General features: G+C 42.8%; 6 protein-coding genes, 1 long non-coding RNA gene and 1 pseudogene across 7 annotated transcripts; 6 read left to right on the top strand and 2 right to left on the bottom strand.

The window, feature by feature from the left end:
- The first annotated feature begins 35,300 nt into the window (after positions 1-35,300).
- LOC135557586 (V-set and transmembrane domain-containing protein 2B-like) lies at positions 35,301-59,613 on the top strand. The gene is made up of 5 exons (XM_064991042.1): positions 35,301-35,999; positions 36,726-36,913; positions 37,758-37,787; positions 38,422-38,821; positions 58,538-59,613. Exons 1-5 carry the CDS (start codon positions 35,927-35,929, stop codon positions 58,624-58,626), a joined length of 780 nt encoding a protein of 259 aa, XP_064847114.1. The 5' UTR covers positions 35,301-35,926; the 3' UTR covers positions 58,627-59,613.
- A 66,053-nt stretch (positions 59,614-125,666) lies between these two features.
- Positions 125,667-129,676, top strand: pop4 (POP4 homolog, ribonuclease P/MRP subunit). Its single transcript, XM_064976461.1, has 7 exons — positions 125,667-125,933; positions 126,120-126,172; positions 126,726-126,949; positions 127,080-127,157; positions 127,249-127,310; positions 127,461-127,562; positions 127,685-129,676. Exons 1-7 carry the CDS (start codon positions 125,927-125,929, stop codon positions 127,819-127,821), a joined length of 663 nt encoding a protein of 220 aa, XP_064832533.1. The 5' UTR covers positions 125,667-125,926; the 3' UTR covers positions 127,822-129,676.
- A 1,472-nt stretch (positions 129,677-131,148) lies between these two features.
- plekhf1 (pleckstrin homology domain containing, family F (with FYVE domain) member 1) lies at positions 131,149-133,643 on the top strand. The gene is made up of 2 exons (XM_064976413.1): positions 131,149-131,288; positions 131,423-133,643. The coding sequence occupies exon 2, from the start codon at positions 131,442-131,444 to the stop codon at positions 132,324-132,326; it is 885 nt and encodes a 294-aa protein (XP_064832485.1). The 5' UTR covers positions 131,149-131,288; positions 131,423-131,441; the 3' UTR covers positions 132,327-133,643.
- Positions 133,644-133,772: 129 nt separating this feature from the next.
- On the bottom strand, positions 133,773-140,780 carry LOC135547414 (protein C19orf12 homolog). The gene is made up of 3 exons (XM_064976425.1): positions 140,672-140,780; positions 139,844-140,017; positions 133,773-135,674 (listed from the first exon to the last, which is right to left on the bottom strand). The coding sequence occupies exons 1-3, from the start codon at positions 140,760-140,762 to the stop codon at positions 135,409-135,411; spliced, it is 531 nt and encodes a 176-aa protein (XP_064832497.1). The 5' UTR covers positions 140,763-140,780; the 3' UTR covers positions 133,773-135,408.
- Positions 140,781-141,241: 461 nt separating this feature from the next.
- On the top strand, positions 141,242-144,403 carry si:ch211-260e23.9 (uncharacterized protein LOC555795 homolog). The gene is made up of 4 exons (XM_064976438.1): positions 141,242-141,452; positions 142,730-142,896; positions 143,100-143,235; positions 143,352-144,403. Exons 2-4 carry the CDS (start codon positions 142,770-142,772, stop codon positions 143,578-143,580), a joined length of 492 nt encoding a protein of 163 aa, XP_064832510.1. The 5' UTR covers positions 141,242-141,452; positions 142,730-142,769; the 3' UTR covers positions 143,581-144,403.
- Positions 144,404-144,414: 11 nt separating this feature from the next.
- Positions 144,415-147,063, bottom strand: LOC135547429 (uncharacterized protein F13E9.13, mitochondrial-like; annotated as a pseudogene).
- A 709-nt stretch (positions 147,064-147,772) lies between these two features.
- Positions 147,773-152,419, top strand: LOC135547397 (G1/S-specific cyclin-E1-like). The gene is made up of 12 exons (XM_064976405.1): positions 147,773-147,947; positions 148,457-148,504; positions 148,705-148,792; positions 148,886-148,945; positions 149,155-149,324; positions 149,731-149,866; positions 150,222-150,368; positions 150,461-150,556; positions 150,839-150,973; positions 151,200-151,311; positions 151,447-151,604; positions 151,772-152,419. Exons 2-12 carry the CDS (start codon positions 148,491-148,493, stop codon positions 151,886-151,888), a joined length of 1,233 nt encoding a protein of 410 aa, XP_064832477.1. The 5' UTR covers positions 147,773-147,947; positions 148,457-148,490; the 3' UTR covers positions 151,889-152,419.
- Positions 152,420-161,869: 9,450 nt separating this feature from the next.
- LOC135557548 (uncharacterized) lies at positions 161,870-251,210 on the top strand. The gene is made up of 5 exons (XR_010458229.1): positions 161,870-162,137; positions 163,410-163,466; positions 231,071-231,154; positions 239,457-239,686; positions 250,370-251,210. It is a non-coding gene; the product is annotated as an uncharacterized LOC135557548 (long non-coding RNA).
- The last annotated feature ends 37,148 nt before the right edge of the window (positions 251,211-288,358 follow it).

Here is a 288,358-nt window from a genome sequence, read left to right as displayed (position 1 = left end):
CATTTAAACGTGTTAACCCTCGCAAGGCTGCAGGCCCAGACGGCATCCCCAGCCGCGCCCTCAGAGCATGCGCAGACCAGCTGGCTGGTGTGTTTACGGACATATTCAATCAATCCCTATACCAGTCTGCTGTTCCCACATGCTTCAAGAGGGCCACCATTGTTCCTGTTCCCAAGAAAGCTAAGGTAACTGAGCTAAACGACTACCGCCCCGTAGCACTCACTTCCGTCATCATGAAGTGCTTTGAGAGACTAGTCAAGGACCATATCACCTCCACCCTACCTGACACCCTAGACCCACTCCAATTTGCTTACCGCTCAAATAGGTTCACAGCCGATGCAATCTCAACCACACTGCACACTGCCCTAACCCATCTGGACAAGAGGAATACCTATGTGAGAATGCTGTTCATCGACTACAGCTCGGCATTCAACACCATAGTACCCTCCAAGCTCGTCATCAAGACCCTGGGTCTCGACCCCGCCCTGTGCAACTGGGTACTGGACTTCCTGACGGGCCGCCCCCAGGTGGTGAGGGTAGGTAACAACATCTCCTCCCCGCTGATCCTCAACACTGGGGCCCCACAAGGGTGCTTTCTGAGCCCTCTCCTGTACTCCCTGTTCACCCACGACTGCGTGGCCACGCACGCCCAACTCAATCATCAAGTTTGTGGACTTCAGGAAACGACACAACAGTGGTAGGCTTGATTACCAACAACGACGAGACGGCCTACAGGGAGGAGGTGAGGGCCCTCGGAGTGTGGTGTCAGGAAAATAACCTCACACTCAACGTCAACAAAACTAAGGAGATGATTGTGGACTTCAGGAAACAGCAGAGGGAACACCCCCTATCCACATCGATGGAACAGTAGTGGAGAGAGTAGCAAGTTTTAAGTTCCTCGGCATACACATCACAGACAAACTGAATTGGTCCACTCACACAGACAGCATCGTGAAGAAAGCGCAGCAGCGCCTCTTCAACCTCAGGAGGCTGAAAAAAAAAAACCTTTGGCTTGTCACCAAAAGCACTCACAAACTTCTACAGATGCACAATTGAGAGCATCCTAGCGGGCTGTATCACCGCCTGGTACGGCAACTGCTCCGCCCTCAACCGTAAGGCTCTCCAGAGGGTAGTGAGGTCTGCACAACGCATCACCGGGGGCAAACTACCTGCCCTCCAGGACACCTACACCACCCGATGTTACAGGAAGGCCATAAAGATCATCAAGGACATCTACCACCCGAGCCACTGCCTGTTCACCCCGCTATCATCCAGAAGGCGACCAGGTCAGTACAGGTGCATCAAAGCTGGGACCGAGAGACTGAAAAAAAACTGTTCGCAGCTTCTATCTCAAGGCCATCAGACTGTTAAAATACAGCCACCACTAACATTGAGTGGCTGCCACTGCCAACACACTGACACTGACTCAACTCCAGCCACTTTAATAATGGGAATTGATGGGAAATGATGTAAATATATCACTAGCCACTTTAAACAATGCTACCTTATATAATGTTACTCACCCTACATTATTCATTTCATATGCAAACGTATATACTGTACTCTATATCATCGACTGCATCCTTATGTAATACATGTATCACTAGCCACTTTAACTATGCCACTTTGTTTACATACTCATCTCATATGTATATACTGTACTCGATCTTGCCTATGCTGCTCTGTACCATCACTCATTCATATATCCTTATGTACATATTCTTTATCCCCTTACACTGTGTATAAGACAGTAGTTTAGTAATTGTTAGTTAGATTACTTGTTGGTTATTACTGCATTGTCGGAACTAGAAGCACAAGCATTTCGCTACACTCGCATTAACATCTGCTAACCATGTGTATGTGACAAATAAAATTTGATTTGATATTAAAAAGACACTATTATATTTAGGAGTAACATTAGAGCAGAATAATATACCGCACCAACATTAGACAACTATACAGAAATCCCTCAAATTACTGAAATAAGTCAATGAAATCGATGATGAGAAAATAGTCAGATTAACCTTTAGAACTGATCACCCGTGCCTCAATCTAAGTAACAGAATTTTTAAAATCCCATAAAAATCCATCAGTTTAAGAGATATCAGGTTCCTTGCATGGGCTGCGTCTCAATCTACCACATCTGCCTATGTCGGCCCAGCTACATCGTTGTTTGTCAGACCATGAGACATACCAAAAATTGGTCTTCTCACAAAAATTGGCCACAGACATCGGAGGATGCGGTGGATTGAGACAACAGTCCATGCAACAACAACAAAAAAGTCTCTAGCTTAAACAGACAGATTTTGATGCCGATGCTGTTATTATGCTAATTTGAATGCTTGAATTGGTTCCAAGCTTTTGAGTGAGACTACTCTGAAAAGATTAGCTATCAAAATGAATTTTGTCAATGAAGAAACAGTAAAGCTCTAACTTTCCTCAGATTGCTAGGTGGTGCCAGCAGTTAGAGAGCCCTCTTCTCGGGAGCTTTCCCAAAGAGCTGTGTTTTATAGGAAATGGGAATGGAGAAAAGAGACCGTACTAAGCAATGTGGTTAATTCTCTTCAGGGTTTATTGCTCGGCCTCATTAGAAACACTAGACCTTTAAAAGGCTTTTAAATGCCCAGTTAACCGGTGATACAAATGATCAGTGTCAAATATCTCAATGAAAGGAGGGAAAAAATCTGCTGATTAGGACTAGTGATAGATACTGAGTAGAGGAAAGGGGAGAGAGAGAGAGGATGAATACAGAGTGAACAAAAGGAGGGTAAGGTAAAGATGAATTGGAAGAATGGTGTAGAGATGAGACAGGGACAAGTAAGACCTTCTTTTGAAACAAAGATGTGCATTCTGTATGAACAAGATCGAATACACCGTGGGTATATTCAAACAGTAATTCACTGTATGTCACCCAAGGATAACTCCAAGGCACACAGACCAACATGTTCATGTTGTACTTTTCACCACATGGTGGTGCCTTGCCTTGCTGAGATGTTCGTCCCTGAGTGATAATGCACATGTGGAGGAAGAGTTCATTTTGGCGGGAGGACATCCTGTCAGGTATCTGTATATTTAGCTTGACTGTCACAATAGAAAAGCTTCTTTATTTGAACCTCTTATTTAACTAGGCAAGTCAGTTAAGAACAAAGTATTCTTTACAATGACAGCTGAGGAACAGTGGGTTAAACAGCCTTGTTTAGGAGCAGAACAACAGATGTCTACCTTGTCAGCTCAGGGATTTGATCTAGCAACCTTTCAGATACTGGCCCAACACGCTAACCACTAGGCTACCTACCACCACAGTGAGACCAGAAACTAAATTGCATAAGAATAATTGCCCGATCCTGCAGTTTAGCCCAAGTAATCTTAAAATTGGATTAATCAGCAACAATGTCTAAAGGATTGCTAGTTAACTACCTACCTACCATGGCAATGCTGAGTAATGTAATTGCTCAGCATTACCATGACATTAGTGTATGATATAATCATTTTAAATTGCCTCTTGTTCCTGAGGTGAGCTTCTGCTGACTGCGGCCAACGTGGCAGGGCTGGAATTGACTCACAATCACCTCCCAGCATATAACTACCATGGAGAAATATTGAATATAGTGATGTACAGCTGGAGACCAGCCTGCCCACAATGGATGGAATGATCGAATTGGAAAAATGAAAGATGGAGAGATGTTAAAGATCAAATAAAATAAACTGGGGTTTTTTGTCACGTTTCGTGAGCAACAAATGTAGACTAGCAGTAAAATTCTTACTTACAGGCAGGGGTGTGCTAAGACCTCGGACAAAACTAGTATTGTAACAGATATGGAGAATTTTCAGAATTAGATTATGACACTTATCTTTTGCAATTATCTTTATTGGGGGGGGGATCAGCTACCTACACTTATCTCTTTCACTCAAACAGTGTGAAGCACTGTGTGCTCCAAAAAACTATGAGGTAGCTCTTGTAAAGAAACTTGTGGAGTATCGGTTGAGCCTGCTACAACGATTGGATTAGAACAAGCCACTCTCCATCCGGATGTTCTAGCTGTGTCTGAATCCTGGCTTAGGAAGACCACCAAAAATTCTGAAATTTTCATCCCTAACTACAACATTGTCAGACAAGATAGAACTGCCAAAGGGGGCGGTGTTGCAATCTACTGCAAATATAGCCTGCAGAGTTCTGTCCTACTATCCAGGTCTGTAGCCAAACAATTTGAACTTCTACTTTTAAAAATCCACCTCTCTAAAAACAAGTCTCTCACTATTGCCGACTGCTATAGACCACCCTCTGCCCCCAGCTGACACCATATGTGAACTGATTGCCCCCCATCTATCTTCAGAGCTCGTGCTGCTAGGTGACCTAAACTGGAACATGCTTAACACCCCAGCCATCCTACAATCTAAGCTTGATGCCCTCAATCTCACCCAAATTATCAATGAACCTACCAGGTACCTCCCCAAAGCCGCAAACATGGGAACCCTCATAAATATCATCCTAATCAAGTTGCCCTCTAAATACACCTCTGTTGTCTTCAACCAAGATCTCAGCGATCACTGCCTCATTGCCTGCATCCGTAATGGGTCAGCGGTCAAACGACCTCCACTCATCACTGTCAAACGCGCTGAAACACTTCAGCGAGCAGGCCTTTCTAATCGATCTGGCCGGGGTATCCTGGAAGGATATTGATCTCATCCCGTCAGAAGAGGATGCCTGTTTTTTTTTAAATGCCTTCCTAACCATCTTAAATAAGCATGCCCCATTCAAGAAATGTAGAACCAGGAACAGATATAGCCCTTGGTTCTCCCCAGACCTGACTGCTCTTAACCAACACAAAAACATCCTATGGCGTTCTACATTAGCATCGAACAGCCCCCGTGATATGCAGCTGTTCAGGGAAGCTAGAAACCATTATACACAGGCAGTTAGAAAAGCCAATGGGAGCTTTTTCAAGCAGAAATTTGCTTCCAGCAACACTAACTTAAAAAAGTTCATGGACACTGTAAAGTCCATGGAGAAGAAGAACACTTCCTCCCAGCTGCCCACTGCACTGAAGATAGGAAACACTGTCACCACCGATAAATCCACTGTAATTGAGAATTTCAATAAATATTTTTCTACGGCTGGCCATGCTTTCCACCTGGCTACCCCTACCCCGGTCAACAGCACTGCAGCCCCCACAGCAACTCGCCCAAGCCTTCCCCATTTCTCCATCTCCCAAATCCAGTCAGCTGATGTTCTGAAAGAACCCTACAAATCAGCCGGGCCAGACAATCTGGACCCTTTCTTTCTAAATTATCTGCCAAAATTGTTGCCACACCTATTCCTAGCCTGTTCAACATCTATTTCGTGTCGTCTGAGATTACCAAAGATTGGAAAGCAGCTGTGGTCATCCCCCTCTTCAAAGGGGGAGAAACTCGACCCAAACTGCTACAGACCTATATCTATCCTACCCTGCTTTCTAAGGTCTTCGAAAGCCAAGTCAACAAACAGATTACCAACCATTTCGAATTTCACCATACCCTCTCTGCTATGCAATCTGGTTTCAGAGCTGGTCATGGGTGCACCTCAGCCTCAAGGTCCTAAACGATATCTTAACCGCCATTGATAAGAAACATTACTGTGCAGCCGTATTCATTGATCTGGCCAAGGCTTTCGACTCTGTCAATCACCACATCCTCATCGGCAGCCTCGACAGCCTTGGTTTCTCAAATGATTGCCTCGCCTGGTTCACCAACTACTTCTCTGATAGAGTTCAGTGTGTCAAATCGGAGGGTCTGCTGTCCGGACCTCTGGCAGTCTCTCTGCTCTGTATACATCAATGATGTCGCTCTTGCTGCTGATGAGTCTCTGATCCACCTCTACACAGACGACACCATTCTGTATACTTCTGGCCCTTCTTTGGACACTGTGTTAACAACGCTCCAGGCAAGCTTCAATGCCATACAACTCTCCTTCCGTGGCCTCCAATTGCTCTTAAAAACAAGTAAAACTAAATGCATGCTCTTTAACCGATCTCTACCTGCACCTGCCCGCCTGTCCAACATCACTACTCACGACGGCTCTGACTTAGATTACGTGGACAACTACAAATACCTAGGTGTCTGGTTAGACTGTAAACTCTCCTTCCAGACCCACATCAAACATCTCCAATCCAAAGTTAAATCTAGAATTGGCTTCCTATTTCGCAAAAAAGCATCCTTCACTCATGCTGCCAAAGATACCCTTGTAAAACTGACCATCCTACCAATCCTTGACTTCTGCGATGTCATTTACAAAATAGCCTCCAATACCCTACTCAACAAATTGGATGCAGTCTATCACAGTGCCATCTGTTTTGTCACCAAAGCCCCATATACTACCCACCATTGCAACCTGTACGCTCTTGTTGGCTGGCCCTCGTTTCATACTCGTCACCAAACCCACTGGCTCCATGTCATCTACAAGACCCTGCTAGGTAAAGTCCCCCCTTATCTCAGCTCGCTAATCACTATAGCATCACCCACCTGTAGCACGCGCTCCAGAAGGTATATCTCTCTGGTCACCCCCAAAACCAATTCTTTCTTTGGCTGCATCTCCTTCCAGTTCTCTGCTGCCAATGACTGGAACGAACTACAAAAATCTCTGAAACTGGAAACACTTATCTCCCTCACTAGCTTTAAGCACCAGCTGTCAGAGCAGCTCACAGATTACTGCACCTGTACATAGCCCACCTATAATTTAGCCCAAACAACTACCTCTTTCCCTACTGTATTTATTTTATTTTATTTATTTATTTAGCTCCTTTGCACCCCATTATTTTTATTTCTACTTTGCACATTCTTCCACTGCAAATCTACCATTCCAGTGTTTTACTTGCTAAATTGTATTTACTTTGCCACCATGTCTTTTTTTAGCCTTTACCTCCCTTATCTCACCTCATTTGTTCACATCATATATAGACTTGTTTCCACTGTATTATTGACTGTATGTTTGTTTTACTCCATGTGTAACTCTGTGTCATTGTATGTGTCAAACTTCTTTGCTTTATCTTGGCCAGGTCGCAATTGTAAATGAGAACTTGTTCTCAACTTGCCTACCTGGTTAAATATAGGTGAAATAAAATAAAAAATCAAATCTGCTCTCCTTTCCTCAGACAGACACACGTGCGCAGCTGTTTCAGACACCCACAGTCACGTCTCAAGGCACAAGTCTCCCCTTCTCCAAACATCATGTATGAATCAGAATCCATAGCTTGTCATTGTTGTTGTGCTCCTCTCAAAAAGGGAAACAAAATACTGGGCAAGCAAATTAGCCAATCTTCATATAAATCTGTGTCTGGAGTAAATGCAGGCAGTAGGAGCCAGCCATGCATTATTAGCTTATTAGCCCATTATTAGCCTATTAGCCTAGTATTAGCCTATTAGCCTAGTATTAGCCTATTTCATTGATCATTGAATAGGACTAAGAAGTTAGCCCTAATGTGCATTTTCATCTGTCGAGGTCGTTTACCTTTGAACAATGTGGGTGAATGAGTGAAGAAACATAACGATGCAATTTGATTGATAGGTCAGCAATGCTCACTTGAGGTATAGGCTTTATTCTGGTTTTCCGATCAGGAGTTAATCTGATTACAAGTCTCAAGTGTGATAAATCTGATACGAATACGAGTATGACGACATCGGCTCACCCTTACTTACTGGTCCTTTTTCAACAAAACAGGGTTAAAGATTTTTTTTTAAATATGAATAGTGACTCGAGGAATAAATGCACAGTGAAAAATGAATAACAATTTGTATTTGCATTTATTAAGGATCCCCATCAGCAGCTACCCTACCTGGGGGTCCAGCAACATTAAGGCAGTTATATACAATTAAAAATATTACATTACATTTCACAACACATTAAATGTGTTCCCCCAGGCCACAACTCTATAATCACATATGTACAAAACAAAATCCATGTGTGTGTGTTTAGAGTGCGTGTCTTGTCATGTGTATGTGTGTCTGTGCCAGTGCCGGTGTCTCTTCACAGTCCCCGCTGTTCCATAAGGTGTATTATTATCTGTTTAAAAAAATCTAATTCTACTGCTTGCATCAGTTACCTAATGTGTATTAGAGTTCCACGTAGCCATGGCTCTATGTAGTACTGTGCGCCTGTTCTTGACTTGGGGATGGTGAAGAGACCTTTGGTGGTATGTCTTGTGTGTATGCATGGGTGTCCAAGCTGTGTGCTAGTAGTGTCAACAATTCTTACAGAAAAATGTAGTGATGAAGTTATTCTCTCCATGAAAGATTTACATATATATTATTAATGTTAGCTCTCCGTGTACATTTAAGGGCCAGCCATGCTGCCCTGTTCTGAGCCAATTGTAATTTTCCAAGCTCCCTCTTTGTGGCACCTGACCACACAGCTGAACAGTAGTCCAGGTGGGACAAAACTAGAGCTTTGTTGATAGTGTTTTTAAAAAGGCAGAGCAGTGCTTTATTATGGATAGACTTCTCCCTATCTGTTGTATTAACATGTTTTGACCATGACAGTTTACCTCAACTTGCTCAATTTATTCCAAGATTTGGTTGAGTTTTAGGGTTTAGTGTATGATTTGTCCCAAGTACAATGCTTTTAGTTTTTGAACTAAAAGTGTATAGTGTTGAGTCATTTGCATACATAGACACACTGGCTTTACTCAAGGTCAAAGGCATGTCGTTAGTAAATATTCAAAAAAGTAAGGGGCCTAAACAGCTGCCCTGGGGAATTGCTGATTCTACCTGGATTGTGTAAAGGTTAAATCAAAATATATTTATAAGCGTGCTGAAAGTCTGTTCTCAATTTGTATTTGTTTACAGTAAAATAGCATTGTATCTGATCAAATACAATTTCTCCAAAGGTTTATGAAGGGTTGGTAACAGGATGTTCGGTCTGCTATTTGAGCCAGTAAAGCGGGCTTTACAATTCTTGGGTGCCGGAATTAATTTTGCTTCCCTACAGGCCTAAGGGCACATACTTTCCAGTAGGCTTAGATTGAAGAGATGGCAAATAATAAGTGGCAATATCGTCCGTTATCATCCTCAGTAATTTTACATCCAAGTTGTCAGACCCAGGTGGCTTGCCATTGTTGATAGACAACAATAATTAATTCAACTCTACCCCAATCACTTTACGGAATTCAAAATGACAAAGATTGTCTTTCATAAATGCCTAAATTTGATCATCTTGCCAATGAAACAAATCCTTAAAGTAATTGCCAATATCAGTGGGTTTTGTGATGAATGAGCCATCTTATTCAATGAATGACGGAGCTAAGTTATCCTTTTTGCCCAAATTTGTACTTAAGGTGCTCCAAAGATTTTTACGATCATTCTTTATATAATTTATATTTTTTTCATGGTATAGTTTCTTCTTCCTTTTATTCAGTTTAGTCACGATTTCACTTTTTGCTGTACATTTGCCAAATCAATTGTGCAGCCACACTTATTTGCTATTCCTCTAGCATACAATTTTTCAATTCCATGGGGATTTAAAAAAGAAATCTGTCATTTTCTTAATGCTTATTAGTAACTGGAATAAGCAATTTCATAAATGTGCAGCGTTTGGTTGCTCCTCATTACACACCACAGTCCAACAAAAATTCTTTACATCAACAACATGAGAAGCACGTCAAAACGCATTGTATGACCTCTTACACACTATATAAGGCCCAGCCTTTTGAACTTTGGTTTTCCTAGATATGCCTGCTATATTGTGATCTCTATATCCAATGGATTTGGATAATGCTTTCAAGCTCATTTCTGCAGCATTAGCAAAGATGTGATCAATAAATCAAATCAAATCAAATGTATTTATAAAGCCCTTCTTACATCAGCTGATATATCAAAGTGCTGTACAGAAACCCAGCCTAAAACCCCAAACTGCAAGCAATGCAGGTGTAGACGCACGGCGGCTAGGAAATGCATTTTGATGATTTCATTCCTGTGGTGTTTGTAACTAGGTTGATTTATAACCTGAACCAGATTAGAGGCACTAGTTACAGTATGAAGCTTTTTCTTTAATGGGCAGCTTGGCGAAAGCTAGTCAATATTTAAATCACCCAGAAAATATACCTCTCTGCTGATATCGCATACATTGTCAATCATTTCACACGTTATCCAGATACTGATTGTTAGCACTTGGTGGTCTACAGCCTCTTCCCACAATAATGGGCTTTATGTGAGGAAGATGAACATGTAGCCATTTTACTTCAACAGTATTTAACATGAGATCCTCTCCAAGCTTTACAGGAAACTGGTTCTGAATATAAACGGAAACACCTCCACCATTGACATTTCTGTATTTTCTGTAGATGTATTGATACCACTGTATCATCAAAATATTATTCATATCTTCTGTAGTCTTAACATTTTGTATACTCCCTTTGCCCTAAGGGTAAAAAATGTCATGCATTCAGGAAACACCTAAATAAAGCAGCTTAATTGAATTTTAAACCCCAAATCTATTTTGCATAAAGGAAACCCTGTCATTCATCACAAACTTTGTGAAAATCTGGGGTTTCCCTCTTCACAATGCAGAAAGACTGCATTTAATCAGTGGACACCCTCGTTTTTATTACAACACACCTGTCATAATTGTTTTCTTTACTAAAGTAGAGGTTTATTATTATTATTATTATTATTATTATTGCTAAAGTTACTGCATAGGTGTAACCATACATTTTTAAGCAAGAGATAGCACTTGTATAGAGTAAGAAAGTAGCAGAAATGTGCATAAAGTAGTTTGAATGCATTTTATTGAATGGAAACAATTAGTCTTGAACTTTTTTGGCAACATGGTGATATATTCTTATACACTGTACTGTACAATGAGGAATTCAACTACAAAATACTAATCTTCTCCCATTTTTTGAACCATTGCTCACACCCACAAGGTGTATAAACAACAACAATAAATAAGAATAAAATAATATAATAGATACAAAACAAAAATGTGAAGAACATCAATCATTCAACTCTAATTAGCACATGTAGGACCTTATACAAGTGTGTGTGTGCATGGACATTGCAGATGTATTTCTCACATGTTTAGCACATATTTAGCACATATTATTAGTTTTACAGTCCTTCTTTGGGGGCATAATTGGCATCTTCCCCTCTTGCCTGCCCCATCTATTTTTGTGAAGTACACCAGTCCCTCCTGCAGCAAAGCACCCCCGCAACATGATGCTGCCACCCCCTTGCTTCACGGTTGGGATGGTGTTCTTCGGTTTGCAAGCCTCCCCTTTTACCTCCAACATAACAATGATCATTATGGCCAAACAGTTCTATTTTTGTTTCATCAGACCAGAGGACATTTCTCAAAAAACTACGATCTTTGTCGTCATTGAAAATAAGAATTTGTTCTTAACTGACTTGCCTGGTTAAATAAAGGTAAAATAAAATGTAAAAAAATGTGCAGTTGCAGACCATAGTCCGACTTTTTTATGGCGGTTTGGGAGCAGTGGCTTTTTCCTGCTGAGCGGCCTTTCAGGTTATGTCGATATAGGACTTGTTTTACTGTGGATATAGATACTTTTGTACCTGTTTCCTCCAGCAGATTCACAAGGTCCTTTGCTGTTGTTCTGGGATTGATTTCCACTTTTCACACCAAAGTACATTAATCTCTAGGAGACAGAACGTGTCTCCTTCCTGAGGGGTATGACAGCTGCGTGGTCCCATGGTGTTTCTACTTGTAAACTTCCAAATTCAACTGTTCATATGAGATGGGTGATGCAATATTTATACACAATTAAAGTGACTAAGATACAGTAGAAGAGTATAGAGTACAGATTATACATAAGAGGTGAGTAATGCAAGATACGGAGACATTATTGAAGTGGCTAGTGTTTCATTTCATTAAAGTGGCCAGTGATTTCTAATCTATGTCTAAAGGCAGCAGCCTCTGATTAGCTGGAGATGGCTAAGATAAGATAAAAGTAACAAGTAATTAAAGAGCATCAGTAAAAAAACAATAGCGAGACTATGTACAGGGGGGTACCGGTACAGAGTCAATGTGAAGGGGGCACCGGTTAGTTGAGGTAGTATGTACATGTAGGTAGAGTTATTGAAGTGACTATGCATAGATGACAATGTCAGAGAGTGGCAGAGGTGTAAAGTGGGGAAGCAATGCAAATAGTCTGGGTAGCCGTTTGATTCGATGTAGAACCTTTTGAGAATCTGAGGACCCATGCCAAATCTTTTCCGTCTCCCAAGGGGGAATAGGTTTCATTGTCTCCTCTTCACAACTGTCTTGGTGTGCTTGGACCATGTTAGTTTGTTGGTGATGTGGACACCAAGGAACTTGAAGCTCTCAACCTGCTCCACTGCAGCCCCGTTGATGAGAATGGTGGCATGCTCGGTCCTCTTTTTCCTGTAGTCCACAATCATCTCCTTTGTCTTGATCACGTTGAGGGAGAGGTTGTCGTCCTGGCACCACACGGCCAGGTATCTGACCTCCTCCCTATAGGCTGTCTTGTCATTGTAGGTGATCAGACCTACCACTGTTGTGTTATCTGCAAATGTAATGATGGTGTTGGAGTCGTGCCTCGCCGTGCAGTCATGAGTGAACAGGGAGAACAGGAGGGGAGTGAGCACGCACACCTTAGGGGCCCCTGTATTGAGGATCAGTGTGGCGGATGTGTTCTTACCTACCCTTACCACCTGGGCGCGGCCCGTCAGGAAGTCCAGGATTCAGTTCCAGAGGGAGGTGTTTAGTCTCAGGGTCAGGGTAGCTTTGAGGGAACTACAGTGTTGATAGCTGAGCTGTAGTCAATGAATGGCATTCTCACATAGGTGTTCCGTTTGTCCAGGTGGGAGAAGGCAGTGTGGAGTGCAATAGAGATTGCATCATCTGTGGATCTGTTGGGGCGGTATGCAAATTGGAGTGGGTCTACGGTTTCTGGGATAATGGTGTTGATGTGAGCCATGGACAGTCTTTCTAAGCACCTCATGGCTACAGACATGAGTGCTACGGGTTGGTAGTCATGTAGGCAGGTTACCTTAGTGATTTTGGGTACAGGCACTATGGTGGTCTGCTTGAAACAAATTGGTATTACAGACTCAGACAGGGAAATGTTGAAAATGTCAGTGAAGACACTTGCCAGTTGGTCAGCGCATGCTCGCAGTACACGTCCTGGTAATCCAGCTGGCCCTGCGGCCTTGTGAATGTTGATCTGTTTAAAGGTCTTACTCACATCAGCTGCGGCTAGTGTGATCACACAGTCTTCCAGAACAGCTGGTGGCCTCATGCATTTTTGCCACGGAGTGAGCATAGAAGTAGTTTAGCTCCTCTGGTAGGCTCGTGTCACTGGGCAGCTCTCGGCTGTCCTTCCCTTTGTGGTCTGTAATGGTTTGTAATCCATGCCACATCCTACGAGCGTCAGAGCCGGTTTAGTACAATTCGATCTTAGTCCTGTATTGACGCTTTGCCTGTTTGATGGTTTGTCTGAGGTCAGAGCGGGATTTCTTATAAGCTTCTGGGTTAGAGTCCTGCTCCTTGAAAGCGGAAGCTCTAGCCTTTAGCTCAGTGTGGATGTTGCCTGTAATCCATGGCTTCTGGTTGGGGTATGTATGTACGGTCACTGTGGGGATGAAGTCATCAATTCAGTTATTGATGACGCCAACGACTGATGTGGTGTACTCCTCAACATATTCCAGTCTGTGCTAGCAAAACAGTCCTGTAGCTTAGCATCTGCATCATCTGACCACTTTTTTTTATCAAGTCACTGGTGCTTCCTGCTTTAATTGTTTCTTGTAAGCAGGAATCGGGAGGATACAATTACGGTTAGATTTGCCATATGGAGGGCTCGGGAGAGTTTTGTTCGCATCTCTGTGTGTGGAGTATAGGTGGTCCAGAGTGTTTTTCACTCTGGTTGCACATTTAAAATGCTGATAGAAATTTGGTACAATGGATTTAAGTTTGCCTGCATTAAAGTCCCCAGCTACTAGGAACGCCACCTCTGGGTGAACGTTTCCTTGTTTGCTTATGGCGGAATACAGCTCATTCAATGCTCTCTTAGTGACAGCCACTGTGGTGGTATGTAAACAGCTATGACAAATACAGATAAACTCTCTCGGTAGATATTGTGGTCTACATCTTATCATGAGATATTCTACCTCAGGCAAGCAATAGGTCAAGACTTCCTTAGAATCGTACACCAGCTGTTATTTAGAGAAACACATAAAAAGGATTCTGCTAGTCCGTGGTGAGTAATCGCAGTCCTGATAACTAGAAGTTATTTTCAGACATAAGAGATGATAGCGACAACATTATGTACAAAAAAAGAGAAAAGGTCTGTTAAGAACAACGCAAATAAATGAACAAAAAAGTAAAAGGTTGGGGACACGTAAAACGTATGTCTTCCTCTCCGGTGCCAGAGAGGGTGATAGGGGTGATGCAATATGTAAGCACAATGTAAAAGATACCATAGAATAGTGTAGAGTGCAGTTTATACATACGAGTTGAGTAATGCTAGATACAGAAACATTATTAACTCTTTCACACGTACCATCATACGGGTGTGATCATTCTACAGTGGACTCTGTAGCATACGATCACACCGATGTGATTAGAACGCTTATTTTGAACTCTTGATTAGAACGGCCAGTTTTGAACCACGTAACAATCAGCATTTGAGTTGGTCACACTTTTTTCAGAAACTTTTTCAACAAACACAGTCGTAACAAAGTTATGTCCAGAATGTGAGCAGTTTATTTTTGGATGCAATGTTCAGACATTCACACAAGTACCTACAGCACAACACAATCATCCAAACCGGAAAAATGTAGGCAACATTTGTCCTAGCACTAACTGAGGAAATATGACGTAACACAAGCATCATATTTGTATAACTCTCGGCTGACAAACTACAATATGAATTAGCTAATAGCTATTGCAGTTTATAATTTATCACATCGCGGGTGAGCTCACCATTGAAATAATTGGGTAAAACACTCTCTAGAAGTCTAAAGTAATCTGACGATGGGTAGTTTCTGTGCGCTGCCATGCTTTTTTTTTCTTTGCAGAAACAAAGATAATAAGAGAAGACAAGATGAGTTTGTTCTCATGTTCAAGGGGTTGGTGTGTCGTCCACCATCTTTTACATCCCACCATTCATTTCCAGAAATCCTCAAAACATGAGTGAACCCTTACCTCATTTTGTTATAACATCTTGGGTCCAACAGACGATTACGTGAAACCCAGAATGCATTGTATGTCAACAAACATGGCTCCACACACATAGCTGGAATAAGCTTAGCTCATCATAATCAGTACAACTTTCAAAAAAGTATTTTACACACATAATTTGTGTGTTAATGGAATTTATATGTTTAAATTAATGATTAGAATATTCCACCATGAAACCATATAATTGTATGAAATTGATTAGAATAATACAATTATTATTAATGATGTGTGTAGTTTTAGTCAGTAAAATTATAATTAATGATGTATGTAGTTTTAATCAGTAAAACAATACATCTGTATAAGATGTCGTTATAGTATCTTAAACACAGACTGTCTGAGCAAAATTCGGTGCCGACCTTGGCGAGGGGCCACAGAGATTTGGTAGAGGGCAGGGAGTTCTTCTCACGGCCTCCCTAATCTTGGGGGAGGACAGGGAGTGCTTCTCCCGGTCTCTGTAATCTTTGTCGGCTGGGTAGTGATACAGAATGTGTGTAGGATACCTACTGTTCGTGTGTATGTATGTGCCTATGATGTGTACTGTTATTGTGGAAGTATGTGCGCCACTATAAAATGGATGTCTTTGTATTGTGGACTTCAGAATGTTCTCGTGAATAAACTTTACTCACCTTTCGCATAAGCTGAGTCTTTGACTAATTATTATTAAACCCATGGTCTTACAAACCTTGAGGATTGGTCAAAGCTATTGATTGATTGTTATTATCATTGGGATTGAAAATTCTCGTGACAATGTGCCCATTACAATCTATGCAAGAATCGAAATGCATGATTTGTCACCGGTAATTGAAAATGTGACTAAAACAGTAAATATATAAATAATTACCACACAAATCATTTTCTGAGTGATTTATTGATACAAGTGGTGCGTGCCGGCAGCCAATCACGTAACCTCTCACTCCCACTCTGAGCCATTCAGTGTTGTTGTATATGTATGTAGCTATTGAGATAAGCTGTAGCATTAGCAATGTCTTTCAAAAGGAGACAACTCACAAATGTGGAAATTCTGGAGATTTTTTAAAATTCTGACAATGAGTCTGAGTATGAAAGTCAGGAATCAGATTTTGAACGTCACTGTGAGGGGCTGCCCCCCCAACCTTGTAGCCATTGAGAACCCCGAAACTGAGGATCCCTTGTACACTGACAAAGTCCCAGTTCCCTTTGAAGATGCTGGTGGTGATGAGGCAGACAGACAGTGGATGAAGTACAGGAGTTCTGTGGTAGCTGGAAGGACGTCGGCCATTTCCCCCCTTACTTTGATAGAAACGCACAAATTTCCAAAGTTATTATTAGTAACGAAAACAACAATGACTGTGATGCGGGCAAGAGATGTAAAATGTGAACATGTGTGTGCTTATCCTGTTGTGACGGGAGATGCACAAATGTCTGCAGACTTGAACAGCACAAACAATTGGGAAGGGCTTGGGGAATTTTGTCCGAGTCAGGAATGTCCTAAAAATGAATTGTTCGCAGGAGTAAAAAATACTATTTTTATGTGAATGAATGAGGAGCCGAAACACACCTCAATTCAAAACTTGTTAGAAAATCATTTGAAATTGATGTTGAAACAGCCTATGAATAAAAACAGGCTAAGTGCCTTGGTTTGAGGGCAATATACTGCTGTGTAACAATCACATTCTGGAGTGGAGAGAACGTTCAAACATCACGAGCATAAAAAACTCACGCTGGGGCAACTGTTAGAGATTGTTGGAACTCACGCATGAAAAGGTTAAAGTGGCTGGTGATCCATTTCTAAAAGTGGCCATTGATTTCTAATCTATGTCTATAGGCAGCCGCCTCTGTTTAGCAGTCTGATGAGATAGAAGCTGTTTTTCAGTCTCTCGGTCCAGGCTTTGATGCACCTGCACTGACCTTGCCTTCTGGGTGATAGAGGAGTGGGTGGTTGATGTCCTTCATCATCTTTTTGGCATTCCTATGGCATCGGGTACTGTATGTGTCTAGGAGGGCAGGAAGTTTGCCCCCGGTAATGTGTTGGGCAGACCGCACCACCATCTGGAGAGCTTTGCGGTTGTGGGAGGTGCTGTTGCCGTACCAGGTGGTGATACAACCCGACAGGATGCTGTCAATTGTGCATCTGTAAAGGTTTGTGAGGGTTTTAGGTGTTAAGACAAATTTCTTTATCCTCTTGAGGTTGAAGAGGTGCTGGTGCGTCTTCTTCACCACACTGTCTGTGTGGGTGGACCATTTCAGTTTATCATGTATACGCCGAGGAACTTGAAGCTTTCCACCTTTTCCACTGTGGTCCCATCCATGTGGATAGGGAGGTGCTTCCTCTGCTGTTTCCTGAAGTCCACAATCAATCATCTCCTTAGTTTTGTTGATGTTGCATGAGAGGTTATTTTCCTGGCACCACACTCCCAGAGCCCTCACCTCCTCCCTGTAGGCTGTCTCATCGTTGTTGGTAATCAAGCCTATTAATGTTGTGTCATCTGCAAACTTGATGATTGAGTTGGAGGCATGGGTGAACAGGGAGTACAGGAGGGGGCTGAGCACTCACTCTTGCAGGGCCCCAGTGTTGAGGATCAGCGAAGAGGAGGTGTTGTTTCCTACCTTCACCACCTGTGTGCGACCCGTCAGGAAGTCCAGGACCCAGTTGCACATGGCGGGGTTCAGACCCAGGTCCTCAAGCTAGATGATGAGCTTGGAGGGTACTACGGTGTTGAACGCTGAGCTATAGTTAAAGAACAGCATTCTAACATAGGAATGCCTCTTGTCCAGATGGGACAGGGCAGTGTGCAGTGTGGTGGATCTATTGGGGCAGTAAGCAAATTGAAATGGGTCTAGGGTGGTAGGTAAGGTGGAGGTGATATGATCCTTGACAAGTTTCTCACACCACTTCATGATGACAGAGGTGAGTGCTAGGGGGCGATAGTAATTTAGTTAAATTACCTTTGCTTTCTTAGGTACAGGGGCAATGGTGGCCATCTTGAAGCATGCGGGGACAACAGACTGGTATACGGAAAGATTGAATATATCTGAAAACACAGATATATTCTCCATTGTAATCCCAGTCCCCATTAAAAATAAAAACAGTTGCTGGAGCCAGCCAGCCAGGTAGAGTATCTGTATTGACCAGTCAGTACTACCCAGAGTGTAATGTATGTTCAGTTGATATTTCATGGCAAACTTTCCAGCAAAGAGTTGACAGACTGTCCCACCACATCTGATTCTTCACAGAGAACAAGTTAACTCTTAAGTGCATTGTCACAAGCTCTGTAGAATGATGTTGCTGTGGTTACTCGTAAATCACAAATACACGCTGTCCCATTTTACCATTTGTTATAACATCATATGCACAGTTGGTGGTGAAAGTATTCACCCCCCTTGGCATTTTTCCTATTTTGTTGCCTTACAACCTGGAATTAAAATTGAATTTTGGGGGGTTTGTAGGAACACCTTCCTAATATTGACTTGCATCCCCCTCCCCCTTTTGCCCTCAAAACAACTTCAATTCAGCAGGGCATGGACTCTACATGGTATCAAAATCGTTCCACAGGGATGCTGGCCCATGATGACTCCAATGTTTCCCACAGTTATGTCAAGTTACCTTGATGTCCTTTGGGTGGTGGACTGTTGTTGATACACACATGAAACCTGTTGAGCATGAAAACCCAGCAGCGTTGCAGTTCTTGACACACAGAAACCGGCGCACCTGACACCTACTAACATACCCCTTACAAAGGCACTTAAATATGTTGTCTTGCTCATTCACCTTCTGAATGGTACACATACACAATCTGTCTCAATTGTCTCAAGGCTTAAAAATAATTTTTGAACCTGTCTCCTCCTCCCCTTCATCTACAGTGATTGAAGTTGATTTAACAAGTGATCAATAATGGATCATAGCTTTCACCTGGATTCACCTGGACACTCTGTCACGGAAAGAGTGTTCCTAATATTTTGTACACTCCGTGTACATATGTGTAGGACAGTATGCTTCACTTGAAGCATTACATGAACAGGTGAATACATGGTCACATTCCAGAGCTTTCCATTGCATAAACACAACTGGCTCATCCAGTCAGATCTGGAGTTACCCCAAGGCGAGGCATTGTTTGGAAGGACATACAACCACCAGAAAAGAGAGATGTCGATAGAGGTAGAAAAGGTACAAGCCCTACATGTCTCCCTAATGATGAGGGGGCCTCCTTGGTGCAGTGAGCTGTCACTAAGAGTTGCTGACGTGCGAGAGCTTTAACACACCAGGGCCACATCCATAGAGTCATGTAGACAGTTGGATATGAGAAATATCACAGAGAAACCTGCATGTTTCTGTTATCATCTTTGGCATGATTCTTTTATAGATTTTTTATATCCCCATTGACAAATTCAGTATTTCACAGAATCCATCAGTAATGTTGGTGGCAAGACTGACTCCAGAATCATAATTGTGATTGCGTTTAACCTGCTAATGATGATAACGTAACGATGACATGGCAAAGGCATCTTCTCTCAATGATGCAAAGTAAGGAGGAGAGGACAGGTGAAGACTGAAGAGTCATATTCTGCTTTTAAAGCAGGCAAAATGCTAGAAACACTCAGATAAATATGACTTGTGCAAACAGAACCATGCAGAGGTTTGCTTCATCACTTCTTCATCATCTCTCTGAACACTTGCTGGTGTCACGCTACACTGCACATTTGCTAGTCCCCATTTTTGGGAAAGGGGGATTATGCAGTCTGAAAAGGTCTTGTGCTTGATTATTTTATGATCTGTCTCAAAGGTAGAACTGCATGGCGGACGGTAGGGCCATTTCTGTTGATGAATGTAGGAAAGCTGCGAATAATTTCAGTGAGAAAGGACATATGAGTCACATTTTATCAGCAAGGTTTCAGCTGAAGAAAGAGCACAATGTAAACGTATGATGATTTCCCCATCCCCTTTGTCTCTCATGTACATTGAAAATATGCCAATCAATCTGTGCCCATGGTAGCCCCCTCCACCCCACTGTCACAGCTATACAAATCGCTAAGGTGCACTGCTGGTTTGGCTCCGTAGCCTCTATCAAGTAATGAGGCCTGAAATGAAATGCAGAGCATTTGGCAATAAAGGCTGCCATTCTATACTCCTTTCTGTGCTTTGGTGTGATTAATGAATGTAGAAATGTTCAGATAAGGTTTAGCTCTTTTGGCAGAGAGTCTGCATGTGTCTTTTCCTTTGACTACTCTCTATATAGAATGTAATCTAGTCTACAGTATGTCACACACTAACCTACACTACATGACCAAAAGTATGTGGACATGTGCTTGAACATCTCATTCCAAAATCATGGACATTACTATGGAATCGGTCGCCCCTTTGCTGCTATAACAGCCTCCACTCTTCTGGGAAGACTTTCCACTTGATGTTGGAACAATGCTGTGGGGACTTGCTTCCATTCAGCCACAAGAGCATTAGTGAGGTCAAGCACTGATGTTGGGTGATTAGGCCTGGCTTGCAGGCGTCATTCCAATTCATCCCAAAGGTATTCAATGGGGTTGTGGTCAGGGCTCTGTGCCAGTCAAGTTCTTCCACACCGATCTCGACAAATCATTTCTGTATGGACTTCGCTTTGTGCAAGGGTGCATTGTCATGCTGAAACAGGAAAGGGCCTTCCCAAAACGTTTGCAACAAAGTTGGAGGCACAGAATCGTCTAGAATGTAATTATATGCTGTAGTGTTAAGATTTCCATTCACTGGAACTAAGGAGCCTGAACCATGAAAAGCAGCCCCAGAACATTATTCATCCTCCACCAACCTTTACAGTTGGATAATTTGCATTTGGTCAGGTAGCGTTCTCCTGGCATCTGCCAAAGCAAGATTTGTCCGTCGGACTGCCAGATGGTGAAGCGTGATTCATCAATCCAGAGAACGCTTTTCCACTACTCCAGAGTCCAATGGCGGTGAGCTTTACACCACTTCAGCCGACGCTTGGCATTGCGCATGGTGATCTTAGGCTTGTGTCCGGCTGCTCTGCCATAGAAACCCATTTTATGAAGCTCCCGACTAACAGTTATTCTGCTGACATTGCTTCCAGAGGCAGTTTGGAACTCAGTAGTGAATGTTGTAACCGAGGACAAATTATTTTTACAAACTGTTTATTTCAGCACTCGGCGGTCCCTTTCTGTGAGCTTGTGTGGCCTACAACTTTGCGGCTGAGCCGTTGTTGATCCTAGACGTTTCCACCTCACAATATCAGCACTTACAGTTGACCAGGACAGCTCTAGCTAGGCAGAAAATTGTTGAACTGACTTGCTGGGAAGGTGGGATCCTACGACGGTGCCACATTGAAAGTCACTGAGCTCTTCAGTAAGGCCATTCTACTGTCAATGTTTGTCTGTGGAGATTGCATGGCTGTGTGGCTGATTTTATACACCTGTCAGCAACGGGTGGGGCTGAAATAGACAAATTTAAAGCCAAATTTAAAGGTCCACATACTTTTGTATATATTGTGTATATGATTGTGAATATATACTATTGTTCAGCAATGTATAGTGTTAGAGCTATTTCTGAGTGACTGAGAACCAGGGAAACTCTCACAACTGTAGGGGATCCCTGTAATCGTATTGAAAATATGGCTAATCAAGATCAAACTTGGCATTCTCTCACCAGTATCTCTTTTTGTCCAGTTGTATTGAACTCAAACAATCAACACAATATCCTCGAGTGTTACTTGCTGCATGTTTGCCATTGTAATTCGTCTATGATTTAATTTTTTTGGCAAAGGAAATCATTTAGTGAAGTGTCTCTTCTTGTTTGTCTTTCTCTCAGAGGCACAATTTGCACAGGTGAACTGCTGCAATGCTTCCACCTGTCTGTTTGTTCCTTGTTTTTTCAGAGGGAACAACATAAAAGGGAAAACAAATGTACAATTAAGATGAAGAGAATGAGTGAAACAGTTTTATGTTTTTTTTTCTGAAACTAATAGGTGGATAACGTTGCTCCGGTGCCTAAAGTGGCTTGCGAAAGTATTCACCCCCCTTGGAATTTGTCCTATTTTATTGCCTTCCAACCTGGAATTAAAATTTATTTGGGGGGGGGGTTGTATCATTTGATTTACACAGCATGCCTACCACTTTGAAGATGCAAAAATATATTTTATTGTGAAACAAGCAAGAAATAAGTTTAAAAAAATAATATAATAATTTGAGCGTGCATAACTTTTCACCCCCCCCAAAAACAAAGTCAATACTTTGTAGAGTCACCTTTTGCAGCAATTACAGCTGCAAGTCTCTTGGGGTATGTCTCTATAAGCTTGGCACATCTAGCCACTGGCATTTCTGCCCATTCTTCAAGGCAAAACTGCTCCAGCTCCTTCAAGTTGGATGGGTCCCGCTGGTGTACAACAATCTTTAAGTCATACCACAGATTCTCAATTGGATTAAGGTCTGGGCTTTGACGAGGCCATTCCAAGACATTTAAATGTTTCCCCTAAACCACTCGAGTGTTGCTTTAGCAGTATGCTAAGGGTCATTGTCTTGATGGAAGGTGAACCTCAGTCCCAGTCTCAAATCTCTGGTAAACTGAAACAGCTTTCCCTCAAGAATTTCCCTGTATTTAGTGCCCTCCATCATTCCTTCAATTCTGACCAGCTTTCCAGTTCCTGCCGATGAACAATATCCCCACAGCACGATGCTGCCACCACCATGCTTCACTGTGGGGATGGTATTCTTGGGGTGATGGGAGGTGTTGGGTTTGCGCCAGACAAAGTTTTTCTTGATGGCCAAAAAGCTCAATTTTAGTCCTGTCTGATCAGAGTACATTCTTCCATATGTTTGGGGAGTCTCCCACATGCCTTTTGGCGAACACCAAACATGTCTGCTTATTTTTTGTTCTGGCCACTCTTCCATAAAGCCCAGCTCTGTGTAGTGTACGGCTTAAAGTGGTCCTATGGACAGATACAACAATCTCCTTCAAGGTTACAGTGCCTTGCAAAAGTATTCGGCCCCCTTGAACTTTGCGACCTTTTGCCACATTTCAGGCTTCAAACAAAGATATAAAACTGTATTTTTTGTGAAGAATCAACAACAAGTGGGACACAATCATGAAGTGGAACGACATTTATTGGATATTTCAAACTTTTTTTAACAAATCAACAAATCAAAATTATTCAGCCCCTTTACATTCAGTGCAAACTCTCTCCAGAAGTTCAGTGAGGATCTCTGAATGATCCAATGTTGACCTAAATGACTAATGATGATAAATACAATCCACCTGTGTGTAATCAAGTCTCCATATAAATGCACCTGCACTGTGATAGTCTCAGAGGTCCGTTAAAAGCGCAGAGAGCATCATGAAGAACAAGGAACACACCAGGCAGGTCCGAGATACTGTTGTGAAGAAGTTTAAAGCCGGATTTGGATACAAAAAGATTTCCCAAGCTGTAAACATCCCAAGGAGCACTGTGCAAGCGATAATATTGAAATGGAAGGAGTATCAGACCACTGCAAATCTACCAAGACCTGGCCATCCCTCTAAACTTTCAGCTCATACAAGGAGAAGACTGATCAGAGATGCAGCCAAGAGGCCCATGATTACTCTGGATGAACTGCAGAGATCTACAGCTGAGGTGGGAGACTCTGTCCATAGGACAACAATTCAGTCGTATATTGCACAAATCTGGCCTTTATGGAAGAGTGGCAAGAAGAAAGCCATTTCTTAAAGATATCCATAAAAAGTGTTGTTTAAAGTTTGCCACAAGCCACCTGGGAGACACACCAAACATGTGGAAGAAGGTGCTCTGGTCAGATGAAACCAAAATTGAACTTTTTGGAAACTATGCAAAACGTTATGTTTGGTGTAAAAGCAACACAGCTCATCACAATGAACACACCATCCCCACTGTCAAACATGGTGGTGGCAGCATCATGGTTTGGGCTTGCTTTTCTTCAGCAGGGACAGGGAAGATGGTTAAAATTGATGGGAAGATGGATGGAGCCAAATACAGGACCATTCTGGAAGAAAACCTGATGGAGTCTGCAAAAGACCTGAGACTGGGATGGAGATTTGTCTTCCAACAAGACAATGATCCAAAACATAAAGCAAAATCTACAATGGAATGGTTCAAAAATAAACATATCCAGGTTTTAGAATGGCCAAGTCATAGTCCAGACCTGAATCCAATCGAGAACCTGTGGAAAGAACTGAAAACTGCTGTTCACAAATGCTCTCCATCCAACCTCACTGAGCTCGAGCTGTTTTGCAAGGAGGAATGGGAAAAAAATTCAGTCTCTCGATGTGCAAAACTGATAGAGACATACCCCAAGTGACTTACAGCTGTAATCACAGCAAAAGGTGGCGCTACAAAATATTAACTTAAGGGGGCTGAATAATTTTGCACACCCAATTTTTCAGTTTTTGATTTGTTAAAAAAGTTTGAAATATCCAATAAATGTCGTTCCACTTCATGATTGTGTCCCACTTGTTGTTGATTCTTCACAAAAAAATACAGTTTTATATCTTTATGTTTGAAGCCTGAAATGTGGCAAAAAGTCGCAAAGTTCAAGGGGGCCGAATACTTTCGCAAGGCACTGTATCTTCAGTCTCTTTGTTGCCTCTCTGATTAATGCCCTCCTTACCAGCTCCGTGAGTTTTGGTGGGTGGCCCTCTCTTGGCAGGTTTGTTGTGGTGCCACATTCTTTATATTATTTAAATAATGGATTTAATGATGCTCTGTGGGATGTTCAAAGTTTTGGATATTTTTTTATAACCCAACCCTGATCTGTACTTCTCCACAACTTTTTCCCTGACCTGTTTGGGGAGCTCCTTGGTCTTCATAGTATTGCGTGCTTGGTGGTGCCCTTTGCTTAGTGGTGTTGCAGACTCTGGGGCCTTTCAGAACAGGTGTATATATACGGAGATCATGTGACAGATCATGTGACACTTAGATTGCACACAGGTGGACTTTATTTAACTAATTATGTGACTTCTGAAGGTAATTGGTTGCACCAGATCTTATTTAGGGGCTTCATAGCAAAGGAGGTGAATACACATGCACGCTCCACTATTTTTTGAAATAAGTAATTTTTTTCATTTCACTTCACCAATTTGGACTATTTTGTGTGTGTCCGTTACATGAAATCCAAATATATATAAATTACAGGTTGTAATGCAACAAAATAGGAAAAACACCAAGGGGGTGAATACTTTTGCAAGGCACTGTAGTAATTCTTGACGTTATGTATTTATTTGCATTGAAAGCCATTCCCAGTATTTGAGAGCTAATAACTAATCTTCGTATACATACATTTTGTCTTATCCTTACTCTGCTGCCCCGATCAGTTTTTAGAATCGTACTTTGTGCCAAGTTAAGCTATACAGGGGCCTGCCGCCATCAATATAAATGCAAATAAACCGTGGGACACCGAGAGGCCGTGGTGTGGTTTTGTCATGATAATATTATAGGTTTTCCTTAGAGGAAGGTTCAAGTCTATGTATTGAGCTGCAGATGAGGGCCAGGCTTTGAAGATCTAACACATTATCCCAAGTGGAAACACATGAAAAGGCAATGATTCTTTAGCGGGAAGATCATAAGGCCTGAAAGACTAATTTTTGATTCACCAAGACTTTGAGGGTGCCAAAAACAATGAGATATCAAGTAAACAGTGCAGAGGAGGGTCCGCTTTGTATAGTATTGTAAATAGTAGTGTCTTTAGTTCCTGTGTTTATTTTGCACATCAACTGGGGGCTATGGAGTCATAACAGTCAGAGGCATGTGCCATGATGTGTAGATTGAGATGTAATGCATGGAAAGCTATATGCATTCATTGCTTATTACAAGTCAAACCTGTTACTGCTCTCTCATGCGCCTCCCTCTCCCACGACTTGTCATGGACAATCTCAGGATATCTTTTTTTTCTATATATATATATTGACACAGTTGTCGAAGATACAAAATTGGACACATCCTAGATTGAGGTCTAGCCGTGATGTATTGTTAGCCAGAGGCGGTGGGTTATTTTTGACGATTCAGGCAGTTTTGGAAAACAACCTTGTGGAAGGGTACAAAGAATTAGTTTGGTCACTTGGGATTTTATAGCGTTGAGCGGTTCCGATCCTCAACACTTAGCAGAACCCAAAATCACTGATCAATTACACCAGCATAGAAGGGCAAACCTAAAATGCCTGTCAATCTATGCATACAGGTATTCTACCTTCAACTCTACTAATTTAGCCATTATGATAACATCTTCAAAGTGCAGTTTCATCTTTCCGTTCAAACTAGTGATGACCTTATCTGTGAGAATGTAATTCAAGACCTTACATTTCCTCAGCAGTTTCCTCTCAGATCTCGTTCCGCCTGAAAAGTAGACAGGACATGGACAATAATGTCACTCGAGAGATATGTACATTTGGGTGTCTCATTTCACATAACTATCACAACAGTGTTAGACTATCTCCGTAAGGGGTGATTTATCAATTGAAGGCAGAGGGCACAGTGGGTCGGGTCATGTTTCAATTCCTGGTTGCATAACTATCACATAAAGCACCAAATCAAATCTATTTCACATATTGAATCTCAACGAGGCTTGTCTGACTCGGATCAAAGAAGTACTGGGGACTCAGGAGTCTTCAAAATCCAACTTGGTGGCACAACACAGTACTCTCTACACAAATCATATGCTGAGAACACGCTTAGAACAACAACAACAATTTAAGTGTGGGCATAACACTTTGAATACAGTTAGTTATGTGGATACTTTGAACTTGCAGAGAACTATAGTTTGAGGGAGAAAGTGGTGGGAGAGAGTGCTAGTTTCCACAGAAAAATGCGTGGGTATGTGAGGAGATTGACTAGAACCGGAAGATAAAGCGAGGCAAAGATGGATGGGGTAAAAGAGTGCAAAGACAGAGATAAATAGTTCAAAGTGGGATAGTGTGAAAGAGAAAGGGATAAAGGAAGAGGGAAGAAAAGACAGTCTGCTAAACAGAGTGACAACTCCTTGTATAATGCAGCGGCGAGGCGCCTGCTGTTTTTGTTTCCCCATGCCGAGAACAAATGGTAGTAATCAGGGACTCTCCAACTGACAATAAATATCAGGATGTGTTCCCTCGCTCAGAAAACAGAGGCGGAGGAGAACATAAAGACATTAGACAAAAAGCTTGCCTTACTTCTCTGAAAAGAGATGCACTAAAAGCCACTTAAGATGCAATTTCAGAAACTGGCGTGCGACATAATGTTTTAAAATACCATATCAAGCTATAAAGAGAAAAAGCAGTGGTGATGATTTGTACTTCTGTTGTCAATATTTCTTAAAAATGGTGCTGTAACGCGACAAGACCCTTTTTTGATTGCGACTACCAAACCAACATTTACAGATTTTAGCTTAATCGCTAGCAAATTGAATGCCAAACACGTTAAAGAGAATGAATACAACTCATTCAAGGTTTTTCATGCCTGTATTTAGTATATTGACCCAAACGTAGAGGTCAAAAACAACGTTGTATTATGAAGGCTTTGGAAAACATTGAATCTTAGTGTTGTATTCCATCAATTGCAGAAAGCGGCTTCCAAATAACACATTATCAACCACACTTCTGAAAGTGCTACAGAGAGCCACTATCTGCAAGTGTTTGAATACCATATTTAGTCTCATGATTATGTCAGAGCACATAAACACTGAATATTCTATACCAGCATCCCTCCTACCCAGTCATGATGAAAATAACTTCCATTATCTACTTGATCAATGTCTTCATGACTCATTTCTAAAACTTATGAGAGTCTGGACAATTTTTTCCCTCCGCTCGTCTCAGTTTGTCGTTATGTCAGCAGGCTTTTGTTGCTTTTCCTCCAGTAGTTTGCTGTGATTAGGGGATGCACAGCGGGGTGCTGGCAGAGCCTCTCCCCATGCTTAACCACGGTCATTTACTGCCTGTGAAGAGGCCTGCTGAGTGCACCGGGAGAAAGGGCGCCTTACCCGCACTGCCCGCTACCTAAACCTTTCATTATCCCGAGTCCACGGCATCCTGTGCATTAAAACTGTCACCTGTTCATTTCCACCTAATCGAAGGGGCTTCGGTGGGTTTTCTTTTTCCTGGAGCCTGTGGCATATTCCAGGGAACAGAATAAACAAGGAAGAGAAAGGGAGAGTTAATTTCATAAAAATTTAAATTACATGTTTTTTCATCACTATTTCAAAATGGCCTATGTTTAGTAACAAGGCTTCATTCGAATAATGAGTCTCCATTCTTTCCCATTTCAAGAGCATTCACTGTCGACTTGACTGTGCTGGTATTTGGAGTATATTGAGTTTGTCGCATCTCAAAGTCATCCCCCTATCAAAATATTTGCATTACAAGGAATGGACTTCATCGTTTCGTCTTATCTCGGCAAAATCCAGACTGTGGAGCCATGTACAGTAAATACATGGAAACCAGCCACTGTGATAGTGCTGTAAAAATGCTTCAGTTGTAAACATGCAAATGAATCGTGACAGTCGCTGTATCTTGCAGGTATACATCAATCTCTCCTCTCGACTGGCATCCACCGGTCTCTTTGTCTCAATGAAGCTGGGGGTTTGAGAAAGGGAAATGCCTTTGCTGTTCTGTGTGTGAATGTGTTTTTTTTATTTCAATAAAGAAGAGGAGTACTGTCATGGTTGTTATGAGAGACGGACCAAGGCGCAACGTGATCGGAGTTCCACATTGTTATTAAAAGTGAAACTTCCCAACAAAAACAATAAACAAGCAACGAAACGTGAAGTAACGTAGTGCAACAAGCACTTACACAAACAATATCCCACAAAAGCAGGTGGGAACTGGAACACCTTAAGCATGATCCCCAATTAGAGACAACGATAATCAGCTGACAACGATTGTCACTTTTGTCATAGTGAGGAGACCAAAGCGCAGCGTGATTAGAATATATCCTTCTTTTAATGAAAGAAGAACACGAAGAACACTTAAACTAACCAAAACAACAAAACGAACGTGACGCTATGAAAAACGAGTGCAGACACAGGAAACTATACATAGACAATAACCCACGAAATCCCCAAGGAATATGGCTACCTAAATATGGTCCTCAATCAGAGACAACAATAAACAGCTGCTAGGCAACCATAGACATATAAACACCTAGATATACAACAACCCCTAGACATACAAAAAACCCTAGACAATACAAAAAACTACACAAACCACCCTCGTCACACCCTGACCTAACCAAAGTAATAGAGAAAACAAAGATAACTAAGGTCAGGGCGTGACAACCATACTCAATCCCAAACATAGAAATACATTGACTAGAACACCCCCTAGTCACGCCCTGGCCTACAACTGTCAGGGCGTGACAGTACACCCCCCCCCCCCCCCCCCCAAGGTGCGGACTCCAGCTGCAAAACCTGAAACCAAATGGGGAGGGTGAGGGGGGGTCTCTAGTGTCGGTGGCAGCTCCGGTGCAGGTCCCAGACCCCAGATCTGGCCATGGCGCCGGGCTGAACGCCGTGCCTGGACTGGGCTTCGGCACAGAGGAAGGCTCCGGCCTTGGAGCGGTACTGGATGCCGTGCCTGGACTGGGCTTCGGCACAGAGGAAGGCTCCGGCCTTGGATCGGTACTGGATGCCGTGCCTGGACTGGGCACCGGTGCAGAGGAAGGCTCCGGCCATGGATCGGGACTGGACACCATGCCTGGACTGGGCACCGGCGCAGAGGAAGGCTCCTGCCATGGATCGGGACTGGACACCGTGCCTGGACTGGGCACCGGCGCAGAGGAAGGCTCCTGCCATGGATCGGGACTGGACACCGTGCCTGGACTGGGCACCGGCGCAGAGGACTGGAGGCTCCTGCCATGGATCGGGACTGGACACCGTGCCTGGACTGGGCACCGGGGCAGGGAAGGCCCTGCCATGGATCGGGACTGGACACCGTGCCTGGACTGGGCACCGGCGCAGAGGAAGGCTCCTGCCATGGATCGGGACTGGACACCGTGCCTGGACTGGGCACCGGCGCAGAGGAAGGCTCCTGCCATGGATCGGGACTGGACACCGTGCCTGGACTGGGCACCGGCGCAGGAAGGCTCCGGCCATGGATGTGGACTGGACACCGGCCTGGACTGGGCACCCGCAGAGGAAGGCTCCTGCCATGGATCGGGACTGGACACCGTGCCTGGACTGGGCACCGGCGCAGAGGAAGGCTCCTGCCATGGATCGGGACTGGACACCGTGCCTGGACTGGGCACCGGCGCAGAGGAAGGCTCCTGCCATGGATCGGGCCTGGACACAGTGCCTGGACTGGGCACCGGTGCAGAGGCAGGCTCCTGCCATGGAGCGGGACTGGACACCATGCCTGAACTGGTCACCGGCGCAGAGGAAGGCTCCTGCCATGGATCGGGACTGGACACCGTGCCTGAACTGGGCACCGGCGCAGAGGAAGGCTCTGGCCTTGGAGCGGGACTGGACGCCGTGACTGGACTGGGCACCGGCGCAGGTTGCACTGGACTGATGACGCGCTCCTCGGGTCGAGTGCGTGGAGCCGGTACAGGACGCTCCGGGCTGGGGATGTGCACTGGAGGCCTAGTGCGTGGAGCCGGTACAGGACGCTCCGGGCTGGGGATGTGCACTGGAGGCCTAGTGCGTGGAGCCGGTACAGGACGCTCCGGGCTGGGGATGTGCACTGGAGGCCTAGTGCGTGGAGCCGGTACAGGACGCTCCGGGCTGGGGATGTGCACTGGAGGCCTAGTGCGTGGAGCCGGTACAGGACGCTCCGGGCTGGGGATGTGCACTGGAGGCCTAGTGCGTGGAGCTGGTACAGGACGCTCCGGGCTGGGGATGTGCACTGGAGGCCTAGTGCGTGGAGCCGGTACAGGACGCTCCGGGATGGGGATGTGCACTGGAGGCCTAGTGCGTGGAGCTGGTACAGGACGCTCCGGGCTGGGGATGTGCACTGGAGGCCTAGTGCGTGGAGCCGTACAGGTGGCACCGGACTGATGACACGCACTTCAGGGTTAATGCAAGGAATCGGCACAGGACGTACCGGGCTGAGAAGGTGCACTGGAGGCCTGGTGCGTGGAGCCGGCATAGATGGCACCGGACTGGTGTCACGCTCTTCAGCACGCCTGCGCTGCAGCATACTCCTCGCTACCACCTCTCTCCGGTATCTTTCATTGAATTCCTTCACCGACTCCCAAATAGGCTCTGGCACTCCCCGCTGCTCAGCCGACCACCCCTCGTGTCTCCCCCCCAAAAAAAACATCTTGGGGTTTCTGTGGCCGCAGTCCCCGGTGTCGTCGCTGTCCTTCCACCTTCCTTGGTGTCTCCTTCCAAGGAATGGTCTCACATCCTCCCATGATTTCCTCCCATGTCTAAAACTCATTAACCTCCATAACAAGCTGCTTGGTCCTGCGTTGGTGGGATATTCTGTCACGGTTGTTATGAGAGACGGACCAAGGCGCAGCGTGATCGGAGTTCCACATCTTTATTAAAAGTGAACCTTCTCAACAATAAACAAGCAAAGAAATGTGAAGTAACGTAGTGCAACAAGCACTTACACAAATCCCACAAAAGCAAGTGGGAACAGGGACACCTTAAGCATGATCCCCAATTAGAGACAACGATAATCAGCTGCCTCTAATTGGGAACCATACTCAATCCCAAACATAGAAATACATTGACTAGAACACCCCCTAGTCACGCCCTGACCTACCACACCATAGAGAACCAAGGGCTCTCTATGGTCAGGGTGTGACAAGTACTCTGAATTTAAAACAAGCAATGAGGTTGTTCAATTCTGCATAACAAAGAGAACAGGACACCTTCCACTGATAGTGTGTCAACAGTCGCGGTGTGATGTGTTATCCTCCAAGATTATTATCTTTCTAATCCTTAAAGCTGTATACAAAAATCTTGTGTTATGAAGACATATACACAAGCAGATAAATTCAATTTCTTTACTTCATATTGGACAACACAATTCCCAGACAGAATCTGTCTCTCTCCCTCCCCCCTCCTCTCTCTCTCTCTCTCACTCGTCCTCAAATCTAGCATACTCCAAAGAAATCTAAGAGAGACAGATTCTGTCTGGGAATTGTGTTGTCCAATATGAAGTAAAGAAATTGAATTTGGTGAGGTCAGGGATAGAATATATAATGCCAAACAACCAGTAAGATACACAAGCCTATTCAAGAGAGAGATACAAGGCCACGACTTGTTCATTTTTATGACACCCACTACATACAGCGGACAATACTTTTTAAAATCGTATTTGATATATAATGTATTTTCTTAACCATACAGCTGTCCTTTTTTCTTCCATGGCTGTTTTAATAGGAGTGATTAAGATGTGCAGATTTGCACAGGAGAACAGAGAATGTAATTTATTTTTCTACTAATCTGGCTAATGGTCAGTACTGAGTTGTCCCAAGGTCAGTCAGTATCATAATCGTATCACTGTTTGCAAGTACGTATATAGCGTCTTGACCTTGGAGGACATTGCCAGCGCAAAAGTATTGTAATGATCGTCCTACCCGAACCTTTGGTTGAGTCTTCGAATAGAAGTCCAAGATCATATTCATATTTGTAAGTAAATGAAAAAACCTTAAAATGCATGTTACAAGAGGATGATGACGACGATGATGATGATGATGAAGATGAAGATAATAATGATGATACATAGATAAAACAATCAGATCTGGAAATGCATGGAGTTGGAACAAATGACAAAAACAATACCTCAATCGAGGGTATTCAAATGTAGGGTTAACTCAGGTAAAAAACAAAAACATGAAAGGGTCTATCTTCTGTAAAATGCACAAATGACAAGATTGAGAATGCACCCATGTTGCCTGAAACTGCATGACTGGATTTTCTGCGTAACATTAATATCATATGTTTTTTTTAAATCATGAATAAGACAGAAAGCAGCCTCCATGTCACACCGAGACACCGTTCCCCGTCATACTGTAGTACCAACAGCCAGCCATGCAGTAAGGTCATGAATTACTAAACATGATCTTTCGGCTAAATGTAAGAGACTGCACATCTGAGGAGAATTGCCTGACACAAGCAGGCTCCTCATATAGCGCCTTCACTGCCTTTTACGGCTGCATGCGGGCAGAGCTAAGACCTACGTCACCAGCTATGTCTCTTTAAACACATTTGAGGGAACATGACATCTCATTCAGCCAAATTCCTCTCAACGTGCTCTAATAGGCCAAGAATGAAAAGCAGTGTTACAAAGAGGTATGTTTTGATGAGCACACAGATGCAACCAGTGGAGCCTGTATACATGAGAACCGTTACTCATTTACAGAAATAGAGAATTAATATAGAATTGACTGTTTTGTTTCATTTGTGAAAATGAACCAATTGGGTGTTGGGAAAATACCACTTGGGAAAATGCAGAGAGGTCAATGCCCATAACACATGAGCAATGCCTTCCTTCCTCCTCTGGCCCATGATGGGTGTCGATGAAACAATCAATAGGTCTTACTCGAGGTCAGTGGTACATAATGGCTGGTTTTGATGGTGTGGATCTCTCGGAGTCTGGGGGCTCGGAATGCTGAAGATCATGATCCATCTTGTGGAAATCAGTTGCTCGACTCAAGCTGCCCGTTGTTATTCAGCTCAGGCTGTTCTTCTATTGATATTTCTCCACTGTCAAATAAGACCAGGGACTTGCTGTTCCATGTAAAGAGGTTTTACAAGGAGGTAATCAATAGCACAGTTTGAAAATGCACCTTGATTGGATAGCATTCATGCGCTTTAAATAGAGATATTTTTTCTGATTCATCTAGTACATGTTTTTACTTTATAGTTTGAACGTGGTGCAGTTTACAGTATGAGCATGCTCACAAACTGCAGTATGGTCTACAGCCTTCAAACTCAACTCTGGACCTCGAAGCCAGGTCCACTGTTTGTTTTTATTGTTCTAATCAGGGACTGATTTAGACCTGGCACACCAGGTAGGTGCAATTAATTATCAGGTAGAACAGAAAACCATCTGTAACTGTCCGTAGGGTAAGAGTTTAATACCCCTGACCTACAGTATCTGTGTGCATTTACAAGTGTGTGTACAAGGCTTGCTGCAAACTATATTATGAGCCCCTAAGTGCATGTAGAGGGGTTCTGGTTTCAGGAAAGAGAATGTCAGTCTCCTGACATGAACTCATTGTCAAGGGACAGCACCAATGCTGCTCCTGGAAACAACGAGTCCATCAGAACTGAAATGGACCTTCCAGCATAACTCTTTATTCAAAATGAAATGAGCGCTACTGTTAAAACTAGTGGAAGTCATAATTTCCCACAGTCAACCCTTTCTCTAGCTCTCACGTCCTCCTCTCCCAATTCTCTCTGACTCTAGCACTCTATACTAGCTTTGGATGAAGTGCTAATGGGAAGAATTCAGTGAACAAGCAATGCATTATTGGCAGCTTGGCAGCTGTGAGAGCCGTTTTAGGATTCAGCCAGGGGATCAGTCTGCTGCACCATCCAAGCATCACAGAAAGACCCTAGATTAAAGCAATAATGGTGCTAAAATCCACCATGGTCCATACTCCATATAGGTGTGTGTGTGTGTGTGTGTGTGTGTGTGTGTGTGTGTGTGTGTGTGTGTGTGTGTGTGTGTGTGTGTGTGTGTGTGTGTGTGTGTGTGTGTGTGTGTGTGTGTGTGTGTGTGTGTGTGTGTGTGTGTGTGTGTGTGGGTGTCACAGCAGGCTGGTCACACCAATAATCAAAACATAAACCGTTCTGACATGTATTAGGTGACATTGACATAATTAAGTATTAATTTTCCAAGCAAGTAGCACAAAAGGATTAAATAGGAGCAAGACTGTGTTGAATGGTTCAATATCATAGTGAGATTGATTTTAATCCGAATTACCACATTGTCTGTTTTAGGGAATACGGATTATCCCGGTGGTTATGATACCGGAGGCTGTCTAAAGCACTGCTGTTTTTACTGTATGGCTAATTTTAGGGTGGCTTGTTGATTTTGGAGAGAAAACAGCATGAATCATCTTGATTCTATATGTTTTAAGGGTTGACATTTCATTTGGACGTCAGGTTGTGAGAATTGTCCTCATAGGTTGAGCCGCGCGTTGATTTGAGCGAAGGGTTGATTAGGCTTCAACGCGAGTCAGGCTATCGGTGGCGTCGCGCGCATGCCACACTAAGTTAGTGGGTTTGGAAATGCTAAAGCGCCTCCTCGCTGATATGCACTCGCACACAAAGCAAAGGGATCCGCTCGCGAAGCTGGGAACTATCTACTGATCCTCCAGGTCTTAGTAAAAAACACGGGAATCTCGTCCTCGGCAGGTCCTCTTTATGGGAGCGGACACAAGGATGGTTATGTAATGGGTCTTGGAGAAGTGCCCGGGAAACCTTCCCTTCATGTGGAAAGCAGAATGAGCAGGTTTCTTTCAGCCGAGAAGAAGTTTGGGTTCGACCTGAAGCACATCAGGAAATAAGGAATCGCAGTTATAAAGGGATAATAACAGAATATAGAGTAGCTGCAGAACATTCTCACTAATCAAGAGAGGGTATTCTGGTTCGCACCTTTGGATTGTACGTTTTTCGCCTGGCTGGCAGGAAAACATATTGGAGTACGTTATTTGGATCTTGTGAAATATCCTAAATCTTTGGAAAAGCAGACGAATAACCCAACAGATCAGAGACCAACGCTTGCCCATCATGGAAATGGAGATGCTGATGTTATAAAGATACATTTGTGGTCAAATGACCGTCTTTACGCGCTCTCTAATCTAACTGCCCTTGCCTATCTATGAGATGGAAAAACGAGGACTCAACGGCGTCCTTTATTATTTAATTCTTAACGCACCCTTGTTCTTCTGTGTAAATGGTAAGTCAACTTTGTCAGTCGTGGCATGCCGTGCTATTGATGGTCAACACAAATGCTGTCAAACGAACAGCCCCTGTCGTTAGATTTTTGATTTCAAGCTGTTGTGATATGGAACGGACCCGGTCATTATTTTAAGTCAAGCGCATTATTCTGCTGCAGTAACTTGATCGTTATAAGAAAAAAAATCAAATGACGTTGTCGATTAAATGATACATGGGTGAGAGAATAGATTGATAGGAATAAAGTATTAGACGAACACATGCCAAGACTGTGCTTCGGGAGTTATACATAATGTCCACATCTCCTCAGTTATGCTAAGCCTAATGCTAAATGAACATGATCTCTCAAAACACGTAATGCAACACTAATTAGTCATTTCATGGTGACCAAATACTTGTATTTGTTGTGTTACAGGTTATATCAAAAGCCATGGTCATTTTAATTCACAGTGCACGGGTCACATAACGCTAATATGCCTAGTTGTGTACGCTACCTTTGCGTCATTGCTTCATTGTCTATTTTAAGTCTTAAACTATTATAAACTGATATTTTAGATTGAATAGCAACCTGAATATGATTGTATTGCGGAATAAAGGTACATTTGGTTACGGATATCAATAAAGCGCATTTCTGTTGTCTGTCATGAGGCTACGTAATCTCAGACCTTTGTTAATTTGTTATTCCACCATTTAATCTATTATATCTGTTGTCTTTTCCCAATGGTAGCTACATTTACTGAAGTGCCCAAAGATGCGAGTGTCAGTGAGGGAGAAGACGTTGAGATGCCGTGCGCCTTTCGGGCCATCGGATCATCGCCCTTCTCGCTTGAGATCCAGTGGTGGTACCTAAAGGAGACAACACCTAAAGAACATGTACACGAACTGCAAATAAGCGCTCCTGCGAACAGAGCCAAGGTAATGCTGTCCCCATGACAGAGAGGGCAGGTTGGGCTGCTCCCGGGCAGCTACTGAGAGGGGGTCTGTTTAAATGTTCGAAGTTGCACCAAAAGTGATTGACACTGGCAGCTACGGCTGTGTGCAATCTGTCTTTTCATGATGGCATCGCCATAGTACGACATATGTCGCTATTTATTTTATGGACTTTATTACAACATGTTGCCAACTAAATGCATGTGAGTGGAAATACTGGAGATTATTAACACTGTGTGGCCATTTATATTAAGAAGGGTTGGGGGTGGGGGGTGTACTGGGGTGGGCGGGAGGGGGGACGACACAACTAATGATACAAATGGCATTTGTTGGCTTTTAAAATTAGTCCAGGGAGAGTTCTCAGGCATGCGGCGGAAATGCCCGTATTGGAATATTCCATAATGCTGTTGGATAACTGTGATGTGATTACGCCCTCTGCGCCTCTGTTGCAATCGACTCGTGGACATTGAACAACCCCATCTGTAGTTTCTGCTCTGTTATTTAACCACATTAAACATGCACTAGAAAACACAACCGACTATTTATGACAGCTGAGAGCTAATCCAGCAGTCCCTGTCCAAGGTGCTGATGTCAATGCACGCTGTTTGGGACAAGTTTGGTAACAGCGCAACTGTTGCTGTCCATGCTGCTGATTCTAATGCGCGCAGTTGTAGAAACTATGTTACACTGTCGAAAGCGATTCAAAACTGCACAGAGGGAATTCCATTGTGGTGAGGCTCATATCCAAACGTGTAATTACTATACAAGAGTATTATGCAGTCTTGTGTCTCTGGCTGACCATAACACTTCGACACATTTCTGGTTTCAGGTCACTCAAAAGGATGCCACAAAAATAAGCGTAAGTATTTCCTTTTGTCACTGACCATGTCCAGCTGAAGCATTCACGTTAAAACTGTATCATAGTGGAGATATCTATCTGATTTCTTCAAATGTTCGCTTTTTTTAATATTTGGATATGGCTGCGCAGTTAGGTGCCATAAATGCATTTGAGCAATAAAATGTGTATTTTGTTATTCAAGGCAAGCCACATGATATGGCCAAGTGGCACTATGAAGGCCGAAGGCCAATAATTTAGCACAAGTTATGGAGGTAACTGGCCAGGCCTCTGGTGGGAATCTTTCCAAGCATTTCTTTTCTAGACTTAGGACTCCATTTTGTACAGTTGTCTCCAACCTGGCTGGCTCACCATTATCATGTCGCCTTTAGAATATAAATATAGCCTCATCTTGTTTTGAAATGTATTCAGACACTTGCCAAACAACAGGCAGCATTAAATCTCCAAACCTTTTTGAATTTTTGGATAATAGGGCTTTAGGCTATCAAACGCATATGCCCTCATCGCGTGATACATATGTGGCAATAGTCTAATGAGTGGCCGGCCTAGCCTACTTTGATATAGACATATTTATTGTTGAAACCAACAGGTTATATTGTATATGTAGCAATTTCTCCTTTTCTGTTTCTCTTTGTAGACTGTGAGGGTGCAGGGCAGCGCCATATCTCACAGGCTTAGTCTGTCCAAGGTGCGGAAGGAGGACGAGGGGGTGTACGAGTGCCGAGTTTCCGACTTGTACTCCGACGAGACTCAGGAATACAAGGTTCAAGCCACCCTCCGGGTGACTCCGCGTGATGGCATGGTGGCCGAGGAGGCCGTGTCCCACATCCAGAATAGGTGGCCACTGAGGAACAGCAAGGACGCGGTGGCAGGGGGGCGGGCTACCTCTGAGCCGGGTCAGGGAAAGCCTCGCGTGCCTCCTCCAGCAGGACATGGCCCCCTCCCCGCCAGCACGACGACCACTGCCTCCGCAGCAAAGTCCTCAGCTTCTCCGAGGCCCGGCAATGCGGCCATCCTCCGACAGCAGCATGGAGCAGGTAAGTTAAAGTGCAACAGTGACACCTAGTGATATAGGGCGAGAATACGGGAGTTTGTGTGTGTTTCTCATCAATCTCCAGTCAGACCCTCAGTAGCATGTAATTCTGACCAGTGATTTGTCCTTTTTAAAGTGAATGATAAATTACACTGACAGTTTCATTGTCATTGAATAATATAATGCTTTCTTTTAACAAATAATACATTTGATGATGCTTGTAGAGTACAACACCAGTTATATGGAATTATATTGCTTACAGGGCAGTGTTTCTTAAGGGGAGGTATTGATTAGTTCATCTTACCTTAATAAATAAACACAAATGATACATGCTGGGACATATATGTCTATAGTCAGACTATGGAGAGTGAGGGAAGGTGTATATATACAGTGGGTATCATAGATACTCCATCATGTCAAAGTGAAAAGAATATTCTACAAAGGTTAACAAATGAATAGGCCTACAAATGAAATAACTAAAATACAGTTGTTTCAAAAGTATTCACCTCTTTTGTTTTGGCAAAATCACATAATAAATTACATCGACTCACTGTGTGAAATAATATGGTTTGACATGATTTTTGAATGACTATCCCTTCCTCTGACCCCCATACATAAATTATCTGCAAGGTCCCTCAGTATTGAATTTCAATTACAAAGACCAGGGAGCTTTTGAAAGACTGGGCAGTGATTGGTAGATTGTTGACCATGACAGATCAGACATTGAATATCACTTTAAGCATGGTCAAGTTAATAATGATGCTGTGGATGACGTATTAAACCACCCAAACACAACAAAGACACAGTTGTCCTTCTGGAGTAAGCTGCAGGACAAGATGGAAACTGTTCAGTGATGTCACCGTGAGGCCATTGGTGTTTTTCAAACAGCTACAGAGTTCAATGGCTGTGACGGGAGACTTGTCAGGATCGAGGGAAAGATGGACGGAGAAAAGTACAGAAAGATCTTTGATCTGCTCCAGAGTGCTCAGGACCTCAGACTGGGACAAAGGTTCACCTCCCAACATGACAATGACCCTAAGCACACAGCCAAGACAACACAGGAGTGGCTTCGGGACAAGTCTTTGAATTTCCTTGAGCAGCCCAGCCAGAGGCCGGACTTGAACTCAGGCGAACATCTGTGAAGAGACCTGAAAATAGCCATGGAGCGACGCTCCCCATCCAACCTGACAGAGCTTGAGAGGATCTGCAAAGAAGAATGGGAGAAACTCCCCAAATACAAATGTGCCAAGCTTGTAGCGTCATACCCAAGAAGACTCGAGGCTGTAATCGCTGCCAAATGTGCTTCAACAAAGTACTGAGCAAAGGGTCTGAATAATTAAGTAAATGTGATATTACATTTTACATATTATAAATTAGCAACATTTCTAAGAAACAGTTTGTTCTTTGTCATTATGGGGTATTGTGTGTAGACTGGTGAGGGTGAAAAAAAACAATCTAATCAATTAGAGAATAAGGCTGGAACGTAATAAAATGTGGGAAAAGTGAAGGGGTCTGAATAATTTCAGAATGCACTACATATACTGTATATATACAAAAGTATGTGGAAACCCCTTCAAATGAGTGGATTCGGTTATTTCAGCCACAACTGTTGATGACAGGTGCATAAAATTAAGCACACGGCCATGCAATCACCATAGACAAACATTGGCAGTGGAATGGCATGGCAGAAGATCTCAGTGATTTTCAACGTGGCACCATTCCAACAAGTCAGTTCGTCAAATTTCGGCCCTGCTCGAGCTGGTCCGATGAGCTATAAGTGCTGTTATTGTGAAGTGGAAATGTCTTGGAGTAACAATGGCTCAGATGTGAAGTGGTAGGCCACACAAGCTAACATAACTGGACTGCAGAGTGCTGAAGCCACTAGTGAGTAAAAATGGTCTGTCCTCGTATGCAACAATTACTACCAAGTTCCAAACTGCCTCTGGAAGCAATTTTAGCACAATAACTGTTCGTAATCGCCCAACATCAGTGCCCGACCACACTAATGCTCTTGTGGCTGAATGGAAGTAAGTACCCAGAGCAATTTTCCAACATCTAGTGGAAAGGCTTCCCAGAAGAGTGGAGGCTGTTACAGCAGCAAAGGGTGAACCAACTCCAAATTCATGCCTATGATTCTGGAATGAGATGTTCGAAGAGCAGGTATCCACATACTTTTGATCATGTAGTATATAATTATATATATCTTGTTTCTTGTTAACAAACTATAGTTTTGGCAATTCGGATAGGACATCTACTTTGTGTATGACACAAGTCATTTTCCAACAGTTGTTTACAGACAGATTATTTCAGGAGGTATTCACAGTATCACAATTCCAGTGGGTCAGAAGTTTACTTAAACTAAGTTGACTGTGCCTTTAAACAGCTTGAAAAATTCCAGGAAATGATGTCATGATTGAGAAGCTTCTGATAGGCTTACTAACATAATTTGAGTCAATTGGAGGTGTACCTGTGGATGTATTTCAAGGCCTATCTTCAAACTCAGTGCCTCTTTGCTTGACATCATGGGAAAATCAAAAGAAATCAGCAAAGCTCCTAAAAAAGTGCAGACCTCCACATGTCTGGTTCATCCATGGGAGCAATTTCCAAACACCTGAAGGTACCACGTTCATCTGTACAAACAATAGTACGCAAGTATAAACACCATGGGACCACGCAGCCGTCAAACCGCTCAGGAAGGAGACACGTTCTGTCTCCTAGAGATGAACGTACTTTGGTGCAAAAAGTGCAAATCAATCCCAGAACACCAGCAATGGACCTTGTGAAGATGCTGCAGGAAACAGGTACAAAATGATCTATATCCACAGTAAAATGAGTCCTATATCGATATAACCTGAAAGGCTTCTCAGCAAAGAAGAAGCCACTGCTCCAAAACCGCCATAAAAAAAAGCCAGACTACAGTTTGCAACTGCACATGGGGACAAAGATCGTACTTTTTGGAGAAAAGTCTTCTGGTCTGATGAAACAAAAATAGAACTGTTTGGCCATAATGACCATTGTTATGTTTGGAGGAAAAATGGGGAAGCTTGCAAGCCGAAGAACACCATCCCAACTATGAAGCACGGGGGTGGCAGCATCATGTTGTGGGGGTGCTTTGCTGCAGGAGGGACTGGTGCAATTCACAAAACAGATGGCATCATGAGGGATGAAAATTATGTGGATATATTGAAGCAACATCTCAAGACATCAGTCAGGACGTTAAAGCTTGGTGGCAAATGGGTCTTCCAAATGGACTATGACCGCAAGCATACTTCCAAAGTTGTGGCAAAATGGCTCAAGGACAACAAAGTCAAGGTATTGGAGTGGCCATCACAAAGCCCTGACCTCAAACCTATAGAAAATTTGTGGGCAGAACTGAAAAAGCATGTGCGAGCAAGGAGGCCTAAAAACCTGACTCGGTTACACCAAATCTGTCAGGAGGAATGTGCCAAAATGCACCCAACATATTGTGGGAAGCTTGTGGAAGGTTACCCAAAAAGTTTGACGCAAGTTAAACAGTTTAAAGGTAATGATACCAAACACTAATTGAGTATATGTAAACGTCTGACCCACTGGGAATATGATGGAAAAAAAATAAAAGCTGAAATAAATAATTCTATTATTCTGACATTTCACATTCTTAAAATAAAGTGGTGATCCTAACTGACCTAACTGAAAACTGACGTTGTAGAATAATAGTGAAGACATCAAAACTATTAAATAACACATGGAATCATGTAGTAAGTGTTGAACAAATCAAAATATATGCTACATTTGAGATTCTTCAAAGTAGCCATATATGCTACATTTGAGATTCTTCAAAGTAGCCACCCTTTGCCTTGATGACAGCTTTGAACACTCTTGACATTCTCTCAACCAGCTTCACCTGGAATACTTTTCAAACCATCTTGAGTTAGTTCCCACATATGCGGAGTGCTTGTTGGCTGCTTTTTCTTCACTCTGCTGTCCAACTCATCCCAAACCATCTCAATTGGTGTGAGGTTGAGTGATTTTGGAGGCCAGGTCATCTGATGCAGCCCTCCATCAGTCTCCTTCTTGGTCAAATAGCCCTTACACAGCCTGGAGGTGTGTTGGGTCATTGTCATGTTGAAAAACAAATGATAGTCCCGATTAGCGCAAACAAGATGGGATGGTTATTTGCTGCAGAATGCTGTGGTGGCCATGCTGGTTAAGATTGCCTTGAATTCAAAATAAATCACTGACAGTGTCACCAGCAAAGCACTCCCACACCATCACACCTAATCCTCTATGCTTCACGGTGGGAACCACACATTTAGAGATAATCCGTTCACCTACTCTGTGTCTCACAAAGACATGGCGGTTCGAACCAAAAATCAAACATCTGGACTCATCAGACCAAAGGACAGTCTAATGTCAATTGTTCATGTTTCTTGGCCCAAGTAAGACTCTTCTTCTTGTTGGTGTTTAGTAGTGGTTTCTTTGCAGCAATTCGCCCATGAAGACCTGATTCACGCAGTCCCCCCTGAACAGTTGATGTTGAGATGTGCTTGTTATTGTAGAATTTATTTGGGTTGCAATCTGAGGTGCAATTAACTCTAATGAACATATCCTCTGCAGCAGTGGTAACTCTGGGTCTTCCTTTCCTGTAGCGGTCCTCATGAGAGGCAGTTTCATCATAGCGCTTCATGGTTTTTGTGATAGCACTTGGAGAAGCTTTAAAAGTTCTTGACATTTTCCAAATTGACTGACCTTCATGTCTTAAAGTAATGATGGACTGTCTCTTTGCTTATTTGAGCTGTTCTTTCCATAATATGGACTTGGTCTTTTAACAAATAGGGCTATTTTATGTATACCACCCCTACCTTGTTACAACACAACTGATTGGCTCAAATGCATTAAGAAGGAAAGAAATTCCACAAACTAACTTTTAACAATGCACACCTGTTAATTGAAATGCATTCCGGGTGACTACCTCATGAAGCTGGTTGAGGGAAAGAGTGTGCAAAACTGTCATCAAATAAAAACGAACTAGGTAAGCCAGTTTAGAACAAGTTCTTATTTACAATGACAGCCTACCGGGGAACAGTAGGTTAACTGCCTTGTTTGGGGGCAGAGCGAAAGATTTTTACCTAGTCAGCTCAGGGATTCAATCCAGCAACCTTTTGGTTACTGGCCCAATGCTCTAAACACTCGGCTACCTGCCGCCCCAGGTAAAGGGTGGCTACTTTGAATAAACTAAAAGATCAAATATAATTTGATTTGTTGAACACTTTTTGGTTAATACATGATTCCATATGTGTTATTTCAAAGTGTTGATGTCTTCACTATTATTTTACAATGTAAATATTGTAAAAATAAAGAACAACCCTTGAATGAGTAGGTGTGTCCACACTCCTGACTGGCACTGTATATATATATGTATATGTATATATATGTATATATATATATATACTGTACACTAAAGTAATACTGGGAGAAACAAAACACAGCAAAGGAAAATACTTTTTGGCCTAAATGCAAAGACTTATGTTTGGGGCAAATCCTTCACAACACATCACTGAGTAACTGCCTCATTATTTTTAAGCATGGTGGTGGCTGCATCATGGTATGGGCATACTTGAAATCGGCAAAGATTGGGGAGTTTTTCAGGATAAAAAGAAATGGGATGGAGCTAGGCACAGACACAATACTAGAGGGAAACATGCTTCAGTCTGCTTTACACCATACACTGGGAGAAAAACTCATGTTTCAGCAGGACAATAACAAACTCAGCAAAAAAGAAATGTCCTCTCACTGTCAACTGTGTTTATTTTCAGCAAACGTAACGTGTAAATATTTGTATGAACATAACAAGATTCATCAACTGAGACAGAAACTGAGCAAGTTCCACAGACATGTGACTAACAGAAATGAAATAATGTGTCCCTGAACAAAGGGGGGTCAAAATCAAAAGTAACAGTATCTGGTGTGGCCACCAGCTGCATTAAGTACTGCAGTGCATCTCCTCCTCATGGACTGCACAATATTTTCTGTGAGATGTTACCCCACTCTTCCACCAAGGCACCTGCAAGTTCCCGTACATTTCTGGGGGGAATGGCCCTAACCCTCATCCTCTGATCCAACAGGTCCCAGATGTGCTCAATGGGATTGAGATCCAGGCTTTTCGCTGGCCATGGCAGTACACTGACATTCCTGTCTTGCAGGAAATCATGCACAGAACGATCAGCATGGCTGGTGGTAATGTCATGCTGGAGGGTCATGTCAGGATGAGCCTGCAGGAAGGGTACCACATGAGGGAGGATGATGTCTTCCCTGTAATGCACAGCATTGAGATTGCCTGCAATGACAACGAGCTCAGTCCGATGATGCTGTGACACACCCCCCCAGACCATGATGGACCCTCCACCTCCAATTCGATCCCGCTCCAGAGTACAGGCCTCGGTATAACGCTCATTCCTTCGACGATAAATGCGAATACGACCATCACCTCTGGTGAGACAAAACCGCGACTCGTCAGTGAAGAGCACTTTTTGCAAGTTATTTCTGGTCCAGCGACGGTGAGTTTGTGCCCATAGGCAATATTGTTGCCGGTGATGTCTGGTGACGACCTGCCTTACAACAGACCTACAAGCCCTCAGTCCATCCAACCTCTCTCAGCCTATTGCGTCTGAGCACCGATGGAAGGATTGTGCATTCCTGGTGTAACTCGGGCAGTTGTTGTTGCCATCCTGTACTGTCCCGCAGGTGTGATGTTCGGATGTACTGATCTTGTGCAGGTGTTGTTACACGTGGTCTGCCACTGCGAGGACGATCAGCTGTCCGTCCTGTCTCCCTGTAGCGCTGTCTTAGGCGTCTCGCAGTACGGGCATTGCACTTTATTGTCCTGGCCACATCTGCAATCCTCATGCCTGCTCAAGACAGGGTCCTGAAAAGGAAGGTTTCTTTTTTTGCTGAGTTTACAGCACAAGGCCAAATCTACACTGGAGTTGCTTACCAAGAAGACAGTGAATGTTCCTGAGTCGTCAAGTTACAGTGTTTCACAAACCATCTGGAAAGCTCTTAGAGACTTACCCAGAAAGATTCACATCTGTAACCACTGCAGAAGCTGTTTCTAACATGTATGTATTGCTTTTATCAGACTCAGGGGTGAATACTTATCTAATCAAGGTAAATTTGTGTTTTATTTTTTTTTAAGTTGGGGGAATTTTTCTTTCACATTGATATTGGAATATTTTTGTCTTGCTCGATGCCCGCCCCCCCAAAAAAATATCACAATTTAATCATTTTCATACACACTATGTAATGCAACAAAATGTGGAAAATCCAACGGGGGGTGAATACTTACAATTACCCACTGAGGAGAGTGACATGTTCTTGCCTTTATAGTGTCCACCATACCGAGAAAGAAATGATGAAGATATGATTCACAATGGATATGTCTCCTCATGATCTCCACATTATAACGTGAGAGCGCCTTAATGTAGCCTTTGGAGAGAGCGAGCATGGGGTTATCTCACACGCCAGACTCGCTACTGATCGATGAAGCGCACTGCTGAATAATTAAATTTCACAGACTCCGCAGGAGAGTTTCATTCGCCGTTCTGCCATATCAGACTTACAGCTGCTGGCGCAGTGGTGGTCTGGCTGGGGATAGGGAAGGTGGATACTTTTATTTCTCAGTATGTGGGATCACACTTGTCTGTTTATGTGCATTAGCATGTGTGCTGATGTATGTTTTGATTGTGCCTGTGTGTGTGTACAGACATGATGTGAAAGCAGCCAGGGAGACCATGTTCATTTCTCTGGCTGGAAGCATGTGTCCAGACTTTTCCTCCTCTTTCCTGGCTATTGCTGTCAGTGCGTTGGTGGTTTGCAGGGTAATGTAGAAAAGTCCCCTCCTCTAATGATAGGCTGTTGCCAGGGTTGTGACCTCTTTACTTGGGGGTCCTCGAGGGTTTTTAGAAAGACCTTAGAGGCCCTTGGAGGAGACTTGGTGGGGAGTTCCATTCTCTGTTCCTTCCCTATTGTGTCTATCTTACTCAGTGTTGTGCCTGCTCAACGTATGTTGTGGCTAGTCGGGATGGCTGTTCTCTCATCGCTGGGGCTTTGTCCTCAGGGCAGAGGAGGAAAGCTGGTGGGGCATGACTGGAGGAGAGGACTCCAGGGGAAACATTTTTACAGTTTTACAACTCTACCTGTGTCCTTGAGTGCAGTGCTTCACCTCTGCTTTCACAACTAGTCCAGACTTCTGATTCAGTAATGTCACCCAACAACACATATATCTAAATGTATGCTTGAAGCCAATGCCATCTACAGAGCCTTGAGTTCTATTAAAAATGTAACCAACAGAGTTGTGCAATTTAGTAATCGGAGCATACATTTACTTCTACATGTTAGGCATTTAGCAGACTCTCTCATCCAGAGGCCAGGGATCCATTTGGTTTTCTCTATTTGAGTCGAATCCCTTACTTTCTGAATGAAGCTAACTGCCAACCGAGGGGTAATCATGCATAAAACACCAAGCTAATAGAATGGCACCATGCTGTTAGTCCTCCTCGTGTTGGACTGTTCATAACACTGATGCTGCCATCCTGGACATGTACTGTGGACGTGAGCATAGCCTGGAGCACGTTAAATGCCCTCTCCTAGGAACTGGCACTGTGGAATCAGCATGCTCGGCCAGCCCTGTCCTTAGCGAAGCGAGACAGAGGCGGCCATTTGGCAAGAAAATCAAACAATACCACTGCCAGTTCACGGACTCTCTCCTCTCTCTCTCTCTCTCTCTCTCTCTCTCTCTCTCTCTCTCTCTCTCTCTCTCATTAACCTAAATGTCCAAATAGTCTAATGTCATTGATTTTTCAATATTACCGCTAGGCTCTCATTTTAAATTCTAAAATCAGAATCCTTTTCACTGTTTGATTGGTAGACTTGAATACAATTGCGCACGGCTTTGCTTACACAACGAGCTAAGGTCAGGCATTGTCAGGTCAATTTAATTTACTGACCAACTTTCATATATGCCTCATACTGAGTAGTAATACTTGTGTGCTTCAGTTCTAAATTCTGATTTAGTATCAAAAAACAACATCCTCTAAGGTTTAGAGGTATTACAGACTGACCTCTGGGCTTGTTGTTTAAACATGATTGTACATGACAGAGCAGGGCAAGCTCACCTGTTTATTTAGGAGAATCTGAGGGATATTTGTTTTCATATTTTACTGATTGCTCACGGCTGCTATATTACTTCAAATTGGCTGGTCAATATTTGCTTCTCTGTCTCTCATCATGTATCTCTGTCAGACTAAATCAAATACAGTAAATTAATCCATGTGAAAGTGCCCCCCTGACACTTTTACATTGACGGAGGGACACAGAATTTGTCTTGGCTTTTTTTTTTTTAAGTGAACCCCTCAACATATTTGTCAACAGATTGATTGTGAAGGTTAAAAAGCACCCTGGCATATTTGAAAGATTGGCCCTCTCCTGTCTTACCCCAATAACGACAGCTGAGGGGGAAAAAAATGCGATCTGCCCACCTCTCGTGAAATGTGTGCATCTGTCACTTTTCTGCAATGTCATCTGGCTGAGTGGCAGAAACAATTAATATTAAAGGGGAAATGCCACGGGCATGTGGCAGATAAGCTGGGCCCTCAGCACACTGTCAGGTGTCTCAAATTGCCTCTCACATTTTCATTTTTCATCCGGGGGTTTGGCGGCCTTGCTGTGATAACATAAACTTGCAGTGCACCATTCTCCAGTGCTTCACAGGGAACCAGATAGATAGTCCCATGGAAGATCAGTGGCTAACTAACACTTTTGGGATGGAGGTTGTCTATCATGAATTCAGAGTGGAATGTGTGGCGACTGCACAGCTGTGAATGTTCCTCTAGGTTCTCAGTTCACGAACAGAAAATCTACTACATAGCAGTGAAATGGAACCTTGTTGAAACTTTGAACTGTGAAAACAACCATCCATGGAATCACAATTACTAATCGCAGCATTTTTCAACATTAGAAACATAAAATTATTGTAAAGATTTTAATCTCATCACATCTCTTTGTTTGTGGAACCTCCCAGGCATAATATACAATACTGTTTTCCCTTACTTTAAATTCATCTGAAATATTATTATTTTTTACGTATCTCAGTAATTCGGCTCACTTGTTTCACAACATCAACCTGTATATAGGCCAATCTGAAAGCCAATTACAATGTGAACCGCTAATACTTTGATCATTAATTGGATAATCATCAAACTAATTCACTGGAATATTCTAATTAGAATTTTATTGACTATCTATATTGATTACGGACTGCGTGATTAAAAGGAACATTTGGTTTGTGGAAATATTCCACATTGTGGATGTACAGTTGAAGTTGGAAGTTTACACCTTAGCAAAATACATTTAAACTCAGTTTGTCACAATTCCTGAGATTTATTCCTAGAATCGTTACATACACTGTAACGATTCTCCTCCGCTTCTGAGGAGGAGTAGGAAATATCGGACCAATGCACAGCGTGGTAAGTGTTCTTGCTGTTTATTAAAACCGGAACACTGAAGCAAGACAAAAAAAGAACCAAAGGCACCAGTTCTGTCAGGTACTCACACACAACACTAAACAGAAAATAATCACCCACAACTCAAAATGGGAAAACAGGCTACCTAAGTATGGTTCTCAATCAGAGACAACGATTGCCAGCTGCCTCTGATTGGGAACCATACCAGGCCAAACACATAGAGATAGAAAACATAGAACACAAAACATAGAATGCCCACCCCAACCAAACTAAAATAGAGACATAAAAAAGGAACTAAGGTCAGGATGTGACATACACTCAATTAGTATTTGGTAGCATTGCCTTTAAATTGTTTAACTTGGGTCAAACGTTTAGGGTGGCCTTCCACAAGATTCCCACAATAAGTTGGGTGAATTTTGGCCCATTCCTCCTGACAGAGCTGGTGTAACTGAGTCAGGTTTGTAGGCCTCCTTGCTCGCACACGCTTTTTCAGTTCTGCGTGATGGCCACTCCAATACCTTGACTTTGTTGTCCTTAAGCCATTTTCCCACAACTTTGGAAGTATGCTTGGGGTTATTGTCCATTTGGAAGACCCATTTGCGACCAAGCTTCAACTTCCTGACTGATGTCTTGAGACGTTGCTTCAATATATCCACATAATTTTCATACCTCATGATGCCATCTATTTAATGAGGTACACCAGTCCATCCTGCAGCAAAGCACCCCCACAACATGATGCTGCCACCCCCGTGCTTCACAGATGGGATGGTGTTCTTCAGCTTGCAAGCCTCCGCCTTTGTTCTCCAAACATAACAATGGTCATTATGGCCAAACATTTCTATTTTTGTTTCATCAGACCAGAGGACATTACTCCAAAAAGTACGATCTTTGTCCACATGTGCAGTTGCAAACCGTAGTCTGGCTTTTATTATGGCAGTTTTGGAGCAGTGGCTTCTTCCTTCCTGAGCAGCCTTTCAGGTTATGTCGATATAGGACTCGTTTTACTGTGGACCTAGATACTTTTGTACCTGTTTCCTCCAGCATTGTCACAGGGTCCTTTGCTGTTATTCTGGGATTGATTTGCACTTTTCTCACCAAAGTACGTTCATCTCTAGGAGACAGAACGCGTCTCCTTCTTGAGCGGTTTGACAGCTATGTGGTCCCATGGTGTTTATACTTGTGTACTATTGTTTGTACAGATGAACGTGGTACCTTCAGATGTTTGGAAATTGCTCCCATGGATGAACCAGACATGTGGAGGTCTACAAATTTTTTTCTGAGGTCTTGGCTGATTTCTTTTGATTTTCCCATGATGTCAAGCAAAGAGGCACTGAGTTTGAAGGTAAGCCTGAAATACATCCACAGGTAAACCTCCAATTGACTCAAATGATGTCAATAGTCAGAAGTTTCTAAAGCCATGACATCATTTTCTGGAATTTTCCAATCTGTTTAAAGGCACAGTCAACTTAGTGTATGTAAACTTCTGACCCACTGGAATTGTGATACAGTGAGTTATAAGTGAAATAATCTTTCTGTACACAATTGTTGGAAAAATGACTTGTATCATGTACAAATTAGATGTCCTAAACGACTTGCCAAAACTACAGTTTGTTAACAAGAAATTTGTGGAGTGGTTGAAAAACAAGTTTTAATATCTCCAACCTAAGTGTATGTAAACTTCCGACTTCAACTGTAACTGTGGGAGTTAGTTCAATAATGTTGCTGTTTGTATTATTTACAATGAAAGTGAGGTGTGAGAGAGAGCAGTAGGAGCAGTTGACTATGCAATAGGATATGAAAAAATATTAAAAACTGACCGTGTTCATTCATCAGTTCGGGAGCAATGACTTGGCAGGTGAGCTTGTTTGGTAGGAGGTGAGGAGGATGGCATAGAGCAATAGGACAGCCAGACAGTAGTGATGCAAGAGCTCACTCAAATACACCTACTCAAGAGTACTTGTCTCTGGCTGGACAGCTGTCTCAATCCCTCATTAAACACCCAGTCTATCTCATCCTATGTGTGTTTGTGTGTGTGTTTATGCCAGGTATGCCTGTTAGTTGCATTACTATCAAATGTGGTTCAAATTAATTGAAATATTATAAACTGTATAATGGACATGGTTGTTTTTCCTGTCCGTTTGTGAAGACTTGGCGAGGGAGGTAGCAATGTGAGAGAGTACATTCGTCTGAGGTAATGGCCACTGTGTGTGTCTGCATGTTAACAGGCTGATGTGTTTTTTCAGTCTCCTCTCCAAGGATAATTATGACAAGTGTTAGGTAACTGTCAGACTGTGCGGGAAGGTGCTTTACTTCTCCCAATGTGGTGTTGATTGACTTCCGTTCATTTTTTTTTGCCTGGCAAAAAGACACTGTGGTGGTTTTGTCATATCTGTGATAGATGATGGCTGGATGGTTATGGGAACTTTACATTACTCTATTATTATTGGGCCTTTGTGTTGCTGCCTATAGCTCATCCAATACCGCGAGACAGTGGGATAAGTGGTGGAGAGGTGGAGAGTTCTCACTTAAATGAGTGGTCACTTTCACCTATAAGGAAAGACACTACATGACACATAGAGAACAATGGTAGCTGGCTATCCATAACGGTAGATCTCTGTAGCAGTTCTCTCTGTTGCAGCTACCCCACGCAGTCAGAGTTTAAAAAAACCCACTGCAAGCTGAGGGTGAAGTGGAGGAGGAGGCCTTGTTTGCCTCGTCCTCAGCTTGTATTATTGAACTTCCAAGGCGTTTGGTTTCCTTGTGGCGAGGAAGCCTGTTGGAGTTCAATCTCCCCCTAACGAAAGAGAACGTTGAATTTTCACCTGTATGTATCCATGATGACAAAACGTAGGCACACACCAGAGAAAATATCATACAAAATCCTTCTATGTATGTTCAGTCCAATTAAACGAATAGAACAAAGTCAACCACCTGTCAATAGTTCCCTCTTTTTTTCTCTGTCTCACTTTGTTTGTTCTCCCCCATATGCGATTCCTAATCATCCCCTTCTAGCAGATGCCAACCGTAACCTTTGAGAATAGTGATGTCATCCTAATGGCCATTAGTTACAGGTCTACACAGTGCATAGCTGTTACTCTACAGAAACACTTGTATCTAACCAAGGGGTTCTGTTTTAGGTAAATTCTCAATGTCTGCTAATGTTTGAGGGAGAAAATGAGAGAGGGAGAGAGGGAGAGAGAGAGAGAGAGAGAGAGAAGAGAAATCAAGTGTGGAACCTTCCAACCTCACAGCGCTGGTGTACTAATGACAGTAATTATTGTGCGAACAGGGCATGTAGCTGAGTCATAGCTAGTGTTGTACACTGTATGAAAGGTATATTGTTTCTGCTTCCCTTTGGCCCCAATGAGCTGGAATGCGATCTCCAAATAATGTGTTGGGCCCATTCATTTGCCAAATTTCAACACCCCCACTACATACACCACAGATGACTTTTTAACCCAATGTCCAGGTTTTAGTTTACGAGTATATGAATGTGGTGGGTTATATGAAGTATAGCAGATTGTCAGCAGTTAAATAGACTATTGAATTAATTGTATTTTTAAAGGTCGAGGTTACTCTCACAAACCTGCATTTCCATTGGATGTAAAATATTGGCTAAATGATTTATCTGCAGTAGACAGATGCTCTTACAGACACTGAGGTGTTCTGAGGTTAAGTGTATGCTTTGATTGATTCAAAACTCAGGGGAGAATCATCTGAACCTCAAGGCAAAGCAATGTCATTCCTACAGAGAGATATCCACTGGTATTAAAACATGGTTCAAAGATAAACAAGACAGATCCCGACAGTGTCATGTGAATTTGGAGTTGGAGCAGTGTTTGCTCTTATGTGAGTAAACAAATAAATCAAATCAAATCAAATTGTATTGGTCACATACACATGGTTAGCAGATATTATTGCGAGTGTAGCGAAATGCTTGTGCTTCCAGTTCTGACAGTGCAGTAATATCTAACAAGTAATATCTAACAATTGCACAACAAATACCTAATACACACAAATATAAGTAAAGGAATGGAATATGAATATATAAATATAAATATATGAATGAGCAATGTCAGAGCGGCATAGGCTAAGATGTAATAGATGTATACAATACAGTATATATATATATATATATATATATATGAAATGAGTAATGCAATATATGTAAACATTATTAAAGTGGCATTATTAAAGTGACTAGTGTTCCATTTATTAAAGTGGCCAATGATTTCAAGTCTGAATGTAAGCAGCAGCCTCTCTGTGCTAGTGATGGCTGTTTAACAGTCTGATGGCCTTGAGATAGAATCTGTTTTTCAGTCCCAGCTTTGATGCACCTGTACTGACCTCGCCTTCTGGATGGTAGCGGGGTGAACAGGCAGTGGCTCGGGTGGTTGTTGTCCTTGATTATCTTTTTGGCCTACCTGTGACTTCGGGTGCTATAGGTATCCTGGAGGGCAGGTAGTTTCCCCCCGTGATGCATTGTGCAGACCGCACCTCCCTCTGGAGAGACCTGCAGTTGTGGGCGGTGCAGTTGCCGTACCAGGCTGTGATACAGCCCGACAGGATGCTCTCAATTGTGAATCTGTAAAAGCTTGTGAGGGTTTTGGTTGACAAGCCACATTTTCTCAGCCTCCTGAGGTTGAAGAGGCGCTGTTGCGCCTTCTTCACCACACTGTCTGTGTGGGTGGACCATTTCAGTTCGTCAGTGATATGTATGCAGAGGAACTTAACACTTTCCACCTTCTCCACTGCTGTACCGTCGATGTGGATATGGCGGTGTTCCCTCTGCTGTTTCCTGATGTCCACGATCATCTCCTTTGTGCTGTTGAAGTTGAGTGAGAGGTTATTTTCCTGACACCACACTCCAAGAGCCCTCACCTCCTCCCTGTAGGCTCTCTCGTCGTTGTTGGTCATTAAGCCTACTACTGTTATATCATCTGCAAACTTGCCGATTGAGTTGGAGGCGTGCATGGCCATGCAGTCATGGGTGAACAGGGAGAACAGGAGGGGGCTGAGCATGCACCCTTGTGGGTCCCCAGTGTTGAGGATCAGCGAAGTGGAGTTGTTGTTTCCTACCTTCACCACCTGGGTGCGGCCCGTCAGGAAGTCCAGGACCAAATTGCACAGGGTGGGGTTGAGACCCAGGGCCTCAAGCTAAATGATGAGCTTGGAGGGTACTATGGTGTTGAATGCTGAGCTATAGTCAATGAACAGCGTTCTAACATATGTAGGTATTCCTGTTGTCCAGATGGGATAGGGCAGTGTGCAGTGTGGTGGCGATTGCATCGTCTGTGGACCCATTGGGGCGGTAAGCAAATTGAAGTGGGTCTAGGGTGACAGGCAAGGTGGAGGTGATATGATCCTTGACTAGTCTCTCAAAGCACTACATGATGACAGAAGTGAGTGCTACGGGGCGATAGTCATTTAGTTCAGTAATCTTTGCATTCTTGGGTACAGGAACAATGGTAGCCATCTTGAAGCATGTGTAGACCCCATACAGGGTTTTGGAGAGATTCAATATGTCCGTAAACACACCAGCCAGCTGGCCTGTGCATGCTCTGAGGACGCGTCTAGGGATGCCGTCTGGGCCGGCAGCCTTGCGAGGGTTAACATGTTTAAATGTCTTACTCACGTCGGCCACGGAGAAGGAGAGCTCACAGTCCTTGGTAGCGGGCCACAACGGTGGCAGTGTATTATCCTCAAAGCGGGCAAAGAAGGTGTTTAGTTTGCCTGGAAGCAAGACTTCGGTGTCCGCGATGTGGCTAGTTTTCCTTCTGTAGTCGGTGATTATCTGTAGACCCTGCCACATACGTCTCGTGTCTGAACCGTTGAATTGCGACTCCACTTTGTCTCTATACTGAAATGTTGCTTGTTTCATTGTCTTGCGGAGGGATTGCCTACTCTGTATTCTTCCATATTCCCAGCCACCTTGCCATGGTTAAATGCAGTGGTACGCGCTCTCAGTTATGCTCGAATGCTGCCATCTATCCACGGTTTCTGGTTAGGTTAGGTTTTAATAGCCACAGTCGGTACAACATCTCCTATACACTTCCCTAGAAACTCACTCACTGAATCAGTGTATACATCAATATTGTTCTCTGCGGCTACACGGAACATATCCCAATGATCAAAACAATCTTGATGTGTGGATTCCGATTGGTCAGAAAAGCATTGAATAGTCTTAGCACGGGTACATCCTGTTTGAGTTTCTGCCTATAGGAAGGGATGAGCAAAATGGAGTCATGGTCAGATTTGCCGAAAGGAGGGTGGAGGAGGGCCTTGTATGCATCGCGGAAGTTAGAGTAACAATGGTGCAGTGTTTTTCCAGCGCGAGTGCTACAGTCGAAATGCTGATAGACTTTAGGTAGCTTTTTTCTCAAAGTTGCTTTGTTAAAATCCCCAGCTACAATAAATGCAGCCTCGGGATATATGGTTTCCAGTTTGCACAAAGTTCAGTGAAGTTCTTGAGGGCCGTCGTGGTATCAGCTTGAGGTGGGATATATACGGCTGTGACAATAATTGAGAGAATTCTGTTGGGAGATAATACGGCTGGCATTTGATTGTGAGGAATTCTAGGTCAGGTGAACAAAAGGACTTGAGTTCCTGTATGTTGTTACAATTACACCTTGAGTCGTTAATCATGAAACCTATATCCCTGCCATTCTTCTTCCCAGAGAGATGTTTCCGTGAAAGAGAGTATGTTACAATCCCGGATGTTTTCTATTCTCTTATGTAGTGCTTCCAGTAGGGGGATGAGTGTGGATGGAGTAATGCCTTGGTGTTACACGTTTGGTGACTGCTGTGTTAACGTGCGGAGTGATTCTGGCTACAATGGTCCTAGGAGAAGTTCTCAGGTTTTAGCTGATTCGTGTGGGTTTATTCATTTTGTTATTTTCATGGCTTTTGTTTGACCTTTGTATTTAACAGACCTTTACCTGAATTCCATCTACAATGAACACATATTTTAATTGTCTGAGTAGGAGAGTGTCTGATAAAAATTGCCACAGATGACGCAAGGTGAACCAATTGATTTAATGTAAATAATAACGTTTCCTTGAGTCTGATGAAGTTGTGGAATATTCTATAGAATCGAGTAGAATAGAACATAGAATAGAGTTTTGTGCCAAAGATGTTATATACATGTTACAGGCATCAGTGTGTGAGAAGAAGTTCTGGTTTCTCAAACGGTGTACCTGAAAAGTGTGGGTTTTCCCAGTGCTAAATTAATATCTATCAACACCAGATATGACCATTTTAACAGATGTGGATCATTCACGCATTGTGTGATTAACCCATTTCAAAAGGTGATCTGACGCAGTCCTCTGGTCCTTACCAATATCACAACTGATAATCCTGCTCTGTTTCCACATTTCAATCCCAAAGTGCTTTTCTAATACTAAGGTGGTTGTATGTTATCACAATTTCTCTCAGGAAATCGTTTGTTCAACAAATTTAGATTGGATTGGACATTTTAAAGATGTCTGTGTAAGCACCTGCCATAAGGGGTGATTGTAAGGGTCTAATTGGGGCTGAGGTGGGGTGCATCACGAGGGGCAGGGTGACTGACAGGGATCGTCAGAGCCGGCTGTCTACAGATAGCCTCAAATAAACACCTGTCATTTGAATCCTTAGTGAGGAGGGTCAGATAAGCTGCCCTGTCCAGATGCTGTCCATCACTCTACAGCCAATCTACTCAATGACCATGGAAGACAGAGAGAGTGCAGATCGGATAGAGAGAGATTTATTTATTTTTTCATTATTTATTTTTTACCCCCTTTTCATGGTATCCAATTGTTAGCTAGAGAGAGATGTTAAAGGGCAAAGAAAGAGAAATGTGGCATAAAATAAAATGGGGGTGGGACAAAAAAAGAACAGATACAGTTTACAAAGAGGTACAGAGCCAGAGACAAAAACAGAGAGCGGCTGGAGGGACATGAGAGATTGCAACAATAGAAGTGGAATGAGGGAGAAACAAGGGGAATTGATGCGAAGATTAGAGCCAATCACCAAATCAACAAATCAGCAAAGTACGGAGAATGACATTTGGTCTAACGCTTTCTCACTCACGCCATTTTGTCCTGAATTCACTGCAGTTCTGTTTGGGATTAAGACAGCTGGCCTGGCTCCGGGTGAGTCTTGTAAGTCACGGTTAAGCACGTGTATTGCCCTGCTTGCGTGTGGTGGAGTTCATGTCTTTGAGTTGATGCTGTGTCTTTGGGCTGGGGGATGATGGAAACGTTGGTGTATGGACGTGTAGTGGGGCATGGCCTGGGGAAGGCACGAGAATGAAAAAACAGACTGCTGTTTCACACTGTAGCTGTCACAGAAACTCCAGCCTACTTGAACATTGACTCATTACGCTTGTTTCTCTGTGTGTGTGTGTGTGTGTGTGTGTGTGTGTGTGTGTGTGTGTGTGTGTGTGTGTGTGTGTGTGTGTGTGTGTGTGTGTGTGTGTGTGTGTGTGTGTGTGTGTGTGTGTGTGTGTGTGTGTGTGTGTGTGTGTGTGCGCGTGCGCGTGTGTGTATCTGAAAAATCCATCTGGCCTGATTTTTGTTTGTTGGGGTCTGTTTTTCGTGTAACCGTGCGTGTCCGTTTCTACACTTGTGTGTGTATACGAGCATGTGTGCTCGTGTGAGAGAGTGTGCGTGTGTCGTAATGAAACAGCTTTTAGCCAGCAGTTGCTCTACTGCTCAAACAGGAAATGAAACGTGTCAAACAGGGATTAGAAGCTATATCCAAGGGCCACTATTCCTCATAGCCAGGTTCTACCCTGGGATGTCTCCCACCTTTCCTGTACAAAACCATCAGCATAAGTAGATGCTGCCATTTCATCTACTCAAAGGTAGCCAGGTAATGTGGATGAAACTCTCACCTCTATCTCACCTTTATCTGCAAGTGGCAGCAGAAGCGTGAACGAAAGTAGATTTGAGATTTTCTGTGACTGCCATTTTGTCAGCCATAATTGTGTGAAATATGGCCCAGGTAATACAGAATTCTACTCCTCGCAGGGAGTTAATAGCCATCATGATAGTTAATAGCTACTGTGAGCTTCCTTTATTCTGGAGGATCCCCCATTGTTCCCATTCACCACAGCCAGGCATCCATGGTACTGTCTTAACACTGTATCTCTCCTCAGTTTCTGTGTGCAGGTTTGATTTGAAGCACAGAGACATTTCCACTGACCTTTCTACCCCCTCTGGTTTTCTTTGTCTGGCCAGGTTCTGGAGCCATTACCACCACTGACCCGTTCCTCTTCATCACTCTCCTGATCCTGCATAAGCTCCTCCCCTTCCTGTTTGCCCAGTAAGAGACTTCAACCAAACGACGACCCGAAAGTGTTTACTTCATGTACCAAACAACGAAAGGGAAATATATATAGATGTAAACCGTTATGGCACATCACTGAGGATGAGGAAACTAATGGCAAAGAGAGGAGAAGAAAGGACTGATGATATAAGGACTGAATGAAAGAAAAGGGGAAGGAGGAGACGGTGGTCTTCTGACTGGGACTAATAGAGGACACGTCTAAGAACTGGATTCATATGGATTGTATGAGAAGCATGAAACAAGGAATCTATGTGAATAGGAACTTCACCTCTGTGTCATACACACAACCAACATCCACTAAACGCTGCATCCAGTTTCCAAATAGTATCTGCCATGCTTCATGCATGGCTGTTCTTATTTATTTTTGGGTGGATATGTTTTTATGTTTTATTTTCTATTTGTATTATATTTTCAGTTCTATGGATTTTATTTGGAAGTCATTTTTCAGGAGTTTGGAATTATTTTGATCATATCTGCTTTTGGTAGATTTTTTAAATATTTTTTTTCTAAAAGAGATCCACTCATGTTTGTTTAAGTTGATTTGCATGAGCTGTTGAACAGAAACACGTCATGTTTTTTCACAGACATCAAAGATGGGGCTTTTTATGTTTGGTTCATTCATGGAGACTGTGAGTTTATGTAGTTCTGTTGCCTCTCTCGCTCTCGCTCTCTCTCTCTCTCTCTCTCTCTCTCTCTCTCTCTCTCTCTCTCTCTCTCTCATGATTTCTCAAGCTTTGTTTCATGATGTATACAAATATGACCTTATATATTTTGATTAAATAAGGCACACATTACCATAGTTGTTGTTAGTCACCTTCAATAATGTTTATTTTTATTAAAGATTTGGTGGTCAAAAGGTAAGACATTCATTTATAAAAACAAAAACAAAAAAACGTATTGGTATGTTGCCAACACCAGTTGAAATAAAAGTTGTTGTTTTTTTTAAATAAAAATTGACATCAAAGGCGTTATATGTGAACATTAAATCTATGACGCTTTCTTTGACCATACAGGAAGCCATGCCTTAGTGCTCTCTAAAGTATATGGTTGACCCATATCATGAGATAAATCATTCCACTGGAGGTGAATTAGGCATGTAGGTCACTGTCCAGACAGATCTTTCATGCCAGTGCCACAAGCACTAATGTCTAATGAAGCGCCTGCGTGCATCCCTGTCCAAGTCTATCTCCAAAGTCAGTTGCAGAACCAGTGTCTGAGCTCTAATGAATCCATGGGAGATATGTGACAGCTGAGCAGCTGTTGATACTGGCAAAGCAGACGCAAGGTACCACTTGAGCGCCCACGTTGTAGACTGAGGGTCGCAACGCAGTCCCCTGGGAGTAGTGAGCTGTGATGTAGTCTTTCCGGCAGGATAGGCACACATTCAGCGGAAGAATTCTTGCTCGTGTAAGCATGTCTAACTAACTAACCAAAAAAAGGAGCACGATATGCCACTACAGTTCATTTCATTAGTCAAATGTGCATCCCAGGGAAGAGCAACGGCAACTCCCTACCTAGTCTCCTCTTGTTGTCTGTTTCATAATCTTTCATCGTTTATCAGTTTATCACATTAATATTGGTGGAGAATGGGAACTTTAGTTTGGCTCCAGACAGTCCTTTGGTCTCAATAGATGCCTAGCAGAGTTGATACAAACACAAACAGAATTCTCATTGCAAGTGTTGAATGTCAACATCTTTGGACATTGGGTAGTTTATTATCTTTCCTTAAAACTATCGTTGTGATTCACTCTTGTGTACGGACTGTGTTTGTCCCGAAAACCGAATATCACCACAAAATAATAAACAGGTCAGATAGTTAAAAGCTAACAGCAGCAAAGCGGCAGAAACATTAAAACATGTTCGGTTATGTTTCAGTGCCTTTTTTTAGGGTCTGTTTGCCCACCAAATGAATGAGTGTTTGACAAGGGCATTTAAATGTGTTGCACAACATCCGACAAGAATACATTTTGTCTCCTTCTCGCCCTATAACGCCATTCTTCTAACCAATAACCGAGGTGGACAATGACATCCAGGGTATTGGATGCGTATTAGGATGGTTCACCACATCTTGTTTGCGTAATACATGACGGCGTTCTGTATGGCGAGGCAGGCAGTCAACAAGGAGCCCAATGATTACTCCTCGTTGGCGTCTGATTCATTCTGGCGCACACCTCTCCCCTGCCGTTATAGATGGACTGCATTGAAGTGGCAAAGCCAAGTGAGAGTAAAGCAGACACTCTCCTGCTCTGTGGATTGTGCATATGGAAATAAAAACGTTGGCTTAGTGCTGCACAGAGAAAAGCACATGACCAATACGCACGAGAATATCTTAAATAAAGACTAGTTAGCCTCTTTGTTTTAACTCTGAAGATACTAATTGAGGAACCTCATGTGCCTACTAACAAGCTGCTTCTGCCTTAGTTAGGCCGGACTAAGAATACACTTGAATCAATAATGGGGCCATTAGACGTTCTCTCTTTTGTACTGTTGGAGCACAACATCAGTTTGGTTTATGTAAGACCTGTAAATATATCATTTGCTGCGTTTACTGGCTCACTAAGAAGTAGACGTATTACCTTCACCATAATCCAGACTTTACGACAACAACAAAAAGAGCTGCCAAAAAATAGAAAAAGAAATGCATTATGAACGTGTCTTTCCATTTACAGCATCGGGACATGGAAAAAACATTTAAGGTCAGGGTGAGAACACATCATTCATATCCTGTGGTGTGAGAGTAAGGTCAAATTCAAATTCAAAAGTCGTTACAAGGAGTGGCTAGAACAACAATTCACCACCAACAACTGTTTGTCTGTCTGGAAGATATCCAGCAGATCACCAACTACAAATAAAAGACCCCCCCCACCCCACCCCACCAAGCACCAGGCGGCCCTCTACTACCAAACCTGTTGAACTAGTTCTACTGTCGTTTTGAAACACAATAGGGCCATCTGCCATCTAGCCTCCCTCCCACCCTGCCCCCATCCCATCTTGTATTATCCAAATGCTAAAATATGTATTATATTCTGCTCAGCCATTTACTTTATGTTCCTATTCTTATCTTTTATTATTTCTTATTGTTGTTGCATTGTCGAGAAGGAACCTGCAAGTCAGCATTTCATTGGATGGTGTATACCATATGTATCCCGCACATACGACTAATACAACATGAAACTTAAAACCATCTACTTCCTACCCCTATCCCCTCCTGACTACACTCTCCCCTGCCACCCCCCTTCCTTGCCTCACTCCCCCCTGCCCCACCCCCCCTCCTTCACTCCCTCTCCCCTTTTAACCCCCTCCTCCCTTACACCACCCTCCTCCCTCACCCCTAGGTCTGTGGACCACCCTCCTCCCACCAACACCTCACCCCAAGGACATAGGTCTGTGGACGGACCTGACGTCACATAAAGCTGGATCACCGGAAACATAAAGCTTTCAGATTCCGCAGGGTTGCACGCTGGGGAAACATGCTCTCCTCCCTCCTCCCTCCTCTACTCACTCTACACCAATGACTGCACCTTCAATGACGAAATGTCAAACTACTCAAGTTTTCTGACGATACCCCCCCCCCCCCCCCCGGTCGGTCTCATCTGTGACTGTGTATCGTCTCACCAAGTACTGTTGAGAGGTCACAGTCAAAACCATGGAGAAGGTGGTTGACTACAGGAAATGATCCCCACCATCTCTCCCCCTTAAGATTAATGGCTCAGCCATCAGCACGGCCAAGTCATTCAAATTCCTGGAGACCATCATCTCCCACGACCTGTAAGGACAATATCACAGTGGTCACCAAGAATGCTCGACAGAGGATGTACTATCTGCGCCTGCTGAAGAAACTCAAACTCTCCATCAATTCTGGTTCGGTTCTACAGAGCCAGTTGATCCTCACCTCTTCTACCACCGTGTGGTTTGGGTCTGCGTCTGCCCGCTGTAAGGGCAAACTGCAGTGCATCGTCTGGTCTGCAGAGAAGGTCATCGGCTGTCACCTGCCTCCATCAAGGACCTGCACATCAACAGGACAAGGAAACTTGCAGGAAAGATCATCGCCGACCCTGCCCACCCCAGACACCCCATCTTTCAAAGACTCCCCTCTGGCATACGGTTTAGGTCAATCTGACCAAAACCACCTGAACAGTTTCTTCCCCCATGTGGTGGCCCTCATCAACCCACCATCAGGCTCATAGGAATTAAGTGACTGCCTCAAAAATGAATCTGCACTATACTGCATTGGCACTAGGTACACCTCCGCACAGCACTGTATATATTTGTCACAGCAGAATCCCTCCCCCTGTATATTTAAGCAATACGGTACGAGGGAGTGTTGTATATGGCCAATATACCACGGCTAAGTGCTGTTCTTAGGCAGGACAAAAATCGGAGTGCCTGGATTCACCCCAAGCCGGGGTATTGGTCATATACCACAAATGCCCAAGGTGACTTATTGCTATAATAAACTGGTTACCAACGTAATTAGAGCAGTAAAAATAAATGTTTTTTTCATACCCATGGTATACAGTCTGATGTACCATGGCTGTCAGCCAATCAGCATTCAGGGCTCGAACCACCCAGTTTAAAAATAGATATACCCCTCTGTAATATACCCCTCTGTATTCACACTGTAGTCAGTCTATACTCCAGAGTTCTATGTTTTATGGTTACTGTTCTGATACTCTATATTCTGCATGATGTCTATGTGGACTTGTGTATGTATTCTGTTTGTATATTGTCTATTGCCAGCGGCACCTATTCACCAAGGAAAATTCTAGGTATGTGTAAAGGTACTTGGTGAATAAAGGTGATTCTGATTCTGATGTGCAATGTGGTCACAAGCTGTTCTAGAAATGTACACATCTGGAGAATTCCCTGACTACGCCGTGCAGGATGAGCACAGTGATGCAGAGGACTGAGACATGTCAGAAGTCTATTATTTAAATCCAACAGGGATGAATGAGCTAGATAAAGACCTCAGAATGCTGCCTCGGGCATTACAGAAAGTTTATTTCTCCCCTTAGCCAGTTCTTAGATTTATCATCAACCAGAGCATACTGCAGCAGACTGGCAAAGAGAGAACAGTAGAATCATGATCATATTTTCAGTCATCCTGAAATCAAGGGCTACTGTTAACTGTCAAACTTGTACAAGGCAGTGTGTGTGTGTGTGTGTGTGTGTGTGTGTGTGTGTGTGTGTGTGTGTGTGTGTGTGTGTGTGTGTGTGTGTGTGTGTGTGTGTGTGTGTGTGTGTGTGTGTGTGTGTGTGTGTGTGTGTGTGTGTGTGTACATAATAATCCTTCACCTGAAACATTCAATGTTGAGATGAAGTATCCTTGCGCCAATCTGTCCCTCTCTGATAAAGCAGGGAGCCAATTAAACAGCATGGTCAACAGTGGAAGAAGCACAGTGGCAGTAGGGCATAAACAAAACATTTCAGCCTTAATGTTTGGCAGACAACCTCCCCAGTGACAGTCTAAACCATGGTCAAACTTACACAGCCATATCAGGCCCAGCCATGCTACAGCAGAACCCATGCCTGAACAGACACTGATGCTACCTGACACTCTCTGAGGATTGTCTGCACCTCAGCCCACAACACCGTGTCTCCTGCTAGCGGGCCAGGAAAATAGACAGCAGAGAAGACTGGTGGACAGCAGGTGCTGCCCTTCACTTAGATAGACTATTCTCATTTACAATGCTTTAGGCTATCCTGTAAACCTGGCAAATATTAGTTTATCCACTATCAGTAGGGCTGGCTATATTGTTGTGTAGAATTACTGACCACAAATTTAATGGAAGGTTATTGTTGTGAAAACGCTACTGACAGGGTGACCTCACGAGGCAACCTGGTCTCAGAACATTTCCTATTATTCTGTATGTAAATCTGAGACACTTCATTTAGTATGATATGTTACATTTTGTATGGTATGTACCAAGTTGTGGATATCCATCACCCATTTTGTATGATATGTTGCGAATTACAATTCATATTCAATGTTATGAATTTGCAAAACGTACAGTATGTTACGAATTTGCGAAATGAACAATATGTTAGGAATTTTATCTGGCTAATGTTAGCTAGCTGGTTAACATTAGCTAGGCTAGGGGTTAAGTTTAGGAGTTAGATTAAAGGGTTACGTTTAGGGTTAGGGGAATCTAACATGCTAAATACTGTAGTTGCAAAGTAGCTAAAATGCTAAAGTTGTTCGTGATGAGATTCAAACTCGCAACCTGAAGGTTGCTAGACGTTCACTTTACATGCTCAACCATTCAACTTGACCAACCACCCTACTTTCGTTTTTGCCTCAAGTAAACAACTGTCTTATGTAACCATACCAAACGTAACATATCATACTAATTTGAATGTATCAGATTTACATTTAATATGTTACGTCTAGACCAGGCTGCATGAGGACATAGAGGACGACAGATAAACAGACACGTTTTGCAGTGATTGAGAGGAGGTGGTGGAGGGAAGTTTTTTTTTTAAGCACAGAGACTCTGATATCACTGAACATCTGGCAGCTCAGCCCAACAGGGAGCTGGTGACATTGAAAGACATATCCTTGACTAAATCTCCACAAGCTGATTGGATTGCAGCAGGTTAAACAGGGACAGATGGACAGAAAGCAAAATGGTTCAAAAACAGTTCTCTCTGAAAAAAAAGAACAGTATAGGCCAGATCATTCGGCTTATAGTTTACATTAGAAAAAAAATATCTGTTCAGCTTGTGCATGCTGTATTTGAAACATCTCGCACATCGTGTATTTAAACATAACTTTCATATCCTTAACATCAATTATATTGCACTGAAAAATAACTAAACAAGTGACTAATCGTCCAATGGTGCCACCTCCCCCTCTCCAAACTCACATGCATACATTGAGTAGGATGTGTGGATTGTGTGGATTATGTGTAGGTAGGTATTTATTGAGACAAATCTAACGCAATTGTCTTATTGAATGCAAGCCATGGAAATTGCTTTCTCTTTACTAAAAAACTCCCTCTCTTAGTTCCTCCTCCTCCGCCCCCAACCCTTTATAAATCATACCAGCAGTACACTGGGACCATGGTAGCTACATTGTATAATTAATTCCAAACCTGCAGGGTTTCTGAAGAACTCATTTGCACTTGTTATTACACATGGCATTGGGCTAGTGGAGATTATAAACGCCCTTCTTAGGAAGAGACAGGGGGCTTACGCCTGATGCATGGTGTGTAGGCTTTTATTTATCATGAGTTGCTCAGTGGAATTATTTTCATTATTTGATTATATACCTTCTGCAGCTCACTGCCCAAATTACATACATTTGTGCTGGATTTTACTGTGGAAATATCTAAACCAGAACCAACTAAAATAAATCTCTGAACAATAGCTATAATTTAGAAAACAATCATTTTGAAAGTAATTGTAATTCCATTAGAAGGCAAGCCTGGGGCATTACATACATACATACTATAAATATACTCGGTACACCATGTGTGTACTCTAATTCATATTTTGAAAAACAGTACTCAAAAAACCTTGGAAAGTCTTATATCCCTGCCAAAATGATGACTCCACTGATGCCTCTTGATTGCTGAGTGGATTGAGGAGGGTGATTAGAAACTGTCCATGGTCCTGCACTTGTTCTGGAAACTGCTGCAGGAGTGCGTGTCAATGATCACTGTCCGTGGTGCTGAATATGTTGAGAGCGCTGCTGCAGCGCTGGATTCTCACCGCAGCTGTCCGTGGTCCTGAACCTGTGGGGGAAAACCACAAGAAATGTTCCTGCTGAACTCGAATGTGCATGCAGCCCTATTTCTCCTACCACTACCTCAGATTCACAATGGTGGCTGAGCCAGAAGGGTTAGTCTATTTTTAGATTGCTGTAACCCAACAGTTGTCACAGATTTATTTTAGTTGATTTGCATGTGTTCAACTATTTTCTGAGAAATGTGTAGATTTGCCAGCAATATCCGTAATACAATTGTTTTGCGCTACGCATTCCTAGCTGTTAGAGATTGCCAGTGTTGATAGGTACATTCTGTATGAAATGTCAATTTCAACCCCCACACTAGCCCTGGATGCCAGAACACATTTAATAGCACACAAATATGTACACACCGTCAGGTACACATACACACCGCCCAAATGCCTGCCACATTAAATGACCGAACCAAGACAAATCTCACCACTGAAGAAGGCGAGGTCACGAATCTCAATCTCCAGCACCAATATCTTTCCCTGCATTTATGTTTATGCAATGCTTTGTCTTTATGTACTCGAGCATATCAGTTCTGGCAGGTCTGTAGAGTGTTAAATTATTTCAAATACCACACTTGTCTCCCAGATCCCAAGTTCAAGGCGAAAGTGAAGCGGCTGTGAATGAAACAAAGTAGCACTTTTATAAAGAAAAAGAGACTGCCTGGCTTGCTCTCCATTTTACCCTCAAGCCATATTTTGCTAAGTGATAATAAAATATAGATACATATTAATGACGATCGACATGAAACCTTTAATTGGTTGTTGAGGATCTACTGTTATTACCCAATCGTTAGAGGGCTTTTAGAGCTTCCCATCTCTCGCTGAGTGATGTTTTACCTAAAGTACATTGGTGATTTATGAGGCAAATCCCTGCGGAGCTACGGAACAGTGGCGAGAGAGGGAACACTATGAAGGAGCTCAGTGGAGTGATTGATAGTGACAGACGCAGCATAGCTACAGATATACTTTACACTTCTCAGCTCCTAAACATAAAAGCTGTTTTTATTGTGTGGTGGGATAAAAGTACAGGATGGGATGGTAAGGTCGCACATTTCCATAAACTGTCTACTGAGGAAACAATAGGTTTTCTGAGAGTGGGCTATTAGAAGACCTTGGTGACCTGCATTACATGAGCAAATGAAAGCTTTTGAGTCAGTCCAAGAGACTAAAGAAGGCTGTCTGTTTATATGAAAATGATTGCATGTCCAAGTTATCTGGAGAGACCTATGGTCTGACTGGGTTTTCAGTGTTGTTTTGCAAACATCCTAAGATGACAAGAGGCTTTTCAGCCAGTTCTATTCTGTTTGCCATTCACATTATCGAAGACATTGAAAATGGAGACATGATCAAGAGGGTCATTTTTATCTCCAATGCTATAAAATAACCTTCTCCTAAACACAACCATTGTGATTGCCACATCAAGCAGGTTCAAATTAAATCAAACTGTATTTGTCACATGCGCCGAATACAGCAGCTGTAGACCTTACCGTGAAAGGCTTACTTATAAGCTCTTAACCAACAACGTAGTTCAAGAAAGAGTTAAGAAAATATTTATCAAATAAACGAAAGTAAAAAAATAACGTGTCAATGTGCGGGGGTACAGGTTAGTCGAGGTGATTTGTACATGTAGGTAGGGGTAAAGTGACTATGCAGAGATAACAGTGAGTAGCAGCAAATGGGGGGGAGGGTCAATGTAAATAGTCAGGGTTAGGTGAAAGCTTAGAGAATGATGAGGAGAAGGAGGAGGAGGAAGATGATGAGAGGTGGAAGAGGAGGATAAGAGGTGGTGGTGGAGGAGCAGTAGGAGGAGAAGGAGGAGGAAGACATGCCATGGAAGGACATTGGAGTCGTTATTATCAGACAAATGGGACAGGTTCCACCATGAATCATTAACAGTCCCACTCTCCCTGTCCGTGGGGACAAGGATGTCTGGTAGCAAAGTTATCTTTGTCCAATCCTTTCAAGATGCTCTTCTCCTTCTTTTCCCTGTTGAATGTATACTCGTGTAGTTAATCTTTTCTCTTACAGTAGTTCACAGATTAAAATGTTTTTTTATTTTCCTTCTGAAAATATCTCTGAGTTCTAGTTTTGGTTTATTTCTCCTCCTTGGTTTTATGTAACCATCATAACATTTGAATAAAATATTTGCATTTCATTTAACTAGTTGATCAACATTTTCCACGTTTCATTGGTTTCAGCTCACTATTCTGTGAAATCGTTTGGAAATGCTCGGGATGGAGAAGAGAGGAACCATTCTAACACACACCAGGCTGCTTATACGCCTTGTCAGGTGATTGGGGAGGATAATATTAATTACAGAAAACAATTGAAGCAGTCAATTTCAGAGAGCCTGTGTGAGGGCTGTGGACCATGCAGCACACGTTTATGACTTCAACAGGTTGCTCTGCATACTAACTGGCCCGGTTGTGCATGTGCATGGCAGACTGGCTCCCCGGCGGCACTCAGCCACACAGCCCAACAGAACCAGATCCTACTGGGATTGTGGAGCGCAATCCAATCTCAGACCTGTTAAAGGTTCATTAGAGCTCACTTACGTCTTGTTTCTTTCCCTCTGCTCCTCCCCTATCAACTGGCTAAACCCGCTGTCTCACTCTCTAACTATGCCTGTTAGCCTCACCGTCTCCCATTTACCCTTACACCCTGCCTCCACCTCATCTCAGAAAGTCGTCACACTGTCTCCTCCTCTTCATCCAGTCTAATAGTGCTGCTTATCTAAGGAACCTGATGCCAAACCACCTAAGCTTTTAATGAGGTATTTAATTAAGAGGCCATTCACTTATTTCAATTTTTATGCATTCATTAAAATCGTAAGCTGGCTGAAGGCTTACAACAAATCCTGTTTTAATTCTGTTTAGACCCTAAACTGAGTTTGTTTCATCTCTCAGAAAGACGTAGTGCTGAGTAAACCCACTGTTCTTACTACTCTCATCTCATGAACGAGCAGATCAGACAATGTCAGGGGATACATGAACCAAATACCTGAACGTCAGAAACAATGGGACCTCCCCGGACTTACTCTGATATCAATGGACAGTGAACTCAAAAGGACAACAGACCCGATCTGTTCTTACTTGATGCACCATGTCATGCAAAAGGGACATTTGCCCGGGCATCAACTCATGCTCCATTTGTTTCCCCCACATGGCAGCCATAAAGTTTAGAATAATGCCAATGCTGGGCAGCACTGGCATGTGTCACTCACAACAGTCAGTGTAATTGGGCCAGCCCCTTTACACAGAGAGAGACAGAGAGAGAGAGAGACAGAGAGACAGAGAGAGAGAGAGAGAGAGAGAGAGACAGAGAGAGAGAGAGAGAGAGAGAGAGAGAGAGAGAGAGAGAGAGAGAGAGAGAGAGAGAGAGAACTGGCTAACCTCGGTTTCCCTGATGCTACCAGCGAGAAATTTAAAAGCCCATTTGGCGAGATTGCCTCGTCCATTACATCCACAGTTCTAATGATGGAGGCGTTTTAGCTCCACTAACAGAGCTGTGTCATTGGGATGCCTCTAAGAGTCACGCTAAGTGATAATTCCTTCTGTTTTTTCTTCTTGTTAGAGCCTTGCCAGTGGAACAACAAAGGCATTCAGTGCTGCCTGGTGTCGCCCACAGCCTTTTCGATTAGCTATCAGCTTGCCCATTACTGTGATTATGACAGTGAGAGGGCCAGCGGCTGAGCCATACAATCACACGTGCAAATTAAGTCCTTGCAGTGGTCACCGATCACAAGACTTGTCAGAACTGCTGGAAGAAACTCTCTGAGTACTCCATAACACTCATTGATTTTATGATGACTGAAATGTCCAATCGTTAAAGATGCCCTTCCCTCACAGAGCCATATCATTGTCTGGATCCATACACTCAAGTGGGCCATCCTTAAGACATTCACAATATGATAGTGTTACTGCCAAAAGGATAGGACTAAGAAGACACACAATCACAGCTACACACAGATGTATCCACAACACCAACATACAAGAGTAGAGAAATGTATTGCATAAATGCACCATAAAAATGTCATTAACTCCAATGAATAGACCTACACATGTATACAAACTCACACACATGTACTCACACACTCTCACACTCTCACACAAATCTAAACCACACTGTACACTGACACAGTGCAGATTGATGGGAGAAAGGATGCAGTAAATTAGCTGGCGATTTGCAAAACCAGAACACCAAACTGTTCCCTGCGCCAAACTGTCCCCTACGGCTATTTTCTGCTGAAGCCATTCAGAGGTCCCGTTTCACTCATTTCTAGTTGAATTTCTGTCCACTTTACATAAAGTACAGCCTGGAAACTGCTTCTGAGAAAAGGACCCTACTGAGACAACGCACCAAGAGGAGACCAGCTTGAAAAGGTGGACACTATTTGAAATTGGCCTGCCTACATCACTTAAAAGGTCAAGAAAATATAGGTGGCGCTTTGCTTTTGGGATGTTCATGACCACAGTGTAGGTCCTCACTGCATTAGATAATACAAGACACATTTACCTGAAGAAACTAGTGTATGTTCAGGTATTGTCTTTCGCTTCATGCTCTTGTCATATTGTTTTGGGAAGGTACTGCATTCTGCCTAAAGAGGCTGGTGGTGGTGACTGAATCCTAGTCATGACCACAGGACAGTTGTGAATCGGGAGAGAGATGAGAGGGAGTAGCTATTCAGATAGTAATCCCATTCCCTGTCATTACCCTGTTGTGCCTGCCTGGAGTCTCTGGCCTCTGCAGGAATATAATCCCTTTAGCTCTCATTATCCTCTTTATCTGAGCCTTTCACTAGCAGGCCCTGTAAGCAGCGCTCTCTATTGTAGCATCGGTGCAACATGAAGACGAGCTGGGTATTTCCACCTGTAGCTCTCGAGGGAGAACAAATCCCATTGTCAGTGTACCCAGAAGTGGCCCGTGACCAAAGAAGCTCACCAGATTTAATCTGAGAGCTCATCATTTTTATTTTAGGTTTGGCTGAGTGAGAGGTGGGTGGTTTGGTGGATGTGTGAGAAAATAATAACAATGACAGAGGAAGCATTATTAGTGTAACTACACTATTCTATTTGAGCTGAAACGCAAGGTTTTGGGAATGTTATGGTCTACGCTGCTACAATGTCACAATAAGAATCCCTGTCTTTCACTAAAGATCTTTCTCCAGTTTTAAATGTATGCCCATACGATGTATACACAGACACACCCACCCACTAGCTACCAATCACAACGTCCCCTCTCTCCTGTCCATTTCAAATGCCTGTGCACTCAAAATGACATTACCGTGTTTGGCATATTGCATTGCTTTTTTGATCGTATTTATTGCCTCGGGTTTAGCATCCCAACGACGCCTCTCGTATTATTTAACACATCCATTATGGTTTGTAGGAATCATCACCCACACATACACACACGCACACGCACACGCACACACACACACACACACACACACACACACACACACACACACACCTCTTTCTGTCTCTCTGTGGTCTGTTTGTATGTGTGTAATCATATCTAGATAATTAGGTTGGGAGCGACGCGAGTGGAGATGCACGACAAAAGCATTATGGTTGGCCATACACCTCCCGCTCAGACACGGGAATTAGAGAGACCACGAGTCCACGACTCAAGGGAGACTGAAGAGGCGGGAGAGAAAAGTGCTGTAAAAAGTATTCATTTCATTTTGACACAGCGAGGCTTCCATAACAAATGAGCAGACAAGAGCCTTTCAATTTTGTTTTGGCCTCGCCTTTGTGCTCTACCATTTTCATTTCCTCCCCAAAGTGGATTTAGAAAAGTGAATTTGGAACAAAGTAATGGGTTGATTCAATAAACCTCAATTATTTTTGATACCTGTAAGAAGAGCAATGGTTGAGATCCAAGCCTTTTGCCTGGGGGTAATTGAGAGCAGGTCATTCCTAATGGCAGGCCTTTTCTTCTCCTCTGTTCTTGCTTCCACCACCAAGATTTAGACAGGGTCTAGAAGCAAAAATGCAGAGATCCCAGCAACCCTGAAAATTATAAATACCTCTGGTTTGTATTCTTACACTTTTAGATAGGCCCTCTTTGTGATGGCTTTGTAGTGCTCTACGGAGGAGCTTAAGCTCTAAGCTCACTCTACAAAGCCATTAGTTTGTCTGAAATATGGTAATCCGTAGACTTATCCGTGACTACATCAGGCGCTCAGAAGCCCAGCTGGAGTGTTCAGAAGCCAGTGTTGAGTTAAGAGTGTGTGACGGGTGCCCACTGCGCTGTGTGATTTAATCAATGTTATACGGACAAACTACACAGAGTGAAGCTGAATGAGGCACGGGTAGTCTGCATTGTGAGTGAGTGTGTGCCCATGTGTAAAGACTGCGGGACCTGTTTTGCTCTGTCATTTGTGTCTTTCCATGTGCTAGAGATATGTAGTATGAGCTGATATGGTTCAGTCTGTATGGATACTGTAGGCTGTCGAACTAACCTCCTTTCTCCATGTCATTTCCGTTCTAACTCAATGGAACGGTATAGGCCTATTGTTTAACATAAGAGTCGAGGCTGAACGGAGACCTCAAAATACAGAGTCACTTCACCCTCTCCGGAAGTTGCAGGGTTTTTTTGCCATTGAAGATTGTTCAGCAGCCTGTCGAGAATAATGTATTGTTTGTCAGCAACCCAGAAACCGTCATTATTTCGTTTTTGTTGTTTGTGTTGCTGCAGCAGTCAAGGCTTCTATCACTGTAGAATACTGCCCTTGTGTTGAACAACATTTCTGCTTCACTCTCTTCAGAGAAATGCTTGCAAATGCCTTGACACACGTTTTCGACAGCCTATGCTAATACTTTGTTGATGCGATTATAGTAACAAGCAATGTCAACTTTTGGTTCAGTTCTGTTGCCATTGTTAACATACACTGAGTATACAAAACATTAAGAACTTTTGTTTGGAGATATCATTCTTCCTTACCGTCGGTGGGCTAACCTTTCCCTTCTCTAATGGAAAATGCTGAATTAATTAAGGTTATAAAAATGGATCTCAATCAAATGAGCAATGCATGATGGCCATTTGTTTTTCCATTTCTCCCGGCCCAATGGAATTCCAACGGAAATCTCTAATTGGTCAATTAGATTATCAGATCAAGCCCTAAATAGCTGGCATATTCCGTAGATACATCCCTCAACAAAGGAGAGTGAAATAAAACATTGTCTCAAGGTAAAATTATACTTCGTTCCAATGTACCATCTACACGGAGTGCATAAAACATAAAACAAGGAACATCTTCTCTTTCCATGACATAATGACCAGGTGAATCCAGGTGAAAGCTATGATCCTTATTGATGTCAATTGTTAAATCCACTTCAAACAGTGTAGATGAAGGGGAGGAGACAGGTTAAATAACAATTTTTAAGCCTTGAGAAAATTGAGACATGGATTGTGTGCCATTCAGAGGGTGAACGGGCAAGACAAAAAATGTAAGTGCCTTTGAACGGTGTATGGTGGTAGGTGCCAGGCTCACCAGTTTGTGTCAGAAACTGCAACTGATTCATGTGTGTATCAAGAATGCTGCACCACCCAAAGGACATCCAACCAACTTGACACAACTGTGGGACACATTGGAGTCAACATGGGCCAGCATCCCTGTGGAATGCTTTTGACACCCTGTAGAGTCCGTGCCCTATCGAATTGAGGCCGTTCTGAGGGCAAAAGCGGGAGGGGGTGTTTTGTACACTCAGTGTATATTCATGTCCTCGTTCAGCAACGACTCTGAGAAACTCAGGATATTACAGTTTCCCAGGTCCCGTTGACAGGACCGTCTCGAACGGGGCTCATCTGATTTGTTCTCCGGTGACTACACGCTCGCCAACAGAACAGTGGGCAATGGCGGTCAATTTGTTCGCTGACGTAGTCTCGTCAGGATGCCGCCTCTTTTTTGACAACACTTTCTCTTTCGAGTCCGAGGGATTACGGCCTGGTCCGGAGTAAGCAGAACATCCAGAGCTGCTCCCGACTTGTTGAAGTAGACATTTTCATCCAAAATGAGGCTAGCGATCACCGTTCTGATGTCCAGAAGCTGTTTTTCGGTCATAGGAAGTGATGGTGGAGACATTATGTACTCAATATTAGGAAGGTGCCACCCATATGTAAAAGTAGTGGCCCCAGCCGACTTGTAAGTCGCTTTGGACAAAAGCGTCTGCTAAATGGGATATATTTATTTTATTTTATATTTAAGGTGCTCCTTGTGTTTTGTACACTCAGTGTATTGGAAAATATTGTCATCGTCATTATTTGAACAATACAGAGCACTGTATCAGCCAATAGGCCCAGCAGAACAAAAGTAATTGATCTGAATTTCACAGATCTGAACATCATGTTCCCTGAAGCTGCAACATTATGGTGGTATTGAGTGGTCACCGAGCCATGCCTAGCGTGACAGAAATATTATTATCTACATTCACCCTAGGGTAAGGTAATATCATATTTCAGTGGTCCACTGACACGGAGACCAAATCAATGACAGCTACGTAACAAATCCATTTATGTTGTTAGGAAAACCTTAAACCATGCTCTCAAATCCTACCAACAGTGGAAGACATTTTGTGTAAAAAAAAACGAACAATCTCATAAGGATCCAACCATTTTTCTTTTAATTTTCGCCTATAATGACATACCCAAATCTAACTGCCTGTAGCTCAGGACTTGAAGTAAGGATATGCATATTCTTGATATTATTTGAAAGGAAACACTTTGAAGTTTGTGGAAATGTGAAATTAATGTAGGAGAATATAACATATTCGATTTGGTAAAAGATAATACAAAGAAACCAGTGTTTTTTTAATGTATAATGTATTATTCCAGCCCAGGCGCAATTTAGATTTTGGCCACTAGCAGTGTAAGTGCAATGTTTTAGACTGATCCAATGAACCAGTGCATATCTCTTCAAAATGTTGTATTAAGACTTCTCAAATGTGCCTAATTGGTTTATTAATACATTTTCAAGTTCATAATTGTGCACTCTCCTCAAACAAGAGCATGGTATTATTTTACTGTAATAGCTACTGTAAATTGGACAGTGCAGTTAGATTAAGAATAATTTAAACTTTCTGGCCATATTACATATGTCTATGTCCTGGGAAAAGTTTTATTGTTCCTTAAACCTCATGCTAATCACATTAGCCTACGTTAGCTCAACTGGGGGTGGTGGGGGACACCGATCCTGTAGAGGTTTTTAATCTCATAATCAATCTTTGTTTCTACCCTCAACTTTTTGTATAAAAGTGTCCACTCACTTTAACATTCACAATTGACAATTTCCACATTTGTTAGAACAAAACAAACCTAACCTTACTGTGCTCCAGATTTTCACAGCAAACAAGAATACGTCATTTCTCACAACAGAAGGGATCTGTAGATGCTACTGCATTCATCCTTTCTCTCCAGGTAAGATCAAACTGCATTCACATCACTGCGTTAGGTAGGCATGTGGAACTGTAATGATCCATGGGGAATAATGGAATATAATGCATTATTGTCAATTATTGTGTCTGTCACAATCGTCGTCAAGGACATGACCGGACCAAGGTGCAGTGTGGTAAGCGTACATTCTTTGATTTTAAATGTCGCCAACAAAACAATAAACAACTAAACGAACGTGAAGCTCTGTAAGGCTATACATGCCACCAACAAAGACAACAACCCACAAATGAGAAAAGGAAAAAAGGCTGCCTAAGTATGATTCCCAATCAGAGACAACGATAGACTGTCCCTGATTGAGAATCATACCCGGCCAAAAACAAAGAACCAGAAACCATAGACTTTCCCACCCGAACCACATCCTGACCAAACAAACATAGAGAATAAAAGGATCTCTACAGTCAAGGCGTGACAGTGTCTGTGTACTGTATGTAGTAGACATGCATATGCCTGTGTACATGTGTCAGAGTCTAGACATGCATGTGTCTGTGTTAATGTGTCTGTGAGTGTATACATGCATGCAGAGTTGGGGAGTAATGGATGACATGTAATGGATTACAAAAAAACTGTAACCCGTTACAAGCAAAAATATTGTAATCAGATTAGTGCTGACTTTAGCATGCAAATCTTGGTGGGGCAAAGCCACTAAACAACACAACACTAAACAATACATTAATTGCTCAATAACGGTGACATACGGTGCCCACAAACTGTTAGGGCCTACATAAAGCTGTCCCAACAGCAGAGCTTTCTTTTCAGCACCATGGAGTGAATCCTTACAACGCTACACCTGTCTGGCAGCGACACAGTTCATTCAGCCTCATTTACTGCATTTAAAAAAAACATTGCTGATATGGCTGACTTGCTTAAACAAATATGGTTTCTGCTGACAATTGAGATATACAAACTATGGCATAAGGGAACGATGTGCGGATAAGAAGCAATCCACCATTTCAATTAAGACATTAATGAATGAGCTAAGATGGACAAGTCAATTTAACTATTTGTTCAACACTTTTGAAATGTACAGTGACAGAATTCAGAACATGGGTTGTTCTTACAGTATTCTCACTGTACACCAAGTCAGAACCGTAGGATAAATAAAGGGGGTATATAAGCAGAGAGTGAAAGCTCTTACAATATTCAATGACGACATTTCTCTAAATCAGGCTATAGGCTACATGTGCACCAACAAGTCAGAACAGTAGGCTAAGTTATGAGGGGAAAGGTACCAAATTAATAGGGTGGGGCACATGGGCTACGAACAGCTTATTACAGAACATATACCTAGTATTAATTTCTTAGCTACAGTATACATATCTCCCTGGCATATTACATACAGTAATTTACTCAGCAGCATACAAGACACTTTTGGACTCACCATTGTGCTGTGCTAACTTGAACAGGAAGGTGGCGGGGTGGTCCTTCTTGTGAGCAAATATTGTTATCAAACTTTGTCATCCAAGTCTGGCATTCTCTGGATTTGAGAGCTCTGAAAAAAACAAGGCTGAATCACGACGTCAGTGACGTTCAGGTCGGAGCTCTAGAAAGAGGCCCGAGTTCCCGACTTGGAACTCTGAGTTGGATGACCTTTCAAAACGTATTTTCCAAGTCAGAGCTAGTTTTTTTTCCAGACTTCCCAGTTGTCTTGAACTCAATGAAGTCTGAGATTTCCCAGTTCTGAGTTTCCAGTTGTTTTGAATGCTGCAGAAGTCAGCATGGCCAAAGTATTCAACGTTTTCTGGCCCATGGTGTTGCATGTGAAAGTTGATCCTTTTAAGCTTCGAAAAGAGACCCTTAAACCCAGACTTAGACCACATACTCTGTCCACCGAATAGCAGGGGAAGTGAAATAGTCATTGTTTTGCAACGCTTGCAGTTAGCCACTGAATTTGCGATTTCCAACATGTTGTGTAAAGTGTATGTCCAATGGCATTTTATCTACAATTTATCATATGATAAGGACTGAAAAGGATTTGCCCGTAGATTGTCGACGTGATTCATGATGACGACTGCTTGTCTAGCAATTTTTAACTACGATTCTGAAAGTATGATGTTGACATTGTCAGTCCAATCATCGCTACGGTAGATGTAACATGATTTGACGTCAGTTTATCTGTGGCCAATAACTTTGAGCCTTCTTGGAAGAGCACTTCTAATTCAAATCTATGGTAGCACCCAAAGGGGCTTGAACTTTCTAGCTCTCCCTGTAGATTTTGCAGTGACGTAGTGTACCCATGAGTGACAGAACACTGAGCCAATCACGGCGAAACTAGAAAAGACTACCAACCCTTACACTCTTTATTTTCCGCTGGCTGCAACTGCACCACAGAAAGCACTGAGCTAGGCTGAAACACCTACATTTTTGAGCTGCCTTAGTCAAGAAAGCAAAAAAGAGACCATATTTGTATACAGCCTTAAACTTTTTTTTACAGTGTTTGCAAACTGATATGTGACATGATATGTAGTAATGCCTAAAAAACATGATACAAAATATATTTACATTATAAACAGTAGAAGTCTGAAGTTAACATAAACTTAGGTTGGAGTCACTAAAACTTGTCTTTCAACCACCCCAAAAATTCCTTGTTAACAAACTATAGTTTTGGTAAGTCGGTTAGGACATCTACTTTGTGCATGACACAAGTCATTTTTTTTTGTTTACAGACAGATTATTTCAATTATAATTCACTGTATCACAATTCCAGTGAGTCAGAAGTTTGCATACACTAAGTTGACTGTGCCTTTAAACAGCTCGGAAAATTCCAGAAAATTATGTAACGGCGTTAGATGCTTCTGATCAACTAATTGACATCATTTGAGTCAATTGGGAGGTGTACCTGTGGATGTATTTCAAGGCCTACCTTCAAACTCAGTGCCTCTTTGCTTGACATCATGGGACAATGAAAAGAAATCAGCCAAGTCCCCAGAAGAAAAATTGTAGACCTCCACAAGTCTGGTTCATCCTTGGGAGCAATTTCCAAACACCTGAAGGTACCACATTCATCTGTACAAACATTAGTACGCAAGTACAATCACCGTGGGACCATGCAGCCGTCATACCGCTCAGGAAGGAGACGCGTTCTGTCTCCTAGAGATTAATGTGCTTTGGTGCAAAAAGCGCAAATCAATCCCAGAAGATGTTGGAGGAAACAGGTACAAAAGTATCTATATCCACAGTAAAACGAGTCCTATATTGACATAACCTGAAAGACTGCTCAAGAAGGAAGAAGCCACTGCTTCAAAAAAGCCATAAAAAAGCCAGACTAAGGTCTGCAACTGTGCATGGGGACAAAGATTATACTTTTTTGAGAAATGTCCTCTGGTCTGATGAAACAAAAATAGAGCTGTATGGCCATAATGACACTCGTTATGTTTGGTGGAAAAATGGGGAGGTTGCAAGCCGAAGAACACCATCCCAACCATAAAGCCCGGGGGTGGCAGCATCATGTTGTGGGGGTGCTTTGCTGCAGGAGGGGCTGGTGCACTTCATTAAATAGATGGCATCATGAGGGATGATAATTATGTGGATATATTCAAGCAACATCTCAAGACATCAGTCAGGATGTTAAAGCTTGGTCGCAAATGGGTCTTCCAAATGGACAATGACCCCAAGCATACTTCCGAAGTTGTGGCAAAATGGCTTAACCTGTTGATGCTCTGGGGGCGCTATTTCATTTTTGGATGAAAAACGTTCCCGTTTTAAACAAGATATTTTGTCACAAAAAGATGCTCGACTATGCATATAATTGATAGCTTTCGGAAAACACTCTGATGTCCAGAACTACCAAGATATTTTCCGTGCCCTAGAACGTGAGCTTCAGGCAAAACCAAGATGAGACGGCATCCAGGAAATGAGCAGGAAGGCTCTGTTTTCCATTGTCTCCTTATATGGCTGTGAATGCAGAGGAATGAGCCTGCCCTTTCTGTCGTTTCCCCAAGGTGTCTGCAGCATTGTGTGCGTATTTGTAGGCAGATCATTGGAAGATTGACCATAAGAGACCACATTTACCAAAATTGGTGCCTCAGCTGCCAGTATTTTTCCATGGGATACAGAGAGGAAAGCAAGCTTCCACGAACTGCATATCAATGAAGAGATATGTGAAAAAACACCTTGAGGATTGATTCCAAACAACGTTTGCCATGTTTTGGTCGATATTATGTAGTTAATCCGGAAAAAGTTTTACGTTGTAGGTGACTGAATTTTCGGGTCGTTTCGGTAGCCAGACGCAATGTAGAAAACAGAACGATTTCTCCTACACACAGACGCTTTCAGGAAAAACTGCGCATTTGGTATGTAACTGAGAGTCTCCTCATTGAAAACATCAGAAGCTCTTCAAAGGTAATTGATTTTATTTATTCGGTTATCTGGTTTTTGTGAAAATGTTGCGTGCTAAATGCTACTCAAAATGCTATGCTAGCTTTGCATACTCTTACACAAATTAGTCAATTTCTATGGTTCAAAAGCATATTTTGAAAATCTGAGATGACAGTGTTGTTAAGAAAAGGCTAAGCTTGAGAGCAGACGCATATTTTCATTTTATTTGCGATTTTCAGAAATTGAGTTATGCTAATGAGCCTGAGGCTTTAGTCACGATCCCGGATCCGGGATGGGGAGTTCCAAGAGTTAAGGACAACAAAGTCAAGGTATTGGAGTGGCCATCACAAAGCCCTGACCTCAATCCTCTAGAAAATGTGTGGGCAGAACTGGAAAAGCATGTGTGAGCAAAGAGGCCTACAAACCTGACTCCAGCTCTGTCAGGAGGAATGGGACAAAATTCACCCAACTTATTGTGGGAAGCTTGTGGAAGGCTACCCGAAACATTTGACCCAAGTTAAACCATTTAAAGGAAATGCTACCAAATACGAATTGAGTGTACTGTATGTACATTTCTGACCCACTGGGAATGTGATGAAAAAAATAAAATTCACTCTAACATTATTTTGACATTTCACATTCTTAAAACCTCTAGTGACACCCCATCCCGGATCCGGGAGCGTAATCATCGACCGACACTAATTAGCATAACGCAACGGACAGAAATATTACTAGACAATTTTCCTATTAATGAAAATCACAAGTGAAATATATTGAGACACAGCTTAGCCTTTTGTTAATCACCCTGTCATCTCAGATTTTCAAAATATGCTTTACAACCAAAGCAAGACAAGCATTTGTGTAAGTTTATCGATAGCCTAGCATAGCATTATGTCCAGCTAGCAGCAGGTAATGTGGTCACGAAAATCAGAAAAGCAATCAAATTAAATCGCTTCGGATATTTTCACTCACGAGACTCCCAGTTAGGTAGCCAATGTTCCTTTTTTCCAAAAATATTATTTTTGTAGGCGAAATAGCTCCGTTTGTTCTTCACGTTTGGCTGAGAAATCGACCGTAAATTTCGGTCATGACAACGCCGAAAAAAATATTCCAAATTAGCTCCATAATATCGACAGAAACATGGCAAAGGTGGTTTATAATAAATCCTCAAGGTGTTTTTCAAATATCTATTCGATAATATATCCACCGGGACAATTGTTTTTTCAGTAGGACCGATTGGAAAAATGGCTACCTCTGTATTTTACACGAGAATCACTCTGAGAGCCATTAGGTGACCACTTACACAATGTAGCCGCTTACAGGTATTCTTCAACATTAAGGCGTAAAACTACGTCACAATGCTGTAGACACCTTGGGGAATACATAGAAAAAGTAATCTGGTTGATAGCCCATTGACTGCTCAATAGGGACGCATTGGAACGCAGAGCTTTCAAAACATGAGGCACTTCCGGATTTGATTTTTCTCATGCCCCTTTCATCTTTAAAAGAGAACTCCTACTTGCTCAAATCAAATTGTATTGGTCAAATACATATATTTAGCAGATGTTATTGCGCGTGTAGCAAAATGCTTGTAAAAAGAGATGCAACCCAGTTGTTTGTTTGATTAGTTCGATATTTATGGACGGGACCCAGGTGTTCGTCCTATATGTTCCATTGCCATGCTCGCTGGCAACGTTCTTGTCGCTTGCTTGCTAGCTAGCCACGGCTAACCCAGTCACGACCTCTGCAGCCAGAATAACAGCAAAGAAGCTGCATTTGCGTTTGTTTAAGCTGTTTTCTATTGACATTCATTTGGATATTTCCGTAACAATGATCTGATTATGCCCAATTTTGCCTGGCATAGCTAGAAGAGGAACACTCAACACTGTTCATTATGAGGGGATAGCATTCCATTTCAAATGCAATAGGCTAGAAGCTAGCTAAATAGTTTGCTGCTAGCAGACCAGCCAATATGATAACCGATAACAGGATTTGACAAGATAGCGCCACTTGCTTCATGACTGCAACATAGTGACCGGAGAAATTTGTGTTCATCACTCACCACATAAGGTCATCAGATGCTACAAAAAAATATGTATCTGAAAAAACAAAATCAGCTAGTTAGCTAGTTAGCGTGGAACCCCATATTATCGGCATATTCAAAAGCGTTTAAGACATATATTACCCTCAACAGTGTTATCTTGTGATCAAGCCATCAATGTTTTGTGGTTATTTATGTCTTAAAAATGTTAGCTAATGGTTTAGCAATTGGCATGTTTGACATTTCAGTCAAAATACTACTACTATCAGCTGAGCAACAAACATACGCCCATATTATCGGCATACGGTCCCCAGTTATCGGCCATCTTACTATTTTCTTCAATTGTAAGATACAGTATATCTGTTTCATTTTGTTCAGAAATGAGAAACCTACATTGTATCCAAAGTGTTTACTAGATAGTTGACGAGTTGGCTAGCCTTCCGGTAAAAAATAAATTACTTGCACATATTGGGCCTCCCAGTGTGTAGTGGCCACCAGGGAAAACTTGGGGTAGATAATAAATGGGGGGACATTCTCCCCAGCAATGTTGAAGCAGGCCAGCACTGTGATGTGCTCCTCAGTCCCCAGAGCCTGCTGGTACACATGTTTTGCGCCCCGGGGAGCCAGCACTTTGTGCCTGCTCAAGTCGCTATGTTATAGATTTGTCTGGGATTCTCCCTCAATCCACTCTCCTCCAAGTGCTTCTCATAAGAAGTAAACAAGGTATCCATCATCGGACGTGTGGCACACTCAGCTCTCCCCATCTAGGGTGTTCAGCCTCCTCATGCTCAGGTTCTTGTGCCTCCTCCTGAACATTTCTCTCCACCTCTTCCCCAGTGGTTGGATTTTCCCCTGGGTGCCGAAACCTACAATAGAATATAAAACCAAATTGTCCATCGAGGAAGAATTTTTTTTTTTTTTGGAATCACCATCCACATCCACATTTACATCACACACATTGAGAACAGTCAATCCAGCATTCTACATGTATAAACACATAGAACACTGTCATGACTGCCCTCTTGGGTGAGTGTCATAAAACCCCTTTCCCTCTCTTCCCCCACTGGTTTATGACCCCCCCCCCCCCCCCATAAATAGATTTCCCCTGTCTCCACTCGACAAAAATGTACTTATGAAAATCCGTTGTTACCACAGAGAGAGACTTTGCAATACAGTAACATCAAAAGGTTGGGAATGGAACAATATTTCTGTAATCCAACCAGTTGAAAGTATCCGTCAGTACTTAAAGAATATAACGTCAGATCAGTTGGTGTCTGGGACATTATATCTGATGATAGGATGACATAAACTGTATCTTGGAAAGTCTACACATTCTAGTTATTAGATTCAGATGGAATTGTTGTGCAATTTAAATGTTTAAATATTAAACTATTTGTGAAAAGATGAAATGCAATTTTAGCTTCTAAATGAGAGAATTGTTTTAATAATTAAACTATGCTCACTCAGTGGCCACGTCTAAGTGAACAGACATTGGTTGAGAACTATGAAACACCCTGTTCTTTCCCCCAATACAAAAGCCTGTTGACGGAAGTCAACCTTAGTTCCCAATGACGCGAGGACTGGTGTTCATATGTTTAAAAGGGCTTATTTCAAATATAACCTAGCAAAATTAACATTTAGTTTCCGACGACGTGAGGACTGGTGTCCATACATTTAAAAGGGCTAATTTCAACTCTTCTGTGGTGCCCCAGGTTATTAACGAGTTAATTGTGGCATGGTTTAATTCAATCACGTAATCAATAAAACGTTAGGTAATCGATTTAATAAAATAGCCTGTCATATAATTTCATCAGTCAGAGACACAACAACACCAACTACCTGCGTATTTTGCCGGCGTATTTCATCAGCCTCTGTCTGGTGAAGGGCAACCCATGGCTGGCGCAGTAGATACACAACTGCACCAGAGAATTGTCATGCTCTGGTGCTAGCAATGTGGGTGGTCCACTGCGACAACTATGGGTCACCTGGCCGCTCAGCCTGTTCGCCAAGGTCTGCCAAGGTACACCATCCACCTTGGTAGATAAGAAAACTGTATTAAAAAAATATGTATATACATTTACATTTCAGAGCTAAGGCAATGAAAGGTGATGATGAAAGGTTTTCACAATAACTGAAAGTGTACCCATCTTTTTTGTTTGATGTTATCTGTAATGAAAATTAGTGTCACAATTAGTTTAATATTGATGCAGATATTGTAACATTTGACTAAATACTGCCTCTATGTAGCTGTTGTAAGATCAAACATAGCCTACGGTGATAGGTGTCAAAAAGTTCATGGTTCAAAGTCAAATAATATTTTTTTGCAGATCGTGCAAAACACCCCGTCAGAGGACAATTTTGATTGAAGGTAAAGCTTGACAACATTCAGTTGTTTTCATGATATGTATTATCTAGCACTTACAATTTATTTCCTTTTTGCTTACTTCGTAGTTATATCAACATTTAATAATGAAGCTAGCAACATTAGCAAATCCGTTATTTCAGAGGTAAAAAGTTGTATATTGAATGATGCGTGTGGTCTGTCGCGCTGTTGAAATTTATGATATACAGTGTGTCCTACAAAATGTGTATACATGTTACTTAAAAAAAAAACTCAAAACCTAACTTACATAAATTGCAATAAAAAAAATAATAATAATTAAAAAATAAATTAAAAAAAAATCGGTGCTCAGCTAGCTAGAACGGTGTCTTTCGTTGCAAAACTTATCGTTATTTTCCAGTCCATTTAAATGTTGAGCTCGATGTCCACCCCAACTCGATTTAGTCCTCCAACAGCTAGAGAGTGTCCGAAGTTAAGGGGTGGCCAATGTTGGGGGAAAATTAGCTATGTTTTTCCTTGTTGGACCTGTGTTTACAATGTATACAATTTCAGTTTGTGTGGTTGTTGGTTTAGCTTTCTGTAACAAGTACGGTCTGCATGTCTACGCGCATATTGCTTCATGATTTCAAGGTGTACCGATATCTTTTCCAACTGTCTCAAAATGTTTTCCATTGTCCTGTTATTTGGTTTTAATTTCCAATGTCCACGACATCCTGTTGGTCAAAACAAGCATTGTGATTGGTTGAGATGCGTTCTAAGCCATACAAAAAGACATTTAGCACAGGTAAGCCTGTGATGCAAAAATGGGTATCTTGTTTTGTGTTCCATCTGAGCAATCCCTGCATATCCACTGTCCTATCAGCCCAGCCAGCCAGATCCTCAACTTGATCTCCACTGTAAAAAGCATATAGACATTATTTCCCCTTGCTTCTAGCCTAACATTTTCTTTACAACAATAGAAGTTTGTACAAACATTGCTGTCTGTTTGCTGTGTAGTTGGCTAGCTCCTCTGAACAGTGTCCTGACGACAGAGCAACATTTTAATGCCAGGCAAAATTGTGCATCATTGTTATGGATGACCTGACTTTGTTAGCCATAGTTGGCTAGCTAGCAAGCAAGAGATAAGAGCGTAGATGACGAATGATTGGGTCGCGTATAGAACAAAAAGATTTCACGACTGGGTCACGTCTCTGGCAACCTAACCGATAGATGGAACGGCCAAATTTTTGTTGAGGCATGAAATAGTAGCTTATAAATACATTCATCAAAATAACGTTTTTCATTGGTACCATCTACTGTATCTTGCCTATGCTGCTCTGTACCATCACTCATTCATATATCTTTATGTACATATTCTTTATCCCCTTACACTTGTGTATAAGACAGTAGTTTTGGAATTGTTAGTTAGATTACTTGTTGGTTATTACTGCATTGTCGGAACTAGAAGCACAAGCATTTCGCTACACTCGCATTAACATCTGCTAACCATGTGTATGTGACAAATAAAATTTGATTTTATTTGATAACCGGATGTAGAAAAGCTATTGTTCATTCAAAATTGTGCAAAAAACATTTTTAGCATGGTTATGCTGATCTAAGGTACTCGACTCCGCCGAATACGTATGACTAGTGCACAGTGGTTTAGCACTCCCTCTCAGGTACAATTGCATTATTCTAAAAACCAATCAGACACAAGTTTTTTGTGACCAGGGGTGTATTTATTAGAGAAACCATTTACCGTTTATGAACCAAACGGAAGCAAACAGCAAAACAAGAGTTTCTATTGGACAAATACAGTTAGGTCCCTCCCCGTTTAGTTCCATTTAAGAAACATTTTGGAACAGAATCGGCATAATGTATATGCCCCAGTGGACAGACAATGAAAATGCGCTCTTGCAAAAGCTGTACAGTACAGATCCCAGCCTTTGGGGTAACATTTTGAGTTCCTTCTAAACTCCCCCGCGGTATTGTGCTCCATATTGTCAAAACTAGTTTAATTTAAGAAGACCACGAGTTTGGCTTTTATTTTCTTCATGGAAAATGACCAATCTAGTTTTTCACATACAAATAGTACTTTTCGGTAGTGCTCGAATCATGCCATTTTGAGAGCAACATTTATTTTTCAACTCAAAGCAATGAGCCCAACCAGTCCTCCAGAACAACAAAATCAACAGAGTAGGCTAATTAGTCCATAGTTTTGGGGTTATGCTCAGGTAAACCAATTTGGTTAATCTATATTTCCAATATTTCCAAGTCCTATTCTTGGAGATCAAGGGTTATTAAATGAACCTTATGATAATCTGTAGACCACACTATCTACCAAGAGAGTTTATCTGTATTGTTCATAGCCGTTTATTTACCACCACAAAGTGAAGCTGGCACTAAGACTGCTCTCAACCAACTCTATAAGGCCATAAGCAAAGAAGAAAATGCTCACCCAGAAGTGGCACTCCTACTGGCCGGGGACTTTAATGCAGGCAAACTTAAAACAGTTTTACCACATTTTTACCAGCATGTCACATGTGCAACCACGGGGAAGAAAATCCTAGACCACATTTACTCCACACACAGAGATGGATACAAAGCTCTCCCCCACCCTCCATTTGGCAAATCTGACGACAATTATATCCTGATTCCTGCTTACAAGCAAAAACTAAAGCAGGAAGTACCAGTGACTTGCTCAATACGGAAGTGGTCAGATGACGTGGTAACTACACTACAGGACTGTTTTGCTAGCACAGACTGGAATATGTTCCGGGATTCATCCAGTGGCAGTGAGGAATACACCACCTCAGTCATCGGCTTCATCAATAAGTGCATCGATGACGTCATCCCACCATCGATGCCTCGCTTTATGTCTCACTCTCTAATGTCAATATGCCTTGTATACCTTTGTTTAGGATAGTTATCATTGTGTTAGTTTGCTGCGGAGCCCCTAGTCCCACTCAACATACCTCAGGTACCTCTTTTGTCCCACCTCCCACACATGCTGTAACGGAATTGCTCTTCTTCAGAGGAGGAGTAGTAGTAGCAAGGATCAGACCAATGTGCAACGTGGTAAGTGTCCATAATGATATATTTAATAAATCAATAGAACACTGAACAAAAGTACAACCGAAACAGTCCCGTATGGTGAAAACACTAACACAGGATACAACCACCCACAAAACACAATAGAAAACAGGCTACCTGAATATGGCTCCCAATCAGAGACAACGACTGACACCTGCCTCTGATTGAGAACCATACTAGGCCAAACACATAGAAATATAACAACAGAACAAAACAGAAAAAAAACATAGAATGCCCACCCCAACTCACGCCCTGACCAACTAAAATAAAGACATAAAAAAGGAACTAAGGTCAGAACGTGACACATGTGGTGACCTCACCCAGCATAACTAGTGCGTCCAGAGACGCAACCTCTCTTATTGTCACTCAATGCCTAGGTTTACCTCCACTGTACCCGCACCCTACCATACCCCAGTCTGTACATTAGGCCTTGAATCAATCCTACCACACCAAGAAATCTGCTCCTTTTATTCTTTGTCCCCAACGTACTAGAAGACCAGTTTTGAAAGCCTTTAGCTGTACCCTCATCCTACTCCTCCTTTGTTCATCAGGTGATGTAGAGGTTAACCCAGGCCCTGTGTGTCCCCAGGCACTCTCATTTGTTGACTTCTGTAAATGTAAAAGCCTTGGTTTCATGCATGTTAACATCAGAAGCCTCCTCCTTAAGTTTGTTTTACTCACTGCTTTAGCACACTCCGCAAACCCTGATGTCCTTGCCGTGTCTGAAACTTGGCTTAGGAAGGCCACCAAAAATTCAGGGATTTCCATTCCCAACTACAACATTTTCCGTCAAGATAGAACTGACAAAGGGGGATGAGTTGCAATCTACTGCAGAGATAGCCTGCAAAGTTACAGTATGCCATACTTTCCAGGTCTATGTCAAAACAGTTCGAGCTTCTAATTTTAAAAATGAATCTCTCCAGAAATAAGTCTCTCACTGTCTCTCGCCGCCTGTTATAGACCCCCCTCAGCTCCGAGCTGTGGCCTGGAAACCATATGTGAATTAATTGCCCCCATTTATCTTCAGAGTTTGTTCTGTTAGGTGACCTAAACTGGGATATTCTTAACACCTACAATCTAAGCTAGAAGCCCTCAATCTCACACAAATTATCAAGGAACCCACCAGGTACAACCCTAAAGCCATAAACATGGGCACCCTCTTAGATATTATCCTGACCAACTTGCCATCCAAATACACCTATGCTGTTTTCAATCAGGATCTCAGCGATCACTGCCTCATTGCCTGCATCCGCTATTGGTCTGCGTTCAAACGACCACCCCTCATCACTGTCAAATGCTCCCTAAAACATTTCTGCAAGAAGGCCATTCTAATCAACCTGGCCTGGGTATCCTGGAAGGATATTGACTTCATCCCGTCAGTAGAGGATGCCTGGTCGTTCTTTAAAAGTTATTTCCTCACCATCTTAAATAATTATGCCCCTTTCAAAAAATGTAGAACTAAGAACAGATATAGTCCTTGATTCACTCCAGACCGGACTGCCCTCGACCAGCACAAAAACATCTTGTGGCGGGCTGCACTAGCATCGAATAGTCCCCATGATATGCAACTTTTCAGAGAAGTCCGAAACTAATACACGCAGTCAGTTAGGAAAGCAAAGGCTAGCTTTTTCAAACAGAAATTTGCATCCTGTAGATCTAACACCAAAAGGTTTTGGGACACTGTAAAGTCCATGGAGAATTAGAGCACCTCCTCCGACCTGCCCACTGCACTGAGGCTAGGAAACACTGTCACCATCGATAAATCCATGATAATCAAGAATTTCAAGAAGCATTTCCCTACAGCTGGCTTTCCTCCTGGCTACCCCAACACCAGCCAACAGCTCTGCACCCCCCACAGCTACTTGCCCAAGCCTCCCCAGCTTCTCCTTCACGCAAATGAAGATAGCAGAGGTTCTGAAAGAGCTGCAAAACCTGGACCTGTACAAATAAGCTGGGCTAGACAATCTGGACCCTCTCTTTCTAAAATTATTGTTCCAAACCCTATTACCAGTCTGTTCAACCTCTCTTCCTTATCGTCCGAGATTCCCAAAGATTGGAAAACTGCTGCTGTCAACCCCCTCTTCAAAGACCCAAACTGTTACAGACCTATATCCATCCTGCCATGCCTTTCTAAAGTCTTCGAAAGCCAAGGTAACAAACAGATCACTGACCATTTCGAATCCCACCATACCTTCTCCGCTGTGAAATCCAGTTTCTGAGCTGGTCACGGGTGCACCTCAGCCACGCTCAAAGTACTAAACGATATCATAACCGCAATCAATATTAGACAGTACTGTGCAGCCGTCTTCATCGACCCGGCCAAGGCTTTCGACTCTGTCAATCAACGTTTTCTTATCGGCAGACTCAACAGCCTTGGATTCTCAAATGACTGCCTCGCCTGGTTCACCAACTACTTTTCAGATAGAGTTCAGTGTGTCAAAACTGGGGGGCTGTTGTCTGGACCTCTGGCAGTCTCTATGGGGGTACCATAGGGTTCAATTCTCGGGCTGACTCTTTTCTCTGTATATATCAACGATGTCGCTCTTGCTGCGGGTGATTCCTTGATCCACCTCTATGCAGACGACACCATTCTGTATACATCTGGCCCTTCTTTGGACACTGTGTTAACAAACCTCCAAACGAGCTTCAATGTCATACAACACTCCTTCCGTGACCTCCAACTGCTCTTAAACGCTTGTAAAACTAAATGCATGCTATTTAACCGATCACTGCCTGCACCCGCCCGCTGGACTAGCATCACTTCCCTGGAGGGTTCTGACTTAGAATATGTGGACAACTACAAATACCTATGTGTCTGGCTAGACTGTAAACTTTCCATCCAGACTCATATTAAACATCTCCAATCCAAAATGAAATCTAGAATTGGCTTCCTATTTCGCAACAAAGCCTCCTTCACCCATTCTGCCAAACATACCCTCATAAAACTGACTATCCTACTGATCCTCGACTTCGGCGATGTCATTTACAAAATAGACTCCAACACTATACTCATCAAACTGGATGCAGTCTATCACAGTGCCATCTGATTTGTCACCAAAGCCCCATATACCACCAACCACTGCGACCTGTACGCTCTCGTCGGCTGGCCCTCGCTACATATTTGTCGCCAGACCCACTGGCTCCAGGTCATCTATAATTCTTTGCTAGGTAAAGCCCCGCCTTATCTCAGCTCACTGGTCACCTGAACAACACCCACCCGTAGCACGAGCTCCAGCTGGTATATCTCACTGGTCATCCCCAAAGCCAACACCCCATTTGGCCGCCCTTCCTTCCAGTTCTCTGCTGCCAATGACTGGAACGAATTGCAAAAATCGCTGAAGTTGGAGACTTGTATCTCCCTCACAAAATTTAAGCATCAGCTATCTGAGCAGTTTACCGATCGCTGCAGCTGTACACAGCCCATCTGTAAATAGCCCATCCATCAACCTACCTAAACCCCATATTGTTTTTATTACTGTTTTGCTCTTTTGCACACCAGTATTTCTACTTGCACATCATAATCTATACATCTATCACTCCAGTGTTAATTTGCTAAATTGTAATTACTTTGCTACTATGGCCTATATATTGCCTTACCTCCTTACGCCATTTGCACACTCTCTATATAGACTTTTTCTATTGTGTTATTGACTGTACGTTTGTTTATTCCATGTGTAACTCTGTGTTGTTGTTTGTGTCGCACTGCTTTGCTTTATCTTGGCTAGGTCGCAATTGTAAATGAGAACTTGTTCTCAACCATGCTGTCTGTGTGGGTGGACCATTTCAGTTTGTCCGTGATGTGTACGCTGAGGAAGCTTAAATATTTATACCCTCTCCACTACTGTCCCATCGATGTGGATATGGGGGTGCTCCCTCTGCTGTTTCCTGAAGTCCACGATCATCTCCTTTGTTTTGTTGACGTTGAGTGTGAGGTTATTTTCCTGACACCACACTCTGAAGGCCCTCACCTCCTCCCTGTAGGCCGTCTCGTCGTTGTTGGTAATCAAGCCTACCACTGTAGTGTCGTTTGCAAACTTGATGATTGAGTTGGAGGCGTGCATGGCCACGCAGTCATGGGTGAACAGGGAGTACAGGAGAGGGCTGAGAACGCAGCCTTGTGGGGCCCCAGTGTTGAGGATCAGAGGGGTGGAGATGTTGTTACCTACCCTCACCACCTGGGGCGGCCCGTCAGGAAGTCCAGGACCCAGTTGCACAGGGCTGGGTAGAGACCCAGGGTCTCGAGCTTGATGATGAGTTTGAAGGGTACTATGTTGTTAAATGCTGAGCTGTAGTCGATAAACATCATTCTCACATAGGTATTCCTCTTGCCCAGATGGGTTAGGGCAATGTGCCGTGTGATTGAGATTGCGTCGCCTGTGGACCTGTTGGGGCGGTAAGCAAATTGCAGTGGGTCTAGAGTGTCAGGTAGGGTGGAGGTGATATGGTCCTTGACTAGTCTCTCTAAGCACTTCATGATGATGGAAGTGAGTGCTACGGGGCGGTAGTCATTTAGCTCAGTTACCTTAGCTTTCTTGGGAACAGGAACAATGGTGGGAACAATGCGAAGCTTCCTGCCATCCATGACCTATATAATAGGCGGTGTCAGAGGAAAGCACAGACGCCAGTCACCCAAGTTACAGACTGTTTTCTCTGCTACCACACGGCAAGCGGGACCGGAGCGCCAAGTCTAGAACCAAAAGGCTCCTCAACAGCTTCTATGTCCAAGCCATAAGACTACTGAAGATTTCATAAAATCGCCACTGGACAATTGACATTGACTTGCAAGCCTCCCCCTATTTCCTCCAAACATAACAATGGTCATTATGGCCAAACAGCTCTATTTTTGTTTTATTAGACCAGAGGACATTACTCCAAATAATACAATCTTTTTTCCCATGTGCAGTTGCAAACCATAGTCTGGCTTTATTATGGCGGTTTTGGAGCAGTGGCTTCTTCCTTGCTGAGCGGCCTTTCAGGTTATGTCAATATAGGACTCGTTTTACTGTGGATATAGATACTTTTGTACCTGTTTCCTCCATCATCTTCACAAGGTCCCTTGCTGTTGTTCTGGGACTGATTTGCACTTTTCGCGCCAAAGTACATTCATCTCTAGGAGACAGAACGTGTCTCCTTCCTGAGCATTATGACGTCTGCGTGGTTCCATGGTGTTTATACTGGCTTACTATTGTTTGTACAGGTGAACGTGGTACCTTCAGGCATTTGGAAATTGCTCCCAAGGATGAACCAGACTTGTGGTGATCTACAATTTTTTTTCTGAAGTCTTGGCTGATTTCTTTTCATTGTCCCATGATGTCAAGCAAAGAGGCACTGAGTTTTGAAGGTAGGCCTTGAAATACATCCACAGGTATACTTCCAATTGACTCAAATTATATCAATTAGCTTATCAGAAGCTTCTAAAGCCATGACATAATTTTCTGGAATTTTCCAAACTGTTTAAAGGCACAGTCAACTTAGTGTTTGTAAACTTCTGACTCACTGGAATTGTGATACAGTGAATTATAAGTGAAATAATCTGTCTGTTGTCACGCCTTGGTCTTAGTATTTTGTGTTTTAGTTCATTAGTTGTTCAGGCCAGGGTGTGACGTGGGTTTATGTTACTGTATTGTCGTATTGGGGGTTTTGTAGGCATTGGGATTGTGGTTGATTAGGGGTGTGTTTAGTTTAGGTTTGGCTGCCTGAGGCGGTTCTCAATCAGAGTCAGGTGATTCTTGTTGTCTCTGATGGGGAACCGTATTTAGGTAGCCTGGGTTTCACTGTGTATTTCGTGGGTGATTGTTCCTATATCTGTGTAGTTTCACCAGATAGGCTGTAATTAGGTTTCACGTTCCGTTTTGTTGTTTTGTATTTATTAGTTATTTCATGTATAGTTCCGTTTTTTCTTCATTACAAAACATGAGTAACCAACACGCTGCATTTCGGTCCGACTCTTATTCAAAAAACGAAGAACACCATTACATCTGTAAACAATTGTTGGAAAAATGACTTGTGTCATGCACAAAGTAGATGTCCTAACCTACTTCCCAGAACTATAGATTGTTAACAAGAAATTTGTGGAGTGGTTGAAAAATGTGTTTTAATGACTCCAACCTAAGTGCATGTAAACTTCCGACTTAACCAACATGCACCAACATTCTGTACTTAACCAACATGCAAGATACATTTATGGTCGACTCTAACATTGATTTAGCCTGCAATTGTTCAGTTGGTAATATTCATTTTTTTGTCCTCTTGTAATGCCTCTAAAGCAGGTCGACGTTTATTGGGATGAGTCTTGTCCTTGAGGCAGACCTTCTTGTAAAAATGTATGAAAACAAACATTTGCTTTTTGGTCTTAATTTAAAGTTAGGGTTAGGCAGTAGGGTTAGCAGTGTGATTAAGGTAAAGGTTTAAAATATGATTGTATGACTGTGTGGCTGTGCCAGCTTCTAACCTGTGTCTGTTATTAAGGGGAAAGTAATTTAAAAGTAACAAAGTAATCAGATTACATTTTGCGTAATCCAAAAGTTACGTTACTGATAAAAAAATGTGGACAGGTAACCAGCAACTAACATTTAGATAGTAACCTACCTAACCCTGCATGCGCCTGTGTTTATGTGTCTTGTGAGTGTAGACATGCATGTGTCTGTAGGTTGTGACAAATGCAGAGTGAAAGCTTCCTTTCCTGTCAATCTGTCCATATGCAAGGGCAGCTTGAGAAGACAGAACCAACTGTCATCTTCGTGTGAGTGGATTCTGCCATATGTCTTCAATCCTTTGAGTGAAAATGGCATAAATAATTTCCAAATACCCTGAGAAGTTCAATGGCAGATTATATTTCAATATGCCCATTTTTCAAACCTCAGAATGGGGCCTGATACTGAAAGAAAGTGAAGTAGAAGTTCATGTGTCAACTGAACTGGCACCAGGTAAGCTACATTTTAATAATTAAACTAGTGCCTACTGTACATTTAGTAATGACCATGTATTTAAGAATTTATAAATCAGTGAATACATTTGATATAAACAGTAACTATAGCCTATAACGATATAAACAGTAACTATAGCTTATAACCTAATGTCTAGTATAGACTGTACACATGCAGTATCAAGCAACACTAGGCCTCAAGTAGCTTGAGGGTTGATTATCTTCTTTAAAAATGTAACGCAATATCAATATGACATTGTGCTCACTAAGCCACATGACCTGACCATGACCCGTGACATTACATTAAAAGGAACAGAATAATATTCATGTAATTTTTGAGCACTGGGCCACTCGATCCCAAACAGCACAATGGCTATTATTATAAAGAGATACTCTAGAGCAGGGATCATCAACTAGATTCAGCGACAGGACATTTTTTTCTTGAGAGGATGGTCGGGGGAACATAATTATAAATAATTTGTACACTGGAAATTGACAGCAGGAAGCCAAAACAGATACAATATTTGACTAAAACATAACAATTTCAAACATTGCTTACATTTGTATACTATTATGTGTCTCTCTATTATGTGTGGGAATACATGGAAACAGATTTCCAAAATTAAAATAACTTGGAGCTGATTTCCTGGTGTTTTTTGTCTTTTATGTCCAACCAGTTTTGTTTTATTTGCTCAGAAAACTTGAGGGGCCGCCAGTTGGGGAACCCTGTTCTAGAGTCTAATGCTCGCAGAGTATTCTGTGAAGGAGTATTCTGTGAAGTAACACATACAGTATATAGCAATAAAAGAAATGACAGTAATACCAATCCTAGGAAAGCCTTCTGCTCAACATGTATTACTTTGCTGCTGCCTGTCGCAATAAAGCTGGGTGTTTTCATATTTACTCTGTTATTTAGTTTACTCTGAAAGAGCAGTTGTTTTTAGCTAAGTTAGATGCTGGTATATGGATTAACCTCAGAGGTAGTTATCTTCAGTGTGCCCTACCCTGTGGATAACCCGGCACTTTAACCCAGGCATGTGGAGGGGAACATGACGTCCCAAACATGAGGAGCTGTCAGTGCCAAGCACATAGAAATAAATACCCACCGTGGCACACCACATCTCTGTGACCTTAGGAGCATCCATAACACACACTCTCTCGCCCTCTCTTGTTAAAACACGCCCCAAAAAACATGTGAGACAGATAGCTAGATACATTCTACTCAAGTGTTTGGGAATATACACTTCTCAAGTGGCTCCTCATGTTTTCATCTCTGTTACATGAGCTGGTATCTGGTCACATTGCATATTACTCACAAGGTCCTACTGACCTTCATCACACAAGTGATCCACAAGTGTACTGACATACGAGCAGCATGTTTTCCTACAGTCAAATTTCCAAAACATTCATTTTCATGGCTGCAGTGCCTGGGGCTCCCAGACTGCACTGTTGACATTAGTGAGTCAGTCTGGCCATAGGTCATAGACTGTGGTCAATGTCATTCTTTACCAAGTTCATAGTTACAGATAGCCTTTGTCAGGTTCTACAATACATAGTTGCATGGTTTTCTGAAATCAAGTGGAAAGCTGTTTTCAATTGCTTTCAAAGTTAATGTGTGCTGGTGTAAGGTATTGTTATCTTGAGTGTGGTGCTGTGTATAAGTGCGTGGCTCGTCAGGCTAATGTGTGTTGATATATTGGCTGTTTGTGTATGCATGTGGGTTGGATATGCATGTGTTCTTTTAAAAGTAGGCGGAGGGCATATTCCAGTATGTGTTTACTGCCCTACTGAGTCTGAATTTGTTTCCACTAAGCAGAGGCTGTCGGGCTGTCGACTGGCTCCAAGCACAAGAGTCATTATCAGCCAGCCCCCACTGTGTGTGTGTGTGTGTGTGTGTGTGTGTGTGTGTGTGTGTGTGTGTGTGTGTGTGTGTGTGTGTGTGTGTGTGTGTGTGTGTGTGTGTGTGTGTGTGTGTGTGTGTGTGTGTGTGTGTGTGTGTGTGTGTGTGTGTGTGTGTGTGTGTGTGTGTGTGTGTCATCTGGCTAAGGCTCAGAAGCAGTGTCAGAGACATAATGTAGAATAGGAGGTAAGTACATGAGGTTACATTTAAAAATGAAAACAAAATAAAAACCAATGATTAATTGATTCTTGACATCTGCAAGATTTGTTGCCAAAAAATCGCATAAAGTGTTTACAGTTACAAATTCATATCATCAAAAATAATATTGCAAACAAGGTGGGTTCTATCTATAAATCAATCACTATGATTTTGTGTGTAATCCTTTAACAATGAAGCGATAAAGATGTTGTTTATTTTCTGGCCTCTGCCTATCAAAATAAATCAGGCAGTACTATGCGTATTTCAGACATTACGGCATTCCTACAAAGCTAGACAGTCTATCAAATGTGATGTCAGACTGCCCCCTGGAGGAAAATCAAGAATAAATACAAACTAGGTGGTTACTTTTACACAGAGAGAGAGAGAGAGAGAAAGAGAGAGCAACAAGCAAGAGGGAAGAAAAGGCAAGCATCTAAACATATTAGATTGTTATCTGGGGCATGTCAGAGCAGAGACTATAACCATAAAGTCCAAGGAACTGTCCGTAGATCTCCGAGATAGAATTGTGATGAGGTATACATCTGGGGACGGGTTTAAAACAATTTCTAGAATGTTGAAAGTTTCCAAGAGCGCAGTGGTCTCCATCATTGGGAAATTGAAAAAATATGGAACTACTCAGCCTAGAGCTGTCCATCTGACAAAACCGAGCAACTGGGTCAGAAGGACATTGGTCAGGGAGGGGACCAAGAACCCAATGACCACTCTGACAGAACTACACCGTTCCTTGGCTGAGATGGCAGAACCTGCCAGAAGGACAACAGTAATACGCTCCTGTCATTCAACGCTGTTTTTTCCTAAATGGAAATTGAGACCTGATGTATCATTCCTTGCGAAGATGAGTGAGTTTTGCAATGGAAGTCCCGCCCCTGTGTCTACATCACATCTTTTCTGGTATCCCTTCTGGTAAAATCACAGAAGAGATGGACATTCTGCTACTTCGCTTCTACTGCTTGCGCAATTATGTCTCTATCAAGTTTGGAAGAGTGTCTGATTATGTCTCTATCAAGTTTGGAAGAGTGTCTGTGCGAGCTGGTGAGACAATACAATAACCTTTGCAACCCTTTGATGTAGTTGTATTCGGGGCAAGCAAGCAAAAGATAACAGCTGTAGGGAGAAATCATGGAATTTGAAAACCAATACTGATATTAAAGGAACATGGAGAATGATTTGGGACCAGTTTGTTCACATTCTGAAAAGGGTGAAGGAGACGAGGAGTGGGGCTGCCACTAGTGTGTGTCCCACCGATTGTCAGACAAATGGATTGACTTTGTGTTCACGTGAAACATCGTCAGACAGACACCAATATGTGACTTGCTTCAGAAAACTAGGCATATGACACACGTCACTACTTCACGGGAGCGGCATTGGAAAGTAAACAAAATGCGTTATTTGGCAGAAATGCCTTCCGCAACATGTGAACTTTCATGTGCCTTAATAAAAAACTTGTATTCCAGCCTAGCTGGTTTAGCTACAGAAAAAGACAGGAACCTTCCCGCGAGCAATGATTGGCTGAGATAATGGATGGGCCGGGTTGATGAGTTTGGATTGGTCTGCCATGTAGCATGCTTATGTCGATAACGTGAGCTGTATGTATTGATAGTCCTTTCTACCGTGCCGTTTTTGAAAGATATAACCTTAGCCATGGAGAACTACAAAAGTTTTGCTACTTTTCTCAACAACATTGATGCCCCGCTATCAACAGATCAGTTGGAAAAAGTGATGGGCTACTTTCTGCACATGCCAAGGTCAGTGTGAACTGGAGTGATGTTACACAACGCTGGCCAAACAAGATGTAGCTACAAACAAAATTGAGTTTAATGGTTCCAGTCTTTGTGAAGCGTTGATCCATGTATACAGGTATGAGTCTAGCTACATTTTCAGATATAACTTTGTAATTTTTTTTTAAATTCACCTTTATTTAACCAGGTAGGCTAGTTGAGAACAAGTTCCCATTTGCAACTGCGACCTGGCCAAGATAGCAATTCGACACATACAACAACACAGAGTTACACATGGAATAAACAAAACATACAGTCAATAATACAGTAGAACAAAAGAAAACAAAAAGTCTATATTCAGTGAGTGCAAATGAGGTAAGTTCAGGAAATAAATAGGCCATGGTGGCGAAGTAATTACAATATAGCAATTAAACACTGGAATGGTAGATTGGCAGAATATGCATGTACAGGTAGAGATACTGGGGTGCAAAGGAGCAAAATAAATAAATAAATACCAGTATGGGGATGAGTTAGGTAGATAGATGGGCTGTTTACAGATAAGTACAGGTGCAGTGATCTGTAAAATGCTCTGACAGCTGGTGCTTAAAGCTAGTGAGGGAGATGTGAGATTTTTGAAATTCGTTCCAGTCATGGGCAGCAGAGAACTGGAAGGAAAGACGACCAAAGGAGGAATGGGCTTTGGGGGTGACCAGTGAGATATACCTGCTGGGGCGCGTGCTACGAGTGGGTGCTGCTATGGTGACCAGTGAGCTGAGATAAGGCGGGGCTTTACCTAGCAGAGACTTGTAGTTAACCTGTAGCCAGTGGGTTTGGCGACGAGTATGAAGCGAGGGCCAACCAACGAGAGCGTACAGGTCGTAATGGTGGGTAGTGTATGGGGCTTTGGTGACAAAACGGATGGCACTGTGATAGACTGCATCCAGTTTGTTGAGTAGAGTGTTGGAGGCTATTTTATAGATGACATCACCGAAGTCGAGGATCGGTAGGATGGTCAGTTTTACGAGGGTATGTTTGGCAGCATGAGTGAAGGATGCTTTGTTGCGATATAGGAAGCCGATTCTAGATTTAATTTTGGATTGGAGATGCTTAATGTGAGTCTGGAAGGAGAGTTTACAGTCTAACCAGACACCCAGGTATTTGTAGTTGTCCACGTATTCTAAGTCAGAGCCTTCCAGAGTAGTGATGCAGGACAGGCGAGCAGGTGCGGGCAGCGATCGATTGAAAAGCATGCATTTAGTTTTACTTGCGTTTAAGAGCAGTTGGAGGCCATGGAAGGAGAGTTGTATGGCATTGAAGCTTGTCTGGAGGTTAGTTAACACAGTGTCCAAGGAGGGGCCAGAAGTATACAGAATGGTGTTGTCTGCGTAGAGGTGGATCAGAGAATCCAGCATCATTGATGTATACAGAAAAGAGAGTCGGCCCGAGATTGAACCCTGTGGCACACCCATAGAGACTGTCAGAGGTCCAGACAACAGGACCTCTGACCTCTGATTTGACACACTGAACTCTATCAGAGACGTAGTTGGTAAACCAGGCGAGGCAATCAGTTGAGAAACCAAGGCTGTCGAGTCTGCCAATAAGAATGTTGTGATTGACAGAGTCGAAAATCTTGGCCAGGTCGATGAATACGGCTGCACAGTAATGTCTCTTATCGATGGCAGTTATGATGTCGTTTAGAACCGTTGGCGTGGCAGAGGTGCACCCATGACCAGCTCTGAAACCAGATTGCATAGCTGAGAAGGTATGGTGGGATTCGAAATGGTCAGTAATCTGTTTGTTAACTTGGCTTTCAAAGACCTTAGAAAGACAAGGTAGGATAGATATAGGTCTGTAGCAGTTTGGGTCTAGAGTGTCACCCCTTTTGAAGAGGGGGATGACCGCGGCAGCTTTCCATTCTTTGGGAATCTCTGACGATACGAAAGAGAGGTTGAACAGGCTAGTAATAGGGGTTGCAACAATTTCGGCAGATAATTTTAGAAAGAGAGGGTCCAGATTGTCTAGCCCGGCTGATTTGTAGGGGTCCAGATTTTGCAGCTCTTTCAGAACATCGGCTATCTGGATTTGGGTGAAAGAGAAATGGTGGGGGCTTTGGCGGGTTGCTGTGGAGGGTGCCGGGCAGTTGACCGGGGTAGCGATGTGGAAAGCATGGCCAGCCGTAGAGAAATGCTTATTGAAATTCTCAATTATAGCGGATTTATCGGTGGTGACAATGTTTCCTAGCCTCAGAGCAGTGGGCAGCTGGGAAGAGGTGCTCTTATTCTCCATGGACTTTACAGTGTCCCAGAACTTTTTTGAGTTAGTACTACAGGATGCAAATTTCTGTTTGAAAAAGCTTGCCTTAGCTTTTCTAACTGCCTGTGTATATTTGTTCCTAACTTCCCTGAAAAGTTGCATATCACGGGGTCTATTCGATGCTAATGCAGAACGCCACAGGATGTTTTTGTGCTGGTCAAGGGTAGACAGGTCTGGCGTGAACCAAGGACTATATCTATTCCTAGTTCTACATTTTTGGAGAGGGGCATGCTTATTTAAGATGGTGAGGAAGGCACTTTTTAAGAATAGCCAGGCATCATCTACTGACGGGATGAGGTCAATGTCATTCCAGGGTACTCCGGCCAGGGTACTCCGGCCAGGTCGATTAGAAAGGCCTGCTCGCAGAAGTGTTTCAGGGAGCGTTTGACAGTGAGGAGGGGTGGTCGTTTGGTCGCAGACCCATTACGGATGCAGGCAATGAGGCAGTGATCGCTGAGATCTTGATTGAAAACAGCAGAGGTGTGTTTGGAGGGCTAATTAGTTAGGATGCCATATATGAGGGTGCCCATGTTTACTGATTTGGGGTTGTACCTGGTAGGTTCATTGATAATTTGCGTGAGATTGAGGGCATCAAGCACGAGCTCAGAAGATAGATGGGGGGAAATCAGTTCACATATAGTATCAAGGGCACAGCTGGGAAGGGAGGTCTATAGCAAGCGGCAACAGTGAGAGACTTGTTTCTGGAAAGGTGAATTTTTAGAAGTAGAAGCTCAAATTGTTTGGGTACAGACTTAGCCTCCAGAGTTCTGTATTACGTTCTATCTTTGCAGTAGATTGCAACAGCGCCCCCTTTGGCAGTTCTATCTTGGCGGAAAATGTTATAGTTAGCAATGGAGATTTCAGGGTTTTTGGTGGTTTTCCTAAGCCAGGATTCAGACACGGCAAAGACATCTGGGTTGGCAGAGTGTGCTAAAGCATTGAGTAAAACAAACTTTGGGAGTAGGCTTCTAATGTTAACATGCATGAAACCAAGGCTTTTATGTTTACAGAAGTCAACAAATGAGAGCACCTGGGGGGTGGGAGTGGAGCTAGGCACTGCAGGACCTGGATTAACCTCCACATCACTAGAGGAACAGAGGAGAAGTAGGATAAGGGTACGGCTAAAGACTATACGAACTGGCCGTCTAGCACGTTCAGAACAAAGAGTAAAAGGAGCAGGTTTCTGGGCACGATAGCATAGATTCAAGGCAAAGTGTACAGACAAAGGTAAGGTAGGATGTGAGTACATTGGAGGTAAACCTAGGCATTGCGTAATGAAGAGAGAGATATAGTCTCTAGAGATGTTTAAACCAGGTGATTTCATTGCATATGTAGGAGGTGAAACAACATGGTTGGTTAAGGCATATTGAGCAGGGCTAGAGGCTCTACAGTGAAATAAGACAGTAATCACTAACCAGGACAGTAATGGACAAGGCATATTGATATTAGAGAGAGGCATGCGTAGCCAATTGAACATATGGGTCCAGTGAGTGGTTGGGCTGGCTGTGTACACGGCAATTCAGACAGTTAGCAGGCTAACAAGCTAACAGTTAGTAGGCCGGAGCTAAACAAGTTAGCAGCTAGTAGACCAGCGCAAGCTAGCAGTTAGCATGGGCTAGCAGTTAGTAGACCAGGGCAAGCTAGCAGTTAGCAGACCGGGTTAGCAAGCAAGCAGTTAGCAAGAGCTAGCAGTTAGCAGACCGGGCAGGCAAGCTAGCGGTTAGCAGACCGGGTTAGCAAGCAAGCAGATAGCAGGGACTAGAAAGTTAGCCTTTGGGGGGGGTGGGCGTTGCCATGGGGGTAAGTCTGTTTTTGCCTCTTCATGCGGTGACGTCGATAGACCAGTCGTGGAATTAGTAGGGTTCCAAGTAGCTCTAGGTAGCTAACAGGCCGATATTGTAGCCCAGGAGTATGCTTCGGTGGTAGCACAGGAACCCTGGCCAGGCTAGCTTCAAGCTAAATTGGTGCTTGCTCTGGGATGGAAACGCTAGCCAGGAGTAGTCATCCGGGATTGTGGTTAGCTAGTTGGGAAGATCCAGATGAAAATGTTCAGTTTGCGGTAGGAATACGGGGATAAAAATAACAGGTCCGTTATGCTCTGGTTAGAGTCACGTTGTTCGAACTGGCGAGAGCTTTCCGAGCTGAAGGTTAGCTGATGACCGCTGGCAATGGTTTGCTGACTAATATCTGGTAGTTAAAAGTTAAAACATACTGTTAGCTAGCTAGCAAGTGTTATCTTGCTGGCCCGTTAGCTAACGTTCAGTGGTGTAAAGTAATTAAGTAAAAATACTTTAGGGGTATCTGTACTTTAATTTACTATTTACATTTTTGACAGGGAAATGGTCTAATTCATCCACTTGAAGAGAAAATCCTCTGTCATCCGTGCTGTATCTGGCGGACACACAAAACACAAATACTTTGTTTGTAAATTATGTCTGAGTGTGGGAGTGTACCCCTGGCTATCTGTAAATTTAAAAAACAAGAAAATTATGCCTCCTGGTTTGCTTAATATAAAGAGTTTGAAATAATTTATAATTTTGCTTTTACTTTTAATGCTTAGGTATATTTTAGCAATTACATTTACTTTTGATACTGAACTATATTTAATACCAAATATCTTTTTACTTTTACTCAAGTAGATTTTTACTGGGGGACTTTCACTTTTACTGGAGTCATTTTCTATTAAGGTATCTTTACTTTTACTCAAGTATGACAGTTGGGAACTTTTTCCACCACTGCTAATGTTACATGTACGATCTGTGGTGTAATATTATTTGTTTCAGAAATCCATTGCCTTCAATGTTAGCTAGCTAACATTGAACCTAGTTTTAGCTTTAGCTACCTGCAGATTCATACTACAGCTATGACATTGTTTGTACTGGTAGTAGTATGAGTTCGGATTATGCAGGTTCATTGTTTAGCTAGCTAGCTACCTAGCTAACTAGGGGGAGAAAGGTGACACTGCACCAGGACAGGTTAGCCCCATACAGAGGAGCCTCTTCTCCCCAAACCCCAGGAACCCCCACAATTCCCCTCTCTGGCAATGACATTCTCCAGGCACCCACCCCCAGGTGCCGCAGACAAGGCTCCAGACAGCCCACTCCCCCTGTCTCCCCCCCCCTGTGTCACCGCGTGGTTCCCCAGAGCCAGGGACTGTATTACCCGTTCCCACTTCCTTGTCCCTCATATCCCTGCCTTCATCCCCTGGTTCCCAGAGGGGCACCATCATGACCATCACGGCCACGCAGGCAAAGGAGACCTCCGGGTCGCTTCAAAGACATTGTTTGTTCCCGTGGAGACGAGGGACTTTGTGGTGGGGGGGCTGTGTAGCGACCCGCACAGACAGCTGTGTGTTATGTGTTAGGCTAGTAGGTGGTTGTGTTGTACTTACCAGTCCCCAGTGTTCGCGGGGTCCGACATGCCAATCAACCTGCTATCTGCCAATCACGGGAATGCCTGGAATGTTCTGATGCCGGGCATCCTGGCGGTTGGCGGAGTGGCGTGGAGGGGGGTTGGGTAGGGGGATGGAGCATTGGAAGTTAAGACCAGGTTTAGCCTTTGTTCTCTCTTTTAGGTCTGGGCTTCACAAGAGAAGGTCACGATTGGCTTGTGGGTTATCTTTTGTTTATTTGGCGTAGGCTACGGCCAAACAGTAGCCTGTGTAAAATTGGTTTATTAAACCGTCAATTCGTAAACTCAATCCTCTGTCTGGACCATTGTTCCTTTATGATCTAGTCAGGTCATTACAGTATGCATTTTGAAGGGGTGTGTCATCTACCATTGTTCACATCCCACCATTCATTTCCTGAATTTGTGAACCCTTACTCACCTCATTTTGTTATAGCATCTTTGGTCCGTCAGACGATTACGTGAAACCCACAATTCATTGTATGTCCACAAACATGGCTCCACACACATAGCTGGAATAAGCTTAGCTCATCATAATCAGTACAACCCTCAAAAAAGTATTTTACACACATAACATGTGCCCATTACAATCTATGCAAGAATCGGAATGCATGATTTATCACCGTTACTTGAAAACATGTGAATAAACAGTAAATATATCAATAATTACCACACAAAACATTTTCTGAAAGTGATTTATTGATACAAATGGCGCGTGCCGGCAGTCAATCACGTTTCCTCTCACTTCCACTCTGAACCATTCAGTGTTATTGTTTATGTATGTAGCTATTGAGATAAGCTGTAGCATTAGCAATGTCTTTCAAAAGGAGACAACTCACAAACACAAAAATTCTGGATATTGAGTATGAAAGTACGAAAGTCAGAAAGTCAGGAATCAGATTATGACAGTGACAGTGAGGAGCTGCCCCCCAGCCATTGAGAACCCTGAATCTAAGGACCCCTTGTACACTGACAAAGTCCCAGTTCCCTTTGAAGATGGTGGTGGTGATGGAGGCAGACCGACAGTGGATGAAGTACAGGAGTTCTGTGGTAGTTGGAAGGCCGTCAGCCATTTCACCCCTCCTGGCCTTGCTGTTTGCTTTGATGAGTCCCAATCTGGAGTACTACGCCCCTTGCTGTTTACAACTGAGACAGAGTGCTTCAAGATGTTTCTGACAGAGAAGCTGGTGGAAGACATAGTAGAGACGAATCGCTATGCCTTGGAGCTACAGGAGAAGAGAGAGCCAGGAGTGGGGGGGACAACCACAATTAGTGAAATGTATACCTTCCTGGTGACAGTCCTCATGGGGATAATAAAGAAGAACTCCATAAGAAAATACTGGGGCACAGATCCAATGTTTCCAACTCCCTTCTTTGCCACCCTCTTTTCCCAAGACCGCTTCCTAGTTCTGCTGCAATAACTGCACTTCATCAACAATGCTACTTCCATCCTAAATGACCCATTATACAAAATAAGAAATGTCAACAGCTGGCAGTAAAGTGGCATGACAAAGGAGACATCCATGTCCTCTCCACTGTCCATACAGCAACCATGTCGGCCACAGGGAAGGTGGACCACCTGATGGGAGAGAAAAATCAGACCAGACTGCATTTGACTATAACCTCAAAATGGGGGCAGTGGATAAGGCGGACATGATAAACAGCTTTGTGGAATGCTCTCAGAAAACAACCAAGTGGTACAAGAAGATATTTTTCCATTTTTACAGGCTAGCTTCAAAATACAACAAGTCAATACTTCTGATGCAATTAGTATTGATTTACAGAGCTAATAGATGAATGTAGCTAGCTACATAAGCAGGATTGAATATAACACCATAAAGGTTATGAAATGAGTAACGTTACCTCGTGTGTCCGCGGTTAGAAGGAATATACACAAAAATATTATGTTACAGTAGAAACAACATAACACGACATGCAGAAACTATTATAACGTAATAAGGCACAACTTTGATAGAAACGCACACATTTCCAAAGTTATTATTGGTAACGAAAACAACTATGACTGCGATGCAGGCAACAAACGGAAAATGTGAACACGTGTGTGTAGGACGGGAGATGAGCAAATGACTGCAGACTTGAACTACACAAACAATTGTGTCCCCCCCTGCCCCCCTGGACACTGATCACTTGGCTACATAGCTGATGCACGCTGGACTGTCCATTAATCACGGTACTCCATTCTGCTTGTTTATGTTTTATTTGTCGGCCCCAGCCGCACTCAGGCTCTGTGTGTAGTTAATCCGACCCTCCCTGCCTAGTCAACACCATTTTACCTGCTTTTGTTGTGCTAGCTGATTAGCTGTTGTTGTCTCACCTACTGTTTTAGCTACTGTTTTAGCTAGCTCTCCCAATTCAACACCTGTGATTAATGTATGCCTCGCTGTATGTCTCTCTCAAATGTCAATATGCCGTGTATACTTTTGTTCAGGTTAGTTATCATTGTTTTAGTTTACAATGGAGCCCCTAGTTCCACTCTTCATACCCCTGATACCTCCTTTGTCCCACCTCCCACACATGCGGTGACCTCACCCATTACAACCAGCATGTCCAGAGATACAACCTCTCTCATCATCACCCAGTGCCTGGGCTTACCTCCGCTGTACCCGCACCCCACCATACCCCTGTCTGCGCATTATGCCCTGAATATATTCTACCAAGCCCAGAAATCTGCTCCTTTTATTCTCTGTCTCCAACGCTCTAGGCGACCAGTTTTGATAGCCTTTAGCCGCATCCTCATACTAATACTTCTCTGTTCCGCGTGTGATGTGGAGGTAAACCCAGGCCCTCCATGTCCCCAGGCACCCTCATTTGTTGACTTCTGTGATCGAAAAAGCCTTGGTTTCATGCATGTCAACATCAGAAGCCTCCTCCCCAAGTTTGTTTTACTCACTGCTTTAGCACACTCTGCTAACCCTGATGTCCTTGCCGTGTCTGAATCCTGGCTCAGGAAGGCCACCAAAAATTTGGAGATTTCCATACCCAACTATAACATTTTCCGTCAAGATAGAACTGCCAAAGGGGGAGGAGTTGCAGTCTACTGCAGAGATAGCCTGCAAAGTAATGTCATACTTTCCAGGTCCATACCCAAACAGTTCGAACGACTAATTTTGAAAATTACTCTCTCCAGAAATAAGTTTCTCACTGTTGCCGCCTGCTACCGACCACCCTCAGCTCCCAGCTGTGCCCTGGACACCATTTGTGAATTGATCGCCCCCCATCTAGATTCAGAGTTTGTTCTGTTAGGTGACCTAAACTGGGATATGCTTAACACCCCTGCAGTCCTACAATCTAAGCTAGATGCCCTCAATCTTACACAAATCATCAAGGAACCCACCAGGTACAACCCTAAATCTGTAAACAAGGGCACCCTCATAGACGTCATCCTGACCAACTGGCCCTCCAAATACACCTCCGCTGTCTTCAACCAGGATCTCAGCGATCACTGCCTCATTGCCTGTATCCGCTACAGAGCCGCAGTCAAACCACCCCTCATCACTGTCAAACGCTCCCTAAAACACTTCTGTGAGCAGGCCTTTCTAATCGACCTGGCCCGGGTATCCTGGAAGGACATTGACCTCATCCCGTCAGCTGAGGATGCCTGGTCATTCTTTAAAAGTAACTTCCTCACCATTTTAGATAAGCATGCTCCGTTCAAAAAATGCAGAACTAAGAACAGATATAGCCCTTGGTTCACTCCAGACCTGACTGCCCTCGACCAGCACAAAAACATCCTGTGGCAGACTGCAATAGCATCGAATAGTCCCCGCGATATGCAACTGTTCAGGGAAGTCAGGAACCAATACGCGCAGTCAGTCAGGAAAGCTAAGGCCAGCTTCTTCAGGCAGAAATTTGCATCCTGTAGCTCCAACTCCAAAAAGTTCTGGGACACTGTGAAGTCCATGGAGAACAAGAACACCTCCTCCCAGCTGCCCACTGCACTGAGGCTAGGTAACACGGTCACCACCGATAAATCCATGATTATCGAAAACTTCAACAAGCATTTCTCAACGGCTGGCCATGCCTTCCGCCTGGCTACTCCAACCTCGGCCAACAGCTCCCCCCCCCCGCAGCTACTCGCCCAAGCCTCTCCAGGTTCTCCTTTACCCAAATCCAGATAGCAGATGTTCTGAAAGAGCTGCAAAACCTGGACCCGTACAAATCAGCTGGGCTTGACAATCTGGGCCCTCTATTTCTGAAACTATCCGCCGCCATTGTCGCAACCCCTATTACCAGCCTGTTCAACCTCTCTTTCATATCGTCTGAGATCCCCAAGGATTGGAAAGCTGCCGCAGTCATCCCCCTCTTCAAAGGGGGAGACACCCTGGACCCAAACTGCTACAGACCTATATCCATCCTGCCCTGCCTATCTAAGGTCTTTGAAAGCCAAGTCAACAAACAGGTCACTGACCATCTCGAATCCCACCGTACCTTCTCCGCTGTGCAATCTGGTTTCCGAGCCGGTCACGGGTGCACCTCAGCCACGCTCAAGGTATTAAACGATATCATAACCGCCATCGATAAAAAACAGTACTGTGCAGCCGTCTTCATCGACCTTGCCAAGGCTTTCGACTCTGTCAATCACCATATTCTTATCGGCAGACTCAGTAGCCTCGGTTTTTCTGATGACTGCCTTGCCTGGTTCACCAACTACTTTGCAGACAGAGTTCAGTGTGTCAAATCGGAGTGCATGCTGTCCGGTCCTCTGGCAGTCTCTATGGGGGTGCCACAGGGTTCAATTCTCGGGCCGACTCTTTTCTCTGTATATATCAATGATGTTGCTCTTGCTGCGGGTGATTCCCTGATCCACCTCTATGCAGACGACACCATTCTATATACTTCCGGCCCGTCCTTGGACACTGTGCTATCTAACCTCCAAACAAGCTTCAATGCCATACAGCACTCCTTCCGTGGCCTCCAACTGCTCTTAAACGCTAGTAAAACCAAATGCATGCTTTTCAACCGTTCGCTGCCTGCACCCGCACGCCTGACTAGCATCACCACCTTGGATGGTTCCGACCTTGAATATGTGGACATCTATAAGTACCTAGGTGTCTGGCTCGACTGTAAACTCTCCTTCCAGACTCATATCAAACATCTCCAATCGAAAATCAAATCTAGAGTCGGCTTTCTATTCCGCAACAAAGCCTCCTTCACTCACGCCGCCAAACTTACCCTAGTAAAACTGACTATCCTACCGATCCTCCACTGTGGCGATGTCATGTACAAAATTGCTTCCAACACTCTACTCAGCAAACTGGATGCAGTTTATCACAGTGCCATCCGTTTTGTCACTAAAGCACCTTATACCACCCACCACTGCGACCTGTATGCTCTAGTCGGCTGGCCCTCGCTATATATTCGTCGCCAGACCCACTGGCTCCAGGGCATCTACAAGTCCATGCTAGGTAAAGCTCCGCCTTATCTCAGTTCATTGGTCACGATGGCAACACCCACCCGTAGCACGCACTCCAGCAGGTGTATCTCACTGATCATCCCTAAAGCCAACACCTCATTTGGGTGCCTTTCGTTCCAGTTCTCTGCTGCCTGTGACTGGAACGAATTGCAAAAATTGCTGAAGTTGGAGACTTTTATCTCCCTCACCAACTTCAAACATCTGCTATCTGAGCAGCTAACCGATCGCTGCAGCTGTACATAGCCTATCGGTAAATAGCCCACCCATTTTTCTTACCTCATCCCCATACTGTTTTTATTTATTTACTTTTCTGCTCTTTTGCACACCAATAGCTCTACCTGTACATGACCATCTGATCATTTATCACTCCAGTGTTAATCTGCAAAATTGTAATTATACGCCTACCTCCTCATGCCTTTTGCACACAATGTATATAGACTCCCTGTGTTATTGACTCGTTAATTGTTTGCTCCATGTATAACTCTGTGTTGTCTGTTTACACTGCTATGCTTTATCTTGGCCAGGTCGCAGTTGCAAATGAGAACTTGTTCTCAACTAGCCTACCTGGTTAAATAAAGGTGAAATTAAAAAAAAATAAAAAAAAATGGAAAGTGTTTGGGTAAATTTGTCCGGGTTAGAAATGTAAAAAAGAAATATTGGTCCGCATAAGTAAAAATTACTACTTTTATGTGAATGAATGAGGCGGAACACACCTCAATACAAACTGTTCTTAGAAATTATTTTGAAAGTGACAAGTTGAAAACAGCCTATAATTAAAAACAGGCTGCGTGCCTTGGTTTGAGGGCAGCGCAGATTAAATGTACTGTTGCATAACAATCACATTCTGGAATGGAGAGAACATTCTAACATGCATTAAAAAAACACATTTGGGTGACCGTTAGAGATATTTGGAACTCAGGCATGAAAAGGTTAAAGAGATAGGTGGGGCTAAGGCTTAAGAGGGCGTGAATAATAATGAATGGGGGTAGACAAAGAAGAGCTTTCCAGTAGGTTTACAAACAAATTCAAGGACCATTTTCTCAAATGTGGGCTTACAATTTTATCAACTTTCAAAGCAGAATTACCTTCCCATTGTTCCTCAACTGCAGGGTATGATATACTATTTTCTAGCTACTTTTATCCAATGTAAAAAAACACAATTTCATATTTTGCTACATAAGACCAAATCAAGGCGGTCGGTCACATACAGTACATTCAGAAAGTATTCAGACCCCTTGGCTGTTTCCACATTTTGTTACGTTACAATTTTATTCTAAAATTGATTCAATATTTTATTTACCATCAATCTACACACAATACCCCATAATGATAAAGCAAAAACTGTTTCCTATTAAAAAAGTTTTATGCAGAATAAAAACAGAAATACCTTAATTACGAAAGTATTCAGACCATTTTTTATGAGATTCGAAATTGAGCTCAGGCGCATCCTGTTTCCATTGATCATCCTTGAGATGTTTCTACAACTATAATGGAGTGCACCTGTGGTAAAATAAAATTATTGGACATTATTTGGAAAGGCACACACCTGTCTATATAAGGTCCCACAGTTAACGGTGCATGTCAGAGCAAAAACCAATTCATGAGGTCGAAGGAATTAGCCGTAGAGCTCCGAGACAGGATTGTGTTGAGGCACAGATCTAGAGAAGGGTACCAACACATTTCTGCAGCATTGAAGATCCCCAAGAGCAGTGGCCACCATCATTCTTAAATTGAAGAAGTTTGGAACCACCAAACTGAGCAATTGGGCGAGAAGGGTCTTGGTCAGGGAGGCGACCAAGAACCCAATTGCCACTCTGAAAGAGCTCCACAGCTTCTCTGTGGAGGTAGGAAAACCTTCCAGAAGAACAATCATCTCTGCACCAATCAGGCCTTTATGGTAGAGTGGCTAGACTGAATCCACTCCTCAGTAAAAGGTACATGACAGCACACTAGGAGTTTGCCAAAAGGCTCTCAGACCATGAGAAACAAGATTCTCTGGTCTGATGAAACCAAGATTGGACTCTTTTGCCTGAATGGCAAGTGTCACGTCTGAACGAAACCTGGCACCATCCCTATGGCGAAGGATGGTGGTGGCAGCATCATGCTGTGGATATGTTTTTCAGCAGCAGGGACTGAGAGACTAGTCAGGGATTGAGGGAAAGATGAACAGAGCAAAGTACAGAGAGATCCTTGATGAAAACCTGCTCCAGAGCGCTGAGGACCTCAGACTTGGATGAAGGTTCATCTTCCAACAGGACAACGACCCCAAGTACACAGTCAAGACAATGCAAGAGTGGCTTCTGGACAAGTCTCTGAATGTCCTTGAGTTGCCCAGCCAGAGCCCGGACTTGAACCCAGTCAAACATCTCTGGAAAGACCTGAAAATACCTGTGCAGCGACGCTCCCCATCCAACCTGACAGAGCTTGAGAAGATCTGCAGAGAAGAATGGGAGAAACTCCACCATTACAGGTGTGCCAAGCTTGTAGCATCATACCCAAGAAAACTCAAGGCTGAAATCGCTGCCAAATGTGGTTCAACAAAGTACTGAGTAAAGGATCTGATTACTTACATAAATGTGATATTTAATTTATTTTATTTTATAAATTTGTTAACATTTCTAAAAAACAGTTTTTGCTTTGTCATTGTGGGGTATTGTGTGTAGATTAATGAGGGGAAAAAAACTACTTGATCCATTTTAGAATAAGGCTGTAACGTAATCAAATGTGGAAAAAGTCAAGGGGTCTGAATAGATTGAATGCACTGTATGCCTGATATGGTATGTACTGGTCATGCTGCCGAGCCCTTTTGTACAGTCAGTTTGTTATCTTATGTTTAGCAGACCTAGGTAGACCATGTGAACTCAGCTCTTTCGTGGATGGTAGAAATTGAGTGGGAAATAGTCAGTGCCTGTGTTATCATAACGATTAGCAGGGCTAGTTTAAACATCAAAAAACAGACCGTGTGTTGTGTGTCAATAAGATTGAGATATTTATGAAATCTTTTCCTTGGGTAAACATTTTAACAGAAAGGAGCCCATGGATATGTTTTAAGATTGCATTCCATTCTAATGTATCTTTTAAATATTTAACCTTTGTTTAACTAGACAAGTCAGTTAATAATGACAGCCTACACCAGCCAAACCTAGACAACGCTGGGCCAATTTTGATACAGCCTGAATTGAACTAGGGTGTCTGTAATGATGGCCCTAGCGCTGAGCTGCAGTGCCTTAGACCGCTGCGCCACTCAAGAGCCATCTGCTTGTAAGTGTTGGAGGGGGTGGTGTTTTGGACAGTCCAAAGAGGGCCCATCTACAGGTGGTTCTTTGCCCCTGGATTCATCATCTCCCCAGCCTGGTTCATCACCACTCCGGCCCCTCTCCCCAACACCCAGGCCCTTCTCACCAACACCCAACCCACCGTCTCACCAACACCCAAGATTGCTGTTCACCGCCGCTGCCCATTTGATTTGGAATACATTTATTAGGATCCCCATTAGCCGACGCCAATGGCAACAGCTAGTCCCACTGGGGTCTGACACATAACGAAAAAGACATTACAGACAACATACTTTACATACATTTAAAAACATTAACATGTAGCATGCATCTGTCACGGCTGTTGAAAGATGAGGAGCAAGGCGCAGCGAGCGTACATTTTCTTTATTTAAATCAAAAATGATGCAGAACAAAACAATAAACACTACAACAACAACAAAAACGTGAGGCTCGAAGGCTATGTGCCCTAAACAAAGTCAACTTCCAACAAACACAGGTGGAAAAAAGAGCTACCTAAGTATGGTTCTCAATCAGAGACAACGATAGACAGCTGCCTCTGATTGAGAACCACACCCGGCCATAAAACATAGAAATAAAGAAACTAGAATGCCCACACAAGTCACACCCTGGCCTAACCAAAATAGAGAATAAAAACCACTCTATAGCCAGGGCGTGACAGCATCTGTCAGTTACACATACATGTCAGTACATACACACAACAAGTAGGTCACATGGGGGAGAAGCGTTGTCCCATGAAGTTGTTGCGCTATATAAGATGGAAGGGAGTTCCATGAACTCATGGCTCAGTATAATACTGTACGTTTCCTTGAAATTGTTCTGGACCTGGGGACTGTGAAAATACCCCTGGTGGCAAGTCTGGCGGGGTAGTGTGTGTGTCAGTGTTGTGTATGAGTTGACTATGCAAACAATTTGGAATTTCCAACACATGAATGAATGTTTCTTACAAAAACAACAACTCTTAGCCAAGGGAGACTGGCAAGACTGTTTCAATGACAGCTTTTTTCCATCGACATAACATTGCAAAAATCAGAAACTTTCTGTCCAAAAATGATGCAGAAACATTTATTTATTTATTTATCCATGCTTTTATTACCGTTAGACAACTGCAATGCTCTACTTTCCGGCTACCCGGATAAAGCACTAAAATAAACTTCAGTTAGTGCTAAACACAGCTGCTAGAATCTTGACTAGAATCAAAAAAAAGATTCTCTGCCTCAAACCCTATTAAAGGTGCTGAGTCACTGGTGCTCTTCCATGCCGTCCCTAGGAGGGGTGCATCACTTGAGTCGCCCCATGGACCTCCCGGTCGCGGCCAGCTGCGACAGAGCCTGGGCTCGAACCAAGAGTCTCTGGAGGCACAGCTAGCACTGTGATGCAGTGCCCTAGACCACTGCGCCACCCGGGAGGCCAAGAAGGGCTTTATAAATAAAGTTGACTGATATTATCCCTGATTAAAAAGAAGAGGAAGATGTGCTGCTCTGTTCTGGGCCAGTTGCAGCTTAACAAGGTCTTTATTTGCAGCACTTTACCATATGTGCGTCGTTTCAGGAATTTAGGCATGTGTCGCGGGTTACTATTTCACTGGAGAGCCTTATGAATGTAAACTTTTTTTTTTAATCAAAATGTGTTTTTTGGCAGAAATGCCATCTCGATCATGTGAACTTTCATGTGCCTTAAAAACTAATTTGTATGCCATCTGTAAATAGGAATTAATTGTTAAATTATGAGCCTAGTTGGTTTAGCCACAGAAAAAGCCAGCAACCTTCCCGCTAGCCATAATTGACTGAGATAAAGAGTGTGCTGGACATGTCGAAGAGATGAGTTTGGATTAGTCTGCCATATACCAAGCCTCTGTCTATTTAAGCTGGTCAGTATGTTTAGATAATCTTGTGTAACACGGCTTTTAAAAATATATATTGCCTAGTAAAACTGCATAAGTGTCACGCTCCACTTTCTGGAGGACCAAGTTTTGAAATCAGTGGAATTTGAGTATGATAGCTAAGGAGATAGAGAAAACACATGTCTCCGGATTACATCTTCAAACTAAGTGCAACCATGGCACCCGTGACAGGGAGACACATCCATGATGTATATGGGTAAGAAAGTCTAGCTAGCTACATTTTGGTTAGCTACCTGCAGATTCATGCAGTGTAGTAACATCAGGAGTTGAGATTATGGTTCATTGTTTACCTAGCTAGCTAGCTAGCTAGCTTCATGTCTTAACCTCTTGAGTGTAGGGGCAGTATTTTGATGTTTGGATGAAAAACGTACCCTAAATGAAACTGCCTATTTCTCTGGCCCAGAATCTAGAATGTGCATATAATTGTCAGATTAGGATAGAAAACACTCTAAAGTTTCCAAATGGTCAAAATATTGTCTGTGAGTATGACAGAACTGATATTGCAGGTGAAAACCTGAAGAAGGGCCTTCTATTTTGAAAGCTCCCTGTTCCATTGCATGCCTTCCCTCCATTTAAAGGGATATCAACCAGATTCCTTTCCCTATGGCTTCCACGTGGTCTGAACAGTCTTTAGCCATAGATTCAGGCTTTTATTCGAGCAGCTTGGAGCAGACATTTTCTCTCTCTCTCCTATTGAAAATGCTACGGTCCGGTTGAAATATTATCGATTATTTATTGTAAAAACAACCTGAGGATTGGTTATAAAAAACGTTTGACACGTTTCTACGAACTTTACGGATACTATTTGGAATTTTCGTCTGCCCCGTCGTGACCGCTCAATCCTGTGGATTTCTGAACATAACGCGCCAACCAAATGGAGGTATTTTGGATATAAAAATAATCTTTATTGGACAAAAGGAACATTTTATTGTGTAACTGGGAGTGCAAACATCCAAAGATCATCAAGGGTAAGTGATTCATTTTATTGCTTTTCTGACTATCGTGACCAATCTACTTTGCTGCTAGCTGTTTGTAATGTTTTGTCTGCTGAGAGAGATGTCCTTACATAAACGCTTGGATAGCTTTCGCCTGAAAAGCTTTTTTGAAATCTGACACGCCAGGTGGATTAACAAGCTAACCTGTGTTTTGCTGTATTGCACTTGTGATTTCATGAAAATTAAATATTTTTAGTAAAGGGATTGGTGCGCCAAGAAGGTAACAAAAGACTCCACTTTGCAAGTAACCATTTCGGGTGCGTTCATAAATTCAGTCTGGCCATCTACTCCGATTTCAGAGTACTCTCGTCTGAGTGTGCCAGAGCGCAGAATAACTGATGAATATAAAACCGCTCAACACCCGTTGAATATGGTCGGTGTCTGTAAACGTTGGCAAAAAACGCAATTAAATTGTTGCCAGCAGCACAGTTACAGTCACCAACACTCTGGATAACGTGAAAACAGCCTAACCAGCTCTGCAAGGCCGAGTAAAATGGTCTGAGTTTGGGTAGGGGCTAAAGCGGTCGGTCACATATGACTGGACAGTAATCAAGATAAGATAAAACTGAAGGCTGCAGGACTTGCTTTGTTAAGTGTTGTGTCAAAAAAGCAGAGCATCTATTGCATTTATTACAGACCTCTCCCAATCTTTTGGGAAACTATTGACTCTACATGGTTTGACCATGACAGTTTACAATCTAAGGTAACACCAAGTAATTGAATCTCCTCAACTGCTCAACAGCCACACCATTCATAACCAGATTCAGCTGAGGTCTAGAATTTAGGAAATGATTTGTACCAAGTTCAACGCTCTTAGTTTTAGAGATGTTCAGGACCAGTTTATGATTGGCCACCCATTCCAAAACTGACTGCAAGGATTTCAGTGACTTCCTTCCCTGTGGTTGCTGATGCGTATATGGTTGAATCATCAGCATACATGAACAGACATGCTTTGTTTAATGCCAGTGGCACATCATTGGTAAAAGTAGAAGGCCTTGATGCCTGCCCTGTTGTATACCACACTTTACATGTTTGACATTAGAAAAGCTTCCACTAAAGAAAACCAGCTGAGGTCTAGAGTTTGGAATGATTTGTACCAAATAGAATGCTCTTAGATTAGAGATGTTCAGGACCAGTTTATTACTGGCCACCCATTCCAAAACAGACTGCAACTTTTTGTTAAGGGTTTCAGTGACTTCATTAGCTGTGGTTGCTGATGCGTATATGGTTGAATCATCAGCATACATGGACACACATGCTTTGTTTAATGCCAGTGGCATGGACATAGGTCAAAATAGTATAGGGCCTAGAGAACTGCCCTGCAGTACACCACACCTTACATGTTTGACATTAGAGAAGCTTCTATTAAAGGAAATCCTCAGAGTTTTATTAGATAGATAGCTCTGAATCCACAATACGCAGAGGTTGGAAAGCCATAATATCTACTTTTTCTCAACAACAGTTAAGTTATATTAGACAGTTAGCACTGAATCAGCGATATGACAGAGGTTGAAAAGCCATAATACATACTTTTTCTCAACAACAGGTAATGGTCAATAATATCAAAGGCTGCACTGAAATCTAACAGTACAGCTCACACAATCTTCTTATTATCAATTTCTGTCAACCAATCGTCAGTCATTTGTGTCAGTGCAGTACATGTTCAGTGCCCTTGTCACGATCGTCGTAGGTGGAAGAAGAGGAGGACCGATGCGCAGTGTGATAAGTGTCCATATTTTATAATAAAATAACTGAACACTGAACAAAACAACAAACAAACAGTCCTGTACGGTGATGAAAAAATACTGAACAGAAAATAATCACCCACGGAACACAGGTGGGAAAAGGCTACCTAAGTATGATTCTCAATCAGAGACAACGAAAGACACCTGCCTCTGATTGAGAACCATACCAGGCCAAACACATAAACACAACATAGAAAAAAGAACATAGACTACCCACCCCAAATCACGACATAACAAAGGAACTAAGGTCAGAACGTGACAGTACCCCCCTCCCAAAGTTGCGGACTCAGGCCGCAAAACCTGAACCTATAGGGGAGGTTCTGGGTGGGCTTCTGTCCACGGTGGCGGCTCTGGCGCGGGACGTGGACCCCACTCCACCATAGTCTCGGCCCACTTAAGTGGCGCCTTGGGAGCGGCGACCCTCGCCGCCGACCTCGGACTGGGGACCATTGCCACGGGTCCCGAATGGACGGGAGATACCGGCAGCACCGGACAGGTGGGAGACTTGGGCAGTGCCGGAGTGAAGAGCGATTCCGGCAGCGCCGGAGTGAAGGGTGGCTCTGGCAGCTCCTGACTGATGGGCGGCTCTGGCAGCTCCTGACTGATGGGCGACTCTTGCAGCACCTGACTGACGGGCGACTCTGGCAGCTCCTGACTGACGGGCGACTCTGGCGGCTCCTGACTGATGGGCGGCTCTGGCAGCTCCTGACTGACGGGCGGCTCTGGCAGCTCCTGACTGATGGGCGACTCTGGCAGCTCCTGACTGACGGGCGACTCTGGCGGCTCCTGACTGATGGGCGGCTCTGGCAGCTCCTGACTGACGGGCAGCTCTGGCAGCTCCTGATTGATGGGCGACTCTGGCAGCTCCTGACTGATGGGCGACTCTGGCAGCTCCTGACTGACGGGCGGCTCTGGCAGCTCCTGACTGATGGTCGGCTCTGGCAGCTCCTGACAAACGGGCGGCTCTGGCAGCTCAGGACAGACGGGAGGACCTGAAGGGAGGAGACGGAGAGACAGCCTGGTGTGTGGGGCTGCCACAGGACCCACCAGGCTGGGGAGACCTACAGGAGGCCTGGTGCTTGGAGGAGGCACCGGATGGACCGGGCTGTGGAGGAGCACTGGAGCTCTGGTGCGCAGCCTTGGCACTACTCCTCCAGGCTGGATGACCATTTTCACCCGGACCATCCAGAGTGCAGGCACAGGTTGAACCGGGCTGTTGGTGAGCACTGGAGATCTGGTGCATACCACTCGCACTCCCTTAGGCTCAATACCTACATTCACCCGGCACGGGCGGAGCGCAGGCATAGGACGCACTGCCCCCTCCCAGCGCCCTGGAGACACAGCATGCAGCGCCGGCGAACGAACGACACCTGCCTCTGATTGAGAATCATACCAGGCCAAACACATAAACACAACATAGAAAAAAGAACATAGACTACCCACCCCAACTCACGCCCTGACCAAACTAAAACAAAGACATAACAAAGGAACTAAGGTCAGAACGTGACAGCCATTCTCTATAAGCATGCTGAAAGTCTGTTGTTAATTTGTTTACAGAGAAATAGCATTGTATTTGGTCAACAAATACAACAAAAAACAAAAAATTAACAGTTTGCTAAAAGTTGGCAGCAAGCTGATAGGTCTGCTGTTAGAACCAGCAAAGGCCGCTAAACCACTCTTGGGTAGTGGAATGACTTTGGCTTCCCTCCAGGCCTGAGGACAAAGAATTTCCTCTAGTCTCAGATTAAAGATTTGACAGATAGGAGTGGCTATAGAGTCAATCCCAGGAGGATTGTCATTAGTGATCGATAACAATCATTTTTCCACTTCTCCCACACTAACTTTACAAAAGTCAAACTTACAATGCCTCTATTATTAGTTTTTTAATGCATGAGTACAATGGCTCACTGTTCGTTGTTGGCAATTCCTTTCTAAGTTTGCCCACTTTGCCAATGAAGTAATCATTCAAATATTTGGCAACATCAAATGGTTTTGTGATGAATAAGCCATCTGATTCAATGAAAGATAGAGTTGAATTTGGCTTTTTGCCCATCATTTCATTTAAAATTCAATAATTATTTATATCATTGATCTTTGCTTCATAACATAACAGAGCTTGAGAAAATCTGCAAGGAATAATGGGAAAAAACAAAACAAATCCCGATCTGCAAAGCTGATACAGACATACCCTAGACGACTCAAATCTGTCATCGCCGCCAAAGGTTCTTCCACAAAGCATTGGCTCAAGACTTGTGTAATGAGACGTTTCTGTAATTCATTTTCTATAAAAGTTGAATATATTTCTACGACCACATTTTCACTTTGTCATTATGGGGTATTGTGTGTAAATGGGTCGGATAAATCATGTTTTTTATCCATTTTGAATTCTGTAACACAACAAAATGTGGAATAAGTCAAGGGGTATGAATACCTTTTGAAGACCCTGCATCTTGCATCACTTCTTCATCGGCATTGCTGTCACAGAAATGCATGGCTCTAAAATGAACCAATGGGAATTCTTACGTGAGCAGGTAGTTAACAAAACACCCTCTAGTTGGTGCTACATTTGAAGAATTCCTCAAAGACAAAACCACTGACTTTTATAGCCAGACACATGGTTATACATTTTTATTTTGCTTGTCAGGGAGATTTGTTCGGCTCATTCATTGTGACAGACATTTGAGTCCTACTAAATCATTGAGGACCTTGGATATCAAGCTTTAAATGATTTAGACATTTTTACATGTGATTAATAGTGTCAATTACGGCCCTATTCAATATGCCGAGATTTGAGTTTTTTTTAGCTTCCAATTACATTCTGCTCTTAGTTCTACCATAGTTCTTGGGATACTGTCTGGAAGCCTATGGCTATGTGCTTTTCTTTTGTAGGGGAACATACAGTATACTCTTAGGAAAAAAAGGGGTTCCAAAATGGTTCTTCAGCTGTCCCAATTGGAGAACCCTTTTTGGTTCCAGGTAGAAAGAACCCTTTTAGGTTCTAAATAGAAAAAAAAATGTAAAGAGTGTATGTGCGTACACTTTCCTTTTTTATTTAGTAGACACAATTACTCCGATAGATTTGCAGTCCCTACAGCTATGTATTGCCCATTCAATGACCAAACCCCAGCAGTGGTATTATTAGCCGTCTGTTCTACCCAACTGAGCTACCTCGCTTCTAAGCAAGTGTAAAAACCTGGAGGAGAGAACAACTAAGTGGAAAGAAGAGTAAAGGTCAGTGAAGCCCAGCAAAGCTGCAGAGGCTGAGGTGAATTAAAACTGACAGCTCCAATCTCCCAGGTATACCTGGCAAGTAGCCTACCCACTGTGGCAGTAGTCAAAAAGGCCCACGTGAGAATCCCCTCCTACCAAGTGCCAATATGAATTTTAAGAACAGTGAAATCAATAGTCAAATCATGACTTAATTCTCACGTCCTAGGGCATAAGCCAGAGGCCAATCATTTAGTCTCTAAGGTGAAAAGAAACAGACACAAGAATACAAAGTCAGTCAGCTAGATAAGCGCAACAGGGGTTGAGTAAAGATGCTGAACATCTTTTGACGGCCTCCTTAATAATATTTGCTGGAGTACATTGAGACTACCTAAACTAGAAGAAACACACAAGTGCAGGAGAACAGGTATCAGGGGAGCCGAAAGCTGGTGGGCATAACATAGGCTTAGTGCACTTCATTGCCCAACAACAGCCTATTGATGCTTCACTGAAATTGAGTCTTTAAAATACAAAAGTAATCTAGCTTTTCTAAATTGTTCTGTCACTCTGAAACTAAAACAGCATGCTTGTTGAGGAGGGGGGATTATCCCTGTTGGGGCATAAGACTACAAAGAGACTCTCTCGCCAGCAAAAAAAGATGACTATAATTGTAGAATATTTGTCTGGTATAATTTGTGTGGATGCCATTTTGATTTATTTGAAAATGCTATACATATATGCTATTTTAGGAGCAGGATGCATGTTCATGTCTTATGGAGAATAACTAGCTAGCTAAACATTGAAAATATGACTCACTTAAGTATCAGCTTCCTAAATAATGTGATAACCCTTCATATTATGCCTCTTCACGCATTAGTCTAGTTGTAGGGTAGCCAACTACACAACTCCTCGATTTACGATTAAGGTGAGCTGCTGCTAGTATGAGTGGACTGGAGCTCAGATGTCACATAAAATTAAGTTTTTATTTAAAAAAAACTGATTTCAGCACCCAAATTACGCATCACAATGGCGTGTGTAATTGCAGGCTATTCTTTGAGTGCTGAAATCAGTAGTTTTATTTAAAAAATCTAGAAGATTGAAATACTGCTAGTTTTTAATAACTGCTACTTTTTCGTCAGCATGCTCAGCTAGCTAATGGTCAAGTAGTCCATTGGATCAGAGATTTGGTAATAATGACAAGATACCTATGTCTCCACCCTAACAATGGGATTTGTTGTACACAGAGTGGAGCAGCAGGCTGTCAAGCTTGCCTATTCCTCTCTTTGGATTGGTGGATAAAACTTTTTTAATATTCAATGTGGGCTGTTGAAGTCAACAGCCTGTATTCAATGGAGAGAGATGCTATGCTACTAGCCTCATGTCATGAATATACATAGCCATCGAGAAAACTCCGATTTGAAGTTTTATGTCACGCGTCCTAATCAGTACACTCGTAACAACCTAAGCATTACAAAACTTCTATTAGATCAAATAAACTTTACGTAGCAAATAAGCAATTACATTTTTGGTTGACCAAATTCAACACTCTCATTGACCTCCATACAAAAACTCCTCACTTGGTGAGCGAAAGACACTAAACAACGCCACCTGCTGGAGAAGACAGATTTTTGGCCCAGTTATCAGGCTGACGGAACAACTAGCAGTCATAAAACACCAGCAGTATTTCAATCTTCTCGATTTGTCAGTTGGGATAATGGGACAATTAGCAGTACACTGCCATCTCCCATTCCTGGATTGAGGTACGTTTTCCGAGCAATATCTGGCGCCAGCTCTGCACTGTCTTGATCATGGCACAGCCACGTTCTATGGAGCAAGATAACTGCCAAAAGGTTGACCATACATATCGTTAGGATCGCAAGAAAATCCATGCGTAAATTGTTAGGATCGTAAGAAAAGCCATGCGTGAAACATGAACGTACAAGTGAAATGTAATCTGTGAACATACAAACACCATGTTATGATTACGGACTAACATTTTAGGCTTGAACAAATCTTGTGTTACAATTCTGACGTACAATAATACCTTTCAGAGTTTTGGCAGTTTCATCTCACCAGCAAAAAAACATACACCAAATAGCCTGTGAGGAGTGCTACCCGAACTAATATTCCGGAAAAGAGATACAGTATCCTGCACGTTTTCAGGTTAAAAGTCTCCATTCTCAGGGCGCAGTGGTTAAGGGCGCTGTATTACAGCGCCAGCTGTGCCACCAGAGACTCTGTGTTCGCGCCCAGGCTCTGTCGTAACCGGCCGCGACCGGGAGGTCCGTGGGGCAACGCACAATTGGCCTAGCGTCGTCCGGGTTAGGGAGGGGTTGGCCGGTAGGGATATCCTTGTCTCATCGCGCACCAGCGACTCCTGTGGCGGGCCGGGTGCAGTGAGCGCTAACCAAGGTTGCCAGGTGCACGGTGTTTCCTCCGCACATTGGTACGGCTGGCTTCCGGGTTAAGAAGCAGTGCGACTTGGTTGGGTTGTGTATCGGAGGACGCATGACTTTCAACCTTTGTCTCTCCAGAGCCCGTATGGGAGTTGTAGCGATGAGACAAGATAGTAGCTACTAAACAATTGGATACCACGGAATTGGGGAGAAAACGGGTTAAAATTACAACAACAAAAAAAAATCTCCATTCTCTATTGCCTCTCAGTTGGTTTACTTTACATTTCGGTAGCAAATATAATGGATTTGTTTGCCAGCGCAAGACTAGATAGCACTAGCCGTATTATGCCTACAACAGTGAAGTTTGAGTCCACTAGGTGTATCTCTACAGCATGAGCATAGCTCTAGGAGACGTGGACATCCCCATGCAAGCATCTTGTCTTATCATTTTGGGTACTTTTGAAAATGCGATATATCAGCTTGCAAACAATGTAAAAATAAATATATATCATTGCATTAATAAAGCCACAAACAAACATGGTCTCTTTTTTGGTTTCTTGAGTAAGGAATCTCCAAAATACAGGTGTTCCACCCTAACTCAGTGTATTCTGTGGTGGTGGGGCAAGCCAGCAGAAAATATGGAGCGTTGCGCCGTGACTGGCTCAGTGTTCTGTCACTCATTGGGACACTACGTCACCGCCAAGTCTATGGGTAGAGCTAGAAAATTCTAGCCCCTTGGGTGCTGCCATAGAGTTACATTAGAAGTGCCATTGGCCACAGATAAAATGAAGTCAAATCAAGTTGTATGTACAGTAGCTTTGATTGGCGGCCTATGCATATTTGTAAACAACAGCCGGTGCACAAAATCTAAGGAAGTCTCAAGGTTTTGCTCACCTGAGGTAGAGTATCTCATGATAAGCTGAAGACCACACTATGTGAAACCAGAGGGAAAACAACTCTGGACCACCTTTACACCACACACAGAGACCCATACAAGCTCTCCCTCGCCCTCCATTTGTCAAATCTGACCATAATTCTATCCTCTTGATTTCCTGCCTAGAAGCTAAAACTAAAACAGGAAGCACCATTGACTCGGTCAATAAGAAAGTGGTCAGACGAAGCAGATGCTAAACTACAGGACTGTTTTGCTAGCACAGACTGGAATATGTTCTGGGATTCTTCTGATGGCATTGAGGAGTATACCACATCAGTCCCTGGCTTCATCAACAAGTGCATTGATGATGTTGTCATCACTGTGATCGATCGTACATACCTTAACCAGAAGCCATGGATTACAGGCAACATCCGCACTCAGCTAAAGGGTAGAGCCGCCGCTTCAAGGAGCGGGACTGTAACCCGGAAGCCTATAAGAAATCCCGCTATGCTATGTCTGTAGCCATGAAGTGCTTTGAAAGGTTGGTCATGACTCACATCAGCACCACTATCTCAGAAACCCTAGAACCACTCCAATTTGCATACCGCCCCAACAGATCCACAGCTGATGCAAACTCTATTACACTCAACACTGCCATTTCCCACCTGAACAAAAGGAACACCTACGTGAGAATGCTATTGACTACAGCTCAGCGTTCAACACCATAGTGTCCTCAAAGCCCATCACAAAGCTAAGGACCCTGGGACTAAACACCTCGCTCTGAAACTGGATCCTGGACTTCCTGATGGGCCGCCCCCAGGTGGCAAGGGTAGGGAACAACACATCCGCCACGCTGATCCTCAACACAGGGGCACCTCAGGGGTGCGTGCTCAGTCCCCTCCTGTACTCCCTGTTCACTCATGACTGCATGGCCAGGCATGACTCCAACACCATTCTCAAGTTTGCTGATGACACAATATTGGTAGGCCTGATCACCAACAACGATGAGACAGCCTATAGGGAAGAGGTCAGAGACCTGGTGTTTTGAGGGTACTATTTAATGAAGCTGCCAGTTTGCTCTGTTCTGTGAAGGGAGTAGTACACAGCATTGTACGAGATCTTCAGTTTCTTGGCAATTCCTCGCATGGAATAGCCTTCATTTCTCAGAACAAGAATAGAATGACGAATTTCAGAAGAAAGTTCTTTGTTTCTGGCCATTTTGAGCCTGTAATCGAACCCACAAATGCTGATGCTCCAGATACTCAACAAGTCTAAAGGCCAGTTTTCAGCTGTGCTAACATAATTGCAAAGGGGTTTTCTAATGATCAATTAGCCATTTAAAATGATAAACCTGGATTAGCTAACACAATGTGCCATTGGAACACAGGAGTGAGGGTTGCTGATAATGGGCCTCTGTACGCCTATGTAGATATTCCATAACAAAATTGTTGTTTCTAGCTACAATAGTCCTTTACGACATTAACAATGTCTACATTGTATTTCTGATCAATTTGATGTTATCTTAATTGCCAAAAAAAAAAAGTTTTTCTTTCAAAAACAAGGACATTTGTAAGTGACCCCAAACGTTTGAACCGTAGTGTATAGAAATTTTGCTGCAGCACCCTCAGCACCCCTACTCCACGCGGCTATGACCGTAAGCGATGCGTGTTAATGTTCAGACCAAGCATGAGGGTTCTTAATAAAACACCCACATACAGAAGACGCCTTCCTCCAATGACTCTTATGTGTAATGTAATGGAACAAATAGTCATGATCAAGGGCTAGGTTTACGGTAGGAACGTCTCAAGGATACTAAATAGCAATAGCCATAGCCTCTCCCCGGCCTAAGTCAGTGTTGCAGCTGTGCGCCTGCGTACGGTAGTCCCATGTGTTGTGAATACATGCATTGTCAAAGTTGAGTGCTAGCTAGCTATTTTACAACTGGACCTGTGGCTTCCACATACATACTTGCGTACCATTTGAAATATGGAGAGTGAGTATCCTAACCTGTCTTTTTTAAACGAACTATTACTCACATGAATCCATTCGTTGTTCATTATTTAAATATTAGGTAGCTACACGTTTACGAACGTTAGTAGATGTGTTGTTCCTAGCTACATCTCACAACATTAGCTAAAATGCTAACTGATAACGTAACATTTGTTCTCTTATCTTCTAGGACTCGTGCAGGCTAGCCTGCCTCCTGATCAGGGACACATTCTGGGTATAGTGGTGGGTATCCTACGGTGCTGTTGTGTTCGCTATCATTATGTAGCCAGGAATTAGGTTGGACACAAACTGAGACAGGCATTTATAGAAAGCCTTCCACTGCAACTAGGTAGTCTGCTGTTAGGATCTAATCACAGACACTCTTTAACATATTCACCATTATAAACTGGGTGGTTCGCAAACGAACCAATAGAATGAACGACCAGCCGGCTTGGGTAGCAGCCCTAGATTTGTGTTGGAACTATATCTCGTGGAAGGATGGAATAGTATGAGTAAATTCATACTATGTCAGTCATTATTTGAATATGTTGGTAACCCGTTGTATAAAAGTGATAATGCTTTCAAAGCCAGTGTTTGGAGGATATAATGGCACGGTTTGCCGGGCCCTCTACTAATATATCCTTCAAACACCAGCTTCTCAGGCATTATCCCTTAAATATGCTGTCACATAGCCTAACTGTTTTCAGTTGTGCAGACCAGCTGGCCACATAGCCTACATAGCCTGTTAGTTATAGTTGTCTCGTGATGGGATATGTCTGTTCTGGTGCCCATACAGTCTCAGAGTGATAAGCAGGCGGAGATGTTCACAAATGGCTTTCTGAAGAACAGTTTACCGGGTATGAGCAAGAAGGAAATCGGCGACTTCATGCTTCACAAGGCTGTGGTTCTAAAGTATGCGAAAAAGGAGAAGAAAAAGAAAAACAAAAAGAGAGCCAAGGGTCTCAATGCTAAACAAAGGAGAGAGATGAAGGTCTTTCAGCTGAAACCAGAGCATCAAAAGTTTGTACATGCTTTTTCCTTGAAGTAGGACTAAATATGTTTTTTACACTGCTCTGACATGTTAGAGGTTTACATCCTAATAAGGCGTATTTTTTTTTTTACACGCTTGTTATTATTTTTATCTCTGCAGATATGAGCTTTTCTTGCCCTTGCATGAGCTATGGGAACAGTACATCAGAGATCTGTGCAACGGATTGAAAACAGAGAGGTAAGAAAAGCATTTTATTTGGTTCATGTAGGACAAAGCTTTTTGTATGGCTAGAATGTTAAATCCTAATAACATGACATCTATGTTGAAGCAACCCACAGACAATTCAGCAGAGGCTGTTGAAGGCTGATTTTCATGGTGCCATTCTTACAGGTGAGAGTTTGTTTATTTGGTCCAAAAACGTTTGCTGTTACTGTCACTAATTGATGCCAGTCTTCAGGATCTTAAATAGCACATCTATGGAACATTGTATATAATCATGTGTATGCAATGATCATCAATGTTTTTGCGTGTGTGAAACAGTGGCCAGGTCCAAATGCCCCTCGTATGTAGGCACCACAGGAATCCTAGTGCAGGAGATGAAACATGTCTTCAAAATCATCACAAAGGAGGACAAACTGAAAGGTTTGTACGCCACATTTCAGTCCCTTTTTGTTTAGGTACTCGTTAAGTCTGCTGTCATTGAACTGTTTTTCAACTGCCAAACTGACATTCTATTTTCTTCCTTATCTCTCCTTCTTCTGCAGTCATACCGAAGCGAAACAGTGTGTTTGCTGTGGAGATCGATGGCTTTGTCTCCCATATCTACGGTAGCAAGTTTGAACTCCGCTCAAGCGAGCGATCCGCAAAGAAATTTAAAGTCAAAGGAACCATAGACCTGTGATCCTGTTGGAGTGTAGTAATGAGACTGAGCTCAGAGGCTCAAAGGACAGAGAAGTAAACAACTCCTGTCAGGATCTATAATAAGGACTATCACCATCTTCAATTCTTATTTTCAAGTCATACGGGAACCTCGGCTTCTGTTTTGGATGCAAGTCCTGTTCTATAGCATTTTATACTGTGGCAAAGACAGAAGACCTGACAAACTCAAAGCAATCAAGAACATAGTTGTGATTAGAGCGCATTTGTGTTGGTATTTTCTTTTTTTGTAAATGTGTCCATTGATTGGTCAGTGATTCAATTATTTTACATAATTGTAAATACATTGATCTGTTTTGAGCAACACTACCTATGTCCACAAGGTGGCACTAAATCAATCTGCTTCAATGTATGTACAATAAACATATCTATCTATAAATTGTTGTCAAATGACAGATTACATTTCCTTGATCACCTAGTTTGAAGTAACACAATGAGTTACAATACAATGATACTACTATGTGGAAACTGAAAATGTGCCTGTCTTTGGTATGCAAGATGCTTAATTTCCTGATAATTTGGGAATTTCCTAGTTGCTCAACTTTTTATGAGGTACCTGTTGTATATTGTTGGTTTGTCAATTGAAGTGGTGTAGATACTAAACATTGCTGACCTGAAATTTTCATTTGGTAGTTGAGTTGCATTGACAAGTAGGTATCTCTGTTGGCGTTTGGATTGGTCATATTTGTTTCTTAACCATGAGTGTGATTTTGTCAACTTTTTATGCTATTACAATAATGACAACTGAGTAATTGAATTTATATATATATATATTTTTAATCAATTTAAGACAAAGCATTTGCTGTCTGTTTTGTAATATATTGTAACATTTTATTTCCCTCATTTCCCAGTAAAAATCCTATCCCTATTCTAAGTGGTGTGCTGATGCACAAGATATTTCGTTTTTTGGGCAGGTGGTGTGTATGAGACCGACTGGAAGGGAACCACTCAATGTCATCACTTCCTTCTTCACTGGGACTTCAAATATGCTTTCTACTTTCTTTTCACAGGGTGTAAGGTCTTGGTCAAGAGGGCTGGTGAATCAGTCCGTGCAATGCAACACATGCGTCCATGAACTCATTTGATGCTGCAAAAAGCATACATTTTTATTCACCCTTGTATGTGTAATATTCAAGTCCACTGTTTCTAGCATGCATGTGCTATGTTTATTTGTTCAGCCCTCGTGACTTGGCATTCCATGCTAAAGAATAGCCATACTGGAGCATATTGTGTTCCCTCATAAAAGGATGCACATTAACCAGATTTCACAATTCTTTTGTTTTACTTCTGTATTCTTATAAAGCGTAGAGCTTGTTGGAAATCTGTCATATTTGTCATGGTGTAATGGCCGGTAAGAGTATTCCTTGAAACAATGTCTTAATCTTTTTCTCCACCTACCTGTACAGTCTTTGCTGTATTCTGCTCAACCAGACAGACAAAATTGGGGTTGTTCTTTAAATGTTGGTTGTTGACAGTCAGTTGATGATGGTCTGTTTTAAAAACAGAATGATGCCTTTTTGGTAAACATCAGACACAGTTAAACTGTACTTTCATGTAGTGTTTTTTTCTACTGAAAAAAGGCCAACCTTGTTAGCTGTAACATCTCTTGCATCTAGTTCAATGATACACACATTTGAGCTAACACAACACAATTACATTGTTTACTCATTCTTAGTTGTGATAGTTATGTTTAAAGAAGATATGGCCTCTGAAAATGGCACTTTGTGCGTTTGATTTTTTAATCTGCGTGTTCCATCATAAGGTGGCCTGAGAAGATCACTTGTGATTGTGATGTCATTAAAATGTTCAATGCTTCCCTATCAGAAGTTGGTCTTTGTGTAGGCCTATGTCCTAGTTTATACAACATTCCATAAGAGTGATCCATCAAGAGAACACTTTCTCATACTACCGAATATTTGTGGTTTTCCCCAGAGCGAGTGTCTGATCAACATGCAGCAAAATCATTTGTGATTTTTCATTCAATGCTGCTTTTCAATTATAGCAAGTTCATTGTTTTGTTTTTCAGCTGCAACCATTAGCTAGTATCACTAACCGTCATTATATTCCTATAATTTATAGCCATGTGATTTTTTTCCTATAATTATATTGTTATTAATATTTCTGCTTAAAGCTGGAATCCTTGGTTGCTACGTACATTTTTGGACCTATAAATGGATGATAAACTGAACGGGTTATGGTAGTAGGTGCCAGGTACACCGGTTTAAGTGTATCAAGTACTGCACACTGCTGTGTTTTTCACTCCACAGTTTCCTGTGTTTTATCAAGAATGGTCCATCAAAAGAGGGTGTAACTCAGTATTAGGAATGTGTTCCAAATGTTTTGTACACCTCAATTCAGCAGGGCATGGACTCGACAAGGTGTCAAGTGTTCCACATGGTGCTGGCCCATGTTGACTCCAATGCTTCCCACAGTTGTGTCAAGTTGACTGGATGTCCTTTGGGTGGTGGACCATTCTTGATACACACGGAAAACGGTTGATTCTGAAAAACCCAGCAGCATTGCAGTTCTATGCAAATAGTCTGGGTAGCCATTTGATTAGCCATTCAGGAGTCTTATGACTTGGGGGTAGAAGCTGTTAATACTTTTGGACCTAGACTGATTGAAGTGGATTGAACAAGTGACATCAATAAAGGATCCGAGCTTTCACCTAGATCTACCTGGTCAGTCTGTCATGGAAAGAACCATTCTCAATGTTTTGTACACTCATATCCATTGATTCTTGAAGAATTATAAATGCCACATGAGCTTAGGTTAACTGTTGTTTTTTACTCCAGTGTTTGTAAACATTGTACATGTAAACAAACACCGTATAGCCTCAAAACATGGTTAAAAAACATGTTGATATCATGGATGATCAGTCCTTGCATCCATAGCTCTCTCTCTATGAATGTGAGAGTGTTTACATTTCTCCAAGGCCCATCCCTCAGCTTTTTACCAAAACACTGGCGGGATGTCAGCTTTATTATTTTTTCAATTAAGGATGCTAGCTCTAATGCTGTCCAACAGGGGTTTTCCTGTATTCATAGTCCTAGTCATAGAATTTGCATTTACAATACTTGTATTTACTGTAATTTAACAGGATCTATGCCCCGAGTCACATCCCGTCATGTTTTGGAATCTGGTCTTGCCTGTTTTTCTTCTTTCTAATTGCTCTCTCTCTCTCTCTCTCTCTCTCTCTCTCCCTCCCCGTCAAGTTGTTTTGGAACTCCCCATGCTGTGCGACTCAACAGGAAATGTGAGTTTCACATATAAAAGGACCTCTTGTGGCAACTCACTCTTCATTTACAGAAACTACTACTTGACACTGACAAAACCTACTGTATGGTGGTCAAACGGGAACTAAGCGATTTACTACCGAGACACAGACTGCTGCAGCGTAAACAATATATTAATCACAAAACAGAGTAAAAGGTACAATTTACTATTTTTCACTCTACATTTATTCGATCATTAGTGACATAGGCCTACCATTTAGTCTCATGTGTAAACTTAATGTCATTGTTTTGTTATTTACATTTTGTGAATGTTTTGTGAATTTCCTGTAGTGTTGTAATCCAGCTCATCATGGTGGACCAGCTGGCTTTCACGCAAGAGAACAGAGAGCGGATCCAGGCAGTGGAGAACTCCTTTGGCCCCTCTGGGAAGTCCCTGTTCAGACCTGGCCGGGTCTTGATAGGCGAGGGGCGACTGATGAAGCTGTGTCGACGCCGCCCACAGCCCAAAGTATTTTACTTGTTTAATGACATTTTGGTCTACGGTAGCATCATCCTTCATGGACACTGGCACAAGAACCAGCAGATAATCTCCCTGGAGGATATCCAGCTAGAGAACCTGGAGGACGGGGTCAGCATGGAGAACCAGTGGCTGATCCGCACCCCACGGAAGTCATTTTACGTGTCAGCTGCCTCTGCTGAGGAGAAGCATGCCTGGATGAAGCACATCGAAGACTGCAAGTTCAAGCAGCTGCAGCATGCCGGCTGTCAGCCCGGATGCACCTTCGCCACCACCTGGATCCCTGACCGGGCGTCCGACATTTGCATGCGCTGCTCTAAAACATTTCGGGTCAACAAACGTCGCCACCACTGTCGTCGCTGCGGCTTCGTCGTCTGCAACGCCTGCTCCAAGAACCGGGCCGTAATCTGCCACATCTCTACTAAGCCTGTGAGGGTATGTCGACTGTGTCACCTCGGTCTCCAGGACCATGGGGCGCTGACCCAGGACGAGGTGCGTTCACGGGGGGACAGTGATGGGAGGAACTGCTCTGATGAATACGAACTGGTCATGCCTGAGTACGAGGCGACTATCGACAATGAGGCAGATGAGCGGGTAGATGACCACGCACCACACAAGTGGGTTGAGTCTCAGATCAACTCTTGGTCCCCGTATAACTATTTAAAACCGCACCATCAAAGTCCCAATCTCACTGGCTTGTCAAGCCACTTGACTTGAATTGGATTGACTTTTGGACAATGTGAGAGGACACTGAAAAGTATTTACTGAATGAGTATGTGGTGAAGAAGTGTCAAATCAAGACGTTACATGGTCACATGTAATCAGAAATATTGTGCAAATATGAACACTAATGGATCAATATATTCCTGTTAATATACCTTTGAGTGTATTGGGGGGGGGGGGGGCTTATTTGTGTCATCCGTTTGATAAATGTTAACCTGTATTATGCATTGTTGACTGTCCATTATACACACATGCAGCATCTTTGTTTACATGAAATATTTTGCACTGAATACTTTTATATTCATCCTATACTTATCTTCTTTAAAAAAAGGCATGTTGACTAAGATAACGTGCCCATATTATGTGTACCTGCAATTATAACTCTAAATGACAATACCTATACTCGTTTATCACATTCACATTCACATCAACCATTTACCTATAAAATAAAAAATATTTTGATAGCAACCTTTTGTCATCCTTGTCCTGAACACCTGGTAAGATTGCTTTGTTGACCTCCAAACAGCTGTAATCAAACTATTAAGTGCTTAGTGTTACAAAAGTCCAGCAGACACATGAAACAGTCCTGGGGCAACAGGTGCAGTAAATAAGCCTTCAGAGAGTTCAAGTTCAAGTTCTTCCGTCACTTGATTTTCCTAACTCCAGTGTTGTCATTGGCAATACTCAGGCCAACTGCCAATGACATTTGTCTATCATGAACACTTTATCTAGAAGTCTTTGCTAGGTAAAGCTCTGCCATAGTTCACTGGTCACCATAACAACACCCACCCGTAGGAAAAAGGGAAAAAAAAGTTGAAATTGGAGACATATCTCCCTCACTCACTTTAAGCATCACCTATCTGAGCAGTTTACCGATCGCTGCAGCTGTACACAGCCCATCTGTAAATAGCCCATCCAACTACCTACCTCATCACCATATTGTTTTTATTTACTTTTTTTGCACACCAGTGTTTCTACTTACACATCATCATCATCATCTGAACATCTATCACTCCAGTGTTAATTTGCTAAATTGTAATTACTTTGCTACTATGGCCTATTTATTGCCTTACCTCCTCACGCCATTTGCACACACTCTATATATATATTTTTATATTGTGTTACTGACTGTACGTTTGTTTATCCCATGTGTAACTCTGTGTTGTTTTTTTGTCGCACTGCTTTGCTTTATCTCGGCCAGATCACAGTTGGAAATGAGAACTTGTTCTCAACTGGCCTACTTGGTAAAATAAAGGTGAAATAAAATAAAAATACAAAATAACACTTCAAAGGCATTTCAAACAAAATCAGTTTAAATTGTCTACTGTCTAAAAGGTTTTTCAACGAAGATGTAAGACTGCTCTCACATCCCAGACTACCAATAAAGTTGTGATGTAATATGATATCGTGAGACTTCAAACCATTGGAATTTGAAAAATCTGCGATTAAACTGTTTATTAGTAAGCCATTCCTACAAGACTAACAACCATCTCTCAGAAACGAATGACACAACATCTTATGAAATTTCTCCTCGAGATTAATAATCTATCTTTCTCTGTATGATGTTATGACAACCTCCATGACTACATTTTCTTGCAAAGAAGGAACAAGGAAATGTCTAGGGAAAAAAAAGAAAAAAAAAAAAAATGCAGAGGCATCATAACAAACAACCTTTGCACATACTTCAAAAAGGGATTTGATACCTTAAGATTCTAGCATTATTCAAAAGTCTACATTTGAAACATTGAAAAAGAGGAACTGTCACATTGCGTACCATTTCAGAAAGCCAAAACAAAAATACTGTGTAATTGCGTCAGATGAGATACCATTCTGTTACGTGCATGCATCTGTCCAGGATAGATTACATTGCGTAACATTGTCTTACTTTTCTTACAAATAACGTGTTAAGTGGTTGAATTTCCCTTTACGAAACTGTCAGTTGATTCACTGAAACAACATGTTTTCTGGCTTAATGATGTCATACTAATAGCTTGTGGTGATCATACAAGTCATCATGATTTTCATATAAACACTTCAGTACAGAGCATTACAAAAAGTGTCCAAGATTTTCCCAATGAGTTAATTCCAGGACTTATCCCCATTATGCGCCAGAAGTATCAAGGCCGGTTTCTCAGAAGTACTCATAACTTACCATGTTCACAACGCATGAGTCGCTTGAGATCCCAGGCACACTTACAACAGGAGTGATCAGGGTTATTTCGTCATTGTCTTTGTTGCAAATAAATGTAAATTATAAATGCACAACAATATTCAACGTGTACATTTCAGTGCAGAATATTGGCAACAAATGATGCCCTACAGTACAAATAAAGTGCACCATATTGATTAACTGCTGGACTGTTCTTACAAGAGAAGATTCAATCATACCGCTACATTCAGAGGTAAAACGCTCTCATCTCAAACCAAACAAATGTGTACATTAAAGGGCAATTCCACCACTTTTCCACCTCACATTCATTATATCCAGCGCCATACCTGTGTCTACATGCAGTATGTAAAAACAGCGTGTTTTTATGATCTGTGGTTAAAAAGATAAGAAAGGTCATAAAAAAAATGCTTCTCTGTGACATAACAGGCTAGGAGTAAAAGTAACAAAACCATGATTTTCAAAAAAAGTTTCTAGCCAGAGGGTATTTTCTTGCTCCTCACGTCACTGCGAGTCTCAAAGTGTTTGAAAATCACTGTTTTTAAATATGTTCTAACTTTGGATGATGTCATTGGGTAGAACTTTTAACTTCATATTTGATTCTGCAAAACGTAGAAATGTGCCATTTTCACATATGTAGACACTGGTATTGTTCTGGAGATAATGAAAATCCCGCGAAAAAGTGGTGGAATTGTCCATTAAGTGCTTTATAAAAGGGTATGATCAGATATTGGGTGACATGACAGGTCTGACATGAGCCTCAATGTATTAACTCCATAAGGCCTCTTCCAGTGAAGGTTATTTCAGTCTCCAAAAATAAGCTGGAGTTGAATGAGCACAAAAAGTTGTTTCTTTCAAAAGGCAGCAAATGTGTGTTCTAAGTTCCTCCAGATATTCAGTTTGTGTAGATCAGTCCCCATATCTCACCTCTGCTCTCAGTTCCTTTGTGATATAACTGAGTAGGGCAGCAGTGACCTGCTGCTGGAGAGTAGCATTCCCTATGACCAGAGCGGTCAGCTGGGCCAGGTCTGTCCAGTCCAGTGAGCCCAAAACGGCCATGATATCAGCATAGAGCCTCTGCTGCTGATGGGGAGGCAGCTCCATGATGATCTGAGGGAGAGGTCTGAACTGTCCACTGGTCATCCACCATCCCAACAGGCCACCTACTGCACCACCTAAAGAGCCACACAAACGAGATCTGTGTCAGAAGATCAAGAGGGGAGCCCACAGATGGTTAAGCCCACAGATGGTTAAACACTCATGGTTTTAAGATCTACAGAGAAGACAGAAATACCAATGGTGGAGGTGTGGCTGTTTATATTCAGAACCACATTCCTGTAAAGCTTAGAGAGGATCTCATGTGAAATACTGTTGAAGTAATATGGCTACAGGTTCATCTGCCTCACATAAAGCCCATTCTGGTGGGAAGCTGCTAAAGACCATCAAGTGTTAACAGTCAGTATCTGGATAATGTGTGAAATGCTTGATTATGTATGTGATCTCTATAGAGAGGTATACTTTCTGGGTGATTAAAATATTGACTGGATTTCATTAGGCTGCCCACTCAAGAGAAAGCTTCAAATTGTAACAAGTGCCTGCAAACCTGGTTCAGGTTGTAAGTCAACCTAGCTACAAACAGTACAGAAATGAAATCATCAACATGTATTTATTAAATCTTTACTAATGCTGCAGAAATTAGCTTGAAAGCAGTATCCAAATGTCGTGATCACAATATAGCAGGTCATTAATATGGTAGAATCCGGAAACTATCATCTCGAAAACGAGACGTTTATTCTTTCAGTGAAATACAGAACCGTTCCATATTTTATCTAATAGGTGGCATCCATAAGTCTGAAGGTTCAATTATTTTGTGAAGCATCACAGCACAGTTGAAAAAATATATGGCAAATAGAAATCCGAAATGGATGATGTTGAGAGATAGATGGGAGGATTTGAATGGAGCAGAAGGGTAGGACTAATAACAAGATAAACAATGTAAAGCATACGGGATCTGTAAAATGTATATCGGTTCGGAACTTTTGTGAAATAGCAGAGTTACAAATAGAAATCAAACTGGATGGACATCGGAAATAGAGGAAGGACTAAGAACAAACAAGAGAGAACTATTGTAAAGTAGACTGCTTCTGTAACATGTGTATAAGATGTATAAATTGAAGGTAAAGGCAGAAGTGTTTATTAGTTTACTCCAATTGGGGGATCGGCGGTAGGGTTTGCGGGGAATAATAATAAAGGTATATTCTTTAAAAAAGTATGTGTGTCTATATAGGTATGTATATGTATATATGTGTATATGTATGCATGCGTGTATGGATATATATATATTTACCAAAAAAATATGGGGGATTGGAAATGATGCAGACAATTACATTGGAAGCAACATTCTTTCTGCAATATTAAGCTGATCCACCCTCTAAAATTAAAAAAAAAAAGAGTTACCTGTCTAACAGAACATAGAGGGTGTTCTTCAATGGAAGCCTCTCCAAAAAATCCCGGTAGAATCAGGAATTCCCCAGGGCATTGAGTAAAGCCAGTGTGTCTATGAATGCGGATGCCTCAACACTATACACGTCAGCTACCACAGCGACTGAAATGACAGCAACACTTTAACAAAGAGCTGCCGTTGGTTTCAGAAAGGGTGGCAAGGAATAGGTTAGTCCTAAATATTTCAAAAAACGAAAAGGATTGTATTTGGGACAAGTCATTCACTCAACCCTAAAGCTACACTAAATCTTGTAATGAATAACGTGGAAATTGAGCAAGTTGCGGAGACTAAACTGCTTGGAATAACCCTGGATTGTAAACGGTCATGGTCAAAACATATTGATACTACAGTAGCTAGGATGGGGAGAAGTCTGTCTATAATAAAGCGCTGCTCTGCATTCTTAACAGCACTATCAACACGGCAGGTCCTACAGGCCCAAGTTGTCGCACCTGGACTACTGTTCAGTCATGCGGTCAGCTGCCACAAAGAGGGACTTTTTAAAAAGATGGAACATTTTAATTGGCTCAGAACAGGGCAGCACAGCTGTCCCTTGGATGCACAGAACATTTCTACCCGAATGCTATACTTTATAAGCAGACTGCATATACCCTGAAAATCTCATAGCTGCACACACACAGAGAGCTAACATAGTCAATATCTCCTGGCTCAAAGTGGAGGAGAGATTGGCTTCATCACTACTTGTATTTGTGAGAGGTATTGACATGATTGTGGACTACAGGAAAAAGAGGACCGAGCACGCTCCAATTCTCATCGACGGGGCTGCAGTGAAGCAGGTTGAGAGCTTCAAGTTCCTTGGTGTCCACATCACCAACAAACTAACATGGTCCAAGCACACCAAGACAGTGGTGAAGAGGGCACGCCAAAACCTATTCCCCCTCAGGAGACTGAAAAGACTTGGCATGGGTCCTCAGATCCTCAAAACGTTCTACAGCTGCACCATGGAGAGCATCCTGACTGGTTGCATCACTGCCTGGTATGGCAACTGCTCGCTAAATAACTCTACCTACATGTACATACTACCTCAACTGTGCGCACATTGATCTTGTACTGGTACCCCCCTGTATATAGTCTCGATATTGTTATTTTACTGCTGCTCTTTAATTACTTGTTACTTTTATTTCTTATCCATATTTTTTTACACTGCATTGTTGGCTAGGGACTCGTAAGTAAGCATTTCACTGTCAGGTGAATGTGACTAATACAATTTGATGATTTACCGAGCTGTCTGTTTAAACTACTGACACACAGCTCGGACAACCATGCAGTACAGAACAGACTATTGGAGGCGCACAGTACTACATAGTGCCATGATTACATGGAACTCTATTCCACATCAAGTAACTCATGGCAGCAGTAAAATTCGATTTAAAAAAACAGATAAAATACACCTTATGGAACAGCAAGGAAACATAGACACATACATACAAACACACAATAATATACGCACTATACACACATGTACACATGCATTTTGTGTTATAGATATGTGGTAGTAGAGTAGAAGCCTCAGGGCACACACTTAATATGTTGTGAAATCGGTTATGAATGTATTGTAATGTTTTTTAAATGTATAACTGCCTTTTATTTATTTAACCTTTATTTAACCAGGTAGGCTAGTTGAGAACAAGTTCTCATTTGCAACTGCGACCTGGCCAAGATAAAGCATAGCAGTTCGACACATACAACAACACAGAGTTACACATGGAATAAACAAAACATACAGTCAATAATACAGTAGAACAAAAGAAAACAAAAAGTCTATATACAGTGAGTGCAAATGAGGTAAGTTCAGGAAATAAATAGGCCATGGTGGCGAAGTAATTACATTATAGCAATTAAACACTGGAATGGTAGATTGGCAGAAGATGACTGTGCAGGTAGATACTGGGGTGCAAAGGAGCAAAATAAATAAATGAATAAATACCAGTATGGGGATGAGGTAGGTAGATAGATGGGATGTTTACAGATGGGCTATGTACAGGTGCAGTGATCTGTAAGCTGCTCTGACAGCTGTTGCTTAAAGCTAGTGAGGGAGATGTGAGTCTCCAGCTTCATTCGTTCCAGTCATGGGCAGCAGAGAACTGGAAGGAAAGACGACCAAAGGAGGAATTGGCTTTGGGGGTGACCAGTGAGATATATCTGCTGGAGCGCGTGCTACGAGTGGGTGCTGCTATGGTGACCAGTGAGCTGAGATAGGGCGGGGCTTTACCTAGCAGACTTGTAGATGACCTGTAGCCAGTGGATTTGGCGACGAGTATGAAGCGAGTGCCAACCAACGAGAGCATACAGGTCGCAATGGTGGGTAGTGTATGGGGCTTTGGTGACAAAACGGATGGCACTGTGATAGACTGCATCCAGTTGATTGAGTAGAGTGTTGGAGGCTATTTTATAGATGACATCACCGAAGTTGAGGATCGGTAGGATGGTCAGTTTTACGAGGGTATGTTTGGCAGCATAAGTGAAGGATGCTTTGTTGCGATATAGGAAGCCGATTCTAGATTTAATTTTGGATTGGAGATGCTTAATGTGAGTCTGGAAGGAGTGTTAAATTTTGCTGGACCCTAGGAAGAGTGGCTGCTGCCTTAAATAAAAATAAACACCCATATTTATCCAAATCTACCTCACCAATCATAAGATAACATTGGCTGAGAATTATTCTACCCTAATGCCATACTTTATAGGCCTACTGCATACACACTGAAAATCTCATAACTGCACTCAATACAATTGGTTTGAGAAAGGATATGGCTCCACCTCGTGGTTGAAGTATGGAAATGCAAACAATTATAATTATGGTTACTTAATTGATAGGATCCTTACCAACAGCAATCCCTGGGGGACCACCTAGAAGACCTCCTAAAAATGCAGTCCCTCCTGCCACTGCTGATCCTTTCCCAGAATTCTTCACTGCTGCTTTTATCTGCTGATTTGCAGACAGGTCACAGCATAGTTGCATGACATCATCCATACGTGGAGCCATTGTAGCTTCTCTCCCTGGTGTTATGGCAAGAGGGACACTGAAGATCAACATGCAACCAAGCCAACTCATCTATCTCTAGTATACGAGTAAAAATAGCCACTTCACTGGAAGAGATGTATGACTTGACTTCTGTGAAATGCCCTTAAGACTAGGAGTATGCCATCTTCTGGTAATTAACTGCATTACACTGCTGAGAGTAGCTTATACCGAAAGTAAAATAAACTATTGTTCATGAATGGTATAGGCCTTTTTCACTCCAAATGTTGACGAAACCAGGCAACTATATTATTGTAATCAATTCAGTTATCATATTTAGCATACAGAGACTGGGAAAATAACGGATGACTTAATGCAGACCATTGCCACGAGTCAAAAACTTCTCACAAAAGATATTCGACATGCTTCCCTCGGATTTATGTTATAACCACAATAATAACGACCGCAGATAACAATAATTCTACTTCACTTCTGATATGTAGGCCTTTTATAATGGCGTTAAAACGACATTTTGTTAGTGTGTCATCATGTGGCCATTAGCTTTCTCTCTCCGTTAAAAGTTCGGCAATAACCTTTACATAACGACATAGTTGTCCCCATCACACAGGACGGACTCTCACGTTGGCCTACATGAAAATAGCCTAAAGTAAACATTGGTGGTGAATCCCTACCGTCAGATCTCGCACTTCGATGATGGGTAACTGTTTGTGTATAATGAGCGTTAGTAAAAAACAAATAGGACCGCGGTGAATGACGGGACATTCGTTTAGGACAAGCCCACATCCTGTTAAAACGAGTCGCTGTGGTTTGTTAGAAGCACAAAACAACACACAGCCAAATGAATAGGTCTCAGTAGGGCAACCAGGCATAAATGTCGTTTACGCGACAAATATTTGCAACAAAGTTGCACGAAAAGTAATTGATACAATTCCCTCCTTTTCGTCATATTGGTGGGGTTCGTTTTGCAAGGCCCAGTGCTCAAGGTTGGTGGAGACTCCTCTTAAGAATCAATGGAATAATCTAAAATAACCAACTCCGCGCTTACGGGGCACCGGGCCATGCAAAACGAAAACGACCACTGTGGCGGACTGCAGACAGCTGTACACAAACAAATAATAACCTTCCACTCTTATGTATTTTGACTTGTTATTATAGACCACACGCCTAGACTATTTGAAAGATTGGACGTCGGTTGAAATCATGTATCTAGGTATGTTTCAAAGAAGGACACTTTTGTTAAGTTGACAGCTAGTTGCCAAAATACGATGGCTAAGGTTAGTTAGTGCGCAACCAACTGAAGCTCCGCCTTCGAGTTGGGATTTTTGTTTACCACCCATCAAAGCAAAGTGAAGCAGTTGGTGTTCATAAACAAGTCTGTATCAAAACAATTACAGATCAGTTATAGTTTCGAGCTAGCCGTCGGCCACCGCCCGTTAAATATACACTTGTCAGGTAAGAAACAAAATACATCGTAGCCTTCAACATTGTGCGAGAGGTTGTATCCGTGAGCAGCCTTTGTTAATGTGTTGTCTAGACACTTTTCTTTAGCCTACTAATTTATCTATCCATTGCGTGTTTGTATTGATTTCTACATTCCCAAAGTGTCTTATTAAACCAACTGTTTAGTTTGGTAGACTACCAAGTAATTGTAACCATGTCATGTGTAATTTTGTATGTAGGTTTATTTGTTTGATCGTCAGTGAATTACATATAGTAAATGAAGTTCTTAATTATTTACTGATTTATTGAAGAAGTCTAAACGCAATTAATGCCATATCAAGTTCACCCAAACTACTCTCCTATGTTTTTTTTTCATGATATAATAGTTTCTATCACACATGTATATATCTTGAATAGGGTCTAATGTAAGGATTGTCTCACATGTCTTTAAACTTCCGACTTATGGACTTTTTGATGGCACACCAGAAAAGATATGCAATACATTTAGCACCTTATGAGTTAATTATGTCTGGGCACCATTGGATCTTCCCGTGCTGGCAGGCTGGGGTGTAGCTGTTTATTGACAATATAGGTTGACAAGTACACCAAGGCATTCAAAGACCATGGCTGTCTGGACAGCCCAGGTCTAAAAGTGGACGTTGTGGTATTCTGTCTAGTCTATGACACATCAAGCCTGAAAGACATACACATACTGTTTATACCTGATTATGTTTTTAATAGGCCTATTTGACTAGAAATGTAAGCCCTTTGAATCAAATTATATACACTAAAATGTATATATATAAAAAAAATGTTTTACACACCAGCTGTTTTCACCATAGTTTGGCCAATTGGCTTCATATTCACCACATTAGTTTATTCAGAACATATCTTAAGATTCAGATTCTGTCTTGAAATGAGATTGCTGGTCAGAAAGGATACCATGTCCTCCAGTCTGCAGATAGCTTCCAAGGGGAATGCTGTTCCTCATTCTGCTGTGCTGGCAGGGTCATTAACCCAGGACCCAATGTTAAAAACTAAAGGTCATAATGTAAGGTGCTGTTCAGAGTCTGCTTCCCGGGAATAGTTTCCGATCTATTTTCTGTCAATGTGGATATTAAACTACACATGCCATTTCAGGTTGTGCTGTTTTCTTGCATTTGATGCAATGTTTTACCACGATCAGTTTTGCAATTTTACCAGTTTAGCAATAATTCCATCCGTTATGCAATTGTTTACCTTATGGGGTTGACATACTGTAACACTATGTTAACTCATTTTCTTTGCAGACTGCAATAAGAGGGCCAAGGGAGGCAAAACATATACACAATGATTGGAAAGATATTTGCCCATTTCCTTGGTAGCACAGATGATGATTTTTCCACAGATGACAATGAAACCTATGAGGAGCTCATTGAGTTTGAGGAGGGAGGATGGGTCATTATCAACATTCAAGGTAAGCCGATAATTATGCTCCCTGAAAGTTGAAATCACTAGTTCGTTGTTAAACTGGTATGGGCATTGTTGTCTGTGGTTACTTTTTTTGTAAATGGTAGCATTGTAGTTATTTGGGTAGTAGATCTAATGGTCACTATTAGAGGTCTCACTGGTGTTTTTCCTCTTTGGTCTCGGTTTAGTACATTTGTGGTCTGTTTCCAGAGAACAACTCCTTGACCCCGCCTGAGGAAGACCCTTTGGAGAACCTGCTGATTGAGCATCCCAGTATGTCTGTATACCAGATCAGACACCAGACCAGTGATGAGGAAGACTCAGATGAAGAGGATGTTTCTCCCAGGTCAGTTTTCATCCAGGGGATCCATCTACTTAGTCAGTGTGTTAACACAACCATTATCCTAGAGAAAGGAGCGCCACATTTTACACTTATTCTGTCCTTTCCCCCCCACCCCGCAGGCCTGTGCCAGTCAAACAGCACGTGTCCTGGAGGTTAGCTGCCTGGGGCAGCCCGCTTCCATGCAACGTCCAACTGCTTGCCATACAGCGAGCCCGGACTCACATGGAGTGCAAGGAGCTGACCAGGAGTGCTCTCCAGAGACAGAACCTTGCCAAGATGCGATTCTCCCCCTCTGACAGACGCTTTGGTCTCTTCAAACAACCCTGCCAGCGCCTGTACAACTACTGAGTGTCTACTGAGTAACTCTACTGAGTAACTCTACGGTACTCTACTGAGTAACGTCACTGTCTGAAGCCACTTAACATACAGACCGGAGACATATTACCGGTGTCAATTTCTTTACCCAGATCAAGGAAACCCCCCCTTTGCTGAGTATGTTATTAACATGCTGAGCCCAGTTTGAGAGTGAAATAGCCTTGAGTAGATGTGTGTGCGCATGTGAAAAGTATTATAACTGGCTTGTTACTGTTAAGTCTTATGGCTCTGATAAACTTTTATTTAGTGTATGAAATGCAAAAGGTTTATAGCACGTGCAAATGTGAATGTTATTGGATATGGTATACTTTTTGCTATTATTTTTTGTGCCTTAGATTTAGATACGTTGTGGGTACATTGCTTGAAGGAAAAGTTGTTAAGTTTCATAGCTATGAAAAGCTATTTTGTATGTGATATGTTACGATAGAAAACATCACTCTTGAGTAATTGGACCTCGGAACAAATACAATATATGGAAGGATTAGCAAATAATGAAATAATGATGGACACTGTTTCTAATGTATGTTTTGTACTGAGTGATTCACTTTGTTTTCATACATTTATTCCCAGTGTGTTCTTATGTTTGCTGTACTGCTACAAGACCTGTTTGTAAATATATTCAGATTTTTTCCGTTGCTATTTTGCTGTATATTTAAATGTTAAAAATTGTTAAAGTCTGTTTTGTTTGGGTATTATTTGTGTTTTATTAAATAGCATGAGACAACTTCAGTAATTACATGTATTATTCCCACCAAATGTATTTCATTGGTCTGCATTAAATTATTTTAGTAGCACATTTAGTGGATTTCATTTTCGAAGAAAACGCACCTTCCCCATGAACTTCTTAACGCTTTTCCGGATCAACAGCACTTGCCCAAAAGCCTCCCCTCTTGAAATGAGAGCCAATTGTCATTGCAATAGAATCAAGGTATTGTTCCACGTTGTCATGGGTTACTCCTGAGCTAATAAGAACTAGGAGTCTTACAGACTCTGCAACATCTGCAAATAGAAAATAAAAGGTTGTTGAGTAAATTTTTTGAGATGTTACATTAAGTTTACTGAGTTCATTATATTGGAAAGCTGTGCAAGAGCTTATATGAAACAAATACCTAAATGGTTAGATTTAGGAATGCATTGCAAGTGTCATGCATCATCTCTAATAAGTAAATGGTAAAAGTATGTTCAGAGATGATATGAGAAAAACACATGAGGAAAGAGATCAATCCAGACTCTGGCAGCTCCATATACCAATCTGACAACAGAGCCAGCCCAATGAAATCATACTGGGAGACTATAGGAGCACCTCCGAACTAGGCAGCAGGGTTGTGCGGCAGTCTGGCCAGAGCCTGTCTGTGTTTACAGCCTTCTGTCTAAGTCAGCCATCTGTAGGCTGTGCTTAAAAATAGCAGACGATGTTGGTGTCTATATTAGCCATGCAGGGCTGTGGCAGGCAAGGGCAGGACCGGGCTGTGTGCCCATGGTCAGCATGATCCAGACTGGGGGGACTGTGAGGCTGCCATCCTCTCCCCAGACGAGTCTGCTCTTTATAAGGCCAGCAGCGAGGCTCAGAGGCTCCATGGGCTTTAGGGAAGCTTAACCTCTGGGCTACATGAAAAACTAACGCCAGGAACTATCTGCCCTTTCAATTGTAGGAAGTATGCCATAGACTCGTATGCAGTGGGAGTGGTATGGAATTGAGTGAGGTGACTGAACATACTTTTGTTAGGGTGTGTGTTATGGTTAAGGAGAATGCATGACATTTAGAAAAAAGGGCACTCCCTTATTAACCAGGACTACAGGCATGTTTGAGAGAAAAATTAAAAAGGGAAAGTAAACTATCTAGAGATGTGAAAACTGTTTGTACTAAGGTGCACGCTGAGCATTCCTAAAATGATACACCTAGCATTATGCCCCAGATATATAATGTATGTGAGTGTCGGCTACCCTTTGATCCAAGTGGTAAAATAGTGATTACACAGTAATAGTCTATGCCTTATTTGTTTGTTTTTTTGTGTTCATTATAACGAGTTGGGGGTATTTTTATATTACTGTATGTGTCAGTATGTTTGGGAGTCATACCATACATGTGTGTATGTGTCATACCGTACATACATGTCTGTATGTGTCAAAGCATTCAGAGACAGGACACACCTCAGAGTTCCACTGGATCTGCCTGAACCCCTGTGGCTGTCCCAGTGATAATGACCCCGTCAGAGAGGGAAAAAAACTCAGTTGCTCTGGCCGTCTCCACTATGCTCACATCTGAAGTCAGGACATGGGAGCTTGGAACACAAACCCACAAATCATAAAACATCCAATTATACATACTACAAAAAAGTCAGAAATTGTACCTTTCATCTCCTTGCAGTACGGATAATATTAGCTGCAATACTTGCATGTTGAAAACCTTCTGAAATACCATATCAGGACATCTAGGCTAGCCAGTGGGGTTGTCTGACTGGAATGTTTTTGAACGATTGCTCACCTGTGCTTCTTTTTTATATCAGTGAAGATCTGTACATGTTCAGCCTTTATTTGCTTGCCGTATCGCAAAAGGACTCCGACACATGCATTCAAAAGGCCTTCATCAGCAACATGTGAAAAGACATATCCCTCTGCCCTGATAAAATCCATACCTTGGAAATAGACAACGAAATAGGTAGCTAAACATTTGATTTTCCCAACCTCTTAATACGGATCTTTCTACTAAACTAAAATTCCAGGCTAGCCTGAAGCACTCTTGCATGCATGTATTAATCAGTAATAATCAAAGTCAGCTATATCAACCTGAAGCCAGTGCAACATCAAGAGCTGTTTGCTGCAGACAGGATCTGAACAGAGATGGACAGATCCCCCTCACCGCTGCACACACTGCTGTCATAGAGGCACACACCTCTGGTCCAATTGAGAATGTGTACAGAACGTCATGCATGTTCTCAATGATCAGCCCATCCTGTTCAAAAGATCAACAGACAATTAATTTCCAGTCACCCTTGAGGATGACTATTGTGGTTTACATAGGCTACAATATTAGTAACATCAAAAAGTAAGGAGTTCTTCTGTCTTTGCTTATACTTACAATTCCTGCATTGTGATAGATTCGTGGCGTGCTTCCTCAATAATTTGAGGCCATGCTTCCAAAAGGTGTGCCTGAAAAACGTAAAATCAAAGTAAAAAACAAAAAGAAAGTAAAAAACGACATATGCGTCTCAATAATCTTTATCTGGTAAGGCTTGAACATGAATCATTCCAATAACCACAGATTTGGCACGTCCAACGAGTTTCAGAAACTTCATTTCTGTGATTGTTTCAAACCAGTTGCAACGTGGAGACACAGTGACTTTGCAATGAGACTCGTTCCCATATAGCTGCTAGCTTGATCACGTTCCTGGTCAAAGTATACGTTTATGCAGGTTTCGAGATGTATGAGTGATTGTCAGCCAATCCAGTGCTTTCTTCGTGTGGCTCATGAAACATATTAAAATAACAGTTATGACCGAGAAAAGGCACATGTGCAGATTAGCCTCCTCTTCTGATAAGAAAACACACATGTATGAATTATAAATGAAAGCATAAGATGGTGCTTAAAATGTATATTACTAAACCTGCACTGTTATTTTCCAACAAATCATTAGTGTAGACAAGAGGAAGCCACTAAACGTAGCTAATGCACTAGTGCAGGGCGCCATCACCACTCTCGTTTAGCAAATTGCGCGGCATTAATTTGATTTTAAAATAATGACATACCTCTTGGATTATGGACAGCGAAGGTCCATTCTTTCGGCTTGACAGAGAAACATTTTCAAAAATGTCAGGAAAAATCAGCATAACGTCCGGATTTGCAGGTTTTTGAGAAGGACACAGTCTTTGTTTACATCCGTCTTCCCTAGCCACGCGGTACTTTGTGGTTCCGGATTCTAAGTACCGCCCCCGCACCAGCCACGCCTCTCCTTTGCCGGATAAATATAACACCATTATAATGTACATTTCTCACACAACATACGATTTCAGGTGATTTCACTCTTCACTTCTGAACAATTAATGACTAATAATAATGTTCATTGAAATGTAACTGCGAATGATTACTGAACAGCGCCAAGTATTTAAATCACCCGCTCGGACCGCCCCTTATGATTTGTAGACAGCAAGCAGTTTATAAGCCAAGGCGCAAAACTCACCGCACTAGCGAAGAACAAGTAGCTAGCAAAGTTCTCAGCTCCCTTTTGATGACAGAGGCCACGAATCGAACAATAATTGAAATAGCTAGCTAGTAACCGTAGCTATATTTTGTCTGATCCTTTCAGCCAAGTGTGGACTTCTTCGCAAGGGAATATTTTTAGGTAACGTTAAGCTGGCAAATAATTGAAACATCTCTTGTTAGCTAGTAGTCTTGCAACTTTTCAATCAAACTCCCTCAACGTGATTCGAAATAAGTGATAAGATTGTAAATATCCTGAATTTGATAGGCGATGGACAACATTGGATGGATAGTTTTTGTTGTTAGAGCTTGTTAGAGCGGGTGAATGGAAAATGGCATACTTGATGGCTCGGCCATTTTCTGTTCAGCTTCTCTCTCTTATTTAGAATAAATGAACTAGTTTCCATCGACTGTATGTCAAACTGTTAGGTTTAGGCGATAGTGTGGAATCTGCTGTCGAGGTATTCGTGTTTTTTGTGACAATTGTTGCAGTATTTCATATGGTTTGTCGTCCTTTAACATTGTCCCACTTCCATTTGCCCGCGCCCAGAGCTTTTGACGACTTGGCTTTGTGAGTCTAACGTGGGGGGGTTGGGTTGTGGTGTTATTACCTAAAATAATCTGTACAAATAAAATGTTTAATGTTTGCAGGTCCTCTATATTGGAGTGATACACGTGGGCTATAATGCTAAGAAAGGGGTAAGTTTCAGTTTTGCAGTTTGACCTAGTCTTGTCAGTCAATGTAGCTAGGTGACGAAAAAAAGTTGACGCTAGGTAACATTAGCTGGCTTGCTAACTAACTAGCCGCGGCTTAGGTAGTTAGCGAGCAATAACTAACACGTTTCTTAGCATTTCAGCAGGATGCATATTAGAATCCAATGTTTACTGTGTCATTTCAGGACAAATGTGGAATCCAGGTCTATTGATCACGAGATGCCCAAGGAAACTACAGTGAGATCCAGGAAAAGAAAAGCCGACGTTGCCATTGTAAGTTATTGCTACTGTAGCGAGATGGTTACCTGGCTATGTCTTTTTAATATGCTTTATCAGAATGAACATTTTTCCCTATTCAATCCTCAGTATTTGCAAGACCCAGATGAAGTGGCAGAGATGATCAAAAAGAAACAGTGTGGAACTCCGGTAACTACATGCGTTCCCTTGCAGACCATGCACTTGTTGGCTTTAGCTAGCAACACACACCAGTCAGTGACCTACACAGGTTAATCAGGACTGTTCAATAAATGACACACGTGTTAAATCGGTTGCTATCGGTGTCAGTCTCAGAATCCTTTGTGCTGTTTTGTGTTTATCAGTCTGACTTCTCTTTTTCTTATCCCTCTCCTGTGCAGGTGTGCTGGAATCCTGAGTCGGTTTTCACAAGCCCGTGCAGGCGGATCCCCGCGCCTGACAATGAAGTCGCCCAACCAGTTGCCTTGAATACCAATGGCTTTTCCGCTCGGTACACCTTCAAAAACATATTTGTCACTCCCACCAGGTCTTCCCCTCTTCCTGTGCTATGGTGAGTCACTTCTGGGACCTGGGACAACAAGATGCAGTGATGCTGCTAAAGAGCAGGCGTGGTTACTTGACATGTTTGATAAGTAATGTATGATTTTTTTCACTAGGAGATTGCACGGCCTCGTTACCTTCAGCTCTGTACTTACTGTCCAAGGCCAAGCCTTATGCTAACCAATGTGTTCACCTGTTTCATTTGAATGTAACAGACCATGTAGTCCTCTCTGCTATCGTCTCTCTGTAAGAGTACAGTCTGCTGTTATAATAACAGCTCCCTCCTTGACACGTGTATCTGTACACTAAACCTCACAGCTCTGTTTGCACTCAATCAAGTTGAGGGGTTCTTCGTTGATTCCCTTTTTTTTAAATTGTTAACTACACATTTGAAATGGCTGCGTTTCTCTTTGTAGCTGGGCAAGCAGGGACGATGTATGGAACAATCTGTTGAGGAAAGACGAGACGTATTCTCGAGACATCCACATCATGGCCAAACACCCACACCTCCAACCCAAGATGAGGGCTATTCTTCTGGACTGGCTAATAGAGGTTTGTTGCTCTTTCTGTAGCAACTGCCTAAATTTGTCTCAACAGTGTATCTACTACTTTGATCAAACCCCTCATGTTACTTGATTAGTGTCATCCATGTTTATCTTAAGGTGGTGAGTGTATTAGTTTTACCAATAGATGTATGGCCCCAGTTTATCTAAGTCAACTGTGGCTAGACAGAAGATATGGCTGTCAGGTGATGTGTATTGGCTAAGCTCTAACATATTCTAAGGGGAAGCCTCTTAGAATATGGTATAGAGAACCATGATCAATGCTTTTACGTGGGGGATCTCTTCCTTAGCTACTCTGTGACGTTGCCTACAACTTGGGTTCTCAACCTTGTTTTCTCTCTCAGGTGTGTGAGTTGTACAAGCTACACAGAGAAACATTTTACCTGGCTCAGGATTACTTTGATAGGTTCATGGCCACGCAGACCAATGTTTTCAAGTCAACACTACAGCTCATCGGTATCTCTTCTCTGTTTATAGCTGCCAAAATGGAGGTAGGAAGAAGCCTCTTCTACAAACCTGTTAAGTCATTTTCTCCATTTTGTATATCAGTGGGATTTTTAACATGTTCACTACCCCTTTTCAGGAAATCTACCCTCCAAAGGTGCATCAATTTGCCTATGTTACTGATGGTGCCTGCACTGAGGATGATATCTTATGTATGGAGCTAATCATTATGAAGGTATGCCTCAAACGCTTTACGTCCCAGTGTTTCTCAGTACGGATGGGTCACACATCCTTATTGTTGTCTGAAGCTCGCTGAGACATGGTCAACGTTTAGCCATTTACTGTTAAAACATGACCACGCGTTCCTAATGATGCTCTGCCACTAATGGTAGTTCCTGTTTAACTTGGTAGTAGGAGACTCAGTACAGATGTTTATTCTATCTGAGCTGGGGGACTCTACTCTGTGGAATGAAATCATCATGTGGCTCTTCTTCCTACGGTGTCCTCTTTTGCTCAGGAGCTGAAGTGGCGTTTGAGTCCCCTGACATCTGTGTCCTGGCTGAACATCTACATGCAGATTGCCTACCTGAAAGAGTCCGAGGAGGTTCTCATCCCACAGTACCCACAAACTACGTTTGTACAGATTGCTGAGGTAAGGTTTCAACTGTGATTTCCCGCCACTGCATGTGATTCATAGGTATATTTTGTTGTAAGATACTAAGAAGCTCAACAAAGCAAAATGTGTCCTCACAGACGACACTGCTTTTGCTTATACACGATGGTGTTGTAAGGAAATGTTTTCACATTTCCTCAGAATGGCTCGTTGCCTCAAGTCGGTGTTGTGCTCGTGTTATCTCCTTTCCGTTTTCTCTCTATAGCTCCTGGACCTGTGTGTGTTGGATGTGAAATCTCTGGAGTTCTGCTATGGAGTGCTGGCTGCCTCTGCCCTGTTCCATTTCTCCTCGCTGGAGCTGGTGGAGAAAGTCTCAGGTAGGGAGTTTCATTCTGAAGTTGTTCAGGTCAATCAACGTCTTCAATCCAACCACTGAGTTGTATTGGTTCGGTGGACTTGCCATGGGTGTTTTTTTAGCCCTAACCAGACCCTTTTTGTCTTGATCTGTGCAGCTCTGAAGTGGTTAGACGTTGAGGCGTGTGTGAGGTGGATGGTCCCCTTTGCCATGTCCATCAGAGAAGTTGGCAGCTCAGCCCTGAGGCCCTTCAAAGGAATCCCAGCAGATGACATGCATAACATCCAGACCCATGCTGCCTATCTGGACTGGATGGTGAGGGCATCGTTTGTATGGTTTTCTATGCCAATGTTTGACATTGAGGTTGGACATTGTATCAGGCTGTTTAGGGTGAATAATTACCCCCCCTCGGCTTGTTTCTTGTGTTCAGTGGTACACAGCTGAGTTGCAGCCTGTATTGAGAGTTCTGTTGTATTCTTTAGGCGAAGGCATGCTCCTACCCACAAGTGGATGTAGATCGCAGCCAGAGTTCCCCAATACCGTCCGGAGTGCTCACTCCGCCCCCTAGCAGCGAGAAACCAGAGGGCACCGTCTCTTGATTTCCATTGGGTTAGTATGGGGACCAAGATATTGTAGGACTGTGAGAAATCTGTGGCATTACACCAACATGTGCTCAAATGCTTTTTCTACATGCGTGCAGGTGTTTATTGTGCTAAGGTGAATGGATATTTTTGGATGTCTCTGCCTTTTTTTTGAGGGATTGACAATATTTAATTGGAGTGTTGCCAAGCTGGACCACCTGCCAAAAACCCAGAGCTGTCACCAGCTCTGAGTGCTGCTAAAGAAGGTGGATTTATGGAACAGTGGATGAATGTGTGTGTGTAGCTCACGCTTGCCATTTTGAGAAAGATAATACTGCCAGGTTTGGGGACCAGTAGCTCTGCTGCCAAAATGGACAAGTGGAACAGCCTGCTTCAGAAGCAGAAATATGGATTGTATTTTAAGAATTTAACTCTGCAACTTTCTCTCTTGCATTTGAGTTTTTACCAAAATGTATGATATTTGTTTTGAAATGAGATGCTGCTACTTATTTTTTAAATAAAGTCACTGTCGCGGACAGCTTTTATGTTTTACAATGTTGTGGGTCTTTGCCTTGTCCAGGGATTGTGGCCTGGTTGAAACACCCTGACTGCTGTGTTCACTTCTGTTTTACTGCGTGTGAAATAGCTTGGCGAACTCAATGATCAGGCTGGTTCTACCAGGCCGGTACAGAGTCAATGTGCAGGGGCATCAGTTAGTCTGGGTAATATGTATGTACTAGATTTAAAGTGACTATGCATAGATGATAAACAGTAGCAGCAGTGTAAAGGGGGAGGGCAATGCAACTTGTCTGGGTAGCCATTTGCTTAGCTGTTCAGGAGTCTTACGGTTTGGGGGTAGAGGTTAAGACTTTTGAACCTAGACGTGGTGCTCCGGTACAGCTTGTCGTGTGGTAGCAGAGAGCCGTTTATTACGAGGGTGGCTGGAGTTTTTGACAATTTTTAGGTCCTTCCTCTGACACCACCTGGTATAGGGGTCAGGCAGCGCTGAAGTGATATACTGGGCAGGACGCACTACCCTCTAGTGCCTTGCGGTCGGAGGACGAGCAGTTGCCATACCAGTCGGGATTCTCGATGGTGTAGCTGTAGAAGTTTTTGATTATCTCAGGACCCATGTCAAATTTTTCAAGCTCCTGGGGTTGGGGGGGGGGATAGGCTTTGTGCCCTCTTCACGACTGTCTTGGTGTGTTTGGACTATGGTAGTTTGATGTGGACAAAGGAACTTGAATCTCTTAACCTGTCATCGACGAGAATGTGGGCGTGCTCTTTCCTCTTCCTGTGGTCGACGATCCTCTGTCTTGATCACGTTGCGGAAGAAGTGGTTGTACTTGCGCCACACGGCCAGATCTCTGACCTCCCTATAGGCTGTCTTGTCGGTGATCAGGCTTAACACTGTTGTCGTCGGCAAACTTAATGATGGTGTTGGAGTCGTGCCTAGCCATGCCAGGGATTGGTCTTAACGACAAGACTGACCAACATGCATGCCGGCTGTGCACAGTAGATCATTGGCTGGTTGGCTGTGTTGGTCTGCCTTGTACTTTAGGGTGTTGCCACATTTGAGATTTTGTCAAATTCTGGATGGAGCCAATGATTCATCATCCTGGAGAGGCCAATGAAAACAGCTTTTTAGCCAACAGCATCACCATCTGGCACCACCAACTAATTCAGTTTAGGAGCCTGAGTTTGCTAATCTACTGAAATCCTGCTGTAGACTACGACGCCGTCCTATAATTTGTTACGCTGTATGTGTAACCCAAGTAGGCCTATGCTACAGTAGACCTAGCTTTTTTTTTTTTTTTTTTTACCATTTTAATAGGCCCACAATGGAAATCAACTTCATCAGTTTTAAATGCGTTATCCATGTGGTTGTATTTTGAAATTGTCAAAACATCTCTGTTGGATTAATGAAAAAATGTACAATATGATGGCTTTTGGTTATCTAACACATCTAAAAAATATATATAGAGAGTTTAATGTGTCACTGGCAATGATGTGCCGTACAAGTTAAACGTTTGTACACCTACTCATTCCAGGGTTTTTCTTTATTTAAAAGTTTTCCATGCAAAATTTGTCAAAACGAACAGATGTGACGCATGGAATCATGTAACAAAAAAGTGTTAAACAAATCAATATTTGTGATTCTTCAAAATAGCAACCCTTTGCCTTGACAGATTTATAAGCTCTCAACCAGCTTCAGGTAGTCACCTGGAATGCATTTCAATTAACAGGTGTGCCTTAATTTGTGGAATTACTTTCCTCTTTGTTTGAGCTAATCAGTTATTGTGACAAGGTAGGGGATATACAGAGGATAGCCCTATTTGGTGAAAGACCAAGTACGGCTCACATAAGCAAAGAGAAATGACAGTCCATTGCTTTAAGAACGGAAGGTCAGTCAATCTGGAAATTATAAAGAACTTAGTTTCTTCAAGTGCAGTCGCAAAAACCATCAAGCGCTATAAGTCTCTTGCGAGGACCGCCACAGGAGAACAAGCCCCAGAGTTACCTCTGCAGTGGATAAGTTCATTAGTTATCAGCCTCAAATGAAAGGCCAAATAAATGCTTCAAAGTTCAACAGACACCTCAACATCAACTGTTCAGTAGAGACTGCGAGAATCAAGCCTTCATGGTCAAATTGCTACCAAAAAAACACTAAAGGACACCAAGAGACTTGCTTGGGCCAAGGAACACAAGCGGTGAACATTAGACAAGTGGAAATCTGTCCTTTTGGTCTGAGTCCAAATATGAGATTTTTTTTTTTTAGTTCCAACCACCGTGTCTTTGTGAGACACAGAGTAGGTGAACAGATCTCTGCATGTGTGGTTCCCACCGTGAAGCATGGAGGTGTGATAGTGTGGGGGTGCTTTGCTGGTGATACTGTCAGTGATTTATTTAGAAAAGGCACTCTTAACCAGCATGGCTACCACAGCATTCTGCAGCGATACATCCCGTCTGGTTTGCGCTTAGTGTGACTCATTTGTTTTTCAACAGGACAATGACCCAACGCAACTCCAGGTTGTGTAAGTCCTGTTTGACCGTGATGGAGTGCTGCATCAGATGACCTGGCTTGCACAATCACCCAACTTCAACCCAATTGAGATGGTTTGGGATGAGTTGGACTGCAGAGTGAAGAAAAAGCAGCCAACAAGTGCTCAGCATATGTGGGAACTCATTCAAGACTTTTGGGAAAGCATTCCAGTTGAAGCTGGTTGAAAGAATGCCAAGCATGTGCAAAACTGCCATCAAGGAAAATGGTGGCTACATTGAATCTAAATATACTTTGATTTGTTTAACACTTTATTTTTTATTTTTTACATGTTATTTCATAGTTTTGATGTCTTCACTATTATTCTACAATGTAGAAAAGAGTAAAAATAAAGAAAAACCCCTGAATGAGAAGGTGTGTCCAAACTTTTGACTGGTACTATACGTCTACCATTTCATTAGTGTTCATGCTTCTCAATGTGGCGCACCCTTAGATGCTCCTTTTTAAAGCCTTACCATTTTTATACGTGCCTCTCGCTAAACTAAAGTTCATGCTGAAAGTTATTGAAGTTCATAACATAAGATTTAAACTGTTTAAGAGAGGAGTGCGATAAATGCATGTTTCTGTAAAATATAAATCACTAGAAACATCTGCTTTTCTTTAAACTCACAAAATATTGTAGAAAGATTGGTCACAAAGATGACATCTGAGGTGGTGCACTGGGCTAATGTAAAGTACAGAAAACAGAGGTGTGTGTGTGTGTGTGTGAAAGGTGTAGATGTAAACATCTTCCGTGTCATTTGTATTCTTATTCACTGTAACTTGCCACAATTTGGAATCGGGGGACAAAAAGGAAAGTCATCTGAATGAAAACAAAATGGAGCATAGGGATGGCCTCTATAATGGCTGTCTCTTTCATGTGTTCACTGACAGACAGTGCCCTCTGCTTGCAGTCAAGGAGTGTGTGCTTAAAGATACACAGGACTAATCCACTAGATGTCAGTATGACGCTTTCACTGTCAAAGCTGCTCTCTTGTGAGACTTGCCGGGGACGACTCGACAGATGCTGCTGGGAGTAATTCTTGTACTTGTCTAATTCTCTGGTCCTTCACTTTGTCACAAACCAGATTGGATCACCTAAGGGTTTGTTTTTCTTTGGCCAGCTGAATTTATCAGATGCATTTATCAAATGGATTGATAGTATTGTCTTACTAAATCATTTGGATATTCAGTATACATCAATTCTTCACTCTTCTTTTATTTAACATGCCATCTGAAATTATCCCCTATATTATTTTTTCAACCATTTCCAACGATTGTTGAAAAAATATGGACTGTTCCTTTTCTGCTCTGGTGCTCTTCACACACATCGACTGTTCTGCATCAATGTTCAGTGATTAACGCTGCATTAAAGCAGCAGCGGCCCTTGCTGTCTCTTCAAAGGGGGGGGGGGGAGCTTCACCCATCAGACAGGCTCTTGGGGCATGGGACCCTCAGGCAGCCAGGCAGGAAACAGCACAACAGCTGTTATGCGCTCAATGGCCCCTTTGTTCTCGCAGCTCAGACGCTTGTGGCAGCAGCAGGTGCCCATTGGCTAAGCCACCAGCCGCACAAGAGTTCACACCTAGATAGGGGTACAGTAGACACCAATCACTGAAAATGCTGAAGGGATTCCACCTACATATAGTAACAGTCTTAGGCCAGCGTTTGTGTTTTATATCATTCATACATTGCAATTAAATTGGCACCATGTGTCAACATTGGAATGACTAAATTGATGTAATAATCCCACTTTGATCAAGGTGCATGTACTCTTAATTAAAATTCGGTCACATATTTTTCAATTGGGAGGCTGACTGTGACACTTTAGGTTCAATAGAAATGTGTTTTGTCATGTCAAATAAGCCACTTGATGATACATTTTCATCCCTGAGGCAAGGCAGGGGGTAGCAGTAAAACAGCACTGATATTCATCACGTATTCAGGTTTCCCATAGTCCCACATGCAGTATTGCATTTTTTGAAATGATTAATATCAATCAACATATTCAATGAGTCTATTAGTTGAGCACTATTGGTTTGCAATGCATGCCTATACCAATAACTTATATCTACCGAGGTTGTTTAGTCAGTGTTTGGTCCCGAACCAGACCCTCTTGATCTGTGCAGCTCTGACGTGGTCCAACGTTGAGGAGTGTGTGAAGTGGATGGTTCCCCTTGCTATGTCCATTAGAGAAGTGAGCAGTTCAGCCATGAAGACCTTCAAAAGGACTCACACAGACTACCACAGACTACAAACATCCATACCAATGTTGCCTATCTGGACTGGATGGTGAGTTTCTGTTCTTCAAGGAGCTAGAGAGAATGGAGGGAATAAACAAAAATAGGCCCCCAAAAAAAACAAATTATATTTCCACTAAGCGCGAACCAGATGGGATGGCGTATTGCTGCTGAATGCTGTGGTAGCCATGCTGGTTAAGTGTGCCTTGAATTCTAAATAATCACTGACAGTGTCAACAGCAAAACACCATCACACCTCCTCCTCCATGCTTCACGGTGGGAACCACATGTGCGGAGATAATCCGTTCACCTACTCCGCGTCGCATAAAGACACGGTGGTTGGAACTAAAAATCTCAAATTTGGACTCATCAGACCAAAGAACAGATTTCCACCAGTCTAATGTCCATTGTTTGTTTTTCTTGGCCCAAGCAAGTCTCTTCTTATTATTGATGTCCTTTAGTGGTGTTTTATTTGCAGCAATTCAACCATGAAGGCCTGATTCACTCAGTCTCCACGTAAAATTTGATGTTGAGATGTGTCTGTTACTTGAACTCTGAATAATTTATTTGGTCTGCAATTTCTGAGGCTGGTAACTCTAATGAACTTATCCTCTACAGCAGAGGTAACTCTGGATCTTCCTCTCCTGTGGCGGTCCTCACGAGAGACAGTGTTATCATAGCGCTTGATGGTTTTTGCGATTGCACTTGAAGAAACTTTCAAAGTTCTTGAACTTTTCCAGATTGACTGACCTTCATGTCTTAAAGTAAGGATGGACTGTCATTTCTCTTTGCTTATTTGAGCTGTTCTTGCCATAATATTTTTACATTTTACATTTAAGTCATTTAGCAGACGCTCTTATCCAGAGCGACTTACAAATTGGTGAATTCACCTTCTGACATCAGTGGAACAGCCACTTTACAATAGTGCATCTAAATCATTTAAGGGGGGTTGAGAAGGATTGCTTTATCCTATCCTAGGTATTCCTTGAAGAGGTGGGGTTTCAGGTGTCTCCGGAAGGTGGTGATTGACTCCGCTGTCCTGGCGTCGTGAGGGAGTTTGTTCCACCATTGGGGGGCCAGAGCAGCGAACAGTTTTGACTGGGCTGAGCGGGAACTGTACTTCCTCAGTGGTAGGGAGGTGAGCAGGCCAGAGGTGGATGAACGCAGTGCCCTTGTTTGGGTGTAGGGCCTGATCAGAGCCTGGAGGTACTGCGGTGCCGTTCCCCTCACAGCTCCGTAGGCAAGCACCATGGTCTTGTAGCGGATGCGAGCTTCAACTGGAAGCCAGTGGAGAGAGCGGAGGAGCGGGGTGACGTGAGAGAACTTGGGAAGGTTGAACACCAGGCGGGCTGCGGCGTTCTGGATGAGTTGTAGGGGTTGAATGGCACAGGCAGGGAGCCCAGCCAACAGCGAGTTGCAGTAATCCAGACGGGAGATGACAAGTGCCTGGATTAGGACCTGCGCCGCTTCCTGTGTGAGGCAGGGGCGTACTCTGCGGATGTTGTAGAGCATGAACCTACAGGAACGGGCCACCGCCTTGATGTTAGTTGAGAACGACAGGGTGTTGTCCAGGATCACGCCAAGGTTCTTAGCGCTCTGGGAGGAGGAAACAATGGAGTTGTCAACCGTGATGGCGAGATCATGGAACGGGCAGTCCTTCCCGGGAGGAAGAGCAGCTCCGTCTTGCCGAGGTTCAGCTTGAGGTGGTGATCCGTCATCCACACTGATATGTCTGCCAGACATGCAGAGATGCGATTCGCCACCTGGTCATCAGAAGGGGAAAGGAGAAGATTAATTGTGTGTCGTCTGCATAGCAATGATAGGAGAGACCATGTGAGGTTATGACAGAGCCAAGTGACTTGGTGTATAGCGAGAATAGGAGAGGGCCTAGAACAGAGCCCTGGGGGACACCAGTGGTGAGAGCGCGTGGCGAGGAGACAGATTCTCGCCACGCCACCTGGTAGGAGCGACCTGTCAGGTAGGACGCAATCCAAGCGTGGGCCGCGCCGGAGATGCCCAACTCGGAGAGGGTGGAGAGGAGGATCTGATGGTTCACAGTGTCGAAGGCAGCCGATAGGTCTAGAAGGATGAGAGCAGAGGAGAGAGAGTTAGCTTTAGCAGTGCGGAGCGCCACCGTGATACAGAGAAGAGCAGTCTCAGTTGAATGACTAGTCTTGAAACCTGACTGATTTGGATCAAGAAGGTCATTCTGAGAGAGATAGCGGGAGAGCTGGCCAAGGACGGCACGTTCAAGAGTTTTGGAGAGAAAAGAAAGGGATACTGGTCTGTAGTTGTTGACATCGGAGGGATCGAGTGTAGGTTTTTTCAGAAGGGGTGCAACTCTCGCTCTCTTGAAGACGGAAGGGACGTAGCCAGCGGTCAGGGATGAGTTGATGAGCGAGGTGAGGTAAGGGAGAAGGTCTCCGGAAATGGTCTGGAGAAGAGAGGAGGGGATAGGGTCAAGCGGGCAGGTTGTTGGGCGGCCAGCCGTCACAAGAAGCGAGATTTCATCTGGAGAGAGAGGGGAGAAAGAGGTCAGAGCACAGGGTAGGGCAGTGTGAGCAGAACCAGCAGTGTCGTTTGACTTAGCAAACGAGGATCGGATGTCGTCGACCTTCTTTTCAAAATGGTTGACGAAGTCATCTGCAGAGAGGGAGGAGGGAGGGGGAGGAGGATTCAGGAGGGAGGAGAAGGTGGCAAAGAGCTTCCTAGGGTTATAGGCAGATGCTTGGAATTTAGAGTGGAAGAAAGTGGCTTTAGCAGCAGAGACAGAGGAGGAAAATGTAGAGAGGAGGGAGTGAAAGGATGCCAGGTCCGCAGGGAGGCGAGTTTTCCTCCATTTCCTCCATTTCCGCTCGGCTGCCCGGAGCACTGTTCTTTAATATGGACTTGGTCTTTTACCAAATAGGGCTATCTTCTGTATACCTACCCTACCATGTCACAACACAACTGATTGGCTCAAATGCATTAAGAAGGAAATAAATTCCACAAATGAACTTTGAACAAGGCACACCTGTTAATTGAAATGCATTCCAGGTGTCTACCTCATGATGCTGGTTGAGAGAATGCCAAGAGTGTGCAAAGCTGTCATCAAGGCAAAGGGTGGCTACTTTGAAGAATCTCAAATATAACATATATTTAGATTTCCTTAACACTTTTGTGGTTAATACATGATTCGACATGTGTTATTTCATTGTTTTGATGTTTTCACTATTATCCTACAATGTAGAAAATAGTACAAATAAAGAAAAACCCTGGAATGAGTAGGTGTGTCCACACTTTTAACTGGTATTTTAAGTCAACATAGGTGCACTGTGTGGTTGAGAGAGAGGGAAACATGAAGAGAAAGATATGGAAGTATTCTATCTATGTGCACTCAATTCATTTTGCGATTGATTTTAGAAAGTTAACAGCACAGAAGGGTGAGGGGAAGATTGATTTATACAGTAGGTCCACTTCCTTGTACCCTATAGGGCATGCCCTAAGATCAGGCTGTTGTTTGCAGGCCAACCTCACCAAAGCTGTCTTTTTAGGAGGGGATGCTAATGAACCACATTCCACAGGAACGTTCATTCAGTCAGAGCACTGGGGAATTTCAGGCTCCCTTCCATGACCCTTTAGTGAACACTGAAATAAAGTGCTGTGAGTGGTCTCTGGGGCTGACCTGTCAAGCTGTTCAAATAGGCCTATACACTATGTGTTGTCCTACTCTCATGCAAATTAAACAAAAAATGGTATTGTTATTACGGTAATGTTGTGCAATGTTATACTAATTTGGGACAAAATGTAATAGGCTATAGAAGGGCTTCGATGCACATGTTCATGATGTATTCAAATCCAGGCGTCAAGGTATGCAGCACTGCTGATTTTCCTCATTCCCCTCTCGGACTGATTGGGTCCTGGGACCCCATTGGCCAATCAGTAATATTAGTCAATCAATTAACTACAAAGACAAGAGCTGCAGTTCTGACCTCAAGGCCAGTATTTACATTTCAGCCTATAATAGTATATTCATTCACTAGATACGCTTATTCTAAGATACCACAGTTTAAAGCAAGAGTCCTTAGTTGCTACGTAAATGTTTTGCCTTATGAATTAATCATATATACCCATTGATTCTTGAAGAATATAACTTAGAAATAGCTGAAGAGTTTAGCTCAACTCTCATACCCAATCAGAACCCAAAATAATATGCTCCAATGTTTGTAAACAACATAAATGGAAACAAACACTGTATAGCCTCAAAACATACGTTTGATATCATGGATGGTCAGTCCTTGCATCCATAGCTCTGTCTATGCATTTGAGAGTGGTTACTTTTCAGGTATAAAGTTTTATTGTTTTAATAAAGGATTATAGCTTTAAATAATCAACTCCCACAAAAATATGAAAAGAGAAAAAAGTATGGAAAAAGACAATGGCAAAAAGAGGGGGGGGGGGGGGGCTGATAATCATGCAAAATAAATAGATGAGAGAGAGCTGCAGTATCTGTCACTGTCAAAGGAGCTGTCAATGAGGGACCACGTGGCTTTGAGACGGCATGCCGGTGTTTACGTATGCGACGACACGAAACACGCCCCCTATTTCTCCTCACGCCCACAAAGGGAGGTGCGGGGAAACTGTATTTGTATAAACCACGCCCCAACTTTGAATGAGTAACATGTACCTGAGGACTGAGCAGAACGAAAGCTTGGGTTGACGCTGTCCTTTTCCATTTCATTTAGAAACGGTGTTGTGTCCAGTAGTCGATTACAATTTCAGATAGAGTTGTGTCACGCGTTAAATGTAAAGTCAATGCTTTTGCCACCTTTTATTATAGGTACAGAACGGCAAAAGTGCCATTTCCAGAACGGCAGAAGTTGAGAGAGGAAAGTGGAGTCATTTTTGAAACAGCCCAGTGAGAAGGAAGTTATTTGCCAAAGGAAGTGCCTCAGCATGAACTTTAACATTTTTTAAAAGTATTCATCAAGTCCTTTGTACCCATTATGTATGTATGTATGTATGTATGTATGTATGTATGTATGTATGTATGTATGTATGTATGTATGTATGTATGTATGTATGTATGTATGTATGTATGTATGTATGTATGTATGTATGTATGTATGTATGTATGTATGTATGTAACAAGACGGTACATACAGTCGGTTTATAAATTGTTGGCTGCACTGCAAGTGACAAATAAACACAGTCAGAGCCTATGTAGGCCCACAAACAGTATACCGGTAGACTGCTGACCAACACACAATTTCAATCTTGTTCAAACTAGATATAGTATGTAGATCTATAGATATACATACATCAACACTCACCTACATATTTATTTGGACAGTGAAGCTAAAACGTTTAATTTGTCTCTACTTAAGCATCTTGGATTTGTGATCAAATGTATCTTATGAGGCAACAGTACAGAATGTCACCTTTTATTTGAGGGTGTTTTCATACATTTCCGTTTTACCGTTTACAAATTAAAGCACTTTATGTATCTAGTATGCTCATTTGAAGGTGTCAAGTATTTGGACAAATTCACTTATACTGTGTGTGTATTAAAGTAGTCAACAGTTTAATTGGGGGACTAGATACATAAAGTGCTTTAATTTCTAAAAGTTAAAACATAAATGTATGAAAATAGCCTAAAATAAAATGTGGCATTCTGTACTGTCCCATTTACATTTGACATGTTAGTCATTTAGCAGACGCTCTTATCCACAGCGACTTACAGTTAGTGCACTCATCTTAACATAGCTAGGTGAGACAACCACAAATCACAGTCGTGGGAAGTAATTTTTTCCGAAATAAAGAAGTTGTCAGCAAAGTTAGTGCTATAAGTAAGAAACAAGTGCTATTTCTTTTTGTGGGGGGGGACTGACTGAGACTTCTTATATAACATTCTCTTTGAAGAGGTGGCGTTTATATGAAACATTTGAAACATCCAAAATGCTGAAGTTTGCAGCCAAATTAAAAGTTTTAGCTTCACTGTCCAATTAAATACGTAGGGAAGTGTATTTTTATCTACATATAGATGTGCAAACTATCTATTTATAAACCACTTTATAATTCAAATTAGCCTATATTCCTACAGACCGTTTTTTTTTTAACTTACAATATGTTGTGGATGATTAAAAATATATAATTTAAATTGTCTAATTGTAGGCCCATAGGCCTATGACGTAGAAGTACTGTCAACAAAAGTTGTTGTTGTATTTTCCAGCACATGCAAAGACAGTGAACTAAACTTGTGTTTGGTGTGTGAATACAGGTGACCTTGAAGCATTCATCAAAGACACCTGATGAAGCGCTACCCATCGGATAAGAGGTTAGTGATAGACTCCACTGTGAAAATATTAGCATTTGAAGATATTCTACTATACATTTACATGCTATGTTAGGATGGGAATATAGGTCAAACTGATCATGGAAAACCAACCGATTTTAGATACAGTATTATTGTGACTGTGCCATTGATATCCCCTCAAAATATTCTGAGCATAATCTTTTGACACTTATTTACATAAACTGGCTTGAGTATCCCTCATAACTCAATGCATTTTTTACCATATAGTCTTTATCCGTCTTCCACCATCTGAATGGCAACTACAAGTGTCTACAACCTTCTTTTTTTTTTTTACTGCTATGTTACATGTTGCCCGGAACTGTCAGAAGTAGGTTGAGGGTGGAGGTGGGTATGATACGCCCTAGAAAACACTGCCATTTTCTCTGCTGGTATTTCATACTTCCCACAGCAAGAGGCTGTTCACAGCACTTGTTTTTGTTTGCTAATAACCAGGCTATTCCCTTCAGGGACACATTAGCTCTTGTAAACAAGTTGCTACAGTGTGTATATACGCTTTGATGTCACTGACTTAGTATCTTCTCTTACACTTCAATATTTTATTAACTATATTCATAATTATGATATAAAGCAATGCTCATGAAGATATTTTCAATAAATGTAACGCCTCAGCTAGCCAACTGTTCAGCTTATATTTAGGCTATGGAACTGGAATGCTCTTAGCCATGCATGGTTACTACTACTTGAACACAAGCTTTTTCTACAAGTTCCATGTGTGCTATTTTCATCAAAGCCATGGCAGCTTATTGCAACTAAATTACAGTATAATACACTTCATTGTTGCTAATTTGTTAATTTGGTTCATTATAATCCGTTTACTTCACTTCTCCCTCAAATAACGTAGTCAGACCTAAGATAGCATTTGAACATCAACAGAATGGCGTCAAAAATAATGTTTGTCAAGACACACGTCTTGATTTGATGAGGATGTTGCTGTACGTCTTGTGAAGGCTTATCTCACTGTAATATTGAGGAAACATTAAGGATCATGGCATGGTAAAATGAACCTTATCGTAATGGTAATTGTTATTAATGATAATAACAACTGAGTTGATAAAGGAGATTAACGCAGAGTGATATGTCAGTGAAGGCTCAGTTTCATAATACAATAGTAGAATTGCAGTGCTGCAACTGTATTAGTTTGAGTGTATACGTCTATTGTATTACTCCCTATTCATTTGGTTTTCTAGAGTAAGACAATATGGATTAATATGGACTATATTCAGGAACAAATCTGATGTTTTGCATTTGGTACATGTAGTTCTGAATATCCTTATGGCCGCGATTAAGCTCTCATGGTGGTGATCAACAGCTGTGAGCACTAGAAATCTGATCGAGTTCATCTAGTGCTCTTCCATGACGTGAAATCTCTGTTGAACAGACAGTGGAGCAGAGAAATTGAACATCACTCAGGTTTTGTTATGCTGTTTTAGTGTGCATCTGCCACCCCCTTGTGGCCTCTGACATTAACTGCAGGGTCAGTGAAGCTATGGCTTTCTACAAATTGTGACTATTTTGGCTATTCTTTGCTCCAGCTGCAGTATTCTGCCTCCGTGGTGTTTGGACGACAATAGCTCTCAGAACTGCCGGTAGTGTGATTTGTGATTTGAAAGGTTGCTTTGATGTGTAACCTAACGAAGTGTTGATTCAATGTCAGAACAAAAACCCTCCCACGACCCTTTGATTCTTATTTGCTGTCATTGCTCAAACAAACCAGCAGGGTAATCCATTGCATCATCCTTGTTAATAATAATACATTTAATTTGTCTTATTTTAACATCTGTATTTGCCACAGTACCAGTCTTTGGCCTAGTGTTTTAAATTGAAAAAGACCGATATGATCAAATCTCAAACTAGACTGTAAAGTGCTGTGTATAATAAAGCACGAGGGAATTATAGGCTTATTTGAAAAGGGCAACACAAAGACCCTCTTGTTCCTTTAAGTCTTTAGTTTTTTGGAGGGAGTGTGTGTCGAACACGAGGGCCGCTTCCTGTCAAATCTGTTCCACATATTCCCGGTTCCTTTCCATTGTAATTCCTTTAATTAAAGTGATTTTATTCACAGGCACACAGCTGGCACCGGCTACTTTCCATTAGGCATCTGAGTGGCCGCCTCGTTGGTTGGAGGACCCGCACTGGGGCTGCTTCCTAGGGAGCACAATACTATTTTCATCTCCCCTCTGAGTTTGTTGTCTGTTTTGAATTTATGAATCATTGATTTTAATGCGCGCCTCTTGACAGTGGCAGATACCCGCGCATTAATTAATTCCAGTGTCCCTGTTTAACAAAATGGCATTTAGAAACAATGTGAGGTCGGCTGGTGTTCCGTCTGACCTATAAATGAAGGCGTTGAATGCAAAATGTCAAAATGAGCTTTTATTTGTTCTTCACTATTTGTTCTTTTGTACTATTTATTTGATGGCGTAGATATAAATGAGGCCATTTCTGCTCTATTGAAGTATCTGTAAACACAGTTTGTTTAAAAAAAAATATTCAGCAGTATTTTGGTAGATCATAAAACACAATAATGTCTCTTTTGTTCAGCATCCTTCTTCAATACTCCTGCTTTGCATGCGGCTTCTGTCGGTCGCTGAATGGCATATTCTCAAAGGAATTGTCGGTCTTAAATTGAGAATAAAGGTGCTGTGCCGTCAACAATAGGTGGGCTATGTTTATCCTTTGAGGTCTTAAGTAAGTATGTTAAAAGATTGCCTTCAGTGAATTTCCAAGGAATAAAAAGAAAGATTAGATCTCACATTAAGCATATGGCGTTGGAATTTGAATTGGGTTAGGATTTGAATGTATTTATGTGAGTATTTGAAGAGAACTAAACTATTCATCCATTTAAATGAGTGACTGGTCTGTGTGGTTGAATAGATAAAAGCGTGCTCATAATCCTTATTGACAAGAGGGATGCGTAAAGGCAGCTATTCCTAAGTCCCAGCCGTGCCCTGCCCTGTGGATGGGCCTTATCCTTATTCAAGGAGGGTTTCTTAATGCTAAAGATTTCCTGACAGATTGCTTTCACCAGATTGATTAGCACATGTTGTTAGTAAGTGAACTGTGTCTGTGTGTGTGCCTGTGTGTGTGCACGAGCGCCTCTGAGAGAGGTGGGGGGGAGGGAGGGGGGGTGGGGGCATGGAGTGCTTATCATTCTGAAAATTAAAAGAAGCAAACAACCACAGCCGTAACATGATGGCATTTAGCTGGCATCCTGCTGGGGTTTAGCACAACACTCTTACTGTGCTGACATCTGCAAAAGATAATGCAGAAAAGAGACTCAAGGCTCACCTCACTCAAACTCAAAGTGCAGTAACTACACAGTAGTATACAGTATGTTTGCATAATATTATTTTTTTCCTGTAGTTAAAGCAGCAGGATGATTGCCGAATGTAAAATAGCAGGAAGCCTCCTCACAGGTCGTCCAGTCCAGTTTTGTTGACATGCTGCTCTCTAGCCATTGTATGAAGTAATGGTGTGAAATTGCTTGTATGCAAATACACTGTATAGCAAGTTCAATTGGACCCTTGTGAGGAAACAATTAGGGCTTTGAAGAAGGTTCCCACTATTCCTGCTGCACCTATGAAGCCTAAAGCAGGTTGGCCTTTCCCTTCTTCCCTCCCTCCCTCCTGCCTCCTTCCCTCCCCCTCTCCTCCCTCCTCTCTGAAGGGGGGATAACAGAGAGGAGAGGATCCATCGATCAGTGCCGATCGTTCAGCGCCCTGCCTGCACCCGGCCTCATTGTTTTTATCTTGTCTCTCAAGCAGGGCGAACCCTGTTGCCATGGCATCCCCCACACATTGGAGATGGCACTTCAACCCTTTTGCTTAATGATCTCTTGGATGATAGCCTACTTGTCAGGCGTTCATGTTCTGTTGAAACGCGAGGGTTTCTGAACGTTCTATCGCAACGTTACTGTTCCGAACAGGGGTCCATTCTCTGCTTTCGCAAATCAAAGTGGGCTTCTTTCCCTTTGAATTATTTCGAGGGCTATGATTTGTTTCCACTGGGTATGTTCTCAAAGACGGACCTTCTAAATGGAGAGAAACCAATTTGCATTCATTTACTGCTTTTTTTGTTTTGTTTTTAGGCATTACTTTAAACCGTCACTCTTTTGGCAGTTCAGTGCTGGGCGAGGGATTATTGCTCATATAAATAGCTGCCATTGATTTGACAGAAAAGAGACTACTCTATGTCATTATGAAGGCAGAAAATCCTAATTTAGAAATGTGAACAAAAAAAAGCGGAGCGTTCAATTCAATTCCATAATCCTCCATATTGCATGAAATCAGGGGTGTCGTGTTACAATACACCGTTTCAGTCAATGCTGGGATGGAGACAAAGGTGGTGCCTGCAGCCATCATAATGTACTGAGCAAGGAAATCTGTTCAGAAACGGTTTCATTTTATTATTCTATATCTGTCAACTCCCATGCAGTGTCTTTTCCAGTTCTATATGTATCTGGTGTGCCTGCATGTGTTATGTGCTTTAAACATTTCATAAGACGTGCAGTGCAATGGTTAGAGCCCCTGTTAATTAGTTGAATGTATTCCCCCCTCTGCTCGGCAGTGGATGAAATAGTCGTGTCTAATCGTATATGACTTTGGGGACATGATACGTGCCACAATGCCATCACGTTTCCTGTTATTTAAATATGGAATCAAGCGTCTCAGACATTATTGACCGGTGTTGATTGTGAATCCGGGAAGAGCTGTCTGGTGTAAACGCTAGTCAGTTCGATCACATCTGACCTATTATTCATGTGGTAAAAGAAGAGGGGGGGTGGAGAGGGGAGAGAAGTTTGAACATAATCGGGAGAAGGACAGAGTTGTTGCTTTCGTCGTGTTAAGATTTGTCTCGTGTCTCATGGATCACTCGTCAACAGTCTCCAAATAACACCATGGGAAGCGTGTGAATGATTTTTCAAGACTTGCGTTTTTGTGATCTTAGAATGGAGAGAAGACTGCTGGTTTTATTGGTTGAGGAACTTCCTTTTGGAACATTTAGCCAAGTGTTTCTTCCATTCGTTGTTTTCTTCTGTTAAAGGGCCTGTTGGGGCAAAGCAAGCATCTGTGTCTGTTAGAAAGGAGCACAGTTGATATCAGAGACAGTGATCCTGCATGGCTAACATATAAAGTATAAGATTTGAGGGAATTAGAGAATGGATATTTCAGCACGATGCAGGATGACTCTGATTCATAGCTCCATATGCTCCACCAAACACTAGCAGTGGGTGGCCATGTCTCTTTGTTTTATTGCTCTGTCTCAAAGGCAGGAGAAATATGTTACCAGTGTCTGTTCCAAAATGATTTCTCTCCCTTTATTAGTCTTTTGTTTAACCTGTTGTTACCCATAATGTGTTGTAGAAAAGTTGTATTTCTTGTGAGCTAGACATAACCTTGCAAATCTTTTATCTATAAGATTGTCTCTAAGACGCACAAGGCTGGCAAGCAAGACTAAGTAACGTCTATCTGGTGTATTCAATAGCTGGGAGTGACCTCTCAGACAGGGTTGAGAGTTGTTTGAATCACTCAGAAAGGATCATCTTCACTACTCCACACTTAAAGAACAAGATGGAAAATGAACGTTCTTTTTTTACATGCATAAAAGCATACTAGAGCCTACAGAATCAGCTTGATGTCTTTTCACTCTCATAATGCGATATGGGGAAGACTTCCTGCATGTCATAAGGTATTGGAAGGTAAAATTGAATTAAACTAAAGGGCTCTGAAGAATGGGACTGGGAAGTACTCACTTTCCCTCTATTTGACGATGAGGATTGCTGTAAATTGACACTGAAATGGTTCGTCTCGCACCCTCTCAAATGACCTCTCAAACGGATAACATGCATATTAACTGGCTCATCGCAAATTGTGTTGAAATGGGACAGAATGCAGTAAATGAGATATCCATCGTCTCCGTGATGAGCACTTCCCCTCATCAGTGTTGCTTTATTTCCCCGCTACCGTTGATGGGTTATGACGTAGGCCAATTAGCTGACCTTGTTGCACTGTCCTCTCAGACTAGTCTACGTTGTGTTGTTTGACAAAACTATGGGTTTAATGTGGGTTTACCAGCATTTTCTGTACTTAGGCACATTGTTTGAACCACATAGACCCTCATTCCTGTGAAATTATGTTGTAAGTAGGTACGTTTTCTAGAAGTATTTAAAAATATATATATATTTATTTAACAAGGCAAGTCAGTTAAGAAGAAATTCTTATATATAAAGACCGCCTACCCCTAACCCGGATGACACTGGGACAATTGCGCGCCGCCCTATGGGGACTCCCAATCACGGTCGGTTGTGATACAGCCTGGAATCGAACCAGGGTCTGTAGCCACGCCTCTAGCACTGAGATGCAGTGCCTTAGACCGCAGCTCCACTCAGTACTTAGTTAACATCCTTCCTTGGGTTTAGTGTAAGGGGGATACTTTCTCTTCCTCGAGTGGCAACTGTCTGGGATTATTTTTGTGCATCTGAAAAAAGAGATGCCTTGAATATACATATTATTAATAATTAACTCCATACTTTATTTCCCTTTGAACGTTATTATGCAGAATGAATATTTCATATGGGTACAAGCCTTACATGACAACTGTACTAAGACAAAGGATAGTAATGGCACAAAGTTTGACAAGTCTGTGTCGGCTTGCTCTAAAATCATTGGCCTTCATCATACATTTAGCATTCAAGAGACGTCAATGGCGAATTTCTATTTTTGTTCGTTTTCTATTTATGCATTCTGTTTTTTGTTTTCTGACTTTCATGCAAACATATAAATGTCCTTACATTCTGAAATCTAGCCTTTCCAGTGCTCAACTGCTCGTTCCTACATTTGGAGTTGGATAGCAGTTTGTGGCCTGTTTAGATCTGAGACCCATTTCTTTTTATTTCTGCTTTGACTGTGTCTAAACTGAGTCCACCTGCAGGGGGAAGTAACAGGCCAGATAACTCAGTCCTCCTGTCAGTCAAGGTTGCAGGATCCCTGTCTGGTGTGCGTTTGTCCAATGACATCACTGTCCCCCTCACGCTCTGTTTCTCTTTGGTCTGTGTCTCTTTCTCCCACTTTCTCTTGTCTCCCAATATGCCGCAGAGAGATACAATTATCCACTTCATTTGAGTCGCCGTGGTAATGGTTCGCCCACCCCTCTCGGGGAAATAGGTAGCAGTAATTGTAAATTGTGTAATGAATGTGGAATCGCGATCGTGCCGGGCGACGCCATTATAACCGACCCGCTCATGACCCCCGCCCCAACAACAAGTGAGACCCCCGGCCTTTAGTGTTCATGAGCCACAGCGGAAATATTTAGGCTCTGAGGCAATTAATCCTAAGTGATGTGCTTTTTTTTTTACCTCTTTCATTTCTTTCCCTCCATTTACTTCTCTTTATTTCCTCGATTCTGTCCTTTCCGACACCTTTTAGGGTGTCATTATGGCAGCATATAACACTGTCCTACTGTTTGAGGATGTTCTTCTTCCTCTTCCTCCTGGCCCTGCAGCAGCTGTTCTTTGCCCAGAGGGTAGGAGTGAAAGACTAGATATCCTGCTCCTCCAACGATGACACCTTCTGCACCTGTGCGGAGACAGGTGAGTGAGCTCAGTGACGCGCCCCAATTATCAGAAGTGACATTGTGTCAGTGAATTATCTTGGTTAAGAAGTCTGGAGTGCTGGGGAGCAGCGGGAGGCCACAGAACCTGAGGCACTATTAATCTGAGAGTGTTGCCGTTGGAACCCCTTCTCCTTGTGTGTGTGATGAGCCGCTTATCATGGATTCCTGCTGTTTCCGAGTGGGGAAGCGGTGGGTTTGCTTTAAAATGCTTTGTATTAATTAACCCCCACCCTCCACCCCCACTAGCTCCCTGTTGTACACGGTGTCACTTTACTTTGTTGTTCTTGAATCATGGCTCCTTAGTCCTGTAATGTTCCAGTTCAGCAGTTTTAGTTCTTACCGACGTTTGACTTTGTTATGGCTGCCCCATGGGCACTCCTTATACATCCACAATGTTACAAGGGCCAAAAGGCTGGTGATTTTAAGGTGTAAATGTCCCTCTTACTCCATGAAGGTAGATGGTGTTAGATCCAGGGGTTTGGCCATAGACAGGAGAGGAAAACTGGAGGTCAGAGGAGCAGGAGGCACTCATAGAGGGAGACTGTTAGTCTCTATTTGATATATAGCACATCATAAGTCCTTCACTTAACTAAGTTAAGAATCCGGCCTTCAAAGATGGGGGTTAGTGAGAGAGACTTTGACTGTGTCATTAGCAGAGACTTAGGGGGCAGATCACTGAGGCAGTCTGAGATGGGGAGGGTATAGGAGACTAGAAAGTAGGCGTCTGCTGTCCAGCTGAGCCTTGTCTACTCCCCTTCAGCCTCCAGCGCACCCCCTCATTGTCATACAGTAACTCCCAAGAGGCTTTGCGTCTTCAGTGTCTCTCTGCTGAAGGGGAGAAGCAGAAAGCCTGTCTATCACACTCACTGTCATACTCTCACACTTTCCCACGGGGCTACATTACTGATAATGTCTCATATGGCGGAGAGGACTTGTCAGTGTCCCTCCTATCAGAACGATTCCTGTTTTGTCCAGCAGGGGGTGGTGTTGCAACTGGTTTACCAAGCACCTGTGGGATAGAGAGTTGAAATGCCAATACAGTCAAGAGAAGGGGGAAAGAAGGCACACACAAAAACATATCAGACATTTGGTATTAACGAAGTGAAGAAAGATTATTGTTGTTCAAACTTGTGATGTCAAGGTCATTAGTGAGTCAAACGATGAGATTTCATTGTGTTGACATTGTAACTGGGTGGCAGGTAGCCTAGAGGTTAGAGTGTTGGGCCATTAACCGAAAGGTTGCTGGATTGAATCCCTGAGCTGACAAGGTAAAAATCTGCAGTTCTACCCCTGAACAAGGCAGTTAACCCACTGTTCCCTGGTAGGTTGTCATTGTAAATAAAATAAAATGTTCTTAACTGACTTGCCTAGTTAAATAAAGGATCAAAAAAATGTAAGGCATGATTAGACATTCATCTCAATTCCCTGAACATACTGTATGTGTTTGATCAGGGGGTAAGGCATCATCGACATAAATAATTGTGGTCTCAAAACACTGCCATTCCTTTCAGTCTATTGTTGTGTAATGGATATGTATTTTAGCATGTGTGTATTAAATTACCCATCCTTAAAAATATTATATAGGCTAATCCAGATTTGTTCAACCAAAAGACCCACCCCCCATTGATCTGAGTAAAAAAAAAATGCCCTTAAAAATGCTATTCCACCAGATTTAAACTCAGTCAGGCACATTATCAGGCTGGGCTCAGTGAAGCAAAAACATTCCATAACCTCAACCTTCTCCCTGACCCCTCCCTGCTTTTAACAACTGCCGACATAGTTTTGCACTGTTATGTGATCATGCTTGGATGAAATCTGTCAAACAGCTCCCTGAGTTATTAGGCTGTCTGCATCTGACCTTTCCGCAATCAAAGATATATGACTTAAGGGCTCAGATTTGCCATGGCAACGGGTCCAATTTGCCGCTGTGAGAAAAGGTCTAATTGTTGCAGAAATTTAATGATCTAGCGCGACATCAGGGGCTGTGAGATTTTATGAACTGTTTACGCTATAATTTTCTTTTGTTAATGCATTCTCAGCTTAACCCTTTCCCTGCTGGATGCCTGAAGGGAGGAGAGGGGGCTCTCTGCTGCTGCTGCTGTCTGTGTGAGCAATCTGCCTCAACCTGTTTGCATGTCTGGCGCCTTTAAAAAAGGGCACTTCTGTCTTTAAGAAAAACCAGCAACATTATCGCCTCAGCGATGTAGACATCAGTAATATATTCTACAAGGTCAAAGACAACTGAGATTAAAATGTCTAATCAGTTAATTTGTTTTATTGAGAAGGACTGGTGTGTGATTGGACAGAGCGGGAGAGAGAGAGGGGGATAGAGATGGAGGGGGCGTTGGAGCTGCTTAGATTTGCACATTGGTATTTTGACTGTGTGTGATGCTGGAAAATATGGCTGTGGCATTCTGTTATAGAATGTTGATGAACCTCAGACACCTTGTGTTATTTTCCCCTCCTCCCTCCCTTGCCCTTCGTCTCTCTTCCGCTCACCATTCATTTTCAATCTTTGGCACATTCATACAAGACTGATTTTATTATTTGCCTAAATAGACTTATATTTTATATCTCATTAAATATTCCAAATAAATTCAGCATATTTGAGATGTTCATACATATTCAGATTTGGTAACATGGATCAGAATATTTTTGATTGAGCCCATACAGCGAAGACATTTTGAATTTTCTTTCTGTGTGCAGATAATTCCATTCAGAGGAATGAGTTGAATCACAATTGATCTCATTGTTTTCTTTTTTCTCTCACAAGCAAATGTGAAAGAACATATTTTGCATGGCCAGGCTGTTATAGGTTTATACAGTATGTACATATTTGATAACTGTTTGATTCACTTGAAAATGAAATCACTCTCAAGTTTTGCACACGTCACATCCTCATATACATCAATCAGAATTTTCCAAATATAGTCAGACGGTCCTAAAACGTATTATGTTCTCTCCCGATCCATATCTGTCTTTGAACAAAAGAGAAGGGTTTTGTCCCCTTTCCTGCCTGAGAATATATTCAATCATGTGTGTGTGTGTTGGGTAAATGAGTCTCTCTGAATGTGACCCCCATTAGGTCCAGGGAAAGTAGAGCTGTCCAGCTCTGTTTGTTTTGCGTTAAGTTGCTGGAATAGTGGCCAGGCCTTGATTTATTAGTGCCATGTGCCAAATGACCATGATGAAGTGCATTTACATTTTAAAAGACTTTACAGCTCTATCTGGAAAAGGTAAGAAGCAGAAAACAACTCAGCCAGAGGAGGGGAGGGGGGCGCAACCATAGCTAGAGCAGAGGAGACCCAGACTGACATAGATGAGTTGTGAAATAGGCCAGGTGTAGAGACTAGGGAGAGAAGAGAGAGAGAGGGACTGTGTTTGTAGAAGGGACATTGATGTTTAATATTTAATCCTGGGTGCAGTTCTTAACATACAGTATGTAAGATGGCAGATTTAAGGGGGGAAACATTTGGAGCACTCAAGGCCAAACTTTGCAATCACGCGAGGGTTTTATGAGGAAAATGTTTTTTTGCTAGTGTACACGAGCAATACAACATCCCTTTGACGTTGTCATGTTGCCATATTTCTCAGCCAACGAGTTCAGACATTATGTTACACAAGTGATTTGGTAACAAAGTAAAACATTTTCGGTGACCCAAGGTTCCTATAAGGTTTGACATTGAAATTTGACCCACCAAAAATGCACCTGCGTGCATCTGTAGTGTGTGCAACAAATAGGCTTACATCCACAAAAGTGATGAAGTGATTGTTGAATGAAAATACACCCGTCTTTCGGACAAATATGTGGCACTAATTACTTGTCTAACCTAAATCTCCCTGCGCCAGATGTTGCTAAAATATAGTGAGGCGGAGACAAATTGCACAATGTTGTTTTAGCCCTCACAGAAATGTAGACGTTTAAATCATATTTTCCTTGACCCTGTTAAGGAGTTGTTCAATGTGAATGTGAAGTGCGCCGGCAGAAACTAATTGTAAAGATATGGTAGGTATTGCGTAATCTTGCCCTCTAAAGCATGTCACTAAGAAGGATTACGTTAGGATCTTTTCCTCTTTTAATTCAGATTTCTATTTCAGTTACAGTATGTTGACTTCACCCCCACCTCCCTCTGTATCCTTCTGCTCCCTCCTCTCTACTGGTCTTGGCTCGCAGATGTAAAAAAAAAAAAAAAAAAAAAAACGTTCTTGATGACTTGTACAAAGTGGTGAAGAATTTCGAAGCCAGAGTCGGATTCGCAGAAGACCTTGAAAAACTTTCAGGTGTAAGTTACAGTAACTCAATAATAACCCTTTCATATGAAGCCCCAGCCCCACCTCCGTCTGACTGCCTGCTATAGCAGCCGATAGAGCAATCAACTCTATCCCCTTTCTCTGCTTCTCTCCGTCTCTCTATTGCCTGACTGTCCATATTTGAATTATAAGTGAAGGGGAAATTATGCGCGGGCACCACAAGCACCTTGCCTCTCCCTTTCGTTAAAAGACAGGATAATGAGACGGAATATCTATTTGCACAGCGTAATGTGTGTGTTCCAGCCAGCACTAAGAGACTCAAACGTCTTCTAGTAGACATTCTCCTCCAGCAGGATAGTCTGAACAGGAGAGGAGGGGAAAGACTGGATTTGCATTACAGTGCTCAAAGGAGAGCTGTGCAGGTATATCAGCCTTAATGCACTGTATCTATCTTCAGCCTGTTATATCAGTCTTTTACAAACACATTCGTAGCCTTCCCTCAGCGCTGTCTAGTTATTTCTCCGATAAAGGTAGACACCAGGGAGTGTTGGTATACGGATAATAGGTGCACTGTGATTGGTCCGTCGGCCTGCCAGTCTTAATCAGGGCTAACTGGAATGGAACAGAGGTAAATATGTCCATTAGTGGCCGCAGAGGGAGGGATTAACCAGCGAACGGCCTCTTAAATGCAAATTGTCCTATTCGGAATGCCGTACACAGTGTCCTGTGTGATATCAGTCATGAGCGTTCATTCTAATTATTTGGGCAAATGTACTAATTAGCTAGCAGGTGCCGCCCTTATCATCCTCCCCAACATCTTTTGTATTCAAAATAGGTTCCGCAGCATGGGAATTTTTCAGGCCATCAGCAAATATTTACCAGTTCCATCTCATTACTTTTTGAGCACCGGTTTGTGGTTAAAAACTGGCCGTGAATATCTTATGGCCCTGCACATGTGCTCTAAACTTTGCCTTGACCTTTTCCCACTGGCTGGGTCTACTAGCATGGTGCTGTGTGTTCATTTGTAGATACACACTGTGTTCCTGACGCCTGTCTGACTGCTCGACTCTGGAGTTAACACTTAAGCAAACTGAGGATTAGGCATAGAGAAACCCACCCACCTCTCCCCGATTACTAGTCAGTTAATGTCCCCGTCACTGGGCCTGAGTTTGATCTATCCATTAACAGACATCCCGTATATTTCAGCTTTAGTACGATCAGGGGAAATGCTGACCGTTTTCATTTCTTTAGCTCAGTGATTAGCAAATTGGGACTTGTCAATACAATAGTAATGAATGATTCAGATAAACATGAATTGGGGCCGTAATCTTTTTTTTCCTGTGATAGTATGATATTGCTGGTCTGCATTTTTGCTTGAAAAGAAAGTGATGAATCAATAATTAATTTGAAGCCAGCACATTGATAGAAGCAATGCGATGTAAACATTCCCTATAAATCTGTGCTTTATTACCAGTGCAATTGAAAGATGCGCTACAGAGGCTCATGTGTCACGTTAAGTACGTTGTGAACATTCTGTATGGTTGGAAAAAATCTCAATGTCTCACTCAACGTGTCTTGTTTTGCTGCTGAGAGAGTCATTGTGCTTATTAGTTGCATTTGGAACTTGAAAGTTCATCTCTTCAATTGACAAATCTCAAGAAGGGTGGCCTGCACACTTAACTTTTGAAGAGTCTTTGTTGCAGAGACCGTGAGCTCCTCTGGCGTTGTTCCTCAGTAGAGTCACATCATCACGACTGGTGGATATGTTGATGGATTGATCTACAGCAGGGGCTTGACCATTTCCCTTGAGATGATCCTGAATCTAGCAGTTTACCAGGCAGCAGTAAAACGTTACTATACACAGAGAGTAAGTCAACTTTACTAGGATGATCTTTGTTGCAGTCATTACATTTCATCCTGTTTGGCCCTGTATCACAATGGCTTCTGTTCAATGGCTACTCATTCATCCTCAAGTCAGACTAGAAGGACTGATTACATTTCAGAAGACATTAATAGGAAACTCTTATTCACTTTTGACATTTTACCCAATATCTAGATAAAGCAGATCGACAGGGCTGTCTGCATCAATGCTTCACCAGCAGTGTCTGAAGCCTAAGTGATAAAACAAAAAGTTTTAGCCCAAAATATCCAGCTTCATCATCTCCTCCGACGTATTGAGGCATATGTGTTGTGTTTAAAGACAATGCTGTGAATTTAAAGACAATGCTGTGTATGTGCCAGAGCTTTGATGATGAAGCCAAGTCCTCTCTCCCAGGCAGTATTTACCCGAAGCTCTTCCTACAGCATTGTTGAAGCCTACTGCCGTACATTTTTATAGCCACATTGTTGCGCTGAATGACTTTTTATGTTCATTTACTTTCGACTATGTTGTGTTTGCTCTGTGCTTTCACCTGGAAATGTCTAGGTTATTATTTTTAGCTGTTTAGAGTGCAGACATGACTGTAAAGACACAACATCCTCTTCCTCCGACGAAGAGAAAGATCATGGTGACCGCATGGATGTCTAGCTGCATGGCCCCCTGTCTCACCCAGGGTCTGCCAGGACGTGTGTGTTTGTGTGTTTTGAGGTGTTGTCTGAAGTCTCAGTGTAACCATGATAGAGACCCAGAGGAGGAGGAGGAGAAAGGCAGTTGTGTTCTAGCCATCTGCTTGCCTCACACAGTGAAGCAGAAGAAGGTGAGGTCTGTCCACATCCCCTCTGGCCCCACATCAGAAAGCCTCCGTTGGCCCTGCCGCGTCCAGCCCGACCCGAGCTGCTCTGTTTGATTTAATGAGTAGAGCTGGGGTGCCATGGCCAGAGACGGCAGAGAGTCCCTCACACGCCCAGCCTATTCAGCGCTGCCATCACACCCATCCAAACCTAGCCAACCTTACAAGGATGTGTGGAAAGTCACATGACCCCGGAAAAGTCGCAGCTGAAAATTGAAAATGGAAAAGAGTATATACCCTTGTGGTTTTCTCACCTTTTTGGATTTTCACATATTTGTAGAATTTGTAACTGTTTATAGGGGGGATGCAAATAGCGGGAGTGTGAAAGCCTGCCTCGTCTCTCGCCCAGCCAGCAAGTGTGGCAGTGTTTTAATGATGCATCTGCTCATGTCAAATGATTCTGGACACATGGCAAACTCTGGGCTGCCGGGCTCTTTGATGTCATTGAACACACACAAGCACATGCACACAGACACACACTCATATGCAGCTATGTACCGGGCACTGGTTCACTTGGGCCCCCTCTGATGCTGTGGTGGCTGGTTTTAATGTCCCTGCCTAATGATCTGGCACGCCTCGAAAGGTAAATGATAATTTGCTTTAAGTGGAGCCTTTAGGCGGAAAAGCCTTGTAGGGCTTAACTCTTTTTCAAAACGACAGTGTTTACGACAAGCAACCGACAGATTTTTATTTCAAATGGGATTTTTGGTGTGAAAATGCGTCACATCGCAACACCACACTGCTGACTGTCATTTGAACAGACCGATGGTCTGTATGACGATTCTGTGAGATCCTCCATGAAGGCAGCTAGGCTGTGATTGAACAGGCTTCAGTTGGAGCCTAACTGGTGGACACAGCAGTAAGAATTACAGAGAAGAAATGACTAATTCTGGGAATGATGCGAGAGGATACTGTGAAAGCACATTCTGCAGAGACTGCGTGGACATGCAGCCTAGTGTCGTCTTTGTAGAAGAAATCTGGGCGATTTCAAATGAGTTCTCATCACTGAAAAGGACTCATTATCACTTTTGTATACTCTCTCCATTTCATTCTTCATCAGGCCTTTGTAAGCATAAAAAGTGCTCAAACAGTTTGTGCCCAGTTCTTTCTACTTGCAAATCATTTGAAATTCAGCACACGTGATGATGAGTGAAGGACTTCATAATGGATATATTATAAACACTTTAATGGCCGTATTCTTTCTCTGGCATTAGGCCCATAATCAATATGCAATGCCCAAATCCCCCTGCCCCTACCTGTCCATTCCCTATCCCCTTTTCATTACATCATCTCCTCTCCTCTAATGCAAGTGTATATTTGAACTTGAGTCTCCAAAGAGCTGTACTCATGCTCTCAAAGTCGCTACCTCACTTTCTAAGCTGAACAGGTGTCAAATGAGTGAGTAGTCTGTGAGTAGTCTGTAGTAGTCTGTCACCAGTCAAAACTGTGCTGAACCTCCTGTCCGAGAGCTGTGATTTCATGAGATCTCAACATCCGTTGTTGGGTTGAGCTGACCGGGGAAGATGTCAAGCGTGGCAGTACTAGGAATAATAGCAGCAGTAGCCACAATACCAGAGCAGTACCAGCAGAACAAGTAGTACCAGAGGAGTACAAAGCAGTACTAGTCAGTAATACCAGAGCAGTACTAGCAGTAAAAGCAGTACCAGCAGTAAAAGCAGTACCATTAATAAAATAAGTACTAGTCAGTAGTACCAGAGCAGTACTATCAGTACTAGCAGTACAAGCAGTACCAGCAGTAAAATCAGTACCAGTAAGTAGTAACAGATCGGTACTATCAGTAAAATAGGCAGTAGTAAAAGCAGTACAAGCAGTAAAATAAGCACCAGTAGTAAAAGCAGTACCACTAGTAAAAGCAGTACCATTAATAAAAGAAGTACCAGTCAGTAGTACCAGAGCAGTACTATCAGTACTAGCAGTACAAGCAGTACCAGCAGTAAAATCAGTACCAGTAAGTAGTAACAGATCGGTACTATCAGTAAAATAAGCAGTAGTAAAAGCAGTAACATTAATAAAAGCAGTACCATTAATAAAAGCAGGACAAGCAGTAAAAGCAGTACCATTAATAAAAGCAGGACCAGCAGTAAAAGCAGCACCAGTAGTAAATGCAGTACCAGCAGTAAAAGCAGTACCATTAATAAAAGCAGTACCATTAATAAAAGCATTAAAAGCAGTAGCATTAATAAAAGCAGTACCATTAATAAAAGCAGTACCATTAATAAAAGCAGTACCATTAATAAAAGCATTAAAAGCAGTAGCATTAATAAAAGCAGTACCATTAATAAAAGCAGTACCATTAACAAAAGCAGTACCAGTAGTAAATGCAGTACCATTAATAAAAGCAGTAGCATTAATAAAAGCAGTACTAGTAGTAAAAGCAGTGCCATCAATAAAAGCAGTACCAGTAGTAAAAGCAGTAGCATTAATAAAAGCAGGACCAGCAGTAAAAGCAGTATCATTAATAAAAGCAGGACTAATAGTAAAAGCCGTACCATTAATAAAAGCAGTACCATTAATAAAAACAGTATCATTAATAAAAGCAGGTCCAGCAGTAAAAGCAGTACCATTAATAAAATCAGTACCAGTAGTAAAAGCAGTACCATTAATAAAAGCAGTACCAGTAGTAAAAGCAGTACCATTAATAAAAGCAGTACCAGTAGTAAAAGCAGTACCATTAATAAAAGCAGTAGCATTAATAAAAGCAGTACTAGTAGTAAAAGCAGTGCCATCAATAAAAGCAGTACCATTAATAAAAACAGTATCATTAATAAAGCAGGTCCAGCAGTAAAAGCAGTACCATTAATAAAATCAGTACCAGTAGTAAAAGCAGTACCATTAATAAAAGCAGTACCAGTAGTAAAAGCAGTACCATTAATAAAAGCAGTACCAGTAGTAAAAGCAGTACCATTAATGAAAGCAGTACTAGTAGTAAAAGCAGTACCATTAATAAAAGCAGTACCAGTAGTAAAAGCAGTACCATTAATAAAAACAGTACCATTAATAAAAGCAGTATCATTAATAAAAGCAGGACCAGCAGCAAAAGCAGTACCATTAATAAAAGCAGTACCAGTAGTAAAAGCAGTACCACTAATAAAAGCAGAACAAGCAGTAAATGCAGTACCATTAATAAAAGCAGTACTAGTAGTAAAAGAAATAACACCAATAAAAGCAGGACCAGCAGTAAAAGCAGTACCAGCAGTAAAAGCAGTACCATTAATAAAAACAGTACTAGTAGTAAAAGCAGTAACATTAATAAAAGCAGTACCAGCAGTAAAAGCAGTACCAGAAGTAAAGGCAGTACCAGTAGTAAAAGCAGTACCATTAATAAAAGCTGAACTAGTAGTAAAAGCAGTTCCATTAATAAAAGCTGTATCAGTAGTAAAAGCAGTAACAGAAGTAAAGGCAGTACCAGTAGTAAAAGCAGTACCATTAATAAAAGCAGTACCAGTAGTAAAAGCAGTACCATTAATAAAAGCAGTATCATTAATAAAAGCAGTATCATTAATAAAAGCAGGACCAGCAGCAAAAGCAGTATAATTAATAAAAGCAGTACCAGTAGTAAAAGCAGTACCACTAATAAAAGCAGAACCAGCATTAAAAGCAGTACCATTAATAAAAGCAGTACTAGTAGTAAAAGCAATAACATCAATAAAAGCAGGACCAGCAGTAAAAGCAGTACCAGCAGTAAAAGCAGTACCAGCAGTAAAAGCAGTACCATTAATAAACGCAGGACCATTAATAAAGCAGTACCATTAATAAAGCAGTACCATTAAAAAAACAGTACTAGTAGTAAAAGCAGTACCAGTAGTAAAACCAGTACCATTAATAAAAGCAGTACCATTAATAAAAGCAGTACCAGTAGTAAAAGCAGTACCATTAACAAAGCAGTACCATTAATAAATGCAGTACCAGTAGTAAAAGCAGTACCATTAATAAAAGCAGTACCAGTAGTAAAAGCAGTACCATTAATGAAGGCAGTACCAGTATGTAAAAGCAGTACCATTAATAAAAGCAGTACCAGTAGTAAAAGCAGTACCATTAATAAAAGCAGTACCATTAATAAAAGCAGTACCGGTAGTAAAAGCAGTACCATTAATAAAAGCAGTACCATTAATAAAAGCAGTACTAGTAGTAAAAGCAATTCCATTAATAAAAGCTGAACCAGTAGTAAAAGCAGTACCATTAATAAAAGCAGTACCAGCAGTAAAATCATTATCAGTAGTAAAAAACAGTACCAGTCAGTAGTACCAGAGCAGTACTACCAGTACCAGCAGTACTAGTAGTAAAAGCAGTACCAGTAGTAAAAGCAATGCCAGTAGTAAAAGCGATACCAGCAGTAAAAGCATTACCAGCAGTAAAAGCAGTACAATTAATAAAAGCAGTACCATTAATAAAAGCAGTACCAGTAGTAAAAGCAGTACCATTAATAAAAGCAGTACCATTAATAAAAGCAGTACTAGTAGTAAAAGCAGTACCAGCAGTAAAAGCAGTACCAGCAGTAAAAGCAGTACCGTTAGTAAAAGCAGGACCATTAATAAAAGCAGTACCATTAATAAAAGCAGTACTAGTAGTAAAAGCAGTTACCGGTAGTAAAAGCAGTACCATTATTAAAAGCAGTACCATTAATAAAAGCAGTACCAGTAGTAAAACCAGTACCATTACTATTAATAAAAGCAGTACCGTTAATAAAAGCAGTACCAGTAGTAAAAGCAGTACCATTAGTAAAAGCAGTACCAGTACCATTAATAAAAGCAGTACCAGTACCAGTAGTAAAAGCAGTACCAGTACCATTAATAAAAGCAGTACCAGTACCATTAATAAAAGCAGTACCAGTACCAGCAGTAAAAGCAGTACCAGCAGTAAAAGCAGTATCAGTAGTACAAGCAGTAAACACAGTACCATTAGTAAAATGTAGTCCCAGAAGTGTCTATAGTACAAGCAGTAAACGCAGTACCATTAATAAAAGCAGTACCAGTACCATTAATAAAAGCAGTACCAGTACCATTAATAAAAGCAGTACCAGTACCAGTAGTAAAAGCAGTACCAGCAGTAAATGCAGTACCAGCGGTAAAAGCAGTACCAGTAGTAAAAGCAGTACCAGCAGTAAAAGCAGTACCAGCAGTAAAAGCAGTATCAGTAGTACAAGCAGTAAACACAGTACCATTAGTAAAATGTAGTACCAGAAGTATCAGTAGTACAAGCAGTAAACACAGTACCAGCAGTAAAAGCAGTACCAGCAGTAAAAGTAGTAACATGCAGGACCAGCAGTAATATGCAGTACCATTAGTGAGTGGAAGTAGCATCAGGAGTTTCCTCATTCTTCTCCTACACCACCACGTCATAGAGGAGTGAGATAAAACGAGTCAGAGTGTCGGGGACGACTGAGAGCGGATCCCCAGGGCCCAGTAATTGGTAGGGTGGAGGGGAGTTGAGGACTCCTTTTGTCCTGTGGTAAAAGGAGATGAGAGCCGAGGTGCTGCCCTGGCCCCCGTGGCGACGGCCTGTTGCAGGCTGATCAGAGAGGGGTGCTGCAGCGTGGCATGGCCTGGGCGCCCTCTCCCCTCACCCTGTCCCCTCAGAGGGCTTGGGAGCAGACAGATGCTCTGATAACTGCCATCCCTCCCTTCTCTCTACTGGTTTTGGAGGCCAAACTCTTCCCCAGTGTGTGAGACAGACACACTGAGACACGTACACACTAACTTTGCCTCAGTACCTATTTCTACCACTTGCCTCATACTGACATGGGCAAACAGAGGTAGATGATTGTATTTCTTTTCCCAGGATGGAGCACTATAAGGAGTCTTGACTAAATGATTTTAGTCTTTTCCCCATTGTCTTTATCTTTTTATTTCTCTTAAAGTTGGTGAAAAAATGCTTTTAACAATTGATGGTGTAAAGTGATGGAGGAAATGTGATTCCCAGGCAATAGGCATATATTGTCTGGGTAGCTGGGGGGAAAGAGAATTGTGATATCTTGGTTGTTGATTCTTGCATGATAGGGAGAGGGAAGCCCTAGGGGTGAAGCCTCAGGAAATGTCTGGATTGCTCTTAAGAGGCCTCTCCCTCCTGCAGTAATGGAGTTGTAGAACACAGAAAGCTGCATTGTTTGCTGCACTAAGTACTCTTTACGTTCAGTTTACTTTAGTGGATTGGTTCTGTAGTAGAGACAGAGATTGAGAGGCGATTGGATGAAGACCCACAGCCATTTTCTCATGGCCACGGTAGAAAGCAGCTCTTTGTCATTTAACCTTTGAAAAAAAACCTGCACCCTCCCACTTCAATTCTGTATATATTTAGTACCAATTTCCTCCAGTAAAGTACGATAGTCCATGAACAGGAAAACATTACATCCGTCTCAAAACTTACTTCGCCCGATTGCAAGTCCATTTATTTATGTGCATTTGAAATGTACAAACAATGTTTGTCTTGGAATTAATGAGAAAACATTTAAGTCGTGGTTACATGGGCTAAAATGGTAATGTGGTAACACTCTTCACGGCCTCCACCCAAGCTAATTTATTTAAAGACATTGAGTAACTCAAATTACGTAGGACCCTTCTTTGATATGCTATTTTCCTTTCTTCGTCGGCCATCTTTGATTCCTCTGTTGATCCGCCTCTCTTGCACACAGCTGCTTTCTTGCTTGTTGTTTTTGGCACCGCATTCAAACTCGCCCGCCCGCTCTCAGCTTTCTGTGGTGTACTCAAAAGACATGGAACATCAAAAAGCTTTGAGGTGCTGGCGACATTAACATCGCCAAACTCTTTCTGAGAGGGGCTGCAAGCACAGACCCTTGGCTCTTTGTGTGTAAATGTGTGAGAGTAGCTGAGTGCCCTCTGTCTCCAATACAAAGACCCCAAGGTTACCAGGGAGTCACTGATCCCGTTCCAGGAGCTGCATTCCTCTCGGTTACATCTCATTCCATGCCATGCCATTCCTCGCCTGCATGCCTGAAACAGGTGCTGTTTTTCTGACCTTGGCTGTTTGTGGAGATTATATATTTACCAGCTCCTCTGGATAAGCACTGTCTTGTCTCTCTCTCTCTTCCACTACAAAGCACCATTATTCAGTATCTCTCTGTTCCTCTCCTCTACTGGATTACACTGTGGATGGATGAGCCAGAGGCTGTGAACAGCTTTGACTAACACACACCCATAGTTTTTGGTGTGTGCGTGTTTATACCATTGCAGGGTCAGTAGGTTTCAATCACTGGGCTTTGATGGGGTGAACTTGCAGAGGGTTTGAATAGATTCAACTTCTGCGAAAGTTCAGCGTGATATGAATATGTTCAGTCGACTGTTGACAGAGACATTTGGTGTTAAGTATCATTGGCTAGGCAGAGTACGAGTATGATGGAATTTAAAATTCTAGTTTATTTAAGTCACGTAAAGGTAGTTACATATGGAACATTTCTAAGTTGTTACTAGATGTTATTAAATGTGGCCGGCTAGCTAGTATTAGCTATATATGTCTTACCTGTGAGAGTGGTGTGGTTAGCTTTGTGCTGTTGTGGTACAGACCCTGTAGCGTGATAATAAGGCTGGCAAATGGGCGAGGAGGAGGGGGGCAGTTTGGGGGTTAGATGGGATAGTGTGTGGGGGGCTACACGGTTACCACGGAAATGGATGTGTTGGCCTCATCAGCAGGCTCCCAGCTGGTGAGGGCTCGGAAGCGCGTCTTGGCAAGCGTTTGGTCAGGGGGGAGTTTGCATCTGTGCTGCCTTGGCTCTCAGCTGGAGGGGGGTAGGAGATGTTCACCCCCCCCCCCCCCGCACCCCTCTCCAACACCCCTTCTCGTCAGGTCTTAAAGGGGACCCACCCACTGTCAAGGCAAAGCCTCATCACACAGCACACTGGGAAACTGCCTCCGAGTTGCTCTCTCTTGCTCTCTTCCCCATCCCTCAGTCCCCCTTCTCCTCCTCTTTTCACCCCATTCTCTCCCTCTCACACCATTATTTACTTGCCTGCTCACCCTCATTTATCCACTGTCTTTCTCTCTCCTCTTTCTCCTCTATCAGTTTCATTTCCCTTCTGTCTCCTTCGTCTTCCTCTCCCTGCACCACCCTCTTTTCTGTTTTTCTACTCTGTTTTTCTACTCTGTTTTTCTACTCTCTCTCTCTCTCTCTCTCTCTCTCTCTCTCTCTCTCTCTCTCTCTCTCTCTCCTCTCTCTCTTTCTCCCCCCTCAGAGTAGCCGATTATATCAGTCCTGTACCGCCCACCCTGTAGAGACTTGCTTGTCCTACAGATGCTTCCTCTGTAGTGTCTTTATTTGATTTATTTCTCATTTTCTTCACAGGATATTTGTTAAAGGGTGAGATTTGAACAGTTTTACAGAATAACCCTTTCCACTAAATGTGCTAGGGATTAAAGTTCCTTCTCATTCCAGGGAAAGCTTTTAAACAGACTATTTAGCCTGTCTAAACCACAGTGGTGTGGATGGGTGACATATCAAAGGAGAGGGTGAAACTCAAGCACTCAGGAAATGAGCTGGAACATGATTTGGTGACCTCTGAATTCTCTACCTCGTTCCAATGGTGTGTGTGTGTGTGTGTAGTTGGGGGAATTGTGGGTATGTGTAGGATTTGATGTTCTGGGTCGTGGAGTTACCACCATGTGGCTACTGTACAGGGAGAGGAGTCTGAAGCACAGGGCAGCCCTTGACCAGGGAGGAATGGCCATGGTGACATAGGAGGTAGTCTGTCCTGGCTTTGCCTCCATGCACCTGCCCATCCTCTGAAGGGCAAACGTTCTATTCCCAAAATCACTCGCATGCTCCAGATCTAAGATATTTTTTTGCGTTCTTTGTGTTTTCATCTGTCCGGTTCTGTTTCAAGCCTTAACTTGAGCTTAATGAGAGACAGACGGCCATAAAGTGATTTTTTTTTAAAGCCCTCGAGTCCCACTGATAACCGTCATCGGAAAGAGTGAACGCATGGGGAAAGTGACTGGACCGGGACCAAAAGCGACGATACGCTCTGTCCATCTGTATCAGGCCTTAGTCTGTAAAATGACATGTGTAACGCCCTCATCATATCTGCCTGGGTGAAGCATGGTTATTATGAAGGCAGGCGGTGCGATGTGGTGGTGCCGCTACACCGTCAGGGACAAGCCCAGCTTTTGTTCATTTTCTGGTCCCATGCATCTGCTTGTACTAGACAAGACCTCAACTGTGTCGTCATGTTTTGGCTTCGACATCCCTTTCAGATCCAGTTAGGCTGGGGGGGGGGGTGACATATGGAACACGCCAGAGATCACTTGCTTTGTCTAATTGTGCGGTGCATTTGTCCCATAGGCCTATGTGATCAGAATATGGCTATGTTGTCCTTTACATTTCCTAGTGTACCGCATTGTCCATGTCCTTTATGACGTGTGGTCACACCAGGGTGGCACATTATAGGAAGGTGGACCTTGTTGGCATGAGAGCTACACAGGGTAGTGCTTCAGAGAAGATGGTGTCCGATACTGCTGGAGTAAAGGAACCAAGGAGAAGTGTTATCACTGACTAACACTCTCTCACACTCTCTCTCTCTCTCTCCCTCTCTCTCTCTCTCTCTCTCTCTATACTTTTTTATTTGATTTTTTTTACAGTATATCCCTCCCATTGTCTCTCTGTTGGATGTAAGACAGTGGCTGTGTGTGAGATTCTGAAGTACACCCAGCCCACACATCTGTCTGTCCCCTATCTCTCAGTGGTGAGTGGACTGGGAATGGGATAGCCGTCCTGGTGCTTTCTTCATGTTTCAGTAGCCATCTCGCCATCTCCTGTAGCAAGAAATAAAGACAGACTCTCTCACACAAAACACACACATACAGTACCAGTCAAAGTTTGAACACACCTACTCATTCCAGGGTTTTTCTTTATCTTTACTATTTTCTACATTGTAGAATAACTATGAAATAACATGCGGAATCATGTAGTGATTCTTCAAAGAAATCACCCTTTACCTTGATGATAGTTTTGCACACTCTTGGAATTCTATCAACCAGCTTCATGAGGTAGTCACCTGGAATGCATTTCAATTAACAGGTGTGCCTTGTTAAAAGTTGATTTGTGTAATTTCTTTCCTTCTTAATACATTTGAGCCAATCAGTTGTGTAGTAACAAGGTAGGGTTGGTATAAGAAAGATAGCCCTATTTGGTAAAAAACCAAGTCCATATTAAGGAAAGAACAGCTCAAATAAGCAAAGAGAAACGACAGTCCATCCTTACTTCAAGACATGAATGTCAGTCAATCTGTGAAATTTCAAGAACTTTTAAAGTTTCTCCAAGTGCATTTGCAATAACCATCAAGCGCTATGATGAAACTGGCTCTCATGAGGACCGCCACAGGAAGGAAGACCCAGAGTTACCTCTGATGCAAAGAATAAATTCATTAGAGTTAACTGCACCTCAGATTGCAGCCCAATTAAATGCTTCAAGGATTTCAAGTAACAGACATATCTCAAAATCAACTGTTCAGAGGAGACTGCGTGAATCAGGCCTTCATGGTTGAATTCAACCTCTCTTTCGTATTGTCTGAGATCCCCAAAGATTGGAAAGCTGCCGCGTTCAATCCCCCTCTTCAAACGGGGAGACACTCTAGACCCAAACTACTACAGACCTATATCTATCATACCCTGCCTTTCTAAGGTCTTCGAAAGCCAAGTTAACAAACAGATCACAGACCATTTCGACTCCCTCCGTACCTTCTCCGCTATGCAGTCTGGCTTCCGAGCTGGTCATGGGTGCATCTCAGCCACGCTCATGGTCCTAAACGATATCATAACTGCCATCGATAAGCGAAAATACTGTGCAGCTGTAATCATTGACCTGGCCAAGGCTTTCGACTCTGTCAATCACCGCATTCTTATCGGCAGACTCAACAGCCTTGGTTTCTCAAATGACTGACTCGCCTGGTTCACCAACTACTTCTCTGATAGCGTTTAGTGTGTCAAATCGGAGGGCCTGTTGTCCGGACCTCAGGCAGTCTCTATGGGGGTGCCACAGTGTTCAATTCTCAGGCCGACTCTCTTCTCTGTATACATCAATGATGTCACTCTTGCTGCTGGTGATTCTCTGATCCACCTCTACGAAGACGACACCATTCTGTATACTTCTGGCCCTTCTTTGGACACTGTGCTAACTAACCTCCAGACGAGCTTCAATGCCATACAACTCTCCTTCCGTGGCCTCCAACTGCTCTTAAATGCAAGTAAAACAAAATGCATGCTCTTCAGCCGATCGCTGCCCGCACCTGCCCGCCCGTCCAGCATCACTACTCTAGACGTTCTGACCTAGAATATGTGGACAGCTACAAATACCTAGGTGTCTGGTTAGACTGTAAACTCTTCTTCCAGACCCACGTTAAGCATCTCCAATCCAAAATTAAATCTAGAATCGGCTTCCTATTTCGCAAAAAAGCATCCTTCACTCATGCTGCAAAACATACCCTCGTGAAACTGACTATCCTACTGATCCTCGACTTCGGCGATATAATTTACAAAATAGCCTCCAACACTCTTCTCAACAAATTGGATGCAGTCTATCACAGTGCCATCCGTTTTGTCACCAAAGCCCCATACACTACCCACCACTGCGACCTGTATGCTCTCGTTGGCTGGCCCTCGCTTCATACTCGTCGCCAAACCCACTGGCTCCAGGTCATCTACAAGTCTTTGCTAGGTAAAACCCTGCCTTATCTCGGTTCACTGGTCACCATAGCAGCACCCACCCGCAGCACGCGCTCCAGCAGGTATATTTCACTGGTCTCCCCCAAAGCCAATTCCTACTTTGGCCGCCTTTCCTTCCAGTTTTCTGCTACCAATGACTGGAACGAACTGCAAAAATCACTGAAGCTAGAGACTCTTATCTCTCTCACTAACTTCAAGCACCAGCTGTCAGAGTAGCTCACAGATCATTGCACCTGTACATAGCCCATCTGTAAGTAGCCCATCCAACTACTTCATCCCCATACTGTATTTATTTATTTTGCTCCTTTGCACCCCAGTATCTCTACATGCACATTTATCTTCTCCATCTTCAGTATCTATCACTCCAGTGTTTAATTGCTATATTGTAATTACCTATTTTATTGCCTTACCTCCCTTTTCTTACCTCATTTTCACACACTGTATATATATTCTTATTTTAAAAAATGTATTATCAACTGTATGTTTGTTTATTCCATGTGCAACTCTGTGTTGTTGTATGTGTTGGCCAGGTCGCAGTTGTAAATGAGAACTTGTTCTCAACTAGCCTACCTGGTTAAATAAAAGTGAATTTAAAAAATATATACAAATAAATTGCTGCAAAGAAACCACTACAAAAGGACACAAATAATAATAAGAAACTTGCTTGGGCCAAGAAACACGAGCAAAGGACATTAGTCGGGTGGAAATGTCTCCTTTAGTCTAAAGAGATGAGATTTTGCTGAACGTATGATATCCGCATGTTTGGTTCCCACCGTGAAGCATGGAGGAGGAGATGCTGTGTTGGTGACACTGTCAGTGATTTTTATTTTTTTTATTTGAACCTTTATTTAACTAGGCAAGTCAGTTAAGAACAAATTCTTATTTTCAATGATGGCCTAGGAACAGTGGGTTAACTGCCTGTTCAGGGGCAGAACGACAGATTTGTACCTTGTCAGCTTGGGGATTTGAACATGCAACCTTTCGGTTACTAGTCCAACACTCTAACCACTAGGCTAACCTTATTAAGAATTCAAGGCACACTTAACCAGCATGGTTACCACAGCATTCTACAGTGATACGCCATCCCATCTGGTTTGTACTTAGTGGGACTATCATTTGTTTTTCAACAGGACAATAACCCAACACACCTCCTGGCTGTGTAAGGCCTATTTGACCAAGAAGGAGAGTAATGGAGTGCTGCATCAGATGACCTGGCCTCCGCAATCACCCAACCTCAACCCAATTGAGATGGTTTGGGATGAGTCGGACCACAGAGTGAAGGAAATGCACCCAACAAGTGCTCAGCATATGTGGGAACTCCTTCAAGGCTGTTGGAAAAGCATTCCAGGTGAAGCTTTTTGAGATAATGCCATGCATGTGCAAAGCTGTCATCAAGGCATAGGGTGGCTACTTTGAAGAATCAAACATTCTCCAAAAGTTTTTTGGTTACTACATGATTCCATATGTGTTATTTCGTATTTTTGATATCTTCACTATTATTCTACAATGTAGAAAATAGTTTTTTTTAAACCTGAATGAGTAGGTGTGTCCAAACTTTTGACTGGAAATGTATCTACTACTGTACATTGCATTTTCTTACACTGTTATACACACTGCATATTTATATACAAGATGCTTGACCAGTGACCACTCATGTCCTGTGGATGCGGGCATTGTTTTCCTATGGAGGCATAGCCATGGTAGCCAAAATAATGGCCTTCTCAGTGTTTTTATATGACCTTAAGTATTATGGGATGTTAATTGAATAATTAACTCAGGAACCACACATGTGTGGGAGCACATGACATAAGTGTTTCCATTATTTTGGCAGTTACCTGTATCTACTGATGTACACATCATTCTAAGTATATATTTTTGGTGTATATGCATAGATTGCATTTGGATTATTATGTTGGTAACTGGATTCGTTCTGACATTCGTGATTTCTTGTTTCTAGTTTTTGATTATTATTTGTGTACTTGTTTGACATTTTTGCTGCACTATTAGGAGCTAGTAACATACGCATTTCTCTGCACCCGCTAGAACATCTGCTAAACTGTGTATGCGACCAATAAACTTTGATTTGAGCAGCATGTTAGTATGTCTCAGCTTAGAGCCCTGCCCTGCTTAATCCTCCACAGCAAGACTATCTCAAAAGCATACAGTTTTTGTGTACCACTGAACTACCCTTGTTTGTGCGTGTATATTGAGCATTAGTGCATGGGGTTATCCTATATGAAGGCTAGTTGTGTGCTTTTCTGGTTGGTTCTGTGTATGCGTGTGGTTGTCATTCCATAGCAGTTCCAACATCAAAGGTTGTCTGCACACCTTGGACTTTAGATAAATGCCTGATCGGGTGTAAGCACAATCGTAGGATTTCTCCGATAGGTCTCTCCCTGTTTTAATGTTGCCTTTGCCCACCCGTCTGGCCTGTTTCTCTCTTCTCCATCCGAGCTGATCTAATGATTCACGGGGCTGCATCGAGCCGCTTGTCGGAGATCAATCATCTTCGTCAGAGCATTCTGCCGATTGTTTGAGTAGGGGGCCATTAGAGAGAACTGTTTGGAAGTGTTTTGTGAACCTAAGCTGCTTCAAAGGTCAGAGGGAAAAAAAGTGCTGTGTCTGTCTGTCTGTCTGTCTGTCTGTCTGTCTGTCTGTCTGTCTGTCTGTCTGTCTGTCTGTCTGTCTGTCTGTCTGTCTGTCTGTCTGTCTGTCTGTGTGTGTGTGTGTGTGTGTTGCAGAGAGAGAGAGAGAGAGAAAGAGAGAGATGCAAAGAGAGGCCTTGTCAGCCTATTCGTGGCTCTGCTGCCCTTTGTTCGTGTGAATACTTAAACAGCTCGCCACAAGTTCAGAACCTGGGATAAATAATTTCCACTGTCTGTCATGCTGATCTGAAATATGCACAGTGGAGGAAGAGAGGAGCTGGAGAGTAGATGCGAGGTGGCTAGACGGTGTTGTGTTGAGTCGCTGGCAGAGGAAGAAGAACCTGTTTAATGTGGCTTGTCAATAGCAACTAATGAGAATGTTGCATTGTCTTGTATGGACTCCATATAGTTCTCACATGATGTAAACTTTCTCAAAAGGCTGCCTCCTGAAATGTCGTACATATTCTATTTGAAAGTCACGAAATGTTGAAATAAAGTTGCACTGTGGAGAAAATAGAAAGACGATAAAAGTGACTTCTAAAAGTCTAGATGCTGCAGTCTGCCTTGACATGACATGGACTGAGATTGAGATGAACCAAATGTTTTGATTAAAGCTTCCGTCCTTCGAGTTTGACAAGATTTCTAATGGTGACATTGGGCGTCATTCTAACAGTGAAAACTTTATTGAGGCAAGAGTAGAGGGCCGCGGTTCACTTCCTCCAGTGAATATCTGAGGTTAGTGGAGTTTTCGACTTCCCAACCATCTCTGCTGAGGTTAGACCTCTAGATCAGATGGTTTTGACCGGCAGTTAACATAATGTAGAGCTCGCCAGAACCCAGACTCACAGACAGGGCTGAAAGGCACAGATAGGGAGGGGGGTGGCGGTGAAAAATGTTTACATTTGATAGCCGGTTTAAGAAGACGTTGCGGTTTGCTAGTAATTGGGAAAGCTGGCACGGCGGTTAAGATCTTTGTTGCACACTCAAAAACGCATTTCCACTTCAGAGGAGAAAGCGGAATTGAGATCAGCTGTATGTAGTTGATTTAAGGCGGTTTGTCTGTTACATTGAGTCACATATAAGATGGCTTTAACCTCAAGTCGAGCGTCTGTTTGCCAGGCCCGGTTTGCTCTCCAAGTCTCTTTCGCTGGATCATTGTGAAAGTCTGAATGTTTGACTGTCTTCTAGTCAGTCAGATGTTCCTCCCCTTATCTATCACAGTCAGAGGCAGAAATTCTGAAGTTTGTGGAATGTTTGTAAACAAAGAAGTTGATACCCACTCTGGTAATTATTTTACTTCCTTTGGATGGTAGTGTGTGTACTTAATGATGGTTTTTATTTGTTTATTTGTTTTTTCCTCTCTTTTTTCTTCTTCTTCGTTGTTACTTGCCTTTGACTTCCTTGGGAAGAATGAAAAGTAGGGCGCTCACTAAGCAATTATTACTCAACCCCAAACAACTTTTTTTTTTAAAGGCGCTGAATTATTTTTTTAAAATAAACAAACAAAAAAGCGACTTTAGACTGGAAGAATATTTAATTGTTTTTTGATTACTTAGGATATGACCAGGGGAATTTGCTGTCATAAATATTTAAAGAGATTTAGAATGATGCCATATTTCCGTTTCCCATTATTGTTTTTTAATTATTATTATTAGTCTCAGAATTCAGACTGAAAATGACTAAACAGAGAACTGCATTTATGAGGCAGTTCAGACAAGGAGACAGAAATTAAATAGCAGCCCCAAAAGCCAGCAGTGTGAATTCTACAGTAACAAGACAAGCAACCAGGAGGTGGCAGCAGTGAGCAGCATCATCAACAGAAGGCTGCCAGTCAGTGATTATAATTTATGATCCATTTCTATTATAGGTGGGGTGTGCAGAGATAGTTACAGTAATAATTATCAGGACTGAAGTGTTTCCAAGGCAACCAGCATTTTTCTCCCCATTGAAGCTCTCGCGGGGAGAGTGTCTGTGTGGCATGACATGGCTGGATCAGGGGAGCATAGGTCTCTGTTACTGTTGCCACTGCTGCTCTGGGAGGCAGATTAGCTTTAGCACTGGCTTCATATGGTAGAAGACTACGGCTGGCCTATGAGCACGCATAGACTGAAACTGTCAGCATTGCCTCATAGGCCTAAACTGATGTTGTAGCACCAAGGAACTCTCCAAAAAGCGTGTAGCCTACCAATTGTTGGTTTGAAGGTGATTTGCCAGTTGATTATTGTCTGTTCGTCTGGTGGAACAGGATTGGACGTTCCCCCCGCTTTTCACCTCCACCCTGACATCCTCTTGGGCCTTGCATAAACCCCCAGCTGCAATTATAAGACAGCCCTAATTTCTTATCATAAAAATCTAATGGCCTTTCCGTTGGAGCAATAGGCATGTTGAGGCTAAACAAAGGGGGAAACGCTGTACAGTGTGTGCCATTAAACCCAGCAGGCTAGCGCTCAAGTGTTCGTTAATTCTCTTCTTTTTTTTTTTTGTGGCTGCACAAAATGGAGGGATCAAGGCGAGGGAGGAAATAAAGAGCAATAGGAAAATGTAAGAGCAGGAGGAGAGAATTCAAGTTCATATCTCCTTCTTTACCCGTCTAAACCTCTGTCTACTTGTGTTGGGAGAAAGAGAACAATACACACGGTAGCCTTTTCACAGGAGACAAATGGGGAAAGAAGGAATCCTTTTACTATTGAACGCTAAAGAATCCCCCCCGAATTGACCGTCTTGATACATTACTAAATGGGATATATTATTACAGAAACCACTGTTATTGGCCTATACAATATCACAAATAGATGTACCTATAAGCAGTACAAAACCCACAATGCATATGACTTGTGTTCATGCACATTAGAGGCTGGTAGTAAGTAACACCAATGCACTCATTCGGTGAATGGTGCAGATGAGAAGCTGTGTGAGTGTCTCCCAGAGCAGAGCAGATTGTGTGGCGCTGGTAGTGGCTGGCATTAGTGGCCCTTGGATTGAATTAGAAACTGGATCCATAGCTCTGCTCTCTTCGTGCCACACAGGGTTAAAACCTGCTGGGGTGCTCTTTCTCTCCGTCGAGCCGTCCCCCCCTGGAGTCTGTCAATGATTGAGGCACTTGGCTGATCTGTCACCAACAGGCACACAGATGGATGCAAGTAAACACACTACACACTGCAATGAGCACCTTTGGCACCCGGCGGAAGGCTAACGTGTGTGTCTGTGTTTGGTAGTGTTTCAGGTTGCAATGTCAGGGCTTCTGGATGTTTGTGTTGTGTGTTGCCGGGATATTCTTCCACTAATGTGTCACACAGAATCCTCAAGTGTCTCCTTTTCTGCCTCTCTGTCTCGCTCCCCCTCTCTTTCCATCTCTCTGTTTTTCACTCTACCTCCTTTTCTCGCTCTCTCTCTTCAACAATGGAAGTGCACTCTTTAATTGAACAGTCATCTGTCGGCTGTTTTTCTCCCCACACCCCTCCCTTATATCCGGGGAAGCGTCCATCCGATGGCTTCAGCCCTCTCCCTCTTCTTCCACGCTGCCATCTGCTTGTAGTGCTGGGGCTGGTGAGGGCCTTGCCATCCCTCTCTCCTTGCCATCCCTCTCTCCCTTCCCTCCTCCCTCCCTCCCTTCCATCCCCTCCTCCCTATGTACCGTCCGTGAGCATTGTTTGTTTGTGAGGGACACTGTGCCTTTAAGAGCGCTGCCTGCTACTCGGGCCTAATGTCATTAATCTGTACAAACTTGGTGTGACAGAAGCAGGAGGCACCGCAGATTGATGACATTTTATTGTTATTGCAGAGCTACTATTAACTGTTTGCCAGTTCCGCTGAGGTTTTTACCTCTATACACCAGGCACCGAGAAACAGAGAAAAAAGAAAACGGCAAATTGAACACATCGCTGATTTGATACAGAGAAAACGGATTAATTTAAGTATAAAATTGCTATTTTGATTTGTATTTTCTGTGGTGTTTTTTTTAAATATTTATGGTGGTAGTGAGGTTGGTTGAGCCAAAGGGTTAGAAGAGCTGTCTTTTGTTACTAGGAAACTGTACACAAAATGAATCATGTGACCAAATATTTAGAAAGAGGTCATCAATTTCATGCAGTCTGTGAAGGAGAAGAAACCACATAGAAAAAGTATTAAGCAAGTTATGTCCCAAAATGTTTTTTTTTCTCACAAAGTCAAATTAGTTTATTGTGTTTTAGGTTTCACAATGCTTGTATCGAAACCAAACTAGATCGTTTTAAGATTGGGGTCTCTGTAAGCTACAATACGAGGTCCTAAACCTAGCATGAAAGTGAATCCTATAGTCAAAATGTTTGACTTGGGGTAAGTTGAGCCAATGGTCATGGGGTAAGCGGGTCAGTTGTTTGTTCACCCGCACCTTCCGCAATAAATATAACCCATCCGCAACTGCCCAACTATATGTGATACAGTGAAAATCTGAGGCCCGCTCCTGACCCTAACCCGCGAATATAGAAAAAGTGCTGTACAGTCAGAGATGGTGGAGCGATTTTTTTTTTAACATGCCTCTTTAGATAGGTCTATGTTTCTGCTTATAATTTCCAACATTTCGGGAGGCTTTTTGTTAGTCAACTTGTCTATAATTAGTATAATGCAGCTTCTCTTCTGTTGTTACTTGTTGCCCTAGAATATATTTAAACAAAACTTGCTCAACAGAATAATGTTTTAAATTGATAGAATGAATGCTTCAATCTAGTCATCCGTAAAGTTGTCTTTCATCGCCGATTCTCTCACTCAGCAAAGATGTTTAGGGACCGGGGAGAAAATGCAATGACTCAACAACAACAACAACAACAACAATATTTAATTTTCAAATTACATCAGTTTGACTGGATTTAAGGACAATTCAAGCGGTGAAAACTACCCAACATGTCTCTGATCATATTTCAGTTCGGCTTATCTATGTCTATTTTATGTGGTTGAAATACTATCAGCTTTTATGACGCTGATAAAGACAGCACCTCTACAGATGATCCATATCCATGCATTCATTCTCTCCAAATCATTTCTCTCCATTCCTGTTCCCAAGTCAAAATGTACATTTGGTGTATCATTTTACTGCGAGAAATGCTTAATTCTGCAGGAGTTAATATTATATTAGGCTAGAGGTAATCCTACAGTCGTTGTCCAGATTTCAGGCTGCTATACCATTTAACCCATCTGAACAGGAAGTAGCCTACAGTTCCCTTGACGTGCCATTTTGACAGCCCTGCCCGTCCAGCCTGCATTTTGAAATCGCCGTCTTGTGACGGTCACGTTTGCATAGTGTCTCACTTCACCAAATCTTTCCCAAACATTAGGCTACTGTTCTGGCCATCCCTTCTCTTTATTTTCAACTCTCCATTTCGCAGCTTTTCTCTTCTTGAATTCAACTCTGACTTTGTCCTTTTTTTGCCTCAGTGGGGATCGACGTTAACTGTTTCTGCCCAAGTTCCCAAACGCTTTTGGCAATTTGTGTGTACAGTATTTGGTGAGTGTACAGTTAGGCCCTAAAGCTTATAGGCGTAGGCTACGCGCTAACGGCAGACAAAAACAATGAAAGAAAAACCTCAATGTGGCCTATAAAGGGGGATACCTAGTCAGTTGTACAACTGAATGCATTCAACTGAAATGTGTCTTCCGCATTTAACCAACTTAGGTATGAATTGCACAAGTATTACACATGTATGGATTTTTAATGCATTGTTTTCTCTTTATTCATCCCGCCCCCCCACCAACCCGCCCTTCATCCACATAATATTTCATGACCCTAAACCCGCCCGCCCTGCGGACATAACCGCGGGGACTGCGGGTTGTGAGTCAACCCGTGCATCACTGGCCACCATAACCCATGATGATTACATTTAGTCCATTGTATGCATAATATGCATAGTGTTTTTGCAACGTGTCATACATATGAACTCAATATAGTGCATTTTTATTGTTACAGAGAAGACATCATCATGCCCCATGTATACAAATGTAAAAAGAGCAGGGGTCTAGCCCAGGGGAGAATGACTGCCCCCTCTCATTGAAGCCATGGAATTTCAAGGCTGCCTGTGCTACTGCAGGCATTGTTTTCAGAAAACAGAATCCCCCATCATAGTAAATGGAAAAATGACAATCCAATGTGGTCAATCTTCCTGTAAATACATATGTATATATTTTTGAAGACAATCCTGGTACCAATAATTGCTTATAATAAACCATATGTACACTGAGTGCTCTTTCCATGACATAGACTGACTACAGTGCCTTGCGAAAGTATTCGGCCCCCTTGAACTTTGCGACCTTTTGCCACATTTCAGGCTTCAAACATAAAGATATAAAACTGTATTTTTTTGTGAAGAATCAACAACAAGTGGGACAATCATGAAGTGGAAGGACATTAATTGGATATTTCAAACTTTTTTAACAAATCAAAAACTGAAAAATTGGGCGTGCAAAATTATTCAGCCCCCTTAAGTTAATACTTTGTAGCACCACCTTTTGCTGCGATTACAGCTGTAAGTCGCTTGGGGTATGTCTCTATCAGTTTTGCACATCGAGAGACTGAAAACTTTTCCCATTCCTCCTTGCAAAACAGCTCGAGCTCAGTGAGGTTGGATGGAGAGAATTTGTGAACAGCAGTTTTCAGTTCTTTCCACAGATTCTCGATTGGATTCAGGTCTGGACTTTGACTTGGCCATTCTAACACCTGGATATGTTTATTTTTGAACCATTCCATTGTAGATTTTGCTTTATGTTTTGGATCATTGTCTTGTTGGAAGACAAATCTCTGTCCCAGTCTCAGGTCTTTTTCAGACTCCATCAGGTTTTCTTCCAGAATGGTCCTGTATTTGGCTCCATCCATCTTCCCATCAATTTTAACCATCTTCCCTGTCCCTGCTGAAGAAAAGCAGGCCCAAACCATGATGCTGCCACCATCATGTTTGACAGTGGGTATAGGGTGTTCAGGGTGATGAGCTGTGTTGCTTTTACGCCAAACATAACGTTTTGCATTGTTGCCAAAAAGTTCAATTTTGGTTTTATCTGACCAGAGCACCTTCTTCCACATTTTTGGTGTGTCTCCCATGTGCTTGTGGCAAACTTTAAACTACACTTTTTAAGGATATCTTTAAGAAATGGCTTTCTTCTTGCCACTCTTCCATAAAGGCCAGATTTGTGCAATATACGACTGATTGTTGTCCTATGGACAGAGTCTCCCACCTCAGCTGTAGATCTCTGCAGTTCATCCAGAGTGATCATGGGCCTCTTGGCTGCATCTCTGATCAGTCTTCTCCTTGTATGAGCTGAAAGTTTAGAGGGACGGCCAGGTCTTGGTAGATTTGCAGTGGTCTGATACTCCTTCCATTTCAATATTATCGCTTGCACAGTGCTCCTTGGGATGTTTAAAGCTTGGGAAATCTTTTTGTATCCAAATCCGGCTTTAAACTTCTTCACAACAGTATCTCGGACCTGCCTGGTGTTTTCCTTGTTCTTCATGATGCTCTCTGCGCTTTTAAAAGACCTCTGAGACTATCACAGTGCAGGTGCATTTATACGGAGACTTGATTACACACAGGTGGATTGTATTTATCATCATTAGTCATTTAGGTCAACATTGGATCATTCAGAGATCCTCACTGAACTTCTGGAGAGAGATTGCTGCACTGAAAGTAAAGGGGCTGAATAATTTTGCACACCCAATTTTTCAGTTTTTGATTTGTTAAAAAAGTTTGAAATATCCAATAAATGTCGTTCCACTTCATGATTGTGTCCCACTTGTTGTTGATTCTTCACAAAAAATACAGTTTTATATCTTTATGTTTGAAGCTTGAAATGTGGCAAAAGGTCGCAAAGTTCAAGGGGGCCGAATACTTTCGCAAGGCACTGTAGGTAAATCCAGGAGAAAGCTATGATCCCTTATTGATGTCACTTCGATCAGTGTAGATAAAGGGAAGGAGACAGGTTAAAGAAGTATTTTTAAGCCTTGAGACAATTGAGACATGGATTGTGTATACGTGCCATTCAGAGGGTGAAAGGGCAAGACAAAATATTTAATTGTCTTTGAACGGGGTATGGTAGTAGGTGCCAGGTGCACCCGGTTGAGTGTGTCAAGAACTGCTACGCTGCTGGGTTTTTCACGCTCAATAGTTTCCCGTGTGTATCACGAATGGTCCACCATCCAAAGGACATCCAGCCAACTTGACACAACTTTTGGGAAGCATTGGAGTCAATGTGGGCCAGCATCCCTGTGGAACACTTTTGTCAACTTTTCAAGTCCATGATGCCCCAACGAATTGAGGCTGTTCTGAGGTCAAAAGGGGATGCAACTCAATATTAAAAAGGTGTTCCTAATGTTTTGTCTTGAACCGGTTATTTTAAAATGGCACACAAAATAAGTTACAAAGATAATTTAGGACGCTCAGCCTTCAACTTGAGTTACTCAATGAGAGGGGGCAGCACTGAGTTAGCCTGCAGTACCCCTGTCAATGAGAGGGGGCAGCACTGAGTTGGCCTGCAACGTCATTTCCTGGAGTAACTCAAACTGCGCCTCCTATGTCTCCATCAGGCGCCACCTTAACCGGCTTCATTTGGCTTCAATTGAGTCTTCACATAAGAATGAATGGTGTGACGTGATCGATGGCTATGTCCATTCATATGTACAGTCATTGGTCTAGGCCCGTCTTCTTGAGAGACCAGCCAAGGAAGTGAGAGAAGGGAAGAAGTCCGTTCGAGCAGCAGCAAGGGATGAAAAAGAATCACCCTTATGACAACTGAAGAGGTACGCTGACAAAGGGGAAAACAATACGTGCACCTGCGCGATAGAGAAGCTATGACAGAGTAGCAGAGGCACACAAGGTTTCATCTAAGACATTTAAGATATATATATATATATATACCACACCCACATTCCATGAATTCAGCTTTGATCGACCAGCACCATCACTTACTGTCACAGGACACCCCCACCCACTTACCCCAAGGCGACTCAACTTACCCTGTCCCTTTACTTAATTTACCCCATACCGGGGGTAAGTTGTGCCAAGATACCACTTTTTTTGTCGTTGCACAAGCTATGTTTTCAAAACTGTTGTGTTTGCAGGAATTCATCTTATTTCCATGGAAACACAACATCCTGAAATACAGTATATGTAGATGTCATTGTTAAAATACTACTATATTTACCTTGACGTAGTCATGCAGAATGTAAAAAAAAAGTATTAACATTACCCTACTCTCTCCCCTAATATGTTTGAATGCTCAGCGTAGTCATTTCTTAAGGCCTGCTATAGATTATGTTGGAGGAAGAGAAACAATTTAATTTGTACGACCGTAGCTCTCCACCATTGCTCTCTCAGAATATGATAGTTTACGATTGGCTAGTGGTGAAAAATTTAACCCATGACTGTATGGCCCTGTGCACTGATATCAAAGCAGGTGATCCATCTGGTTTAATCCAATACATCATGTGATTGATCAAGGCGAATCAATCAGGTTGATGCAGCATGAATGAACCAATTAACTGAATGATGACCTGTCCTTCCTGTGTAGTATGACTTCACACATCCTTCAGTTCACACATCCTTTTGTAAGGTGTTTCAACATATGACGACGATACAGATTTTCAAACTGGTTAACAGTAACAGTCTAGAGGTTGGTCTTCCCAGGTATTTGGACAGACAGTTGTCTTTGACCCCCCCCCCCCCCCCACTGCTGTGTGTGTCTGGAGTGATGGGGTCCATATGATCCCTAAGCTTGTTTAGATGGTGCTGAAGTACACAGTCATTCTCTCCTAGTGATGTGTGTGTGTGTGTGTGTGTGTGTGTGTGTGTGTGTGTGTGTGTGTGTGTGTGTGTGTGTGTGTGTGTGTGTGTGTGTGTGTGTGTGTAATTATGTGCTGGCTCTAAATAAATGAAAATACAAAGTATGTAACTTTGATATCCTGCATGTGCTTTTCCCTGTGGATATAGTTGTGTGTGTGCTGCTCACTGCACTGCTGAGAGAGAGACGTGTTAGAAAAGCTTCACAAGGTCAGACCCAGAGCTCATTAAGAGGAGAGAAGGGGGGGTCCCAGCCGTCCCATTCTCACTAACCTTATTCTGTAATTAGTCTTTGTTTCCTCCTAACACTCTGGCCATGCCACCAGGAGGTGGAACACCATTTAGACTGGGGCTCCTTCCCAGCACCGCCCCATAGTGACACTGGTGTCACAGTCCCTGTCTCCCCTGCTTCCCTCCTCTCCTCTTCCCAGTCTGGCTTTCTGGCTTGGAGTCCTGTCCCACCACTCCAACCTACTTCCCATACACACCACTAGATCAGTGGTGTAGTGACAGTCCCTCTCTCCCCTGCCCAGTCTGGCTCTGTGGATAAAATGATAACCACCAGCATGCTTCCCGTTAGCACCACATTCTCACGTGTTACATATGCTTTTATTTTTATTTGACCTTTATTTAACTAGGCAAGTCAGTTAAGAACAAATTCTTATTTACAAAGACAGCTTAGGAACAGTGGGTTAACTGCCTTGTTCAGGGGCAGAACGACAGATTTGTACCTTGTCAACTCGGGGATTCGATCTCGCAACCTTTCGGTTACAAGTCTAACGCTCTAACCACTAGGCTACCTGCCGCCCCATCAGAACATATTGGGTCTGTTTTTAAAACAAAATCATTTTATGGGAAGGATGAGTGTCAAATTCAGGGCTGCTTAGGATGCCAGATGTATCTGTTGTCTTTGGGGAGTGTAGCTTATGTTCGGGGCTGTGTGGTGGCTTGGTGGGTCCAAGGTGTGGCAGCAGAGTGGGTGTGTGGAGGATAGTTAGGCTCATGATGGCAGACCCTGGCCCAGTATCTCCCTTAGGTTCCTATTCACCAGCCTGTGAGATCCAGTGGCAGCATGGCAGTCCTCTTGTATTAATGATGATGGATGAGAGAGAGAGAGAGAGAGCACCCTACTTTTCCCAGTCTCTCTCGGGCCAGGAACTTTCTAGAGTTCTGGGTACAGCTGACCTAGAAAACGAGGATGTCACATCCACATCCAGCTACAGCAGCAAGCAGCCTTTGGGGTTAGAGGAGTAGTGCAGATAAATAATAAGAGAAGTCCTCCGACACGTTGACTGTTATTGCCTTAGTTTTCAAAGAGAGATATCAAGGGGAAGGCTGTCTAAGTCTTATTTGTTTTTTTTCTCCTGCTCTCTGTATTTTCTTGTGATGTGTGGTTGTACACAGCTGTGTGTCAAGATGAACCTTCTCTTGTGTGTGTGTGTGTGTGTGTGTGTGTGCACGCGTGTGTGTGTGTGTGTGTGTCGGTGCTGCCACTATCTGTCATAGATACACCCCACCCCCTCCTCTACCTCCGCTGGATGCACCTGTTTATCTGCCTGTCATGTTCCATCATTGTGACTACCCTGGGCTGAATGGTGGCGTTGCCATGTCGATCTCCATCGACGACGATGCATCTGTTAGGCCTGACCACCCGGAACCTGGCAGAGATCCACCACCCCTGATGAGGACTGACACTGGATGATGACTTCAGAGGGGGCGCACACCCCCGCTACACGTCCTCTCACCCGTCACTCAATCTGCTGCCACGGCAACCACCGCTCCACTTCTGAGATATATGATGCAGCGTAACTACTGGACTTAAAACAGCATTGTGTTGTGTATTTATAGTGAAGGCTTCATATACTGCAGTATCTGAGGTCAATGTTCATTTCAAATGAGATTGTATTCATTGTTTGGTATAACAAGGCGATTCTCCGGGGCTGTGCTGAAACAATGTTTATTGGGGGGGGGGGGGGGGGGGGAGTTAGCGGCAAAATCCCATCCATTCCATCTAGCGGAGATTGCATTGTATTGTCCACATCTATCTGTCATTAGTGTGTTGACATATGGATAACTGTCATATGGTGAACTCTTCATGGGGTTTGAATAAACGACGTCTAGAACCAGAGCATAGTTTGCAGCTGCAGTGTGGGATCCAGAGCTGGTGTGAGAATAGAATAGGGACAGACTTGATGGGATTTCAGAAATCTATGAGGCCGATGATGAATGTTTGAAATAGGTTTGTCTGGAGGTTGATAAGCCATTTGTTTTCATTAGCCTGATGCTAGCCTAAGTCTTCAGAGGGGAAATGGGGTGGGTAGCTGGGTGTAGGGGGCCGAGAGATGGGCCTGCTAACAGAATTAGCATAGCATCCTTATCCTGGCTTCTCTAACTCCCCGGTGGCCTTCCTCCTGGGTCTAGGGGTGAATCAGACAGGCCTTGGAGAGACACAGGGTGACATTCAAATATCATTCACTCTGTGTCGCCGCTCTGCTCTCATTGGAGCATGTCCATTAAATATTGACAACGCGTTATCTCAGAGTGCAATGGAGATGTTGAAATAACGCAGTGTGGAGGAGGGGAGGTGGGATGTGAGTTTGACACCCTTTTCCAGAGATCAAATCAAATCAAATTGTATTTGTCAAATGCGCCGAATACAACAGGTGGTGGTAGACCTTACAGTGAAATGCTTACTGACAAGTCATAACCAACAATGCAGTTAAAAATTAAGAATAAGAAATAAAAGTAACAGATAAGTCATGAGCAGCAGTAAAATGACAATAGCGAGGCTATATACAGGGGGTACCGGTACAGAGTCAATGTCTGGGGGAACCGTTAGTCGAGGTAATTGAAGTAATATGTACATGTAGGTAGAGTTATTAAAGTGGATATGCATAGATAATAACCTAGAGTAGCAGCAGTGTAAAAGAGGGGGGGGGGGCAATGCAAATAGTCTGGGTAGCCATTTGATTAGATGTTCAGGAGTTTTATGGTTTGGGGTACAAGCTGTTTAGGAGCCTCTTGGACCTGGACTTAGCACTCCGGTACCGCTTGCCATGTGGTAGCAGAGAGAACAGTCTATGACTAGGGTGGCTGGAGTCTTTAACAATTTTTAGGGCCTTCCTCTGACACCGCCTGGTATAGAGGTCCTGGATAGCAGGAAGCTTGCCCCCAGTGATATACTGGGCTGTACGCACTACCCTCTGTAGTGCCATGCGGTCGGAGGCAGAGCAGTTGCCATACCAGGCAGTGAGATACAACCAGTCACGATGCTCTCGATGATGCAGCTGTAGAACCTAATGAGGATCTGAGGACCCATGCCAAATCTTTTCAGTCTCTTGAGGGGGAATAGGTTTTGTTGTGCCCTCTTCACGACTGCCTTGGTGTGCTTGAACCATGATAGTTTGTTGCTGATGTGGACACCAAGGAACTTGAAGCTCTCAACCTGCTCCACTGCAGCCCCGTCGATGAGAATGGGGGCATGCTCGGGCCCTCCTTTTTCCTGTAGTCCACAGTCATCTCCTTTGTCTTGATCACATTGTGGGAGTGGTAGTTGTCCTGGCACCACACGGCCAGGTCTCTGACCTCCCTATAGGCTGTCTCGTCATTGTCGGTTATCAGGCCTACCACTGTTGTGTCACCGACAAACTTCATGATGGATTTTGATTTGATTTGATTTGAAGTCGTGCCTCGCCATGCAGTCATGAGTGAACAGGGAGTACAGGAGGAGACTAAGCACGCACCGCTGAGGGGCCCCCATGTTGAGGATCACCGTGCCGGATGTGTTGTTACCTATCCTTACCACCTGGGGATGGCCCGTCAGAATGTCCAGGATCCAGTTGCAGAGGAGGTGTTTAGTCCCAGGGTCCTTAGCTTAGTGATGATCTTTTAGGGCACTATGGTGTCGAATGCTGAGCAGTTGTCAATGAATAGCATTCTCACATAGGTGTTTCTTTTGTCCAGGTGTGAAAGGGCAGTGTGGAGTACAATAGAGATTGGATCATCTGTGGATGTGTTGGGGCAGTATGCAAATTGGAGAGGGTGTAGGGTTTCTGGGATAATGATGTGATGTTAGCCATGACCAGACTTTCAAAGCACTTCATGGCTACAGACGTGAGTGCTATAGGTCGGTAGTCGTTTAGGCAGGTTACCTTAGTGTCCTTGGTCACAGGGACTATGGTGGTCTGCTTGAAATATTTTGGTATTGCAGACTCAGACAGGGAGAGGTTGAAAATGTCAGTGAAGACACTTGCCAGTTGGTCAGCGCATGCTCGGAGTACACGTCCTGGTAATCCGTCTGACCCTGCGGCCTTGTGGATGTTGACCTGTTTAATGGTCTTACTCACATCGGCTGTGGAGAGCGTGATCACACAGTCGTCCGGAACAGCTGATGCTCTCATGCATGTTTCAGTGTTACTTGCCTCGAAGCAAGCATAGAAGTAATTTAGCTCGTCTGGTAGTCTCTTGTCACTGGGCATCTCTTGGCTGTGCTTCCCTTTGTGTCCATAATAGTTTGCAAGCCCTGCAACATCCGACGAACATCGGAGATGGTGTAATACGATTCGATCTTAGTCCTGTATTGACGCTTTGCCTTTTTGATGGTTTGTCGTAGGGCATTGCAGCATTTCATATAAGCTTCCTGGTTAGAGTCCCGCTCCTTGAAAGCGGCAGCTCTACCCTTTAGGTCAGTGTGGATGTTGCTTGTAATCCATGGCTTCTGATTGGGGTATGTACTGTACGTACAGTCACTGTGGGGACGACGTCATCGACGCACATATTGATGAAGCCAGTGACTGATGTGGTGTACTCCCCAATGCCATTTGAAGAATCCCGGGAGCATATTCCAGTCTGTGCTAGCAAAACAGTCCTGTAGCTTATTGACTGAGTAACTGGTGCTTCCTGATTTAATTTTTGCTGGTAAACAGGAATCAGGAGGATAGAATTATGGTCAGATTTGCCAAATGGAGGTCATTGGAGAGCTTTGGACGCGTCTCTGTGTGGGGAGTAAAGGTGGACTAGAGTATTTTCCCCTCTGGTTGCACATTTAACATACTGGTGGAAATGAGGTAAAACGGATTTAAGTTTCCCTTTATTATTGTCCCTGGCCACTAGGAGCGCCGTCTCTGGATGAGTGTTTTCCTGTTTGCTTATGGCGGTGTACAGCTCATTGAGTGCAGTCTTAGTGCCAGCATCGGTTTGTGGTGGTATGTATACAGCTACGAAAAATACAGGTGAAAACTCTCTAGGTAGATAGTGTGGTCTACAGCTTATCATGGGATAATCTACCTCTCTATGCAGTGTCTGCAGTGTTTTCGCCCCGGAAGAGCATAGGTAAACTGGTATGGCTCCGAACTTTCACCACTGTCTGGGTGTCAGTGTCTTGGAGCACAAGGCAATGTTTAAGTGCAGTCATTGTGTGAGTTCAGTACCATACCTTTACCTCAGCATCTGTTGCTCCTGAATGAATTTGGCTGGTGGTGTGTTGTTAGGGATGTCATTGGGTGAGGCATTTCTACACGGCTCCCATGGGAGGATAACCCCTTTCTCTGTGGTGTTGAAGTCAGTACAGTTTCCTTCTTTCCCGTCCAAACCAAACACAGTAGTGACAGCCACCATCCTCTGACACCAGACTAATGTACCCCATTGCAGAACTCTAGGGTGGGATATCTATATCTATTCAAGATGAGCCTGTGGTACTCAGTCACTTGAATAAAGGGCTAGAGACTGTGAGTAGCCTAAACAATATGAGTGTGTGAGCTGTAGGACATAGTGAGACAGAAGGAGCTGAGGATGGAGATGGGGCTAGAGCTGTGGATCCAGAGCCTCAGGACCATGTAGACCATAGGAGACTTCTAGTGCCTGTCTAATTGGTGGCTTTCACTGTGGATTAGGATATATGATTAGGCCTACTCTACTGTATCTGGTAGCTCTCCTAGAGAAGTCACTATGAGGGATCTATTGTATGAGGATAATTATGATAATGACGAGTGGATCAATTGTCTTTAGATACAGTATAATGGTCCCAGGGAATATTCGAGAGCTTATTAGGAATGACATATGTGACTGACCACCTCTTTTCAGTCTTATGTTGCAGAATTTGAAATTGTGTTTAAAAAATAAAAAAAATACATTGGATGAAAGTACAGACGCAGAGCTATAAATGGTATTTCATACACTGCAGATGAGGAACAATGGGAAAGTAATTCTGCTTTGAAAGTTGATCAACTTTTTGCACCACTTTTGATAAAATGGCCCTTGAATGTTTTGGTACAGCTACTGGGGAGCTCTTCTTTGTCTATACCCTTTCAGCATTGTTCACACCCTCTTAAGCCCCACCCATCTCTTTAAGGATTCACATGTGAGGCCATGTGCTAAACAGAGTGAGTAAGGTGGTGTAGTTCACATGTCCATGAAATACAAAAGATGGCTGTAATCACCCCGAGATACAACTGGCTAGATTGATGAGTCATGCCATCATCTGGTGAAGTGGAGTCTTTTCTTTAGACATGTAGCTAGCTAGCTAGCTAAAGAATTTAAAAAAAATCCCAACCCATACAGTACTAGAAAAACAAACTAATTGTCATCGCTAGCCACCATTAATTAAATTCTGTGGTATGAATCTGCGGTAGCTAAAGCTAATCAACTAGGTTAAATTTTAGCTAGCTAGCTAACATTAGGTTATAACTAGCAGTTATTTTTCATGTAGATTTGGAAAGTCGGTTAGGACATCTACTTTGTGCATGACACAAGTAATTTTTCCGACAATTGTTTACAGACAGATTATTTCACTTCTAATTCACTGTATCACAATTCCAGTGGGTCAGAAGTTTGCATACACTAAGTTGACTGTGCCTTTAAACAGATTGGAAAATTCCAGAAAATTATGTCATGGCTTTACGCTTCTAATATTCTAATTGACATCATTTGATTCAATTGGAGGTGTACCTGAGGATGTATTTCAAGGTCTACCTTCAAACTCAGTGCTGCTTTGCTCGACGTCATGGGAAAATCTAAAGAAATCAGCCAAGACCTCAGAAGAAAATGGTAAAACTCCATAGGTTTACTATTTTGGTTCATCCTCCAGTCTGGTTCATCCTTGGGAGCAATTTCGAAACACCTGAAGGCACCATGTCCATCTGTACAAACAATAGTACAAAAGTATAAACACCATGGTACCATGCAGCCATCATACCGCTCAGGAAGGAGACGAGCTGGCTTAAGGACAACAACATCAAGGTATTGGAGTGGCCATCACAAAGCTCTGACCTCAAACCTATAGAAAATGTGTGGGCAGAACTGAAAAATCATGTGTGAGCAAGGAGGTCTACAAACCTGACTCAGTTACACCAGCTCTGTCTGGAGGAATGAGCTAAATTCACCCAACTTGTGGTGGGAAGCTTGTGGAAGGCTACCCGAAACATTTCACCCAAGTTTTCACATTCTTAAAATACAGTGGTGATCCTAAATGACCTAAGATATGGAATATTTACTAGGATTAAATGTCAGGAATTGTGAAAAACTGAGTTTAAATGTATTTGGCTAAGGTGTATGTAAACTTCCAACTTCAACTGTATATTATTGTTGCATCTGATTTTAATGGCTAACGTTTCGATGGCCATAATAAATAAATATGCCGACAGTGGACAACTTTGTTTTACTCCTCTTGACTGTTTAATACTTTCTGAGACGTAGCCATTATTTACTATTTTACTCCTGGGGTTACTATTCATAACGTTAACCCATTGTATTAGAGATTTTCCAAAATTAAAATAGTTTAGGCATTTATATCTAAATTTATATCTAAATCTGCTATGAATACCAGACCTGGTTTCCTAGATTTTTCATCATTATTTTACTTGTCTTATATTATCGCCAATGTATCTTCCATGTAAAAAACCTGTCTGATCACGTTAAATAATATCCGACAACACCTTTTTAATTCTATTTGAGATGCATCAGATCTTTCTTTCCTTCTCTTCTGTCACGGATGCAATCATGCGCCATGTTTTTCTCCTTCTCATACTCTGCTTCCAATGGGCATTCCACCGGTTTCAAAACTCTGTCAACTTTGTCCGTGACAACAACACCGTTGATCGCTGTTTCTTCCCCATCACTGTCATCAGGAGACTCTACAATGTCTTGTTCAATTAAAATGTTTTTTACAAAAGTCAGGAATTTCCTCCATGTCTGATTCATTTTTCCACTGATCTTTGTTGATAGTGCCTGCTAAATTCAGGGCAGTAATGTTGTTGAGAGCAGTAGCAATACGTTGAGAGCAGTAGCAATACTTTTGCAATTCTCTATGGCTACTATAGCCATGGTAGCAAGATAATCTATTCATTTTTTAAATTTTATTTTATTTTACCTTTATTTAACCAGGCAAGTCAGTTAAGAACACATTCTTATTTTCAATGACGGCCTGGGAACAGTGGGTTAACTGCCTGCTCAGGGGCAGAACGACAGATTTGTACCTTGTCAGCTCGGGGGCTTGAACTCGCAACCTTCCCGGTTACTAGTCCAATGCTCTAACCACTAGGCTACCCTGCCGCCCCGAGCAGCTCATGTCATTGACAGAAGCGTGCTATATGGCAGACCATAACTTATCTCTCAGCATGTCCAGCCCATCCATAATCTCAGCCAATCATGGCTAGCAGGAAGGTTTCTGTCATTTTCCTTGGCGAAACCAACTAGTCTTTAACAATTGTATTTGTACTTACAGATGGCATACAAGTTTGTTATCAAGGCACATGAAAGTTCATATGTTCCAGAAGCCATTTCTGCCCCCCCCCCCAAAAAAAAAACTTTAAAATGCTTCTCCTGTGAAGTAGTGACATGTGACATATGCCTAGTTTCCTGAAACGGGTTACATATTCAGGCTCGGCGTGGTGTTGATAGAATGGGCCACTGGTAGGAATGGGTTAACTGGTTTGGTCATGACTGAATAAAAGGATGCAAAATCAATATGAGGGAAAAATAGGAAAATGACATGCCTCTCCAGTTGGGAGATCTAATCTCCAATATCAATTTACAACATTGGGGCACGCTTTAGCAATTATAGGCCAGTACCACCAGCACGTTTTCCTTTATACCCTGTAGAAATGATTCTGAAACACTTTCAATAAAGATTCTGTTGATTTTCTATTGTGAGAACATATTGAAAATAGGGCGCATGATAGAACCTGTACATTGACATAAAGTCACATAGTAGTATAGGCTTTCTTACACATTAGCCCAATGAGAACGTAACACTTCAAAAGAATACATGTAGTGCAATTATTTCTTATTCATTATTTTACTCTATTAGTTTTTTTGGGGGCAGCTCAATATTAAATTGAAATATTGCTCTCTGCAAGGTTAGCCAGCACATTAATAAACATTGACATGAATGCATTAAAACCATGGCACATTCCAATCTAGGAATTTTGGCTCTCTTTACATTTTTTTCCCCTTTCCTCATATTCTCTGTCTTCTTGGTCTCCTTCTTAAGGAGCGCTTTTGTAGTCTCTGCCTCTCCTTATCAGCTCTGCCATGAAGCACTTGCCTCTGTCACTGTCCTCATGTTCTGAGCAAGCTCCCACTTTTGTGTTCCCTAATGAACTTTGACCAAAATTAGACATACTCTTCAACTTTTAAACCGGAGCCGGCTGAATGGTTCCTTTGTGTGATGGCGGTACGGTGCCACAGTGCTGGGCGGGTGGAGGAATGCCGGCCTGTTCTGTCGAAGACATGAGGAATTTGGGCCTCTGCCTCGCTCCCCTCCGCCTGGGAGAATGGACACAGACAGAACCCCCCTCAGGCTAACTGGACTGCATCTGCTTTCCTCTCACACAGACACGCCAGAGATGGGACAGAGACAGGGACAGGCCAGCCCCTCTGTGACTTCCTTCACCCCATTTTATGTCACTGCTCTGTTTTCAAGATGGAATGTTTTAATCTGTCTGTCCCATCCACTACGTCTCCTCTTTGTATCGGCAGCTTACCTCTACATTCATCTGGCCATCTTTTCTGTTTCTTTGTTTGACACTTTTTTGTTTTGTTTTAACCGTCTCTCTGTGTCTTTCTATCTGTCTCTGTCACTTTCCCTCTATCGTTTTCCCTCAACACCCCCCACCCCTCTCTCTCTCTCTCTCTCTCTCTCTCTCTCCCCCCCCCTCTCTCTCTCTCTCCCTCTCCCTCTCTGTCTCTCTCTCTCCCTCCCTCTCCCTCTCTCTCGCTCTCTGAGGCAGCCATTTAGCTCTTGGGAAGGTGTGGATTATAAATCAAGGTGAACGGGTGCCGTTTAAGCCCTGCTATGATGTCGTCACCGACAGAGCGAACATGCTGTTTCATGTCTCTCCCCTCCTAATTTGCAAGGCCTCGTCTCATTTTATTCTTATTTTTAAATTTCACAGCATTAAGTTTCACAGAAGGTTCCGGCTCCTTTTGAGGATTTGTGGCATTTCCTGCGCAAATGGATCCCAGACAGGCAGATACAGGTGGAGAAAGAAAGAAATACATAGAAATAGCCTCTCACTGTCATTCTCACATTGTCCTGACAAGGAGCTGAATACTGTCATATGGACATCATCTAACACGAGTCTTCCACATGACAGCAGCCAGCTCACAGAGCAGTACCAGAATTACAATTATACGACAACATAATTTATGGCCAAAAACAGATTTGGTTTTGGGAGGGCCTATAGTAATGTTGTCACTGAGAGGGAGGTGTCTTGTTGAATGGCTGATGTGTGTTTGGGATGCGGTGGCTGTGCCCTCAGGTCATTGACATTTAAAGCCCCGAGGAGTGTGCCTGTGCCTGTGCTGCCTGGAACATAGTAGACCCACAGACACTTAGGCTCAGGGCTCAAAAATAGGATTGTATAAAATATTGCTCATCCCACCTATGAACTGTGTTGACTACTACCAAACCCTATGTCGGTGCTTTGAGTTGATTATTAAATGCAACCGATTTGTGCGTATACTTCTGCCAGCATTGGGTTAGCTACTGTTTACAGATTTCTTTCTTGCACCCTATGTACAGCATTTGTAGCCTACTCTTTTAAATGTATTTGTGTGTTAGTCTGCTACTGTGTAACATCCTATTTACCTGTGTGTGTGTGTGTGTGTGTTGTTTTGTGTGTGTGTGTTTTAATGACTTCCAGTGTAGCTGTGTATTAGTGGCTCCCTCCACATCTGTCGTTGCCCAGGAACGTGCTGCCAAACTTTCCCTCTATAATGGCACTCCCACAGTGTGGTGGCAGGATGCTGCAGCCAGGACCAGGGGCGCCTCGCTCACACACCCTCTACTCCTCTCTCCTCCCTGTGATGAATGGTCCTATCGCTGGTTTAAATTATTTCGTACAGATCTCATTTAGGCTCTTGAAGAAGAGATCCAGCCTGTTTATTCATTTCACATTTGCACCCGGCTTCAATATCTTTGTCTATGCCTGCAGAGAATTTCCCCTCCTCCCTCCAAGAAAAAGAGAGGAGGAGAAAAAAAGCAATTTACACAATGTACATAAAATGATGCTCTCAGAGTTTTGATAACCCGCATAAATTATAAAGCGTAATTAAATATTATACCCTGTGAGTCGCCAAGGAGAGAGGAGAGAAGAAGAAGATAGACAGACAGAGACAGCGGGAGAGAATAAGATAGAGAATGAGACAGAGGAGACAGAGAGAGAAAAAACACTGTTAGCATCATGCAGTCCTTGGTTGGGATCTTATAATTGTTTTTATTGATTATTTCTTAAGGTGAAACGGTTTAAAGATAACAATAGCAGGGGGGGGGGGTAAGAGGAGATATGAGGTACGTTCTGCAAGGCCTTTGTTTCACACACATAAATCAAGGGGCTTTTGGCATTGTGAAATTGCCTCAGAGGTGGCCCATATATTTAAATGGCATATTAAAAATGTAAATTGTTCGGCACATAGAGGCGTCTCTCGTGATCGCACAATTGACCCAAAAATATATTCAAATTACCATAGCTAAACAGTGTCTGCACAGACTGGGAGTGGGTGAGAACATGGATTTGGCCTATCCGTTTAAAGACCTCCCCAGAAGGCCAGTGCTGCTTGGTGACATGTTTGTAGAAGGAAAGATGAGCGATATTTCAGCTGTCTGACGTGGAGACGAGAGTACAACTCTCTGGTGTGATATTGGGTCTGAGATGGATCAACATCATGTGTATCACAGCGATATTCAGTGACATGGGGGATAACCCATGGCTGGATGTGCTTGTGTGTTCAGACCCCCTGCAGAGATCTGCTTGGTGAGAGCCATTCCACAGCTCTGATAACATTGAAAAAGGGTTGCAATGTCCTCTTGTTAACTGCACTTGATAACATTGAATGATGGTTGTACTATGCTCTAGTCCACATCTCAAGCTGACTTAAATAATGTTGTGGCCCACCCAGATTGAGTAAGCTACTCTGGTGCTGTGCTGTGGAGAGGGAGCGGCTAAGGATGATTGATGGGTCATGGGAAGTGTTTCATTAACTATTGGCTAAAAGAGAGGGGGAAAATGTCACCATCTTCGGTTTTCGAGCCAAATAAACCCTACTGCTACTGATGATATTCTTCCTGTCTCTTGCTTGTGTTTATTCAAATTTTACCGACAGGGTGCTTTTTCCAGTTCAGCACCTCAAACAGTTTTGTGAGAGAAAGGCATTATGCCTGTGTTATTATGCAATTCATCACCAATAATAGATTTGTTTACGGAGCCCCGTCTCATGGTGCTCTCAGCGATGCATTTTCAAAATAATAATAATACATACTGTATAAGGATCCTAATGGTGAAAAAGCCTTTGATAATGTATGTGTTGAGAGGAACGGGGAGGCTTGATCAGCTGAGCCAGGCTCTATTGTTTTCAAAGCACTGTTTAATGTGGATAAAAGTCCTGGGAGATTCTGTTTTAAAAGCAGGTGGGGTGTTCAATCCCGAACTCTCTCTCTCACACACACACATACACACACTCACACACACACACACACGTACACACACATACACACGTTCACACGTCGGGTCCTCCGAGGAATCTCTCACGGTGATATGAATCTCTTAAAAAAAACTCCCTTGGTCTTTGGCTTCTGTTGAATAAATCTGCGTTTTAGTCTTCCTTTAGCAGTTTAGCTCTGGGTAATTTCAGTACATTTTTTCCCTCACTCCTTGGAGGCCCTAAATGAGTTCTCAAGCTGCTGTTGAACATAGCAGTGTGTTTAAAAGATCACTGGGTGATTAGAGTCTCCTCTGTTTGTACGTCCATAGGCGTTCAACCCGTTCCTTTCATACACTATCTTATTAAGACCCTGAAACGGTACGCACTATGCAGCAGTACAGTACAGGCCTAGACTCTATCTATACGCCAGGCTCTGGTTAATGCATTCTTCACCAGGGAGTCCCCCTGTTTGTGCTCTCTCCTAGTCTCCGTGTTGACAGAAGTGAGTGGGTCCCTGTACACCATGCGTCAGCTCTGAAGGCCACCCTCACAGTGACATAATTAGTTATGACAAGCTCATCAACTCCCCGTTCTACCTGACACAGGAGTCCTCCCTCTCCCACTCTCCCCCCGTCAGCACACTCTATCACTCAGTCAGAGCCTATGAGGAGCCTGGTTATGAACACAGGACAGGGGGTGTTGGGATCAGGGCAGAGCTTCTAATGTGGAGATTTGGGAAATAGTTCTGGATGTGCACAGTATTCTGACTAGTCACTTTACACCGCCTCATTATTAAACACGTGTCAGACAAAGTATGGACGGATGGCCTGATGGTAAAAGTCTTGATTTCATTGAAGAGTTGAGGGTCTGTTTTCATTTCCCTGCATCTCATGCCTGGTTGTTGTAACACTCAGCACAGAGGACCCTAGGAGAGCCTTTAACACATTGTACAAACAATGTTGAGGACTGCATAGGATCGCTACACAGTTGTAAAACAGACATGGTCTTTCACAGTACACAGATGTTTTATAATGCACAGTTGAAGTCGATTTCAGGCCACAGGATCAACCATTTAGTCATATGGATTCTACAGCACCTCTCTGGCTGTTGTGGGTTGTAGGTCCACTGTATGTGCACTAGTGGCGTGTTTCAAAGAGCACCACCGTGGCTCAAACTCAAACCTGAATCCAGGGCTCCAGAGTAGACCTGTGGTCTGCTGGGAGGCAGGCAGGGGAGGTGGTGGGTAGTGGAGATGTGGATGGGGGGTTGGAACAGAGCTCACACCTGGGATGATTAGCCTAGAGAGAGGGAGGGGGCAGGCAGGTCCCCACGCCTGGTGTGATATTCCAGAGTCCATAGGGGAGGACGGAGGAGGACAGGTGCGTCCCGTTAGAACCATGCCACACACCTCCATATGTCGCCAGGTGCTGGTCTCACCCCTGCCTGCCCCGAGCACCACTATAATCAATTTAACAGGATCGTTTCATAATCAAATATTCAAATGATGATTGCTTATCGACTTTAAGTAATCTCTTAATACCACTGACCTCTAAAAGCGGGTAGGGTAATCATATTTCACTGTCTTTATATCCTCATGTGTCAAACAGTGTGTGTGTGCTCAGTGTTCATTTTAAGGTTTCTCTGAGAGAATGATGAGGTTCTGCAGCACATTTATTATAATCAGACTTAAGTGTGTGTGTGTGTGTCTGTGTGTCTGTGTGTCTGTGTGTCTGTGTGTGTGTGTGTGTGTGTGTGTGTGTGTGTGTGTGTGTGTGTGTGTGTGTGTGTGTGTGTGTGTGTGTGTGTGTGTGTGTGTGTGTGTGTGTGTGTGTTGTTTGTGTGTTTTGTTGTGTGTGAGCCCATTTGTGATTGGCATTGAATGCAAAGCGACAGTCAGTAATCCTCATGAATGCAAAAGTAGCTCATTGACTCTGAACTGTTCTTGTTAGCAGTTTGGTTAAGCAGGAATATAAATATCATACTTATAGTATTTATTCATGGTGAATCCCATTCCCTAGCATCTGAAGGTAAAGTGAGGTGTGTGTGTTTGTGTTTGTTTGCGTGTGGAGGTAAAGGGAGTTCGGAAAGAAGAGACTTTGAAGCGCTATCAAATGTTTCCCATTAGAAATTCAACGCTCTCTTCAATATCGTGTGTAAAAAGAGAGCGCTTAAGACTCGAATTGGAATTAAGACTGGAATTCGTCAGAAAACCATTTTTGGCATAAATGATGCATTGAAACAAATAGATGGTCTCTTTATTTGTTTGTTCTCCTGCACATGGGCCTTGGCAAATGCCTTTAAAAAATCTTTCAAATTGTCCGTTCAACTCAAAGTTACCGAGTGTAACAAAAATGTCAAAGACATAAAGTCGGAGGAGATTGAATAAAATAATGCGGGGGACAGATTAGTCATGCAGAGAACCCACACGGTCTTTCAGCCGAGCACAATGCCACTTTTTATAAGCGCTCCGTCTCCACAAAGACTGAGTTCAATATATCGAGGATGATACATGGTCAGACGTGTAATCTCCCTTTGATTCTCCGCACTCATTCATCCCCGAACCTTTTCAAGACTGACACTGATGAGCTGCAGGGCCCATCTCTGCTCTCCACACGCAGGCCACTCCACACTACTTGCTGTTTTTAAGAGTTCATTACAACCAATGGAGCTTCGCTCCCTAAAATACAGGCCACGGGGATCCCCCCCACAGTACACTCACAGTGGAGGCATTCCTACTCCCGCCTCAAAATGTCAATTTTATCGACCCCGAATGTTCAGGTTTCAGGTCACTTATTGTTGTAAGATAATGGGCCTGCCACAGCTGGCTTTCATATGGCTTGGTATGAAAGAATGGAGGATGTTGTCAGAATGTTGTGCCTATGATTTCTGAAGGTTGTACATGAGCTGAAGTGTCAGACAGAAATGACTCACACAGCCACACAGATCAATCTAAACCCTGGATGGTGTGTCAGTCTACTGTGGGCCTACTGTACTTGTGAGTGCTGTCTTTATGATTCAACGTGTGATTATTTTATATGATGGTTTCTGTATGTGTCTGATAGTGCCTTGAGGGATGGACTGTCATCTATTACTCATGTAATGCATCCAGTAGACTCAAGACAACTGGTCAATGGCCTTGCTACAGTGACCAGGTTATAGAGGGGAGTGTGCTCATGATAGATGTCTGGTGACGCAATGGATGCCAAGGTAGCCCTCATCAGGAAATGATGCTCATTCGAAGATCATCCAATGTAGAATGAATTAGTATAGTTAAGCAATACGGCTTGAGAACCCGGGATTATTGTGTTATAACTCCTGACTAAACAGCCCCTAGGAGGGAGTTATCACACAATAATTCCTGAGTTCGTGGGCCTTGTTGCTTTTCATTTAAAACGTTATTTCATTGAGTAAATCAGTTTTATTTCATTCTTCCACCAGACAATATAGTCCAGACAAAATCCAGTTGTTAGTTCCTACGTTCTGAAATTAAACAAATCATTTGCATCTAGCTAGCTAGCAGAGGTTCAATGATGACTAGAGACAAGAACTTCACTAAATATTGATTTAATAAATACTGTAGAAATAACAGCAACTAGCTGAGTCAATAAGATAATAGCAAGGCTAATGCTACTTCTCCTTTGCTTGCTAGCTAGCCATGACAACAAATGACAACAAACAATTTTTGTTTAATTTACCTTTGTTTCTATTGCCAATTTTTTGCGTATATTCATTCTAATGATTTTGATCAATTAATTTGCCTGGGTCAGGGAAGCTGTCAGGCTCGTCACGATCATATGTATGGCATGGTGGAGATCGCAAAAAAAAGCAACAGGTCGGATAGACACACAGCAAGGCTTATATTATGCTAAGCTAGTAGCAAGGGGAAATATTGTTTTGACACTTTTAATTAACTGGCTGGGCTGTGGAATGCTGGTATTGCGATAACTCCCTGCTATCAACCAATCAGCATCCAGGATCCAAACAACGTTATTTATAAAATATAAATATCACATACCATGCATTTCCCCACGTTTAAATTGTGGTAGTTCATTAACGACAGTGGATTGATGCCAATCAAGACGTAAAGTCAGTCTTGTGTTGTGTGTGTTGGTACATCTTTAACAGCAGCATGGACTGAGAGAGGGATGAATCCGTTTCCCATGGAGATTTTGAGCAGAATCACTGAAGGGTTTGTGCAACAATTTTACCTAATTTAGCATATGATTATAAGTCACAGTGAGGGGCGGCTCCCTCTCACGCACCATCGCCAACAAGCCTGCCAGGTGTGGCACAGGAAGAGAGGAGGGGAGGAGACGATGCAACTAGTGTGAATGTTTAGACGTTTAATTGAGATTGGTAACGTAAAGAATCAAATCCCTTCTTCACAAGATTTAAATCACAGTGCAGTTATCACAAAACTACCACTAACAGGTCCCAATCATCATCATAAAGGGAAACATTTACATTTCATTTTACCTTTATTTAACTAGGCAAGTCAGTTAAGAACAAATTCTTATTTTTAATGACGGCCTAAGAACAGTGAGTTAACTGCTTTGTTCAGGGGCAGAACGACAGATTTTGACCTTGTCAGCTCGGGGATTCGATCCTGCAACCTTTCGGTTACTAGTCCAACACTGTAAGGCATGTATATGGGAGGCAAAGTCAAGTGCAGGAGAGTGGAGTATAATTAACAGGCGCACTTTAATACCGGTTAACAAATGACTGCACATAACACATGCTAGTGCCAAAACACAGTCTAAAACAGCGGCGCCTGACAAATATCCGCGTAATAAATAACAATCACTCACAAATACAACATGGGGAACAGAGGGTTAAATAATAAACAAGTAATTGGTTGTGTGAAGCCAGGTGTGATAAGACAAAGACAAAACAAATGGAAAATGAAAAGTGGATCGGCGGTGGCTAGAAAGCCGGTGACGTCGATCGCCGCCCGTGACAAGCACTCTAACCACGAGGCTACCTGCCGCACCCTACCTAATGCAAAAAGGCTGTAATGTTAATAGGAGGAGAAAAAAGGAAAGAGTATTGTTTGTTATGTTTTTATTGTGTTAAATCCCCTATATGGGGGACTTTGAGCTGTTCTGGACCTGTTCTGACTGACATTTTAGTGTACAAACCTTATATCTGTCTGCTCTCTGCTGCTACTCTCGCAACTAGGTGTCAGGTAACGTGTTACCAAATATTTGTATCATTGTTTTGTAATATGTGCTACGTTTTTGCTGTGCTAGACCTCAAGGGTAATGTTTGCTTTATAAATCTAGTTTTATGTTCAAAATGTAGAAAAACATGCCAAAATGCTGGTGAAATTAGCCTTGTGGCTTTTAATAGTGCTATGAAACAAAACAAAAATAAATGTTGATATTTGTATTACATATTAGAATAATCTAATGTTAGAATTAAACAATCAAGGTGTTTAAACACTTGTTAGACAATAATTGTAAAAATGAAATGCCTTTTATGGCGTAAGGTACGGTTAGTTTTACCAACAAAAATATATATATATTCTGTACATCAAAATATATATATTACAAATTTTGCTAATATTAAGACAAACATTTGAGGAAAACAGTTGATTGTCCCGTCTTTTATGAATCCCTGAACTCTAGAACAGGAACATTTTCTCTCAGCCTCATGGCATAAATATTTTATAGTAATTGGATCCCTTGCGCAAATGTGCTACACAAGTGTCAGGTTTCAGACCCTACATTTGCATAGGGAGTGACGTGTCACATTTACTGGCCTATCCAGACAAAGAATTTAAACAATACCAGTTTCTCTTGGTCACAGTTGAACGAAATCACGTTCTGCTTAAAGCTGAAGTTGTAACGAGTCTGCACGAATTTCGATGATGTCTCTGCGCCACTTAGTGGATATTTAGGAGAAAATTCTCTGTTGTCAGTTATATGAAATGGTGCTAATATTGTACTGTCACTGAGTGTGATCATAATTATTTTACCGTTATAAGAAAGGTGAAATCTTATAGTAAGTTGTTTATAATTTGATTGTTACTATATCTAAAAAGCATTTCAGTCATTTCAAGCCCCACTTTTGTTGAATAGGAAATAAATCTATTGATAATTAAAAACTGAAATGTCTTCAGCCAATACGTTTTCAACCCCTTTGTTATGGCAAGCCTAAATAAGTTCAGGAGTAAACATTTGCTTAACAAGTCACATAATAAATTGCATGGACTGACTCTGTGTGCAATAACAGTGTTTAAAATGATTTTTGACTGACTACCTCATCTCTGTACCCCACACACACTATACACTCTTTGGGGGAAAAAAGGTGCTATTTAGATCTAAACGGGTTCTGCGGCTTTCACCATGGGAGAACAATTTGAAGAACCATTTTTGGTTCTACCTGGACCCGATAAGGGAACCGACAAAGAACCCTTTTGGAATCCTTTTTTTAAAGAGTGTACAGTTATCTGTAAGGTCCCTCAATTGAGCAGTGAATTTCTAACACAGATTCAACCAAAAATACCAGGGAGGTTTTCCAATGCCTCGCAAAAGAGGGCACGGTAGATGGGTATATAAAAAAAGCATTTAATCTCTTTGAGCAAGTTATTAATTACACTTTGGATGGTGAAACAATACACCCAACCACTACAAAGATACAGGCGTCCTTCCTAACTCAGTTGCCGGAGAGGATGGAAACCACTCAGTGATTTCTCCATGAAGCCAATGACTTTAAAACAGTTACAATGTTTAATGGCTGTGATAGGAGAAAACTGAGGATGGATCGACAACATTGTAGTTACTCCACGATACAAACGCAATTGACAGAGTGAAAAGAAGGAAGACGCTACAGAATAAAAATATTCCAAAACATGCATCCTGTTTGCAACAAGGCACCTAAAGTAATACTGTAAAAAAGCTAATTAACTTTTTGTCCTGAATACAAAGTGTTATGTTTGGGGAAAATCCAATACAACACATTACTGAGTACCACTGTCCATATTTTCAAGCATAGTGGTGGGTTGCATCATGTTATGGGTATGCTTGTAGGTTAAGTACTGGGAGTTTTTAGGATAAAAAAACGGAATGAAGCTAAGTGCAGACAAAGTCCTAGAAGAAAACCAGATTTAGTCTGCTTTCCACTAGACACTAGACATTGGAGATGAATTCGCCTTTCAATAACCGAAAACACAAGGCAAAATCTACACTGGAGTTGCTTACCAAGAAGAGAGTGGATTTTCCTGAGTTAAATCCGCTTGAATCCGCCAAGACCTAAAAATTATTGTCTAGCAATGGTCAACAACCAATTTGACAGAGCTTGAAGAATTCTGAAAATAATAATTGGTAAATGTTTCACAATCCACGTGTGGAAAGCTCTTAGTGACTTACTAAGAATGACTCACAGCTGTAATCACTACCAAAGGAGTTTCTGACTCAGGGGTTTGAATGCTTATGTAATCAAGATATGTACTGTACCAGTCAAAAGTTTGGAAACACCTACTTATTCAAGGTTTTTTCTTTATTTTTACTATTTTCTACAGTGTAGAATAACAGTGAAGACATCAAAACTATGACACATAACACATGGAATCATGTAGTAACCAAAAGCGTGTTAAACAAATCAAAATATATTTCTTCAAAGTAGCCACTTTGCAAACTCTTGGCATTCTCTCAACCAGCTTCATGAAGAATGCTTTTCCAACAGTCTTGAAGGAGTTCCCACATATGCTGAGCACTTGTTGGCTGCTTTTCCTTCACTCTGTGGTCCAACTCATCCCAAACCATCTCAATTGGGTTGAGATCAGGTGATTTTGGAGGCCAGGTCATCTGATGCAGCACTCCATCACTTTCCTTCTTGTTCAAATAGCCCTTACACAGCCTAGAGGTGTGTTTTGGGTCATTGACCTGTTGAAAAACAAATGATAGTCCCACTAAGCGCATACCAGATGGGAAGGCGTATCACTGCAGAATGCTGTAGTAGGCATGCTGGTTAAGTGTGCCTTGGATTGTAGATAAATCACAGACGGTGTGACCAACAAAGCACACCCACGCCATCACACCTCCTCCTCCATGCTTCATGGTGGGAACCACACATTCTGAGATCATCCGTTCACCTACTCTGTGTCTCATAAATACACAGTGGTTGAAACCAAAAATCTCAAATTTGGACTCAGAACAAAGGACAGATTTCCACCGGTCTAATGCCCATTGCTCATGTTTCTTGGTCCAAGCAAGTTCTTCTTATTGGTGTCCTTTAGTAGTAGTTTCTTTGCAGCAAATCCGACAATGAAGGTCTGATGAAGGCCTGATGACCATGAAGGCTTGAGGTAAATGGTGTTCAAATCATATGCTGGCTGGTTTTCTGATCCACGCAAGTAAACTTTTTTTACGGTGTCTGTGACCAACAGATGCATATCTGTATTCCAAGTCATGTGAAATCCATAGATAAGGGCCTAATGAATGTATTTCAATTGACTGATCTCCTTGTATGAACTGTAACTCAGTAAAATCTTTGAAATTGTTGTGTTGCATTCATATTTTTGTTCAGTGTAGTACCCATCATGACTGTGTCAAACCAATAGAAGAAAGTTAAGCTAGCTAGTTAGCTAACGTTAGTGAGGCTAATTGGGAATAAATAACTATAACTGTGCCCTTTCTCCCGTTCCTACAGTAAATAAGAACACGATTCAGATTATTAAGTAGCAGCCTACCTGTTGGCTCTTGGTGTTTTAGCCTGTCGTTCTCATTTAACTTCTAATACTTTCATTTGAATTCCATCTTCCATTGATTGGTCTAGATATCGCCTAATAACTTGCCACACGGAGGCTGTAGCTCTATGACTGTGTCCTCGTGCTAGTTTGATGACTTGTGATTGGATTACAACAACAACAAGCTACACGTGCCACTCTAGTGAAAAGCAAGGTCAGCAGCAACACAACATTGCAATTTTCTATCTCTCCGCGGGAAGCGCGATGTAGACCATCTGCATTTTGGAATTCATGTGGAATTTTATGAAATTTTCTTAGCATTTCAACCGGAAACTGATGAGCTGTTGAAACGTTAAGAAGTTTTTTCCATTTGTCACGTCCCTATATGCAGAACACCTCACACTTCATTCCGCCCACCTCTCCCTTCATGAGGTGTAATAGCACATGCTGACCCCCAAAAATAAACATTGCCTTCCCACAAGCCTACCTGACGACAGTGAATGATGTGCACTAAATATTATGACTGTCTTATGTCCTGGGATAATTGATTCCTCCTCCCCATGCAAGCGTGCATGCACACACACATAGCACACATGCACACACACATAGCACACGCACGTACGCACGCACTCACACACAAACACACACATGGCCATTTACTTCCTCCAAGCTGTTCATTTTACAAATTCTATAACCTTTTAGAAATTATTTTTGTGGAGAAGATTGCCGCATGGCCTCAGATTCATTATGGTGATTGAATCCTCTTCAATAGAAAACTGTTTAAAGAGAGGGGAGGGGGGAGTAGAGAGCGATAGAGAGAGAGCAAGAGAGGGAGAGAGAGAGAGAGAGAGAGAGAGAGAGAGTCTGCCGGCACATCTCGTCTTGCTCTGCTCTCCCTGAGACTGAAGGCAACATGGGTTAAAAGCTTGTCTGGGTGGCATAATTCACTGCCGCTGAGCCAAACAATCACATCGCATTGTGACCTTCATATGATACACAAAAAAAGAGGGAGCCATAAAAAAAGCTTTCTCTTTTTTCCCCTTCCCTCTCGCTCTCCCTCCCGCCATCCTTCATTTCCAGCCCTCCCCTTCATATTCCTGCCACCGTTTCTGTCTTTCTTGTGCATCACAAGGCTATGTAGAATAACTAATGAAATATCGAATTATTAACATTGTGGAGAGGGATGTATTGTAGTAAAGGCCTCTGCTCTAATCATTGGAGGAGTTTAAAAGCGGCCTTGTTTACAATGGGAGATGATATACATATATAATTCCTCTTCCCCCCCATTTCTCTTTCTTTTTTACTCTGGTAGCACCTGGACCTAGACTATTCATCATGCGGTTGACTCGGAACATGAATTAGTTTTCCTTTTTTTTATGTTGGAGATGAGAGGGCCAGATGGTAAAAAATAAAAAAAAATGCATAAAATAATTTAAAAAATGGAATGGAGGACTGTAGTCTACTGCTGTATGTTATCATGGGGGCACATGGTAGTGCTGGATTAGGCTGAATTTTTAACGCCGAGACGCTATGCTTTGTAGCCTTTCACATGCCCTCCATTGTCGTTTCTTTATACTTCAAACAAGAAATTGTGAAACTCTAATTAGTCTATATAATTGCAGCCGGATGAAGCGCTGCCAGTCTCATGCAAGGTGGAGTGGTGTTATTCTCTTCTTCTTTTCATGGTGGTTTTCTCTCTCTCTCACTCTTCCTTTTTCTGAAACCGAGAGAAAAGGCCCTCTCGAGAGGTCTGGAGGTTACAAGCGTGTTATTAGAGCATCACTTCTAGGCAATTACAAGACCCTCCACATCCTCTGTACCTGCTGGATGATAGTCTATGAGGGACAAGTATAGACATGACCAGAGCCTTTTCCAGGCACCGTGGTTATGCTATTGAGTGAGGATACCGCTGTATGATGTTGTTTGTGTACTGAGCTACTTACTGGAGATAGATAACCTTATCTGTGTTCAACTGAGTGACTAACAGTCTACAGGGCATGTTTCCCTTCTTATCCTGCTCTGCAGCCAGTCTGCTGCTGCAATGTGAAGAGTCCTGAAGCTACAAGTGTCTGGCCGAATGTTTTAAAGGTAGTCTTTACATCTCCACCTACTATTACCACCACTTGACTTCACCCTCTTGGCCTCTTCTCTTCTGCTAATTGTTTGAACTGACAGGTCTTGTCTCAGAACTGCCATTCTGTCTATTCTAGGCTTCCGGCGAGTGTTGTTTTGTTCAATGTCAGACAAAATGAACTGATATGATGGTCAATGCTCTTCCTACACAGTCTCCAGATCTGTATGTGTTGGCCCTACTTGTCTGCCAGGTGGCTGAGATGTCCACAGGTAGCTTGGCGAAGGCAGTCGTCTACATGTCCACGTGAGGACCAGTGTCAACCTAGCCTTGTCATGCCGTCAATCATCATTACAAATCCTGCCGCTTCCCCGCTACGTTAACTCTGTGACCTATGTACCCAATCTCAATTAAATCTCTGATGGATATATGATTCATCTACAGGCACTGTCACTCGGCTGTCATTCACGCGGAGACGAGAACCGCGCTTTTATTTTTGGATGAGATGCAAATGTGGCTCAGGGATTCAAGGGCAGGAAAAAATGAGAACATCAGGAAGTGATTATGGTTAGGTTGAGGATGTTCGCTGAACACCAAAGGGGCTTAAGACAGGGTTTGGCTGGCAAAGACGAGCCAACAGAGACACGAAGCACTAAATCTGAGAAGTTTAGAGGCGTTGTTTTGAATCCTAACAAGGGGACTGAAACAAGGAAAATAATTTGGATTTATTCTAATTTTTTTTCTCTGTAACCAAGTACATAAATAGCTATCTTAACACTTGACGCTATTTTGAAAAGCGCTGGGCCTCTGTGGATTTCCGAGAGTGAAGCAATTTACTCACAGAACAGGTGCATTTTTAAGGCTTCCATACAATTAAAAGAGATTTTATTTTCATTTCCCCTTCATTTGTGATAGCCTGCTTTCCTTTATACTTATTTTGAATTGATTTAGCTTTCTAATTAAACTCCGAAGAAGATGTTAATTACCTAACAAGGTCACCTCTTTCTACCACCAAATGTACTGTTGGTCTCCTATACTGTTATTCCTATTTATCACAGATTCTAAAAGAAAGTTGAAGAATAGTGTTAATTGCCTATTCCAGATCCCATTTTAACTTTGTATCTTATTCTGCTGCAGGAGTTGGCATATATAGCTGGCAAATGGAGTCTTATTGTGTCATTGTTCTACCCTTCCTTGTCCTCTCCTCACAGATGATGTGTCAAGTCATCACAATATGCCTTTGTTAAAGCTCACAAAGTTTCACATACTGCAGGAGAGGAGGACAAATGGCAATTGCTCATCTTTTTAAAAAGGGAACAGCTATGGATCATGAATCAGTGACAACGATTTCCATCCATAATGGGTTTAATCTATGAAGACGAAGACTTTATTGTTTGGACCTTTTATGCACAGAGTACAGTACATTACTTGGCTTTCTGGAGTGAACTTTACATTCGTTTTTATAACTTAACTTCGGTGTCTTCTGTATAACCATAGTAGGCTACATAAGCATGTGTCATCAAAGGGCCTTGACCAGAATGTGGCCTACAATGTAACTTTCAGAGGGTATAACATTCTGGAAGTTATATATATATATATATATATATATTTATATATATATATCAGATTAAGGTAAAACCCAGGTGTCGAAGTAACAACGTTTATTACTCGAACAGGGGCAGGCAAAAAGACAGGTCAAGGGCAGGCAGAGGTCAGAATCCAGATAGGTGGGGCAAAGCTACAGGACGGCAGGCACGCTCAGGGTCAGGTCAGGCAGAGGTCAGTAATCCAGATAGTTGGGGAAAAGGTACAGGACAGCAGGCAGGGTCAGGGTCAGGGCAGGCAGGAATGGTCAAACCCGGGAAACTAGGAAACACGAACTATAGCAAAGACAGGAGCAAGGGAGAAAACGCTGGTAGGTTTGCACGAACAAAACGAACTGGCAACAGACAAACAGAGAGCATAGGTACAAATACACAGGGGATAATGGGGAAGATGGGCAACACCTGGAGGGTGGTGGAGACAATCACAAAGACAGGTGAAACAGATCAGGGTGTGACAATATGTATTAGAAGGTACCAGGTCTGACTGTGTGGTGGTGAGGTGTATGGGGGAGGAGTGGCCAGCCTGTAGGAGGAGAGGGGAGGAAACCTGAGGGGTAAATTAGGTGTGTAATGTGAGGTTGATGGGTAGAGATTGAGTGTGGTGACCTCCTGTCAGGTATCTGTCTTCTCCTCCAAACACCATGGCTTTAGCATGGGCCTAGACATGGCAACTAGCATCTCTCTCTCTCTTTCTCTCTGTCTCCTTCTTTCTCTCTTTCTCCTTCTTTCTCTCTTTCTCCCTCATTCTCATTCTCTCTCTGTCTCTCTCTCTCTCTCCCTCTCTCTCTCTCCGTCTCTCTCTCTCCCTCTCTCTCTCTCTCTCTCCGTCTCTCTCTCTCTCTCTCTCTCTCTCTCTCTGTCTCTCTCTCTCTCTCCGTCTCTCTCTCTCTCGCTCTCCGTCTCTCTCTCTCTCTCTCTCTCTCCGTCTCTCTCTCTCTCTCTCCGTCTCTCTCTCTCTCTCCGTCTCTCTCTCCGTCTCTCTCTCTCTCTCTCTCTCTCTCTCTCTCTCTGCCCGTGTGTCACCCACCCCACACCCTCTGGCTGGAGAGACATGGAATGACAATTATCTAAAACACAATTAAAACACGTTAATCTGATTATTTCTACAGGATAAAGCACTTGAATGACATTGAAAGGTGTTTAGAAAAATCCATGCCCTTGTCACAACATAAATAACAATTCAGTAAGAGCAATGATGATAGTTTGTTGGAATGACTGCTTTCTCCATCAGATGAGGCAAAGTTATATTTTGCAATGTGACATCCCAAGGACCATGATGCACTTTACTCTATAGGCAAACTTAAGTGGTAATAAAGTGCTACCAAGAATGCAGAAGGCGCCTACAATGAGTAAATTGTTATAGATTGGACGAGTCCTTTTCAATTGGACAATATTTGGAGTTAAATCCTTGCTTTATTTGGAACAGCTGTTAATTGCATATTACGGGACAATTAAGATATTTAGCATCGAGCAGTGTAAGCCAGGTCAAGCCCTCCAAGCCTCTCCCATCACCATCAAATCAGCCTGGCTGCTATTTTCCTCTCTCTCTTTCTCCATCCCTCTTTTTCACCACCCCCCCCTCTGTCTCTCTCGCTCTCTCTTCCTCACTATCCTTTTCTATTTGTTGCTGTGTTTATTTCTGCTGAAAAGCCAGTCTAGTTCATTTGCTAGTCAGTTGGGCAGAGAGGCCTCCTATTCTTAGCCTTTGATTAGCATCACGGTTCTGCACAACAACAGCCGCAGAATCTATTATTCATCAAGTGTAACCAATATAACATTTAAAACAGTGTGTTTTTTTTTTGTCAAATGATGTAAGGTCAGCATAATTTTATGCCTATTACTAATATCTATATCATCTTTGCCTTAGTCAGCTCTATTTAAATATGCAATCATTTACAGCATTTGACTATATGTGTGTGCACACCCAATATCCAATATTCCTCGACTACACTTTTTATGCTGACATCAATGGCAAGCTATTAAAGACAGTATTTCATTATTGGTTCCTCGTCCCCCAGTGGTTATTTACAATCCTATATATACTAAGCACTGATATTAAAGGAGACCAGTTTAATGAGGTGCTATCTGCCTTAGCAATATGTCTTTCTCCGAATGAGATTGTGTTGAAAGATTTTTATCAAGAAATGGCTGTTCGCTGGGGTTATGTTTTGTCCATGAAATATGCATTTCATATCTCTTTCATTTCATTAACATAATTTAATTTGTGCTTTGCATTCTGTGCATAATACATATTTGATTTACAAAACAAATATTTCCATTAGAAAATGAATTTCATGCAGGCAACAGGCAGAACTGAATGATATATTGTAAGGAAATAAGAAAAAAGGGAATTGTATTATCTTTGACTCCCCCAAAAAATCCTTGGCAAGGGAAATACACTGAATAGATTTTTGGAATGTGTGTGTGTGTGTGTGTGTGTGTGTGTGTGTATGTGTGCATATGCATGTGCGTGTTTGTGTAGACAGTATGTAAATGTGCATTCTAGTAGCTATGAAAGCTGAGGGTATATTGCATAAAGTTTAAAGCAATATAACTCAGATTGATTTACGTGGCTGCCCTGGCAGTTTCTACCTCACGTTAAATGTTCCATTGGAAGTGTGGTGGGAGGGGTCTGCTTTTTATTGTCAATAATATATGTACGGTATTATTATATCTCTGTGTTCAAATTCACAAAAGAAGAATACACATTCCTTTTCATTTTGAGTCACTTTTAAGAGTAACGATGGTTGGAAAGGCTCAATAGAAAATACACCATATGAAAAGAAACCATGTGATATACAGTATGTGTCCTGTCTCAGAGAAAACACTACATCACGTCATTGGTGTCTTCATGTTGTGTTGTTGCTGCCTGCATATCTCTTTCCAATTTTAATGCATGTATTTAGGGACATTTAGCTGTGTGCTTCCATTTGCCGTTGGCAGAAAGGCCCCATTTGATGAATTATTGAGCCCTACTCTCTCTATTTCTCCTGCTTTTCTCTGGGAATGGTACAAGTTTTAATTAAAGCGATGCACCTAGGTAGTTTAAAGGCTATCAGTGGCCGCTTGATAAGTTGCGAGAGCTCAAGGCTCTGGATAACAAGAAGCGTTTAAACTGGCCCTGGCGAGTTCATATTCATTTGGCTTATCTGTAGTATAAAAATCCAGGTAGCATTGAGGCAGATCACCAGCTTTAATGAGCTCAAAATGTAAAGTCAGTGTCAGAACACTTCACTTTTTTTTATTTCAAAGGGAGTAGAAAATAACTTGTCTAAGCTAAAAGCCAAACAGTAAGATCTATGTTTCAGGGGTAACTAGTATTAGCAGGGATTTCAGGCTTGTCTGACATGCAGCGTTGAAGGGATGGCTTAAAATAGAAGTCCCAGGTACGGCAGAGTGGGGCTAATACCTGGGTTTCTCTTTGCTCTGCTGATGCTGAGGGAAAGAACGCTTAGAGGATCTTACAGGTTTTAGATTCTTCTCTTACTCTCTCCTACCCGTAGTCCTGCCATGTAGGTGATTGCCTGCCCGGCTACTGCTAAGTATTTCTTTGAATCTGTGACAGGTGTTTGAAACGTGGCTTCCCCGACGACGAGAGAGGGAGTTTAAGCGAGGAGATGGGAGATTGTGGATCTCGGAGAAGGAGGTGGTGAGTGTCTTGAGATGACTCCTTAAAAGTAAGCCGCCTCTCAACTTGGGTTTACCACCACTTAACGGTAACACACCAATCAAATGAAATCCGAAATGAGACGTGTGTTAGGGTTTGAAAAAGGCTGCGTATGTATTTTGTATTCACATCTATGACTTTGTGGCTTATTTTGTTAATGTGGTGTCAAATACTATGTACTGAAGCGTGCATACTCACTGCATGCCTTGTAACAGCATTGGTTTTCTCAGTAGAGGGTGAAACCTGGTTTGTTGCAGTGCACTGTATTACAATGTTTTTTTTGTCAGTTACATTTCTGAAAATGTACAAAACAATACTAGTCCTTTTTTTTCTTATCCTTGAATGTTGGAGAAGGTGTGTTGTCAGGATGGCTTTAACGCGATACCATGGAATAGACCGAGAACCCTTATCACTACATGATGTAATGCATTATGGGATGTGAAATGGCCGTACACATCTTATGTGGACACACTGTGTAGCCTACCTCTTCAGGAAATCCTTCTCCTTATTTCCGGCCTCTGCTGTGTGCGCTAACATACTGTGGTCTTTTTCACACATGCCTGTATTGGCAGACATCCTGCATTGTCAGATATCAGAGAAGACCTGCTGGCTTGATGGTCAACATCTCATCAGAACCACACAGCATCCTCCCTTCTCCACAAGAGCCTACCGGGTTATTATCTTAGCAAGTATGAAACAACTATTTTGCTCTCCTTTGGATACGTGGCGGGTACAGGTATCTCAGCTTGTTTGTTAACATCGGCATTGGAGAGGGAGAAAAAAATCTAGCTAATACTGCACAACTATCAGATCATATGAAATGATGGATTCTCGGTCGGAGCATTCAGCCTCTGTCTGCCGAGCTGGGCAAATCAATTCAAACCCGACACAAAGAGCAAACACACGCGGCGCGCCACAATAGGAAATTGAAGCGGAGCCTCCCTTTTTAAAATATGCCGCTACATATTTGTTTTGTGGATTACCATTCTGAAATGAAATTTGAACAGTTACTTAAAATAATATGCAAAAGATATTTCCTGTTTTTTCCATCCTCTTGTTTGTTGGATGCGGGTAGCAGCGACACGGCCACAATGTAAACAGCTCACTGGTGTGTTATGCTGGTGTTTATTTTTCCTAAACATATTTTGGGCCTTTATCCCCAATGCAGGAGGTTTACAGAACTCAGTGTTTATTTTCCTGTTTTGTTTTGTATCGTTGCTGCTCTTGAAATATGTATTATAGTATCATCATAGGCAAAGCAACTGATACGGTGGATAGATTTTAGGGAGAGTGACATTGACTTTCTTTAAAGGTAACACCTATGGGCTGAGCACCGTAGCTGCGGAGTGGCTCTGGTAGCGTGGTTAGACAGTATTGTGCAGTATTTTTGAGGTTTCACTTCTTAGAAAACAATGTATAATGCATTTTTTTGTCTCAGCAAGACATACCTACAGTTGAAGTCGGAAGTTTACATACACTTAGATTGGAGTCATTAAAACTCGTTTTTCAACCACTCCACAAATTTCCTGTTAACAAACTATAGTTTCGGAAAGTCGGTTAGGATATCTACCTAAGTCATTTTTCCAACAATTGTTTACAGACAGATTATTTCAATTATAATTCACTGTATCACAATTTCAGTGGGTCAGAAGTTTACATACATTAAGTTGACTGTGCCTTTAAACAACTTGGGAAATTCCAGAAAATTATGTCAGGCTAATTGACATAATTTGAGTCAATTGGGGGAGTACCTGTGGATGTATTTCAAGATCTACCTTCAAACTCAGTGTCTCTTTGCTTGACATCATGGGAAAATCAAAAGAAATCAGCCAAGAATTGTAAACTTCCACAAGTCTGGTTCATCCTTGGGAGTAATTTCCAAACACCTGAAGGTACCACATTCATCTGTACAAACAATAGTACAAAAGTATAAACACCATGGTACCATGCAGCAGTCCTACCGCCCAGGAAGGAGATGAGTTCTGTCTCCTAGAGATGAACGTACTTTGGTGGGAAAAGTGCAACTCAATCCCAGAACAACAGCAAAGGACCTTGTGAAGACTCTGGAGGAAACAGTTACAGAAGTATCTATATCCACAGTAAAACGAGTCCTATATCGACATAACCCGAAAGGAAGCTCAGCAAGGAAGAAGCCACTGCTCCAAAACCACCATAAAAAACCCAGCTAAGGTTTGCAACTGCACATGGGGACAAAGGTTGCACTTTTTGGAGAAATGACCTCTGGTCTGATGAAACAAAAATAGAACTGTTTGGCCATAATGTCATTTGTTATGTTTGGAGGAAAAAGCGGGAGGCTTGCAAGCCAAAGAACACCATCCCAACTGTGAAGTACGGGGGTGGCAGCATCATGTAGTGGTTGTGCTTTGCTACAGGAGGGACTGGTGCACTTCACCAAATAGATGCGATCATGAGGAGGAGAAAATTATGTGGATATATTGAAACAACATCTCAAAACATAAGTTAAAGATTGGTTGCAAATGGGTCTTCCAAATGGACAATGACCCCAAACATACTTCCAAAGTTGTGGCAAATTGTCTTAAGGACAACAAAGTCAATGTATTGGAGTGGCCATCACAAAGCCCTGACCTCAATCCCATAGAATATGTGTGGGCAGAACTGAAAAATTGTGTGCGAGCAAGGAGGCCTACAAACCTGACTCAGTTACACCAGCTCTGTCAGGAGGAATGGGCCAAAATTCCCCCCACTTATTGTGGGAAGCTTGTGGAAGCTCCTCGAAACATTTGACCCAAGTTAAACAATTTCAAGGCAATGCTACCAAATACTAATTGAGTGTATATAAACTTCTGATCCACTGGGAATGTGAAAAAAAGCTGAAATGAATCATTCTCTCTACTATTATTTTGACATTTCACATTCTTACAATAAATTTGTGATCCTAACTGACCTAAGACAGGGATTTTTTTACTCTGATTAAATGTCAGGAATTGTTAAAAACTGAGTTTAAATGTATTTGGCTAAGGTGTATGTAAATTTCCGACTTCAACTGTATCTAGAACTGTATGTCCCTGGTACTTGATCATCTATGACATATTCATTCAGCTGGCCACTGTTGATTCTGCATCTTATTCAAAAGATGGTTATGTATATGTGTGTCCATTGTCAGACAAATCTATAGGCCTCAGACAACAAGAGAACAGCAGTGTCTTTGTCTGCGGTATTGCAGTGTACTCTGGGCCAGGGCCCCCCAGTCCTCCACATAAACAAGGCTCCTCCCCACTGGTCTTGAAGGGCACACAGGTGTCAGGAGGTTGCTCCAAATGAGCCTTAATTAGCCAATTGAATCAATCAGCAGTCTGATTGGTACAGTAGGCTCTCGCACTTCCACTGCTCTTAAGAAGACAGCCTGACACTTTTAAAGCCAGCTGGATCCATGCCCGCCACCGCCATGGCCACAAATGAGCTGGAGAAGTGCGTTGACAATAAGTGCATTGACTATAATGACGTCAACATGTATGAATGAATAGTTCACCTTTAGCTTGTTGGCAGTAGTCCTAAGGTTAAGAAGCTCTTGAGTGTGGTGGTCGTTAGGCTTCTTCCGTCGACTTGAAAGGTGAAGTTTCAGCAGCATCTGGTACTAGAAGCTTTATGGCATATTTACAACAAACATGGAATGGTGAGCAACAGCAAATTGACCAGTGTTAGTTCCACATGATCCGTGTCTTTACTGTACGTGTGGCTAATACAAACCCTCACATCTGCTGTCTTTACGGGGTGTTGGTAACTCCAACATCCATCCTCCCGTCCCTAGAACCATGGACTGGACTGGAACGCCGCTGAACAACATTAACAACACAGTTACTCCAGGATCCTCCGCTCACGAGATGCCCAGCACTCATCAAATGAGGGGACACTCCAGTCCTCCCTGTCATCTCTCAGCTAAGACATCTGGACGATTGTCATGGATGTCACGGTTGATAAACGCTGAAACGCTGACGAATCCCAGGAGGCCTCAGTGAAATGAGAAGAAAAAGTCTCTCTTTGGTGACAAGTGTGTTGTTACTAGTGCACGTAGCAATGAGTGGAGTGTTGCATGCCATTTCATGTCCACAGGTACTTTTGAGAGAGGCATTCAAGGGAAAGCTCATTCACACGTTTGTCATGCCTTCTGTTCTGTTACCAGTTGTAAACCAAATGGGCTTTTTGAGGTATATTATAGACTAAGAGTATCCACAGCTCTTTGCTAGCCGTCAGAAGAACCAGTTAGAAAAGGGCTGAAATGATATTTACATATTAAAATCTATGACTGGGGCCTATTTTGATAAAGCTAGAATCGTTAGTTGCTACATACATTTTTGAACTTAGGAATGAATGATGTGTACCCATTGATTCTTGAAGAATAGAACTTATAAATGTCTCATCGGCTTAGTTCAACTGTCCTACGCCATCAGAACCCAAAATGTAAGCTTGTTTAACTCCATCGTTTCAGAACAGCTTTAATGAGATACCCTGGGATAGACCTATACCCTTACCGCTACATAATGTAATGTGGGGTTGGCAGGTAGCCTAGTGCTTAGAGCTTTGGACTAGTAACCGAATGGTTGCAAGATCAAATCCCTGAGCTGACAAGGTAAAAATCTGTCGTTCTGCCTAATACCTTAGCCAGTGTGAAACAATATTAAACAGAAATCTCATTCACACTTTTGTCATGCCTTCTGTTCCCTTACCAATTCTAAACCGTATGAACATTTTGAGGTATATTACAGTTACCTCGGACGTAGAGCAGTCACCGCTGTAAAAATAGCTTTGTTGGAACCCGGTGTAAATCAGGGTCACCTCGCAACACGTCAAACCAATCAAACGCCCTGGTTGTAGTGCTCACTAGATTAGTGTCGTAGGTGCAACAGTGGGTGAGGATAGCCGGGAAATTGCAGGTTTAAACCCCATCAAAATACTGTATGTTGATGTATATCGATTCTGTGTATAGAGCACACTTCTGGCAAAACAGAATTCTGTTTTCCTTCAGGTTTTCTGCAATGTTGCAAACTAGTGATCGGAAAAACAAATCTCTGGAAAATGTGTCCTTCCTGGTCTGAAAACAGTGATGAACATAACACAAAGCACCAACGGGCGTGTGTGGGTGTGGGGGGGGTTCTTGAAATTTAACATCCAGTCAAAATCTTTCCGCTGAGAGCCAGCAGACCATTCAAACCGTTTTTTGCAATACAAAAATTCTCCAGATTTCTTGACAGCGACGTGATTTTGGAGGTATGGCAACGTAAGACGACTGTAAGAAAAACTCCTGCTCAGTAACATTTACATGAAGATTTGGCATTGTACTTCTGGGAGACTTGGCAGTTTAGGATCCTAAATGAAACCCATCGCCCCTCCCTTCTCAGATTTACTGAACTACCTTTCATAGAAACCATGTTTGTCACTTATAGCTGGGAGCATAGAATACGGCTGTATAATGTTGCAATGTAATGATATATAGAAACAGTGATTGCACTCTAATTCAATTGGGCGGTAATCAAATTGCAATAATGGCCTTTATTTGGGACCCCAATTTATCGTTTGCCCAGATCATTAAACAATTTTCTCTTTAAAACCACTTTAAATATGCACTGACAAACACACACGCGCACGCTCGCACGCACGCACACACACACACACACACACACACACACACACACACACACACACACACACACACACACACACACACACACACACACACACACACACACACACACACACACAGACAGTGTTATGGTAAATGATAGGAAGACCCAGCTGGTGGAGTTGGTGGCAGCAGTGGAAGGAGGACTCTTGTGAGTAAACACAAAGATCCCGGGGCTTGTTCCTCTGTACGGGTGAAGGCAGTCATGTGACATTTACACACTTATCTAAGATTAATGGATGTTGTGATTTACCCCAGATGTACTCAGCTTTACTGTACGTACAGATTTCAAACTGTTCACCCGAACTTTGTTGGGGTACTTGCTATATTTGAACTCTATAGTTAAAGTTGAACCAAATCCGACGGAAGCTTTCCTAACCTAGAAGAATGTTTGGCGCTCAGGATTCCTCCGGCTATGAAGGATCCTCATAGTGCCATTGTCACTGTCGTCATGCATGACGGGCCATGTTGCATGATATCTGCCCTAGGATTTCTACATGGGTAAACCTTTCTCTCTCTGGAACACGGCGCCACTACGAGGAGCGATCAGGCACGACTGATTCCCCAGCTTTCTTAAGAGGATGTAACGTTACAGTGCAGCTGAGAGGGCCCCATCGTTCCTGCCTCCATGACTTCCACTTAGACGCCAACAGCCCCAAATAACCCGATGTCAGAGGCCCCTGGCTAGGAGCACGGCAGGCAGGCAGACAACCGGAGGGAGCACTGGTTTAAAATTAGTGGGCGGCCCAGTGTAATGTTGTCTGCTCCAACTGAACAGCTTCCTTCCCTCCAGCCACAGACAGTGATAGTTAAGAAGTTGCTCGCTTTGATATCCATGAAGAGGAGGGTTGCTGCCACACTGCCCATCTTTTTCATAAGTACTTTTTTTTTACAAAAAATAAATAACTAAAAATAAAAGGGACCTGGAGAGAGAGAAATGAGGCAGAAGAGAACATCTGGTTGACATACTGTACAGCAGACCGTATAGACAATGAGGTCAGGAAGAAATGGATTAAGGACCAGCTCACCTCTACAGCAGCTTGGTTTTTTGGACTGAAGTACTGTTCATCAGTGTGGTGGAGGAGAGAAGTACCAGTATCGTTATTAGGTGTGTTGTTGCCTGACTGGTTAATCTGTATTAACACTGCTGATTCAGTACCTTGTCATAGAGTAGTAGCCTTACGTGCAAACACCTTAACACTCTCATAAGCTTTTACATTCACACACACACTCTCGCTCACGTATACAATATAACCATTAGGCAATGTAATCAACAAGCAGAAGAGTGTATCATTCAGCAGACATTCACAGTTGAACATGATACAGTAATCACAGGTACAATTATACTCACACACACTTTTGTATAATCCTACACATAGACACACAGGGAGAAAACAGCAGAACCAACTTGCCGCACTGCTTGGCCACCACATGTGGACAGCCCAGTGCCGATTGGCTGGTTTACTGTCACCGGCTGATAGCCAAGCTCTAATGGAAAAGATACAACGCAGCCAAAGAATTTCATTCATTTTTGTGATAGAGTTATATGTTCAGCCTTGAACAACTGGGAGATAATGTTTGGACTCGTTATAATTCCTAGTGTGTTTAAACAGGCAGCACAGAATGCAAACAAAAGCAGATGAAATTTGAAAAGTATTATCAATATTGCAGATAGCGGATGCCCTTTCCAATCAGAGAAGGCATATCTCTCACGGAAAATATATGGTTGAATAGTTCATTCGTTTCTATTAGCCTGTTGTATGTTTCTCTTTCCCTCATATATATTTATGCAGAATTGATGAAAAGGCCAAACAAACTGCCATTAGATACCCCCTTAATTCACTAAACCGGCCGTCTAAAGGTAGCCGGGTACATTTAAAAGGCATTCGTTTACTGTGACTGATATTTCTCTGAGCTCTTTCCAAAGGGCCATTTCTCACGTGCCTTTGCCACAGTCCAGCACTTTTGTAGCACTGTGTGTGTGTGCGCATGTGTGTGTGTGTGTGTGTGCGCGCGTGTGTGTGTGTGTGCGCATGTGTGTATGTGTGTGTGTGTGCGCGTGTGTGTGTGTGTGTGTGTGTGTGTGTGTGTGTGTGTGTGTCTGTGCGAGTGTGTGTGTATGCCTGTATGTGATAGGGTGCAGTGCACTGCACGCTACTGCATGTATTCTTCAGGTATCTTAATAGCTAGCTGCTGGAGCAAAATAATTGTCTTTTTCCAGCCAGTGGGGCTAAAGTCATACAACATAATGAAATGTATAAAAATGAGGGGGAAATGGCAGACAGCAGGCATGCTAAATCAAATGTAGAGAGATCTGAATAATTTAGTGTATATGAAGGCTAGTGTAGGCGCAAATGGAAGTATGGTGAAGTGTCTAAGTATCGTTTATGTTGGCACCAGTATGTGTTAATGTGCACTCATATATCTATGGATAGGAAACACAATACACAATGAAAATAGGGGAAGGGACTGTGTGCCTGGCTGTGTTCTAGCGGGCCGGTGCTTCGGTAACAAGTGAATCCAGCCAGACTACTACTAAATGTCCTCAGACAGTGATCGGTTGATTTAAGCTCTGGTGTGATGGAGAGGAGATGAATGTCAGCGATTCCTTTTTTTAAACCACAGATTCATCACCTGGCATTGAGGGTAATGAGCGAGGCGTGGAGGTGAACACATTAAACCAAGCCGACTTTGCCCAGCCCAGCCAGGAGGGATGATAGAGACGGTACAGGAACAGAGGGGTAGCGGCCAGGACCAAACCAGACCCTCTCCACATCCCTTCCAACTCCTCCATGGTGGCCCCACACCTGTCCAACACTGGGAGGCGATTTTACACAACAACAACACTAGAACAGGTAAAGAGGACAACGATACGTATTCTCTATCACACACGCACACACAAACACACTGACAGTTCTTGCTAGCTGTGTCTCGCCGAAAGGCATGTTTCTGACCTAAGAAGCTGGGACCCTAATGGAGACACAGTTTTATTGTCAGTGAAACAATTTGCCAGTATCTGCAGCGAGCTGCCTGCAGCTGGTGATATAGTGGAGCCAGCAAGTAGTCAAGGCTGACATATACCATCCACTAGTGACAGGAGCGCCGGTCGGAGCACACACTCACACAGGCAGACACACTCACACAGGAGCAACACCCAGTGCACACTACTCACATGCACAAGTGCAGTTCAAACATACTGTCTCAAATGTGCACATTAACACTGGAGTGTGTGCACACACCCGCACACACATATAGGTCGTGGAGATGATTATGGAAATATTTGATTAAACATATCAACAGAATGCCAGGAGTTCCATTATAGTGAGGGGAACATTCCACTTGTAAAAGCAGTATATATCAGGCCATAACTCTCCCATCTGCTGCACAGTTCTGCAGAGTGACACAGCAGGCCCTACACTGGCCCGACCAAGTACACTGCATGAATCACTGCCACCACTCGGATTGATAAGGAGAGACATAAGGATGTTGGTTCTAATTGTAGGAAAATGCTCATTGGGTTAACATGTCTCGCTTCACCGAATGGCCAACTGTGTATTACAGGGCTATAGACTAAGTCAGCCAAGATAGAGACATCCACAGTGCAACGATCCATAATGGTAGTTGATTATGGGATTCTTCTCTTAGGAGTCGTCGTAGATTGGCGGTGCATAGTTGTCACTCCTGCACTTCCTCCCTGGGTGTTCCCTCTATGTGGTCCAGAGCAGAGAAGTTAGATTAGAGGAAAATAAGTGGGCACATAAAGAGAGGAAAGTCTGTCCAAGAAGTATTAGTTCTCTTTTTAATTTTTAGCAAGATGAGGAACCGGGAATGTAAATGAAAGAATCGGTTCTCATCCAGCTAATAGTAATCCATAATCCAGCCAACGTGTCTTAACCACAATGTGGTTGGTCTGATTAACTTTAATGCCTTCCCTCTCAATTTATTGAAATGTTGGAATGAACACATTTGGCTTGGAACCAAAGACTTCTTCTCTTTAAAATGTGAGGGGCACACAAAGTGACTCGGGCTGTGAAATTGAGAGTGGTAAAGGAGAGAAGGAAGTTGAGAGAGAGGAGGAAAGAGAGGGCATAGGGAAAGAGAGGGAGGAAGAAGGTGTTGGAGAAAAGAGAAACAAAATCATATTTGACATGATTTTGGTCCATGCAGGACAGCATGAAGATTTACATTTTTCAGCAACACTTCAAATGAATTTCTGTAATGATCCCAAAACCTTGAAAAGGCAAATCCAATCAAACAATATCTAGTGGGCTTAATTTTCTTTGCTGGGAAATGACCTCCTTTGTCAAAGGGTGAGTCGGGGAGAATGTGGGTTGCGATAGTCATACAAATGAAGGGGACAATTTGGTCTAGTTAAAGCTATTATCCCTACAAGTGTGTGAGGGGAGCTGCTGTAGCTTTAACACTTTGGAGCTTTGATATGACTCATTGTAAATGATGCTCCAGAAGGTCAATTGCAGAGTTCAAAATGGCCGTTGATGGAGGGAGGAGGATAAATGTGTCATGTTTCCCCCCCCCTCAGATGCTCTGCGGCGTTTATTTAAAAAACGAATCCCGACAGGCCTGTTCTTTTTTGACTGGCGCAGTCAACATAACACTCTGGCCCATTTTTTTCTCGAGAAGCATGATTTCTTTGCCCATTGTTTTTACTCCTTTTTTACCTTGAACCATTTGAAAGGTAATCATGCATGATTACAGGGATTAGGACATGAGTGGACGAGCAGCAATGCTCCACTGACCTTTTGTTACTCATTACTGGACGTTCAAAAAAGTGTCTTGCTAAATCTTAAGGGAATGCTCAGCTCAGTGACCGTGATCTGTTATTGTCTGTCTGTACCATTTCACATTTCACAGTGGCAGGCACAGTGGCAGGCACCGAGTGATACTCCTCATACTTCGCTGAGGAGGAGGATGATGAAGAGGATAAGAGTGTGGGTTAAGTGTTTGGCTGCGGTAATTGCGTCACCGGGGGGGGGGCAAGTCTCGTACGTTTGGCCTCTGGGCCCTGCAGGTGTGTCAGCCCCCTCTCCTCCTCTCCTCTTTTCTCCTCCTACTCTCCTCCTCTCCTCATCATGCCGACACATTACAGTCATTAGGAGAGTCTCTGCCTCGCTTACAGCACAGCAGCAAGACACGCACACACGCACAGACACACACACACACACACACACACACACACACACACACACACACACACACACACACACATGCAGGATATGTGCCAAACTAGCATTAATTTAATCACTACATTAAAATAGGGCACTATTTTTATATACTGTGATGTGCGCTATATACAGACCCTGGGAAACGCAATAAATCCAGATACCCAGTTAAGTGCCGGCTTTGTAGAACAGCACTTTATATTTGTATTTTATATATGAATATTGACTGACTGACTGTCTGCCAGCATGCACCCCCATCTAAAAAAAAATGGTCTCTCCCACAATTAATGTGGTGCACCTGTGATGCTCGATAAAGACTGCCGCACTGTGCACAGGTGTGGAACATTAATTCTGGGGGTGTTCCTTGAAAAGACAACCCCCCCCCCACTCAGCAACCATGCCACCCCACTTCCACCCCACCCTTGGAAAAAAGGCAAATAAAAAAGAAACCAACCCACCACTTCTGTTCATTCAGTGATCTGTGTGCAAAAGTATGTAAATGACTGTGCTGCATACTAATCAATCCTGTCCTTCACACAGATTGAAGGGGAAGGCAAAAAGCTGGATTGAGGAATGTGCTGGAGACAGACAAACAAACAGACAGACAGACAGACAGACAGACAGACAGACAGGGCAAAGGTGGATAGGGATGCCAGGGAACCTCTCTGGTGCTGAGGGGTACGACCCCTTTCATCACACTGAAACATGGACACCTGAGTCTAAAGCGACACAGACAGAGAGATTTGGGCTGGAAGTCTTTGACACAATGAACAGAAAGAGACCGAGATACGGTACATTCGGAAAGTATTCAGACCCCTTGACTTTTTCCACAGTTTGTTTCGTTACAGCCTTGTTCTAAAATGGATAAAATATATTTTTTGCCTCATCCATCTACACACAATACCACATACTGACAAAGGAACATTTTTAGAAATTTTAGCAACTTTATAAAAATAAAAAAACCAGCAATACCTTATTTACATAAGTATTCAGACGCTTTGCTATGCGATTCGTTATTGAGCTCAGGTGCATTTCCATTGATCATCCTTGAGATGTTTCTACAACTTTATTGGAGTCCACCTGTGGTAAATTCAATTGATTGGACTTGATTTGGAAAGGCACACACCTGTCTATATAAGGTCCCACAGTTGACAGTGTATGACAGAGCAAAACCAAGCCATGAGATTGATGGAATTGCCCGTAGAGCACAGTGTCGAGGCACAGATCTGGAGAAGGATTCCAAAAAATGTCTGCAGCATTGAAAGTCCCAAGAACACAATGTCCTCCATCATTCTTAAATGGAAGAAGTTTGGAACCACCAAGACCCTTCGTAGTGCTGGCCACCCGGCCAAACTGAGCAATCGGGGAGAAGGGCCTTGGCCAGGGAGGTGACCAAGAAACTGATGGTCACTCTGAAAGCGCTCCAGAGTTCCTCTGTGTAGATGGGAGAACTTTCCAGAAGAACAACCATCTCTGCAGCACTCCACCAATCAGGCCTCTGAATATCTCTGAATGTCCTTGAGTGGCCCAGCTAGAGCCCGGACTTGGAACCGAATCTCTGGAGAAACCTGAAAATAGCTGTGCAGCGTCGCCCCCCATCCAACCTGACAGAGCTTGAAAGGATCTGCAGAGAAGAATGTGAGAAACTCCCAAATACAGAGTTTCCAAGCTTGTAGCGTCATACCCAAGAAGACTCGAGGCTGTAATCGTTGCCAAAGTTGCTTCAACAAAGTACTAAGTAAAGGGTCTGAAATCTTACGTTTTTTCAATGGAGTATTGTGTGTAGATTGATGAGGGGGAAAAAATATAGAAATCTATTTTAGAATAATGTTGTAGCGTAACAAAATGTGGAAAAATTCAAGGGGTCTGAATACTTTCCGAATGCACTGTACAGTATGGCAGAGGTTAGGAGACAAAAATGTATTGATTAATCAAGGGATATGACTGATACGTGTACATTATACTGATGTTGCTGGTAAGGATCTCCCTTGACTGACATACAGGCGCGTTGTGTAGGTCAGCAGCTATCCAACACTGTACTGGAAATCACTGCTATGTGCGGAATACTCAGAAAACCACAGAGGATGGCATTCCATACCAGTTTCAATCAAGTGTATATTTCACATGAATGATCCCAACACAAGCATAACGACAGTGTTGAGGTGATAGGCTCTACATCTGTAGTCAAAGCTCTATCCACGAGACCAACCTAAATGCATACCCACTACAGTATTGACAGAACGTGCAAGATGCTTTAGATAACTATGTGTGTGTGCCCAAGCCAAAATACAACAAACTTGCTCTATAACTTCTCAAGGCCTTCTCTGGGAGCATCTGCAGTGTAAAAACAAAATGATAATACAAGACTAACTGATTAATAATTAAACAATTACTGCCATGAATCAATAACTTCTGCACGTATTTTTCATCAGCACATTGGTACAATAAACAAATAATCAGTATTACCAATTCAAATATGCATGTGAAAAAAAAAACATTCTAATCTGTATATTTGGATAAAAAATTAAACAGTCTTCAAAAAGTCACCCTATGGTGCCACATAAATATCACAGTATTTTCTGATAAATGTGTTATGTGGTTTAAAGTGTGTTATGTGGTTTACAGTATGTGGTTTACAGTACATTTGGATGGATTTACTGGCCGTTTGTGCCTGTGCAAAGTTGGACTCACTTTCATTGCTATCTGGAACTTTTTGCTTCTTTCTGATCATACTGTAGCTTCACTGGCTAAAGTAGTTGTATCTATTACAGTACCTTCTATAATTGATTGGTTGTGTGTTTGTGGTGACTAGATAAAACTCTAGATCATCTTTACTCCGCACACAGAAATGCATACAAGGCCCTCCCTCAACCTCCATTTGGCAAATCTGACCATAACTCTATCCTCCTGCTTCCTGCTAACAAGCAAAATCTCAAACAGGAAGTACCAGTGACGCACTCAATAAGGACAGTGGTCCGATGAAGTGGATGCTAAGCTACAGGACTGTTTCGCTAGCACAGACTGGAATATGTTCCGGGATTCGTCCGATGACATTGGGGAGTTTACCACATCGGTCACTGTTTTATAAGCAAGATAATGGTGCCGGAGGAGATGGCTGCCATTTTACTATCCCCTAACCAATTGTGCTGTTGTTTTGTGTTTTTTGCAACTTATTTTGTACATAATGTTTCTGCCACTGTGTCGTATGACCAAAAATAGCTTCTAGATATCAGGACAGCGATTACTCAGCCCGTACTGGAGGAATACTTTTTCTTCAACGAATCGGACAGGAAGGATTTACTTCAGACGCCCGACAAGGCCATCTTCCCTGTAATTCGCAGGAGGGAGAGACGGAGATATCTTTGACGAAGGTCTGGGTGCCTTGTAAGGCGAGTGTATAATCTCCCTTTACCATCGGTCCTATTAGCCAACGTTCAATCAATTGAAAATAACTAACTACTAACTACGATCACGTATATCCTACCAATGGGACATTAAAAATGGTAATATCTTATGTTTCACCGAGTTGTGGCTGAACGGCGACATGAAAAACATACAGCTGGCGGGTTTTACGCTTTTTCGTCAGGATAGAACAGCGGCTTCTGGTAAAACAAGGGGTAGCGCTATGTGAATATTTGTAAACAATAGCTGGTGCACAAAATCTAAGGAAGTCTCTAGGTTTTGCTCGCCTGAGGTAGAGTATCGCATGATAAGCTGTAGACCACATTATTTACCAAGAGAGTTTTCATCTATATTCTTCGTATCTATCTATTTACCACCACAAACTGATGCCGGCACCTAATGAGCTGTGTACAGCTATAAGCAAACAGGAAAACGCTCATCCAGAGGTGGCACTCCTACTGGCCGGGGACTTTAATGCAGAGAAACTTAAATCCGTTTTACCTCATTTCTATCAGCATGTTAAATGTGCAACCAGAGGGGAAAAAACTCTAGACCACCTTTACTCCACACTCAGAGACTCATACAAGCTCTCCCTTGTCCTCCATTTGGCAAATCTGACAATAAGTCTATCCTCATGATTCCTGCTTACAAGCAAAAACTATAGCAGGAAGCACCAGTGACTAGGTCAATAAAAAAGTGGTCAGATGAAGCAGATGCTACGCTACAGGACTGTTTCGCTAGCACAGACTTGAAAGTATTCCAGGATTATTCCGATGGCATTGAGGAGTACATCACATCAGTCACTGGCTTCATCAATAAGTGTGATAACGTCGTCCCCAGAATGACCGTACGTACAGCACATACCCCAATCGGAAGCCATGTATTACAGGCAACATCCACACTGAGCTAAAGGGTAGAGCTGCCACTTTCAAAGAGCGGGGACTCTAACCCGTAAGCTTATACGAAATCCCGCTATGCTCTCCGACAAACCATCAAACAGCGGTCAATACAGGACTAAGATTGAATCGTACAACATTGGCTCCAACGCTCGTCGGTTGTGGCAGGGCTTGCAAACTATTACAGACCACAAAGGGAAGCACAGCCGCGAGCTGCCCAGTGACACAAGCCTACCAGACAAGCTAAATTACTTCTATGCTCGCTTCATTGCAAGTAACACTGAAACATGCATGAGAACATCAGCTGTTCCGGACGACTGTGTCATCATGCTCTCCGCAGCCGATGTGTGTTAGACCTTTAAACAGGTCAACATTCACAAGGCCGCAGGGCCAGACGGGTTACCAGGAGGTGTACTGACCAACTGGCAAGTGTCTTCACTTACATTTTCAACCTGTCCCTGTCTGAGTCTGTAATACCAACATGTTTCAAGCAGACCACCATAGTCCCTGTGCCCAAGAACACTAAGGTAACCTGCCTAAATAACTACCGACCCCTCACATTCACATCTGTAGACAATGAAGTACTTTGAAAGGCTGGTCATGGCTCACATCAACATCATTATCCCAGAAACCCTAGACCTACTCCAATTTCCATACTGCCCCAACAGATCCACAGATGATGCAATCTCTATTGCACTCCACACTTCCTTTTCCCACCTGGACAAAAGGAACACCTATGTGAGAATGCTATTCACTGACTACAGCTCAGCGTTCAACACCATAAAGTAGTGCCTTCAAAGCTCATCACTAAGCTATAGACCCTGGGACTAAACACGTCCCTCTGCAACTGGATCCTGGACTTTTTGACGGGCCATCCCCAGGTGGTAAGGGTAGGTATGCTGATCCTCAACCGAGGGGCCCCTCAGGGGTGCGTGCTCAGGCACCTCCTGTACTCAAAGCAAATCAAATCAAATGTATTTATATTGCCCTTCGTACATCAGCTGATATCTCAAAGTGCTGCACAGAAACCCAGCCTAAAACCCCAAACAGCAAGCAATGCAGGTGTTGAAGCACGTTGGCTAGGAAAAACTCCCTAGAAAGGCCAAACCAAGGAAGAAACCTAGAGAGGAACCAGGCTATGAGGGGTGACCAGTCCTTTTCTGGCTGTGCCGGGTGGAGATTATAACAGAACATGGCCAAGATGTTCAAATGTTCATAAATGACCAGCATGGTCAAATAATAGGTCTGGGACAGGTAGCACGTCCGGTGAACAGGTCAGGATTCCATAGCTGCAGGCAGAACAGTTGAAACTGGAGCAGCAGCACAGCCAGGTGGACTGGGGACAGCAAGGAGTCATCATGCCAGGTAGTCCTAAGGCATGGTCCTAGGGCTCAGGTCCTCCGAGAGAGAGAAAGAAAGAGAGAAAGAGAAGATTAGAGAGAGCATACTTAAATTCACACAGGACACCGGATAAGACAGGAGAAGTACTCCAGATATAACAAACTGACCCTTGTCCCCCCGACACATAAACTACTGCAGCATAAATACTGGAGACTGAGACAGGAGGGGTCAGGAGACACTGTGGCCCCATCCGATGATACCCTCAGACAGGGCCAAACAGGAAGGATATAACCCCTCCCACTCTGCCAAAGCACTGCCCCCACACCACAAGAGGGATATCTTCAACCACCAACTTACCATCCTGAGACAAGGCCGAGTATAGCCCACAAAGATCTCCGCCACGGCACAACCCAAGGGGGGGCAACCCAGACAGGAAGATCACATCAGTGACTCAACCCACTCAAGTGACGCACCCCTTCTAGGGACGCATGAATGAGCACCAGTAAGCCGGTGACCCGGCCCCTGTAATAGGGTTAGAGGCAAAGAATCCCAGTGGAAAGAGGGGAACCGGCCAGGCAGAGACACCAATGGCGGTTCGTTGCTCCAGAGCCTTTCCGTTCACCTTCACACTCCTGGGCCAGACTACACATGCTTCATCTGAAGAGATGAGTCTTCATTAAAGACTTAAAGGTTGAGACCGAGTTTGCGTCTCTCACATGGGAAGGCAGACCATTCCATAAAAATTGAGCTGTATAGGAGAAAACCCTGCCTCCAACCTTTTGCTTAGAAATTCTAGGGACAATTAGGAGGCCTGCGTCTTGTGACCGTAGCGTACGTGTAGGTATGTACGGCAGGACCAAATCAGAGAGATAGGTGGGAGCAAGCCCATGTAATGCTTTGTAGGTTAGCAGTAAAACCTTGAAATCAGCCCTCGACTTGACAGGAAGCCAGTGTAGGGAGGCTAGCACTGGAGTAATATGATCAAATTTTTTGGTTCTAGTCAGGATTCTAGCAGCCATATTTAGCACTAACTGAAGTTTATTTTGTGCTTTATCCGGGTAGTCGGAAAGTAGAGCATTGCAGTAGTCTAACCTAGAAGTAACAAAAGCATGGATTAATTTTTCTGCATAATTTTTGGACGTAAAGTTTCTGATTTTTGCAATGTTACGTAGATGTCCTTGAAACAGTCTTGATATGATGTGTTCGTTGATATGTTCGTCATGTTCATTGATATGTTCGTTGATATGTTCGTCAAAAAAGAGATGAGGGTCCAGAGTAATGCCGAGGTCCTTCACAGTTTTATTTGAGACGACTGTACAACCATTAAGATTCATTGTCAGATTCAACAGAAGATCTCTTTCTTTCTTGGGACCTAGAACAAGCATCTCTGTTTTGTCTGAGTTTAAAAGTAGAACATTTGCAGCCATCCACTTCCTTATGTCTGATACACAGGCTTCTAGCGAGGGCAATTTTGGGGCTTCACCATGTTTCATTGAAATGTACAGCTGTGTGTCATCCGCATAGCAGTGAAAGTTAACATTATGTTTTTATGTACTACCTGTTCACTCATGACTGCATGGCCAGGCACAACTCCAAAACCATCATCAATTTTGCCGATGACACAACAGTGTTAATACCCCCTTGCCTGATCACCGACAACGATGAGACAGCCTATAGGGAGGAGGTCAGAGACCTGGCTGTGCGGTGCCAGGACAACAACCTCTCCCTGAACGTGAACAAGACAAAAGAGATGATTGTGGACTACAGGAAAAGGAGGACCGAGAACGCCCCAATTCTCATCGACAGGATTGTCGTGGAACAGGTTGAGAGCTTCAAGTTCCTTGGTGTCCACATCATCAGCAAACTATCATGGTCCAAACACACCAAGACAGTCATGAATAGGGCACGACAATACATATTCCCCCTCAGGAGACTGCAAAGATTTGGCATGGGTCCCCAGATCCTCAAAAGGTTCTGCAGCTGCACCATCGAGAGAATCCGGACTGGTTGCATCACTGCCTGGTATGGCAGCAGAGGGTAGTGCGTACGGCCCAGTAAATCACTGGGGCCAAGCTACCTGCCATTCAGGACCTCTATACCAGGCTGTGTCAGGGGAAGGCTGGTTCTCTCCACACGGTAAGCGGTATCAGAGTGCCGAGACTAGGTCCAAAGGGCTTCTTAACAGCTTCTACCCCTAAGCCATAGGACTCCTGAACAGCTAATCAAAGGGCTACCCAGACCCCTCTTTTACGCTTCTGCTATTCTCTGTTTATTATCTATGCATAGTCACTTTAACTCTACTTACATGTACATATTACCTCAATTACCTCGACTAACCGGTGACCCCGCACATTGAACTCTGTATCGTAGCCCCTGTATATAGCCTCGCTATTGTTATTTTACTGCTGCTGTTTAATTCTTTGTTACTTATATTTCCTGTTTTTTAATTAATTATCTTTACCTTTTACTTTAAACTTATTTTTATTTAAACTGCATTGTTGGTTAAGGGCTTGTAAGTTAGCATTTCACTATAAGATGTGACAAATACAATTTGATTTGATAACTAAGTGCATCGACAACATCATCCCCACACTGACCGTACATACAGTTGAAGTCAGAGGTTTACATACACCTTATCCAAATAAGAATCAAAGTCAACCAAACTCAGGAGTTTGAAGAAATTTGGCTTGTCACCCAAAACCCTGACAATCTTTTACAGATGCACAATCCGAGAGCATGCTATCGGGCTGTATCACAGCCTGGTACAGCAACTGCACTGCCCTCAACCACAAGGCTCTCCAGAGGGTGGTGCGGTCTTCACAACGCACCACTTGGGGCAAACTACCTGCCCTACATGACACATACAGCACCCGATGCCAGAGGAAGGCCCAAAAGATCATCAAGGACATTAACCACCCAAGCCACTGCCTGTTCACACCGCTACCATCCAGAAGGCAAGGTCAGTACAGGTGCATCAAAGCTGAGACCGAGGGACTGAAAAACAGCCTCTATCTCAAGGCCATCAGACTGCTAAACAGCAATCACTAACTCAGAGAGGCTGCTGCCTACAATGAGACCCAATCACTGGACACTTTAATACATGGATCACTAGTCACTTTATACAATGCACTCTGAATAATGGCACTTTAATAATGTTGACATATATTACATTACTCATATCACATGTACAGTATATACTGTATTTTATCCCATCTACTGCACCTTGCCTATGCTGCTTGGCCATCACTCATCCATATACTTACATGTACACATTCTCATTCACCCCTTTAGATTTGTGTGTATTAGGTAGTTGTTGGGGAATTGTTTGACTACTTGTTAGATATTACTACACTGTCGGAACTAGAAGCACAAGCATTTCGCTACACTCGCATTAACATCTGCTAACCATGTGTATGTGACAAATACGATTTGATTTTATTACCTCACACCCTGCACATCGACTCAGTACTGGTACCCCATACATATAGCCAAGTTATCCTCACTCATTGTGTATTTATTCCTTGTGTTATTATTTTTTATATATCTCTCTCTGCATTGTTGGGAAGGGCCCGTAAGTAAGCGTTTCACCTCTTATTTACGAAGCATGTGACAAATAAAATGTGATTTTGATTTGATCTATGTTTTTAAGATCCGCTGATCTTCCATTTCTTTTGTGCGTTTTTTGATATTGTGTGATGACCTGGATAGTGTTTACGGTTGTGTTTTATTCAGTTGTTTGTGTCAATACGACAGTTCCATTTTTCATCTTGGGCTCAATGACAAACTCCCCCCCCCCCCCCACACACACACACACACACACACACACACTGGTGCCATTGCAGAAATGGCTGATGCCACTGCAGTAACTGTTGAGACTGAGTTCAAGGATAAAAGCATAAACAAATCTCTGATAAGAAATATGACATGGACATCAGCATGCAAAATAAGCTCAAACCTGCGAGCAGAGGCAGCCAGATTAATGATAAATTATGAGGACTCGCCTTGTTTATGGCAGTACTTTTTCCTCTCTGCACCTGCTCATATTCTTCTGGCCTGCAGCTCCACTCTTTTCTATTTTTTTTCTATTTTTCTCTCATCTCTTTTTTTGGATTCTTGCTTTTAAATGGGCTAAATTCTACGGTAACTGTGCTAAAACCAGTGGGACTCCCTGTGAAACAGCCCATGTATGATAAAGCTGATTTGAGGGTGTGTATTATCGGTATCTTCTAAACATATCTTGCTATCAGTGAGAGAGGGGGAGGGGAGGGGAGGGGAGGGGAGGGGAGGGGAGGGGAGGGGAGGGGGAGGGGAGGGGAGGCCTTTTGGATGCAACACTAATAATACACCACTGAGCGTCAACAAAATGCTTAATTTTAATATTAATTACATATATCTCCACACAACAAGGAAATAATGACTTTGGCCTGGAGTACTGTATCAGATGCAAAGTGAGGCTAAAGGCTACAGTAGTCAATATCGAGTGCTAAAGTCAAACCCCCCCACACCTCATTACTTCAAGTGAGAATGTTAATTCTAGTGGGTTTATTAGTTAGAATCAGGGAAAAAGAGGTGGTTTGCATTTTTATTGTTCATTACCAGGGGTTGGCTGTACCTGAAGTTTGAACAGCTCTTACCCATTCCAGAGAGGCAGCGAGAGAGGGATCTCTGAGTGGCTATTGTCTAAATCATAATTATATTTTTATTATGACTAAGCTTCAGGCCTCCTGCTCTGTACAAAGCAATTTCCAGTAAAAGAGCGCTACAAGGGGAAAGTGTTTACATACAAAATCATAAGAATATACTAACAGCGTTTGGTGTTAATAAGCTATAATCACTCACCTAATTTAATCTGGTTGCCATGGAAAGCAAATGCCACTTGAGGCCAAAAAGGCGGTGGGAGAAAGAGAAAAGGTGGGCTATGTTCAAAAAGAGAGAATTAAAGAGGACAGACACTCACCCACCCCCTCTTATTACACGAAGACACCTGCCTCTGTTCCCTGTGTGTAGCCTACATGGTAGCGAGAGTGCGTGTGTTGGTATACAGTCTACATGTGTGCTGCTGGGTCAGAGACAGCTGTCTGTGCAGTCAGCATTGCTGTACTCCTCAGAAGGCAGAAAATTGAGCGGGAATTGGCCTAATTGTACGGAATGATTGATGCCAGTGGAAACCACATTAAAAACACAAGATGCACTTCCTGTTTGGCACGCAGGCCATTCTCGGAACGATGCTAATCCCCAGAAGGCTACTGGGCTGTGCTTTTAACTAGTTCATGAGGGGTTGTACAGTAATAGCACTGAGAACCACAAGGAAGTGCTTCACTCACATCAATACAATGTGTCCAACCCTCCCTCCCTGTCTCTGGTTCGGTGCAGTCTGTGGTCTGCTGATCGGCAGTGATTTGAGTATGGGGCTGGATGGGTGTCCATCTCTGTTTATCCTCAGTTGAGTGCAGTGTGTGTGTGTGTGTGGTTATGGTAATGATAACACTCACACACAGAGGGTGTAGTCCTAATACATGGAAATAAATGCACAGCACACATCATAGATGCGGATAAGATTCATAGGATGAATTGAGGATGTGTTTGGAACATCTGTAGAGCCTTACAGTAACCATATCCTGAACTGGGCTGTTTCTAGAGCCAAGACACAAGGCTGTTTTTATGTCAGGCATTAAATTAAAGCTTCTCTATGAAAATAATTGTGCATTAAGATGCATGTTCACTCATATCGAATTACTTTTTGAGGGTCCATTCAAACAACAGCTCCCCCCCCCCTCACCTAGTAACTGCATGCATCTATTTTGTTTGTTATTATTCAGTGGGCGATTAAAAGACACCATGATGGTGAGAAATAGTAATTTATTCAGGCCTGGTCAGGAGTGAGTCCCAAGAACCACCTCTTTGAGCTTATATGTTATCAGTCATGGAAATGTGTCTGGTCTCAGCATCCTAATGGAATGACCAGACCCAGGTTATTGTCTGGTACAATTTGTATCCTGAAATGCTAAACAGATCACATGATCTAACACAGTTCAATAGCCTGACACTCAGGTGCAGTATAGTCTCTTATATACGGAACCAGTCAAAAATGTGGACACACCTACTCATTCAAGGGGGTTTTCTTTATTTTTACTTTTGTAGAATAATAGTGAAGACATCAAAACTATGCAATAACACATATGGAATCATGTTGTAACCAAAAAAAGTGTTAAACAAATATTATTTTCTTCAAAGTAGCCCCCCAACCAGCTTCACCTGGAATGCTTCTCCAACAGTCTTGAAGGAGGTATGCTGAGCACTTGTTGGCTACTTTTCCTTCTCTCTGCGGTCCAGCTCATCCCAAACCATCTCAATTAGGTTGAGGTCGGATGATTGTGGAGGCCAGGTCATCTGATGCAGCACTCCATCATTCTCCATCTTGGTCAAATAGCCCTTACACAGCCTGGATGTCACGTTCTGACCTTAGTTCTGTTATTATATCTTTGTTTTAATATGGTTAGGGCGTGAGTTGGGTGGGTTGTATATGTTCGTTGTTCTATAATTTGGGATTTCTGTGTTCGGCCTAGTATGGTTCTCAATCAGAGGCAGCTGTCAATCGTTGTCCCTGATTGAGAATCATACTCAGGTAGCCTGGTTTCACTTTTGAGTTGTGGGTGTTTATTTTCTTGGTCAGTGTTTGTGCCACACGGGACTGTTTCGTTTGTGTTGTTTATTCACGTTTATTGTTTTGTATTTCAGTGTTCATTTTGATTAAACATTATGGACACTTACCACGCTGCACATTGGTCCTCCGATCCTTCTCGCTACTCCTCAGAAGAGGAGGACGAGATCCATTACACTGGAGGTGTGTTTTGGGTCATTGTCATGTTGAAAAACAAATGATAGTCCCACTAAGCGCAAATCAGATGGGATGGCGTATCGCTGCAGAATGCTGTGGTAGCCATACTGGTTAAGTGTGCCTTGAATTCTAAATAAACCACTGACAGTGTCACCAGCAAAGCACCTTCACACCATCACACCACACATGCGGAGATCATCCGTTCACCTACTCTGTGTCTCGCAAAGACACGGCGATTGGAACCAAAAATCAAATTTGGACCCATCAGAACAAATGACAGATTTCCACCGGTCTAATGTCCATTGCTCGTGTTTTTTGGCCCAACAAGTCTTCTTCTTGTTGGTGTCCTTTAGTAGTGGTTTCTTTTCAGGAATTCGACCATGAAGGCCAGATTCGTGGCGTCTCCTCTGAAGCGACAAGCTCTAGGAAGAGTCTTGGTGGTTCCAAACTTTTTCCGCTTAAGAATGATGGAGGCTACTGTGTTCTTGGGGACCTTCAATGATGCAGACATTTTTTGGTACCCTTCCCCAGATCTGTGCCTCGACACAATGCTGAGCTCTACGGACAATTCCTTCCACCTCATGGCTTGGTTTTTCCTCTGTCATACACTGTCAACTGTGGGACCTTATATAAACAGGTGTGTGCCTTTCCAAATTATGTCTAATCAATTGAATTTACCACAGGTGGACTCCAATCAAGTTGTAGAAATATCTCAAGGATGATCAATGGAAACAGGATGCACCTTAGCTAAATTTCGAGTCTCATTGCAAAGGGTCTGAATACTTATGTAGATAAGGTATTTCTGTTTTTTATTTTTAATACATTTGCAAAAAATGTTTTTTAAAAAACTGTTTTCACTGTGTCATTATAAAGGTATTGAGGGGAGATTTCTGAGGATTTTTGTATACATTTTTGTCCTTTTTAAAATAAAGATGTAACATAACAAAATTTGGAAAAAGTCAATGGGTCTGAATACTTTCTGAATTCACTGTGTATATATATATATATATATATATATATATGACAGTTGAGGTCGGAAGTTTACATACACTTTGTTATGAACTTGAGTGAAGACCTAAAAGCGGTTTTAACAGAAAACAGAGTTCTTTAATGAAAATACAGGAATGGCATAAATCCTCTTCCAACGTTGTCAGCGGAACAAAAAGAACGTTAGTATAGTGCAGGATGCTCCTGCCAGGCAGACTCTGACAGGACAGGACAAGGTGGAAGCAAACGAGACGACAGCTTGCTTCTGGCATCAAAAAACACAAACAAGAATCAGACACTGAAAGTAGCAGGAACAGAGAGAGAAATAGAGACCTAATCAGAGGGGGAAGAGAGAACAGGTGGGGAAGAGTGAAAGAGCTAGTTAGGGCAGATGAAGAACAGCTGAGGAATGAGAGACAGAGTAACCTAAAAGACCAGCAGAGAGAGAGAGCTGAAGAGAAAGGACAGGAACAGACATAACAAGACATGACAGTACCCCCCACTCACCGAGCGCTCCTGGCGCACTCGAGGAGGAAACCTGGCGGCAACGGAGGAAATCATCGATCAGCGAACGGTCCAGCACGTCCCAAGAGGGAACCCAACTCCTCTCCTTGCAGGACCGTACCCTCCCAATCCACTAGGTACTGATGACCACGGCCCCGAGGGCGCATGTCCAAATCTTACGAACCCTGTAGATGGGTGCGCCCTCGACAAGGATGGGGGGAGGGACGAGCGGGGGCGCGAAGAACGGGCTTAACACAGGAGACATGGAAGACCGGGTGAACGCGACGAAGATAGCTGCTAGAAGAAGTGCACTGCGACAGGATTTGACCTGGGAAATACGGAACGGACCAATGAACCGCTGGCCAACTTGCGAGAAGCTGTCTTAAGGGGAAGGTTCTGAGTGGAGAGCCATACTCTCTGACCGCAACAATATCTAGGACTCTTGGTCCTACGCTTTATTAGCGGCCCTCACAGTCTGCGCCCTATTACGGCAAAGTGCCGACCTGACCCCCCTTCCAGGTGCGCTCGCAACGCTGGACAAAAAAATGAGCGGAGGGGACGAGGACTCGGCGAGCTGAGATGAGAACAGCGGAGGCTGGTACCCGAGGCTACACTGAAAAGGGATAGACCGGTAGCAGACGAGGGAAGCGAGTTGTGGGCGTACTCTGCCCAGGGGAGCTGTTCTGACCAAGACGCAGGGTTACGAAAAGAAAGACTGCGTAAAATGCGACCAACAGTCTGATTGGCCCGTTCGGCTGACCGTTAGACTGGGGATGAAAGCCGGACGAGAGACTGACGGAAGCCCCAATCAAACGGCAAAACTCCCTCCAAAATTGAGACGTGAACTGCGGGCCTCTGTCGGAAACGACGTCAGACGGAAGGCCATGAATTCGGAAAACATTCTCGATAATGATCTGAGCCGTCTCCTTAGCAGAAGGGAGCTTATCGAGAGGAATGAAATGAGCCGCTTGCTTAGAGAATCTATCGACAACCGTAAGAATAACTGTCTTCCCCGCTGATGAAGGCAGTCCGGTGATAAAATCTAAAGCATGTGAGACCACGGTCGAGAGGGAATGGGAAGCGGTCTGAGACGGCCGGCAGGAGGAGAGTTCCCAGATTTAGTCTGCGCACAGACCGAACAAGCGGCGACAAATCGACGCGCGTCACGTCCCGAACCAGAAACGCTGGCGAATGGAAGCGTACCCCACACAACGCCGGGATGGCCGGCTAACTTGGCAGAGTGGGCCCACTGAAGAACGGCCGGACGAGTAGGAACGGGAACGACAGAAGGTTCCTAGGACAAGCTCGCGGCGACGGAGTGTGAGCGAACCTGCCTCTCAATTCCCCAGACAGTCAACCCGACAACACGCCCCTCAGGGAGAATCCCATCGGGGTCGGTGGAGACCTCAGAAGAACTGAAGAGACGAGATAAAGCATCAGGTTTGGTGTTTTTTGAGCCCGGACGATAAGAAATAACAAACTCGAAACGAGCGAAAACAGAGCCCAACGAGCCTGACGCGCATTAAGTCGTTTGGCTGAACGGATGTACTCAAGGTTCCTATGGTCAGTCCAAACGACAAAGGAACGTGTCGCCCTCCAACCACTGTCGCCATTCGCCTAGGGCTAAGCGGATGGCGAGCAGTTCGCGATTAAACATCATAGTTACGTTCTGACGGCGATAAGCGATGAGAGAAAAACGCGCAAGGATGGACCTTGTCAGAAGAGAGCGCTGAGAAAGAATGGCTCCCACGCCCACCTCTGACGCGTCAACCTCAACAACAAACTGTCTAGAGATGTCAGGTGTAACAAGAATAGGTGCGGATGTAAAACGATTCTTAAGAAGATCAAAAGCTCCCTGGGCGGAAACGGACCACTTAAAGCACGTCTTAACAGAAGTAAGGGCTGTGAGAGGAGCTGCCACCTGACCGAAATTACGGATGAAACGACGGTAGAAATTAGCGAAGCCCAGAAAGCGCTGCAGCTCGACGCGTGACTTAGGAACGGGCCAATCAATGACAGCCTGGACCTTAGCGGGATCCATCTTAATGCCCTCAGCGGAAATAACGGAACCGAGAAAAGGGACAGAGGCGGCATGAAAAGTGCACTTCTCAGCCTTCACATAAAGACAGTTCTCCAAAAGGCGCTGGAGGACGCGTTGTGCTGAACATGAATCGAGAGAGACGGTGAAAAAATCAGGATATCGTCCATGTAAACGAAAACAAAAATGTTCAGCATGTCTCTCAGGACGTCGTTAACTAGTGCCTGAAAGACAGCTGGAGCGTTAACGAGGCCGAAAGGAAGAACCCGGTATTCAAAGTGCCCTAACGGAGTGTTAAACGCCGTCTTCCACTCGTCCCCCTCCCTGATGCGCACGAGATGGTAGGCGTTACGAAGGTCCAATTTGGTGAAAAACCTGGCTCCCTGCAGGATCTCGAAGGCTGAAGACATAAGAGGAAGCGGATAACGATTCTTAACTGTTATGTCATTCAGCCCTCGATAATCCACGCATGGGCGCAGGGACCCGTCCTTCTTCTGAACAAAAAAAAAACCCGCTCCGGCGGGGGAGGAGGAGGAGACTATGGTACCGGTGGGCGAAACCGACAAATAATCCTCGAGAGCCTTACGTTCGGGAGCCGACAGAGAGTATAATCTACCCCGGGGGAGTAGTTCCCGGAAGGAGATCAATACTACAGTCATACGACCGTGTGGAGGGAGAGAAGTGGCCTTGGAACGACTGAACACCGTGCGCAGATCGTGATACTCCTCCGGCACCCCTGTCAAATTTGGCTCCTCCTGTGAAGAAGAGACAGAGGAAACAGGAGGGATAGCAGACATTAAACAGGTTACATGACAAGAAACATTCCAGGATAGGATAGTATTACTAGACCAATTAATAGAAGGGTTATGACGCACTAGCCAGGGATGACCCAAACAACAGGTGTAAAAGGTGAACGAAAAATTAAAAAAGAAATGGTTTCGCTATGATTACCAGAGACAGTGAGGGTTAAAGGCAGCGTCTCACGCTGAATCTTGGGGAGAGAACTACCATCTAAAGCGAACAAGGCCCTGGGCTCCCCTAACTGTCTGAGAGGAATGTCATGCTCCCGAGCCCAGGTCTCGTCCATAAAACAGCCCTCCGCCCCAGAGTCTATCAAGGCACTGCAGGAAGCAGATGAACCGGGCCAGCGGAGATGGACCGGAAAGGTAGTGCGTGATCCAGAAGGAGAGGCCTGAGTAGTAGCGCTCACCAGTAGCCCTCTTACTGATGAGCTCTGGCTTTTACTGGACATGAGGTGACAAAATGACCAGCGGAGCCGCAGTAGAGACAGAGGCGATTGGTGATTCTCCGTTCCCTCTCCTTGGCCGAGATGCGAATACCCCCCAGCTGCATAGGCTCAGCATCCGAGCCGGCGGAGGAGGGTGGCAGTGATGCGGCAGGTGGCAGTGATGTGGAGAGGGGAGCAACGGAGAACGTGAGCTCCTTTCCACGAGCTCGGCGACGAAGATCAAACCGTCGCTTATGCGAATAGCGAGAGCTATTAAGGAGTCCAGACTGGAAGGAACCTCCCGGGAGAGGATCTCATCCTTAACCTCGACGTGGAGACCCTCCAGAAAACGAGCGAGCAAAGCCGGCTCGCAAGTCACTAGAGGCAGCGAGAGTGCGAAACTCAATAGAATAATCCGTTATGGATCTATTCCCCTGACATAGGGAAGACAGGGCCCTGGAAGCCTCCTCGCCAAAAACAGAACGGTCAAAAACCCGTATCATCTCCTCCTTAAAGTCCTGATACTGGTTAATACACTCAGCCCCGCCTCCCAGACTGCCGTGCCCCACTCACGCGCCCGTCCGGTAAGGAGAGAAATGCGTAGGCGATGCGGGCTGCGCTCCTGGAGTAAGTGTTGGGCTGGAGAGAGAACACCACATCACACTGAGTGAGGAATGAGCGGCACTCAGTGGGCTCCCCAGAGTAACACGGCGGGTTGTTGATCCTGGGCTCCGGAGACTCGGAAACCCTGGAAGTGGGCAGTGGATCGAGGTGGAGTTGGTGAACCTGTCTTGTGAGGTCGGAGACTTGGGCGGCCAGGGTCTCAACGGCATGTTGAGCAGCAGACAATTCCTCCTCGTGTCTGCCTAGCATCGCTCCCTGGATCTCGACGGCGGAGTGAAAAGGGTCCGGAGCCGCTGGGTCCATTCTTGGTCTGATTCTTCTGTTATGAACTTGAGTGAAGACCCAAAAGCGGTTTTAACAGAAAACAGAGTTCTTTAATGAAAATACAGGAATGGCATAAATCCTCTTCCAACGTTGTCAGCGGAACAAAAAGAACGTTAGTATAGTGCAGGATGCTCCTGCCAGGCAGACTCTGACAGGACAGGACAAGGTGGAAGCAAACGAGACGACAGCTTGCTTCTGGCATCAAAAAACACAAACAAGAATCAGACACTGAAAGTAGCAGGAACAGAGAGAGAAATAGAGACCTAATCAGAGGGGGAAGAGAGAACAGGTGGGGAAGAGTGAAAGAGCTAGTTAGGGCAGATGAAGAACAGCTGAGGAATGAGAGACAGAGAAGGTAACCTAAAAAGACCAGCAGAGAGAGAGAGTGAAGAGAAAGGACAGGAACAGACATAACAAGACATGACACACTTAGGTTGGAGTCATTAAAACTAATTTTCAACCACTCCACAAAATTCTTGATAACAAACTATAGTTTTGGAAAGTCGGTTAGGACAGCTACTTTGTGCATGACACAAGTCATTTTTTCAAAAATTGTTTACAGACAGATTTTTTCACTAATAATTCACTGTTTCACAATTCCAGCGGGTCAGAAGTTTACATACAAGTTGACTGTGCCTTTAAACAGCTTGGAAAATTCCAGAAAATGATGTCATGGCTTTAGAAGCTTCTGATAGGCTAATTTACATAATTTGAGTCAATTGGAGGTGTACCTGTGGATCTATTTCAAGGCCTACCTTCAAACTCAGTGCCTCTTTGCTTGACATCATGGGAAAATCAAAAGAAATCAGCCAAGTCCTCAGAAAAAATTGTAGACCTCTACAAGTCTGGTTCATCCTTTGGAGCAATTTCCAAACGCCTGAAGGTACCACTTTCATCAGTACAAACAATAGTACAAAAGTATAAACACCATGGTACCATGCAGCCATCATACCGCTCTGGAAGGAGACGAGTTCTGTCTCCTAGAGATCAATGTACTTTGGTGCGAGGAGTGCAAATCAATCCCAGAACAACAGCAAAGGACCTTGTGAAGATGCTGGAGGAAACAGGTACAAAAGTATCTATATCCACAGTAAACGCGTCCTATATCGACTTAACCTGAAAGGCTGCTCAGCAAGGAAGAAGCTACTGTTCCAAAACCGCCATAATAAAGCCAGACTGCGGTTTGCAACTGCACACGGGGACATTGTGACAAAGATCATACTTTTTGGAGGAATGTCCTCTGGTCTGATGAAATAAAAATAGAACTGTTTGGCCATAATGACCATTGTTATGTTTGGAGGAAAAAGGGGGATGCTTGCAAGCCAAAGAACACCATCCCAACTGTGTTGCGTGATGCACGGGCATCATGTTGTGGGGATGCTTTGCTGCAGGAGGGACCGGTGCACTTCACAAAATAGATGGCATCAGGTGGGAGGAAAATGATGTGGATATATTGAAGCAACATCTCAAAACATCAGTCAGGAAGTTAAAGCTGCATGAAGCCCGCTGGATGCAATATCCACCCTAACATCTGCATGTAGCCCGCTGGATACAATATACACCCTAATATCTGCATGTAGCCTGCTGGATGCAATATACACCCTAATATCTGCATGTAGCCCGCTGGATACAATTTACACCCTAATATCTACATGTAGCCCGCTGGATGCAATATACACCCTAATATCTGCATGTAGCCCCCTGGATACAATATACACCCTAACATCTGCATGTAGCCCGCTGGATGCAATATACACCCTAATATCTAGCCCGCTGGATGCAATATACACCCTAATATCTGCATGTAGCCTGCTGGATACAATATACACCCTAATATCTGCATGTAGCCCGCTGGATGCAATATACACCCTAACATCTGCATGTAGCCCGCTGGATGCAATATACACCCTAATATCTGCATGTAGCCCGCTGGATACAATATACACCCTAATATCTGCATGTAGCCCGCTGGATGCAATATACACCCTAACATCTGCATGTAGCCCGCTGGATGCAATATACACCCTAACATCTGCATGTAGCCCGCTGGATGCAATATACACCCTAACATCTGCATGTAGCCCGCTGGATGCAATATCCACCCTAATATCTACATGTAGCCCGCTGGATGCAATATACACCCTAACATCTGCATGTAGCCCGCTGGATGCAATATCCACCCTAATATCTGCATGTAGCCCGCTGGATGAAATATACACCCTAATATCTGCATGTTGCCCGCTGGATACAATATACACCCAAACATCTGCATGTAGCCCGCTGGATGCAATATCCACTCTAACATCTGCATGTAGCCCGCTGGATACAATATACACCCAAATATCTGCATGTAGCCCGCTGGATGCAATATACACCCTAATATCCGCATGTAGCCCGCTGGATACAATATACACCCTAATATCTGCATGTAGCTCGCTGGATGCAATATCCACCCTAACATCTGCATGTAGCCCGCTGGATACAATATACAGCCTAATATCTGCATGTAGCCCGCTGGATGCAATATACACCCTAATATCAGCATGTAGCCCCCTGGATACAATATACACCCTAACATCTGCATGTAGCCCGCTGGATGCAATATACACCCTAATATCTGCATGTAGCTCGCTGGATGCAATATCCACCCTAACATCTGCATGTAGCCCGCTGGATACAATATACAGCCTAATATCTGCATGTAGCCCGCTGGATGCAATATACACCCTAATATCAGCATGTAGCCCCCTGGATACAATATACACCCTAACATCTGCATGTAGCCCGCTGGATGCAATATACACCCTAATATCTGCATGTAGCCCGCTGGATGCAATATACACCCTAATATCTGCATGTAGCCCGCTGGATACAATATACACTCTAATATCTGCATGTAGCCCGCTGGATGCAATATACACCCTAACATCTGCATGTAGCCCGCTGGATGCAATATACACCCTCATATCTGCATGTAGCCCGCTGGATGCAATATACACCCTAATATCTGCATGTAGCCCGCTGGATGCAATATACACCCTAATATCTGCATGTAGCCCGCTGGATACAATATACACCCTAATATCTGCATGTAGCCCGCTGGATGCAATATACACCCTAACATCTGCATGTAGCCCGCTGGATGCAAGATACACCCTAACATCTGCATGTAGCCCGCTGGATGCAATATACACCCTAACATCTGCATGTAGCCCGCTGGATGCAATATACACCCTAATATCTGCATGTAGCCCGCTGGATGCAATATACACCCTAACATCTGCATGTAGCCCGCTGGATGCAATATACACCCTAATATCTACATGTAGCCCGCTGGATGCAATATACACCCTAATATCTGCATGTGGCCCGCTGGATGCAATATACACCCTAACATCTGCATGTAGCCCGCTGGATGCAATATACACCCTAACATCTGCATGTAGCCCGCTGGATGCAATATACACCCTAATATCTACATGTAGCCCGCTGGATGCAATATACACCCTAATATCTGCATGTGACCCGCTGGATGCAATATACTCCAGACATTTTCATAATTATTATTTTCAGGAGAAATCAGGGTCTTCTATAAGGAAATGTAAGTGACAGGCATTTAAAATTACTTTTAAATCATGTGGGATAGCGGAGGCCCTTTCAGAAATAATTGTGTCAAACTGGTTTTCACCTTTTGCCAATCAATATGCACACTTATTCATAAACTGACGACTGTCCATCAAAAGGCAGCGCTGCCTTTTAATATACATGCTTGCATTTTAATGGGCTACTTTAGCAACAATGCTGCAGACAACAATTTGACTCAGTGTAATATTCACAAGAAAGATGATGATACCTACTCTTTGGTAAGCATGCTCAGACATGCTCAGAGCTCAACCCACACACACACAACACACACACACAGGGAGAGAGAGAGAGAGAGATACACACACATAGGCACTCCGTTTGTTGTTAAGTGGTGGCCTAAGTCAGCGTAATCACAGTCACTTTGTTACACGGTTGGTAAATGATTTAAAACTAGATTTCATGCATGCTTTCATACTAATTCACTCTCATTTCTTCCATTTTGGTTGGAGAAACTCTGAAATAATCAAGATTTACCCCATTCTCCAATTAAGCTTCTAAACAGGACTAAGAAAAGGGACTCTATTCATTTCCTTTTGATTAAAATTATCGCAACACGCGTGGAGCTTTGGGGTTTATATATTAAATAATGCATAATTTCATAATTATATAGAATATATCGATTTTTTTTAAATAGGATACTGGGCAAAATAGTGACTTTAATTAGATCGGTGTGTAAGATATCTCCAGGGTATGATAAAACAATGTTAAATATCTCACCATGGATGTAAAATATGTTCAAGCAGATAATGAAACACAAATAAGGCCACAGTTTGTCATGGCTCCTATTTGTAGAAACATCCCCCTATGTCTTTCTGAAATGTGATAATTACATTGAAAATACATGTATAATCAGGGGAGAACATATTTAGGTGCTAAATATGATACGCCCCCCCCCCCCACCTATTTCGGAGCATACATTATCATATTATTACGTTACTGAGTCGTTGCACAGGAACAAACATATCACATATGGTAGGAATAGTCTCTCCTTCCTTAAAGGCATTCTGTTCATCCACCTACAAAAACACACCTGCACGCCTGCATGCATTCCTACACACACAACACCCCTCAATGAATGAGCAAATGTGTTAACTAAGAAAAAAGGCCCGAAAGGTCACTGGGAGCATAATATCCAGGCAACGATGAGCTCAGAGCAAAGATTACACACTGATGTTAAAGAGCACTTGGCTGAAACGAATGCATTTACAACCAGAGCAATATTGGAGGAAATAAATATGCTCTAAACACATGACTTTGCCAAGCAAACAATGCCTGCAGTCTTGTTGAAAATTACAGTTGCTAATTTGAAATGAAACACAAACAGTGGCGTGTTTGTTTCAAACCTCCATTATAATTCTCTGCATAGATCCCTCCTTTGCTATATAGAAAGTATGTAAATGCTAGCTGCGGAAGTCAAATACATCAATGAAAGTTGACAGCTGAATTATAACCGGAGCTGAATGCATCAGTCTTTTGTTTTAACTCAAAGAATGGAGCATTTTTAAAACTCACAATGGCTTTAATCAAATTCTCAAGGTTGTTCAGTTTGGCATTGTATTAGTTTAATAGTTTCTGGTTCGCCGTTGACGTTAATGACACATTCCTATGTAAATATAATGTGCCTCTGAGAAGCCATCAAAACATTTTAAGGTCCAATGAATACGCTTGCATTTTTCCTTTTTCTTCATACAGAAATCTATTTCTATTTAGCAATCTGCGCCACGCTTACAGAAACAATAAAGATGGTGGATTGATTAATGGAGAGTTTAAGGTAGTGATGCAAAGCATTCATACAAATAACTTGGGCGAAAGAGAGGCAGGAGGAGGTGAGAGAGAAAGGTTGCCCTCCACCTCCTCGTTGACTTGGAATGACTCCCCATCCCACCCCCCACCTTCCCTCCTCTACATCCCATGTATGGTTTAGGGGCCTTTGGCGAAGATTCATCACCCACTATTTGAGAGATAATAAAACGGCACATTTTCTCAGTTTTCAAAGACTGATGAAACCGTTTAGAGTAATATTTGGGGGGCTTCATAATATGTTGCTATCTTAAAAGAAAAATGTATGTGTGGAGATCTCAGTTCATATCTTGAGCATTGATGATAGGACTTATTTTATAAATATTAATTGCTTATTTAACTTTTTGGGGGGATATTTTTTGCCAGTTCTGCTCATGTGAACATATGCTGATGCCCCTTACCCTTCATACAGCCCCTTCCACCCTCCTGCCCCATAGTATACTACTCTCACTACTCTGTGTGCCCCCAAGAGAAAGAAGAGAGGCACTATTGACCCCTCTTTTTGTTTCCCATCACTGAATGTCACCTAATCTGGATTTCTAGGGCAAGCCCAGTTACGATAGACCAGACCGGACAGATACAGATCCTGCTAGAACATTCAACATTCTTCAACCGAGTTATCAAAGTCTGCGCTGAATCATAGTGACAACTAGGGGCCCCCCGACCCCTGATCTTTTTTTTATATATACATTTTTTACCCCATTTACTCCCGAAATGGCAGTTACAGTCTTGCCCCATCGCTGCAACTCCAGTATCGATTCAGGAGTGGCGAAGGTCAAGAGCCGTGCGTCCTCTTGACACACGGCCCCGCCAAGCCGCACATGGTCACATGTCCCGCTTAACCCGGAAGCCAGCCGCACCAATGTGTTGGAGGAAACACCGTACACCTGGCGACCATGTCAGCGTGCACTGCGCCCGGCCCGCCACAGGAGTCACTGGCCCAATTGTGTGTCGCATCATGGTACTGCATCTCCGGTCGCGGCCGGCTGTAACACAGCCCGGAATTGAACCATGATCTGTAGTGATTGCGATGCGCCACTCGGGAGTCCCCTAAACCCCTGATCTCTGGCATACCCTGTGTCTCTTAGTTACAGTTATAACAAGGCAACAGGGTAGAATACTTTTCTACTAGTGTGAATGAGAGAGAAGCAGATTGAGAGAGACAAATATCGTAGGAAATAACATGAGGTAGTTTAAAATGTTTCTAAAGACAAGTATTCAAGGTATTCAGCCTTTAAACATCACCTATGCAAATCAATTAGGATTTACAATGGGGAATGTGTGTTTCATTCTATCTCCGTTCTTTGTGTTGTTTTTGTTGTATTGTGTGTGGCCTGAAAAAAGAAAAAGAAAACTCCAAATCAATCAATGTTCACCTGATAGTCTATTGTTCTGTCTCTCTTTTAATGTGTCATTATTATTTATCTACAGAATGCGCTCCAGCACAAGCTGAATCTACAGTAAAGGAGAGGTACGTATCAAACAAATACAGCACACGGAAATGTTTTATTCATATGGCTCTTATAATAGGGTTATTTGTGTAGTTACCTCAAATTAGGATCTCAGAGGAAAAGGGGAGTGTCACAAGGGTAATGGCCTTAAATTTGAATGTCGGCGTATCTCTTTTCATTTATCAACTGTATTTATCTAAGAAGACTGACAGAGGTGAAAAACTATTGTTTTAGCCTCTTATTCATCACAAAGTAGGCCCAAAACGAGTGCTTAGACACCTTGGAATGGCGTTCCAAATGAATGATCCTGTCCAGGTAACTGAAAACACCAGTCCTGCCAGCCCTGCCAAACAACAGAAATAAAGAACACAAATTAGGTTATATCAGATTCCCACCACTCGTCAGACACATATGTTTGCTTGCATTGTCTTCTCTGTGCTCTGGGGTGTTACATTTGCTTGGTTGGGAAAAACAATCTGATTTGAAAACAACAATATGACAAATTCACCCCCCCCCCTTACCCCCCTTTTAATTTACAATGCAAAGTATAAAAATAAACACTGAGGACTCAATTTACCGCGGCTTTCAGGCGGAACCCCTAATCCCCTCCCCTCCTCGTCTTCTGCTCGGGGACCTGGATTTTCCACTTGGAGGCTGTGGCCCCTTCTTGGGAGAGATAGGTGGGCAGAGTGGAGGGCCATTTCACACAACACACAGCACCCCCGGGCCCCAAGCAGCCCTGCTCTGATACAGCGCAGGCAGCACACTAATCACACAAACAAGCAGGAAACTCTGGTGCACGCTTATGTGGAGAGAAAAAACTTAAACACGAACAGAGTAGGTTAGACACGGATCTCCAAGCAGAAACAGGACTTAGAGAACAAAGGGCAACATGAATAGGTGAGAAACAAACTGGGATGTGGTTGCTACTGTGCCTCAAAGCCATTCTGAGGCTTAAACCCTCTCATCACCATCACTCTCTCCACAAGGGTTTCAGCTGTTCTTATTGTATGACCAATGAAATGGAGAAACATAGTCAATGTACCATATATATTTTTCCTCTGTCTTCCTCTGTAGGTCTACCTTTCTCCACTTTCAAGAGCACAATAGTATTACAATGGAAGACAACTGACGGCTGTTTACCTTGATGTTCAGCAGTGTTTTTGTTTTCCAAGTTAACCACGCAAAGTGGCATCCTGATGTGAGTGAGCACACCAGACCTGTCTGATTCCTGGAACCCCTACCAGCTCCAAAACAAGCCTCCCTCCCTCCCCAGGAGCCTGCCGTCCACCCAGTGGGAGGCTATATACCTGCTGAACAGCCCCGCACAGCAGGGGGCCCAGGGTATGATGAGGAGCCCCCCCACCCCACTTCACACCAAGCTAGTCTGACAGACTTTTGGAAGGGAGGAGGTGACGGGGAGAGAGATCGTTAGATAAACAGAGAGAGCGAGAGGGGGATTGAAACAAGGGGATGACGGAGTGAGATGGATAGAGAGAGAATATACATTTAGAATGTGTTGCTGAACAATGATACTTTGTTATACAGAGCTCTGTTAGAGGGGTACAGCCTTGGAGGTGAAGATGTACCTTGGTCACTTTTGATATGATGTTGTGAAAACAAAGCTTCGTTGCTGCAATACCCCAGTTTAAGCACTAACTCAAAAATGTTGTGTTTAAGCACTAACTCAAAAATGTTGTGTGTTTGCAGCCTGATTACATTGCCCTATCTTCTAGGGGGGATTTTCAAATTGACATTTCAAGAACAAACACAAAGCTCAATTGGGTGGCATATTTGTCCATTGTTCTTTTTAAGATAAAACTTCTGTTCGTGTGGAAGTTAAGTCTTCCCGGGTAGCTTTTGTGCGTGCATTTGTGTGTGCTGCCTGTGTGTGTCTACAAGCCCCATTCCATTAGACCTCAGTCCAACTTTTCTGGTGGCCCATGGCCACAACCAGAGCTCTAATAGTGCATGGGAGTCATACATGCAGCAGTGTGGCGCCCCCTTATCTGACGAGACAGCACGGTAAGCTCGGATTAGCATCTATGTCTGGGAAAGTGGACTTCTGCGTAGGACAATGGTGAGAGGAGGGCCCAGGCAGGATGGGAGATATGGGGATGGACAGCGATGGAGCGATGTCCGAAAGCCAATAGATTTGATAGAGAGATCGCTTTCATTCCGTCTTCTGTTGTTGTGTTTGCCTTTTCTCCTCCTTTTCTTTGAGTTGTTTAGTCTTTTGGCCACGGTGACAAGTTGCATGACGGCAATATGTTGCCTACTTGGAAGAGGACTTTTTGGTGGTCTGTCATGTGGACGACACATCAAACCGCTGAAACTTCACACTCATGGAGAGGGCTAAGTGGCCCTGTTTTTGAAGTCTTTCTTTGAAATAAGCGAGGCAATCCCCTTGGCCCAGGGATCATATTCTATTTACATTCCCCTTGCCAACGACAGAGGCGACGCTGGCCAAATTCACAAAAGAAGATCCACATTGGAAAATCCGGCTAATCCCTGATTGAAAGTTCATGTGTTGGCTTCGATGTATAAACTCTGGCAGATTTTCCCAGGAAAGAAGAATACTTATTTTTTATTTATTTTAAAACTGGATTATTTTGGTGACAAGGAAGCCACCCTTCCAGGCATACAGTACATAGTCAATGTCAGTGTTCAATGCCCATGTAAAAACTGTTTTAAAGAGAAGCCTTTCAATCTTTTTAAAGGCAGAAGATGTGTCTCTTACCCCTAGTAGAAGAGAGGTAACGTCTTGCAGTAGGTAACACAGTAGTCCAGCTCAACGAGGCCGTCAGGAGGTCATTGACTGTCCAGGACAGCTTGTCCACCTCCTAACTTGTTATATTTCTTTCTCTCTATGTTCCTCTCTCTCTTTCTCTCTGTGTCTCTCTCTCTCTTTCCCTCTGTTCCAGGGGTGGTGGCTATGGCTAGAGTGTCTGCACAGATGGCTGGCCAGCTTGCCTTTAGGGGAAGGCTCCACAGTTTAAACTTCTTGATTTTTCTTTTCTGTTCTTCGGCAAAACTTTGGCCCTGCAACTTTGGATGCCGCCTGGCGCGGCTTTATCTCGACGTACATGTGAGGGATAGCGGGGTCCTCCGAGGAGCTGTGGTTGGAAGCTAAAATGCCCAGGCTCTATGGCTCTGTGTACTGCTGTATCAATGAGGCCATCAGTGAAACTCACACATACAGTAGCCGACTCGACCAGCTCTCAGCACCGTGGGTCACTGGGGTGTTGTATGGACTTGAAGGAGGAGATATTTGGGACTATAACTTCCCTCCCTCCCGTCCCCTTCTCTAAAGCACTGACTTACTGGTACAATGGGAGGGAGGTCTCCCATTCTGAGGGGTTGGATTGATGGACACATTGATTGCTCTATGCTGCTTTAGAGAAGTTAGAGCCAGGATCTAATGCTTTGTCAGATTGTCAGAAACAACAGCATTTTGACAGTCCACATCATACAAATGTACTTAAACTTGAAATGGACATCATTTCAGTTCACAATCAACATTTTGTTCCATGCTTATTATAGTGCTAAATTGAGGCTAATTTAATTAAAGAAGAAAGCGGGGTTAACAGATATACATTGTTATCAATGTCTTCTATGGTGTTTTACCCCGTGACTGTGCTATATTACCACTCCACATACCATGCTCTGGAACTGAGACATCCTCAATAGCCATCCTTAATGGCTCGTTGTACTTAAAGCCACTCACGAGACAAGTGCCACGGTCAACCATGGCCCTCTTGTGTAACAGACCAGTCAAGCAACTTGACCTGTGTCAAGTGAACACTGATACTGCTAGCTCTGCTTTTAGTGTCCGTTCAGACCATTGAGTAAGTGCTAACTCTCATCTGGAATGAAAGGTAGCCTCAGAGAAACATAGACATGTTCTCTATGGCTGGTCTCGGAACCTCCTGAGCTATGGAGATGAGGACATTTTCCTGGATAGGTACTGTAGATTCAAATAATCCTTCACTATGTGTTCTTGATTTTACATTTCATCACCTGCACGTGTGCTGTGCACTAGCAAGTGTGTAATTCAATCTAAGGCTACTGTAATCTCTCTGCAAAGAAGACATAAGTCGACATGGCTCTGTGTGCCTGGTTTTTGTAAAAGGACCGGAGGGTCATTCAATTGGCTTGGATGGTTGTGGGTTTTAAATGTTTTGTCATAGTTTTATTGTGGTGGTTGTCTTGTGGAGGATGACTATATGGGAATTACATTCACCTTCACCTCTGACACACACTAGCAATTACTCATAAAATTCTAATTATACAGAGAGATTATAACATGTTTTAAATATGATTGGAATATTTAATACACTTAAAAAGTTGTATGTGCCAGCACAGGACATGTTTTTATAGCATCATAATTAAGCTGAGAACGGATTTATCGTCAACGTGCTTCAAGCATAACCTAATTCTAATTTTCAGGAAACAGCTGTGAATAGTTTATATTAAACTCATATTATGGTTATTTTATGTGGCCTTTTCTGTCTGTTTCTCAGACATCTCCAAGTAGTGGAAACAGACCCACCTCTGAGGGAGTCAAGCACCCTTTTCAAGTGTCATAGTCAGAGTTGAAAAGGATTTCAGACTTTTGTCACAGAAATCAATTGAGAACGCATACAAAATCGGGAGCAAATTGGGCGTCTGAGATAAGGCAAGATGTCCTTTCTCTTCCTAACGAAGAGCAGTGAAGCACGAGGTGTCCCAGGGTAAATAATAGAGGCATCTCTATCTTTCTTTCTCTTGCTCTCTCTCTCTCTTTTTACCTTCCTCTCTTTTGCATTCGCTCTTCCTGTTCATCTCTCTCTCTCCCTCTCTCCTCTCTTTCTCTCTCCCTCTCTCTCTCTCTCTCTCTCTCCTCTCTCTCTCTCTCTCTCTCTCTCTCTCTCTCTCTCTCTCTCTCTCTCCCTCTCTCTCTCTCTCTCTCTCTCTCTCTCTCTCTCTCTCTCTCTCTCTCTCTCTCTCTCTCTCTCTCTCTCTCTCTCTCTCTCTCTCTCTCTCTCTCTCTCTCTCTCTCTCTCTCTCTCTCTCTCTCTCTCTCTCTCTCTCTCTCTCTCTCTCTCTCTCCCTGTACCTGTGTCTCTGTCCCTGTGCAATGTCACAGCACTGAGAAACCTGAAAGGCAATCCTATTTGCCTGTGTGTTGAGCCTAAGAGGGAGTGTACGTTTTCTGTGAGGGCACATAGAGGGTGTGGGAGTGATTGCCATTACAGAATGTAGAACAATATGAGCATGCAGTCAGTCACTCCGTCTCCCTGGCTGGGCTCAGAGGTATTTTGCAGGTGCTGTAGAAAAGGACCCTTCTGCAGCAATGTGTCTTGTCTTGGATGGATCCTGACAAAGCCTCGTCTTTGGGTGCCAGATGGACCCATGCATTCCCCATACTCTTGCGCAGCTAAGACCTAGGCTTTTCTCCCCTTTTTTTCTACAAAAGAAAAGCGCTTTGGCTGAAAGAAAACCACAGCTGAATTTTATGGTGCTGCTTCTTTTGCCAAGCTGATTTTACAATTCAAAGGACGAAGTGCACGGAAATGCTGTTTCGGCTGCGTGGTCGATACGCTTTTGATGCAAGTTTGAATTGGCAGATATATCTGCCGCACTAATATTTCTCTACTCCGTGGGAAATCTTGATGAAATCCAGAACCGCACAGAAATGCTAAAACACAGCTCAGTGTGTTGTAAGAGCAGATCTTCTTCCGTCTAATTCCTATAAGGCCTAAATAGGGTGACAGCGTTGTCAGCGCAAACGTGATCCTGCTGTGTTTCCGACTTATCACAAGTCTGTGCAGTGTAATAAACAGACACACAAACACTCTCAGAGACACAAACACACACAGACGTTGCCATAAACTGACGGTCAAAACCAGCCATTTTTATACCAGCCAACCCAAAGTCTTTATTGCTCTCCTCTCTACCTTTACAATGTGTACAGGCAGTATACCTTGGAGGCAGACCGGATTAAACAGATCCCTCGACAGCTACTGCTCTAAGAGCATGGATAGGTCTCAATGTTTGGACTGCAACATATCCCAATTCCCATAGACCTTCACATTATCGTATGCGGTGCATTCAGAAAGTATTCAGACCCCTTTACATTTTTTTTTACACATTTTCTTACATTACAGCCTTATTCTAAAATAGATTAAATCAAATAACATCCTCATCAATCTACACACAATACCCCATCATGACAAAGCAAAAACAGGTTTTTAGAAATGTTTGCAAATGTATAAAAAAATAAGGAACAGAAATACTTATTTACATAAGTATTCAGACCCTTTGCTATGCGACTCGAAATTGAGCATGTCTATATAAGGTCCCACAGTTGACAGTGAATGTCAGAGCACAAACCAAGCCATGAGGTGGAAGAAATTGTCCGTAGAGCTCCGAGAGACAGGATTGTGTCAAGGCACAGATCTGGGAAAGGGTACCAAAAAATATCTGAAGCATTGAAAGTCCCCAAGAACACAGTGGTTTCCATCATTCTAAAATGTAAGACCTTTGGAACCACCAAGACTTTTCCCAGAGATCGCCGCCTGGCCAAACTGAGCAATCGGGACAGAAGGGCCTTGGTCAGGGAGGTGACCAAGAACCCAATGATCACTCTGACATAGATGAAAACTCCAGAGTGCTCAGGACCTCAGACTGGGGTGAAGGTTCACCTTCCAACAGGACAACGATCATAAGCACACAGCCAAGACAACGCAGGAGTGACTTCAGGACAAGTTTCTGAATGTCCTTGAGTGGCCCAGCCAGAGCCCGGTCTTGAACCCGATCAAACATCTCTGGACAGACCTGAAAATAGCTGCGCAGTGACGTTCCCCAGCCAACCTGGCAGAGCTTGAGAGGATCTGCAGAGAAGAATTGGAGAAACTCCCCAAATACAGGTGTGCCAAGCTTGTAGCGCCATACACAAGAAGACTCAAGGCTGTAATCGCTGCCAAAGGTGCTTCAACAAGGTACTGAGTAAAAGGTCTGAATACTTATGTAAATTTGTTTTTTTGCTTTGTCATTATGGGCTATTGTGTGTAGATTGATGAGGGAAAAAACAATTGAATCCATTTTAGAGTAAGGCTGTAACATCACAAAATATGGAAAAAGTCAAGAGGTCTGAATACTTCCCGAATGCACTCTATGATATGTGCTTGGAGGTCCCCTCCACCCCAAACTATCCTTAAAAACATTTCAACAGCCCTCCGAGAGCCTGATGGCATCCCTTTGCACGAGGGTACATTTTAATGTAGGCCCTATGTCCTCTCCAACAGTATTGAAGTCATACCTGCCAGATTCAACCACTTCAAACGCATTCCCCTATCTCACTCCTGTATCTCCCACTCCCACTCCCTTAACCCCTGCCCACTGCTAGTTTAGTTATGGATTTGATCAGCACAAGAATAATGTTTTAGAGAGCATGAATGAATATTGACGTGTGTAAATGTTTCAGCTAAACAGCTTCCACATCGGTCATCCAACTGCCACATCCATCAAGGCAAACCCATTTTAGTGAGTTCCACAGTGACAGGTTTTCAGACAGGCGTGGTCACTCAGGCCCAAAGTCACAGCGTCGTATCAGCAGGGTTATGAAGCACAGCCAAGGAGAGGACCAAGCCGTCTCTGGGTTAATCTTCCGTTTTTTTATATCTTAAGCACCTTCGACTAAGCAGAGTCCCACAGTAGGCTACATTCTTTCAGTTAAAGAAAGAAAATGTTAAGTATTATTCTGAATACATAATTTGAGCTGTGTAACTCGGGCATAAAAGGTGGCTTTAAATCACACTACCCATACAAACTCCCTCATTAATGTTACAGGGACCGTCCTTTGAGTTCATTCCGTTTTCTCAATTTGAGCGAGGAGAAACGTTGCAAGAGTAAGGTATTATAAGGTGCGCAAATCACATTTTAGGGTTCAGTGTACAAAGGAACAGCTAAACTGCATGAGCCTTTGTCCCGGCATGACTTCTTCAACATTCAATGTTAAACTAAGCTCTAATTTCCCTATATGCCTTCCTCCTGTTTCTAACCAACTAAAATACATGTGGTCTGAATGCTCCATATAGTTGTATTTAAATATGTATATATATATTTATTTTTTTCTACAAGTGACACAGTGTCGTTTCATAATGCTTCAATTTTTAGTATTGCCTTGTCCTGCATGAAGAAGAAGAAGAAAAAAACACCCATTTACATAGCTTTTATATGGGTCTTGTTATTAGCACTGTGTTTGAAAGACTTTATATTGCCTGTACCTGGAATAAATGGTATTTATGAAATATTTTCTTTCTGGCTGGGTATTAAAAAAGCTGATGGGCTAGTCAGTGAAAGTAAGAAACTGACTTCACATTTTGCCTGCTGGAAAAGCAAGTGAAGATGCCAAAGAGTCTGTGAACATCCAGCAATGGAGGCCGTAAGTGTAGGGGATCGCTGCTTCAATGCTACTGTGGTCAACCTGGCTATTTTTCACATACAACATACATCTGGAAGCAAGATTTCTCTGGATGGAGGTGCATCAGATATGACTTGTGTGTGATGTGAGGTTGTTTAAACTAAGAAACAGAGAGAGGGGCGGCAAGAAATAGATGAGGAATGAGTGAGAGGAGAAGTCTTTTGTTTGGAAAAGAAAGGCTTATTGTTGCTAAAGTGGAGCAAGACTTACTCATTACTTTTGGCCAGAGAGAGATGGAGAGACTCATGCAGGGGCACAGGTCAAATGAGGTCAAATTAAGGGGCACAGGTCAAATTAAGACCTGTTTTGGTCTTAATGTTAATTGAATTAAACCAATGGGTTTAGAAGTATGCTGTGTTTCCTGGTGCTATTCAGGCCTATGCTTTTTTCTCTTCACATGGGGGAGGTAGTCTGCCACAGTTAACAAATGTAAAAGTATCAGTTTTATCGATACGCGTGTGTGTGTGTGTGTGTGTGTGTGTGTGTGTGTGTGTGTGTGTGTGTGTGTGTGTGTGTGTGTGTGTGTGTGTGTGTGTGTGTGTGTGTGTGTGTGTGTGTGTGTGTGTGTGTGTGTGTGTGTGTGTGCAAAAATTAATCAAAGCGGGGGCGATGATGAACCGTTTCTGTAGAATTCTGTCAAAGGTTAAGAGCTAGTTATTTTTAAGAATGACATGAATCTCGGAGAGACAGTGATTGCCTAAATGACCACTGTAATTACCAATTACTTCTTGAAGCAGAGAATATATTCACGGCATGTAGCCCGCTAAATACAGACAGGCATTAGCCCATTTACGTACTAATGCACATCATTTAGATCCTGAAAAGGGCAGATGGGAACACAATGGAAGATATAATAGATACCGTCTAATATCATTCCAAAAAGAATATTGGATTCATTGGAGATGAATATTACTTTATGTCAGGTTGTTTTTCCATAAAAAGTTCCAAATATATTTCATCTTTCTCTCTCTCCTTTCTCCTTTTGTAACCCGCTTTACTCCTGTGATCATTAACATGGGTATTGCTACAGTAAAGTGAGATCCAGCAAGACAGAGCAGATTATTGTTGTGTGTGTTACTGGCCATGATCCTCGTCTCTGCATTAAAAGACAATGAATATTAGACAAACTTCACAAAACTAGTGTTGAAGTCGGAAGCCCTCACACTAGTTACTGCATGTTGTTTAGTCTGTGGCATACAGCTAAGCAGTTCCAACTTCTGTGCCGGAAAACAAGACTACAAATCAGAGAGAATCCGTTGTAGTATCAAGACTCGTTTAGTTTTCTCCTTGTCAACCAACCACACTCCAAACCATTGAAGACAGAACGAGGAAAGTCGAGAGAAGCAGAGGGGGGAAAAGTTGATGACAAGCCTTGTCTGGCGAAAGGATTTTTACTAAATTAGACATAAACTGCAAAGCTCTGCATCTTCACAGGAACTTGTAAAATCCCATAAATAAGTGAGACTAAATGACAAAGACGGAGTGCACAAACAAAAGCGGTGTACAAGAGAGAGAGAGAGTGGGATGTTTTTGGGGGTTGGGATAATGAGTTGTATTTTTTGCTTCTTCTCTCAACCCCCTTCTCTCTCTTTTAGACACTGTTCCCTTTCTCTCTTCCTCATACGCCTCCTCTTCCTCCTCCTCCTCTCCTGTTCCCTCTCTCCATGTCACCTCCAGTGTCAGTCTTGTGAGACGCTCCCTTGGCAGGATAATAGGGACACATATTTGCTCTCGATGTAATCTCGTCTTCCCTCCATCTGATAAATACTTTGAGTGGAAGCTGATTATTGTAGTTGGCTGTGAGTTTCAAAGGGAAGGTGGTGAATGGGGGGGGAGTGTGTTTTCTATCCAAACTTTGAACGGGTGACATCATCTTCCCCTTTGCAAAGTCATGTCCGCGGCTGCCCGCTTCCCGCTTGAAAGGGATTAGTTTATTCCATGTGGACTTTTCTTGAACGAGCGTTGGCACTACACAGAAAGCAAATCCATAGGGGCGAGAGATTCACATTGTAATGGTAGTAATAGCTTGGGGGGGGAACACTTGCTTACAGCCGTTGAAAAGCCGCCCTATGTCCCACACCCCTTCATCCATTGCCCAATTACAGAATGTTTTAGGATTGAAATGAATCAGGATATTTTTAAGTAGAGGAAACAAAGTGACTGTGTGATGTTGACTGTTTATTTCTTCCAAATGTCCCTGTCATCTCTTGCCAAAGCAGTTTAGCAGCACCATTGTCACTCCTCACTTTGCCACTGGCACCACTGTGACATCTTTCTGCTTAAAACAATACCTGCCGTTTTACAACAGAAGCCCTTTTTTCAGCTGTCTTGGCATCATCACTTTATCTTTTTTGTGTGTACTGAGCCTTTTTTCATGTGATGTTGGCACTTTTCTTTAATAGTTAATGTTGCAGTGAAATGAGGTGACTTACTTCTAAAACATCCCAAAGGGGGATTTTTCTCTCATGGTGACCCTGATTTAGGAAAGGTTGAAACCCTTCTCAGATGAATGGAGTCATTTGATAATGGAGGTCAAAAGTGACTTTCAACCTGAAAACGAGACGAGCACGAGGACAATCATGCCAATAAGAACAACCAAAGAAGAAAGCAACATTCTTCAGTAGCAGTATGGCTATGAAGGCATGGCATTTGAATGACACATTGATGGCCACAACGCGTGTGTCGAATGCCAAGAGTCCAGAAGATGGAACCAGGCTGGTTTTGAGCAGGCCAAACGCTTAGCGGGGAGTCCACAAACTGCTTAGAGCTGACATTTTGTGTGTCTCCAGGAGGTAAGTAAACAGGCAGACAATCAAACCCACCCTAAACCCCCAATCTCCATCGATCACATTTAATTGTTTTTCCATTGGTGATGTTGAAGATAACATACATCTTCCCTTTACACTATAACTGGCGATGTGAGAACAGACCCTGTCTTCTCTTTGACTCAGGCAGTAGGGCTAGAAAATTGCTGATGTACTGTATTGTTCTTAGTCTGATGGGTTTAGAGTTCATTGAATGGGACCAGGTTCTTGTTAAATCACAGAGACTGATTGCTTTTATGTTCTACTGCACTGACTTTTCTATTTCAGCCTAAATAAATAAATAACCTGGCAATACGAAGGGTATGAGAGGGTGAACTCAACACGATTCCAATGAAGTCGACAGAATATTAGAACATGTGCATTGTTTTACCATGAAACATATAATTAAAATCAAACAAATGGATCTTCGCTTTTTTGTAATCTCACAACACTGTACCTGTCCCCAGACTATCCAACTCCAGGGCGGCTGATGGAGGGAAAAGAGAAGAAAATACAGCGAAGGACATTCCATACCCCCATAGGCTTGATGGGCGAAGGTGCCATTTACAAAGCTAATGGAATAGAAACATCATATTGTAATTCCATTGACTTGACTCATATTGCAATTCAACTCACATTTTGAGATCAACAAAGTTGGATCACTCTGGTCAACATCAAAACAAAACTGTAGAGCGACTGGGTACCTACCAGCTTCAATGACTTCCTCAGGGATTTGTTCATATGAAATGATGCCGCATGCCATGAAAGCAATAATGGCTTAACAAGAATTCATTGTTTTATGCTGTTGCTCACCATGTGTCATTGACTTTAATGCCTTATAAATACCGTTGGTATCCTAAATTGCTCTGATATTGTCACGTTTTATAATCTCGATGGTAAAATTGTGGTGCTTTTATAGAGGAAAATATGAAAAAGGCTCACTCGGGTTTGTAGTTGTACGATGACGAGTCTTGCTCGTTTCACTCGGGGCACTTTGTGTTGATAGCTTACTGTGCAGACGAGAGCCATGTGGTGCTTGAAATAATTGTCCTTTTCGTAGTAAGAAAGGCCATATCAATTAATAATAAATAGCCTCCTTAGTTATTATGCCACTGCACAGTGGTTGGTCAGCCATTAGACGTGGTTTTCCCCTATCCCTATCCCTTTTTCACCTTTTGCGGAATGACTGAGGGTATTTGCGCCCGTAATAGAAGCATTTCATATCAGCTACCCTAGCCTATGCGCTTATTCATGAGTTGTTGCGGAACATACGTGTGTGGGGAGAGAGGTGTATTTGAAATGAACACAGAGGAATCTATTCATCTCCCAAGTTCAAACAATTCTTTGTGGATCATATGCTTTCCCAATTGTACAAATCTAACAGTTGTGTGAGAGGTGAATTTCTCACTTTGTCTTTTTTTTTATGCATGCAGATAGGCATACCACTGCTAGAGAAAGAAAGAATTTGTCTAAATCCTCCACCGAACTCTTTTAATAGAGCCTGTGAGGGAAAATACTGTATTTGTTTGAAATATTTAGGGGAAGGCCAGTGGCTAGACACCAGGTTTGGATGAAGAGATGTCTTGTCTCACTTCACTCCTCTCTTGAGCACACACCCACTACACACCCATGTGCTCCTCATCCCTCATTTCGTTTAGACACAAAGACGGTTTGGTCTTCACAGAGAGTTTGGTTTGGTCGGTTTGGTCTTTACCCACCATACATAAAAGTGAAACTTCCAGATTGAACGCTGTCTTCTCATACTGTATACGGCAAATGCATACACCCACACCCAAATGTTGCATTAGCTCATATATCAAATAGAGCTTGGATTGGAGCAGTGAAGTGATTATTTGAATTAATGGAGACATGTTGAGCTGTGGTGCCGGCGACCTCTGACCTCAGTGATTCTCTGTGAATACGTGTGAAGATGGACCAGGGGCTCAGTCAGTGTGGGAGGAGACATGAGAGCAGGGTGGATAGATGAGGTGTCTCTAATTGTCAAAACAATAGGTTCATCTGCTCAACCCTGTATTACTAGAGGTATAGAGAGGTTAAATCGAGATAGGACTGAGTGTGTGAAAGAGAAGATGTCGCTCTTTGCTCTTTCCAACAGGACAGGCAGTAGGGGATCTCTGAGCATCTATCCAGTTAGGAAGCATGTGATCTGGTATGTATCAGAGCACCACTAGGACTTTGGTCACGATGCCAGCCAACGTTGCTCAGTAGATCCAACATGCTGCTACTACTTTGACACATAGAGTGGTTGAGTTCACATCACGCACAGTTGATTTTTAATCTCAAGTACTCACCAGCCAAACGACATCTGTTTCAAAATGTGGGATAGTATTTCCTGTTTCGACTCAAGGAGACACCCCCCATTCAAAAAACATTCATCCACATATTCGTACATTGTGCAGTATTTACAAATTCATAAGAATTCAAATATTCTGAATAAAATGTAGCAAACAGAGGAGCAGCCATAAGCATGAAAACACATCAGATGTATTCCTCCTGTCTTGTTTACTGGTTCACGGAACACTGGATGCAAACAGAATGCAAATGCATTTGATTGAATCAGGTGACGCAGAGGTAATTGTATTTGGAGAAATGTCCAAGATTTTTTTTATCATTATCAGTAGGGGGGTTTCTTTATGAAATCCATCTTAAACAAAAGCTATCATCGCTCCAAAGGCTTGTGATCTTCCTTTGTCACTTGCGGATGCGGATGCATCTTTAATTTCCTTTCAATTAAAAGTAAATATGCGGGTTTTATTTTTTTCCCCACTGTGAAATCTAAACAAGAGGAGTCAACACGAGCAGACAGGTGAGGAATATTCATTTTTCCCCCTGATCTGATTCAACAGGCGCTGCTTGCCTCTCTCAATGCTTGTTCTCCCAGTGAGATCCACGACAGTGGAAAAAGAATAGTTTTGAATAAACGTTTTATTGTCACATATACTGAATAGGTGCAGTGAAATGTGTTGTTTTACAGGGTCAGACATAGTAGAACGGAGGCCGTGGAGCAAATTAGGGTTAAGTGCCTTGCTCAAGGGCGCATCAACAGATTTTTCACCTTGTCGGCTCTAACCTCTAAGCTACCGGCTACCCGGTAATAACTGTACTATTATATATATATATATATATATATTTATTTTTTTGCCACAAAAACATAACCATCATATTGTATATAATTGATTTTTTTTTAGGTAAACCCACTGTGCTGTACTTTTAACCAGTTTAATATTCTTGACAAAGACAAATCCCTTCATGATTTTTCTCTCCAGGTGTTAATAAAAAGGTGCTATTTAAACCCCATTGTAAAACGTGTTTGCATTGCTGGACCCGAAAAGGGCTTAATGGTTCCCTGAGAAGAATTGGCCTGTACAGTATGTCCAGTTACCTCGCTATCCCACAGTAATTAAATGTCTGGACACACTTTCTATTCTGTCTTTGTTTTAAAGCACCCTGCTCTCTCCATGTTTGCCTCGTGCCAGTCTAAATCAAACCGTATCTATGTTCCACAGTCAGAAAAACAACGACACTATTCAATTTTTTTTTCATTTCGCTTCAGGAAGGACACCAGTTCAGCTTAAGTAAAACTGAGTCAAGGCCTTGATTTAATATAAGTGATGTCATTACAGGGTCACATTTCAATGTGTAATATGATATACATTTGGTTTCCCTGGGGCTTTCCAGGGTATACTCTTACTGTGCTTTTAAGCTCATCTGTTTCTCTGTGGGCTTCACATGATAGATGGCCTCATCCCTTCCAAATGTTTTATTGCTTTTGTCATTAGCAGTGGTGGCAGAGGCACACTACTGTCATTTACTGCATACATCTGGGTCAACAAAAGGGAGTTGGAATGAAACTGCAGCTGAATGAGGCCTGGTTATGTGAGATTAGAAGAGTCGGATTACAAAATGTATGAATGTACACAGATACACCTGCTTGTGGAAATGTATCCATCATTGTGAATCTAAAGACATGTATTTTCACCGGATTGGTTTTGAGTCACACTGTCTCAAACTAACTAGCAAACAATGGGCTGTGACCTTTGACATGTCACCCTCTCAAAACCTAATCTCTCCTCAAGTAGAGTTAATATATATTCTATAGGCTTACCACATGACACACATGACACACTGACAGATAAAATAAATTCAACTTGAGGTTTTTCCAACCCAAACTTACTCAGTTGTGTGCTGTGGGAAGGACTAGATGAATGTGTGGAGAGTGAAGAGACACAGAGAGACAGAAAATTAGGTTTTGGTTGTGGGAAACCCTTAGCAAGCACAACGTGCCATAATTGCTAGGATCTGACTGAATTTTTGGAGAGACTGTCTTTTGGATCATCCTCCACCTTTTGTCTGTTTCTCTCCCAGTTGAAGTGGACGTGTAGCCCAAGGTCAGCTAGTGTACTGAAGCTTCTCGTTCTTTGGTGTTATTTTGTATTTCTGACCCGGCGCCGTCGGAAGAATTTGAAATAACAGACTTCCTGGTTGTTTTCAGCAAGGCCTCATGTAAAATGGATAGGGGTGGCACATTTATTGAAGTTTGATTTAAAGTGTTGGGTAAAAAAATAGATCTTGTCATAAATTATTTTACTCATATCCAACCCTGAAATGTATGTTGGATTGTTAAATAATGCATCACCTAACACATAATTAGGACAACACCATTCTTTTTACTATGGGTGGTTCTTTACGGTTTTTTAATGGATGCAGAGGACACCTGATTGATCTCAAGAAAACATTACCCCTCTGTAAATGGCAGCTCGTGTTTTAAATTCATGTTTCACTCTAAATGATATAGGTTATCATTTGAATGCTCATTATCATTTAGACACAAAATAAGCGAGGGTAATGTGTCCTAGAACACAAGCCACCAGCGTAATGTTGTACCCAATAATGTACATATATATTTGCTTTCAGAGAGTGATTATTGCCATCCGGAATGCACACTTTTTTGATTCTAACGCAATGTGACAAAATGCAAAGAGCTGTAAATAAAGAAAAAAGAAAGAATATTTGATGTGCTTTTTTCCCCTCTCCTGAAGATAACACCTTTAGTGGAAGTGCCTAGGAGCATTAATAAGCAGACAGGATGTATGGGTAATCTTCAGCTTTGAGCCATTACGCTACATTTATCTGTGACCCACACACTTTATATTATTACAGTTAAAGTCCATGAAAGTGTGTTTAGACAAAGATGAAGGCATTACCTGCACAGAAACCCCAAGTGCTATTAGAGGTTTAGCCCTCGTGATGTGAACTGGATATTAAATATCCTTTATCTTACATTTCTCTCAGCCTCGGGTAAGCTGATATCTCACTTCGCCTTGCCTTATATTGCTATTGCTGCAATAAACACATTGATATCAATGGAGTGAGTTTGTCCCAGTCTGAAAAGATTATGGGAGCCATGCCTCCCTTAACAAAGTACAAGGCCTATATATAGCTACATGTATAAAGAGTGGTGGTACGTAAGTAGGTTCTGAATAACAATTGACTTAGTGACACAACGAAGCGTCTAGCTGGATGAGTGAAGGGGCAGTGCAGGCCATCGGGAGTTCCTCAGGGATAACGCTCACCTGTATTTGATCTCTCCTCACTCCCTCTCCGCCAGTCCCACTACTTGTATTACTTTTCAAGGCCAATACCGTGCGCTAGCTAGGGAGCTAGTTTTAGCTGTAGCATCCTCCCTTGGGTATGGATGGAGGTTGATGAGATTAACCTATAGCGGTTTTCTTCCTCTCTATTACACTCCAAATTACACACATTTAAGGAAAAGACAGTGGAAATCATATAAGGGCTGCAATCCTATTTAAAAATCCTCTCCTTGGGGTGAAGAATGTGAAATTTGCTGAACCCCTCCCCTCAATCCATTCTTAGCTTATTGTTCCTCCTCGAGTTTTCCCGTTACCTTTGGGCTTCACCCTGTCGGAGGAATCGGGATGGCATGAACACATTCCTCTTCATTTTCTATCATATAGTCTAATATACGCCTGTAGGTCTGGCATTGTTGATCATGCTGACGATAGACCACCGTATGTGCTTGTCCCATGACTGCAGACATCAATGCTGTATCATACTGTACATATAGGGGAATGTCTAAACCACTACATGGTCAGTTTAACAGACATTAAAGAGAGACAGACCTGCCACTTGGTGTTCTATCGGCCAGCAGTGTGGGCTACTTGTTCTGTAGCTCCTCCCATAACGATGTGGGAAAAGACCCACACAATCCAAACCTTGCTACAGTGTGACTAACAAATGGGCGGACAAGCATTATAAAGCGTTAGGGTGGTTGTGACAGAGCATGGAAAACCGGCTCATAACTTCCTGGGTATGAATAGCCCTGATGGATGTCACCAACGTCCAATTCAATTCTTCTTAAAAAGGAGAATCCGAGCTGCTTATTAAATATAAAAGAAATCAATCAAAAGTCAGAGGCCTTTATGCTTAATGTACTATGGACAAGCAAGAGTGTATATCTGAATTATTCATGGTTTTGATGAGTGAGGTCAATAACAGAACCAATCCTCGTTATAATTGTTTGTAGTCCAGCGCAAAGGTCACACGACAACTTCTCGGACGCGTAAAACATATTTTTCCCCCCTATCTGAATAAATAGTGACGAGCGAACCATAATGCTGTTGTGTTTTGTGGTACGCAAATATTTGCTGTCCAGTTGCTGAAGGTTTTGATGCACAGCTCCCTCTTTCCCTCTCCTCGCTCTCTCTCTCTCTCTCTCTCTCTCTCTCTCTCTCTCTGTCTCTCTCACACACATTCACTGCCAAATGAACACACACATGCACACACATTTACACACACAAGCTTCTTTGAGGAAATTGGGACTGACAATCAACGCCTGAATATGAGGAAACCCATCTCTATTTGAATATCTGTCTGCCCATTGAAACAGAACATCTACATACACTATATATACAAAAGTATGTGGACGCCCTTTCAAATTAGGGGTGTCCGCAAATTAGTTGCTGACAGGTGTATGAAATTAAGAACACAGCCACGCAATCTCTGTAGACAAACATTGACAGTAGAATGGTCTAACTGAGGAGCTCAGTGACTTTCAACATGGTACTGTCATAGGATGCCACCTTTCCAACAAGTCAGTTTGTAAGATTTCTGCCCTGCTAGATCTTCACTGGTCAACTGTAAGTGCTGTTATTGTGGAGTGGAAACATCTAGGAGCAACAACGGCTCAGCCGTGAAGTGGTAGGCCACACAAGCTCACAGAACGAGACCACCGAGTGCTGAAGCGTGTAGCGCATTAAAATCATCCTCGGTTGCAACACTCACTACCAAGTTCCAAGCTGTCTCTGGAAGCAACGTCAAGTTTTCTAAGCTCCCCGCCATTGGACTCTGGAGCAGTGGAAACACGTTCTCTGGGGTGATGAATCACGCTTCATCATCTGGCAGTTCGACGGACGAATCTGGGATTGGCGGATGCCAGGAGAACACTACCTGCCCTAATGCATAGTGCCAACTGTAATGTTTGGTGGAGGAGGAATAATGGTCTGGGGCTGTTTTTCATGGTTCGGGCTAGGCCCCTTAGTTCCAGTGAAGGGAAATCTTAACGCTACAGCTTACAATGACATTCTAGACTATTCTGTGCTTCCAACTTTGTGGCAACAGTTTGGGGAAGCCCCTTTCCTGTTTCAGCATGACAATGTCCCCGTGTACAAAGAGAGGTTCATACAGTAATTGTTTATCGAGATCGGTGTGGAATAATTTGCCTGGCCTGCACAGAGCCCTGACCTCAACCCCATCGAACACCTTTGGTATGATTTGGAATGCTGACTGCGAGCCAGGTCTAATCACCCAACATCAGTGCCCGACTTCACTAATGCCCTTGTGGCCGAATGGAAAGTCCCAGCAGCAATGTTCCAACATCTAGTGGAAAGCCTTCCCAGAAGAGCGAAGGCTGTTATAGCAGCAAAGGGGCTGACCAACTCCATATTAATACCCATGATTTTTGCAATGGGATGTTCAACAAGCAGTTGTCCACATACTTTTGGACATGTAGTGTAGCAGCAGCACACACAAGCTGAGGAGGACCTAGGGGTGGTCATTGACCAAATGAATAAGAGACAAAATGTCAGATTTGATGTAAAAGTCTTCTCATTCCTTAAGTCTACCTCTAGTTGAACTTATCGTTCTCTTTTTTGCCTTTGCCACTCTGAAATTATAGATGATGATAACAATAATAATGTCATTTTTTACTGGAATCTCAGTCATTACCTGCTGTAAAGTGCTTCTAATTGATACCTCCAGAGAGATAATGATTACAATGCCCTCCAGGAAGATATTATTGCAATATTAACCTTTGTATATACTTTTATGCAGAAGACTCAGGCACATTAAGTGATCTGTAAATCTTGCTTCTCTTGTAATGCCATTACAAAAGAAGGGATATTCAGAGGTGTGCCCTTTTCCTGATAAAGTGTGTCCAGGGTTTTTGGTCGTCTCTGGGAAATTGATGGCACGGAAGTGTAATTTCCCGATGTCTCTTCTCTTACTGCGAAAAGGTTATCAACCCTTGTCTCTGTGTCTCGCTCTTTGTTTGACCGGCTGGCAGCACGGTAGCCATGCGGCACAACGCTGGACTCCCCAAAACAAAACAACATTTTCCAAAGTACCAGCTATCTTTGGATGGGCCATTGCTCCAGTGTTAATTGGGCTGCACCACAGTCACCAACAACATGCAGAAACATTCTCTCAGCATTGTAGGGACACTGCAGGAAGGTTGCATGTCACAATCTGGTACAAAGAGAAGCTCTGCAGCTGTAATTAGATTGAACTGAGATTAAATACTGTGCAGTACACAGTACTTTACTGTTAGCTGTCCTGCTATCCCACTGTAAAGAAGAAAGCTTATTTAATGATGAAGGAGGAGGAGACGGATCCTTCAGCACAGCAGTGAAGAACAAGTACTGCTGACAAATGAAAACAAATGAATTCAGGGAGGACTTGGGTGTGTGCGTGCGCGTGCGTGCGTGCGTGCGAGCGCGTGCGTTGCAAGGGCAGTGATTCAGACCCATGACACAGGGAGCACATCCAAAACTGAATCTTAAGAGTGAGCCCAGGAAATTGGGATGTCCTTAGAGTCTGTGACCTCTTGGCACTACAGCTAGCAGGCGCTCTGTGGCCACTGCACCCTAGTTTACCCCCCCCCCCCCCCTGTAATAACAAGCCACAGCCTCTGGTGTGCGCTGTCGTGAGTGTGGTTTTGATGGGAAGTTTGCCAATCATACTACATTTACTGTAGGTGAGCCGAAATGCAAACAATCAAATCCATAGCTGCATGGCCATTGCTGAGCTTGATCACGTTGACAAAGTATGGTTACACTTACATTTCTCTTCGTGTACAATGTTAGTGCTATATATCTTCACTGTAGGGTTCGGTTGGAAATATAAAGTGATCTTGTGTGGAGCCATATAAGCCCTTTTTCCAAGGATGGCTCATGGCCTACAAAGATTATCCTGTGGAATTTGTGTTTGGTAGCTCATATTTGTAACACAAGGTCACTGTCCTTCTGTGTTTAAAAAAAAAAAAATTTTTTTTTTTTTTTTTTTTTTACAAATAACCAACATAATTCTCATGTGATTAGAGATAATTCACTGATAATTTAAGGCAGTTATATTGTGTTGTATTTCCCTGACAAAGCAACGCATTCCTTTTATTATTCTCTTATGTTGTTCTCCAGGGCTCCTCAGCTGTCATGAACCAACTAAGGCTCTCCTTTGTTTGGAGTAACTGGAAACCATTGGTAAGTGTACACAGAGGTTAGTCTGACAGAGAAACTTGTGTGGTGTGGCAGCACCTTGCACTATTCAGCACTGTACTCCATGTGAGTCTGATGAAAGGAAACGGTACCAAAGGAGGTGAAAGTGTAAAGGATTCTTCCTGAGGCGAGAAGCTTTTTTCAAGATGGACGTATAACACCTGTTTATCTTCTTTCTTTCCTTCTAGT

The sequence above is a fragment of the Oncorhynchus masou genome, chromosome 1, assembly GCF_036934945.1.
Source record: "Oncorhynchus masou masou isolate Uvic2021 chromosome 1, UVic_Omas_1.1, whole genome shotgun sequence".
NCBI classification, from domain to species: Eukaryota; Metazoa; Chordata; class Actinopteri; order Salmoniformes; family Salmonidae; genus Oncorhynchus; species Oncorhynchus masou.
The sequence above is the reverse complement of the archived record's forward strand: the minus strand, read 5'-3'. Positions and strand labels throughout refer to the sequence as shown.

Coding starts and splice junctions, on each gene's coding strand:
- LOC135557586 (XM_064991042.1), top strand. CDS start 35,927: ATGGAAAAACGAGGACTCAACGGCGTCCTTTATTATTTAATTCTTAAC. Junction 36,000..36,725: donor CTTGTTCTTCTGTGTAAATG/GTAAGTCAACTT, acceptor TCCCAATGGTAG/CTACATTTACTGAAGTGCCC. Junction 36,914..37,757: donor CTCCTGCGAACAGAGCCAAG/GTAATGCTGTCC, acceptor TTCTGGTTTCAG/GTCACTCAAAAGGATGCCAC.
- LOC135547397 (XM_064976405.1), top strand. Junction 149,867..150,221: donor TTCTGGACTGGCTAATAGAG/GTTTGTTGCTCT, acceptor TTTCTCTCTCAG/GTGTGTGAGTTGTACAAGCT. Junction 150,974..151,199: donor CGTTTGTACAGATTGCTGAG/GTAAGGTTTCAA, acceptor TTCTCTCTATAG/CTCCTGGACCTGTGTGTGTT.
- pop4 (XM_064976461.1), top strand. Junction 126,950..127,079: donor CTGAAACCAGAGCATCAAAA/GTTTGTACATGC, acceptor TTATCTCTGCAG/ATATGAGCTTTTCTTGCCCT. Junction 127,158..127,248: donor AACGGATTGAAAACAGAGAG/GTAAGAAAAGCA, acceptor TCTATGTTGAAG/CAACCCACAGACAATTCAGC.
- si:ch211-260e23.9 (XM_064976438.1), top strand. CDS start 142,770: ATGATTGGAAAGATATTTGCCCATTTCCTTGGTAGCACAGATGATGAT. Junction 142,897..143,099: donor GGTCATTATCAACATTCAAG/GTAAGCCGATAA, acceptor GTCTGTTTCCAG/AGAACAACTCCTTGACCCCG. Junction 143,236..143,351: donor GAAGAGGATGTTTCTCCCAG/GTCAGTTTTCAT, acceptor CCCACCCCGCAG/GCCTGTGCCAGTCAAACAGC.
- plekhf1 (XM_064976413.1), top strand. CDS start 131,442: ATGGTGGACCAGCTGGCTTTCACGCAAGAGAACAGAGAGCGGATCCAG.
- LOC135547414 (XM_064976425.1), bottom strand. CDS start 140,762: ATGTCCCGTCATTCACCGCGGTCCTATTTGTTTTTTACTAACGCTCAT. Junction 140,018..140,671: donor TCGAAGTGCGAGATCTGACG/GTAGGGATTCAC, acceptor CCATAACACCAG/GGAGAGAAGCTACAATGGCT. Junction 135,675..139,843: donor TCCCCCAGGGATTGCTGTTG/GTAAGGATCCTA, acceptor GTGGCTCTTTAG/GTGGTGCAGTAGGTGGCCTG.